At 45.6% G+C, this 288,358-nt stretch overlaps 1 protein-coding gene across 1 annotated transcript; it reads right to left on the bottom strand.

Annotated features, from left to right (window-relative positions):
* Window positions 1–87,758: 87,758 nt before the first annotated feature.
* On the bottom strand, window positions 87,759–265,240 carry KIF5C (kinesin family member 5C). The gene is made up of 26 exons (XM_062186550.1): window positions 265,077–265,240; window positions 200,027–200,117; window positions 192,532–192,605; window positions 184,679–184,783; window positions 179,910–179,958; window positions 179,594–179,649; window positions 178,860–178,947; window positions 174,844–174,968; window positions 172,109–172,213; window positions 171,586–171,734; window positions 158,942–159,090; window positions 147,170–147,345; window positions 142,517–142,585; window positions 140,411–140,617; window positions 137,390–137,536; window positions 131,841–132,029; window positions 128,321–128,438; window positions 125,749–125,825; window positions 124,657–124,766; window positions 122,372–122,473; window positions 121,763–121,823; window positions 116,494–116,565; window positions 113,978–114,082; window positions 112,195–112,411; window positions 110,982–111,095; window positions 87,759–91,438 (listed from the first exon to the last, which is right to left on the bottom strand). Exons 1-25 carry the CDS (start codon window positions 265,200–265,202, stop codon window positions 110,989–110,991), a joined length of 2,874 nt encoding a protein of 957 aa, XP_062042534.1. The 5' UTR covers window positions 265,203–265,240; the 3' UTR covers window positions 87,759–91,438; window positions 110,982–110,988.
* Window positions 265,241–288,358: the final 23,118 nt, after the last annotated feature.

Genomic DNA, 288,358 nt, shown 5'->3' with positions numbered 1-288,358 from the left:
AACAGACTGGTACTTTCTCCTTATTTTGTTGGACTGTAGGGGAGGTAGAGAGGCATAACAGTTTTGTCTGTTCCATGTGAGCCACCTGAAATCATCTGTGCCTAGGTGTTTCTGTCATAAGAGATCTCACTGGGAGGTTTTTCCCCAAGCTCTGAGGCTGAATTGGAGTCAGAGTTGACATAAAAATCTGGCCTACTCTGAGGAAAGTAGGAGCAAGCATCAAGGGTCCCACCACCCCAAATTGTACCTTGGTGGAAACTGGAAGACAAGCGTCCACTCTGAACAGACGAGCTATGCAGTATGCATGAATTGGAGAGAGGGCAGTATCTGTGCAAGTATTTGAAAAGGGCTCTCTTTCTCCAGGCCAACATAGCTTTCTCTCTGGCAGCACATGAATTGGATTTTGGCCCTACTTATCCCCTTGGCTCAGTGCCCTTGTGCAATGAACAGTGGGCACAACTATGGGTGATAGTGTGCCAAGCATTACCTAAACCTCAGCACTGCTACTAGTTACTACTCATTCATAACTCAGTGGCTGACCTTTTAGGGCTATCTATGGTATACCCCTGCTATTCAACCCAAATTTCTTTCCATTCCCAGCTTTAGGGCTGGGCATTCACTCAAGAGCACTTCCCTGGGGACTCCCAAGGGGAAAATGTATTACAGAAAAAAAAAAAAAAAGATACATGAGGGTACTTAAAGCCATTCATGGAAAATGGAATTAAAAGATAAACTTATTTTAGTGCAAACAAAAAAACTGAAATCCATGCATATGAGAAGTCTTCAAAAAAAATAGTTCATTGAGATGTGTACTATGGAAAAACTAAGCATGGCTTTCATAGATTTATTTGCATCAAGATAACCTTTTCCATTTTCCATGAACTTTTTGAAGCATATTTCTATAATTATGTGGGAGAAGAAAGGAGGTGTTAGAAATTCCCTTGAGAATAAGAGAGGGAGGCGATGTAGAGTTCAGCACATGCTCAATCGGACTTGCCCCTAACGGTAGAGTTAGAAACGTGCCAGGGAATTCCAATTCAATCCCATCAAGGTAGCATGTACCAATGCCATCTCACTAGTCAAAGTGACCAGTTTCAGTTTATAATTGATCATAATGATAGGATTAAGAGTCAAAGGGATCACATAAACAAGACTAGTGTCTGCTAATACTAACTGATAGAATTAAAAAGGAGAGAAAGATCCAACATGGGAAGCAGGATACACAGCAGACTCATAGAATGGCAGATGTCCTAAACAGAACTCTGACCTCAGAATCAGCCCTTAAGATATTAGGATCTAGCTAAAAAGCCCATGAGAGATTCTCAGGCATGGAAAGCCAAGACACCCTGGCAAAAAAAAAAAAAAAAAAAAACCTAAATGAAAGATCTCTGTGAGTGAGATCCCAGCAGAAAGAACGGGCCATCAAAGAAGGAGGTACCTTTCTCTGAAGGGAGGAGAGAACTTCCACTTTGACTATGACCTTGTCTAAATAAGATCGGAGCTGGCGAACTCAAGAGGCTTCCATAGCCTTAGCAACTCATGACAAGAGCCTAGGGTGATTACTGACGCACTTATTCCCCATGTAGGATCTCTGTCTTTAATGTGTTGTACTATGTGAATTAATGGTATAACTGTACTCAAACAGTACTTTATACTTTGTGTTTCTGTGTGGGTGCAAACCGTTGAAATCTTTACTTAGTACATACTAAATTGATCTTCTGTATATAAAGATAAGTGAAAATGAATCTTGATGTGAAAGAGATGGGAGAGGGAGCAGGAGATGGGATGGTTGCGGGTGGGAGAGAGGTTATGGGGGGAAAAAGCTGCTATAATCTAAAAATTGTATTTCGGAAATTTATATGTATTAAATAAAAGTTTAAAAAAAAAAAAAGAAATCCCCTTGACAGTGCCAAATGCCCTCCAATTTGGGTTTACTTCCAGTAGCCCTGCCCTAGCATATTTGACATTGAAGGTTGGCTCTGGAGAAGTACCCCATGACGGAGAAGGCTAGGCTCCTTCCAGTCATGCTGAGAGAGAACTGAGTAATTAGGAGAGTTTGCAGGTATGCATGCCTCTTTTGCCCACAGCACACACTAATGAACATCAAGTCAAGGGAAGGAATTGAAATTGGAACTGACAACAAGAGGATCTATTGTTTAAGAAAACAGCTTTTGACTGTCTGAAGACAACTCTGCCCTGCAAGATTAGAACATTGACAAGAGTTGGTTCAAGTAACAAGACAGTGCATTAAAAACACTATAGAGAGCAGGACAGCAAGAGTATTAGCCCTGAATGAAAGCACATTTTTATTAGTTTGCTTCTTCTTACACTCTGAATGCTAAGGAACTCAAAACCCATGGTAATTTTTTTTTATCAAGATTTATTTATTGATTTGAAAGTCAGAGTTACACAGAGAGAGGAGAGGCAGAGTGAGAGTGAGAGTGAGGGGGGGGGGGGGGGAGTCCTTCCATCCACTGATTCACTCCCCAATTGGCCGCAATGGCCAGAGCTGCGCCAATCCAAAGCCAGGAGTCAGGAGTTTCCTCCTGGTATCCCACACAGGTGCAGGGCCCCAAGGACTTGGGCCATCTTCTACTGTTTTCCCAGGCCATAGCAGAGAACTAGATCCAAAGTGGAACAGCCAGGACTCAAACCGGCGCCCATATGGGATGCTGGCACTGCAGACAGCAGCTTTACCCACTACACCACAGCAGTGTACCCCCCCCCCCAGTAATTTTTAAAGAGGATTCTAAAATGTCAGTAAGTTCAAAGCAGAATTTGTTTAGCCTATTGTATTACATGAAGTCACCATCTTTCAAAAGTCATATAAACAAGACTAAGTTGAGGGGCTAATGAGGAAAAACTGAACTTGTTTAAGAACAGAATTTGTTGGGCAAGCAACTTTTTTTGACATAAAATCTCTTAAAAAGTCACCTAGCCAAGCCCTAGGACCAACTGCCCACTGGAGACTCATCTGTGTTACCCACAAGTAAGTGTTCCCTGTGCCCAAGTCCTACTCACACAGCCAATATCCCATCCCCAACACAGACTATCCCCTGTTCAGCCTCCAGCCCTGGCCTTTCTCTGCCAAGGCCAAAGGTTACCATGCAGAGATGTGGTCTTAGAGCCCCTCACAGCAGCTTGTGAATACTAACTCTGAAAAAGGAAAGGAGAGAAAATAAGGCATCAAAACCAGAATTGACAAAAGGGCATCGGCTCATGAGTCAAAGCCACCTGACAGGCGAGCAGGGACTGCTTTGAACACTGAGTTGAAAAGGATGTTGGGGTCTGGACCCAGCAGAAAGGGGGTTATGCTTGAGAACAACTTTAAAACACAGGAGGATCCAGGCTTTACTTTGACGTGCTCCGCCACAGCCCACCCCCTCCCAACAGCCCCTGGCACACATTCATCATCAATCTTTTCCTAACAGGAAACAAGTTGGTGTAAATGGTTCTCTTTGGAGCTCAAATGTGAAACTGAACATAATGAGGACAAACTGCTCATTCAGAACAACAGCACTGAAAGGAGGGAGGGAACCCTCCTGCCACGAGAATAGCTCGAGGAGTCTGCGTGAATCTATGAAGTTATCTCCAACCAAAGCCCCCTGGCTGCCTGTTTATTTAATGTCACACTGTTCTGCCAAACAAACAAGCAAACAAAACCTTACAAGGGGTTAATGCTAGACAATCAGGTGCGGTCTTACCTTAAGTGCTAGCTCCCCTTTGAGTCTTAGAGAATATGGTTTACAATATTTTAGCTCAATGTTTAAGACGCATTCATGAAGATTCAGCCCACTGTCAAAGAAAGCTGAAGCCTAGACCAGGCCTGAGCCTCAGAGATTCTGACAGCTCTAGGAGGCCTGAGGCTGCCCTAGCTATGTCCTGCTTATTAGGACTCACTTCACTACACAGAGACTGTGACATACAAGAGTCTTAGCATTTTATCAGGCTCCAAGTGTGCTTAGAACATGGTTTTCTTCCTGCCGGCCCTGCTGTGATCCTCCCATTAGGCAGTTCACAGACCCACGCTGTTGTCTGAAGAAACATGGGAGAGAAGTGCTTCTGTTCCTCCCCGAAGGGATTTACCTGCTCTACCTAGTTCAATAGGCCCTGACAGCAAAGCTTTTGTTCACAGATTTCAGGAAGTACAGGTAGTAGACCTTAAATTCTCAGCTCATAACCAATTGTACATAGGGAGTGTTAATGGTCATTGGACATCAGGAAACATTTACTTAAGCAATTGTTTTGGCAGCCAGTCAGGAATTCAGGAGGCATTCTAAGCTACTGATCATTGCTGTGACAGTTCAATATGTGAGAAAGGCATCTGGGAGCCTTGTAAAAGTGCAGGATGTGCAGTGCATCAAAGACTTGTCATCTCGCATTTGTCTTGAGCTTTCTACTGTAAAGCAGTATATGATTTAAAAAAAAAAATACCCATCCATCCATAGTATACAAAACAAAGTTCCAGTGTACTCACACAGTAGATAAGCTTAACTCAGAAGCAATGCAAGAAATAAAACCCATTCTTAAACTCTCCTTAGTCATGTCCTTCACAACTCATGCAGGGAAAGTAGATCACAAAGTCATGGATCAAAATCAGCCTGAGAATGTAAAGTTAAGGCAAATACAGAAAACTTAAGTCTCAGGGATTCAAAACAGAACTCAGAAAGTACAAACACTGGCACTTACTCACAAAGCTGCGTAGAGAAAGCCTGGGGCTGGGTCACCTTGGATTTTCTGCCTGAAAAAACAAACACACCAAAATGATAAGTAAGTGGTTATTCAAAGCTTTTATTTGCAATATCTTCAAAAGATACTGCTTTGGAGAAGATGGCCCAAATACCTGGGCCCCTGCACCAGCGTGAGAGATCCAGAAGCTCCTGGCTCCTGGCTTCCGATCATCAAAGGCTTCCACCATTGCGGTCATTTGGGGAGTAAACCAACAGATGGAAGACCTTTCTCTGTGTCTCTCCCTCTCACTGTCTGTAACTCTACTTCTCAAATAAATAAATAAAATATTTTTTTAAAGATACTGCTTTGAAATAACCAAAAACATAGTATTTGACTCAATTTTTAAAAGATTTATTTATTTATTTGAAAGCCAGAGTTAGAGAGGGAGGGAGAGAGAGAGATCTATCTTCCATTGGCTGTTTCACTCCCCAATGGCTGGGGGCTGGACCAGGCTGAAGCCAGGAGACAGGAGCTTCTTCTAGGTACTCCATATAGGTCCAAACACTTGGGGCATCTTCCACTGCTTTTGCCAGGTGCATTAGCAGGGAGCTTGATAGGAAGTAGAGCATCCTGCACACAAACCAGCACCCATATGGGATGCTGGTGTGCCAGGCCACAGATTAACCCCTAAGTCATGATGCTGGCTCCATTTCAATGATTCTTTTCAACTTATACTACCTTCTGTTTTCTCATTAAATAAATTTATGTCTGTTAATTAAAAATTACTTAGGTAAATGATGGAATGACCAAATATCTTCAAAACACTACTGATGTTTAGATATAAGCACACTTGTATATCTTACCAATAGATCAACACCACTGATTTTCCTTAAGTTGGTAAAGCAATGTATCTTATTTAAGAGGTCTTTTTAGGTTGCCTATTCTATAAGTTCATATAAACCTCTGAAAATGTCTGACCTAACAACTCTGCCTTCTTTCTTTTACACTTATTCCCAACTACATCTACTTTGCCTTCAGGAAGAAGGTCCAAAGATTCCAGAACAGATGGACATGTCACAGCCCCAGGAGTGACAAGCGAAATTATTGCCCAGCTGAAATTGTTAGGGCCTGGCCATCCTCAGTGGAGTAACAATTTTTGGGTTGCCAGCGTAGCATGTAAAAACTCAGGATTCTCTGTCACATCTGAATTTGAAATAAACAAGTAATTTTTTAGTGATTGTGTACCCAGAGGTCAAGTTTAACCGGGTACCCCGCTTCCCTCCACAATGTGGTCCTGTGTACGCTATGCACAGGACTCCCCTTTCCAGCATCCTGCTGAAAAGACTGCAATGTAAGCAGACATGAAGTTGAAGAAAAAGGGTGCCTACACCTCACTCTTGAGGGCCTCACACTTTCAAGTGCTTTCAGACTTTCAAGTGCTGTTCTACACTGCTGGCAGGATAGGTCCCTTGGGAGGGGTGGGGGTTGGCAAAAAGACAGTGTTGCATGGAGCTTACTAACACACAGGTCCCATGGTACTTCATCATCATCATCACCATCATCATCATCATGTGTTCTCTTTTTGGAGCCACTGTTTACTATTTGCCAGCAACCAAGTTTGGCAGGCATGCTGGTTGCCTCCCATGAAGACAGAGATCCCATTTTTGGACCTGGCTCAAAAATACTAAAAACAAAAAATCCAACCCACCAGTTATTTTGGAATATACTCAGAAAGAGTCCTCTGAAAACAATTGGACTTTTTAAGGTTGTATTCACTCTTAAAAAAAAAAAAAAATTCTTTCTCCCCTGGGGCCAGGAGAAAGCTACTGCTTTCTCTTTTACTTCCTCTCCAGCTCTAAAACATTGGGCTCATCCCCTTCTCTGGATGGACCTATCTCAATAACGAAGCTCTCATTCAGCAACATACTGTCTTCTAACACCTGTAGAAAATAAGCTTAGGAAAAAAAAAAATCAACCACCAGGGATCCTGAAAGGTTTAATTATTGCCTGGAAAGCAGCACCCTTTCACAGCATCTGTAAGACTGATTTTCATAATTACTTACTGATTGAAACTGGGACTTGTAACAGGGTAAGCTCATTTCCATATTAATATTAGGTCATGATTAATGCAGCTCAGGACCCAAGCTTGGGATCTGAAAGCAAGGACTAAGTGAAAATTAAAGAAATTTAACCCATGGGGGTAAATTGGCTACCTATCTCTCCAATAGTTTTCCATTCATTAACCAGGTGTGTGTGCTCCAAGAGAGCTCACACAGAGGCAGTCCAGGCAGTTACCAAGAGAGGCCAGAAGTAACGCAGGACCTCCTCATACTTGTTGACTCTTTGCCTCCTGATTCTCTCTTTCCCTGGGTCTCCCCTGCTGCTTCTGATGCTTGCTTTGCATTTCCTGTCTATGTGCCTGCTGTCTTTCTCCCACTGTCTCTATGTCTCACTGTCTGCCTTTGAGTCCGTCTCTGTGTCTGTGTGTCTCTCTATCTCTATGGGTCCGTCTCCTAGCTATCTTTGTCTCCCTCTGCCTATGTGTCTGTCTCCGATTGTGTTGTCCGCTTCTGAGTCTCACAGTCTCTATGTCTCTGAGTCTGTTTCTGTGTGTCTCTCTGTACCTCTGAATCTATTTTCTCTGTGTCCTCTGAATGTATCTCTACCTCTTCGCTGTCTCTCTGTGTGTCTACCTTGTCTCTGCTTTCAACATCCTCCACTGATCACCCCTCACCCTCTGGCTGTCACACTGCCATTTCTCTTTCACTTGCTTGAGAAATCTAACAGCCTTGTGCTCTCTCACTCGGCCCCAGTCACTGCTCCCACTTCCTCTCTCCCACCCCACAGAATCCAATGACTTCAACATAAAGCACAGGCAATAATTAACCAGACTAGCTATGAGTAAATAATTTTTATTGTTCAACCCAAGTGAACACAAATCACTAAGCACTGCTGTGCTTAACCAAACTACCCAGCTACACATACACACTAATTTTCACTGCGAGAATTAAATGTCTTCAACTATGTTTATTTGAGAGCACTGCATTGCATTGGACTGTATACTACCCTTTTAAAAAGGGAACTGTCCTTTGAACTTCTGTCTTTATCTTAATATTTCTGATATGGTTTCCATGTCATATTCTTCTAAAACAAAAATTCTCAAACATTAAAAATCACATGGTAAGTCAAACTAATGATATAATCATCATTTTCTCATTTTTTATTTATTTATTTATTTTTACAGGCAGCGTTAGAGAGAGAGACAGAGACAAAGGTCTTCCTTTTCCATTGGTTCACCCCCCAAGTGGCCACCAGCATGCTGTGCTGATCCGAAGCCAGGAGCCAGGCGCTTCCTCCTGGTCTCCCATGCGGGTGCAGGGCCCAAGCACTTGGGCCATCCTCCACTGCATTCCCGGGCCACAGCAGAGAGCTAGACTAGAAGAGGAGCAACCAGGATAGAATCCAGCGCCCCAACCGGGACTAGAAGCCAGGGTGCTGGTGTCACAGGCGGAGGATTAGCCTGTTAAGCCACAGTGCCAGCCCATTTTCTCATTTTGATAGCTATTTTTTGGAGTCTCCTTGATCCTCATCCTCATTAAAAACTCTTTAATAAGCAGCAATAAAATGACATACAAATTGTGCAGCCACACATGGTGGATTCAAGCTCACACATTGCCATCAAATTACAAATTAGGCCAATCCATTGACCAGGATGAGAAATGAAGTTAATGAATGCAAAAGATACATATGTTCATAGTTTCTGTAAATGTTTAATTTTAAACATTTAAAGTAAAATCTATTTTTGTTTATTCTTCTCACGTGTGAGCTAATGAGTGCTCTCAGAATACAGTTTGCGGGCAGGCATTGTGGCACAGTGGGTTAAGCCACCGCTTGCAACACCTGTATCCCATATCAGTGCCAGTTCAAGTCCTGACTGCTCTGCTTCTGATCCAGCTTCCTGTTAATGCATACTGGGTGGCAGCAGATGCTGACTCAAATGCTTGGGTTCTGCCACCCACTTAGGAGACATGGAGGGAGTTCTGGGCTCCTGACTTGGGCCTGGCCCAGCCCTGGTTGTTGCGGGCATTTGAGAACTTGTTTTTGTTCTCACTCTGCCTTTTAAATAGATGAAAAATACAGAAACATTTTTTTAAAATGTCTTTATAAAATTTTTTTAAAGTACCAGTCTTATGAGAAATATAATTAGTCTACTGCTCTAATAAGCACCACATCCAGAATCTAATCCCCAAGTGGTTAACCACAGGGTAGCAGTCTCTGCTAACTATTCATTTCCACCAGCCTCAGATCTAAGAATATTTTCAGACAATACTTAGATATTTGTTTTAACAAATCTAATTTTGAACCTTATGTACAAAATGTTTGCCAAGAGTATTTCATATCCCTGGCATTCCAGTAGTTAAGTTACAAAGCTGGACTAAATGTTTTCTTATGGGAACCAGAATCCAATCTTTCCTATATCAAACTTCACATTTATTTAGTAAAATTGCATGCTGATATTCAAATCCTTGCTTGAAAACTTGAAAAGCAAAAAAAAAAAAAAAAAAAAAAAAGACTTTTTTTTCCATGTACTATTGATTCTGTCTACTCATCAGCACACAAGGACCAAAAATAATTAAAGCAGTACCAAAACTTAAGTAGATAACTATTTTTATTACTTGCTGGATGAAATCTTTGCATCATACACATTTCTTTTATTCATTTGTTGTTCTACTACTTTACATCAACTCCATAATATCGAAGTAACATTCTAGTTAAATATCAGGAACAAAATAGGATGTCAAGGAAATTCTTGTTCCACTATAATTGGAAAGACAAAGTTGATTGATAAGATTCACAAGTAAGAAAGAAAATGCTTCACCAAACTAGTAAATTAGCTTGGGTAAGTATGATAAAATAATTTAAAGTGACCATGATAAACTCAAAAAATTCAAATTACAGACAAAAACTGAAGAAATAAAATACAAATTCATAATATATGCAAGAAATACAAAAGAAAATTCCAAAGGGAACAGATATGGGTGATGGAGGCTGGCACTGTGGCGCAGCAGGTTAACGCCCTGACCTGAAGTGGTGGCATCCCATATGGGTGCTGGTTCGAGACCCGGCTGCTCCACTTCCGATTCAGCTCTCTGCTATGGCCTGGGAAAGCAGCAGAAAATGGCCCAAGTCCTTGGGCCCCTGCACCCGCATGGGAGACCTAGAAGAAGCTCCTGGCTCCTGGCTTTGGATCGGCGCAGCTCCAGTCATTGCGGCCAATTGGAGAGTGAACCATTGGATGAAAGACCTCTCTCTCTCTCTCTCATCCTCTCCTCTCTAAGTGTAACACTGACTTTCAAATAAGTAAATAAAATCTTTGAAAAAAAAGAAAAAAATGGGTCATGAGGAAAACGTAACATAATGATGTTCATGTAGAAAGACAGAAGAAAGAACCCCAGGCCAGCGCTGCAGCTCACTTCGCTAATCCTCCGCCTGTGGCGCCGGCACCCTGGGTTCTAGTCCCGATTGGGGCACCTGGTTCCTGGCTTTGGATCAGTGCAGTGCGCCAGCTGTAGCGACCATTTTGGGGGTGAACCAACAGAAAAGGAAGACCTTTCTCTCTGTCTGTCTCTCTCTCACTGTCTAACTGCCTGTCCAAAAAAAAACCCAGACCTTTCCTGATAACCAGCAGTGAGCCATATACAGCTCAAAATGCCAAATCCAAGGGAAAATCCCTCAATTTTCTCTTGAAGAGCTAGCCCATCAGTGTTTAGAGAAAGAGCAGAAGTCATCACAAACCTCCACGGGCTGTCCCAAAGCAATGGACAATATTTCCTTATTGAATATTGTTCCCAGCCTTAGTGTAAATGCTGGTTGAACATCTGATGGTTTATCTTAATATTCCTTTAGACAAGAATTATTGCTAGCCTCAGCTTCAGCACTAACAGACCTTATTCTCATGTGTAAACCAATTCAAGTTTCATCTGGACTGATACAGACTCTGTAAAACACTGTCTTGAATATTTAAGACCATCTTCTACTACATGTCTTATATCCTCCACTTATTTGATCTCCACAAAAAATGTAAATTGCTATCTATGCATTCCTAAACTCTCTTCCTCATCCTTGCTCTCTTGGGTAGAATTTTTTTCTATCATTATATATAATCTTTTCAATCTTTTATATAATCCTTATATAAATATATGTTGTATATGTACAATGACTATATATTTAAATTAAAAAATAAAGTCCTTCATTTCATTTAGGTACAGTACTTAGATCTAAAACCTCAACTTCACAAATGCAGAAACAAAATAGAATAACATTATAAACATAAAAAATATAAGGTTTTATTTTATTGCAGAGCTCAGTAAAAATCAAGTTCCCCAAAATCTAATGCCATTTAATCCTACCCTAATATATATAAGGCATCAAGAAACCTGCTTTATTCCAATTACAATTAAATGGAATAAGCACTGTCTTTAATATAGAATACCCGCATGTTTTGAAAATAACTTTAATGAAGCAAAACAAACTCAAAGAAAAGGAATTGCACAAATCTCACATGAAGTCCTGGACACACACAACTTACCAAGACTGAACTATGAAGAAATAGGAAATCTGAACAGAACAATAACCGTAAGGAGATTGAATACGTAACAGAAGTTCTCTCATCACAGAAAAGCCTAAGGGCTGCAGTGCTCCAAAAATCTGAAGAAGAGGGAGTTCTTCCAACTTATCCTATAAGGCCATTAATACCAAAACGACCCAAGGACGTGCACACATGTACACATGCACACACACAAAACTACAAGCCAGTATCCCTAATGAATATAGATATTAACATCTTCAATAAAATAGAAACCCAATTCAATAACATATTAAAAAGATAACTCAGAATGCTCAGGTGAGATTTATCCCAAGGATGTAAGGATGATTCAACGTATGCAAATCAATAAAAACAGATTTAACCAAGGAGGTTAGAACAATAAACATTAATTAAAGAAACAGAAGAACAGTGAAGTAAATAGAAAGATACCCCATGTCCATAGGTTGAAAGAATTTATGTGGTCACGATGTCCACATTCAATGAAATTCCTATTAATATGCCTCACACCTCACAGAAATTTTAAAAAGCACTCATAATACTTGTCTGAGACCACAAAAGACCCAGAGTAACCAAAGAAATTTTAAGGAAAAAGAAAAAACCTTGAGGTATCACAACACCCAACTTCAAACATAATACACAGCTACAGTAACCAAAACAGCATTATGCACATTCACATAAAAAGAGACAGACAGACCAACGAAACAGAGAATCCAGAAATAAATTCACTTGCTAATAATCAACTGATTTTCAACAAAGGTAGTGAGAATACTTAAAGGAAAGTCTCTTCAATAAATGGTGCCGGGGAAACTGGAGAAGAAACTACATCCCTACTTCACACTGTACACGAAAAAGCAATTCAAGTGAATGAAGACTTAAACGGAATACCTAAACTATGAAACTACTAGAAGACAATACAGAGGAAACACTTCAGGACAGCAGAGTTTTTGGATATGACCCCAAAAGCAGAAAACAAAAGCAAAATAGACAACTGAGATTACTTCAAACTAGGCAGCAAAGAAATCAGTCAGCACAGTGAAGAGACAAACTACAGAACAGAAGAAAGTATTTGTAAACTATACACCTTATAAGTGGAAAATATTCAAAATCTATGAGGAACTGAATACAAAAAAAAAATGGGTAATTTTTACGAATAGAATTTCTCGAGGGCTAGTGCTGTGGCGCAGTAAGTCCCTGCCTGCAGCTCCAGCATCCCACATGGGTGCTGGTTCAAGTCCCAGCTGCTCCTCTTCCAATCCAGCTCTCTTCTTATGTTTATAGAGGATGACCCAAGTGCTTGTGCCCCTGCACCCATGTAGGAGACCCAGAGGAAACTCCTGGCTCCTGGCTTTGGATCGGCCCAGCTCTGTTGCACTCATTTGGGGAGTGAACCAGCAGATAGAAGACCTTTCTCTCTGTCTCTCCCTCTCTCTGTAATTCTAGCTCTCAAATAAATACAGAATTTCTCAAAAAAAGACACATAAATGGCCAACAGGTTCATGAATAAATGTTCAACACAATTAATCCAGGGACATGTAATCAAAACCACAGTGAGATACTACCTCACTCCAGTTAGAATGAATAGTATCAGAAAAACAAAAGGTAAGTTTTGATAAGAATCTAGAGAAGAGAAAACCCTATTAGACTTTTGGTAAAAATATAAATTAGTACAGCCATTATGTAAAATAGTGTGGCAGTTCATAAAATATTAAAAATAGAATTACTATGTGACCCAGCTACTGGGTATATAGCCAAAGGAAATTAAATCAGTATGTTTTAACAGACATATGCATTCCCATGTTAATTGTAGCACTATTCACAGTGGTCCAGATATGAAATTCACCTAAGTGTCCATTAACTGATGAATAAAGAAAATGTAGTATATACACACAAGGGAATATTAAGTCATAAAAATATAAAATCTTGGCTGGCGCCGTGGCTTAACAGGCTAATCCTCCGCCTTGCGGCGCCGGCACACCGGGTTCTAGTCCTGGTTGGGGCGCCGGATTCTATCCCGGTTGCCCCTCTTCCAGGCCAGCTCTCTGCTATGGCCCGGGAAGGCAGTGGAGGATGGCCCAAGTGCTTGGGCCCTGCACCCGCATGGGAGACCAGGAGAAGCACCTGGCTCCTGGCTTCGGATCAGCGAGATGCGTCGGCCGCAGCGGCCATTGGAGGGTGAACCAACGGCAAAAAGGAAGACCTTTCTCTCGGTCTCTCTCTCACTATCCATTCTGCCTGTCAAAAAATAAATAAAATAAAAAAAAAATTTTTAAATATAAAATCTTGTCATTTGCGACAATATAGATGAACTTGAGGACATTACGTTAAGTGAAATAAGCTAGGCACAGAAGACAAATAGCACGTGTTCACTCAGGTGAAATCTAAAAAGTTTATCTCCCAGAATTTGAAAGTAGAAAAGTGGTTATCGGAGGATGGGAAGGAGGCGCTCGCGCTGTGGCACAGTCAGTTAAAGCTCTGGCCTACAGCACTGGCATCCCCTATGGGCACCGGTTCGAGTCCTGGCTGCTCTACTTCTGATCCAGCTTCCTGTTAACGCACCTGGGAAAGCAGCAGAGGATGGCCCAAGTCCTTGGGCCCCTGCACCCATATGAGAGACCCAGAAGAAGCTCCTGGCTTCGGATAAGCTCAGTTCCTGCTATTGCAGCCACTTGGGGAGTAAACCAGCATATGGAAGAACTTTCTCTCCACCCCATGCCTCCATCTCTGTCTTTAGCTCTCTCTGTAACTCTTTCAAATAAATAAATAAATAAGGGCCGGCGCCATGGCTTAACAAGCTAATCCTCCACCTTGCAGCGCCAGCACACCGGGTTCTAGTCCCGGTTGGGGCACCGGATTCTGTCCTGGTTGCCCCTCTTCCAGGCCAGCTCTCTGCTATGGCCCGGGAAGGCAGTGGAGGATGGCCCAGGTCCTTGGGCCCTGCACCCGCATGGGAGACCAGGAGAAGCACCTGGCTCCTGGCTCCTGGCTCCTGATCAGCACAATGCACTGGCCGCAGCGGCCATTGCAGGGTGAACCAACGGCAAAAAGGAAGACCTTTCTCTCTGTCTCTCTCTCTCTCACTATCCACTCTGCCTGTCAAAAAATAAATAAATAAATAAATAAATAAGGAGGAGGAGGAGGAGGAGGAGGAGGGGGAGGAAGTGGAGTGGGGGAGGAGGAGGAGAGGAAGGATAGCAGAAAGAAGAGGATGGGGAGAGACTGGTTGACTGGCAAAATGTTATAGGTAGATAGAGATGAGTTCTGGTGCTTTATTGCACAATAGGGTGACTGTCATTAGCAATAAAGTATATTTCAAAATGCCTAAAAGAGGTTAGAAGGTCTTACTACAAAGAAATGAAAAATTTTTAACATGATATTTATTCTAGTCACCCTGGTTTGACCATTACATTATGTATACATGTATCAACAGCAAAATGTACCCCATAAATATGTATAATTATTATGTGCCAAACAAGAGTGTCAAATTGTTAAATAAACAATAGGAGTCACTGTGTACTTAGGTCTCATGTGGGATCTGTCCTTAATGTGTTGTCCAATGTGAACTAATGCTATAACTAGTACTGAAACAGTATTTTTACACCTTGTGTGTCTGTGTGGGTGCAAACTGATGAAATCTTTATTTAGTATATACTGAATCAATCTTCTGTATATAAAGATAATTGAAAATGAAAAAAAAACTTGGTGTTAAATTGGAAATTGCATAGAAAATTAATCAATTCTTAAAAAAATATCATGTAGGATCTCTGTCCCTAATGTGCTGTACATTGTGATTTAATGTTATAACGTACTCCAACAGTATTTTTCACTTGGTGTTGCTATGTGAGGGCAAACTATTGAAATCTTTACTTAATATATACTAAATTGATCTTCTGTATATAAAGAGAATTGAAAATGAATCTTGATGTGAATGGAAGGGGAGAGGGAGCGGGAAAGGGGAGGGTTGCGGATGGGAGGGAAGTTATGGGGGAGGGGAACCCATTGTAATCCATAAGCTGTACTTTGGAAATTTATATTAAAAAAAGTTTTTTAAAAAATTTCAATCATTTTCTTTAAAGCAAAAAAAAATTGTTAATATTCATGGAAACAGTCAACATTTTAATCATTATTTTATCTGTTCGCAGGATTAGCACATTAATGTCGCCAAATGTTGTAGTTTTACAGCTTCCCATGAAAATGTCTGTCATAAGATAGACATTTGGTAGAAATTTTAAACAGGTAAATAAGAGGAAACTCGTTGTTTCTGCATCAAAGTTTTGAAAGTTTAAGTCTCTTATATTTGTTTTATGTAACCAATATCATTGGATTCCCAGTTTAAGTTATCTCAGATCACTTTTTTAAGAAATGAGATTTTCTTTCAAAACAACTAAGATACAAAAGTACCCCTACTTATGTAATTTTATAAACAGGGTTTTGCTAAGTCTGGTTTACTATAAACAATCTTGCATTATGAAGTTGAGTATTGACAGTATTAACAAAGTTGGCTTCCTCCTAACATTCTATGAATACCTCTGACTTCCCTCCCTTAACACAAAAGAAAAAAGTCGAAATTGGGAAAGAGTGATCTAGAAAAGTTTATTCAATCATATTATTTAAGTGCGCATTGATTTGATTCTTCCTTCTACATCATTATGACTGGTCAGTTGGAAATTAAATCTGAACCATTTTTGGAAAATCCATCTATTTGACAAAAAGTCAAGATGAATGCATATAAATCTATGTTATGTTAATAGGTGAATTTATGCCCTTCAAAGGATGAATTCATGTATCTAAAAGACAGTCTCTTTTAAGTGTTATCAGTAACTAACATCTACAAAGACACAATATTCTCATCACACAAAAGCAGCAGAGTTTGCAGAGAGAACGATAATATTTCCTGACCTCTCAATATACAAATTAATACACAGCCACAGATTCAGAATTCTAAAACTAAGTTGTCTCCATCTCAATCATTTGATGTAGGAAGAAAATGAGGTAAGAAAGAACACAAAGTAGGGCCAGCGCTGTGGTGTAGCAGGTAAAGCCACTGCCTGCAGTGTCAGCATCCCACATGGGCGCCAGTTCGAGTCCCGGCTGATCCACTTCCAATCCAGCTCTCTGCTATGGCCTGGGAAAGCAGTAGAAGATGGCCCAAGTCCTTGGGCCCCTGCACCCACATTGGAGACCCAGAAGAAGCTCCTGGCTCCTGGCTTCAGATTGTCCCAGCTCTGGCCGTTGCGTCCAACTGAGGAATGAACCAGCAGATGGAAGACCTCTCCCTCTCTCCCTCTCTCCCTCTCTCCCTCTCTCCCTCTCTCCCTCTCTCCCTCTCTCCCTCTCTCCCTCTCTCCCTCTCTCCCTCTCTCCCTCTCTCCCTCTCTCCCTCCCTCTCTGCCTCTCTGCCTCTCTGCCTCTCTGCCTCTCTGCCTCTCTGCCTCTCTCCCTCTCTCCCTCTCTCCCTCTCTCCCTCTCTCCCTCTCTCCCTCTCTCCCTCTCTCCCTCTACCTCTCCTTCTCTCTGTGTGTAACTCTTCCAAATAAATAAATCATTAAAAAAGAAAGAAAGAACATGAAGGACCAAGATTTCTACCACAGCTATGAAAATTAGACCTTTTAGCTGCAGCAACAATATCCCAAACATTCGCCCATTCAGCATCTGCACATAAGTGACTCCTATTTCTTAAATAAATTCACTTTCTTAATGCTTTTTGATGGAATTGCTTAATATTTTGAAATACTTTTTAAAAGCTGACAGCTACAGGATGGGCAAGACTGCGCAACAATTAAAACCAATCAACAAACAAAAACCAGGAGTGGTTAATAGGCAAAAGAAGCTGTCGGTAATTTACTTCCTCTATTTACTCAAAATGAATACTTCCCTAAGTTTCCCATCTTACCCACTGACGCATGACGTTTCCAAACCACAAACACATACGGTGTGATCGTCCAGGAAAAATGCAAATATCAGAATGAAATATTTTCTTTTACAGGATCATTTGTCCACAACAAGCATAGAAACGAATGAAAGAACACATTACCAGATCAAAGAACTCAGCCATGAGCAGAAGGATTGGCAGATATGTGGCCTCCATCTTACAAATCTTCCCTCTACAACCTGTACAGAAACAGCCAATCGCAGCTCTACCCTCCCCCACCCCAGATTCAACCTCACTAGCAGGCCCAATATGCCAGCCAGCCCCTTCCAACCTGAAATAAAGTCGAGCACAAACCCTGAGTTGAACTCACCCTCACCGTAGATTTCTCTACAGCAGGAGGTAAACTAATTGCCTGGAATGCTCTTTATCCATGTTTGTTATACTACATGACAAGTGGCTCCCTCAATATTAAAAAATAACATTCATAGAATTTAAAACATTCACACAAATGCACATAAAATATGCCAACCACTATACTTCACGTTTCACATATAGAATAGCTTTGATCCTTATTATATTAGACACTGGAATTATCATTTTAAGAGAAGGGAAATATCCTTCAGGAAGTTAGATAGCTCCTCTAAAGATGCCCAGGAAGTACAATGGGACTTCACAAAATTCATAGAAAAATGGAATTACATTTATTTTGTAGCAAAAATTTTCAAAATCTACATGTAGTTTTTTCACAGTATGCATTTTCCATACATGTTATGAAACCCTTCATATGCATGGATTTAAGAATTTTTTTGTACCAAACTAAACTCATCTTTTAATTGCATTTCCCAGGAACTTTTTGAAGTACCCTCAGATGTACTATCTCTAACTAGTCCTCATCACAAAACACTGTGCTCTCCCCTTTCTTTATCAAGGCTTAAAGCATCTGTTATAAAACCTACTTTTAATGGAAGAATTTTACGAACTGCCTGGTGTCTCTTGGCCCCATGACGCTAATTGCTACTGTGAAAATCCCCTGTCAACACAATAATACTTTGTCTAACCATTGCACATGTATCCAACACTAAACTTCCAACATTCAATTTAACTTTAATTGAATATTATTGTATATACTTAGAAGAATTCCTTCCTGTAGATCATAAACTCTTAGAAGGGAGGTCAGGTGAGAACTGTGTGGAAATGATCATGTTCCTACATTGTTAAAAGTGAAGCAGGTGCCACCAGCAAGAAGTAGAAGGGAAAACAATATGACTAGGCTTTGTTCTTGGACACTAGACATTTCCATCACTGGTCCAAGGAAGAAATGACCACTTCAAAAAATGAAAGACAGGGCCGGCAACGTGGTGCACTAGGTTCATCCTCCTCCTGCAGTGCTGGCATCCCATATGGATGCAGGTTCTAGTCCCAGTTGCTCCTCTTCCAGTCCAGCTCTCTGCTGTGGCTTGGGAAAGCAATGGAGGATGGCCCAAGTTCTTGGGCCCCTGAACCTTCGTGGGAGACCAGGAAGAGGTACCTGGCTCCTGGCTTTGGATCGGCGCAGCTCCGGCCATTGTGGCCATCTAGGGAGTGAACCAAAGGAAGGAAGACCTTTCTCTCTGTCTCTCTCTCACTGTAACTCTACCTGTCAAATAAATAAATAAAATCTTATAAAAAAAAAAGAAAAAAGCTTTATATCTAAAAACAACAAAAAATATAGAACACAATAATATGCTCACATAATCAAATTTTGGAACTAAAAAATGTTTTAAACTTTTGGATCGAAGAGCATTTATGTTAAAGTATCTGTTCACACTTTATTCCTCCTACCAGCATAGCCATATTCTTGGACAGTGTAACATACCCTACACTGAATACAGGCCACAAGTAATCGGGAAAATGCCCCCCACATAAACGTCATCGTAAGCATTTCAAAAAAAACCTCTGAGAAAGTTACATGATTCATCTGCTGTCTAGATGTCTTGGAAGATTCTGAAAGTCACCCACCTTTGCACAGAAGGAACTCGGGAGACGGGGGATATTCACAGAGAATACAATTCCAAAAGTGGAGGATAGGGAGCGTGGAGACAGAGAGTAGGGGCAAGGAAATATCAACCCTGTTCTTTTGAAGGCCAAATGAGAACAGAGGGTGAGAGGGACAAGAAGTCAGAGCATTAAAGTATGTATCTGCAAACAGATGTGAGACGACCATTATCACATAATGGTGGTACACAATTGCAAGCCCTGCCAATTATGTAGTAATTTTTAAATTCCATTTGCCCAAGAATCCCCAGAGATACACATTTAAAATGCAAATGTCTGAGCTCTGTTTTCAAAGACTCTACTTCAGTAGCCGTGATGTAGGACCCAGAGATGAACATTCTTAAAAGCATTACATGTGATTCAGATGCAGTGGCACAGGACTGGGAGGCTATACAATTTCCCTTGAGCATTAGGTCCCAATTCTGCAAGCTGCCATCCCAGAACTGTGAGTGCCTGTTAGTGGGTAAGCAAATGCCTGGCAAGGCTCCATGCATATAGAGGATTTGCAAAAGTATATGATCTCCTTGCCAGATAAGTTATGCTAACTATTAAAGAATAGCACAGAAGCCGGCATTTAGCTTAGTGGTTAAAACACCTGTATCCTATATCAGGCTACCTGGGTTCAGTTCTGGGCTCTAGCTCCAAACTGTAGTTTTCCCACCGGCAGCTCCTAGGAGCCAGCAGTGATGGCTCAAGTAATTGAGTTCCTGCCACCCACATGGAAGACCAGAAACCTGGATTGATTTCCTGGCTCCTAGATCTGGCTGCAGTCCAACCCTGGCCATTGCAGGCATTTGAGGAGTGCGCCAGCAGACAGGAGGAGTGTGTATGTGTGTGTGTGTGTGTTAAATCAATAACAATAAAGAATAGTACATATCACAACTAATTTCTTTCTTTATAGACACAAAAATTAAAATTTGCCGAAAAGACAGCACCAATTAAGTATTTTTTCTCATTAAACTCAACTATCATATCACACTTTAATTTTACTATTGTTCTTATTTCTGGTGCTTTTTTGACAGGGAAAGGAGAAAGGACACAGCAGAATAGATTTTAGGAAGCTTCCTTTTAACAGCCTAAGTTACAAATATATTAATTTTTAATATTCAAAAAAATTAATAATGTTTCTGGATCACCTGTTATAGACCAAGTTGTATGCCCCCCAAAAAATCTATTTGTTGAAGTCCAACCCCCAAATACTCAGTACCTGACTGTATTTGGAGATGGAGGCTTTAAAAATATGTTTCAGTTAAAATAAAGTCATTGGGTTAGTTTTAACCCAATATGACTAGTATTCCTTATAGGAAATTTGAACAAAGATGGTTACAATATAGAAGACAATACAGAGATGCCAGAAGACAGCCAAAGAAGAGGGGCCTGAAACAGATCCCTCCTTGAAAGCCCTCAGAAGGAACCAACCCTAGCTACACATTGATCTTGGACTTCTGGCCTCCAGAATTGTAAAAAAATTAAATTTTATTTTTGAGCCCTCTCTAGTCTGTGGCATTTTGCTATGGCAGCTCTAGCAAACTAACATTCACGTGTCTCTCTATATTAACAGAAACAATCCCATACCACCCAACACCTTTCTTAGAACAGCCTATGATTCCTTTCTCCTTGCCCTAGCTCTGAGAAGAAGCCAGCCCTGCTCAGCACAGACACCCTGGAGTGGGGCTGAGAAACAGGAACAAGAGGGGAAGGCATCAGATTTGAAATCTGCCGCTTCACGAAAGCTTGAAGCCCACAGACCCAGAGCTGCTTGATTTCCTGTGGGCAGGGGCAGAGTGGGGATGAGAAGGGGAGGGCTGCAATGAAAGATGTCCAACGTTCACAAACCAGAAAGCCAACGCACCGTTCTTGCCTTTCTGATCAGGGAAAGGAGAGAGGACTGCTTCCTATTTCCCAGAGGTACCTGCTTTCATTATTACAAAATGCATGCAGATATGGGTCAGTGGTTGGCCTCTTTCTGCAAGGCCAGAGTCACACTGGAGAAGTGTTCACGTGTATAGGAGTAGAGAAGTACATTCTGGAAACATTTGCTTTTGGAAGAAGAAAACTGGCCACATTCCACCATGGTCAGAATATATCGCCTCTGGTATAGCCATGCCTTAAGAAGACGGAAGCTCTCCATGAAAGAACAGATTCCTGGCAGCATACTAGACTTTATAGAGTGGGATTTTTTTTTTTTTGACAGGTAGAGTTAGACAGTGAGAGAGAGAGAGAGAGAGAGAGAGAGAGAGAGAGAGAGAGAGAGAGAAAGGTCTTCCTTCCATTGGTTCACTCCCCTAATGGCCACCACAGCTGTCACTGTGCCGATCCGAAGGCAGGAGCTGGGGGTGGCCTCCCTCCTCCAGGTCTCCCATGCGGGTGCAGGGCCCAAGCACTTGGGCCATCCTCCACTGCACTCCCAGGCCACAGCAGAGAGCTGGACTGGAAGAGGAGTGACCGAGACTAGTACCCGGCACTCTAACCGGGACTAGAACCCGAGGTGCCAGTGCCGCAAGCAGAGGATTAGCCAATTGAGCCACGGCGCCAGCCTGATGGAGTTGTTTTTAACAGGCCTTTCTACTGCTGCCTGACTAGCCAAGAGACACTGGTGGCCTAACATCCTCCTACAAGCAATCTGAGTCTCACTGATTAGCCTTCTGTCGAGAGGGCTGCCTTCCCATCCTCTCCCACTAGCCTTTGAGTGTTTCCTTTCACGCTAGTGGCAGAAACATTAGAGAAAGGACTTTGCCTCCAATCACAGGAATCTTGGGGTGGACATTGTGGAGCAACGGGTTTAGCTGCTGCTTGGGACACCCACAACCCATACTGCATTGCCTTGTTCAAGTCTCAAGTACTCTACTTCTGACCCAGCTCCCTGCTAATGCTACAGAAAGGCAGCAGAAGATGGCCTAAGTACTTGGACTCCTGCAATCCACATGGGAGACCTGGATGGTGTTTCAAACTCCTGGCATTGGCCTGGTCCAGCCCTGGCTGTTGCTGACATTTAGGAAGTGAACCAGAGGATGGAAGATCGATCAATCAATCAACCTCAATCTCTCAATCTCTCTCTCTCTCTCTCCATTTCTCCTCCTCTTCCCTCCTCTGTCACTCTGTCTTGCAAGTAGATGAAAAATAACAAAACATTTTTTAAAACTCGCAAGAAACTTAAGAAAATTTACCTTAACATACAAGTCTCTACATGAATTCTTTGGTCTTCTCTTTGCTTTAGCAATATTCAGCTACCACCAAATCCATTCTTAGGTTCTACAATTTTATAAACAGCTGAAACAAAGTTGGTTCTTAAAAGGAACTCACCACATCCACATCTTCACTGCTGGAACATTCTAAACATTTCTGATTACAGCCTTTAAGCCCATTGCCAAGAGACTACTTCGAATGGTTCCATTCCTATACAAAAAATTGCTTTAAATGGCTCCACTCAATTAGCTTACTCAACTTCCTCAAAAGTAAAGGGAGAAAAAAATAATTATGTTGAGCCACCTTCTCCCTATCCTAGTTGTAGCAGGAGGTCAAAGTCTTCCCTTCATCTCTTCCAGGTGGTAGGTTTGGGTCCCTCTCCATGGACTTTGCCATCAATTCAGGGTGAAAAAGATACACTGCCGAATGGCCCTGGCACAAAAGGAGATCATTAAGAGCCCCATAAAGAACCATTCTTATAGGGATACTAAGGGGCATTGATGGGTGGGTGGTGGTTAATCCTATGGATTACACAGCCAGATCCAATCCAGCTCTGGCACATAAAGATGTATACTCAGGCAATGATAGCCTCTTGGTGGCTCAGTTTACTTATCACTGTGGGGAGCATGACATATGAGGGTACTCCAAAAAGGCTGTAAAAATTTTTAAAATTAGCTTATTTTGGTGCAAAAAAAATATTTCAAATGCATGCCTAATATTTTCACAATGCACATTTTCTAAGACCCCTCATATCAGCATCTATGTCATTTGGTTGAAGTGATATACAATGAGTTTGCAGCTACAGAGTGCTAGGGATAATATGGGTACACATCAAGCGTTAGAAGGCTTTCTTGTTGCTACTGCTATGTGTGACCTCTTTTGTCCCTCCCTGGAGATATCCTTCAAGTCCAGTCCATGCTTCCTCCAGGGTTGGTTTCCTTGTCTGCCCCAAAATACTGTTTCCAGTCACCAGGACCAAATCATGGTTAGGCTGACTTTGAGAATCAAAAACTCCACAACTAAGTTTGAGACAAAACGAATAAGCAAAAGAAACTCAAGGAAAGACAAGGTTGGCTGAGAGTCCAGGGGAAAGACTGACAAAGTGGGGAAATGAGGCAAGAAGAGACTCCATAACACTAGCCATCAAGAGAACGTTCTGGCCTATCTGAAAATGTAGGCTTTAAAATAGGAAGTCCTGGTTTATAAAACTGCCCTTTCAGGCTCTGTCCACTGAGCAAACCTAGAATGACCACCATTAGCAATGGATCTGCCAGGTTACCAGACTGTGTTTCCAAATGCATTCCCCACAGAGAGAAGCCAGGGATTTGGAGTAATGATGGGTGCCAAATCTAGCACAAGAAAACAGGCAGATGAAACTGGGCATCTGGTGGAGCAGATAACAAGGAACCACCAGTCCTAGCGACCCAATTCAAAGGACAAGTAGAGTACCAAAAACAATAATGATTGCAATTGACTAAAGTGAATCCATAGTGACACTCAGAAAAAGGCAAATAAGAAAAATTTTATAAAAGAATGCCAGTAGGCTTAATGTGGAAGGAATTAAATTACAAAAATACCACTTTGCAAGTCCAGTGAAGGCACTGATTTAAGCAGAGAGCAAAAGAAGCTTTAAAATATGGTTGTTGCACAGTAGGTTAAGTCACTGCTTGGAATGCTGGCATCCTATAACCAAGAGCCAGTTCCAGTCCGGGCTGCTCTACTTCTGATTCAGCTTCCTGTTAATGACCCAAATACTTGGGTCCCTGCCACCAATGTGCAAGATCAGGATAGAGTTCCTAGCTCCTGCCTTCAGACTGGCCCAGACCTAGCTGCTGCAGCCATTTGTGGTAGTAAAATAGTAAATGAAAACTGACTCTCTCTCTCACTCTCACTCTCTCTACTCTCTCTCCCTCCCTGTCACTCTGCTTTTCAAATAGATCAATAAAATTTTAAAATTTTAAAAAGAAAAACTGGGTTGAAAAATTGTTGGGAAAGAGCATATTTGCATGTTGTCAAACATCACCCAAAAACTCCTAATTGCATAAGAAAAGGTAGAGAGGAGGTGATATGGGCATTTGGCTCAATGGTTAAGCCACCACTTGGAACACCTGTCCAAGTGCCTAGGTTCACGACTCAGCTCCAGTTCTGATCCAGCTTCATACTAATGTCTACCTTGGGAGGCAGCAAGTAATATCTCAAGTACTTGGGTACTTGCCACCCACATGGGAGACCCAAATTGAGTCTCGAGGCTCCTGGCTTCAACTTGCTCCAGTCCCAACTGTTGCAGGCATTTGGGAAATGAACTAGTGGGTGGAAGATTCTTTCTTTCTCTCTCTCTCTCTCTCTCTTTCTCTCTCTCTCTCTCTCTAAAGATTTTATTTATTTATTTGAGAGGTAGTTACAGTCAGTGAGAGGGAGAGACAGAGAGAAAGGTCCTCCTTCCATTGGTTCACTCCCCAGATGGCCGCAATGGCAGGAGCTGCACCGATCCGAAGCCAGGAGCCAGGTTCCTCTTCCCAGTCTCCCATGCGGGTGCAGGGGTCCAAGCACTTGGGCCAAATTCTACTGCATTCCCAGGCCATAGCAGAGAGCTGGACTGGAAGAGGGACAGCCAGGACTAGAACCAGTGCCCATACGGGATGCTGGTGCCACAGGCAGAGGATTAACCCATTGTGCCACAGCGCTGGCCCCTCTCTCTCTCTCCATCTCTCCATCTCTCCCTCCCTCTCTGTCTCTCCCCCCCCCATCTTCTCCCTTACCCCTGCCCTTCAAATCAATAAATACTTCAAATCAATATGTTTTTTTAAAAAAATGTATGGGAGTACAAAAAGTTCATGGAAAATGGAATTAAAACATAAGTTTATTTTGGTGAAAAAAAACTTAGAGCTCCATGAAGAACTTTTCATAATACATATTTTCCACAAACTATTTAAAGATCCCTCATATGCATGGATTCAAACATATTTTGTACCAAAATAAGCTTTTAATTCCATTTTCCATGCACTTTTTGACATGCCCTTGTATTATTACAGGGAAAAGATCCCACACTCATCAGCTCAACATCAGTTTCACTGAGACAGGAGGACATTATGCAAATTCACAATATCATCTGTGATGTTAAAGGCAAGATCTAAAGCTGCTCACACGTATAAACCTAACAACTGTTGCAGAAGATACACAGGAGAGAAGTAACACAAGAGGAACCTTTGAAGAAACCCATAATGTGTGGCATTTCTAAAAAAAACTAGCCTATATCCAAAACGTTAAAAAAGACTTGGAGGCTATCACAGATTAAGAGATTAAAGATGCATGACAATGAAAGGTGACCAGTGTCTCCTCAACTCACTAGGATAATCCTTCGCCTATGGCGCCCACACTCCGGGTTCTAGTCCTGGTCAGGGCACCGGATTCTGTCCCGGTCGCTCCTCTTCCAGTCCAGCTCTCTGCTGTGGCCCAGGAAGGCAGTGGAGGATGGCCCAAGTGCTTGGGCCCCACACTCATATGGGAGACCAGGAGGAAGCACCTGGCTCCTGGCTTCAGATTGGCGCAGCGCGCCAGCCGTGGTGACCATTTGGGGGGTGAACCAACGGAAGGAAGACCTTTTACTTTGTCTCTCTCTCTCTCTCATTGTCTAACTCTGCCTGTCAAAAAAAAAAAAAAAAAAAGATGCATGACAATGAAAGGCAATACATGAGCCCTGATTGCATCCTAGTGTTGAAATAAATGTGGTTAAGGGGCTGGTGCTGTAACATAGTGGGTAAGGCTGCTGCCTGCAGTGCCAGCATCCCATATGGGCACCGCTTCAAGACCCAGCTGCTCCACTTCTGATCAAGCTCTCTATTATGGCCTGGGGAAGCAGTGAAAGATGGTCCAAGTCCTTGGGCCCCTGCATCTGCATGGAAGACCAGGAAGAGGCTCCTGGCTTCAGATCGGCACAGCTCCAGCCGTTGCAGCCATTTGGAAAGTGAACCAGCAGATGGAGGACCTCTCTCTCTCTGTGTCTCTGCCTCCCTAACTCTGCCTTTCAAATAAATAAATGAATCTTTAAAAATAAATAAATGTGGGCCGGCGCTGTGGCTCAACAGGCTAATCCTCCGCCTTGCGGCGCCGGCACACCGGGTTCTAGTCCCGGTCGGGGCTCCGGATTCTATCCCGGTTGCCCCTCTTCCAGGCCAGCTCTCTGCTGTGGCCAGGGAGTGCAGGGGAGGATGGCCCAAGTACTTGGGCCCTGCACCCCATGGGAGACCAGGAGAAGCACCTGGCTCCTGCCATCGGATCAACGCGGTGCGCTGGCCGCAGCGCGCCAGCCGCGGCGGCCATTGGAGGGTGAACCAACGGCAAAAGGAAGACCCTTCTCTCTGTCTCTCTCTCTCTCTCACTGTCCACTTTGCCTGTCTAAAAAAAAAAGTAAAATAAATAAATAAATGTGGTTAAGATGTTTTTCAAATAAGTAGGAAAATCTGAAAAAGCACTAAGTATTAGAGAATAAGACAGAATAATAATTAATATTCTTAGGTCAATATTGTACTTTGGTAATGGAGGGGAAATGTCCCTATTCTTGGGTGATGCATGCTGATGTATTTAGGAGTGAAGTGCTATGATATCTGAAACCTGAGAGGCAGATACAGCAAGACGTGGTTAGCTAGTGTATTACTTATATGGTATGCAGGAAGTTCTTTCCTTTTTTTTAGTAACTGTTCAGCAGTTATACCTTACTGTGTTACTTTATTCCCATCCAAGGGTACTCTGTCTAGAGTCTCCAGACTGCAGCTCAGCCACTTGAGTTTCTGCACTGGTTTCCTTAGCTGACGGCAGGGGCATCTGCTTCCTGCACTCACACTGGGTTTCCTTTACAGAAGAAAACCAAGTAGAGCCAGGCAACCAGTGAGAACACTGTTCCACACCCTGAATTCTTTATTTCCTACAGGCAATGGGGTAGAAAGGGAGGCCTGAATTATAGCTGTACCCAGCCAGGTTCAAATAACAAGTTTTTCCGGCTGCCTTACTACATGGTGATTACCAAACCACACAATGGGAATCCACCCAACCTGGGCATTCCACTGGGACTAGAAAAGTCACACATAATTTCAAATAATAACAATGACAACCACAGTTCATGAGCACAGACTGTGTACCAGACACCATTCTAAGTGCTTTTGTGGATCCTATACTTGTGGATTTTCCAGATGAAGTGCATCTTTAACATATTATCATTAAGTACTACTATCAGGTATTGAATTAAACACTCATTGCAGGCAAAGACAAAAAAAATCAAGCAAACAAAAACCTGTAATATAATTCACTTTCAGAAAGCTAAGTCCTCCTTGCTTGAAAAACCAGAATTAGTTCTGGGGTGGGAAGAGGTTCATTAGTTCTCTCCTAAACACCATTAATGCAAATACCCCAGATTCTTTCACAATTGGGCATCCACAGCATTTAGAAGGAGAAAGAATTTATCACAGTCAGAGTCACAGCTTGCCTCCTATCTACACAGCAATCAAAGCAAGAGAAGCAAACACATATCAATTCACCCAGCTGTGCCTTTCTGGGCAACTCTAAGTGACCACTTCACTATTGCTCACAGCTCTCTCATCACACATCAATGCTAGAAAATTCAAAAGAATAGATGAGATGTTTCCAACAAAGTTACTGCAGACAGTTATCAATACAAAAACTAAACTTCAAATACCCCATGACAGAATAAAAGGGGAAGGAAAGACACTCAAATACCAAGTCATGGACATCAGCAACAGACTCACAAGAACATGCATAAAAAAAGAAAGCATTGAAAGCCATTCAGAAAATGACTCCATTATTTAACCACACAGGAACCTTACAGAAAACAGCATTTTTTCATTAACAATATTAGACAGCTATACAGACACCAATTGGAAAGCGGTAGTTATCACTATAGGATACCTGAATGAAATCTCACATAATATTGACCAAAGATGCCAGACACTAAAAACTACATACTGCCTTTGTTATATTTATTTATTTTACGTATGTATGTAAATTTCAAACCAGGCCAAAATGTATGTAAAATTCAAACAAAGCCAAAAAAAAAAAAAAAAAAAAAAAGGAGATACTGGCAGAATTCAGAATAGTGATTGGGAGGGGGTATGATAGTGGGGTTGCTGGTGAGGTGCCATTTCTTGATACAGGAGCCAGTTCAGAGGGTGACAATTCACTGAACTGCATTCTTACACAAGAGTACTTCAAAATGTTTTGGAAAATGGAATTTAAAAATAAGTTTACTCTACTGCAAAAATGTTTTGAAATCCATGCATACAAGTGTCTTCAAAAAGTTCATGAAGATATACATTATGAAAAGCTAATGCACGGATTTCAGCTTTTTTGGCACAAAAAATAAACTTACTTTTCAATTCCATTTTTTCACAAACATTTGGAAATACCCTCTACGTATGTTTCTTCACATGTAAATTATACTTCAAGAAAAAGCTCATTTAGGGGCCAATGCTGTGGTGTAGTAGGCTAAGCCTCCACCTACAGTGCCAGCATCCAATATGGGCACTAGTTTGTGTCCCCACTGTTCCTCTTCCTATCCAGCTCTCTGCTATAGCCTGGGAAATCAGTGGAAGATGGTCCAAGTGCTTAGGTCCCTGCACCCATGTGGGAGACCCAGAAGAAGCTCCTGGCTCTGGCTTCAGATCAGCTCAACTCCAGCCATTGCGGACATTTGGGGACTGACCCAGAGGATGGAAGACCCTTCTGTCTCTCCCTCTCTATCTGTAACTCTACTTCTCAAGTAAACAATTTAAAAAAAAAAAAAAAAAAGTTTATCTAAAGAGTCCACATTGTGGCACAGGGGGTTAAAGTCACTGCTAACAATGCCAGCATCCTGTATCAGAGCCCAATTCAAGCCCTTACTTGCTCCACTTCCAATCAAGATTCCTGCTAATGCACCTGGGAAGCAGCAGAAGATCCCAAGTGCTTAAGCCCCTACCATACACATGGGAGACCCAGATGGAGTCCCAGGTTACTGGCTTTGGTATGGACCAGCCCTGGCTGTTGTGGCCATTTAGGGAATGAACCAGCAGATGGTAGATCTCTCTCTCTCTTCTCTCTCTCCCCCTCTCTCTACCTTTCTCTCCCTCCCTCTCTTTCAAATAAAAAGAAAGTAAATAAAAAATTTTAAGAAAGAAACAACCTCAGCAATGATGATATTACATAAAATCATCAACTTACATCAGTGAAGAGCTCAAGGCAATTAGGAGCCAACATCTAAGTCACACATCTGTAAAGTGAAATGAGACACAGTCCCTGCAACAGCAGTACAAATAACTCTGCAGGCGTTAGCAAGAATTGCTGGGGGGAGTAATTACAAAGGCCTTTGATCTTCTATTATACCTGCTCTCTGGGACTGCAAAGAAGCCAGCAAACAAACCAAGCAGAGCAGTCCTCTGACACAGCCACCTGCCTCTTCATCTGTTTACAGCACCAGGCTCACATCCAGCCACCTTTGCTGAGCTTAGGGAGGGACCAAGAGGTTCCTAATGTCCGGAAATAAAAACATCATAACTTAAACCGCAACTTCACATAAATTCTGTCTGCTCTACATACACAGGATCCCAATGAGAGCACAAATCTATGTGCCCCATGTTGGCACTGCCTGATATATTGGATTCTTCAGATGAAGAAGGAATAGGAAACTTCAGAAAAGTAGCACAGACTGCCGCTGAAGGCCTCCCAGTTCTAAGTGACCCCCTTGCCTACTGTTCTGAATTGTGCACTCCCCACCAAAATGCACACATTGCAGTTCTAATTTGTAATTCCTCAGCATGTGACCTTATTTGGAAATAGGTTCATTGCAGATATAATTAGATAAAATGAGGTCATCCTGCAATAGGGTAGGCACTAGTCCAACACGACTTGTGCCCTTATAAGAAGGTTAACCCTGGACACACACACACACTCACACAACACCATGTAAAGTTTGGAATTCTGCTGCTACAACCCAATGAAGGACCAGAAGCTCCGCTAAAGGCCTGGGACAGTTCCTTACTTATGGGCTTCGAAGAAAGCACTGCCCTGCCAACACTGACCGCATCTCGCCTCCAGAACAGTGACCGTAAATTCCTGTTGTATAAGACACCAGTTTGTCACTCTGCCACGGCAGCTCTAGCAAGCTAACAACACAGACTTAGTACCTGCTTTGGCAATATTGGAAAACAAAGCAGCACCATCCTTACCTTGCAGATGAAGAAACTAGAGGTTATGTGGGCTAAGTTAAATCACAAAGAATTCAAGAATCAAGACAAATTCTGTGGCAAAAAGTTGTGAGAAGTAAAATATGAAAGAAATGACAAACTCTTATTCCCTAGATGCTTGCTAACTCTGAGGGGGCCTAAGATGTTTCCTGTAAAGGGAAACCTGAGGTCAAAGTTCATCCTGAGGGTGCCTCCTAACCCTGCAAATCCAAGCCAACACTAGCCTGCCTTTCCCCATAGGCTCATACTTCCCACTGAAGGAATGACTTGCTTTTCAAAAACCTGAATCTGCTAAAAATTAGAATGTAGGAACTGAAAAGGAAGCAAAGAAAAAAATGGAAAAAGAGGAAGAATATGAATAGCAATGGCATTTTAATAAGTAATGAGACTTCAAGGGTGGCTGGCATTCAGAATCACTTGTGAACTTTAATACAGAACTAATCTACATTGTCTTCCAAAAACGTCAGTCCAGCAAAAATTCTCACAAGGGTGTCCATTTCAAATACAACCATAGGAAATAAAAATGAACATCTAAAAGCAATCAACATGAAAGCGGGTTTTATGAATTGATCTCTGGCATACACCAGCTAGGAATAAAGTCTAAATTACATTAAACATTGATAATACCAAAATTCAATTTAATATTAGCTAGAACCCCATGGCTAAAATTAAAGTCTACAAAATGGAAATCTACTCATATAGAAATATTATTGAGCACCTGCTACATGCTAGAAGGCAGTCCAAGCACTGAAAATCATACCCAGTAGTGAGTAAAATAAATCCTATCCCAGTCCTTGGTAAGCTTACAGTTGAGTTCACAGATTGGAACCCAGAGGTAATTCACAATGTAATAATATTTGCTGGCTTCTAAAGGTGAAAATTTAGTGACAGTGATCTTAAAAATTTCCATTTGTTCCTACAAGTTTTAGAATTAGCCAGATCTCCATGACTTTGAAATGGGTTCCTCAGCCAGAGCTTTAGGCATCCTTTATGTATGTCATATGGGAAAAGCATTCCCTTTAGTGTTGTCTGGCAACCACAGAAGCAAAACAAGCTCAGCCAAAGAAGGCCAAGGTCACTGATTTAATCTGAAACAGACTAGATATCTTTAAAAAATTGTTTTCATCATCTTGACTGTACTTATTATCCAGTCCAAGCCATTGTCTCAAAGAAAAAAAAAAAAATGAGCCCTCCAACATATGCAGAGGTGGCAAGTACAAGGCATTTCATGAACAGGGAGGGGACCAAAAGCCAATAGAATACCCACTGTAGCAGGTAACAATCAGGCCTCTGCCCCGGATTGTGACCATTCCCCAGGAGAGGCAGGGGTACAAAGTGACTGCAGCATGAACCTCAGTGCTACAGAAGGGACTTCTCAGTCCTTCAAGGACTCTCCTTGCCCTGACACTGTGGCCCTGCGCCACACTGTCAATCCACGTGTTGACTGTCACATTCCTCATGGGAGTCCTAGGATTTGCCTTTGCTATGGGGGACCAAGCAGTTCAGAAGCAGCCTCTTCAACAAGTCTGCTCTTCAGGAAGAGGCACCAGCAGTTGCTGCTATGAGCAGCAACTCAGTTATAGCCAACACTGCCCCATTAGGACTGGATGCCATCTCAATGACATCAGACTACTTGCAGTCAAGTGACAAATTGGAAGAACACCTGTCTGTGTGATGAATATCAGTTTTTACATTATTAATTTTGCAATTTGGCCATTAAAAAGATGCCTGACATCTCACAAGATAGAAACCGCCACAATGCTCATGGCATTGATTTGTCACTGTAGCACAGGTGAACTAAAAAATGGGCAATTACCATGGCATATGTTCATATGGAGAGGCTCAGCTCGCCAACTTTAAAGAGCAAGATCCATGGGGGCCAGCGCTGTGGCATAGCGGGTAAAGCCACCGCCTGCAGTGCCACCATCCCATATGGGCACCGCTTCAAGTCCCAGCTGCTCCACTTCTGATCAAGCTCTTTATTATGGCCTGGGAAAGCAGTGAAAGATGGTCCAAGTCCTTGGACCCCTACATCTGCATGGGAGACCCAGAAGCTCCTGACTCCTGGCTTCAAATCAGCATAGCTCCAGCCATTGCAGTCATCTGGGGAGAGAACCAGAGATAGAAGACCGCTCGCTCTCTCTCTCTCTCTCTCTCTGCCTCTGCCTCTCTGTAACTCTGCCTTTCAAATAAATAAATCTTTAAAAAAAAAAAAGAATAAGATCCCTGAAAAAGTAAGGATGGAAATCTTCAAACCCACTTGTTCAAATCATTTTTAAAATAGGCTGAAAATAAACACTTTGAAAGAGCTGCTCCAGCACAGTCCTAGGGAAAATTTTTAAAGCTATAATTGCCATTTATTATTACTCATCACATTGTCCTAAAAAAGTAATCAAAATTTATCAAACTAAGACTTCCAAATACAAAGAGAACTTATTTTCAGAGTTAATCTACTGTGTCCAGGTAGCTACTCAAGCCTGGGCAAACACTAAAGCACTGCCTCCCCAGAAGCAAGTCTCACTGTCCCCCAGAGCCCTCCACAAAGACAGGCAGGTGGAGGCGGGGCTGCCTGTGCTCTGGGCACACCCCAGTCCAGCCTCTTGCCTTATCTTTTCAGAGTTGCAGGAGACTTCCTGGGAATTCAAAGTGAGTGGTTCTGTGGCATTTTACAGGACACTGATCACTAAGTCGTCCATGGCGGTGCATTCCAGCTGGGTAGCAGTTTGGCTATAGCTGGAGGCATGATTTCTCATCACTGCAAATTACAAAGCCCAGAGCATATGCTGGAGGGTGGGCTGGGGACTGCCAGCTCTGTATATCCCCAGCTAGGAATGTTTCCACTGCTCCCCACTGAGAGCCTCTTCCTCCTCTCTCCTTCCCACATAACCAGTGCCAACCTCAGCACATCTGAACTGGGACACCACACAGCCAAGGAATTTACCAAAATGCCTTGAATACCCCAATTTTAAAACATTCATGATAATCCTCTCCATAATGAAAATGGATGTGTTCTATCCATTTTTCAATCCTTTTTTTTTTTCTGTTTTCTTTCTTTAATCCAAGTGAGAATTTTCTTCTCCACCTTGTTGGGTAATACATCCCCACTGTAGTCCACGTATTAGACCCAGAATGGTTTTTTAAAATCTCATCACATAGACACAACTACCACTAATGTTTCCTTCTTGTCTTTTTTCCACACAATGTTTAGTCTGCTTCACACATAATTTAAAATATATCCTAAATATTATACATCATTTTGGTTGTAAATTAGTCCATTTAGTTATTATACTATAATTAATTACCCATTCACTTGTTAGACAATGAACTCACTTTCAACTTTTCTTTATTATAAAATACACTTTAAAGAAATCTTTGTGCCAAATCTTTTTCTGCATGTCAAGAACTCCCTTGATAACAGGTGTCTACAATTATTCTAGATGTACTAAATTGCTCAGAAGGACAAATTATTTTAAAGCTTTCAAAAATCTGACATATCACCCTCCCATACGCAAAACATTCTCTCCCCAGTCCTGGTTCTCCTCTCCTGCCTCGGCCCCACTCAGCAAGGGACCTGACCCCAGCTCCCAGGTTTAGGTCCTCTCACTTGTAAGGGCTGGGGGTTCGCTCTTTACTTGCTTTCATTGAGCCTGTTTTCACTCATCCTCCAGCCCTACCACAACACACTTAGAAAAGTATTCTATTAACATGCGTGGATCACATGTTTACCTCAACTGCTTTCTAGAATATAACACTTAGTAATTGGAGACTTTTTAAAGTATTTACCCCCAAAATACCCAAAAAATAGTCCGATGGCCAACCTTCTAATTCCTTTTCTGTAGAAGTTTGCACAAGTTCCTACTCAAATTCAGGTCATATTCAAATTATCCACATTAGTCTACATGAAAATTCCTTCTATCCAAGGAGCTTTCAATAGTTTCTGCCCTCTAGTCCTTCATTTCCATAAAGAAACAACTTCCCTTTTCTCTTTTCTTTCCACAAGAAGTTTAACAACTTTTAAAGAGTTTGAAATCATGTTTTGTTGGCTGCTTTTTGTTTCCAATATCCCACAAATTATTAATTCCATGACACTAACAGATTTAACACAAACATTTGCACTAACCCTAAATTACTCAGAAATGAGAAACAGGGTAAAATGTACACACAGTAAAACATGATATAAAACCTCGGCCATAAATGTACATAATCATTAAAATAGAAGTGGTCAGTCTAAACACAACTGGCTGTTTCTACATTTTTCTATTAATATTTGTGCTTATTCAATCAGAACCAGCACTCAGCACTACCTCATAAAAAAGAGAAAGTGCCGAAGATTTAAGAACAAATTATGCGGGGCCGGCACCGTAGCTCACTTGGTTAATCCTCGGCTTTCGGCGCCGGCATCCCATATGGGCGCCGGGTTCTAGTTCCGGTTGCTCCTCTTCCAGTCCAGCTCTCTGCTGTGGCCCAGGAGGGCAGTGGAGGATGGCCCAAGTGCTTGGGCCCTGCACCCGCACAGGAGACCAGGAGGAAGCACCTGGCTCCTGGCTTCGGATCGGTGCAGCGCCGGCCATGGTGGCCATTGGGTGAGTGAACCAACGGAAGGAAGACCTTTCTCTCTGTCTCCCTCTCTCACTGTCTATAACTCTACCTGTCAAATTAAAAAAAAAAAAAAAAAAAAAAAGAACAAATTATGCAAAAGAAGGGAAAAACAGAAAGATTTCTGAGTTGAAAAGTAAACATCACAAAAGTGATTTTACACTTCAATCTATGCTTGCAAATTAAGAAAACAGCCTCATTATTTAATTTCAGCAGCAAAGCCCCCAGAATGACAAACATGTGGAGAGGAGCTCGCCTTCCAGGACCATCACCTCCCTTCTTCATTTCAGGTGGACCTCACAGTCACTCCGACACCTGAGGCCAATGCCATGGAAACGACAGAGAGCAGCTGCTTCTCAAAGCTTCATGGGCCTCGAAATCACCCGCTGATTCTGATGCGGGAGGCCTGGAGTAGAACTGAGATTTTGCATTTTGACAAGCTCTGCTAGGGATACAGGCTCTGCTAGTCTGTGGACCAGACTGAGTAGCAAACACATACACTGCAGCATCTAGGAATTTATAATCATTGGATTTATTTTTAAAAAGTTTCTCACATGCAGCTTTAAATGACTGATTGGCTCACTTTGCTTTATAAAGTACAGTCATCCTGCAATATCCAAGGGAGACTTGTGTTGGGACACCACCTTGCCCCCGTTTGATGCCAAAACCCATGGTTGTTCAAGTCCTCTATATAAAATGGTGTAGCACTTGCATACAAGCTAGGCAATCCTCCCATATACTTTAAATCCTCTCTTGATTACTGATAATACTGAATATAATGTAAATGCTATGTAAATAGTTGTTTTACATGTTATGTAGGGAGCCATGACAAGAATAAAGTTTGTGCACATTCAGTACAGAGGCAATTTATTTTTCAAATATTTTCTATCTGGGGTTGGCTGAGTCTGGATGTAGGAACCGCAGATACAGAGGGCTGTATAAGGTACCTTAAAAGGAAAAATGACACCCTGTTTTTCCTTAAGATTATTAACAGTAATTGAGCATAGTCTACTGTAGATTAACAAAATATTTAAGACACTAGTGACACACATTCCCTCGAGGAAAGAAACCGTCAGCTGGGGGAGGGATGGCAGGGAGAAGGTTCACGCTGCACATTCACTCGCAGCTTTTAAACATTCAGCCACATGAGTGAATTTCCTATTCAGAAAATAAATTGTACTTTAAAATTTTAAAGCATTTTGTACAATATTCTGGAAGCTCAATAAATGTTAACTCAAATTAATCCATTTCCCAGGAAAGTAAGTAGTAGGCCCAGGGAGACCACTTACCTTAAATAAGTTAGCAATTTTCTTCAAAGAGGGAACATCCCTTCACATCGCCACCTTCTAGGGTCATGCCATTCACCTATTTTTTATTATAACAACATTTTCAGCTGGATGACTTGCCTCTGTGCCTGCAAGGACCCAAGAGCATCCTCTGATTCACAAGAGATTGGAAAATACTTCCATGTGTGCCCCCTAATAAGTCAGGTTCCCTTTGCTGGTAGCAGGAGAAAAGAAGAGAACTTTCCATCACCTGAACCTCTGCTCTGAAAAACTGAGAATAAAGCATGTTTGTGCTGTAATTGTTAGTAATAGCATCGGTGTTTAGATCTCCACAGATATAACTGCTATTAAAATCAGAAGCCAGTGGAGAGAATGAGAGAAAGAATCACAGAGGTGACCCCACAGCCGACCCTTCAAGTAAACATTAACTCGACCGTCTGACCTGAATGCATATTGACCCAACCCCACCTGTACATTCACAGGTCTCCACAGCAAATACATTATTCTTTACATAACTTGGTCAAGCCTTGGATATGCGACTCCCTGAAAGTATTAATTATATTTGCAACTGCTAAATTAATATTCATGCATAAACTCTTAAATGCTTGTCTGGGTTCTGATCTTCTATTGAGTCACCGCCGGGCCAACCGAACCATGTCTACTGAGGCTTCCTTCCCCAGGCCTCTCTCCTATTTCTCTACTCTCCCTTTGCACTGATATTGCCCTGGTCTGGTTCTCCATGCCTTCATCCCAGCTCCTCGTCCTCTCCCTCTGCCTGTGCTCAACAGCAAGGGCTAAAGGGACAGGATCAGAGATAGCAAATCCAGGCTGAAGGGAAGCTGAGTGCCTTTGCTCTGCCAGAGGACTTTTGGCAATGGTCCAGCACGTGTGTCTATAGAAGCCCAATCAACCATGCCTACTTCATTCTCCGAGGCTGTTAACCAAGGACACAGAGCAGTGGTGGCGTAAGATCCTCAGGGAGGGCAAAGGATGACCTGGCAGCCCAGTGGGTCTTCTTACCTCTCCACTCCACACAACACAGCCCACACTGACGCCCAGCAACACAGTGGGAGGATGGTGAGAACAAGATGAGCCCAGCCAAGAGGGCTGCGGTTGCAGCAGGAATGTCACTGCCAAGCAGGAAATCAGAAAAGAAACTTGGAAATCCAGACCAAGGAAAGACTGCAAGGGCTGAGGCGAAGGTATCATTAACGTCACATGTCTGCTCTCACCCAGGGCTTGAACTGATTCCCTAGCTGCCAGGTGATGGGTGTGAGGCTCAGCTATCAATCAGGAATTGAGAGATGCTGAGCTGGTCCTGCCAGTAAAAAGCAAGAGGAGCTACACATGGGCAGGACTGCAGACAGGAGCAACAGCTGCTAGCCTGCTGGTCTGTGCTCCCAAAAACTCCTGGGAGTTGCTCCTGCCTCACCATTATCATCATTAAAAGCACTAGAGACTCGGTAGGGTGGACCCCTGAAGACGTCCCCTCTTATGACCATTTTCTTTGCCCACTATTCCCCAGCCACTCCGGCCTCTTTGAAGTTCTTTAAACAAACCAGGTAAGCTTCCACCCCAGGGTCAGCACTTGCTGTTCCCTCCACCCAGAAGGTTCTGCCCATAGGCACTTTCAGCACTTTCTCCTCCTTCAATCTTCCTTCAGGTGTCTCAACTTGCCTTCTCTGACCACCCCACAAAAATTGCAAAGCCGCTCCTCCACCATACCAACACGCTCCTTTTCCTGTGTTCTCATACCATTTACCACACAGCTATTCTGTATGTTTTCCTGGTATGTTTACTGTCGCTTTCACCAGAAGCACATGGGTTAAGAGTCTAGAAAGGGTAAACAACTTTTCAAGAGAAAAATGGCTGGCACCGTGGCTCACTAGGCTAATACTCCGCCTGCGGCGCCGGCACCCAGGGGTTCTAAGTCCCGGTTGGGGAGCCAGGTACTAGTCCCGGTTGCTCCTCTTCCAGTCCAGCTCTCTGCTGTGGCCCGGGAAGGCAGTGGAGGATGGCCCAAGTGCTTGAGCCTCTGCACCCAGTCTGCATGGGAGACTGGGAGGAAGCACCTGGCTTCGGATCGGTGCAGCCAGCCGTAGCGGCCATTTAGGGAGAGAATCAACAGAAGGAAGACCTTTCTCTCTCTCTCTCACTGTTTAACTCTGCCTGTCAAAAAAAAAAAAAAAGAGAAAAATGATGTCCCAAGCAAAAGATCAAATGGCCACTTGCAGCCATTTCCTTCTTCCCACTGCACGGCCATTGGTTTCCAGTCTTGAACACCAGACTCAGAGACCTCCTCCTTAAAGTTTTCTTTCATTAATCTCCTTTTCCCAAATTTCCACAATTTTGTCCACTTCATGTAAAACTTCACACTAACCAATAACACCTGTCTCTTCTGTGCTATTGGGAGAACTGAGTTAATCCATGCTTTAAAAGCACTGGGGCATGCTCAGTCCTTGTGAAGTATCCACAAGCTCTCACTTGTTATTTAGTTTTGTCCCTTGTATCACATATCCTGATTCGTGTCTTATTTATAAGACAGCTAGATGATAACCAAAGAAAGAGCAAAGATCTTGTCCTATATTTTAGGATCTCAGAATATGTAATATATATTTTGAATAATTCGTTGTCAACTGAAACAATGGATTTCAAGTATCAAAGATTCATTTGAAAACCCACAGAGCTTCTATTTAAATGGTGATTCTAATCCTTTGGCTCTTCCAGGACTGACCTGGTGTGCAAATACAGCAAATCCCCCAAAATGGCATATATAATAGGAACTTCACTAGAGCACAAATAGCAAAGCCAAAATACTTTATGAAAGATCAAACAAATATTGACTCAAAGAATTTTCCCCAAGGCAACTGTTATAGTCTTATCTTGAATAGAATGTTTGCACAGCTAATGAAGTATTGCCATGGACTCAGCACAACCCTGGGCAGACCCTGCCAAGCAGAGTTTTCCATTCCCACTGTCTTATCACTACTTACAAAGCCCTGCACAAGCCCCTCTCCTCCTAGCCCCTCACCTATCAGTACTGCTAATGCCAGGTGCGGGATTAAATGATAAGTAAGTTATACACCTTTCATCTATGGACAAAAGATAATGGACTCTCAGTGCCTAAGATTCCATTTCCCTGTCCCAGGGTAAATATGCTCTGTCATTACCCTCCCAGAAGTCAATGAGGCTGCATCTGGTACTACTTGTTGACTTCTTGGAAATGTATGAAATAGTAGAAGAATGCAAAGAGAAAAGAATTCACTGGTTTCACAGAACATGCCTGCTTTACACCAAATCCTAATGAGAATTTACTTCCTATGGTTACTGTGAAGCCAGCCAGAATACAGGAGCTTCAAAATGCACCTCCAAATCATAAACTGTGCAGTGAGTGGGCTCCCTGCTGGCAGACACAGGGCTGTCTCACTCCTGAAGGAAGTCAGTAATCACAGAGAGAAGACCACATGAGTCATTCACAGCTCTTCTGCCTTGCCTCTTTGCATCTGGCCACTGAGTGCTAAGGACAATCCAGGCACTATCCTAAGCAATAAGAAGACAATGGGGAATAATACAACCTCGGGAAGATTATATCCTGGTGAAAGGGGGAAAGAGATCAGCAGAATAAATGTAGAATTTCTACTGTGTTAGGTATTAGCAAATGTTAAGGAGAAGAGGGGGAAAATGGGAAAGCAGGATATGTAAATGTCAAGTGGTCAAAAGGAGGGAGTAAAATTATAGATGGGTAGCTGAGGACATCCTCAGTGAGAAGTCAGCGTTTGAGTCTGAAGGAAGTGGGAGGCCAGTCCTGCAGGTAACAGGGGAAGAGCATCCCAGACAGAGAAAACTCAAATGCAGAAGTCCTGTGGCTGGCATGTTGGAACATTAAAGAGGCCAGCGTGGGTGAACACAGGTTTATAGGGAGAATTGTTGGAAATAAGATCCAAGAGGAGCAGGAAGTGAGAGTAAATAGAGCCTTGCTTCCAAAACATACTCATTTTTATCAATCATAGAAAAGCCACCCATTGGCTAAGTGTTTATTTACTCAAAACTTCATCAGTTATTTTTCCAAGAATTTACAACCATATTTCAAGGGCACAACAGAAAGAAAGAAAAGGAAGGAGGGAGGGAAGGAAGAAAGGAGGGAGGGAGGGAGGGAGGAAGGAAGGAAGGGAGGAAACCCTGCTCCCCATCCAAAAATAAAAAGCTATACAGCAAGTCAAAATATGTGCCTGGGGGAAAAGCCTAAGTTTCTGTTAATAACATTGAAAGCTGTTCTTGGCTTTGAGTAAAAGTGTCTATAGGACTGGGACCAGGAGTCACAAAAGCAAACCTGGCTCAGCACATGGGCAACTGGATGCTAAATAATGCTACAAAAAGATGTCATGCTGGGGTGGGCCTTAGGCGCAGGGGTTAAACTGTCACTTTAGGACACCTACATTCCACCTTGGAGTGCCTGGGTTTAAGTCACAGCTCCACTCTGATTCCAGCTTCTTGCTAAGGCATACCCTGGGAGACAGATGGTAATGGCTCAGATGTCTGGGACACCTGTATCCCATATTGGAGTGCCTGGGTTTGAAACAAGGTTCTTCTCTCCATGTAAGCACCTGTTAGTGAAGATCTTGGGAGGCAGAGGTAATGGCTCAAGGTACTAGCCATGTGGAAGACCTGGATGGAGTTCTTGGCTCCTGACTTCATTCTGATCCAGTCCTGGTTGTTATGGGCATTTGGGGAAATGAATCAGTAGCTGGGTCATCTCTCTCTGTTTCTCTCTCAAATAAAATTAAATAAATAAATAAATAAATTGTAAAAAGATGTCATTCTGGCTAAAAATAACAGAATTACAGGACAGTTTAGCATTAAAATTTACCAGAGGGACATTATTTTTTTCAGTGTGGCAATGTCTCAAAATCTGACAAATTTCAGTGCCAAGCTGGCTCATGCCATATCCAGAGCACACGTCCTTCCTGCCCAACCAGCTCCTCCACATAAACAAGATGTTATCATTCCTACCAGTGACACAGCAGGCTTTGGGCTGGTACCTTAAGAGCTGCTATCTTCCAACTCATTCTATTCAGTCCACATCAACTCAGTTTGATAAACCATGTAAACAGTTTTCCACTAACAAGCATTCATAAACAGCTCTATTCTAGTGACTCCACTGTTGCTACACGCACATAGTCTGTGTCACCAAGGTGACAAGTCAGGTTGCACACGTCCTGTAGCTTGTGTAACAAAAAATAATATTAATAATGACTAAGTAGACACAATCTTTCTCCATCAAGTTCTCCTGAAACCACTCCCACAACTCTACCTACTAAGTGGACAAATACCTGTTGCTGGGTTCTTCTCTCAGTTCTGCTGGGCTGTTGTGGTTGAAAGTAATCAGGAAAAAAAAAAACAATTAAGGAAGTCAAAGAGGGTGATGCAATATATATTTAATGATGAATGTAAGAGGAAGAAGCTGCTGAAAGTTCAGAAAGGTGTAGACTGAGAAGTAAGAATGAGTTTTGAGGAGAAGCAATCCAGAACAATGGGAGCCAAGGCAGAGGGGAGTTTTTAGATATGTAACTTAGAATTTTCATAAAAATACATTGAATCAGTAATTAAAACAACTTGGTACTGGCACAAAAAATAATACATAGGTCAACAGAACAAAATAGAGAGTCCAGAAATTAATTCACTTACATACAGCCAACTGCTTTTTGACAAAAGTGCTCAGACCATACAGTAGAGAAAGGATAATCTCTTCAACAAATGGCACTGGCAAAACAGGATATGTAAGTGTAGAAGAATGAAATTAGGTCCATACTTCTCACCATATACAAAACTCAACTCAAGATGGATCAAATACTTGAATTTAAGACCTGAGACTGGGGCCAGTGCTGTGCGGTAGCAGCTAAAGCCACCACCTGCAAGGAGGGCATCAAGTCCCAGCTGCTCCACTTCCAATCCAGCTCCCTGCAGATGTGCGAGGGAAAGCTGCAGAGGATGGCCCAAGTGCTTGGGCTCCTGCACCTATGTGGGAGACCTGAAAAAAGCTCTTGGCTCCTGGCTTCAGACCAGCCCAACTCTGGCCATTGTGGCCATTTGGGGAGTGAACCAGCAGATGGAAGATCTCTTTCTCCTCTCTCTCTCTCTAACTCTGCCTTTCAAATAAATAAACTCTTATTTAAAAAAAAAAAAAAAGACCTGAGACTATGAAGTTTCTGGAAGAAAATGTAGGAGAAACACACCAAGACACTGGTGTACAGGACAACTTCTTGACACATCCCCCAAAGCACAGGCAACAAAACTAAAAGCAAAAGCAAAACTAAACAAATGGGACTATATGAAACTCAGCTTTTGCACAGTAAAGGAAATTATCAATATAGGGAACAGATATCCAACAGAATGGGGAGAAATGTTTGCAAGCTCTATATCAGCATCTTAAAAAATTCAACAACAGGGGCCAGCGCTGTGGCTTAGTGGGCTAAGCCTCTGCCTATGACGCTGTCATTCCAAATGGGTGCCGGTTCAGGTCCCAGCTGCTCCTCTTCCAACCCAGTTCTCTGCTATGGCCTGGAAGGCAGTAAAGGATAGCTCAAGTGCTTGGGCCCCTGCCCACGTAGGAGATTGGAAGCTCCTGGCTCCTGGCTTTGGATCACCCCAGCTCTGGCTGTTGCAGACATTTGGGGAGTGAACCAGCGGATGGAAGACCCTTCTCTCTGTCTCTCCCTCTTTCTATCTCTCAAACAAATAAATAAAATCTTAAAAAAAAAAAAACCAAACCTCAACAACAAAAAACCAACCAATCCAGTTAAGAAATGGGCAAAGAACCTCAACAGATAGTTCTCAAAAGATGAAATACAAATGGTCAACAAATATATGAAAAAAATGCTCAACATCAGTAACCATCGGAAAATGCAAATCAAAACCACAATGAGATATCACCTCACCTCTGTCACAATGGCTAAAACCCAAACACAAAGTAACAAATGCTGGCAAGAACATGGACAAAGGAAAACATTTAAACACTGTTGTATAAATTAGTGCAACCACTGTGGAAAACAGAGTGATTTCTTTAAAATGATTTATTTAAAAACTAGAAATATGGGCCCAGCGCCGTGGCTCACTTGGTTAATCCTCCACCTGTAGCACCAGCATCCCATATGGGTGCCAGGTTCTAGTCCTGGTTGCTCCTATTCCAGTCCAGCTCTCTGCTGTGGCCCGGGAGGGCAGTGGAGGATGGCCCAAGTCCTTGGGCCCTGCACCTGCATGGGAGACCAGGAGGAAGCACCTGGCTCCTGGCTTCGGATTGGTGCAGTGCGCCAGCCGTAGCGGCCATTTGTGGGGTGAACCAACGGAAAAAGGAAGACCTTTCTCTCTGTCCCTCTCTCTCACTCTCTAACTCTGCCTGTCAAAAAATTCTTATTTGGTTAAGTATTAAGGTTTTTTATTGTAATGTAAATTTAAAGTGTTATCTCAAAAACTAAAAAAGAGGGAAGAAAGGAGAGTGAGAGGGAGAAAGAGGGATGAAAGGAGGGAGGAAGAGAACATCGTTATGTTCTTAGAATTTTATCTACAAATCACATTGAATCTGTTAAAAACTAATTAAAAAGTTAAAAAGGCAAAATAAATTAATAAAATCTTAAAATTAAAAAAAATCTACTTTGTTGGCATCCCCCACAAAAAAAAAGATACACTGAATCTCTTTTAATGCTTCCAGAAGGACACAAATAATGTTTGAAATTTTGGAAATACTTGGTAGTTACTTTAGTTTTTGACCTGTGTTACCTTGCATGGCAAATTACATCCAATACTTAAAACCCTTGGACTTGGGAAAGTCTCCATGGGGACATAAGAAGGCACTGAATAAGAATTCTCTTGACATAAGGCCGGCACCATGGTTTAACAGGCTAATCCTCCGCCTTGCGGCGCCAGCACACCAGGTTCTAGTCCCGGTCGGGGCGCCAGATTCTATCCCAGTTGCCCCTCTTCCAGGCCAGCTTTCTGCTATGGCCCGGGAAGGCAGTGGAGGATGGCCCAAGTGTTTGGGCCCTGCACCCGCAAGGGAGACCAGGAGAAGCACCTGGCTCCTGGCTTCAGATCAGCGAGATGCGTCGGCTGCAGCGGCCATTAGAGCGTGAACCAATGGCAAAAAGGAAGACCTTTCTTTCTGTCTCTCTCACTATCCACTCTGCCTGTCAAAAAAAAAAAAAAAAAATTCTCTTGACATAAGACACCTGCATTTCAAGCAAGCTCTCAGGTGATACTCATGCTGCAAATCAGTGGACCGCACTTTAAATAGCCAGGTTTGACGCAACAGGAAGTGACTAGCATAAACCTTGGCTTCTCCCAGGGAACATGCCAAGCCCCTTCTAGAGTGGGCAGAAGGGAAAGTGAACTCAAAATCCCACCTTCTTTCAAAGTTCTAAACAGGAAGTGCAGATTCTCTTCTCTCCAGTCAGTTCTTGGTGATTAAATACTTAGTCACGTCCTTACAAGGGGTCAATGAAATTAAGATAATCATGATTCCAAGACTAATGAGCTTGTTAGAGCATCCAATGGAAGCAGCCTTCGGCTCCAACTTGGCAGGCTGCCTCCATCCTCCCTAGAATTCTCCATAAACATACCAAATCTCTTGGCAGTCATTTTCAAATGCATCATTTCCTACAATAATTTTGTTAGATGCCTAAGAATAGGAGGTAGCCCACGTATTCTGTATCTAGCATCAAAAGAGACAAAAAAGTCAAACATGAATTCCATGGGCTGAGTCAGAATTGCTGAGAACTCTGGAGTGGAAGGACTGAGGGTGAACTTGGAAATAGTTGAGGCCACCCCTGCCTTCTCACTCCCCAGACACATTTTAGTACTTTAGGAGCTAATGCCAAAAATCACACTCAGAAACTTCCTAAGGGCTCATTCAGTAGAGACTGCAAAGCCTAAGAAATTACTCAGGCCCCCACACAGCACGCTCCACCAGGCAAGCCCATCAAAGCACTTGAGGATGACCATGCTGTTTCCTTTTACCCTAAGAAAGAAAGCACCTGGCTGAGAGGCCTCCAAGTTCTATGCAGTGAGAACCTCACAGGGAAAGTAACTTAATTAACCATTCAGAAGAGCACAGAGAATTCCCAGCAGCCCCCAGCTCCCTAAACACCACATCTGCCATTTATTCCCTATGCTGTCATTTCCTGCCTGCAGTGAACTAATTACACACAGTGGGAATTCTGGAGCTGCCAGTTCTAGTGTTTATCTGCTGTTAGCTTGTTGTGTGACCTCAAAGATATGTCTCTAGTGCCTTTATTTCCTCTGCTATAAAAGCAAGATAAGGGAATGACACGCTTGACAAAATGCCCTAATAGAATACTACAGTCATCACTATCCTAGAGATGCTCACGGATGGTAATTAACGTGTCTCTTTTACTAAAGCCTTTAAAGATAACTGATGACATGTTGTGAAAAGCGTGGGATCTCAAACGATACTTCCTCTTTTGCTAAAACAGGTTTCAGTGGCAAATACTGCCTGTAAAACTGTTGATAAAAGCAATAGCATGTGTGTTTCTTTGTAAATCACTCCATTCCATTCAATGGGATGTCCATAAACATACCTCTAACAATAGACAGGGACTTCATAAGTAAAAGAGAGCCTAAGAAAAAAATCACAGTAAATTAGATATCTATTGCCTTAACATCCAGCACTGACAACCTAGTTAAGGGGGCAGGCATTTGGCCTAGTGGTTCAACCTCTACTTCAGATGCTTGTACTCCAAATTGAAGAGTCTGGATTCAAGTCCTGGCTCCTCTCCTGATTCCAACTTCCTACTAATGCACACCCTGGGAGGCAGCTCAATACTTGGGCCCCTGCCACCTATGTGGGAGGTTTGAATTGAAATCCCAGTTCCCAGCTTAATTCTGGCCCAGCCCTGGCAGCTGTGGGTATCTAGGGAGTGAACCAGTGGATAGGATATCTCTATCTTTCTCTCTCCCTGCCATTCAAGGAAATACTTTGAAATCATACAAAACTATGTTTTAGAAGAATAGTTAGTGGAGTTCTCTGTGCTGTCTGGTGAGGAAAGCTAATCATGAAATATTCTGCATGCAAAATAATCAGTATAATCTGATATTATAAATCTACATGGGCATAGAAAAATATGCAATAAATGGTAGCTATATTCCACATCTATCTGTAAAGACCCCAGCCCCTTTCTTATACATTTGAAGAAGCAATATATTATAGTTATAATACACATTAATCATTTATGTATCACAAATTTAATACAAATTTTCCCAGTCTATTGTCTCTTCGTTGGTATAGAAGTTTTAAATTTTAAAACATTTGTTCATCTTTTCCTCACAAGTTATTTCTCTTGCTTTAAGCCATGACAACTGTCATTTCTGCAGATCTGTTTTCTGCTAGTCTTTCAATAATTTGATTTGCAATATTCATCTCTCTGAAGTTTATTTTTGAGATACAGTATGTATGCTGGAGTCTAAATTGAAGTCTTACCATGTCCAAACCATTTATTAAATAATCTATTAAGAAATTTTTCACCTTATTATTTTAAAAACCTTAGCATATGGTAGCCTTTAGAGTTCGCTGACTTTGATCTTATTCCGACAGGGTCATAGTCAAAGTGGAAGTTCTCTCCTCCCTTCAGAGAAAGGTACCTCCTTCTTTGATGGCCCTGTTCTTTCCACTGGGATCTCACTCACAGAGATCTTTCATTTAGGTCTTCTTCTTTTTTTCTTTTCCATGGTATCTTGGCTTTCCATGCCTACAATACTCTCATGGGCTCTTCCGCCAGATCCGAATGCCTTGAGGGCTGATTCTGAGGCCAGAGTGTTGTTTAGGACGTCTGCCATTCTATGAGTCTGCTGTGTATCCCACTTCCCATGTTGGATCTTTCTCTCCCTTTTTGATTCTATCAGTTGGTATTAGCAGACACTTGTCTTGTTTGTGTGATCCCTTTGATTCTTAGACCTATCGGAGCCATCGAGTGTGAACTGAAATTGATCACTTGGACTAGTGAGATGGCATTGGTACATGCCACCTTGATGGGATTGTATTGGAATCCCCTGGCACATTTCTAACTCCATCATTTGGGGCAAGTCTGATTGTGCGTGTCCCAAATTGTACATCTCCTCCCTCTCTTTTTCCACTCTTAAATTTAACAGGGATCACCTTTCAGTTAAAATTTAAACACCTAAGAATAATTGTGTGTTAATTACAGAGTTCAACCACTAGTACTAGAACAACAACAACAAAAACAACAACAAATACTAAAAAGGATAAAGTATTACATTGTACATCTAGAGTCAGGACAAGAGCTGATCAGTTCATTGTATAGTGTCCATTTCACTTCAACAGGTTTCCCCTTTGGTGCTCAGTTGTCGCCGATCAGGGAAAACAAATGATCAAAAGTCAGATCAAAGTCAGTGAACTCTAAAGGCTTCCATAGCCCTGGCAACTCATGACTAGAGCCTAGGGAGATTACTGATGCCATGAACAGGAGTGTCAAATTGTTAAGTCAGCAACAGGAGTCACTGTGTACTTACATCCCATGTGAGATCTGTCCTTAATGTGTTGGCTTATGTGCAGTGATGCTATAACTAGTACTGAAACAGTATTTTTACACTTTGTGTTTCTGCGTGGGTACAAACTGATGAGATCTTTACTAATTATATACTGAATCGATCTTCTATATATAAAGATAATTGGAAATGAAAAAAAAAAACCTGGTGTTAAATTGGAAATGGCATAGAAAATTAATTAATTTAAAAAAATATTATGTAGGATCTCTGTCTTTAATGTGCTGTACACTGTTATTTAATGCTATAACTAGTACTCCAACAGTATTTTTTTTCACTTTGTGTTGCTATGTGGGGGCAAACTGTTGAAATCGTTACCTAACATATACTAAACTGATCTTCTGTATATAAAGAGAATTGAAAATGAATCATGATGTGATTGGAAGGGGAGAGGGAGCGGGAAGGGGGAGGGTTGTGGGTGGGAGGGAAGTTTTGGGAGGGGGAAGCCATTGTAACCCATAAGCTGTACTTTGGAAATTTATATTCATTAAATAAAAGTTTAATTAAAAAAAAAACACCTTAGCATATTTGAACTATGTAAAATTGAGAAATAATTCCAATTCACATTTTAATATAAAACATAAAGACCTCAAAGTAAAAACCCCAACATACATAGTCATTTTTTCAGAAATCTCAGTAAAAGATTATGAACAAATGGGGCTGGTGTGGTGCAGCGGGTTAAGCCACTGCTTGTGTGGCACCAGCATTCCATACGAACGTCAGTTCAAGTCCCAGCTTCTCCACTTCCCATCGAGCTCCTTGCTAATGTGTCTGGGAAGATGGTGGAAAATGGGTCAAGTGCTTGGGCCCCTGCCAGCTCCATGGCAGACTTGAATGAAGTTCCAGACTCCTGGCTTCAGCCTCGCTCAGTCCTGGCCATTGTGGCCATCTGGTGAGTGAACCAGCAGTTAAAAGATCTCTCTCTGTGTCTCTCTGTTACTCTGCCCCTCAAATAAATAAAATAAACTTTTTAAAAAAAGAGAGAGAGAGAGAGAGATTATGAACAAATCAAAATTCTCATCAAGTCATTGCAGCTTCAGTGAGGTCTCAATCAGCTGAGCAATCATCCCTGTTCAGCAGCAGTTGCTGCCATTCTGGAGAAGACTCTGAGAAAGTAATTGTGGGGTACGTAGGTACACGGCACCTGAGTCACCATCAGCATTTGACTTCTCTGCTTATTTCATGGGAGGGGCCACTTTGTGGGTGGTAATGTTTCTCTAAGCCTGAAACAACGGGAAATTATATCCCTTGGACTGAGCAAAATAAATGCAAAGAAGTAGAAGAATTCATTGTTTAATTTGGTCAAGATTTAGAACCATCATTTTCCCTGTATTGATTTTTCCTCCAGATATATTAGAAACCTGCCATATACAATATGTACTATATAAATTTGCACTTGTTTTTAGGTTTAAATGTCCGTATCTTGCCATTCCCGTTAAAATATAAGGTCCTAGAAAGCAAAGGCTGTGTTATAGAGAAGGAAGAAAGTGAGGCAGGGAGTAAGGAAGGACAGAGAGACAGATTCACTGTGAACTTACAGCTGCCTCTTTACTGGGGCTTGCCCATAATGGGTATTCACAAAAGACTGCCAATGGAAAAACTATGCCAGTGTTTCTGCCATAAATGATTCTTAAGGGAGAAAAAAAAAAAAAACATATATCACTAAAGCTTTCATCTGAATTCATCTCCCCTACTGAGTAATACGGACAGATTTTTGCCATCAATTCACACACCCTGAAGCACAAGACATGATGATCTTTCTTTTCATTTGCATAGCTACTATTCGTCATTATGCAGCCCGATTTTTTGCTCAACAAAATAGCATTGCACCATTAAGATTTCAGCATGTCTGTTCTTGCAGTGACTATTTTGAACGGTGCCTTTTAGAAGCAACCACTTTAAGAGAAAAAAAATCACTTCTAAAGTATATACTTTTCATAGTTTTAGGACCTAAGCTTTTCTGAGTTCATTTCCCTCCTGCTTTCTTCTGTAGGTAGGGAATGACTGAGAGAGGTCACTCTGGAGCAATGCAGTGGATGGATCCTCAACCTTAGAATCCCTGCTTTTAAAAATCTCCTGCAATAAATGGACTACAAAAACCATTATCATTGTCATCATTAATGCCACAATTTATGGAGCATCTCATTCACAGGGTCTTCAAAAAGTTCATGTAAAATGCATGTTATGAAAAAATCTATGCATGGGCCGGCACTGCGGCTCACTAGGCTAATCCTCCGCCTGCAGCGCTGGCACCCCGAGTTCTAGTCCCAGTTGGGGCGCCGGATTCTGTCCCGCTTGCTCCTCTTCCAGTCCAGCTCCCTGTTGTGGCCCAGGAAGGCAGTGGAGGATGGCCCAAGTGCTTGGGCCCTGCACCCGCATAGGAGACGAGGAGGAAGCACCTGGCTCCTGGCTTCGGATCAGTGCAGCGCGCTGGCCATAGCAGCCATTTGTGGGGTGAACCAATGGAAAAGGAAGACCTTTCTCCCTGTCTAATTCTGCCTGTCCAAAAACAAAAAAAAAAAAAAAGAAAGAAAGAAAGAAAGACAGACCTATGCATGGACTTAAGATGTCTTTGCACCAAAACAAACTTATCTATTAATTCCATTTTCCGTGAGCTTTTTGAGGTGTCATCATATATATCCACCACATAACTAAACTGCTAAACATTTCATATGCTATTTCCAATGCTGTTTTTGTTACCAAAATTGCTCTAGAACGTGTTTAATTCCCATCTCTGAAAAAAAACTGTTCAATATTTTACTTTATTAACAGTAATTTTAGATATTACTTAATATTTTCATCTAAGAGTGTAGCATTGTAATAAACCTGATGTTTACATTATAATGTACTTATATTCTCATACATAAAACAGAAAACCATAACCTATAAAAATGTCCTGCCTGTCCCTGCTTCTCTCTTTTCAGATGGAGAAGAATGCCTACATTTGTCAGGCAGCATAAGGAGGCCAGAGAAGAGGAAAAAATTATTTTACCTGCTGGCAAAGCAATCATATTTGACTCCTCCCATCACTGTCCCCATCCCACTCCCAAGCCCCAAGGAGTCTAGGAGAATGGAGAGGTAGAGTTACATACCAATAAATACTAAGCAGGCTGCCTCTCCCTGCACTCACCCCCAGCATTTGCCTAGGGGTGTCGGCTGGAGAGTCATGCTCACAACCCAAGGTGGAGAAAGCAAATGTCAAGGAATCCATGGAAAAAAGGAAATTCCTTCTGTTGCAGTAGGAGAGATGGCGATTTTTTTAAGGGAGAAAAAGTATTGCCATAGCAGTTTACATCTACTACCAACCATGTGCCACCTGGCAAGTCTGGGAGCAAAGCTGCAGAGCATCCCTGCCCAAACTCCTCTGCTCATCTCCAAGCTTCCATTAAGTATTATTAGAGGGTATTATCATCCCCCTCTCATTCCACAGATCTAGATTCAAACCTACACTGCCATATTTTCTCCTAAAATACAGTCTCTCCCTAAGACACTGAAAAGCACAAGAAAGAATACATTTGCTAGGCCCACCGCTTAGTGTTAAGACAAGTGCAGAAAAGTCAAAGCCAAGCCCTGGGGTTCCAAGCTTAGCCCAGGTGAATGTTGAGTTGCACCCCCAACCCCCACCCCCAGAAGCTTCCTCTTGGAAGCTACAAAGCGGCAGACACAGAAGACACCAGCTGCAGCCTGTGACCACATTGCTGGCCCCAGTCCTTTGCCCCTCCCTATGCTCTTGCTCTTTGCCAAGTGGCTTTGTGGCTCCTCCCACTATAAGAGAGCAGGATAAGTTCCTGCCCTTGGATTCTGGGCTTTGGCTGCTGGACCCAAAGCCTTAAGCAGCCTTGCAGGTTTCTCCTACCCTGACACTTCTACCATTCCCTTGGGAATATCCGTCTGCCTCCCTCAGGGTGGGTCCTCTGAGGAGCAGATGCGAGCCCAAACTTCATGCCCAGCCTTGTCTCAGTCAAGCCCCAGGCACCCTGCTGCTGCAGGAGCAACAATAAATCATCTTTGTTTTAAGCCCCTGCATTTCAGAATTTTTATGTGGCATATCATGCCAATAGTTAACTGATATTCAGTGCAAGGTAAATGTTCATAGAAAATAAACAATTTTTCCCCTTTCCAGAAAATAACTAAATTTTAATATGCGCCTCCTATTCTAAGAGTTTTAGGTAAACTAACTTATTTATTCCTCATAGCCACCCTGTGAAACAGATAAGATTTTTATCCCTACTCTTTTTTTATTATTATTTATCTGAGAGTTGGAGACAGAGAGAGAGGGAGAGAGAGAGAGTACCCATCCACTGATTCACCCTCCCCCCTAATTGCCTGCAACAGCCAGGGGCCAAAGTCAGAAGCTAGGAACCCAATCTGTGTCTTGCCTATGACAGGCAGGATTTACACCAGGTTCTAGCCGGGACTGGGACTCAGGCATTCTAATATGGGATGCAGGCATCCTTACCAATGTCTTAACCCCTAGGACAAATGCCTGCCCCTTATTCCTATTTCAAAGGCTGTAGAGGCACAGTTAGGAACTTGCCCAGAGCAGGCACGTGGTTATGGCAGCAGTCAAGAGCCCACCACTGGATCCTCAGCCTTTCCTGATAACCTCTGTGCTAACAGCCTTGCAAACCACTCAGGCTACCCTGCCTAAAATTTGACCATAAGTCCCCATGCCCCCAGGATAAAGTCCAAACTGACCTGCACATCAGGACAGTAACAAGTACAGTATTCAAGGCCCTGCCCAACCCAGTCCCTGATTATCTTGCCCAGATTGTCACACTACTTCCCCACTCCCCTCCTCTCCTCCCTCCTTTCCCCTCTCTCCAGGTCTTCTCCAGCTGTGCTGAGCCTACACTTTACTAAGTCCACTAGCTCCCCCAAACCTTTGCACCCTCTGCTGCCTCTGCCTGGACCACCTCTAGGTCACCCTCTAGGACACAGGCCTTCTGTAGGAAGTGATTCTTGAGGCTGCCCAACCTCAAGTGTTCCTGCAGCGTCTGGAACCTTCTGGAGAGACCACAGCCTGCTCTCAGGCATCACTGGCCACTTAGCTCTTCCCTTAGCCCAGCCAGGAACCACTTGACGGCAAGGCCTGGGCCATATCCATCTTTGTCAGCCCAGTGGTTAGCAGGGAGCCTGGTCTCATCATACAAGCTCAATAAAAATTAACTGAATTAAAAAGCAGATGAGAGGAACAACAACATGATGGGGAAATGGGTACGGGGACAGGAGATTTAAAATTACATTTTTAAATAGCCAAGTATTCATCTCTAATCAATGTTAATTAAACCGCTCAGCACCCCTGGGTCTCCGGCTATATATACTTCAATTGGAGAAGTTCGTTCATGACCATCACCTCGGCCAGACCTTTCCTTGAGGCTTATGTGTTCGCCAGGTTGTCTTGGGACAAGTAACAAAAGGCACTGTGTTTGCTTGAAATGGCAGGGGACTCAGAGGCCTCCTCCCTAAATGCTTACTCTTGGCAACACAAGAATGCATGTATTAAGCTTCCAAAGGGAACGGAGGAATCTGACGGCCCAGGAAGGTCCATTACAAAGGTGTGAAAGGAAAAGATGCCCATGACAAGGAAGAGATAGATGAAGACCTGACATGGGGTAGAAAAGGCTTATTTAACAGGAGCTAGCAAGCAACTCACGGGGAGGCCCTGGCACTTGCAATCCCAATGCAGCTGACAGGTGGTTATTACTGCCTTAACCTCACAGATCCCCATTACAGGGTCAGGCCTCGGCGGCTGACAGCTCCCACAGAGTGCTGACGAGGGCCTGTGATGGAGGCCACGGCTGCCTTCAAAATCGCATATCTCCCAGGCTGCTTCAGTGGTGGGGCCCCAGACTTGGAGAAATTCTATCCAGTCAGAGGGGAAGGGGGTGTCCTGGTGTCACAGACTGAGAGCCGATAAACACAGACTCCTTCCCCTTGTGACAGCTTCACAGTCACTAACCTGCAGTCAGGACTCGCTGAGAAGGAGGGGGGAGTCCCAGAATAATGGGTGCTTCTGAGCCCTTTCATGTTCTACTTGGACCATGTCAGGGTGACAGACAACTGCGATGTCAGAACCTGCGGCAGCTTTGTGACCTGGCCGCCTAGGAAGTTTCAAGCACTTCCAACCAAAGCTTGCTGAGACATCAATATGGAAGAACTGAGGCTGCTCCCTTTTGGGGGCAAAGACCAAGGGCCCCAGTGGTTGATACAGAAACAACTCCTGAGATGGCTGGGGGGAGTCTTGGGAATCTGGCTTGGAAAGCATGTATTTAATCCAAACCTGTGTTTTGCAGCGATCAAAACTATGGTTCAGAGGGGTAAGGGACTTATCCAAGGTCACACGGTTGGTAGACTGAGAACAGGACTCTGGTTCCTGACTGCCAGTCCACATGCTCTTTCCTCTGCATGGTGTCAGCCCCTCTTCTAGGAAGAGCCATCCACACCTTCCTTGCCTCCTTCCCCTTTAGTGAGTCCTGGAGCTCTCCAGCTGAGCTCAACAGCAACTGAGTGACAGTATGTTTTAGTAATGCATTTATCATATCAGGGGAAGCTCTGCTATAACCATCAATCCATTCCCCCACCCCCACAATGACCTGGAACATGCTTAAGTCATCGGAGGCCTGTGATGACCTGCAACCTTCCCGGGATCCCCTCTCCTCTTGGGAGGCGTTTCCTGCAGCACAGAAGGAAATGACTGACTGCCCGCAATGCTGTAATTCTTCAGTCGGCTGAGTCTGCCCCTACACAAGATCGGTGTTTGCTTTTAAAGTACTGTTTGCTCCCACATTTTAATTTCATTCTAGAAGTCCACAAGGAGAAAAGCCAACAGTGAATTGTAGGAAGTGGAGGGGCCTTTACAAATCGCTTACAAGGCACAAATAGGGTTCTGTTCCTATTTCCTCTTTGATTGAATTGGCTGCTGTATCATATGCAGTAAACAATGTGAACCAGAAAGGACTCTACTTTCTTATCTCAGCCTCTCACATAATCAAAAGGGAAAAAACGCAATGTAATAATAAAAAAGAGAGAGAACCGGAACTTCATATTGGCTTAAAAGTTAATTAAACTTGAAAGGTTTGTGGAGACAATTCATTTTCTTTTGTAGCCTAAGACCACATGGTTTGCATTCCATTTTACCAGTGGAATGATAAAAGTAACCTGATGTCATTTCATCATAGTCATAAATAATATATACAAAAGCTAGAATAAAGAGTTTCTTTTTAAATATAAAAGTAAAAATGGAAACGCACATACCATTCAATTTTGAATTGACATAAAAAAACCAAGTAAGTGTTTTAAGGTGTGACTGACCTACTTAATTGCTTTTGTTAAAACTACTTCCATTCTTGTCTGGAAGGATGACTTAACAGTAAGCACATGGGGATGACTTTGTATGTGTCCTAACGAGAGTCTTCTTAATTGACAAGCTGAAAACAGATGGGGTATCCTCTTTCCAAGGAAAGTTGAGTGTACAATTAAACAGCAAGGAAGCCTCCTCAAGGAGGCTTTCTGGATAACTCAGATTGGAGTCGGATAAAGTCCCCCTCCTTGTCAGTTCCATGTCATCAGCATCGATGGAAAGGACAAGACTGGGCTGGCGCCGCGGCTCACTAGGCTAATCCTCCGCCTTGCGGCGCCGGCACACCGGGTTCTAGTCCCGGTCGGGGCACCGATCCTGTCCCGGTTGCCCCTCTTCCAGGCCAGCTCTCTGCTGTGGCCAGGGAGTGCAGTGGAGGATGGCCCAAGTCCTTGGGCCCTGCACCCCATGGGAGACCAGGAGAAGCACCTGGCTCCTGCCATCGGATCAGCGTGGTGTGCCGGCCGCAGCGCGCTACCGCAGCAGCCATTGGAGGGTGAACCAACGGCAAAAGGAAGACCTTTCTCTCTGTCTCTCTTTCTCACTGTCCACTCTGCCTGTCAAAAAAAATAAAAAATAAAAAAATACGTAAACACAAAATTAAAAAAAAAAATCTTTAAAAAATAAAATAAAATTTAGAAAGGACAAGACTGAGTATCCTTCACAGGCAAAATGAAGCAGGAATCCTAGATGAGTCACATTCAAGATGAGCGTGGTAGCTGGTGTTAGATTACCCAAACCAGACACAACAAGTGGAGCCAGGAGTGGGCTGTACACGGATTGCCTGCCTACAGAAACTGTGTGTGTGTGCATGTATGTGAGTGTGTGACACGGGGTAGGGTAGGGAGAGAGTGTGTATAATAAGACATTTCAGAGAAATCAGAGTTGATGATGAGCAAGAATAGAAATTCTTGGACAAAGTGGCCGGCGCCGTGGCATAACAGGCTAATCCTCCTCCTTGCGGCGCTGGCACACCGGGTTCTAGTCCTGGTTGGGGCGCCAGATTCTATCCCAGTTGCCCCTCTTCCAGGCCAGCTCTCTGCTATGGCCCGGGAAGGCAGTGGAGGATGGCCCAAGTGCTTGGGCCCTGCACCCCATGGGAGACCAGGAGAAGCACCTAGCTCCTGGCTTCGGATCAGCAAGATGCACTGGCCGCGGCGGCCATTGGAGGGTGAACCAAGGCAAAAAGGAAGACCTTTCTCTCTGTCTCGCTCTCACTATCCACTCTGCCTGTCAAAAAAAGAAAAAAGAAATTCTTGGACAAAGTAAGAGGTTATGCCTATTGAAAAATACGGAGTTGGATGAAACAACTTACGAAGATCAGAGGGCCTGGTTCAAGTCCCAGTTACTCAGCTTCCAATCCAGCTTCCTGCTAACATGTACCCAGGGAGGCCACAGATGATGGTTCAACTGAATGGATCCCTACTACCCACATGGGACACCTGGATTGGGTTCTAGGCTCCTAGATTAGCCTGGTCCAGCTCCAGCTGTTGCAGTCATTTGGGGAGTAAACCAGCAGATGGAAGATCTGTCTCTCTCTCTATCTTTCAAATAAAATAAAAATAAACAAATAAATTAAAAAAATTTTTTAGCCGGCGCCGTGGCTCAACAGGCTAATCCTCCGCCTTGCGGCGCCGGCACACCGGGTTCTAGTCCCGGTCGGGGCACCGATCCTGTCCCGGTTGCCCCTCTTCCAGGCCAGCTCTCTGCTGTGGCCAGGGAGTGCAGTGGAGGATGGCCCAAGTGTTTGGGCTCTGCACCCCATGGGAGACCAGGATAAGCACCTGGCTCCTGCCATCGGAACAGCGCGGTGCGCCGGCCGCAGCGCGCTACCGCGGCGGCCATTGGAGGGTGATCCAACGGCAAAGGAAGACCTTTCTCTCTGTCTCTCTCTCTCACTGTCCACTCTGCCTGTCAAAAAAAAAAAAATTTTTTTTAAATAATTTCCAAGGTTCCCATTCTAAAATTCCTTGATATTAAGGGGGTATATAGTGAATGTTCCAGCAGCAAACTGGGGCTCCAAGAAAATGAAAAAGTTCATGGAAAATGGGATTAAAAGATAAGTTTATGTTGCTGCAATAACATCTTTTTAAATTTATTTTATTTACTTGAATGTCAGGGTGACAGAAAGAGGGAGAGACAGAGAGAGAGAATCTCCTATCTGCTGGTTTATTCCCCAAATGGCCTAACAGCCAGGGCTTCATCTGGGTCTCCCATGTGGGTAGCAGGGGCCCAAGCACTTGGGCCATCTTCTACTGCTTTCCCAGGCATATTAGTGAGGAACTGGTTTAGAAGCAGAGCAGCTGGGACATAACTGACACTCATATGGGATGCTGGTGTCACAGCAGCGGTGTAACCCACTGCACCACACCACTAGTCCCTACTGCAAAAACTTCTGAAATCCATTCAAATGAGGGGTCTTCAAAATGTCCACAGAAATTGCAGATTATGAAAAACTTGTGCATGAACTTCCACTTTTTTAGGTCTACCATGTATTATTAAAAACGACAGACTTTATTTTATTTTTTACCTAGAAACCTTTTATTTAAGGTATACAAACTTCATGCATTTTATAGATATAAATTTAGAAACATAGTGATTCTTCCCACCCTACCCTCCCTCCCACCAGCACTCCTACCCTTCTTCCCCCTCCCTCTCCTATTCCCATTCTTATTTTTTACTAAGATCTATTTTCAGTTAACTTTATACACAATAAGATTTAGCCTACACTAAGAGTACAACAAATAGTATGAAAATTAAAAAAAAAAAAAACAGTTCCTCAATAGTCAAGACAAAGGCTGTTCAAAGTCATTGCTTCTCAAAGTGTCAATTTCACTTCTATAACCTTTTAGGTGCTCTATTAGTTACCACAGATCAGAAAAAAACATGGGGTATCTGTCTTTTGGGGACTGGCTTATTTCATTAAGTAAAATGTTTTCCAGTAGCATACATTTTGTTGCAAACAACAGGATTTCATTTTTTTCTGCTCTGTAATATTCCATGGTATACATATCCCATAATTTCTTTATCCAATCATCTGTTTCCTTCAGACAGGTTATCCTTTAATGGGAACCATTTGTCAGAATCCCTCCCCTGTGTGTCTCGCCTGTGTGCACCCTGAGGATGTAATTTGTGTTTAGTTCACCTTTGTGACCCCAGCACATATGTGGGCATATAGTGGGCACCCAAAGATGTGGAAAAACTTGTATTTCGATTTTAAATAGCAAAAGTTTAAATATTAGATAGTGTTAACCAAACTCCTACATGTTAACATGAATAGATCCTTCATTTAAAGTCCTCTTTTCTAGTAGCCACTATGCCAAGACACCCAATACCTAGGACAAATGGAATTTTCATTCCTTCCCTAGAAGGAATCAGACAGCAACACTTGCTCCATGACCCAGGTGCTTGGAGTATAAGTGGTGATAGGAGGAGGCGCTTAGTTACGTGGTTAAGATTCCCCAATACCGCATCAGAGAGCCTGAGCTAAAGTCCTAGGTCCAGTTCCCGACTCCAGCTTCTGCCAAGCACACCTTGGAGGCAGTGGTGATGGTTCAAGTTATTGGACTCCTGCCTCCTACATGGAAGACTTGGATTGAGTTTCTGGCTCCCTTCTGTGTGGCCCAACTCCATCCAGCCATTGCGGGCATGTGGGGGGTGAATCAGGAAATGGAAGTGCTTGTTTCTGCCTCTTTCACTCTCTTGCTCTCACTCTCACTAACTCTCTCGCTCACTCTCTCTCTCTCTCCCTTTTCCTCCCCATCAATAAACAAAAATTTTTGTTAATTTTAATGACCATAGAGAAATAGTACAAATAATACTAGCCATCTCTCAGAACAAGGGAAGGATTTCTGCTTTCACTCCTTCTACTCAACACTGTACTGTCATTTCTACAAAGCCAAGTTAGGCAAGGGAAAAAAAGGCATTCAGTTGGAAAGAAGGAAACTAAGCACCTCTATTTATCAGTGATATGATTTTATATATAATAAATAATAATGAATACACTAAAAAATTATTAGAGCTAATCAAAAAGCTTAGCAAAGTTCCAGAACCCAAGATCAAAACAAAAGAATCAACTGAATTTCTGTGCACCACCAATAAACAATCCAAAAATGAAATTGTCAATTTCAGTTGTACCACACATAAAAGAATAAAATGCTCAAAACAAATTTAACACCAGAAGTGCAAAACCTGTACACTGAAAATTACAAAATATCATCCAAAGGAATTTAGAAGGACATAAATAACTGGAAAAACATCTCATGTTCATGATTAGAAAGCTTAATGTTGTTAATTTTTTAAAATATTTATTTATTTATTTATTTGAAAGTCAGAGTTACACAGAGAGATGAGAGGCAGAGAGAGGTCTTCCATCCGATGGTTCACTCCCCAGATGGCTGCAACTGGCCAGAGCTGTGCCAATCTGAAGCCAGGAGTCAGGAGCTTCTTCTGGGTCTCCCACGTGGAGTAGGGGCCCAAGGACCTGAGCCATCTTCTACTGCCTTCCCAGGCCATAGCAAAGAGCTGGACAGGAAGTGGAGCAGCTGGGTTTCGAACCGGCGCCCATATGGGATGCCGGCACTTCAGGCCAGGGTGTTAACCCACGGCGCCACAGCGCTGGCCCCATGAAAGCATAATGTTGTTAATATGATCGGGCTGGCATGGAGTGCCAGCAACTTGCAACACTGACTTAGCAGATGATCACTGGTTTGAGCCCTTGCTGCTGCACTTCCAATCCAGCTTCCTGCTAATGTGCTTGGGAAAGCAGCAGAAGATGGCCCAAGTACTTTGGTCCTTACCACCCACATGGGAAATCAGAAAGAAGTTCCTGGCTCCTGGATGGAGGATCTTTCCCCTCTCTCCTCTCTCCTTCTCTCTACGTCTGTCTCTCACTCTGCCTTTCAGATAAATAAATAATTTTTAATGGCAATGCTCCTCAAATTGTCTACAAATTCTGTGCAAACACCATCAATATTCCAGCTGGATTTTTTTTGCAGAAACAAGAAGCTATGGGGCCGGTGATGGAGTGCATCAGGTTAACCCACCACTGGTGACCCTGGCTAAATCAGAGTGCTGGTTGGAGTCCTGGCTGCTCTGCCGCTAATTCATCTCTTTGATAATGCACCTACAGAGGCAGTGGAGGGTGGCCCAAGTACTTGTGACCCTGCCATCCCTGTGCGAGACCTGAATGGAATGCCTGGCTCCTGACTTCAGCCTGGCCCAGCCCTAGCTGTTGCAGCCATTTAGGGAGTGAACAAGTGGAAGAGAGATTTCTCCCTCCCTTCCTCCCTCCCTCTCTCTCACACACACACTCTCTCTCTCTTTCTCTCTCTCTCTCTCTCTCTCTCTCTCGCTGCATTTCAATTAAATAAATAAATAAATAAAACAAATCCTATGGAAATGTAAGAAACCCCCAGAAGAGCCAAGCAATCTTGAGTAAGAAGAATACAATTGTAATACTTACACTTCCCAGCTTCAAAACTACTATAAAGCAATAATAATCAAGAGCATATGGTACTAACAAAGAATAGACATAGATATATCAATGGAACAGGACTGAGAGGGTAGAAAGAAACCCATATGTTTATAATTCACTTTGACAAGGATGCCAAGACAAGTCAATAGCAGAAATATTTTTTTTCAACAAATAGTGCTGGAGCAACAAGATAACTATATGCACAAGAATGAATATGGATGGGGCCGGCGCTGTAGCACAACAGGTTAAAGCCCTGGCCTGAAGTATCGGCATCCCATGTGGGTGCCGGTTCTAGTCCCAGCTGCTCCTCTTCTGATCCAGCTCTCTGCTATGGCCCGGGGAAAGCAGTAAAAGATGGTCCAAGTCTTTGGGCCCCTGCATCCATGTGGGAGACCCGGCAGAAGCTCTTGGCTCCTGGCTTTGGACTGGCACAGCTCTGGCCATTGCGGCCATCTGGGGAGTGAACCAGCGGATGGAAGACCTCTCTCTCTGTCTCTACCTCTCTCTGTAACTCTGTCTTTCAAATAAATGAAATAAATCTTTTTTAAAAAAAAGAATGAATATGGACCTCTAACTCACAACATCCACAAAAATTAACTCAAACTAGATTAATACCTAAATGAAAGAGCTAATATAATAAAATTGGTGAGGCTGGTGTTGTGGTGCAATGGGTTAAACAGCCGTCTGTGATGCCAGCATCCTATACTAGTGCCTGTTTGAATCCCAGCTACTCTACTTCCCATCCAGCTCCCTGCTAATGCACCTGGGAAAGCGTCAGAAAATAATACCAGTGTTTGGATCCCTGCTACTCATGTGGAAAAACCAGAGGGACAGGTTCCTGGCTTCCGTGTGCCCTAGCCCCAGTCACTGCAGCCACTGGGGATGGAACCAGTGGATGGAGGATATGTCTCTGTCTCTGTCTCCCCCCTCCCCCGCTTTCTAACTCTGTATTTCAAATAAATTAGTAAATCTTTAAAATAAAATTCTTAGAAAAAACATTAGTATCAACCTTTGTGATCTTGGATTAAGCAACGCTTTCTTAGATCTTACACCAAAAGTATAAGCAAAAAAGGGAAAAATAGATAAACAGGGCTTCATCAAAATTTAGAACTTACATTCTTCAATGTAATTCTTTCAGTGAGTGAAAAGACAATTTACAGAATGCAAAAAAATATTTTCAAGTCTTTGACAAGGATCTATTATCCAGAATACATAAAACCTCTTACAAATTCTCAGCAAAATGACAAATAACCGAATTTTTAAATGACGAATGATTTAAACAGAGGTTTCTCTAAGGAAGATATACAAATGGCCAATAAGCACATGAGAAGATGCTGAACATTACTCATTATTAGGAAAATACTCTTTGAGACTACAGAGATATCACTTCACTTTTACTGTGCTGGTTATAAGCAAAAACTCAGACAATAAAAAGAGTAGGCAAGGATAAGCAGACACTGACACCCTCACACAGTCTGGTAGTCCCACAGAAGGTTAGACCTAGAGCTATCACATGATCCAGCAATTCCACTCCTAGCTATATATCTGAGAGAAATGAAGACATATGTCCATGCAAAAACTCACATGAGGATGTCAGAAGCATGATTCTAAATAGTCAAAAAGTAGAAACAACCCAAATTCCATAAACTCATGAAAGGATAAACACAATATGACATATCCATAAAAATGAATGAAGTACTGACTTATGTTACAGCTTGGAAACCACTATGAACCTTAAGCCTTGAGAACACTATGTTAAGTGAAAGAAACCAGATGCTAAGTCACATATAGTAGAATTCCATTTATGTCCAGAATAGGCAAATCCATCATGACAAAAAGTAGATTAGTGGTTACCAGGGACTCAGTGGGGAGGTAGAGTTGGGGAGTGATTGTTAATAGGTATGAGATTTCTTTGGGGAGTGGGACAAAAAATATTCTGGAATAGGATAGTGACAATGGTTGTACAACTCTGGGTAAATGTCATTGTAGGTATATTACATCTCAGTTAAATAATGATGGTGACACACTTTCATATAACACTGGTAAAAATGGCCTCTGGATAACAGATTTAGAAAATACTATCAACTTTATCAAATAGTTTAAACTTTTTAAAATTATTTTTGAAATATATCTTATTTATTTTAAACAGAGGCACACAGAGACAAAGGCAGAAACAAAGAGACCTTTCATGTACTGGTTCACTCCCCAGATGCCTACAATAGTCAGAGCTGGGTCAGTCCAAAGCCAAGAGAATGGGATTCAATCTGGGTCTGCTACACTGGATAGCAAGGGCCCAACTACTTGCACCATCACTGGTTACCTCCCAGGATGGGGTGAAAAGGAAGCTGGAATCAGAAACAGACCTGGGACTCAAACCCAGGCATGCAATATGGAAGTGGGAGTCTCAAGCAGTGTCTTAACTGCTGTGCCAGATGCCTACCCTTGAATAGTTCAAATCCTATGAATTTACTCTCTAAATAATGAGAAACATCACAGCTTTACCTCTAAATATGGTCTAGGCAATGTTATTTGTAACATCAAAATCATGGAAATATTCTGAAGGTACAACAGAGACTCTGTTAAACTAATTATGGCTCAGCAACTTAATTAATACAATCCAGCCATTAAAAGTGTGTTTACGATATATTGCTAAGCAGAAAAGGAAGTTTAGACTCCACAATAGGCAGTGTGACCCATTTTTGTCTTTTACACTATGTAAACACATATCCATGTTTCTAAATTGTAGAAATAATAGAACCCGGGGCCAGCACTGTGGCGTAGCAGGTAAAGCTGCCACCTGCAGTGCTGGCATCTCAAATGGGCACCGGTTCGAGTCCCGGCTGCCCCATTTCCAATTCAGCTCTCTGTTATGGCCTGGGAAAGCAGCAGAAGATGGCCCAAGTCCTTGGGCCCTTGCACCCACGCGGGAGACCCTGAAGAAGCTCCTGGCTCCTGACTTCGGATCGACGCAGCTCCGGCCATTGCAGCCAGTTGGGGAGTGAACCAGTGGATGGAAGACCTCTCTCTCTGCCTCTCCCCCTCTCTCTGTGTGTAACTCTGACTTTCAAATAAATAAATAAATCTTAAAAAAAAAAAAAAAAGAAATAATAGAACCAGTGACTGGGTAGTCACTAGTCACAGTGGATATTCAAATTTAAATTAATTAGAATTATTCAAAATTTAAAATGCAGCTCCTCAGTGACACTGGCCACATGTCAAATGCTCAATAACTGCATGGCTCCTGTGGCTCCTGTGTTGGGTGGAACAGAACACTGCAGAAAGCTCTATGGAAACAAGCTACCAGAGTAGAATGTGCACCAAGAGGGCTTATGGAGCCTTGTAATTTCTTCTTTTCACGTTTATTTTCCACTTTTTCTACAACATAAATGTTTATAATTCAGGGACATTTTCATTCTACTTTCTAAAGATTCAAGGCATACCAAAACAGGAGAGAGGGACTGTGTTAGTGTCACGCCTCACCTCCAGCGCACGGAGCGAGCCCCTTTGATCTGGGAAGCTAAGGTGCTGGCCTCCTCACCTAGGCTACACCTCTGCATCCGCCGCACTGGGGGTGACAGGCGGATGGGAGCAGCCCCAGCAAGGAGACCACAAGACCCACTGTTGTTAAACAAATTTCCACAGTTTTCAAAAATAAACACTTCTCGAATGTTGCATGCCTTTGATAGATTCCCAGAGTGATGACATGGCTGCCTCTGCTCGTTTGTCCAGATTTATAGTGCCTTCTCAGAGACACAGTTTGCCAACGTCTTCACTTGATCATAGCCACAAGTCCTGCCTCCTAGTAGAGATTTTCTTTTTTTACTTTTTAAAATTTATACAAAGGGAATAAATTTCATGTATTGCATATTTACAGTTTTAAGAGCATAAAGATACCCATGATCCTGGAGAAGACTTGGGGGAAGAAGACCCTCTCAAACTGCAGGTGATAAGAAGGGTCAGTTCATGCTTTCTGGTGGGCAATGTGGAACTATATCTCTAAAGCCTTGCAAATATTACAGCCTTTTACTCAACTACGTCATTTCTAGAAACTCACTCCAGGAAAATAATTGTGGATGTGCTCAGAGATTTTGCTATAAGAATGTCCACGACCAAGTCGTTTACAAGAGCAAAAAGGCCAATGCAAGCCAGAAGCACTGCAACAAAATGTATCTTCATGAAGAAATACAGCATCCATTAAAAACAATGCTGTGCAGGAGTGTTTACCGACACGGGAAAGGTTTATAAACGTTGAGTTTTAGAAATACGGTGTGAAAGGTATCATTTCATCTTCGTGAAATTTATACAGGTCTGCATACGCACATATGTGCTTAAAAGAATAATGATGATTAAATCAAAAGGTATGCAGGGAGTGTTCTGCCAGATGGGAAAATTTCACATTGAGATAGAAAACTATTATTTTCCAAATTTTCTATAGTGAATATATACCACCATGGTAATAGGGACAAAGTAAAAATTGTTTTTAAGAAAGTAAAATCATATTAAGACAGAACATCTTCATGCTTAGGACACAAAATAGAATTACCACTGAAACAGTATTTTTACACTTAGCTCGCTCCAGGCTCCCTGACTGACAAGGCATAAAGAGAAATATAAAGAATTATATAGGTCTATACTTTTGATTTATCATTCTTCCCAGGAGATAAACTACCAAATTCTAAAAGGAATTCATAATGCATATTTCCCAGTAACACTACTATCTACCCTGCAGGGCGGGCACAGCAGCAGGCTGCTCCCAGCCCTCATCTTTGTTCTAACACTTCTCGTCCCCACCCCTTGCTGAGGGACAAATAACGTATACACAGTGCCTGTTTTTCTCATCATGTACTTCCCTCTACCAAAGTAAAACAGTCCCAGAACGAATGACACGCTTTTGACACAGCATCAGTGATGTGCTATCTGGCTTTTAAGCAATATTTTGGACGGTGATGCTTTTTGACCACGAAGGAGACACTCAGGAGATTGTCTCGTAGATTAAGTAGACTGTGAAGAGTTGTAGAGGTAGCACACTTTGACAATATATATTTCTTAGTAATACATCTGTTTAAGGGCCCTCTGAGCAGAGAATGGAGACAGAATTAGGCCAGGGACCACAGGCAGTCGCTCCACAGCTTGATGGGAGTCACAAAGAAGCAGGGCTAAAGATACCAGGCCTGCAATGGCCCTGGCAGGCTGAGTTTCCAGAACAACACACAAACCACATTTGTCAGAGGCACAGCCCCTGACAGCTCTGGCCAGGAAGGCCCGGACTTAGGGGAGCTGAGTCTGGTGCCTTCTGTGGATTTTATGTATCCTCTACTATTAAAAAAAATTTTTTTTAATTAGATTTCCCTCTGTAATGAACCCACAGTTCTCTCCGATCCTCTGGATCCAATTCACCTCTAGAAGACCAGAGTTATCATTCAACTTGGGGAACTACTAATACAACTTTTTTCTTCTTCCAAATCCTCTCACCCACAAATACCTTCCACTCCATACATCTGGTGCTTCTCTTCAAGGACCAAATCAAGTCTTTCCTGACCACCTGGGTGGTCACCCTGTGACCCCTAAGAGCACTTACCCAGTACACGACTCATTGACACTCATAACGACTAGCATTATCCCCAAAGAGGCCAAGGCAGTGAAATCCTGGGCTTCTCGTCCAGTGCCTGACACAGTGCCCGGCACACAAAACGGGCCAGAATGGTGAGGGGGGGAAATACTGCTGAGGAACCTACATCATGCCAGACACAACAACACACTGAGGGGCAGGCATTTGGCCTAGCGGTTGGGATGCCCATATCCCATATCAGTGCCCTTGGGTTCGAGTCCTATCTCTGTTCTGGATTCCAGCTTCCTGCTGTGTTAACCTTGGAAGAGAGCAATGATGATTCAAGTAGTTGGGTACCCGCCACCAACATGAAGATGCAGGTTAAGTTCCTGGACCCTGGTCTTGGACAAGGCTCTGGCTCAGCCCTGTGAGCATCTGAGGAGTGGTCCAGCATATGAGAGCTCTGTCTCTGTCTCTCCCTCTCCCTCTTTAATAAATGAAATAATGAAAGGAAGAAAGAGAGGTGGAGTGGGTAGAGGGAAGGAGGAAGGGAAAAGTGGAGAAAAGGAAGGAGGGAAGTAGGGAGGGAGAGACAGAGGAAAAGGGGAAGGAAGGAAGTGGGGAAGGGAGAGAGGGAGGGGGAAAAGTAGGGAAGGAGGGAGGGAAGAGTGAAGAGAGGAGGGAGATGGTTCAAGTACATGGGTCCTGCCATTCATGTGGGAGAACCAGATGGAGTTCCAGGCTCCTGGTTTCAGCTGGGCCCAGCTGTGGCTGTGTCATTTGGGGAGTAAACCAGCAAATGTAAGATATCTATCTTCCTCTCTCTCTCTCTCTCTCCTCTCTCCTCTCTCCTCTCTCTATATCTCCCACTATCTCTGTTGCTCTGCTTTCCAGAATAAATAAATAAATTTTTAAAAGATTTGGAAATCAGCTCTGTATGACATTTGTATGCTGTAAATTTTTATTTGAATTCACATATTTCGTATAGTCAGTTATGAATCCAAACATAACCTCTCATCAATTTTTATTTGTACTATATTTTTTGACACTAGAATGAGACTTTTGATCTGTTCATCTTTGATTCACTCTATATTAACAAAAAAATTAGTTTTTGTTGAACTCAGGAGATAAATTTCATTTAAGTTCTTGATAAAGAGACAATTTTGCCGGAGCCGCGGCTCACTTGGCTAATCCTCCGCCTTGCGGCGCTGGCACACTGGGTTCTAGTCCTGGTCGGGGCACCGGATTCTGTCCTGGTTGCCCCTCTTCCAGGCCAGCTCTCTGCTATGGCCCGGGAGTGCAGTGGAGGATGGCCCAAGTCCTTGGGCCCTGCACCCCATGGGAGACCAGGAGAAGCACCTGGCTCCTGGCTTCGGATCAGCGCGGTGCGCCAGCCACAACGCACCAGCCGCGGTGGCCAATGGAGGGTGAACCAATGGCAAAGGAAGACCTTTCTCTCTGTCTCTCTCTCTCTCTCACTGTCCACTCTGCCTGTCAAAAAAAAAAAAGAGAGACAATTTTGCTTTCCAGTAAAAAGGTCTGTTTAAACACACAAAATAGTATAACTTTCTAAGGCATCAAAATTCATTTTCTCACCTTTTAACTAAGATCCCTAAGTATGAATCATCACATTTTTATCACCATAGTTCCTCCTTCCCCTGCTACCGAAACTAAACATGGCTAGAATACAGTGATGAAAGCAGTGACCCTTACTTTCCCTTTGCTCATATTTCCTCACTTATTTCTCATCACCTGGTACTATGTTCTTGTAGCTCACGGTAAATCATGCTTAGGAACAAAGTGAAGTACAACAAACAAACAAAAATGCTGTATGAAAGAAATTCAGTAAGATCAAGTCATTCAATATCAAGCATTCCTCTTCCAAGTGAACATCTGGCTTTTTTTTTTTTTTTAAACCAAAATCATACCTGTCCAAGCCACTATTTTCTGCTGGAACAAGAGAGAAAAATAAACCTTGAATATTTCTTGCACAAGGCCCAGTTTGTCTCCAGAAATTGCACTCGTCTCTGGACCTATTTTATTTCTCATTACAGTACTTGCCACCACCTGACATATTAGACAAAACAGAAATACATGTTTCCTTTCAAGAGATTTTTAAGCTCTATGAGAACAGAGAGGTTGTCTTTCTTAAGTACCCCTATATCCCCAGCACCTAGAATAAAGTCTGACATGCAGCAAGTGCTCAATGAATACATGTGGGATGAGGAACTGCACAAGGCATCTCTCCCTAGCTCACTCCCTCTTGTTCCTGCAGGGATCCCTGCCAGCCCATGTCAGCGCTGCTCATGAAAACAACAAATATGGGCCGGCGCCGTGGCTCACTAGGCTAATCCTCCGCCTTGCGGCGCCGGCACACCGGGTTCTAGTCCCGGTCGGGGTACCGATCCTGTCCTGGTTGCCCCGCTTCCAGGCCAGCTCTCTGCTGTGGCCAGGGAGTGCAGTGGAGGATGGCCCAAGTCCTTGGGCCCTGCACCCCATGGGAGACCAGGAGAAGCACCTGGCTCCTGCCATCGGATCAGCGTGGTGTGCCGGCCGCAGCGCGCTACCGCGGCGGCCATTGGAGGGTGAACCAATGGCAAAAGGAAGACCTTTCTCTCTGTCTCTCTCTCACTGTCCACTCTGCCTATCCAAAAAAAAAAAAAAAGAAAACAACAAATATGCCGCCCTCCTTTCCTCCAGGATCAGTGACCAGGCCTTTTTGCCAATTTCACTGCTGGCTAGATTTTAAGGATGGAGGACCATGAGAAGTAGCACTGCTGGTGGCCCAATCTAAGTGTCCAGCCTGTCCACTGTATGAAACGGTAGCAAAGAGCCACACTCAGTTCCTGCTTCAGATGAAGACAGGCTACGTCATTTCAAAGTGGTGCAGCCAGCCCTCCACAGCCACAGCTTCCACATGCACACAGTCCACAACTGCACACAGTTACACTGCAGCTGACCTGTCCTACACCAAAAAGAAATGAACTGAACACCTACAGCTTTCTCTCCTTGTCATCATTCTCCAAACAATACAGCAGAACAACTATCTACACAGCATTTGCATTGTATTGGGTATCATAAATCATGTAGAGATGACTTAAAATATGTGGGGATGTGTGTAGGTTATATGCAAATGCCACATCTTTTATTCAGTCCTTTATTATTTTGTTGCTGGACTGGGAGGAAGAGAAAGAGAGAGAGAGAGAGAGAGAGAGAGAGAGAGAGTCTGCAGGTTCACACTCCACAAATACCCGGGAGCCAGGAACTCAATCCAGGTCTTCCACATGGGTGGCAAGGATCCAAGTACTTGAACCATCACCTGCTGCTTCCCAAGGTGTCCATCAGTAGGAAGCAGAGCTGGGAACTGAATGCCGGCATTCCAATAGGTGAAGAAGGCATGAACTGTTGCACAAACACCCAACCCTTCACCATTTTACATGAGGAGCTAGAGCATCCTTGGATTTTGGTATCCATGGAGCCCTGAAATCAATCCCAGTGCATCACTGCGGGACAGCTGTACTTGGCAGAGGCCCATTTCCTGAAAGACTTAACTACTAGGGCAGTGGCTCCTGGACTTAGTGACAGCAGCACTGAGCCCTGGTCCAGGACCGGCCACTAACTGCGTCTTCACCAAGTCCCAGACTGTTACTCGGAAGACAGCTAACAATACGGAAACAAGCAAGCAAGTGCTCTCAAGAGAGGGCTTGGGGGAGGTGCTGGGGAAGGGTGGGCAGTGCGAGGCCCAGCAGAACTAACAGTGAAACTTTCCCAAAGGGCTCATGGCCCCTCCTGAAACCCCTCCACCCAACCCACCCCTTAAGAACTAACTATCCTCAGAAAGTGAGCCACTGTTGCTGTCACTAGGAGGAGAACAAAAAAGTCAGAAAAACTTTTCCAGGTTTCGAGTGAAGCCCTTTGAATAATGGACCAAGATTTATGCTTCTTAGCGATCCCCATTTGGAATCTAACCCAGGCTGCTTTTCCAACCTTCCAACCTCAGCTCCTTTCTTCACCTTAGCCACACCCTCTACTTTCCCTATTGTTCTGAACTTCTCCTCATTTCCCGTATATGTCATGCCTTTCACCACTTGTCACCACTGTGGGAGATGCGGCTGACTGCCCACTTCACAGCCCACCAGGCAATGTTGCTCTCTCCTCGTTAATAGAATTCTGATTGTGTTCAGATATGGGACATGGATACAATCAAGGAAGGCGAGCACAGCCCACAGCTCCAGGAAGCTGCATGGTCAAAACAGTCACAGATACCATCCTCTCCTTTGCTTTGCCACAAGTGGGCTGGTTTAGGGTAAGCACGTTAGCCATTCTGGATAATGGCACGTGGCCAATGGCACAGGGAACATCTGGGAAAATCTGTCCTTTGTTGTATGGAGAAAAACCGAGAAGCAAGTCCTGTCCTTGCCTCTCTGCTGTCAGTGCTGCTGTCTCTTATCATATGAAGGCACAACAGAGTTCATTCTGTGGAGGACGAGAGCCAGGGACATTTTCTAGAAGCCAACCAACAGCTGTGACCACTTTGGACCGCTGACCTCCAGATGTGTTATGTGAGGCAGTAGAGTAACCATGGTAATGCCACCTGCAACTGGAGCTCCCCTTCCTGCCACCACAGCATGTGCTCTGGAAAGTCCTGTGCTTTTTCTCTGGACAGCCCTACTCCTTCCTGCTGCGAGCTCAACTCCAGCTTCCCTGGGGTGACTTCACTGTGTCCCCACACAGGTAAACAGACCTAGCCTCTGTTACCCGCACATCTGTCTTTCCAACTAGACTGGGAGCTCCTCAAAAGGCAAGCAGTTTCAATCACAGCAGAGGCCTTGGCACAAGGTGGGGCATTTCTTAAATGTTGAGTGAATGAATGAATAACCAACAAAACAAAGGATGGAAAAACACAGGATGTGGTCCATGCCTTGGACGAAGACCTGCCTAGCATAATACAGCACTCCCCAGGTAGCCACACTGTAGTGTAGCCCTCCTTTAGGCGTTGGCAAGCAAAGGTGGAGAAGACAGACTGCCCTGTTTTTGTCTGCCCAGAGCTCACTGGAAGCCTACCCACACCCAATAACCAGCAGTAGAGATGGGATAGTCACCATCACTGTAGCTGAACGAATCCTCCTGTCACTGGAGGCCCCCAAATGATCACCCACTCCTGTCATGGAAACTCACTCCCTGTCCCACAAGATGGCTTGGCCCTGCTTTGGTCCAGTCGTGATAACATTTGCTATGAAGATGACAAGAAAGGACCTCTCTCTCTCTCTCTCTCTCTCTCTCTCTGACACATGTCAGTGCTACTGATCACTCCACACTAAGAACAATACAAAGGGGGGGGGGGGTCAATACAAAAGGGGAAAAAGCCAAAATACATATGAGAGAACTAGCCCTGGAAGCTTGTATAATCCCCTCCCCCGATCTAGCTATGCCTGAAGCTAACACCTTCAGCTAACATCTCTTCATTGAGGTGGGCCATTCCATCCCCACACCGCACCGCGTAAGGCAATTTTCAAGTGACAAAACTCCAACACAAAGAAAAGAAATCTGGGGCTGTAAGGATGAGAAGAGACTGGCAAAGCCCCCTCTGTCTGCAGGGCTTGTGCCCTGGCACCTCTCAGTCTGGGAGGATCCTCAGCATGAGCTTGTCAGCCTGGTGGTCAAGAATACCCACCCTCTCCCCCCAGCACGCAGCACCACCACCTCTTGCCCTCCTGTAACCTGAGCTGCCTGGATCTGTCTTCCCTGCTGAAGCTGCGGGGACCCCTGGGAGGAAGGAAGCCCTACAGCAACACGTATGAAAAAGAGAGGACCCTCATCGGAACTCGCCGCAGCTGTAAGCAGCTGTAATGGTTAAAAACGTTGTATTTTACGTTTGAGGAAACTGAAGCCCAGAGAAGTCGGGTAAGTTGCTCAAGGTCACACAGCTAACAACTAGAATCTGAATGCCCTGGGAGACTTTTCCCACATTGTCACTCTCTGCTGGCCAGGCTCTGGGAGGTAGACAGCATCTCTCCAACCCCCAACCCCTACCCACAAGGGCCCAGGCACACACACAGACCTGCAGCCTCACAACCTAAGCCCTCCAGAGTCGGACTTTACTACGGAAGTCCCAGGTAACTAACCAATGTGTCAGACGGTTATTCAACCCCAAAAGTAAAGGCCGGACAGCGGGGAGCAGCGGCACCCGCACCCGCGCGGGCGTGGTGTGAAGCGCCGCCGCAGAGGGAAAGGCGGGAGCTCGCTGGCTCCTGGCCCCGGGATTGGCCTTGAACGCCCGCCCCAGCGCCGCGCTCTCCTCAGCAGTTCGACCCCCAGCCTCTCCACTTCCCCTCCAGTACCGCAGAAGTCGCTGGCCCGGCAGCTCCCTAGGCACCGAGACACTCCCGCCGCGCTAGCCGGCCCCGGACCCCAGCTCCTTCCTGGTCCAGATGTTGGCAGCTGCTCGCCCTGAGGCGGCCCCCGGCCCCACTCCCCTGCTCTGCGCTGCGCTCCGGCGAGCTCCTCTCTCTGCCCCGCACTCCGGGCAGGGGCGCAGCGCATTGCCTGCCGCAGGGCTGCCACACAGGGCCCCGGGGCTCCGGACGCGCGGTCCCCAGGCCGAGCCCCGCCCCCCTCCCCAAGCCCGCTGCGCCTCCCAGCTCACCTGCGGCGTCCGCGCCCGCCTGGCCTCTCGGCGCCCTCGCCCGGCTGCCGGCTGCCGGCCTCAGCTCCCAGAGCGCCCGCCGCGGGCCGGCGTTGGCTGCGGCCGCGCGGGGCGGGGCGGGGCGCGGCTCCTCCCCGCCCCGAGCCAGCAGGGGCGCCGCGAAGGGGGCCGGGCCGGGGCAGGTGAGTCCCGCCCGAGACAGCGGCCCCCGGGGGCCCAGGCTGCCGCGAGGAACCGCGGGGATCGTCTGAGCTGCCCGGTGTTAGGTGACACCTGGGACGGTGAGTGCTTGGGAGGCGGCGGGGAGCCCCGTTCCCACTCAGCCCGGCCTGCTCCGAAAACGCACACGAGCGAGCGTGTGCGTGGGACCCGACCCAGCGCGAACAAGCCCCTGTCTTTGTGCGATGTAGAAATGGAGAGAGGAGTGGGTGGAAGTGATTGGGACAGGGGTGCAAGGTAAGTTTGTTCAGAACTAGAAGAACTCAGCTCTTTTCAGACCATCTCATGCACACCTCATCCACCCGGCAAATAAAATAATGGCACTAAGCTGTAACTAAGATAATTTTAGGTAGTGACGTTCTCCCAGAAAGGGCAGGAACCTTGCCTGTCCGCTGTTGACTCACCAGCTCCTTGGTACACACCCAGGGCAGAGCAGGTGCACTGTTACTGCGGGATGAACAGCCAGTGGGCAGCCTACTCTTTCTTGGGTGCAGGCTAGAGTTGTTCCAGCATGGCTCCTGTCTGATCAGCTGAGGGCCCAGAGTGGAACTGAGTGGCTTCCAAGCCACCATCCCTCCCACTCACACAGGCCTGGCAGCTAGTCTGTGGGAGGCCTCCACTCCCAAGCCACCTTTGTAGGCGGAAAGCATAGCTTTAACTTCTGAAGATGTCACAAATACAGTGATGTTCTGCCACACCTGCACTGTGCAAACAGTCCAGAGTTTGGACAACTGATCCAAGATCCCAACACTGATGGCTGAGCTGAGCCTGGGGCCCAGTTCTGTGGTTTGAGAGAATGGACAGGCCTGGAGCCCTTCAGGTGCTATTGGGGTCTGCAGCGGGGAAAACTTGGCCATGGACAGAATTTCCGCAGAAATGGGGCCTGCAGCTGTCCCTCGGCTGAAACCAGCCGTGGTCCTTCCAGGCCTCTCTGCATTTACTGAGGGACCTGGCCGTTGCAGAAACAAAGCTATGTTGAAATAAGGATACAAAGAGTATGGCATAGTTTTCTCTGTTTCGTTTAGTAAACAAATGGCCGCACACACACACAATGTGTGCTGCTGCCGCTCACATGTTAATTTCAGGACTCATTCAAGTGCACTGCAGAAAACATGGATCAATGCTAAAGTTGCAGGAAGAACATTCCTTTTTATAACTCTTTCAGCACCCTTCCATGCCCATATATAAAAATTCCAAGGCCAAAATGGAAGGTTTTCTGCTAAGGCAAGGTCAGGGCCAAGTGGTCTGCTCTACCCCTCACAGATATAATTATCTCCTTTCCTTTCATCAGTGGGTCCTGCACAGATAGTTGTTTAAGATCTGGTCTTTCAGATCCAGCATTGTAGAGCAGTGGGTTAAGCCACGGCTTGCAACACCAGCATCTCATATCAGAGCATCCCGGCCGCTCCTGCTTCCAATGCAGCTCCCTGCTAATGCACTCGGGAAGGCAGAGGAAGATGGCCCAAGTGCTTCGGTCTCTGCTACCCACATGAAAGACCCTGAAGGAGTTCCTGGATCCTGAATTTGGGCTGGCCCAGCCCTGGCCACTGCAGCCATTTGGGGAATGAACCAGCAAATGGAAGACTCTCTCTCTCTCTCCCCCCCCCCCCCATCTCTCTGTCACTGTGCTTTTCAAATAAATAAATACATTTTTAAAAAGTATTCTTGAAAAAAAAAATCTGGTGTTTCTTAGTTGTCCACGTCGCACTGGGCAAGGCCAACCTGGAAAAAAGTTACAGGGATTGCCGCACCTAGGTGTGCCTAGCCACAAGTAGCTGCTACTCCCTCTGTGGTGGGTGGGGAGGCTGGCGCCCCAGGGTGGGGCTGTGGTGGGCCCTGCCCTTTGAGACAGCCACTTGCACCAGCAGGTGGGGCTGAGCAAGGGAGCCCCGCACCCCAGGATCTCACCCACGTGAAATGGGCGCAGTCCTGTTTATGTGTTGGTTTCAGTCAGTGGATCATGTGATCCCCTGTGAGTTAGGATTCTCTTGCTGTGTGTATGATCTCGGCTGGGCCAACCTGGTGAGTGATGCCACGCAGAAAACCCTGAGAATCACCAGGAGTGGCACAAGGTCTGCCCTGGTGTCTCTGTCTCTCTCTCTCTCTCTCTCTCCCCCACCCCTTGCTTCCCTCCCTCCTGGGCTTGCTGGGTAGCCCTGGGCATGTGTCTCAATTATGCAATTTTCCCAGCTGGAAGAGATGCAACCATAACATCAGACAAGATGTCTGAGGTTCTGTGCTTGCAAGGAGAATCTGAAATGTGAAGTGCTGACACTGTTGTGAGGTTACGTGAAACAGTGCATGTGAAGTGTCTGAGCACAGCACCGGCACAAAGCCCCTGCCGGATAAACAGTACCCTACGCATCACTAATGAAGCTCTGACTGCTACTGCAGAGTCAGCTCCCCTCAGCTGGCGTCAACGTGCCGCAGCATGGAGAAAACCACTGCTGGACTACCCAGTCCTCTGGAACAAACTCATCCTTGTAAACTACTGTGTTTGTGACGAGTCTCTGCTGATCCCGAGGAAAACAGGGTTTGAAACAGAAAATCTTCACTTTCTTCTCTACCTCTCGTTCTCTTAGAGTATAAGGAAAGAGAAATTATCCAGAGAGGAAACAAAAAAATTTCTGAGCTTTAGAATATATTTACCTGCCTAATTGTCCCTTCCTTTACATAGAACCCATTGGGTATTTTAATATTGTGTATCATTTTCTGAGCACACTTTCCAATGAGACAATGTAGATTATAGATAATATTTATGGCACATAGTAGTTGCTCACTTAATTACAACTAATATGAGGAAAGGGTAGGAAAGTGATCAGAAATATTAGGGCCAGAGATAGCCATGAAGTCAGATAGGCAAAACTGATAACCACTTTATTAGAAAACCCAGAATTTAATTTCACTGGCTCTGGAACTGTTTGAATTCAAATTCAATCACATTTAGAAGGTATGCTAATCTAGGGTGAGCGTTGTGACACAGTGGATTAAGTTGCTGCCTGTGGTGCCAGCATCCCATATCAGAGTGTCAGTTCAAGTTCTCACTGCTGCACTTCCAATCCAATCCCTGTTGATGCACCTGGGAAAGCAGCAGGAGATGGCCCAAGTGCCAGGGCCTCTGCCACCACATGGGAGACCCAGATGGAGTTCCTGGCTCCAGCCATTGCAGATATTTGAGAGGTGAACCAGCATTTGAAAGAGTTGAAAGATTCTGTGTGTGTGTGTGTGTGTAAAACTCTGCCTTTCAAAATAAGTAAATGAATCTTTTTATAAAGAAGGTATGTACCTTTCTCTCTGTCTCTCTCTAACTCTGCCTATCAAAAAAAAAAAAAAAAAAAAAAAAAGGCTGGCGCCGCGGCTCACAAGGCTAATCATCCACCTGCAGTGCCGGCACCCCGGGTTCTAGTCCCGGTTGGGGCGCCGGATTCTGTCCTGGTTGCTCCTCTTCCAGTCCAGCTCTCTGCTGTGGCCAGGGAAGGCAGTGGAGGATGGCCCAAGTGCTTGGGCCCTGCACCCACATGGGAGACCAGGAGGAAGCTCCTGGATTCGGATCGGTACAGCACGCCAGCCATACGTAGCAGCCATTTGGGGGGTGCACCAACGGAAGGAAGACCTTTCTGTCTCTCTGTCTCTCTCTGTCTAACTCTGCCTGTCAAAAAAAAAAAAAAAAAAGAAAGAAAGAAAGTATGTCAATCTCTCTATGCCTCAGTTTCCTTATCTATGAGATAATACTAGCATATTGTAGAAAAGCTAAGAGATAAATAGAATCATAACTAACCTTTGTTGAGTGACTACTTTGTCCAAAGGATGGCTAAAAATACCTAGATTGCCTTTAGAGAGTTGACCTTAAAGTGGACTTTTTTTTAACTTTATATGTATTTGAAAGGCAGAGAGAGAGCGAGAGAGAGAAAGGCTATTTCCCATCCACTGGTTCACTCCCCCAAATGCCCACAATAGCTAGGGTTAGACCAGACCAAGCCAGGAGTCAGGAACTCAGTCCAGGTGTAACACATGGGTGGCAGGGACCCAATTCCCTGAGCCATCACTGCTGCCTCCCAAGGTCTTCACCAGCAGGAAGCTAGAATAGGGAACAGAACTGGCACTCAAACCCAGGCACTCCAATATGGGTTGCAGATGTCCCAAGCAGCATCTTAACTACTACACCAAACACCTTCCCCAGAGTAGGAATTTTTAATCAAGATTCCACAGATCCTGCCACTGGATTCAATATGAAGTGTCTACAGACATTTTTCCTAAAGATAACATCCTCACTGTCCTTAGATTTGCCAACAGGTTTGAATCTCAGAATAGTTAGGAGTCACTGCCCTACAGGTGTAGCCAGGGGTTTTGGAGCTGGAGGACTTGTTTCAGAACAATCCAGTTACTGTTCCCAAGCATCACCCAGGGTATCCGGTTCTGGGCACAGATCACTCCTGAAAATTCTGACCAGGAGAGCAGAGTGGTTTGAGAATGAGCACTCCCTGTGCTGATCACCTGCAGGCAAGCCTGGGAAACTGGGCGTATCCAATCTTCTCAGTTTACAGGTGAGGACACATCCCTACCCCATCTCTGCCAAGGGGCTCCCTTCTCTCTCAGCCAGCCCTTCACAAAGCACAAGGAACATTGCTCCCTCTCTCCCTCAGCCACAGCCCCACTTCACATAGGCAGGGGCTTAAACAAAAGCAGGCCTCTCTGAAGAAAATTAAAGGCACAGCCAATTTTGTGTTGACCCTTACATTTTTAAATAAATTTTTATTTATTTATTTTTGCTTTATTTGAGGGAGACAGAGAGAGAAGAAAGAAATGTGGTATCTACTGGTTTACTCCCCAAATGCCTGCAAGAGCCAGCCAGGGCTGGGTCAGGCCAAGGCCAGGAGCCTGGAACTCAACCTGGGTCTCCAAGTGAGTGGCAGGGATCCAAGTATTTGAGTTATCACCTGCTACCTCCCAGGGTGTGCACTAGTAGGACGCTAAAACTAGAAACAGAGCAGAGCTAGATATGAACCCTTGCACTCTGATGTAGAATGCTGGTGTCCTAAATGGTGTTCTAACTGCTTGGCCAATTGCCCATCCACTCTTTACATTTTTGTAAAGATTTATTTTATTTATTTGAAAGAGTTAGAGGTAGAGACAGAGAGAGAGGTCTTCCATCCACTGGTTCACTCCCCAGATGGCTGCAATGGCCGGAGATGCACTGATCAGAAGCCAGGAGCCAGGAGTTCCTTCCGGGTCTCCCAAGCGGGTGCAGGGGCCCAAGCACTTGGGCCATCTTCTACTGCTTTCCCAGGCCACAGCAGAGAGCTGGATCAGAAGTGGAGCAGCTGGGACTAGAACCAGTACCCATATGGGATGCCAGTGCTTCAGGGCAGGGCTTTAACCCGCTGCACCACAGTGCCAACCTGACTCTACATATTGAAGAAGCCTGGACCCTGGTAGGATTGCTGATGTTTCACTCCAGTGTGAGGCGGGGGATCCTCCTGCACACACTCACACACTCACACACTGTCACAGTATCTAGTGTTGTTGTCTCAACAGCTGTGACCGTTCAGCCAATGTGTTCAGGTGACACCCAGAGAAATGTGGACATTTTGCCCCACTTCCTAAAGCCACAGGTTCAGGCAGCAGCCGCAGGATGTGGCAGGGGCTTCTACCTTCTGCCAGTTGGTTGAGTGAGCCCACCGTGGGAAGCATTTCCTTCTATGCAGATCTCCACAGGAGCTGGGTCTGAAGCAAGAGTAGGGCAGACAGCCACCATAGTGAGTGGTCATCAAAGTGATACTTCCATGACAGCCAGAAATGCCAACTTAAGAATAGGAGACAAACACAGGGTCACCTCTAACTGACCAGGGACACTCTTCCCTTGCTTACCAAGGACAAGCAAGGATGTGTGTATTTCCTTAAGGCTTTTATATTCACCAATCAGAGAGTCCTGATATAGCAAAATGTTGAAACAACCGTCCCAACATGTTTTGGGCACACCTCTCTAGTACTACGCCAGCAAGCTGAATTTCCAAGGTGGTCCACTGCGAGTGGCATTCTCCAGTCGCTCCCAGCCTGAACGTTTGGGATGGACATGCAGCAGGCTATAATTAAAGGAACTCAGCTTCCAGACTCCAAACTACAATGTGACCTTGGGCAAGTTACTTCACCTCTTTGGATTTCAGTTTTCACATGGTTTATGGACTGAGAGGAGAAACGCATACAAAACCAGAGGCCACGATCACAATCAGCTCTTGTTTACAAGTGGCAGCCCCATGGGCAGACAGAGCCGCCTGCACCGGACATTGAGAACTTGCGTCTGGTCTGTGGTGCTAGGACTGTTTCCAGATGCTGGCAGAGGCCAAGTTTCCTTCTGTGTTCTGGCTTGGCTAGATCACTCTTTGAATATCTTTAATCTCCTTTTGGGGAACTTGCTAAGCTTCTACCAAGATCCTATCGGGATTTAGTCTCAACATTAACTGGGATTACTGGGCTTCTGTCCCCATGGACGGGAAACCGAATGGACTTGATTCGTGACCTAGCGTCAGGTCTTTGAGTCCTGACACGCCCTCTGCTGTGAACAGCCACAAGGCACAGAGTGTGGAAGCTAGTCTGGAACCCTACTTACTGCATTATTCACTCAGAGGGTATGACACATTCTCTACCCAGGAAATACCTGGACATACGAGTCTACCCCCAACCCTCACCACTGCAAGAGGAGATGGAGAAGTGGGTGCAATGGACTGAAGACTTATGTCCCACTCAAATTCATATACTGAAATCCTAGCCCCAGTGTGATGATTTTAAGACACCTGGCCTTTGGGAGGTGGTTGTCAGGAGAGTGGAGCCTCAAGAATGGGGTTAGAGGAGTGGGCATTTGGTTCAGTGGTTAAGATGTCAGTTAAGACACCTGCAGCCCACATCTGAGCACCTGGGATTAATACCCAGTTCCTGACTCTAGCTCTCTGCTAATGCACACCCTGTGAGGCAGCAGGTGATAGCTCAAGTATCTGGGTCCCTGCTACCCATCAGGGAGATCTGGATGGAGTTCTTGGCTTCTGGCTTCAGCCTGGCCCAACCTCAGCTGATGTGGTCATTTGGGGGGGTGGACTGAAACTGTGTGTCTGGGGGGGGGGGGTGGAGAGAGGGAGATTAGAACACTAATTAGAACACAGAGCGCTCTCTTCCCTTGCACTAGGTGAGGATACTGCAGAAAGTCAGGAGTCGGGGCCTGCGCTGTGGCTTAGCAGGCAAAGCTGCCGCCTGTGGTGCTTACATCCCATATGGGCGCTGGTTTGGGTCCTGGCTGCTCCACTTCCAATCCAGCTCTCTGCTATGGCCTAGGAAAGCAGTAGAAGATGGTCCAAGTCCTTGGATCTCTGCACCTGCATAGACAGACCTGGAGAAAGCTCCTGGCTCCTGGCTCCTGGCTCCAGGCTTTGGATCGGCCCAGCTCCAGCATCCAACTGGGGAGTAAACCAGCAGATGGAAGACTCTCTCTCTGCCTCTGCTCCTCTATGTAGCTCCAACTTTCAAAAAAAGAAAGAAAGTCAGGAGTCTGCAACTCACAATAAGGCCCTCATAAGAACCCACTCATGTAAACACCATGACCTTGGAGTTCTGGTCTCCAGAACTATGCAAAATAAACAAGTGTTATTTCTAAGCCACTGAGAGCATAGTCATTTGTTATAGCAGCTTCAATAAGACTAAGGCAGTGAGAAAAGGCAAAAGCCTACATGGACAGCTACAAAGAGATCTGATTTCCCTGGGTAGGATCAGGTGATTCCCAATGCCTCCTCATACTCTTCTCTTCTATTCCAAGCACTGGTGGAGACAGGTGGAGGATAAAAACTTGGGGTCCAAGATGAAAATCCCTTCTTCTAGGACATTTTTTTAATAATAACAATTGCTTATCTTCCAGTAGTACTATTATAGAATGCTTTCCTATCTGGTCCCCATGACACATTGTGGAAAATGTAGGGCAGTGGGATAAATCTCTGTAATGCAGATATGGAGATAAGTCATTGAGACTCTGCATGGTTAGACTACTTGGCCATTGGTGAATGGGAAGTTTAAAGTCTCCAGTCCACCATTCTTTCCCTTGTGAACCACTGGGTGGTGGTGTTGCTGACATCCTGCACTCCAGCACTGCTTTGCTGTCAGATGCTGGGCAGCAAGGACAAGGGCACTGGCTGAATGAGTTAGCATCTTGTCACCAAGGCAACATCTGCCACCAGCCTGTCCTCCCCAGCCCTCAGAGCCCATCAGAAACATCACAGGAGCAGGCATTGTGGTGCCGTGGGTTAGGCTGTCACTTGTGATGCCCACATCCCATATTGGAGTGCCTCATTGGAGTCCCCACTACCCCAATCTTCTTATCCAGTCTCCTGCTAATGCACCCAGAAGGCAGTGAATGATGGCAAGTACTTGGACCCCTGCCACTCACATGGGAGACCCAAACGGAGTTCTTGGCTCCTGGCTTTGGCTTGCCCTAGCCCCAGCTATTCCGCAGATCTAAACTACCTCTCTCTCTCTCTCTCCTGTCACTCTGCCTTCCAAATAAATCAATCTTAAAAAATAAACACCCTCAGATAGATACAGGGAGTCTGTGGTAAAGCGGGGAGCTCATATGGAACCCCCACTTCTGTTCCTCCTCCTCCTGCAGTTGGGCTTGTGTATGCATGTGTGGTATGATTGGCATGTTTACTTTTCCTAAAACCCAAAGCTCTAAAATGAGAGCCTATTAATCATTATGACAAGGCAGGAGGTGAGGTAGGGGGCAGCTGTTACAAACAGGGCCCCCTGCCCAAGACATCATGCCTGCTCCACAGAGGGCATGAGGAGAAGGCATCCAGTGCCACTGGGACCTGCCCAGAGAGACACGGAGATGGAGACAAGGGTCATGATGAACAGCGAAGCACCGGGCTAAGGGGAAGACAGGCTGAGTGTCGTCAAGTGTTGCGGAGATCAGGAATGTCCTGAAGAGGACACAAATCAACAGAGGCCATCAGTTAACGACTTAGGACACACACTGAGAAAACTGTGACCGTCTTCTGTCTGTTGTGTACATGAGAGATTCTGACAAGGGTGAGGGTGTGGCTCAAGGCCGTCCTAGAAGCCCCTGCAGTTCGTATTATCAGGCACCTTTGCTGTGAGGCATTGTTCTGCATTACTATTTTTATTTATTTTCTTCGGTGCATTTAAGGGTTTAAAGTAATTCAAATAACAACAAGGTCTCAGATTCCTATGAAAGGAGGAAAGAGAAAAGCTGCAAAGATATAAAGCTTGGTATAAATTCTTTTTTTAAAGATTTTTATTTATTTATTTGGCAGGAAGAGTTACAAACAGTGAGAAGGAGAGAGAGAGAGAGGTCTTCCATCTGTTGGTTCACTCCCCAAATGGCCACCATGGCCAGAACTGCACTGATCCAAAGCCAGGAGCCAGGAGCTTCTTCTGGGTCTTCCACATGGTGCAGGGGCCTAAGGACTTGGGCCATCTTCTGCTGCTTTCCCAGGCCACAGCAAAAAGCTGGATTGGAAGAGGAGCAGCCAGGACTAGAACCGGCACCCATATGGGATGCCAGCATCACAGGCAGAGGATTAACCTACTGTGCCATGGCGCCAGCCCCGGTATAAAATCTTTTTTTTTTTTTTTTTTGACAGGCAGAGTGGACAGTGAGAGAGAGAGACAGAGAGAAAGGTCTTCCTTTTTGCTGTTGGTTCACCCTCCAATGGCCGCCGCGGTAGGCGCGCTGCGGCCGGCACACCGCGCTGATCCGATGGCAGGAGCCAGGTGCTTCTCCTGGTCTCCCATGGGGTGCAGGGCCCAAGGACTTGGGCCATCCTCCACTGCACTCCCTGGCCACAGCAGAGAGCTGGCCTGGAAGAGGGGCAACCGGGACAGGATCGGTGCCCCGACCGGGACTAGAACCCGGTGTGCCGGCGCCGCAAGGCGGAGGATTAGCCTATTGAGCCGCGGCGCCGGCCTAAAATCTTTATTAAAGGGTTTTTGAGGCTGGTTGCTAGAGGTAAAGATGATAGATGATATATAGACAGATGGATATAGATAGATGGACATAGATATGGATAGGCAGATGATACAGATGATAGAACTATGATAGATAGATCTCATCCACTGAGCAGTATTTCTAGCTGTTGAGAACACAAACCTCAGAATTGGACTATGTGGGTTTCAATCCTGGTTCCTCCTCTTGCTGGCTGTGAGACTGTAGGCAAGCTATATAACCTTCCTGCGCTGTTTCCTTACCTTAAAAGGGAGATAATGACGCCTAGCTCATGGGGCTACAAGAATTAGATGGATTAATTCATGTAAAGCACTTAAAACAGTGGCTGGCATACAGCCGGGATAGTCTCCCACATTAACAGACTGCTTACTGCAGGTTCTGATGCTGCTACCGTCATATGTCATCCAGAACAAGTGTGCCAATCTCCCCAAGTTCATTTACACATTCAGAAGGAATAAAATTTTGCTGTAGGTAAGTCTTTCTGAAGAGCTGTGCTGTGAGAAGCATCTGTAGCCTGCTCGTGGGGAAGTGAGGGTTTGGAAGTTGCTAAAAGCCAGACAATCCCCAGGGATTCCCAAACAGAAATGTCCTGGCACTGGGGAAACAAGGCAGGTGGAGAATGACAGCCTTTCTCATTCAGGGCATTGCCAAGTGCAAAGGCCTCCCATAGGGGTTACCTGCGAGTTATTTTCGGTTTTGGGGTTTTTTAAGATTTTATTTTTTGAAATATAGAGTTTCAGAGAGGCTATCCATTGGCTCACTCCCCAAATGGCCACAACAGCTGGAGCTGGGCTAATCCCAATCCAGGAGCCAGAAGTTTCTTCCAGGTCTCCTACGTGGGTGCAGGGACCCAAGCACTTGGACGATCTTTCACTCCACTGCTTTCCCAGGCCATAAGCGGAGAGCGGGATTGGAAGTGAAACAGCCGGGACTCAAACCACTGCTCACATGGGATGCCAGCACTGCAGGCGGAGGCTTAAGCCTACTACGCCACAGCGCTGGCCCCATTTTCTTTTCTTTCTTTTTTTTTTTTTTTTCCTCATGTTCAGCAAGTAACCACACAGAGATGGGTGTTTCTTTAGTTTGAATGGAGAGCCACCAAATGCCAAAGGGAAAATAAAAATCCCAGGGCTCAGGATGCCTTTTGTCATTTTCATTTGATGTGTCAGCCCCGCAGTGCCTCCTACTTCTGTTTGATGTATTGTGCACACAAGACAAATCACAGGACGTAACCTGTCACAAAGGCTAGAATTCAACCTGCCAACACACACACCACCAGGAACTGCTTCCTTCAGTCCCGCTTTCTCCACAGAGGTGCCAGCTCCAGAGGACCGTTCCGAGCCTGACAGAACTGGCAACCTCAAGAGAGCCTTGCAGGATCCAAGAGAACAGCCGGTGCAGTGCTACGGCACTGCGGAGCTGCGGACGGCTGGGATCTGGTGGTGGGCCATGTGGGCGGTCCCCTGAGTATTGAAATGTGTTTTGTCATCTGGTTCTTTCAGAGGACTGCTTTCCCATCTTAAACAACCAGGCTTCAGCCTGAATATTCATCCACCACGTTTGGAGTCTTCTACCTAAGTCACCTTTAACAGTCTCCTATCTGGAGAGAGGCGCCTTTCTCTGAAGGGAGGAAGGAACCTCCACTGTGACACGGCCTTGACTAAACAAGTTCAGAGTCGGTGAACTCAAGGGGCTTCCATAGCCTAGACAGCTCATAGCAAGAGCCTCGGGTGATTGCTGATGTCATAAATAAGAGTGCCAATTGTTAAATCAACAACGGGAGTCACTGGGTACATGCTCCCCATGTAGGATCTCTGTCCTTAATGTGTTTTACTATGAAACTTACAAACACTACTAGTCGGACAGTACCCTATACCTTGTGTGGTTGTGTGAGTGCAGCCTGCTGAAATCCTTGCTTAGTATATACTAAGTTGATCTTCAGTATATGAAGGTAATTGAAAATGAAACTCGATGAAGGGCGGGATGGGAGAGGGGGTGGGAGGTTGGGGGGGGGAAGCCACAACAATACAAAAGTTGCACTTTGTAAATTCACATTTATTAAATAAAAAAAACAACTATATAACAAACAAAAAAAGAACTTAATACTTTACCCTTTTAGTATTTTTTATGTTCTACTTAAAACTATTGGTTGAACTCTGTAACTAATACACAATTATTCTTAGGTGTTTAATTAATGCTATAACTAGTACTCAAATAGTATTTTACACTTTGTGTTTCTGTGTGGGGGCAAACTGTTGAAATCTTTACTTAATATATGCTAAATTGATCTTCTGTATACAAAGATAATTGAAAATTAATCTTGATGTGAATGGAAGAGGAGAGGGGGTGGGAGAGGGGAGTGTTGTGGGTGGGAGAGAAGTTATGGGGGGGGGGAAGCTATTGTAATCCATAAGCTGTACTTTGGAAATTTTTTTTTCTTTTTTTTTTTAATTTTTTTTTTTTGACAGGCAGAGTGGACAATGAGAGAGAGACAGAGAGAAAGGTCTTCCTTTTGCTGTTGGTTCACCCTCCAATGGCCGCCGCGGTAGGCGCGCTGCGGCCGGCACACCGCACTGATCCGATGGCAGGAGCCAGGTGCTTCTCCTGGTCTCCCATGGGGTGCAGGGCCCAAGGACTTGGGCCATCCTCCACTGCACTCCCTGGCCACAGCAGAGAGCTGGCCTGGAAGAGGGGCAACCGGGACAGGATCGGTGCCCCGACCGGGACTAGAACCCGGTGTGCCGGCGCCGCAAGGCGGAGGATTAGCCTAGTGAGCCGCGGCGCCAGCTGTACTTTGGAAATTTATGTTCATTAAATACAATTAAAAAAAAAAAAAGTCTCCTATCTGGAAACTGCTTCTTCCAAGTCCTTTGGAGTGTAAGTGTTAGGCCAGCGCCATGGCTCAACAGGCTAACCCTCCGCCTCGCGGCGCCGGCACACCGGGTTCTAGTCCCGGTCGGGGCACCAGATTCTGTCCCGGTTGCCCCTCTTCCAGGCCAGCTCTCTGCTGTGGCCAGGGAGTGCAGTGGAGGATGGCCCAAGTCCTTGGGCTCTGCACCCACATGGGAGACCAGGAGAAGCACCTGGCTCCTGCCTTCGGATCAGCGCAGTGCGCTGGCTGCAGCGCGCAGGCCGCGGCAGCCATTGGAGGGTGAACCAATGGCAAAGGAAGGCCTTTCTCTCTGTCTCTCTCTCTCACTGCCCACTCTGTCTGTCAAAAAAAAAAAAAAAAAAAAAAAGACTTCAGAGAGTAAGTGTTGAGAAAGATGGATAAGACATCACAAAAGCAGAGTTTGCGGTGCTCTCCACCACATTTCTGAAGCATTCATGAGGTACCCATTCTCACCATTTTTAGTTGATTAAGGCAGAGGTTTACTATTGGGCCCTCACACAGACAGCATTAACCAAATCAAGAACGAGAAGAATGTTTCACAGGCACCATGCCACGCCTGGTCACATCATTCCAGTAATCTGGGCTAGGGCAGTCCCTTGCTCAGAGAGCAGATGAAAGAATGACTGTGTGTCCTGCCATGAGTTATTCTCCAAAGGCTTCACCCTCTGGTGTCTCACAATATCTCAGACCTGCACGTTAATACCGAGAATCAGGAAGTGAAACAGGAAAAGAAACACCCCAAACCTCCTCAAAAGATGCCAATAAATCTTTCAACATATACAGAGCTCCCATTCATGGACAAAGGATGCCAAGTCTCTTGAAACACAGGGTTAGAGTAAGTGTGTTTCTCAGGCAAGAAGAAATTCAGAAATTGAGCTAGTATGCTGATCTACTGTGTCATAATTAATCCTACTTTTTGAAAAGTAAGACACTTTTTAAAAATCAATCACTATCCTTTTAGAGCTGAAAAAAATTATGTCAAGTTTGCTTTGCTTCTCAATGGCAAAAAAAATATCAACAGCAGATATTCAGCAAAGTAAAGAAAAAAGGCCAAGGTTTACTTTGCTTATGCTGCATGCTGAAGCAACTCTTCATTTGAAATATACCCTGGGGTGAGTGTCGTGGTGCAGCAGCCACTTCTTGGAACACCTGCATCCCATATCGGAGTGCCCGAGTTCCAGTTCTGCTTCTGATCCGGACTCCTGCTGAAATGCACCCTGGGAGGCAGAAGGAGATAGCCAAGTACTTGGGTCTCTGCCACACATGTTGGAGACTTGATGGAGTTCCTGGCTCCAGGTTTGAACCAGGCCCAGGCCCAGCCCCAGTCACTGTAGGCATTTAGGGAGTGAACCTGGAGAAGGAAGATCTCTCTCTCTCTCTCTTTCTTTCAAATAAAAAAACAAAAAGTACAGTGCTGGTGAGAATCTACATTTTCAAAGGAAAAAAGAAATGGACTCCTTTGGGGCCAGAAAATGGCTCACCCTAGCACAGGCACTGACAGCTTAAAGCAGATTGCTTTTAGGTTGACTCAAATAAGGAAAAACAGACCAGTCAAAGGTTAATTCAATTTTATTTTCCACTTTTAGTATTTGTAAAATTATACAACATGCAGTCTGCCAGAGTGTCCATACATCTTCATTTGAGAACCTAGAAGATAACCAGAATCTTCCACGGGCCAAGGGGAGGGCTGCTTCCAGATCTTCTGTGACACATCCCATAGTACAGCACCGTTACGCAATACAAACTGCTGTTCCCCCCTCAAACCACCACGTTTGTCCACATATTTTCATGAAAGCTACTGTACAGATACACAAAGCCCAGAGAACATACACCAGCAGTATACACAACACACTGGACAGACTAGACACGGATAATTCTACAGAACGCCCTCGTCCCCTTATACCTGCACACAATGAGAAGTGTTTAAAGTTGATCAATAATTTTTAAGTAAGCAGGCTTCATGGAGCAGTGCTTCTTCAGCAGCTATCTGGCTCTCGTTCAATACATTTTTTTTTAAAAGTCTAAGTTGTTAGCGTTGAAGGAAGCAATTTTAGACTACAATGCTCCTTTAGCTTGCTTTGATATTCTGGGTGAGACAATGAAGTGACATCTTCCACTTGCCCCTGACAATGAAAAACTTTCCCAGTGTGCCCTCTGGCTGGAGTCCAGGTGTCTCCCGCCTTAGTCAAAAAAGCAATTCAAAAGGGGATCGTTCAGAGCTTGTATTTGCTTCCAGTTATTCTGATAGGAGAGCAGGCCTGCTAAGTCCCCTTCTGAGTCCTAGTGATGCCTTGAACAGGAAGCTCACCTGTGTATGGGAACTTTAGGGCTTTCAGATCACTAGGCACTACATTCTAAACAAATACTTTTGTTTCTTCACATTGCCCTATGAATTCTGACTTTTCTTGGTTATGCCATTCTATTTTCTTCAAAATTCTTAACCTACTCTTTACTGTTCTGTCTACCACCTGCCACTCAACAAAAGCCAACCGTGCAGCATTTGAAGAAATGCCTCATTTCTACAGAATTTTCTAGTAATTGATCAAAACACATTTGGTACTAATAAATTTTATGTCCCAACCATAAATCTTGATCTCTCAAACAACATTCCTCTAATTTAGCACTGCCATCCTGCAGGTAGAGATTTGTGTAAATCATCTGGCTCTTATAGCACTGAAGAGTCAACTTTCAAGAAGCAGGATACACAAAATTATTCACGCAGGAGTAAAAGACACACGCGCATACACACTGGCAAAAAGGCAGCAAACAACCAAAATGATAGCCTTGGCTGTTCAGAACTTGCTAACATTTGGGGTATAAGGAGCAACATTCTTAAAAAGCAAAAATGGCAGAAATGTGGCTTTTTGAAAAAAGTGGCCCACAGAAAACAGGGTCCTGACAGAGAAACCGGCGTACTATGCTAAGTGACGTGCAGGGATCCATCTGCACACGCGATGTCACAAGCATCTGCCCACCTTTAGCCACAGTGAGGAAATCGGATGAGAGGTCCTATAAAGATGGGAGCTAGGTGAACTGACTGGCCGATCAGCAGCTAGCAGGATTATCTTTACAAGACATCAAAGCCAACTTTCTCTGTGAATTAAAGTGAGGTGCACTTTGTCAGTCCCTTGTAGAGATCAAGTAATGGGGAACTAAAAGTGAACGTTTCTTTTTGAAACATGAAAGAGCCAAGAAGGTTCTTAGAAGTAGAAAAGGGGTGCCCAGGGAAAAATTACTTTGGAAAGATTCTAAAATAATCTATTTTGTGATGGATATTAGCAAAGCCTGGGGGCGGGGGGACTGACTTTTGTTCAATTCCCAAATGCAAGAGCAACGCAGCTGCATGGTGGACAAGCAGTGGTGTGACAATGATTAATCAGTCACCCTCGCAAAGACCAAGCTTTCAGTTTCCCCAATCAGAGGCAAACAAATTAACAGCAAGGTTATAATTGTGGCATGTTTGGTTGCCTGGGGAGGCTTGCGAAACCTGCCCTCCAAAGGCTTTTCTATCAGACTGCAGAGTGAGCAAGCAGCCATATTGGGCAGGCACTGGCAACAAAACCAGATCGATTGAAAAAAAAAATACACAAATGTAAAATTGGCAAATATGAAACAAAGCCAACAGAATTTATTCCTTTCTCACCCTCCCTCCAAAAAAAACATAAAACACACACAAAGTACAACATTTAACAAATAAATTAAGTCTGAGCAGCCTTGCTCAGTTAGAGAAATTTTTTACAAAAGTTTGGAAGTCAGTACACAATCCGTAACACACACACACACACACACTCAGACTTGAACTTCTTTGACCCACACAGCCACAGGAAAGCCCAGTCTCCCTGGCATACACTTCATTCCAGTGGTGACAGCTGTAGGGGACAGTGCCAACTCACGCATCTCAGACATGCACAATGGCAGGATGGGTGCTCTCACCAAATCTGGCTGGGTTGTCATTAACCTCAAATTTATCAGAACAAGCAGCAGCACACCAGACCAACCTATCTGAATCCCGGTGAGTTTTGCGGAAAGCCTTACCAGCTGGAAACCAATCTTTTTACTATGCACAACCAGGAGTAAGGTGGGATCAGCTTCAGATCACGTATTTGAATAGAGCAGTAGCTAAATGTAAAAAAATCCATCTCTACTGACTTTTTCTAATTGTACCTAACAAGATAAAACCTATTTGGTGCCAAAGGGAGAATTCAAATAAAACAGTCTGCGGTGGTGCATTAAAAGAACAACTTATTTGTAGCCAGGGAGAAAATTCTGTCAATTACTTTCCTCCCCAGCTTCGTTTCTCAGCTGCTGGCCCGATGCTGGGTTTCCTTAGCAGTACCTTCACACACACTAACATGGTTTCCTGGAAAAAGCGGCCATCCCTGACTGCAAGCTTCCGAAGGATGAGGGTAGATGCAGTGAGGAGGGAGGCAACCCCATTTCCACCCATCCGACTTTGCAGCATTTTCAGCACTTCTGAAAGAATGATGTTCAACCCGGGCCGGCTGAGACTAGTTGCGGCAGGTTCAGTAGCAAGCAGCTTGGAGGAAAATTTTATGACTTTTTGCATTTACATAGATGTGTCTGAGTGAACAAATTCTACATTGCTACTGTCAGATTGTTTTTCTGCCTTGAAGAAATTTGATCTGCATTTGAACAGGTGCCATACTAAAAGGTATATTTTACAGATCCCAAGATGTGGCCAGGATATTCAAAATGCTTCTTTGGGGTAATTTGTTTTGTTCGGAAAAGTGTTCAGAATGAAAATTTTGAACCCTATAGCAGCACATTTTTTGTTCCCTAAAAATATAAAGTCATGTGTTTATTTTACAGGAAACCAGACAAACAGTTGAGGCAGAGCATGATCTCCCGCCTCCACGGCACTTGGTTGATCCCCTCCAGGGAATGGCAGGTTGGGGTGTCCCGGTCAGACCCTGCGCTGCCAGGAAAGGAGGCCCAGGGATGGCCCAAAGGCCTCCCTGATGCTCTGCAGCTGAGTCAGTGGTAATGGCTCTGAGCAGGAAGTGGATCTTCTGTAATCATCTCCTCCCGATTGCTCAGGAAGAGAAAAGGCCAAGCACATACTGCACACAGAGAAATCCTACACAGCTTGAAATACCTGAAACCGGTATACAGCAGACGGCTGGGGTAAGCAAGTGGGGAACAACGGGAATTATGGAGGAGAGGGGCAAAACAAAGGAATCCGTGATTAATGTGGTCCTTGACATGCTACGTGGAGTCGTATCTGTTGAAAGAGAACCAAAGAGAGAACAGGGGAGTTAGAGCACATGGGTGAAATTCAAGCCTCAGAAGTACCACTTAAATTCTAGTTGTCTAGAGCACAGCCATCCGACTCCAACAAAATGTGAGCCACATAGTTAACTTTCAGTTTTCCAGGGGCCACATTAAAAAGTGAAAAGAGATAGATAAAAATTAAAATTAATTTTAATAATGTTTTATGTAGCCCAATGTGGTGGAAACATTACCATTTCAGCACATCAGTAGTACCTGTGTAGAGATAGTTTACATCCCTGTTTTCCCCAGTGTTGGACACTAAGCACATGGCAACCTGGACTTGGCAGCAGCCCGAGTGCTCAGTGGGCCATGGGACCAGTGGCTACCACACTGGCCAGCACAGTCTTTTACTTCCTGGTCTTGCGTTCAGTATGTAGCCCTGAAATAATCTTGGCATTCTCTCCCAAAAAGTGAGTATCTAGTGAAGCCGTGGATAATCACCATAGGAGCGCATTTTCTCGTCTTGGAAGGACACTCAATACTGCTGACTTTGCAACACCTGACATGACAAGGCAGGTCAGACCCAGCCTACAACCGAGGCCTTTTCAAAGAAAGGTCCCCAGGTATAAAGGTGTGCTTCACCTAAATGGGGTGACAACGTTTCCCAACAGAGCGCCACTTTTAAGTTCACTTCCACTCCCCCTCGAGATTCTCTGGTCACTGGCAGGTCTGCAGGCGGGCAGTCTGGACTGGTCCTGACTCAGAAGCCGGCCCTGAGGGACTGACCACTGCCAGCCTTGGCCCAGCTCTAACGAGCTCTATGGTCAGCAAGGTTCCACTTCCTTCTCCCGGCTGGGGGCCCTGGGTCTGTCTCCACTCTTGCCCTTGGACTCTATGCAGAGCTCATGGTGCTCCAGGGAACAGTGCGGGCGGGGAGCATAAGAGGCAGTTAGAGCCTCACCCTTGAGACGCTTAGGGAACCACTTGGCACAGGAAACATGACATTAAGAAAAGACCCGCTGCTCTTATGTTTAAAGAAGAAACCCCACAGCTTGGCACACGGTGCTGTCGCGCCTCAAGAAGGCATAGCTACATCCCGAGTCCCAACCGTGGTCGATACCACAGATTCCTGCCACCACCTCCCTCCCTATTTTGTTCTTCTCACTCTCCTGATTTCGATATTATAATACCGTAAGCAACTTCACATATTTTGTATAAATAAGCAGGATGTAAATTGTTGTTTACATAGAAGAACCCCTGATATGGGAAGGAGTTATTAGAGCAAAGTAGATGCAAAATAAAAAGAGAGGGGAAATATAAAACAGAAAAAAAATTCTTTTTAAGAATACCTCCTCCTTTCTGATGCAAAGAAGAGATCCTCAGGAAATGCATTTGGTAGCCAACATCTCTTGCCCCAGTAGTATAATCTCCCGCTATTAAAAAGACTAATTTAAACAAACTTCTATGGCAATATTCCCGTCATATTCAGAAGTCACACATGGAAAGCTCTGTCTTCAGGAAGAGCGTGATTCACATTTAGCCTTTCTGGTGAGATTTTGTGCTTACTGTTAGGACCAAAGATGAACAACCTCTTAAACGCACGGTCATAGCTGTCGTTTAAATTCCACTTTGAGCTGACAAGCAATAGCAATGCTTTCTGGTTCTCACTGCTGAAATCCCCATTTCACTTTCTTTTTTTATTTATTTACTGATTTATTTTTTGACAGGCAGAGTGGACAGTGAGAGAGGGACAGAGAGAAAGGTCTTCCTTTTCTACTGGTTCACTCCCCAATGGCCGCTGCGGCCGACGCACTGTGGCCAGCGCACCACGCTGATCTGAAGCCAGGAGCCAGGTGCTTCTCCTGGTCTCCCATGCGGGTGCAGGGCCCAAGGACTTGGGCCATCCTCCACTGCCTTCCCGGGCCATAGCAGAGAGCTGGCCTGGAAGAGGAGCACCGGGACAGAATCCGGCGCCCTGACTGGGACTAGAACCTAGGTGTGCTGGCGCCGCAGGCGGAGGATTAGCCTATTGAGGCACGGCGGTGCCGGCCCCCATTTCACTTTCTCACAGGTTCACTTTTCCATGCACAGGATCCCGCTGGTCTTAGGGGATGGTCTTCCCACCTGCCTGAGGCAGGGAGGAGCGGGGCACATACCTCGCATTGTGGGATTATGGCCCAATGCAAAAGCTGCAGCCACCCCGTGTTGACACAGCAAGCACTAGACACACACATTCAACAGGGCGGCCTCCGTAACTCCAGCGGACCATGACGTGACACGATTTCCACCAGAAGGCCTTTCATTCCGATCCCCCAGCCCTGTGTGCAAGATCCAACACGTTTGGGCTGATAATTTTAGAACAAGCCGGGGGTGGGGGGGCACAACAGAAGCCCAACCTGCTTAGTTTATTCACCTCAAAGGGGGCTAGAGGACGAGCGAGCTTGTGATAGGCTGCTGAAAGGAAAAGCGGACGAACCCTGCCACTAAGGGTCCTTTGTCACGGTCAAGCTCTTCCTCTTCGTCCAATGCCAAGGATCTTCACAGGAGTCTTTCCAGCAGGCCCTCCAAAAATGGACTCCACTAGGGTCCTCCCAGCCATTGTCCCCTCATCTGGATGTCCACCTCCTGCCATAAATTCAGGAGGAAATGTGGCTATAAATTGCACAGGCAAATGGTTTAGCCCCAAGAGAACTACTTCTGTCTGATCCCAAGAGGTTGGGGACTTAAACAATATTTAAAACCCGGTTCTACTGGCCCTCTCCTCCATGTTCCAGTCGCTCACTCCCCTCAAGGCAGGTACTGGGCCAACTGACCTGCAACGGACTGTCCCTGGGACTCTGCCAAGCTGGGGATGGTAATTCAAAGAGGCAGCGTGTGACCAGATTGAGAAGGAAATACAATCACCTTTCTCAAGACGGGGTGGAGAAGGCTGAAGAAAGAAGTTAATTACAGAAGGGTTTTGCAAAAAAGGTATTTAGAGATTTTTTTTTCCCCTCCCAACTTTGGCTTTTGCAGTTGCTTGCAGTGGATTTAAGCTTAATCCAAACAATACATAGTTTTATCTTTCCTTTCGCCTTTTTACAATTCAATCCGCACATTATAAGAATTACCAATTGTACTTTCCTTATCGCTGCTCAATACAAGTGGATTTACCTCCCTGGCACTTTGGCGCAATCTGCTTGGAGCAACACTGACAGTGGCTCTGAACTGACGACTGAGCAACAGGAAGCTGACAGGTCTGAAAGCACAGCACCTCACAGCGCTGAACACAAACTCAGGAATCCCTGCTTTCCCGTGAGCCACGCGTCTTCCCTCTGAATCCCAAAGGCCTCGCGCCTCCGACTCCCGCACCGCGGAGGTGCCTTCCTGATCTTATTTCTGCCCTCGCCCCCTGCAGTCCCGCTCCGGCCAGGAGGGACCTCACAAAGCTCGTGGAAAACACAGGACTAAAAGATTTATTTTGCTGCCCAAAAAACCCTGGAAATCTATTTTTCATAACATGCATTTTCCATGAACTTTGTGAAGACCCCACACGTATTCTTTTTAGGCCCGTCTCCATAACCACATCAGCTGGGTCGTGAGGGCCCAGCTTGGCCAGGCAGTCTTCTCTGACTTGCTTCCTTTCTCTCCCCTTATCTCATCGCATTCCCAGACAGGCCTGGGATGTGGGGACTGTGAACCTCACTACTGCAGGCCAAGATCATGGGCAGCGACAAGGCTGGACTCTCTTCACACATGCACTTCACACGAAACAACACATCGCAACAGGCAGGCTGCAGAACAGAAGCAGCAAGGTGAATCCAGCTGCGATCTGTTAAGCCAGACATCAAAGAGGTTTGCAAAATGTAAAACAATGCCATTGTGCCAAGGTTTTATTTGGGGTGGGGGGGTGGGGGAAGAGATCATTTTTCATTTAGAACTGGCATTGAGGTTCACGTGGATGGGCTTGTTATTTTCAAGGAATTGGTAGTATTTTAATTTACAATAGGATGCATATCAGTAAGTATAATCCACAGATAGGAGAGCTTTTTGAGGCATGGATCCTTGGCCCTAAAGCCAAGAACTTTGAGAACCGCCTCCGGGAAGATCGGTATTCCTAGCCCAGGACCCACCACTACCAAGCAGCAGGCTCCCGATGGCTGCTCCCACTGCGTCACACAAAATGAGGGCACACAGGGACAGAGCACTCATTCTGTGCCAAGCACTGGTCTAAGCTTTATGTACATACCAACGTGTGCCATCCTCAGAGCTAACCTGCAAGTGAGGACTCACAGAAGGGACTGTCACTGGGCCCAGGTCACTGAGGAGGACCCTGAAGCACAGAGACCAAGCAACTTACCCAGCGAGAGCCGAAATCAAACCACAGCAGTCTAGCTCCAGGCCCTGTGCTCGTCATCACCCCATCCCCTGGCCAGTAGCAGACTCTTCCTTGTATGCATATTCTTGTGACTCAATCATGAATTGTTAGGGTTTTCAAACAGGAGTAGCAAGTCGAATGGCTCAAGAGCTTAGACAAAGAGCACAGGTGTGGCTGACAGATGCCACTGTGCCCTTGGCTTCCTGCTGGCTTCCCAGCTTCACTGCTTCAGAGTGCTATGCCAGAAACCCACCCTCCACGTCGACAGGAGCCCATGTTGGCTGTGGGCAGAAGCCGACATGTGCATGTGAGTGTGTGCAATATCATTCATTTGTGATCGGGTGTCAAAGCCAGGCAAAAGGTCTGGGCACACCCCAACAGTGGTGCAAGACTGGATTCAGGCATTTGGGACAGAGGAAACAGTAAGAGGAAGGAAGAGACAGGGAGTGCTTCCGAGAAGCACATGGGCAGGAGGGTAGATAAGTCAGTGCCAGCTTGGGAGGCTCGAGCCCGACCCTTAGGACACAGCAAGATCACGAACAGCAAGAGTCTTGCAGGTGCAGGAGTCCAGCGCTCAGAAAACTCCCGTCTGCCTGGGCTGCAGTGCAGGAAGGCAATGGGGGGAAAGGCGGAGGGTGGGGGCTCATACAAGGCTGGGACTTTCTCAAAGAGGAGGCAGCGGCCTAGGTGGACCCAGAGTTCAGGGCTTTAGCAGAGGGTAGTGAATGAGGGGAAATGGCCATGGGCATTCAGAGTCAAATAATCTGAGGTTAGAAAATGCTGGATTCCTGGGCTGGTGCTGTGGTGCAGTGGGTTAGCGCCCTGGCCTGAAGCGCCAGCATCCCATTTGGGTGCTGGTTCTAGTCTCGGCTACTCCTCTTCCAATCCAGCTCTCTGCTATGGCCTGGGAAAGCAGTAGAAGATGGACCAAGTCCTTGGGCCCCTGCACCCATGTGGGAGACCTGGAAGAACCTCCTGGATTGTTGTGGCCATTTGGGGAGTGAACCAGCGGATGGAAGACTTCTTTCTCTCTATCTCCCCCCCCCCCCCCCCCCGTGTAACTCTGACTTTCAAATAAATAAATAAATCTTTATAAAGAAAAAAAAAAAAAAGTACTGGATTCCTATCTTTGCAGCACACTGCCTGTCTGGTGGAGCTTTCTGGGACGAGACTTCTCGAAACAAAAAGACATTTGTGCATTTCACATGTCAGCCGCATGGGCCAGGCTGAGTGCTCTGACCATGGTGGGGCTCGTGACCACATCGGGCCCTCAGTCTCAGCTGACCGTCACGGCAGCAAAAGGGAACCATGGTGAGAGCGGACAGGTCTTCTCTTTGGGTTGGATCTCATCCTACGATTTAGGAAGTTAGAGATGTTATTTGTAATAACAAAGAGCAAACATTTTCACAATAAATGTCCTGAAAAAGACAGACTCAGGCTATGGGAGTAGTCACTGGTGCAGGGATTATCACACGGATCAGAGACACAGGGGCACCACTCAGCACCCGCCGCCTCCTGAGGCCCCGGGAGCTACGTTCACCCAGGACATCCTGCTATGAATGCACGAGGGCTTTCCTGGCTGGTTTTCTTCACGTCTCAACACATGAAACGGGTAAAGTTTGGCCCTGCGATTTAGATGCTGCTTTGGACCTCTGCACCCCACGGCAAGGTGCTAGGGTTGGAGGCCCAGCCCCACTCCAGCTTCCAGCTAATGCACAGCCCGGGAGGCAGCAGAGGTGGCTCCAGTCCCTGGGTCCCTGCCACCCATGTGAGGGACCTAGACTGAGTTCCAGGCTCCTGCCTTCAGCCTGGCCCAGCCCTGGCTGTTGTGGGCATTTGAGGAGTGAACCAGTAGTCAGAGGATGGATCTCTGTGTGTCTGTCTGTCTGTCTCTATTTTTATCTCTTTCTGCCCTTCAAATAAATAAGACGAAAACATGACACCACTATGGAAAAGCAAAGAAGTGCTTCTTTAAGTGTCCTGTAAGAGCTCTAAATTAGTTTCTTCTGGCTCCACAACTGTAATTTTGGGAGAGTTTAGAAAATCTCTATGAAATATATGATTTCTAGAATTAATGTATTAGAGAACTTCAAAAAGTTTGTGGAAAATACACATTATGACAAAAACCACACAGAGATATTAAAAATGCTTGTCAAAATAAACTTATCTTTCAATTCCACTTTTCCACAAACTTTTTTTTTTAAGATTTATTTATTTATTTGAAAGTCAGAGTTACACACAGAGAGAAGAAGCAGAGAGAGAGAGAGAGAGAGATCTTCCATCCGATGGTTCACTCCCCAGTTTGCCACAACAGCTGGAGCAGGGCCCATCTGAAGCCAGGAGCCAGGAGCTTCTTCCAGGTCTCCCACACGGGTGCAGGGGCCCAAAGACTTGGACCATCTTCTACTGCTTTCCCAGGCCATAGCAGAGAGCTGGATTGGAAATGGAGCAGCTGGCCCCTCCACAAGCGTTTTAAAGAACCAATATATGGGCCAGCACCGTGGCTCACTAGGCTAATCCTCTGCCTGTGGCGCTGGCACACAGGGTTCTAGTCCCGGTCGGGGCGCCGGATTCTGTCCCAGTTGCTCCTCTTCCAGTCCAGCTCTCTGCTGTGGCCCGGGAATACAGTGGAGGATGGCCCAGGTGCTTTGGCCCTGCACCCGCATGGGAGACCAGGAGGAAGCACCTGGCTCCTGGCTTCGGATCAGCATGCCGGCCGCAACACGCTGGCCATAGCGGCCACTTGGGGGGGTGAACCAATGGAAGGAAGACCTTTCTCTCTGTCTCTCTCTCTTTCACTGTCTAACTCTGCCTGTCAAAAAAAAAAAAAAAAAAAAAAGAACCAATATATATGCTTTTGGATAAAAGTATAATCCTCAAAACATCAAAGTCTTCACCAATATTGACAAAGTGAGAGGTAATCTGGCTCCTTGAAACTCACCCTCACTTCCCTGTACACACTCTGGCCTTTCCAGTGGGCTCCCTGGGCATCAAGCAGCCCCAAGCACCTCCAGCTCCACACCCACCTGGGTGTATCCAATAATCACACAGCTTTTCATGCTCTAATCATCTTCATGCTAAAGAGGAAAGCGCTGGGGCCAGTGCTGGGCTCAGCAGGTTAGGCCTCTACATGTGGTACTGGCACCCCATTCCATAAGGGAACCGGTTTGTGTCCTGGATGCTCCCCTTCTAATCTAGCTCTCTGCGGATGGCCTGAGAAGGCAGTGGAGTACAGCACAAGTACTTGGGCCCCTGCACCCACCACTGCAGCCATATGAATCAGTGGATGGAAGGTCTCTGTCTTTTCCTCTCTCTGTAACTCTGCCTCTCAAATAAATCAATAAATCTTAAAAAAAAAAAAAAAAAAAAAAAAAAAAAAAAAAAAAAGCACTGGACTCCATTGTAAAATGATGCATTCCAGCCAGGTGGAGACAAAATAACAAAAAGACGTGCTGTGAGTCTGCAGTCCTAATAATATAGAAAGGGAGTGGCAGAATTAAGTTCTGTCATAACCTAGGGAATTTAGGGCCATACTCCACAAAAAAGGCAACACACACGAGTCCTGTTGTGCTAAGCTCTTTATTTTCAGTGAAAGACCATCTTTCACTAACTTATGTTAAAGTTAGTGCTTTGGATTTTGTGGATTTGTGGTTTTATTTTAAGCTAATTCCTAAATATGTTTTGGCTTTATGATTGTATACTGTTTAACAGTTACAAATACTTAAGTATCACAATAAAGTACTTTAAATCAACTGTGTGGATCTGTGAGAAAGGTATTCCTTTAAAACTACTCTTTTTACTATTCAAGTTTAAGACAGAGTGGCCTAAATAAAGGAACATTCCCTTCAATCTCAGAAAAATCGCTGAGGTTTCCACAATGCCCCACTAGCGCCATCTGGTGGACATATCAGAACACGTCCCCGGGGGTTGCCAAAGCCCGGCTAGAGAAGCAAGCCCTCAAAAGCATAGAGCAAGACAAATATTTCAGTGGTGTCTGCATTAACTCATTAACTGTGAAGTCTGGGATAAGCACTCAGCACTGCCTGAGAGGTCTTTTCACATCTTCTCTTGTTCTCAAACCTGTGACCTCATCTTCCTTCCCCTCCCTCCCTCTCAACTGATTCTTGGATGAGACCTGCCTCCCCTCCCTGAGCACCCCCTCTACCCCCTTGGCCACATCATCACCAACAGCATGCAAGTACCACACCTCCTCTCTTACAGGAGAAAAGCAACCTGTGTTAACCACACATCCTCCATGTCTATGTTCTTCAAAGTGGGTACTAAAGTTACTGACTATATACTCACCCTAAAAAACAAACAAAAAATTGACTGATTATGAGACAGAGTGACATAGAGCAGGACAGACAGATCTTTCATCCACTGTTTCATTCCCAAAATGGCTCCAAAAGCTGGTGCTGGACCAGGCCAAAGCCAGGTGCCAGGGACTACATCTGGGTATCCCACATGGGTGGCAGGGGCCCAAGCACTTGGGCCATCTTCAGCAGTTTTCCCAGACATGTTAGCAGGGAGCTGGATTGGAAGCAGAGCACTCATGGGATGCCAGTGTCATAAACAGTGGCTTAACCCCGTGTGCCACAGTGCTAGCCGCCCCCTCCCCCGGCAACACACACACTCCTGAATCTCTGAGACTTGGACTTGCTGTCCCTCTGCACTGAGGCCACCGTGTGCAGTCCCACCAACCATTCTCTGTGGTCGGGGACGACCACCTGCCCCCCCAGGATCAAGGTCTTCCCTTGGCTTCCAGGAGCCTTCTCCCGTCTCCTTCTCACACCCCTTTGTTGGTACCAACTGCTTTCTCTGACCTCCACACTTGCAGTCTGCCTGTCTCCAGGTTACCCACTCCAGACCATGGTTTTGAACACGTTCTTCACATGCTAACCCTCTAAGTCCTCTAGCATCAGCCCCTCTCCAGGCCCCACACTCAAGGATCCAGCTGCCTGTTCAGCCACCCACTTGGCAGGAGAGCTCTGCTGGGTGCCTAAGGGGCATCTCACAACCTGATGGAAACCGATCGTTTTTCCACCAAACCTCCTATCACCCAACTTTCCACCAAGGCGGAAAAGGCACCAGTTTTTGCCCAGTTGCTGCAGTGCAAAGCTAGGGACTACCCTTAATTCCCCTCCTTCCCCTCCTCCTCCTCTCTGCCCTCATCAGTAAGCCCTGACAGCTGAATCCAGCTCTAAAACAAAGGCAGGCTCTGACCACTTCTCACCTGTTGCTGTCCCAACTCGGTCGGCACCACGGCCTCACAAGCGGACACTGGCTCCCAGCCCCTACTCCCACCTCATCCTCACCCCTTCTCCAGAGTCCAGTCCAGAGTGGCTTTGTCCAATCATGAACCAGTTTCACCCCTCCCATCTTGAACTCCCCAGACTTAAAATCCCAAGCCCTTTCACATCTCAATTACAATCCCAACTGCTCACCTCAGTCTCAGTGGCTTCACTGATTTGGACCCAACCCTCTCTGCAACAGGTGAGACCAACAGGTCTCTCTCACTGCTCGCTGCCCTCCAGCCTTATCAGCCTTCCTATCCTACAAAAACACCTTCATTCCCACCTTCCGGCCAGCACCAGGACCCCTTCTCTGGCATTTTTCAACATTCAGTTCCCAATTCAAATGTCACCCCCTCTTCTAATACACTGTTCCCTATCTATTCCATTAACCATTCTTTCCTGCAGAACACTCACCACTACTTGAAACTACCTTGTTTATTTTGTGCCTGTCCCCAGCAAGCATGTCACTGCATAAGAACATACTCATTTTTGTCTCATTCGCTTGTTTTAACACCAAGTACAGAACAGGCTGTTAATGCCAGATCTTCAGGTTGTAGATGAAGGAAGTGAGGTTGAAAGAAAACAAGCGGCTGGCGCCGCAACTCAATAAACTAATCCTCCGCCTAGCGGCGCCAGCACACCAGGTTCTAGTCCAGTTGGGGCGCCAGATTCTGTCCCGGTTGCCCCTCTTCCAGTCCAGCTCTCTGCTGTGGCCCAGGAGTGCAGTGGAGGATGGCCCAAGTGCTTGGGCCCTGCACCCGTATGGGAGACCAGGAGAAGCACTTGGCTCCTGGCTTTGGATCAGCGTGGTGCGCTGGCCGCAGCACGCCAGCCGCGGCGGCCATTGGAGGGTGAACCAATGGCAAAGGAAGACCTTTCTCTCTGTCTCTCTCTCTCTCTCACTGTCCACTCTGCCTGTAGGTAGGTAGGTAGGTAGGAAGGAAGGAAGGAAGGAAGGAAGGAAGGAAGGAAACAAGCTACTTGCCCAACAGTGTACAGGAGTCAAGAAGCAAGGCCAGGGCTGGAACCCAGGTCTGGTCAATCCCAAACCCCATGTTCTTAGCTCGCTGCACTACACTGCCCCACATCCAGTTCTAGAGTTCAGAGATCATCCCACCTCCTCGGGGCCGCCTTCCTGGATTTGAGCCAGATGAAAAACAACATCACCCTGGGTTCTTCTGGTTTCTACATTTTGGCATCTTCAGTGGTTCTGACACCTTGAGGACGAACTGAAACACTCAATGTGACCATACTCCTTAGACCCTAAAGTGACATAGAAGGGAACCCCAAAGATGCCCAGATTCCACCCAAGTCAGAATATGCCACTCTGGCCCCTATAATATGTGTTTGTTGTGTTTTGGTCCTTGACAACCTAAGCACATTGGTATTTTAATTCTGATTAATATGTGCTTTTTTTTTTTTACTCCATTTTGAGATTTGTCTTGAAACAAAAGCTGTGACTCAGCCAAGGGGTGGATAGCAAGGAGGCCCAATGCTTGACACAGGCTGACTGACAGCCACACTGACAACTGTGCACCAAGATGCTAATGAGATAGCTGGGGTCTGGTATTTCCCCTCCATGACTGACATCTGGAAGCTAAGCTAATACACCTTCTGGGGCAATAAATACCAATGCCTTCACAAACCACCATTTGACACTCATCTTGCTGTGACTCCACTCTCTGCAAGAATTCACTCTGAAAAGGCACCGGTGGCCGGAGGCTCTGTTCCAGTGAAAAGCCGCTTTACTTCACTGCTGAGGACCTGGCCGCACCCACAACATGGAAAATCACACTGAAGAGCATGGCTTCCCTGGGCCATTTGGAAAATCTGCTACGTGGACACAGAACTTTGGGTTCCTGAATAGCCCTCTAAGCTTGAGAAATTTTATCTATTTTTGCATATATTGTCATATCCCTTTTGCTTATTTTTGTTTATTCTGCCTTTGTGTACACTGCAATAAACTGATTAATTTAGGAACTGTCTTTGCCTCACTTGGCTTGTTATTTGATTAAAGGGTGAAGAGTTCATACCTCTCAGAAAAATCATAACTCTGAGGTGGAAACTCAGATATTGAAAACCCAGGCCATCCTGGCTAGACCAGCATAAAAGACACCCATGAAAGGACTGGGAAGAGTCAGGAGTTGAGATTATTTTAGCCCAGGGAAGACACCTTAGCTTGAGGGTCCCAAGGGCCAGGAAAGGTGATTTCAAAAAGAGTCCAGGCCCATCCAAGAAATGAATTTTACATTTCCAAATTTTTAGAAAGTGACTTAGCATTTCCTTACTTCCAATTATAATTCCTCACTCCACTGTTCACTATTCAGTTCATTCATTTCTGTCTTTTTAAAACAGATTTATATATTTATTTGAAAGTCAGAATTACAGAGAGAGAGGAGAGGCAGACAGACAGAGAGAGAAAGAGAGAGGTCTTCCATCCGATGGTTCACTCCCCAATTGGCTGCAATGGCCAGAACTGTGCTGATCTGAAGCCAGGAGCCAGAAGCTTCTTCCGGGTCTCCCACGTGGTTGAAGGGGCCCAAGGACTTGTGCCATCCTCTACTGCTTTCCCAGGCCATAGCAGAGAGCTGGATCAGAAGTGGAGCAGCCGGGACTCAAATCGGCGCCCATATGGGATGCCGGTGCTTCAGGCCAGGACTTTAACCCACTGCGCCACAGCATTTCTGTCTTTTTAAAAAAATTTTATGGGGCCGGTACTGTGGCATAATAGGTTAAGCCTCCACACACCCCATATGAGTCCAGGCCTCTCCACTTCTGATCCCGTTGCCTGCTAATGGCCTGGGAAAGCAGTAGAAGATGGCCCAAGTGGTTGGGCCCCTGCATCCATGTGGGAGACCCAGAAGAAGCTCCTGGCTCCTGGCTCCAGATTGGCCCAGCTCTGGCAGTTGGGACCGTTTGGGGAATGAATTAGCAGATGGAAGACCTCTCGCTCTGTAACTCTGCTCAAATAAATAAATAAACAAACAAATAAATCTTTTTTAAAATTTTTTATTTATTTACTTTCATTTTATTTGGAAGGAAGAGACAGGGAGAAAGAAAAATCTTCTATTCCCTGGTTCACTCCCCAAGTGCCCATAACACTCAGGACTGGGCCAGGCTGCAGTCAAGAGCCTGGAACCCTGGAACCCTGGAGCAGGACTCCAAGTACTTGAGTCATTATCTGCTGTCTCCCAGAGCGTGCATTAGCAGGAAGCTGGATCAGAAGTAGAGGTGGGACTCAAACCTAGGCAATCTGAACTGGGATGCAGGCATCCCAACAGGCAACTGAAGATGTTGGTACCAAACACCTGCCCCTTATCCTTTTGTTTTAGCTTCCACTGATGAGTGCCCAGTCACTTCTCAAAAGTCAGTGCTCTACCCATAGATATCTACTCAGTTAGATATGGATCTTCCCTACTAAGCAATTATAATCTACTGCTCCAGAGAGACTAAAAACTATTTTGTAACAACTATATGAATTAAAGGATGGGGCCAGTATTGTGGTCCAGCGAGTTAAGCTGCAGCCTGCAATGCCTGCACCCCATATAAGCTCAAGTTCAAGTCCCAGCTGCTCCACTTCCAACCCAGCTCCTTGCTAACGCACCTGGAAATGTAGTGGAAGATGGCCCAAGTACTTGGCCCCTGCCACCCACATGGGAAATTGGCTCAAACCTGGTCTTCAACCTGACTTCAACCTGGTCCAGCCCAGGCCATTCTGGCCATTTGGGGAGTGACCCAGTGGATGGAAGATCTCCTCTCTCCATCTTCTCTCTCTCTCTCTCTCTCTCTCTCTCTCCATGTGTGTGTGTGCGTGTGTGTAACTCTGCCTTTCAAATAAATAAACCTTTAAAAATAAATAAATAAACAGAGTATGATATTGTGATGTAATAAGAAAAATATGCTTGGTCTCTGTCTCTGGTTCCTGGGACACATAACACCCTTGGAATCTCTTAAGTGGTAAGAGTCTTTCTGTTTGCTAATGAGATAACTGAAGGCTGGCACCTGCTAGCCATAGCCTCAGGAAGAGGGCTGGTTGCCAGGAGAACCTACCATGTGATTAGAGGGTTGGAACTCTCAGACCTGCTCCACCCACCTCTGGGGGCTGAAGGCTGAGTGACTCGCAAGGACCAGTGATCACCCAAGCCTATGTAGAGAAGTCTCAGTAGAACCCTAAAGGACTGAGTTCAGGGAGCTCCTGGCCAGCCCAACACATAGGGGCACCCCTGCCCCGCACACCTGCTCTTCCAATGCATCTCTTCCATCTAGCTGTTCATCTCCACCTTTCTAATATCCTTTAAAATAAGTAAATAATTAGTGAGTAATAAAAATCAGTAAATAAGTAAATGAAAATAAGGCATTTCCCTGAGTTCTGTGAGCTGCTGTAGCAAATTACTGAGCCTGAAGAGGGAGTCATGGACATACAACTTACAGCCACTGGATCAGAAGGATAGGCCACAACTTGAAGCTTACTATTGGCATGTGGCTTTTTTTTTTAATATTTATTTATTTATTTCAGAGGCAGAGTTACAGAGAGGAAGAGACAGAGAAAGGTCTTCCATCCACTGATTCACTCCCCAAATGGATGCCACAGCTGGAGCTGGGCCAGTCTAAAGCCAGGGCCCAGGAGCTTCTTCCAGGTCTCCCACGTGGGTGCAGGGGCCCAAACACTTGGGCCATCTTCTACTGCTTTCCCAGGCCATTAGCAGGGAGCTGAATCGGAAGTGGAGCAGCCAGGACTCAAACTGTTGCCCATATGGAATGCCGGCACTGCAGGCGGAGGCTTAACCTACTACACCAAGGTGCCGGCCCCATAAATAACTCTTTAAAAAATAAATAAATCTTTTTAAAACTAGTATTGAATGGTGTATGAAAGTAGGAGGAATACTATGGCTTTTCCTATTTCTAATTAAGGAGAACATAAACAAGTATTATTGGCACCAACTGTGAGGTGCCAAGTTCTGCTCTGTACATCCTTATTAGCAGCTAACACATTCATTGAGCACGTGTTGCATGCCAGGCAACTTAGCAGAACCTCACTGAAGCCTCATATGGATGCCAATGATCCAGGAAAAGGTTCTCCCAATTTCACAGATGAGGAAACAGACTCTGAGGTTAAGCAATTTGAGGAAAATCAAAGATCTGGCACCCGAACCCTGGTGACTTGTGACATTGTAAGAAAAGTACCTACCTCCCATAGGAGCTGTATAGATTAATTAAGTGTATTGAGGTGCTCAAATTTCAGACAAAATAATCAAAACCACTCCTAGTGGCTGGCACCGTGGCACAGCGGGTAAAGCTGCCACCTATGGCACCGACATCCCATGTGGGCACCAGTTCAAGTTCCGGCTGTTCCACTTCTGATCCAGGTCCCTGCTAATATACCTGGAGAAGTAGCAGAAGATGGCCTAAGTGCTTGGGTCCCTGTATCCACATGGGGGACCAGGAGGAGGCTCTTGGCTCCAGGTTTCAGACCAGCCCAGCTCCAGCCATTGCAGCCATTTAGGTAATGAACCAGCAGATGGAAGATCTTTCTCTCTGTGTGTCTCTGCCTCTCTCTCTCTCTCTCTCTCTCTCTCTCTCTGTAACTCTGTCTTTCAAATAAAATAAATCTTAAAAAAAAAAAAAAACACTCCCAGCACTTGGAGTAAAATGGGGTAGGGGGCAGCCATTGTGGCGCAGCAGGTCAGCTCGCTGCTTGGGATATATACATCCCCTATTGGAGTGCCCAGTTCATGCCCCAGCTACTCCCATCCAGTTTCTTGCTATTGTGCATCCTGGGAAGCAGCAGATGATGGCGTAAGTCTTGGGTCCCTGCCACCCACATGGGAGGCCCAGGCTGAGTTCCAGGTTCTAGGCTTCAGCCTGGCCCAGTCCCAGCTTTTGAAGGCTTTGGGGGAATGAACCAGCAGATGGAAGATATGTCTATCTCTGTGTCTGCCTCTGTGCCTTTCAAATAAATAAACATTAAAAATAAGGAGGAAGAGAAGGAGAAGAAAAGAAATAGGCCAGCATTTGGCCTAGTTTGCCTAAGAAGCCCACGCCCCATATTGGAGTGCCTGGGTTCAATACCCAGGTCCGGCCCCTGACTCCAGCTTCCTGCTAATGCAGACCCTAAGAAGAAGCAGTGATGATAATTAGCTGGGTCCCTGCCACACATGTGGGAGACCTGGACTGAATTCCTGGCACCTCAGTCCCAGCTGCAGGGTCTGGCAGGCCTTGATCAGATCCCGTGAGGAGAGAGGCTGTCCACTGCACCACTTCTGAACCCAGGGTCCCTGAGCAGTGTATCTGTTAAGAACTTGCTGTGAGCAGACTCATAGAATGGCAGATGTCCTAAATAGCAATCTGGCCTCAGAATCAGCCCTTAAGGCATTCAGATCTGGCTGAAGAGCCCATGAGAGTATTTTAGGCATGGAAAGCCAAGACACTCTGGGAAAAAAAAAAAAAAAGAAGACCTAAATGAAAGATCTCTGCGAGTGAGATCCCAGTGGAAAGAACAGGGTCATCAAAGAAGGAGGTACCTTTCTCTGAAGGGAAGAGAGAACTCCCACTTTGACTATGACCCTGTCGGAATAAGATCGAAGTCGGCGAACTCAAAAGGCTTCCATAGCCTTGGCAACTCATGACTAGAGCCTAGGGAGATTACTGATGCCATAAACAAGAGTGTCAAATTGTTAAGTCAACAACAGGAGTCACTGTGTACTTACTTCTCATGTGGGATCTGTCCTTAATGTATTGTCCAATGTGAATTAATGCTATAACTATGTGAAGAGATAGATAGGTCTGGGCCTCTGAATTTACAAGGCCTAAAGCCCAACAGATTATTATCAAGCCCCTTCTATCAGGTTCTATTTGCCTCTCAATCAGAAAACTTAATTGTAGCTTAGACAGCACCTTTCTTAGCTCCTCTAATAATGACTCTGTCCTTTGTTCTAGGCCCTGTCTAGTGCACTTGGGCCTCATTCCTTTGTAATCATAACCTCTACTCTACCACCAATGGCTCTACTCCCAACCTGTGTGTACTGATGGTCCTCTTCCCCACTTAATGCTGTATAATTGTTCAAACCTGGTAAATGCCACTCTTAGGATCATTGGTTACTATCCTCACTCTGTCTTTTATGACCTTGTCTAAATATGATCAGAGTCGGTAAACTTGGAAGGCTTCCATAGCCTTGGCAACTCATGACGACAGCCTAGGATGGTTACTGGCGCCATAAACTAGAGTGTCAATTTGTTGGGTCAACAACAGGAGTCACTGTGCACTTGCTCCTCATGTGGGATCTCTGTCCTTAATGTGCTGTACATTGTGATTTGATGCTATAACTAGTACTCAAACAGTATGTTTCACTTTGTGTTTCTATGTGGGTGCAAACTGTTGCAATCTTTATACTAAATTGATCTTCTGTATATAAAGAGAATTGAAAATGAATCTTGATGCAAATGGAAGGGGAGAGGGAGCGGGAGAGGGGAGGGTTGCGGGTGGGAGGGAAGTTATGGGAGGGGGAAGCCATTGTAATCCATAAGCTGTACACTGGAAATTTATATTCATTAAATAAAAGTTTAAAAAAAAAAAAGAAAAAAAAAAGAAGATAGGAGGTAGAAAAAAAAAAAGTAGTGATACAGTAAACTCTTGGCCACAGAACAAGTGATTAAAAAGGATTAACAATGAAAAAAAAAAAAAGAAACAGTATTTTACACTTTGTGTTTCTGTGTGGGTGCAAACTGATGAAATCTTTACTTAATATATACTAAATCGATGTTCTGTATGTAAAGATAATTGAAAATGAATCTTGATGTGAATGGAATGGGAGAGGGAGAGGGAGCAGGAGATGGGAGGGGTGCGAGTGGGAGGAAAATTACCGGGGGGGGGGGGGAGCCATTGTAATCCATATACTGTACTTTGGAAATTTATATTTACTAAAAAAAAAAAAAAGAACTTGCTGTGAGCCAAGCACACACAGCTCCTCTGAGCTTTCAGCAAAGGAGATGGCACACACAGTGTGTCCAACCCAGTCTATTGTGTAGTGGGTGCTCAGTAAGTGCGGAGAATGCTAGTTGCCCACCCCAACGTCCAACATCCTCAGCTGATAAACATTGTTCTGGGGCAAGGATGGGCCATCCTGAAAGAAGACCTTTTCCAGGCTCCCTTGCAGAGGAGGCCATGGGCCTCAGTTCTGGCCAAAGGGGTGCAGGCAGTAGCATCAGCAGGGCTTCTGGGAACACCACTCGGGGGGAGCTGGTTCATCTGTGGGGAGGGGCTGCTGTTGCCTCTCTCCTGCTTCCTCTCTGGCTGCTACACTTGGAAGACAGGCAGGATGGCTGAAAGTACCCGTGCCATCCGGCGATGGATGCAGGCAGGCACTTGCTGAGGACAGTGAGCCTCAGGGTAAGAGGCAAAGTTCCTACCGTCACTGTGAAGCTCTCTTACCAGCCACATGGACAGCCCTCAGATCCTCCACATGCAGGAGAAATCCCCTTCCCAGCTGCCGAAGCCACAGTTCCTCAGCACAGTAGTCTTCCAGCATGGGTGGACATCAAAATCACCAGGCACTCGGCACAAAGACACAGGCCCACCTTTCAGGCTGAAGAAGCCTGGGCCTCTGGGTGCCAGGTGATGCTGATATTGCCAAAGTTTGAGAAGCACTGCTTCAGGCCTCTCTGCTCTAAGCTGCCCCATGAGATCTTATACTTCCCTGCAGGTGTTGACCCCAAGACAGACAACAGCCAAAGCAGTTTCCTAGCTTCTGAGGGGAAGCAGAGGTGGATCTGGATGAGTGGCCACCGCCACACCCTTTCCCATGCACACCACCTAAGCAGCTGCAGCAGACGCTGGTGGACACGCAGCCCACCTGGTCACGGCTGCCTGTCCAGGTCTCCAGTCCCAAGAATCTGCCCTGGGCACTGCCTGGGGTGGCGCTGTTGAACATCGACGACAGCCACCAAGGTGTCCCCTTGGGAGTTTTCAGCTGAGCCTCAACAATGAAGTTCTCAGCCTCAGAGGGCGAGGTGTGTGTGTGTGTGTGTGTGGCGGGGGTCCGGGGGAGGGGGAGGTCCAGCCTCCTGACATCTATCTGCCTTCTGGCCCAGCTGCAAAAACGACCAGATAAGGAACCACAGTGCTGGTGGGTTGCCCTTGGTCATGGCAGCTCCACCGCAGGCAAAGTCTCCCAGAAGGGCTGAAAGCCCAAGGACACGGTTGGGAGCCTCCCTCTCCCACCCACAAGTTCAAAGGCAGAGCCTTTCTAAACAAAGTACCCTGGCTACTTCTTGTCTGTCTGCCTGCCCAGCTGTGACCTCTTTATGTCAATCACAAAGGACAAGCTTTTGCTCTCTCCTTCCTCTCTTTCCAAAGCAAACCACTCTTTCCTTTTGCTGGCAGAGCAGTGTGAGTTGTAGGCCTAAAGCAGCACAAGTCTTTAAAGCCCCACGGCTGAGTTCAGACAGTTACAAAACTGAGACTTTGTCCTATCTGGCACTTTGATTACACTCAGTTCCTGAGACTTTAAGAAGCCCACTCATCTATCTGCTTCGGGCAGCCACAGTTGGCAAACAGGTATGACTCTCTAGGCTGCCAGCTGCAACGGGGAGTCCCTCAGACAATAGAAAGCCCAGGTGAGTCACTCAGCACACCTCCCCGAGCCCTGGCGCAGGGTCCCACCCACCCCAGGTGGCCTCAGTGAGAAGACCCCAGGCTCTAACGTTGAGGAGAGGGTGGGCCCAGGCCTGAGCACCTGGAACCCCCAAGGCCACTGCTGAAGTAGAGCTGAACTGTTGCTGTTAGAGAGACCCACGCATGCGGCTGCAATGTCCAGGCAGGGGCTCTGGGAAGGCAAGGAGGCTCTGCCTGCAGACCTACCCTGCTGCTGCCCACCAAGAGGCCAGCCCAGACTCCAGGGACTCACCTTGTGTTTATTTCTGGTAGTGAGCGGAGCCTGAAGAGCCGCCACCTCCCCCTCGAATGGCATGGACAGCCGTCGGAGACGAGGCTGGGTAGTGTCCAGGGCGGATGGGTTTGGCTAGATCAGGCGACAGAAGAGAAAACTCAGGAGGGGCTTACACAGCAACCAGGGACCCATAGGGGACGAATGTCACCCACGCCACAGTTCTCATCCACCAGCAGATCTTTCAGAAATGGGCCGTGCACCCTCCCATCAGGATAGCTGGAGAAGCCAGGCACCCAAAGAACCTACATCAATTATTTATTTTTAATTTGGGCTGAGAAAAATTAGAAACAAAGGCCTTGGAACTTTTTCTGAGGTAGGCCCTTGTGGATTTCACAGGGATCTGGGGAGCCCCTGAAACTGGACAGGAAGTTCTCTCTGTGTGGAGAGTGTACCCAGCTTCCAGTAGATTCTCAAGGGTATGAAATCAAAGAAATGCACTGAGCTAGTAATCTAAGGTCTGCTTTTAAAACTAGAAACACGAGGCTGGTTTCAACAGACCCGCACAGCACTATCTGATGTTAAGTAATATTACACATCATTGGCGATGTCTCAGTGAAACAAAATAACCCTCTTTAGGAAACATCTCTAAAATTCCTTTATGCCTACGGCTTCATCCTGGGAACTGTATCCCTCCATCCCTCTGTGGCAAAATGCCCAGGTAATGGAGGGGCTACAGCTCTGGGCCCCTGCAAGCCCTGGGGCCAGGCTGTAACCACCACACCCTGCTCACTGGTGCCAGCCCAGCTCTTTCCAGGGTATTTCCAAACCTGCTCTTGCAAGCTGATCTCCCCAAGGCTCCTGGCTACAGGAGGGCTCCTTAGCAGACCCACCTGGTACAGTACACAAGACGCCTTGCTGTATAAAAATCTGCACATTCCAGAAGTTTTAACCATGTACCTCTGACAGCCATAAAGCCTGATTGATCTTGGGAGAAGGGGAAAACCAGGCATCTGCGATCCTACTCTGGGATACCCCAGTGATCCCGGGGGCCTCAAAGCATGGAGCCGAGCACAGAAGCCAGACTACACCGCAGGCACAGGTTTTCGCCATACACAGGGACATAATCTTTCAGACATTCCACAGAGGGCCGGCACAGCATGGATCCTGCAGGGCCAGCCTCCCAGCTCCAGGACTCCAGGGCCCCCACGCACACGCACATGCGCACACGCACCTATCTGGGCCGAATGGGCTCTCCGGGCCATGTTCTTGGCGCGCACCGCCTCCTTGATGCGGTCCACCTCCTGTTGGTAGCGCTTGCGGTCCCGCATGGCGTTCTCCTTGGCCTCCTTCAGTGCGCTCTCCAGGGCCTTGACGCGCTCCGCTGTGGCGCGCAGCCGCTTCTCCAGCTTGGGCAGCTCACAGCGCAGGTCCGCGTTGTCTCGAACCAGCTGAGTGCAGACAGGGAGTCACTGGGGCAGCAAGGGCCAACCACACACGGAACAGCTAGAAACGGCCCTGTAGCTCAGCCACCACCACCCCAGCCAGGTCGGCTCTGGCAGTCCACAGGGCCATGGCTCAGTCAGTACTGGGAAAAAGCACTCCTGTAACCAAGGACCGCAGTCTGCTAAATACACAACTCCCAGGGTGCAAGGAACAGGGGGTAGAGTTGGGAGCCATTTCCAGGAACAGGAACATTCCCATTTTGAGCAGGATTTACTTCCTCTTTGGTTTGGGTGGGTGTGGGGGAGAAGAGCTATGGTGAGACAAATTACTGCTAGGACTTTAGAATGAGCCAGCTGAGAAATTTTAAGCACCCAGTGAAAATCGTGTGTTCTCGAGCTCTCTGGGGGCCTCCTTCCCTGCAGGACTCAGGGCCTACCCTGACATGTGGTTTGAACCCAGAGTTGCCACATATGCAGAGGCTAACCTCATAAGAAGCAGCAGGCTAGCCCTGGGCGAACAGTGAGCTCAAGGGGCAGCTCTGTTCATTTTCTGACCATCTGACCACCACAAAGCTTGGGTTTCTCACCTATCAAACGAGTCTACTACATAACAGGGCCCTTGTGGGAATCCAAGTGGATCAACTAGAGTTTTGAAAATCAGAAGGTGTGAGAAGGACAAACAGCGGGCTTCGGCTGGTTGCACCTGCTCTGTTTACCAGCTTCACTGCCTGGCAGACAGTGGGCTTTTGATAAACATTTGTTGAATTCATGAATAGGATAATAGGTTGCACAGCCCCACATCAAGTCGCCTGTCAGTTCCTACTTCCATATTTCTCATCAACTATTTGCTTGAATGACTTCAGCCATGCCAAACCTGCAGTCTTCCCTCTGGGGAAAATGCCATCATCAGTGCTGTTGAAGATCTAACAAATCAAAGAAAAACGGCATCCCCTCAGCCACTGAGCCAAATAGGTGGCTCGTTTCCACCACATCTTAAATTCTAATGCAGGAAAACAGTCAAGGACGTGGCAGCATACAGACAGGAAGGATGCAAGCCAAATGGCCTGCCTAGATCACCAGTGGGTTTGGACACAACTGTCGTCTGCTGCACTGGACACACGCCAGGCATGGCAAGGATCTAGGAGGACACCCAGGATCACCAGGAATAGGGCAACAGAACAGGGAGTGACTGTTCCAGTCCCATTTTACCCACCGTGGAACAAAACAAGTCACGTCCTCTCTGTAAAAATAAGAGACCTGAACCAGCTCAGCAATGTATACTTTACATTCTATAGAGAACTTTGAGGTCATGGGAGATACAAGCCAGTTGGGATCCAAGGTCGGAGGTGGAGGCAGGATGTTGGCTTCCTTCGAAGAGTGCACTTTCTATTGACAGGAAGTCACGAAGGGCTAAGAGATCTTCAAGGACCCCTCTAGCACTCACTTTGGTGATGTGCATATGTGGTCTCCTTGCCTTTAATACCAGAGCCTTCTCACTGCATTGCAACCAAACCTAGTAGGGCTTCCTTTCTCAAGAAGAGAAGCAGAGGGGAGCGGCCAGGACTCTCCTACCTGCTTGTGCACCTTGGTGAGCTGCTCCAGGTTGTTTTCCAGGAAGGAGATTTTCTGCTTCTGGGCAGCACTGCCCCCTCCATCATCGCTGTCCAGCTCCACACTCTGTGTCAACAGCAGTGGTCAGCGGCCAGCCCATCACACAGCCCACCCCCAGCCCCAGGACAATGTGGATGATGCATTTTAAACTTGCTTTTTAAAAAACAAATCCCCAATCCTACTAAAAGGTATCTTCAATGCAAAAATAAAGAAAAAGTTCCAAAAGCTAAACTCAACAAACTTGCCAATGAATGTCTTTGGTATCAAAAGTGTTATTCCTAATTTTTATAAGGCTGGATGTGATGAGTACCTTCAAATCTGCTTTTGAACATTGTAGGTTAATTGTCTTGAGTGAAAGACCTCTCTTATGCAGGTAGGTAGAGATTTTTCAAAAGAAAGCATTCCAAAACTCCTCAAGAAGAACCAGAGTGAAAAACATAAACCCAAGACTTAAATTTGATTTCAACCACCCCAATGAGATAACAAGTCCCCAAGCTTGTAAACAGTGTCTAGGGTGCCCTTGTGAATTCTCAGAGGCCTCTGTTTCTGCTATCAGCTCCCAAGTCTATGAAACTGTTTAGGTATCAATGTCAAGCCAGTGTCACAGCATCCAGGTGCTGGGTAAAGTCTTGAAACTTATCAGATCTTGAAACTAGTAAAAACACTGCACTCCCAGCCAACAGAGTGGCACAAATTAAACTGGGAGATACCAGTGTAGACACATCCTGGAATTCGAAAAGGACAACACAGGCTCACTTCATCAGACTGAGAAAAGACTACTCATCTGAGAGGCATCGGCTGGGTGAACATCTCCCACCTGCCCCCCTCCCAGCTAACGCGGGGTTCTCAGACTTCAGCCTGTATTAGAACACCCTGGAGAAGGTTGTGTTCAGACTCGGACTGCTGGGAGCCACCTCATTCTCAGATTCCGTGGATAGCAGGTGGAGTCTGAGGACCACAGATCTAAATCAGTGCCCAGCAGCTGCTGCTGGCCAGAGAACACACACAGAGACCCACTGGCCTAAAAGCAGGTTATTCCTAGAGAGTTTCTATAATGAAATCAGGCAAGCCTGACCTCAAGCTCTTAACCCTCCCTCGGGCCAGAGCCTCCTTATGGTCACTGCTGCCACCCCACCCTCAGTCCCGTCATCAGCTTGGTCAGGTGCCCTCTGCCTCTTGTCCCCCAGTCCATCACCTCTGCTTTGGCTTACCTCTCTAGGTCCCATGGTCATTAGTATTTTGATCATTACATACTTGCCTGACCACTAGCATTCTCTGCCTTCCTTTGGACTTTTATTTCCAGAGTTCTAAACTCAATAGAACATGCCCTCACAGGCCACACCAAAGCTCTCCCCTGTCCCCCAGCTGGACTCCCACACCACTGCCCAGAGACCCTTTCATTCATCCCAGTGAGTCCTGAGTCAGCTCTCATCTCCTTGGCTCCCCACTCTCCGCCTTGCCTCTCCGCTGAGGACCGAGGCGCCACGTTAACCGAGACGTTCCGAGGCATCAGAAGCCACACCCACACTGACTCGTGTTTCTCTGCAGTGCTCCCATCTCCATCATCCACTCCTCGCCTCCAGGAACACACACTCCTTCCCCAAGGCTAATCTACCCATCTGCACCTCCTCCTGTCCCTCTCAGACCTACCTCCTCTCTGTAACACCACCAACCTCATTCCCTGGGCTCGCTTATCCAGGACGGTACGCACACACACCAACACATGTACACACACACCATCCTGCAACATGGCTCCCTGCAACCCCGACACACTCGGCGCATGGCCCACAGCGCCTCACTCAACACTTCTGGACACTGTGAAAGAGTCACTGTCTCCCTGTACCCCTTCCTCAAACCTCTGCCAGCCGCTGTGGGGAGGTCACATTGCAGAGTCTCCGTGGGGAGCTCACAGAAGGACCAGAGCAGCTCATAGTATGAGGTCCTACAGACCTGAATTGCACACCTACCTCTGGCTCTTGCGAGTGGTACAGTCTTCAGTGAGTTATTGACCCTCTGAGCCTATCTTCCACAAGTGCAAAAACAGGAACCCTGAGCCGCCCTTCTGTGCATGCAGGGATAAGCACGACCGAGCAGGTATCATGGACTCTGGCCGAGCACCTCGTGGGCTGCAGACGGCCTGACTTCTCCACACTTCAGGGCCATGCTGTCTGACCAGACTGCCCTGAACATGCCCATATCCACAGCCCTGGCTTTCACACAGGAGGGGCCAGAAAATGTATGTTCACTCGAAATGGGAGACAGCATCAGAATTTCCTTTTATTAAGAAATCAGATGGGAAAATGTTCCCAAGTATTTTTTTGCCTGCAGCACATTCTTTTAATAACATTCTTGGCATGAAGTAATTAATTTTTAAGCACAACCAGCCCCAATTTAAGCAAGTGATATTTCAACTGAAAATGATTCTTCGTAGCCATCTTTTATTCTTCTCAGCCCCACTTGCACAGAAGAGAACTCACTTTTTTAACTCGGGTCGTCAGATCCTGGACAAAGAGCTTGCGGAGGTTATGGAGAGTCTGCAGTTCTCGAGACTGGAAGAGAAGAGTTTCAGAGGTACCTCAGTGACTGTGACACATCTGGCCGGGATCATTAACTCTCCACTGCTTTCCAAGCCCACATCAATGCCAGTGGTGCCCCCGCACTTGCTGCCCTCGCCCACCACACCATGTTCACCCCTGGACCTGCTGTCTCACTTCACCAGCAGCACCAAGTGCAGAGACAGGGAACCCAGACCGAGAACTGAAACAAAGCACAAAGCCCGTCTGTTTGTTGTGTCCTCAGGAACACATTTTCTTCCTAACCACAGAAATTCCAATGTTTTCCTGCAAAGATTCCTAGAGGGCTATGTGGTCTTATCCAGCTGGATTCCTTTTTCCTTTTTATTTATCATGTAAACACGTCACACATAGGGTCTTCAAAACGTTCATGGAAAATATGTATTATGAAAAAATATGGCTGGATTTCAAAATTTTTGCATCACAATAAACCTGTTTTATAACTCCATTTCCTGTAAACTTTCTGAAGTCCCTTTGTATGATACAGACAGGTTTGAATGAAAGTTAACCCCAATTCCCCTCCACCCCCACTGAAGGTGATGTCCCATGTGGCTGCACCTGGTCTGGCCCAAGTCCCTGGGCCCACTGGTTCCATGTCACAAGTCTCTGGGTGGGCATTTCACGGGCTCTCCACCCGGGTGGCCCCAAGCAAGTCACCAGACTTTCCAGGCTCCAGTTTTCTGATTCATGTCATGAGGATAAAAATAATGGTTGCCTCACAGTTGCGGTCAAGATTAAATGAGATGACACACATAGCCAGTGCTCAACAAACATCACGCATATTAATTTATCAATGCATCATCTCTCATGTCATAAAAACCATTTCTTCCTTAGACTTTTAGCAGTTGCTTGTTTTTGTTATAACTTTTATTGTATTGAACTGTAGGGGCATTTTTATGTTTCACTTTGGATTATTTTTCTGAAAATGAACCCTTAGAAATTGGACTGCTTAGACAAGGGCCTGAGCCAGATCTGGTGATAGTCATTAATAAGACCAGAATGTTCATTTCCTTGTAATCAAGTCTCCCTGCTTTTACTACAGAAGATATGTTAGACCCTTTAAGTTTCCCATAAAGGAAGAGGAGAGAGAGAAGCTGTTCAACATAAACGTTTCACTGTGTCTAAACTGACCCACTCTAACACAGACTGCAGCTCACATGTGCTCATAAAGAGGGTAAGAAATGAGTGACAAAGCTATGGGAACACTAAGTGTCTGGGAAGAAGGGTTCTCTGTTAATTTAAAGTCTGATTACTGGGGCCAATGGTGTGTTGACATAAGGAGCACCTGAAGTCAACTGCATCCCAGGATGAGATAAATTACTTTCTACAGGAAGCCAAATGGATCTATTATATGAATAACATGCACACAGTACCTGTTAGAGGCTGAGCCACCTCCCAGCACGGGATCAGGGTGCGGCGAGGCGCTGAATTACACGGTCACGCCGTCCTATCCCTGGCCAGACGGAGCTCAGCCCACACCCTCCTCCCTCAGTGCCTGCACGGGCTCTGCACGCTCTCCCTCAGGCTTCGGTGATTTTATCACAGACTCAACTGTAATCACAGGTCACCTTTTCCACAAAAACCACCACCACATCCAGGGGGAATGGGAAGAAAACACCTGGTGTCTTATTCAGGGGCCAGGCGTCTCCCTGGGAGGATGGAGTCCTGAGTTTGGCAACTTGCTCTCATTTCCACTTGTTTTTAAGCGGACTCAACAACAAACAGGAGGAAAGAGGAGTTTGGAGGAGCAATTGGAGACAACTGGAATAGGTGATACGTCGCATTTACTTAGGCAACTGCTGTGTGGCTGCCAGGACGTCGTTTTCCAACCTCCCAGCTTCCCCCAAATCTCCTCCTGTCCCAGGATGCTACCCTCCTCGTAAAATCCCCAGACTCAGCTTCCCATTACAGTACACAGTGATGGTGGGCCCCAGCGGCAAAAATCGTAGGCCCATCAACCCAGCAGGAGGAAGAGTCCAGCCCCAGAGCCCAGACAGGCCTGTTAAGGCAGCCAGGGGCTCAGGATACCCACCAGCCAGTCAGCCCTTCCCGTAGTGGTCCCCTGCAGTGGGCTTCCCAGACTTCAATACCAGCAGGTACCATTCCTGGCCCATCCAAGCCAAATGCTCCAGGAGGCAAGACAGGCCTTGCACTAGGGAGAGCTCAAGAATGGGCAGCAGAGAACAGCTAGAAGATCAGCCACAGCCTGGGGAGGGCTCCTGGGCGGAGGGAACTGAAATAGCATGTTTTGCAGGGCTCCAAGCCAAGATTCAAAAAGTGTGCGTGTGTGTGTCTAACAGCAAGGTAAGTGACAGCAACAGACATGAGAGGGAGGGAGAGAGCAAGGAGCCGCTGTGTGGGTGGGTCTGCGTGTGTGTGCACACGTGTGTGTGCAGAACAGGCACATGCATGGGGAGGAGCATCCTCTGTGTGTGCCTGTCCAGGGAGCACAGAGCTGGAATGAGAGTGGACAGATATGAGGGGGCTGGTAGAGAGGATGTATCATCGAAAAGCCATCTGAACACGACAAAGGGCAGAAGAACTGATTAGATACCCTTCAATATCACACTTAGGAGCATGAGAGAGAAAGCACACGAGTATGTCTGAGTGGGAACAAGGGCAGATGTGGGTGGCTGTGACCTGCGTATGAGTTAGCAAGAGCGCATGTGAATGCTAGGGCTGGTGCTTTAGTGCAGCAGGTTAAGCCTCTGCTTGCTACACCAGCATCTCAGTTCACCCCGGTTCAAGTCCCAGCAGCTCCATTTCCAATCCATCTTCATGCTAATGTGCCTGGGAAGGCACTGGATGAAGGCCCAAGTGTCTGGGCCCCTGCCACCCATATGGGAAACTATAATAGCGTTCCTGGCTCCTGGTTTGGCCTAGCCCAAAGCTGGCCATTGTAGCCACTTGGGGTGTGAATCAACAGATAGATCTCTTTCTCTGTCTCTCCTTCTCTCCGTATTGCTCTGCCTTTTGAGTAAATGTATACATAAATCTAAGTGCCTGAATGTGACTGTGTGAAAACACTGGGAGTGTATATTAAATGACAGCATTGGCACAAAGGTCTACTAGGGACTTTGTAGGTGACGATGCATAAAGGTGAGTGTGAGAGTGAGCGAGTGCATGGGAGTGATTGTGTGTGACTGAGCAGGAGTGTGAGTGTGCACATAACAAATTATGGGTGCTCTCTAGTGAGCACATGCATGTGCACACATGTTAGTATGGACACTGACATGAGCTATATGTATGCATGCCATGGGCATGTATGTGCATACGTTCTAAGTACTCAGGTGTGGACACAAGTGTGTATACATAGTTAGTGCCCAGGTGCAGATGAGAGAGCAGCAGTGTGAGCCTGTGAGCATGCGCGACAGACGGGGAAGGTAGGGGCTGTGGGTCTGAGCCCTTATGTGAGTATGTGGTGGCGCACGTGCTCAACTGCGTGAGGAAGCTGTGGTGCAGGTGCAACAGAGGGAGGGCAGTGGAAGGGCGGGGTAGTGGGTGAGGGTGTTCACAGAGCTCGTGTGGGGAGAGGAAGAAAACACCCTGCAATCACTTATCCTTGGCTGAACAGGGAGAGAGAATGATTAGCGGTCAACATTTGTCTGAATTTTTGTAATTACCCATAACTGTGGGCCTTACTTCTCTCGTGAAACAAATGCAGATGAAGACATGTTGCGGCCCCCTTCTCCACGCTTGCAAGGCCACCTTCCCAGGCACTTTCACATCCTCCTCCTGCCCTGAATAGCTGTGCCCTCATCCCTTCCTCCTTGGCTCTGCACAGCACCCACCACCACCTGGGGCACGAGGGCAGCCTCGGGTCCAGGTTTGAGGGTCGCTTTGCCTACATGGGGTCCCCAGGTTCTCAGAGGTGGACTGGTCCCACACAGGTTCATGTGAATGTATCTGAACAAGATCTCTCCACTGCTGTGAAAGCCTGAACATGTTTTCTCCACACTGAGAGGAGATGCCAGAACAGGCTGGCTTCAACCATGCCACTGTATGGCATGGCCAGTACTCACCTTGTAGGGCTCAGAGCAAGGCGGCCATCCTGCAGAGCGGCCGAAACAAAAGCTAAGCAGAAGCTGAACCAAAGACTCCAGATGCAGAACAGAGAAAATCTTAATGAGCCCTTGCGAAGGTGAGGCGGTCTATCACAGCTCTGCCGCAAACCCTGCAGGTCTCGAGGCCCTCCTTAGAAAGCAGCCCCTCTGGCCATTACGCCCGTGCACCGCCTTCCACCCTCCCTGCCCTCAGACACAGCCACACTCGCTTCCTTGCTGCCCTCCAACATGCCAGACATGGGCTCACCACAGCACCTTGGCATTGCTTCTGCTGCTGTGTTCTTCCCCAGGTATCCCCAAGACTTGTTTCTTCCCCAGCTTCAAGGCCCGGCCCAGAGATCACCTCCTCTTGGGGCGTCCATAATCACCACCCCCTGCACTCTCAAGAAGCCTCAGATGGAGTACAGTGCCCACCCCTAGCCATGACCCTCAGTGCATACTGGAAAGCTTGGACAGGATGGAACCCTATATATAATTGGTTTATTCCTATATAGACTCCTACCTTGGATAAAGTTTAATTTCTAAATTAGGGCTGGTAAGAAATTAATTAAAAAACTAGTAAGATAGTTACAACAATGTAGCATAATAAAAGTTATGTGAATGTGCTCGTTCTCTCTCACAATTTCAAACTATCTTAATCCCTCACTGCACGGTAATATTTTTGGAGCATGACCGCCTACAGGTAACGACCAGTGACGCAGCTGTTGGGAGGCTGCTGTGCGCGGTTGCTTCTTTGTGCCTCACTGTGTCTGCCCCAGCCGAAGGTAAACTTCATGAGGGCAGGGAACTTAGATCTGCTGACTGACATATCCAAGCACCTAGGGGAATGCTGAATGTTCGAGTGGAAGTCACCAACTGCAGAGACTGTAAAACGGAAGATTTGCAACTCAGCTTGATTCTCACTCAGGGGCTCCAGGATCACAGCCCTAAGGACTGACTTTTGATTCTACCAGGAGTTGGAGAATAATCCTACAAATTCCACTTTCCCCCCAGGATATTTTATATCTAAAATGGAAGGGTATGCACAGATGAAATTTTCAGATACACAAATCACGGACAATTGATCTGGTCTTTGAGATGAAAAGAAGTAGGGAAACATCTGGACATACCACCGTCTCCTCCAGCCCTTTCAGGTCCTCTCTGGCTTGTTCCCTTTTATCATTGAGCAATCTGAAAAACAAAAAGGACTCATAAACCACCGGAGGGGGATCAGAGATCTAAGCAGACACTATTTACACCTGCACATAAATCAGCAAAACAAGCCAGCAAGCACACACACAGCTATTGTCTCTTTCAAAATCAGCCTAATTGGGAGCCACTGCTTTGCCCAGCAGTCAAGACACCTGCATGCTCCAGCAGCATGTCTGGGTTCAAGTCCCAGTTCTGGCTCCTCCCTCCTGCTTCCTGGAGGATGCAGACTCTGGGAGGCGCTGGTGATGGCTCAAGTGAGTGTGTTCCTGCCACCCCCGTGTGGGCCCTGGTGGAGTTCCCAGCTCCTGGCTTCAGCCACCACCCAGCCCCAGCTGTTGCAGGCATTTGAAAAGTGAACCAGCAGATGGGAGCTCACTCTCTCTGCCTCTCAAATAAAAATTTAAAAATATAAACAATAAATTAGCCCAATCGAATCTAACCACCTAGGTATCTAAATCGCAAAACGTGAGTTTCAAAGACCTCACAGGGAGGAGAGAAAACAGAGGGAAGGTTTGAAGTGCACTCACAAAAGCTTTTCCAGTTTCATCTCTCTCTCTTGGTCTTCTATTTTCAGCTTGTTATAATCAGAACTGAGCTGCTCTTGTTCCAGTTGCAGCTTCTGATTCAAGCTGAAATGGAGAGGAAAAAGCAATGTATTCCACATCAGTCTGAAACTCTGAGTCATCCAGCTCGAACCGTGGTTCTGTTCCAAGCCTATTAGTTCTGTGCAATAAAGGCCACAATTCTGGAGGATTTTGCAGGATCAGAGAACAACCTCACAGCTTCCTCCCTGCCCAAGAGAAAAACTAATTTCTGGGAAGCATCTAACAGGCATGAAACAAAAGCTTTGGGGATGTATTTACAGTTTGCTGGTGTGCAAGCACTTCAGGGGAAAGTAATGAGCTAGGAACATGGCTGATATTTTAAGAGAGGAGGGGAGCCCCAACAGAAGAGTCCTATGAGCTCGGCTCCCCAACCCCCGGGCAGGCACCCACTCAGGTGCCTCTGGGATTCCTCTGAAATCAGATGGTCTGAAAATGTCTGCCAGGTCCGAATGCCGCGCTGACACAGGGCAGCTCCTGCTGGGTGGGCCCTCGAGGAGGGGTGTCGAGAGGAGCAACCAAGAACCGAGTCCAGCCTGTACTGCAAATGGCACCTGGGCGCCTGTTGCAGGCATTTGGTCAAACTTGCATCAGCTCAGTATTCTTACACCTCCACTATAAAGGAACAGATTACAGAGGCGGGCGCTGTGGCCCAGCCGGTGAAGCCCCACTTGGGATGTCTGCATCCCATGCTGGAGTGGCAGGATGGAGTCCCAGTCCCATTGAGCTCCCCGCTAATGTGCTTGGGGGTGATGGCCCAAGTATCTGAGCCCCTGCCACCAATGTGGGAGACCCAGAAGGTGTGCCTGGCTCCTGGCTTTGGCCTGGCCTGACCTGGCTGTTGCAGCATTTGGGGAATAAAGCAGTGGATGGAAGATATCTCTCTCTGTCTCTCTATCTCTCTGATTTTTATATATATTCACATAAATATATGTAATTTATATGTAAAAGATCAGTATCTATTACATCAAGGAAATCTGGAGTCTATTTGAAAGGCATTAACCAAGAAGCTTCCCCACCTACCAACTCGCTCATGAACCCTCCCTCTCTTCCTTGCCTCCCTTTTCCGCCTCCTTTCATGATACAAGCACATCATGAGTGACAACAGTGGTGACCCAGTAGGAGAAGGGAAGAGAGGCTGCTACGTGTGTTCCTGGGGTGGGCTGTGTGCACCCAACTCACCATTCACACTTTGGCTTCGGTTACCATTCTCCTTTTATAAAATGCAAATGCAGTGTACCAGCAGCTCACATACACTGAGAAGAGATTTGAACCAGTAGTCTACTGAATTAAACTCCAACTCCAGCCTGACTCCTAGTTAACGATGTGACCTTCGGTAAATGATTTAACCTCGGTTCCCTCATAGAAATCTGGTTCTCTGTCTACAGAGAGGAGAAGGGGAGGGCATCTTCGGTCTAGACCTCCCGGGCGCGGGGGTCAGTGCATGGAACTGTATCTCGACGTAATTGGCTTTCCTGTAATTCTCCATCTTTTCCTTGAAGCATTTAAAACGTCATTCTCCAAAGCGGTTCAGAGACTGCCATGGGGCTGGCTCTGTGGTGCAAAACCTTTAAGGAGCCTTGGGAGAGGACCGGAAAGCCCCTTGCAGCAAGTGACACCTGTGTTGCCAGTGAGGGAAAGGTGAGGGAGTAGAGGGCATTGTGGGGCGGGGGCTCTCCCACCAGGGAGGAGTGGGGCGGGGAGGGGCGTCACTGTAGACAAATGTGGGGAAGTCGTCCTGGCAGCAGAGCCGCCCATCACAGGCACCTGCACACAGACCCCCGTGTGATGCATCCACATTGAGGCAGCCACGGTGGAGCCATGAGCAGGTGGCTGTGGGCTGAGCAGGGGGCGGCTGCTGTCAGGACTAGGATTTTTCATACTTTCATACGAACATCTCCCCAGCTCCTGGGGGCTTGCCTGCGCCCAGCTAAGTTGCCAAAGTGACCTGCCTCCTGGGATGAGAAAGGGCAGCTGGGCCCGCCTGCCGCCTGCCATGCCAGAGCTCCAGGCAGCCCCACTCCAGATGGAAGAGCAGACCTCGGAAGCAGCAGCACAGCCCATGGCATCACCAGGGCACAGCACAGAGCCCACAGGGTGAGTACAGCTGGCCCTCAACTAAAATCCACATCCTTCCCAGTTGGCCTGAGAGAACGGAGCCCTGCCCAGCCCCAAGCCCCATGAGTCCCAGAGTCCCTGGGCCAACTCACTCCCGAATCTCATCAATGATTTTCTGCTTCTCTTCAATTTCATCTCGCAGTCTGGACAGCTGCTTCTGGTGAGCTTCCCGGTGGCTCTCCATCTGCTGCTCCAGGGCCTTCTGCAACCCAGGCCAGAGAAACGTGTCATGCACCCACTGGCATGCAGCCCATGCTGTGACAAGTCCTGGACCCACCTCTGCCTCCCACCACGTGCCCCCTGCATCTCAGCTCCCAAAACAAGGGTCATCCCAGCATCTGGTCTTGCTTTACTGGAATAACAAAATCCAAGGATCTGTTATGAAACGGAGTGGGCCTAGGAGCAAAGTCGTCCACTAATTAAATCAAAAAGCTTTCCCTTGACATTCTGTCGCTCACCTGAGCTACACAGCTTCTCTCTAACCGAGGCAATAGAGGGCACACACTTGGTCTACCCAGGTGACCTCAGAGAAGCCAGGTCACTTGCGGGAGCCGGACTTCATCACCTGTAAAGCTGAGTAACAGTCCCTGGCCACGCACAGATTTGTGATGATGTGTGAAGAACTCCTTCCTCACCAGAGCCTCTGAAACAGGACAGGGATTCATGGAGCTGAGGCACAACTTTGTTCTGTTGTTCAGAGCAGAGCCAAGCTGCAGGCACTGCCTTACCTATGCACTTTCATTCAACGAGGCTCACCATTTGCCTAAGACTAATCAAGATCTGACATTTTCTTGGTTCTCGCTTTAATTGCCTGAAAGTCTAAAATGTAACCCAAACAAAGACCTCTGTGCTTAAGGTGGGAACATAAACTTGGGGTGTTTGTTTCTCGACCGACATTGAAGGGAGGGACGCTTCCTTCCATTCAAGGGAGCGAGAACTTCTCCCACAGTGGTTGATGGCACTGTCCTTTCCCCTCCCCAACAGTACTGGAGAGGACAGGGTGTGAATGCACACAGGCACCATCTACAGACAGCACAGGGTTCCAGGACGTTTGTCACCTCCTTTCTAAGCCAAGCCACTGTGGTGCACACGTATGAAGGCGACTGACGTTGCTAGAACAGGAAAATCAAGTGCAAGTGCATCAAAGGCACACTGGGCCCGCAGGACGGGGCGGCTGGACGCACCTTCATTTCCTCGGCGTCCTGCAGCCGCGTCAGGTGTTCCTTCTCCTTGTCCTGGAAGCTGACTTCGTGCATCTTTTCTGTTTTGGATTTAAATGACGATTTAAGATTCTCTGAGCAGGACTCACATGCAGCAACAGAAATGAAAGACCCGAGGGCAACAGAGTGAAACATCTGCATGGAGCACCTGTCACAACCACTGGCACAGAGGAGCGGGTGCCCTGCCGGCTGGCACCAAGGCTGACCTCTCCTGCAGCTTCTCTTAAGTCCCCTGGACCACAGCCCTCGGGGACAGGGGCGACTGCAGGGGCAAAGGTCCTCACGGGGCGCGGGGTGGGGCGGGGGGACACACACAATCTAAGAACAAGAACACGGGAAACAAACAACACACAAGATTCTATTGGAAAAGACCCCACTGTGCGCAGGGCCGCGTAGCACTCCCGGCTCAGCGTATACTTGGTGGCTGGGCCCTGGAGCACAGTGTCACGGGCTGCCTGAAGTGGGGCTGAGGAGCGGGGAGGAAACTGGGGTGAGGCAGTGGCATTCAGCTCTTGACTTCTCTCTAGTCTGTCCCACTTCATCTCACGTCTTCTGGACCCTATTTGGCTTGCACTCTGGCACCACTGCAGAGATCAAGCTCAAGGAGGAAAAAGCCTTTCCTATCTCCAGCTTTTGGGGTGCACCATGTTCCTAACATTCATTCCTACAAAGTTGCAGTGTGGTGGGTGTGTCCTTTCTTTATTAATTTGCCTTGGTATTCAAAACACAATGTGTTCACCCAGCAAGTAACTGAACAGCAGTAATAAAGGGAATTTTAAAAAAAGGAGGGGGGGCCGGCGCCGTGGCTCAACAGGCTAATCCTCCGCCTTGCGGCGCCGGCACACCGGGTTCTAGTCCCGGTCGGGGCACCGATCCTGTCCCGGTTGCCCCTCTTCCAGGCCAGCTCTCTGCTGTGGCCAGGGAGTGCAGTGGAGGATGGCCCAAGTGTTTGGGCTCTGCACCCCATGGGAGACCAGGATAAGCACCTGGCTCCTGCCATCGGAACAGCGCGGTGCGCCGGCCGCAGCGCGCTACTGCAGTGGCCATTGGAGGGTGAACCAACGGCAAAAGGAAGACCTTTCTCTCTGTCTCTCTCTCACTGTCCACTCTGCCTGTCAAAAATAAAAAAAAAATATAAATAAATAAATAAATAAATAAAAGGAGGGGGAATATCATCACCGATCTTACTTCCCTATCAAAACCACGTTTAAGTATTCATTTCTAGGAAAACAACTTCCATCTGTTTTTAGTAGTAATAACCACATTAAAGACAATGTGAAAAAATGTTTCCATTATGAAAAACAGTCTGTTCTATTAAGCAACATATCATAGTTGATTTAATTGACAGGTGGCTTTCTTTTTACTCTTTTTGTTGATCAAATTCTGCAATGAATATGTGCGATCTAAGGATCAAAAAGCAGAGAAAAATTACAATTATTAATATGTATTTTCAAATAGCTTTCCAAAAGAGCTCAACAACTTCCATCGCCATCAGCAATAGTTGTGTTGCTAGGTCCCACACTGCACAATGCACAGCCTCCTAACCCCTGCTCTGGTCACTGGGTTTCCAGCTGCCTCTCCTGGATTTCTGCTTCTGTTTATTCGTGTTTCTTAAATGCTTCCTATGCATCAACAAAGGGGACTGGGAGAGGCTGCCTGGCAAAGGAAAAGAGTTTGCTACTGGGTACAGGATGCTAAGTAAGCCAGGCGGGAGTGCAGACTTCACATGAAGAGCAACAAAATGCCATGGAGGGGGCAGACGCAGGGGCCAGGGGCCAAGACAGAATGTGAATTTTATTTTATTTTTTTATTTTTTATTTTTTTTTTTAATTTTTGACAGGCAGAGTGGACAGTGAGAGAGAGACAGAGAGAAAGGTCTTCCTTTTGCCGTTGGTTCACCCTCCAATGGCCGCCGCGGAAGCGCGCTGCGGCCGGCGCACCGCGCTGTTCCGATGGCAGGAGCCAGGTGCTTATCCTGGTCTCCCATGGGGTGCAGAGCCCAAACACTTGGGCCATCCTCCACTGCACTCCCGGGCCACAGCAGAGAGCTGGCCTGGAAGAGGGGCAACCGGGACAGGATCGGTGCCGCGACCGGGACTAGAACCCGGTGTGTTAAAGTCATCCTGTGGGATACAGCACAGCGGCTGGCCCAGGACAGACTGTGGATGGGCTACCTCAGTAGATACATAGCCCTACCACTCGATTATCCTGCACAATGGCAACAAAGACAGAAATGGGCAGAACCAGAGGGCATCTGGCAAAGTCCAACAGGCAGGCGCCAGTGCCTGAGGGAAGCAGGTGGATTCTGACGTGCACAAGTGGGTGGGCTGAGGGTAAAATGGGAAGACAAGCAGATTCAGGGTGGGGGTGGTCTTCTAGAGAATTCTTTTTTTTCCCCTCCCCCAGTTATGCTATGGTTTTCAGCAGACCTAGAAATGCAAAGCTGGAGCAAAAGTAAACATCGTGACTCCAGCCAGCTAGAGACTGGCTGCTTTAAGTCAGGAGTTTGACACCTGCAGAGTGGGCAAATATTTACCTTGGGCTCGGAGCTTGGCTAGCTCTTCGCTGAGCGAGTCCTGGGACTCTTCCAGCTGCCTCCTCTTCTGTTCCATGTTCTGCATGTAGTCTGTCAGAGATTTAATCTTGGCTTCATGCTTCAAACAAGAAAACATATTAAAAGGAGGAGTGAATGACTAGCAAGTGATTGTCCAGGCTAGCCTGGGGCTGACCCATGGAAAGACGAACCAGAAGACAGGTTCCTGGGCCCTTCTCTTGAGTGCCAGCTCTGCTGGTGCATATTCTGCCCCGGGCCTGGACCCGGGCTCACTGACCAGAGTAGTCCACTGCTTCTCCCACGTGCTTCTCCATTCTCCATGTTCATGGCCCTGCCTCTCCTTGCCATCCACTAACATGAGACGAGCCCTAGCACAGAAGAGGATGCTGGAGGGAAAGGGGCTAGGAAAATGCCCAGGGCTGAAAGACCTCACCCTGTCTCAAGCACACCAACTCACGTGTCAGGGACCTTGCATTCTGTGTTACTGTCTCCCTTTGGAAGACTTCCCTCCCCACAGTCCCACCACATTGCCCCAGGTGACTCCTTATTGCCCAAGCCCCAGTGTTTTCTTACAGTACTCATCCTCTACATGGTTTACCTATTTTATTACTTGTTAGCTCCCTGAGGGTATGAAGTAGGCACTTAATAAATGCTAGTGGAATGAATGAATGGGAGCTCACTGGCAGAACGGGGACAGTCCTGACTTGTAGGCAGATGGAAAGTACACAGAACATCACCCCCCTCCAGATCTAGGGAGTCCATGTTTAGGAAGAAAGACCCAGGAGGCTGAGCTCCAACCTAATGAAATAACTTTTTCAAAAACACGAATCAGTTGAGTCATTGTTTGTAAGCATTGCTTGCGTTAAAGAGGTTGAGTATAAACAAAGATAGCTTTTGGCTTGAAACATTTTGTCACATTCCATAGATCACATCATAAAATATTAAATATTTGGCTTTGTGTGAATTATTGCAAAGTGCAAAACAGCACCTAATTGAAAACTGAACTTGAACTTTCTAACACGGGTGTTCTTTAATCTCAAGACATCCCAATATTCTAATTTCATACACCAAAATCATTGTCACTGTGAGACCTGGGCAATGGGGATCCTGATCCTGAGCCCTACACTTTAGAGCACCCCATTGGGGCCCTCCTTTGGCTACATCCAGATCTAGTGAGCAAAGAGTTCATCAGTGACGGTAGTATGTCCACCTGAATCCAGATCTCCTTCTAGACCATTTGCCGAGCACTAGGGACCTAGAAACTCCCCACTACAATAGCCCTGGGCTACTTCCAGGGCCAGCACTGCCCCATCTTTGTCCATCTACAGATGGTGGTTGACAGAGTCCCATCAGTGCACAAAGGGAGCAGATGGACTAGGACATGGAGCCAGTATGTCCAGCTGGAAAGAGGAGACACAGGGCTACAGGCTCCAGGGCCTCTATGTGTACCACTGCCTTGCCCCTAAATGTTAAGGGAATGACTCCCCAACACTCATGCTGTTGGTGTCACGGATGATCTACACATCAGACTTGAGATGCACCATCCCCTGATGTTTGTCATTTTTTCTCAATTTTTATATTACAAAAATGTCTTTATATAAATGATAATATATATACTTATAAAGATTAAATCTTATAAAGCAAATCTAGAAAAAAGTGGTGTAAGTTTCACTTGTAAATCACTCCAATTTATGAACTATGTCCCTCGTCTATTCCTGGAGTCATCTACAGAGACGAATATTTTACAGGTTGTAAAGCATATACAACTTTAAGTTGGCATTTTCACTTTCATTTAACTTTATGATTGTGTTTTCCAAAAGAGTAGGTCTCATAGATTTTTTTAAGTGCTGCATAATGTTCTTCCATGTAACTTTATGTTACTAGTTCATCAATAGATAATTGGGTAATTTAACTTCTTGTGTCAATATCTTAAGTAGGAAATGATAATACCATACAAAATGAAAACTTTTCACTTTATTACCAGTAAAAACAGAATAAATGAAATTACTGGACCAAAGTGTACTTACATTCTGATCATTTTTTTTAATTTCTGAATTACTTTCAAAAAGGACTGGCCAACAGTATGCATCAATTTCACTATCACATGCTAGAAATGAATAATCTTTTCCATACATTTCTGCTTGTTGTTACTTATAAGATAGAATCTCGCAGATCCATTTTAGACATGGAGGTTGGAGTTGTTTCCATGATTACACATTAATATTCTTAAAAGAATACCAGCACAAAGCATGCTTTTGTCTGTCAGTATTGTTTGATGCACCAACCCTGTTGGTGTCTGTTTCCCCTAAATGACCTAGGCTGTTTTAACAACTGACATAAAGCAGTCACAACACTCAGATGGACCACGCACAGAAACCCCAAACCTAATTACCATGCTCAGATATTAGTGTGAGCCCAGAAGCTAGGTTGCTGTTTTCTGAAACAACCTACTAAAATGGAAATTACCACTACAATGGGAAGAAAAGCAGCATTACTCAGGGTGCAAATGAAATGTGCCCTTGGGATTGAAAACATTGGCTATGGGTTCACACATACTTTGGTTTGAGTTTCAGCTCTACCATGCACTGGTTATATGTGTGTGAGTCAATACATACATGTAATCTGCTTCAGTTTCCATAGCTGAAATCCTGCTTGCCAGGATTTTCTAAGTTCAAGCAAGAAAAAGCACGTAAAAATATTTATTGGGGTCAGCACTGTGGTGTAGTGGGTAAAGCCGCAGCCTGCAGTGCCAGCATCCCATAGGATGCCAGTTCAAGTCCCAGCTGCTCCACTTCTGATCCAGCTCTCTGCTATGTCCTGGGCAAGCAGCAAAAGATGGCCCAAGTCCTTGGGCCCCCACTCCTGAGTGGGAGGCCTGGAAGAAGCTTCTGGCTCCTGGCTTCGGATCGGCCCAGCTCCAGCCATTGTGGCCATCTGGGGAGTGAGCCAACAGGTGGAAGACCCCTCTCTCTCTCTTTTTTCCCTCTGCCTCTGCCTCCCTGTACCTCTGCCTTTCAAATAAATTAATTTAAAAAAATTTATCATGGTACATGACACACAGTAAAAACTCAATAAAATGCTACCTACTGCTAAGCTTAATAGCAATAGGAGTGCTTTCATTTTTCTTATACTACTTTAGACCTGTGGTAGAGATTTTAAAAATGAAAGAATGCTCCTTAATTGATAGGAATTTCAGAGATTCTGCCTAATCTTGTACATTCATAATCCATCTGCATCTTCTTATATACCCACCCCTCCATGCATCCATCAAGATATACAGATAAACCCTTTAGAGAGAAAAGCGACTCAAAGGAATCCATGTAGTTGACACCACAAAAACCAGCCTGAAGAATAAAGCTGAGCTGTCCTTGCAAGGGAAGCCATGCTTCCATAAAGCAAGAGACACCAACTTCCCTTGTGGGCCCTTCAGTAGCAGTGGAGGTGTGCAGGGACCAGATCTGCAGAGGGCCGCCCGTGAGACGAGCAGGAAAGGGCGGCTCACCTGGGAGATGAGCAGCTGGCAGGCTGCCAGTTCCCGTTCACTGGCATTCATCTTCCTGTTGGAGTCCATCTGGGCGCTCTCGAGCTGTTTGCTGCGGTTCACCAGGGACTTGACCTCAGACTTCATCTTGCTGATGTACAGGCGGGCCATGGTGAACTCCTCCTCAATGACTCCATTCACATCTGCCAACTGAGCACAGAAGGGAACGTGCTTAAATATTTCCAGAGGCTCGTGGACCTCGTGAAACCTGACCAGGGAGCTTCAGGGCGTCCTGGATTTCTGGCTAAGCATGCCTTACCATGGGGCAAGCTGAAGATAATCTCTGAAAACCCTAAAGCTCACAGAGGACTTTACATTGAAAATCTCTACTAAATGCAATCCTCAGTTAACCAGGTTTTTCATTACAATTCATTTTTAGTATATAAGAGATGACATCAGAGTGAAAAAATATTGATGATTTTTAAAAGGAGCTAAATCTAAAGCAGTATTCCTTTCATTGTCTAACACCTTATATCTCTTTAACAGCAGTGAGGCCCAGTATTCAAAGATGACCCTTAGTCCCTACAAAAACTCTATTAAATTTTCAGTTATGCTTTCTATATGCTGCCTAATCATGCAGAGAAGTAGCTTAATGTCTTGAGTATACTTCTATATGAGCAAGGATTGAAATAAGAAAGACTTTCTACAAGGTCCCCAATTAAAAGGAAAATGTAAAGACTAAGAGCATATTTCTCATCATCAAAAGCCCCTCTAAGGGTCCCTGCATGACTTCTTGTTATCATCAATCTATTTTTCTTTGCCTTTTCAAAGCTGCCCTTCCAAGCAGATAGTGATGTAGATCATTAAAATCACGTGAGAACAGCCTAAATCCACCTTTAGAAGACAAGATGTGACAGCTAACATTTCTGCATGATCTATATTTGGTTTTCAAGTTTCAGAATTCTACTGTAAATAAAAATCGAGACAAAATATTTGGAATAAAAACCCATCTACTTAGCCGCAAACAGTCTTGAAGGGCAGCTGATCGAAGGAGCAAGTAATTGTATGTGTGTGTATTGTTTAACCACCAGAGGGCAGCCTAGCACCTCCAGAGAAAACTATGTGGTCCAGAATCCAGCAGGACCACAAGCTTCAATGGGTTCTGAGAGTAATTCCAACTATGGTGTATTTAAAAAAAAAAAAAATGTATTTATTTATTTGAAAGTTAGAGTTACTTAAGGACAGAAGCAGGGAGAAAGAGAGAGAAAGCGAGAGAGAGTCTTCCATCCACTGGTTCACTGCCCAGATGGCTGCAACAGCCAGAGCTGGGTCAATCCAAAGCCAGGAGTCATGAGCTTCTTCTGGGGCAGGGCTCAAGTATCTGGGCCATCCTCCACTGCTTTCCCAGGCCACGGCAGAGAGTGGAGAAGCCAGGACTTGAACCTGTACCTATGTGGGATGCTGGCACTGCAGGCGGCAAATATACCTGCTATGCCATAGCACCAGCACTCCAACATGCTTTTTGACATTCTTCAGTACACTTTGACTGCTCACTGTGTCTTACTGCAGTCATTAACCCCTCATATAACTATTCTTTTCCGTGAACATTAAAGCCTAGATCAGCCCTGAAAATGCACAATACCAAGGACAGCAGACATGTATCACAGCCTTCCCCTAAGGATTCAACAACCGGATTTGCTAAATGACTCCACTGGCAATCAACCCAATGCAGGACGTGAACAGCAAGAAAAGCTACAGGGATTGATTTCTGACTCTACTTTAACAATGGTTCTGGCTAAACCAGCTACAGTTCCAACTGCCTAAGATTTGCCTACCTACGCCACTCCTCATTCATCACATTCCTTTCAGAATCCAACAGCATGGCCATCTTGGAGCAGGGCAGGTAGCCTGCAAGAGTCAAGTTCAGTTCTGCTCTCCTGCCCCTCTTGTGGCCCAGTGTAGAACAAGGATGAGAAACACCCTGCTAAGCCCGACCAGGTGCAGGCCATATATTGCCCAGCTTCTTTAGAAAGACAGGGACGTCCACCTTTACCACATGGAATCCACAGCCTACACTGGCTCCTAGTGCAGAAATGTTTCTTCTCCTGCAGGACAAACAGGGCACGTGGTCTTCTGGGCCCAGGGCTCATGAGGTCAGGAAGAGTGAAAATGCAGACGTCACCATGGGCTTTCTCCCAAGTGAGAGCTGGACATTTCTTCCCCCAGGCCAGCCCTTAACTTGTCCTGGTGAGTCTAAAAGAAAACTTTCAGTCTGTACCGGATGGGAAACAAAACAATACCTTAAACAAATGCTTTGTAACTGTGGAGGTTTCATACCACTGCAGAATTCATCCATTTGGTGGTCTCAGGTGCAAGAGTTTCCAATAACTCTTGCACACTCATTTCAAAAAGAATGGCTTGCACTCTGGCAATGTTTGAACTATGGAGAGACAGGTCTTTCTGCCTTCTGGCTGTTCGGTTCTGATGTATTCAGGAGCTGAGGACCCAGCGAGAAAGATTCCAAAAGCCACTTTTCCCCCTCCCTGGAGTCCTACCAGGAGGAAGCAAGTCAGAACTGAACTGTATTTTAGGACCAAAACACAAGATCACTGAAGTTGATTTCCTTATTGTACTCATTTTCCTATGTCAAAAGAATTCTATCAATGAAATAGCCACAACCAATAACAAAAGCACCTGTACCCATAATACTAAATCCAAGAAACAGATGTAGAAGCCATGCAATTTCTGAGCTGACAGCCTTTGAGATTATCTGGGCTCCTTCTCATAGCACAAATTAAGATGAAGCCTGGAGAAATCTAGTGACTTGCCCCGAGTCACACAACTCCTCCATTAGCTCTCATTGCCCTAGCAATTAAATCTCAATTATAAGAAGAAAAAAAAACAGAATGATTAAGAATATGGTGACCTATAAGTGAGTGTTATTAATGAAATTAAATAAAGCTTCCAATGTCTAGAATCCAAAAATAATCTCAAAAGCATCCAACTGAGTATTTAAAAATAATCTCAATCATACTTTAGATTCCCAAAGGTAAGCACGCTTTTTTTTTTCATGCAAAGCACCCAGACACTCCTTGATTTCATTTGCATTTTCATCAGCTCTATTTTAGAACTTAGCATAAAAATACCTCCCTTTATAGTTATCAGCAGCAAGCGCCAACTTCCCATAAATCAACTCCACCTTCATATTTCGAGGGCCATTTAATCAACTCAGCCTCAGAATTTTATTGCTCAACGCCAACGTATGGTTCCACAAATTAAATCCTCAAATATAAAATCACTAAACAGAAGCCCAATAGGGTTAACCCTATCATACCTGAGAATTCCATACTGTAATTAGATTCATTCACAAGGATCCGTGAAATACCCCATTACAGCAGAAGATCCAGGAGAGAATGATGATTTCATGAGGCCATTTATTCCAAGCCTGGACCTTTCTGGACCTTCCCAGAAAGGCTATAAATGGAAACCTAATCTTGGAAGCCTTGCCAAGTATTCAACAACCCGGACTCACAACCTGAATGTTGCCACCAAGCTAAAGGATGCAGAATTCAGCCTTTTAGAGGCAAAACAGCAGAGCCGCCCTGCTGTGGTGTAGAGGGTAAAGCTGCCGCCTGTGGTGCCAGCATCTGATATGGGCACCAGTTGAGTCCTGGCTCCTCCACTTGGGATCCAGCTCCCTGCTAATGTGCCGGGTAAAGCAGTGGAATATGGCTCAAGTGCTTGGGCCCCTGCACCCATGTGGAAGACCTGGAAGTAGCTCCTGGCTCCTGGCTTCAGCCTGGGCCCGCTCCAGCCATTATGGCCATTTGGGGAGTAATCCAGCAGATGGAGGACCTCTCTCTCTCTCTGTCTCTCCCTCTCTCTATAATTCTGCCTTTCAAATAAATAAATAAATAGAGGAAGGAAGGAAGGAAGGAAGGAAGGAAGGAAGGAAGGAAGGAAGGAAGGAAAAGAAAGAAAGAGAGAGAGAAAGAGAGAAAGAAAGAAAAAGAGAGAGAGAGAGAAAGACACCTGCTGTTTAAAAATAAATAAATGCAAAACGGCGAAATTCAAAAACTTTCATGTTAGGGACTGAGAGATGGAAATTAAGCAAGGTAACACGTTTCCCTGGCTGGGAGTACTAGACACAAGGTAATGTACTATTGCAAAGCTATGGTAATGAAAAACCAACCAATCAAACATGGACATAAAACAGGATATGGTGATAAAACAGAACAGAGAGACCAGAGTAGCCCCGTGCACTTTCGGGGGCTGAATCCAACAGCATGGCCACCTTGGAGTGGGGCAGGTGCCCTGCAAGAGGCAAGTGCAGTCTGGTCTCCTGGCTCTGCTCCTGATTCCCAGTGTGCTCGTTTCATGAGCGGGCACATAGGTCAGAGTTTCTCAAATATGTTCGGCTCACATTATGTAAATTATGACTCCCAGAGCTCTTGGTAAAAATGTTTCTTTCCTGTCTTATTGGTCAATAGCAACAACTCCATATTATGACAAATTATCAAATCTCTTGACCAATAACACTGTTATTCACTCTTTCCCCTGTATTCCTAGCTTGGAGACAACTTCATATCACCTGGATTCTCGCCACCTCTCTAGTTTCCTTGAGGTCGACAGCACCTGGGTGCACAACCCCAGGGGGCTTGTCATGATTGGCTTAAGCCACTTCCAGTACTCCTAGCCCCTTCCCTTTCCCAGCTCCCCTTGTAGTTCGAGGTGCTCATGTGACCCAGTTCCGGCCAGTGCAGTACACAGGGCTTCAGGGATGTGGTTCATCCCTGCATGAAAACAGCAGGACTTGGATGAGGCTGAGTGAGGACATGAAGACTGGCACTCCAGCAGTTGTTTCGCTACCATGTGACAAAATCTCAAGAATATGGAAAGGAAACAAGCAAAGGATAGCAGAAAGGACATACAGAAAAAACTTGGGTTGACACTGTAGAGTCAGTGCACTAAACCAGATTTGCTCAGACTTTCAAAATCACAACAACCCCCTGGAGAATCACTAAAATGCAGAGTCTACTCAGTAGGTGGGAGGGAGACTCTGTGGTTCCAATGAGCTGCTAGGCGACACCGAGCACGCCCTGATAGCAAGATTTAGACTTCTCACGCTGTGAACATGTAAATGTGGTTTCCCTTCCTAGGCCATCGTTCGGATCCTATTACTTTCTGCTGAAAGCTTTTCTAAGTCCATCCTGACTGATTAGAGAATTTTCACTCCATTGAGTTCTTATAGGAAAGAAGAGGCCCATTTCTGAGACTAGTTACCCAGTTCCAAACGCTGGTGACTGACAAGTGAATTTGAGGAATAAACCAATTTACATATGCAAATCAGCAAGGATATGAAGATGGTCCCTAAATTTGAAAGGTAATTATTTTTCCTTCCTCCTCAACCCAATAATAATTGATGTAGCTATTTGATCAGTTAGTTTACAGTGATTCAAGTATGACCCAGCATGCTCAGCACTGGACACTAGGAAGACTCAGCAGGACGTTCTGCTGAGAGCACGGAAGCGCGGGGCGGGGCGGGGCAGGGTGGGTGGGGGCTGGCTCACCGTCTTCACATCGTTGGTGCCAATGATTCCACCAATTTCCCCCAGGTCCTTCAGCAGCAGATTCAGGATTTCGGTAGCCCTCTTTTTCTGGTGGTTGCTAAGCTCTTGGAGCTGGCTCAGCTCTCTCTGCGTAGTTGTTAATGTAGTCTGGAAAAACAAATAAATTTTCGACAACAAATTACAAGGGTCCCCCATTGATTTCTCACACACAGCATGACAAAGAACAATTGCATCATGGGACAGGCATTCGGTGCAGTGGTTAAGAGGCCACTCGGGACACCCATATCTCATATTGGAGTGCCTGGGTTCGAGTACCAGTTCTACTCCTGATTCCAGCTTCCTGCTAATGTGCACCGGGGGAGGCAGCAGGTGACAGTTCAAGTACTTAGGTCCCTGTCACACATGTGGGAGACCTGGATTGAGGCTGCCATGGGTAATTGCAGAGTGAATCAGTGGAGTGAAATTCTCTATGTCTCAGACTCTGTTTCTCTGCCTCTCAATTAATAAAAGAATAACAGTATCATATAGGATGGAGCTCTTTTATCATTTCTCATTATTTCAACATGAAAGTCCTTTTCTGAAAAACAATGGTACAGCACAATCTCTTGACATGAAGTGGGGCATCCTACCCTCAAGTTATATGCCGTGTTATATTATATGTCCGCATATCATACAGTATGTCTAGGACTATGAGCCAGAGACGGAGCCTACAGGTTTATAACATCTAATCCCATCTTCCTAACACACACGCTCTGCTTCATGCACCCTGTTTAAGTTCAGGCTCTAAACACACCTGCCAGTGTCCTCCCTACCTCCACTCCCAACAAACCTCCTCCGTGGGCCCCTTCCAAACCCCCACCTAACTTCTAACAGGAGATGGATCTGGACTACATGGCCCAATCCAGGGTCAGCACTGTGGCACAGCAGGTTAAGTCACTACCTTCAATGCTGGCATCTCTTATGGGCATGGGGACATGTCCCAGTTGACCCAATGCTGACCCAGCTCCCTGCTAGTGCACCGAGGAAAGCAGCAGAAGATGGCCCAAGTTCTTGGGCCCCGTCACTCATGTGGGAGACCCAGATGAAGCTCCTGGCTCTTTCTGTCTCTCTCTCTCTCTGCCTTTCAGATAAAAAAAAAAAAAAAGTCTTCTAATCCTCACAGTGAAGCTGAATTAAACACAATTCATCTTTTTTTCAAAATTAGTTAAGTTCAATAATAGATGATTTCTTAATACATGTTCGTAGAAGTTCTATTTTCTTGCCAAAATCAACAAATTTATCTCTTTCTCATCCTTCATGTATGTTACCCAAAAGTAAATATTCTTAACTGACTCTCAATGATTCAATAGAATCATCACCTTTAGGGTCTTGGTATTAACCAACAAAGAAATAGGTCCCCTACTCCTAAAGCTCCAGACATTATACGATCCTGCTATATCTGCTGATTTACTAGAATATATTTTAATAATCTAACTAAAAGTAGTACTTTAAGAGTGGGCATTTGATACAATGGTTAAAATGGCACTTGGGACACCCACGTCCCTTTTCAAAGTCCCTGGCTTACAATCTTGGTTTAGCTTCCAATCCAGCTTCCTGCTTACACACACCATGGAAGACCATAGGTGATGGTTCAAAATCTTGGGTCCCTGCCACCCACATGGGAGACCCAGCTTGAGTTCCAGGCTCCTAGCTTCAGTCCGCCCCAGCTGCTGTGGGGAATGAACCAATGAATTGAAGATTTCTTTCTCCCCCTCTGTCTCTCTGCCTGTCAAATAAAAATGTTAAAAACAGTACACTAAACCACTAACTGTATTATGGAAAAGGTCTCATTGTTTTGAAAAATAGTAATAGCAAGGACTAGTTAAAAGGACCCTGGAGAAAACACTGAGCAGAGAAAATCTAAGTCTCCTCCTGTCCTAAGCAACTTCCGGCTGGGTTTGTTTTGTCTTGTTTTGTCTGGCACTGCCAACTGCTTATTTCATCGTGTTTTTAGCATCCCCAGAAGCAGCAGTTCCTGCCTTGGGAAGCCATTATGGAGAAGGCGTCCACCATGCAGCTGAATGTATGGAGTGAGGAGCCTTTTCCATCAGCCCCACAGTCGGCAGATCAGCGCTTTCCTGCGCCATCTGCTGCTTCTCCTTGTCCAAGGAGGACTGGATGTTTTCCACAAAACAGGCTGGGCACGATCCCATGGTACCAGGCCATCGGGCAGAGGTGCCAAGGGCAGCAGATTACAGCCGTTCAGTTCTCCACCAACCCATTTTCCAAGCAGGAAAGGACACAGCCCAGCGCCAGTTCCCTGGCCAAATGCTTCCTGGCCCTGCTGCCACGAGCTCCTGGTACAGAACCTGCAGCACCTTTTGCTGGGACAATCTAAAAATAAGGCCATGTACAGACAGAAGCACTGGCTTCCACAGGACAAACCAGGACAGCTGAGTTCCAGGCTTGACAGCAGCAGCCAGGACAGGAAGCTGAGGGAGGGCACGCACTTCATCCGGGAAGGATAACGACAGGAGAGGGCGTGCACACCTTCCAGAGCATCCCCATTCCAGCGGGACACGTTGAGATTCACGGACTGATACAGCAGCACACGCCGGTGCCTGTCACTAGTCCTCACGACGCGCAAGGAACACCTTGTTCCTGCCGTTTTACAGATAAGGGAATGAATGCTCAGGCCTAACTCTCTTTGCTAAGGCCTAAGAGTTGTGAAGCAAAGTTCCTAACTAGGATTTTTCTGGCTTCAAATCTGCCCTCTCTTCACTATTTCCACAAAGCCTTCCTGCTAACATTATAAATGCCCTGGATGTAAAAGTGGTGAATTGCAGCTCCAGAAGGAGTGGACAAAAGTCACTTCCACCAAGTATTTCAATTGTTGGAAGACTTCAGAGGACACATCTGAGTGTAACATCTCACAACCATTCTGCCAACTGCCTTTCTACACAGTGTCCACCAACGAGCACCAGTGAAAGTCCAGGAACGGCAGGAGAGGAAGTCCCACCCCCTAAACACAAATACTCCAACCGTTTTCTGGGCCAGCTCGTCCGTCAGCTGCTCATTGGCCCTGGTCTTGTCCTCCACTTCCTGGGACTTCTGGTCGTAATTGACAGCCAGCTCCTCCAGGGCCTGCAGCACCTCCTTCACCTCGTCTTTGGCCGCCTCGTTTTCTATCTGCAGTCGCGTCAGCTCCTCCTGTATCTTCTCATAGTCTCTTCTTGTGGAAGCTAAAAGCTGGGGAAACAAGATGGCATGCAACTGGTGGGCCTGATGTTCAAATGTCTGTCAGGTGCTCTATCCAAAATAAAGTCATTTTTAAACTAGATGCAAGAAAACAAGCTGGAAAAGCTCAGGTTGACAGGAACCCCCACTGTGTGGTCCAGATGCTAAATAAAAACACAGCATGCGAATATTGCAGAAATCTGTTTCTTTTTTCTAAAGTTGGACAGACTCAATTCAAAGAATGAGTTATACCCTAAAAAATGACTGCACTTTTTAGCTGGCTGGCTACTCCACATATCAAACAAAGGACAGATAAATCATTCAGAGGACAATAACAATACTTAGCTTTTAAAAAATACTGTCACGATTACATATTGTAAACAGACTTCAGACAACCAAAGGGCAGTCAGTCACTCTTTCTTAACATTCATCAGGAATGTGTTGAAGGATATGCCCCCAAACACTATCTAAAATGCATGCCTCAATCTGTAGAAGTGAAATTGACACTTTGAGAAGCAATGACTTTGAACAGCCCTTGTCTTGACTGTTGAGGAACAGTTTTTTTTTTTTCATACTACTTATTCAACTCTTAACATAGAGTTAATCATATGTGTATAAAGTTCATTGAAAATAGATCTTAGTAAAAAAAAATAAGAGTGGGAATAGGAGAAGGAGGAGGAAGAGGGGTGGGAGAGTGGGTGGGAAGGCGGGTACAGTGGGAAGAATCAGCATGCTCCTAAAGTTGTAATTATGAAATGTATGAAGCTTGTGTTCCTTAAATAAAAGGTTTCTGGGGAAAAAAAAAACTCAACTAAAATAAAATGAATGCCTGGGCTTTTGGATGCATTCATTACCTTGGTTCCAATAGTATTTTCTGGCTTTCCTAAAACGAACAGATATCACATTGATAGCATAGATAAAGAAAAATAGTGCAAGAGCTTTTCGTCTAACAAAAAGGAAAAGTTTATCCCAGGCAGCTGTACCAATACTGGGGATGCAAGAAAAAAGAGTGGGAGGTAGAGGGCCAGAAACACTAAGCAGACAGAAGACCTCAATTATGGTTAAGACAGAAACCAATTAGGTGACTACAGTTCATCTGATTACAAACGCACAGCTTGACTTCCCCTTGAAGGAAAGGGCTGGGGCACAGGGTAAAATCACTGTCCTGGAAAGATGAAGAGGAGCAGAGAGGAAGTGGAAGGAAGGGGCACCTGACACAGCTGTATCTGTGTGGGGTTGGGGACATGACCCAAGCCACCGGTTGTATCACTGTACCATGTGATTCAACCCCATAGCATTTTAACAAAGCAGCAGAAAATTCCTGTTTGTAAAACATTTGGCAAAGCACAGGCAATAAAGACATTTACTGGAGAATGGAGCACTGTTGAGGAGAAGACGGAGGTAATGTGCCTCCTTTTTAGTGTCTCAAATCTACGCTCAGACTGCCTGGGGCCCCTTTCCTCCTTGCTTTCCCCTCCTCTATCTTCCACTTCTGGTTTTGTTTTTTTTTTCCCTATGGACAGCAGGAGAGCATGGTCTGTATCACAGACCTGAGCCAGCTCATTTGCAAAGCTGAAATGGACCCACACAGCAGGGCCCCCGCAGTGCCGGGATTGAAGGGACCAAGACAAAGTGGCTGCTCTCCCAGGACTCAGCCTAACAACCAACCTCTCACTTAAAAAACCCCTAGAGCTCTGTAGAGTCAGACACATAATTTCTCAATTCTATGAAAATCCATTCGTAATCGGCATTCATAGACTCAAGGAAACCTACCAAGGAATTTTCGCATGATTCAGTGATTTTTGAAAAAAAAAAAGTCTTTGCAAATTCAATGTCTGGAACAAATATCAACAGCAAAGAATAACAAAGGAACTTGGTTTAAAAAAAAAAAAAAATGATGGCGTCCTTTACCTCGTCCTGATCCAACATCTGCTGCTTTAGCTTCTCAGCCAGCTGGCTCTGCTGGTTGATTTCATCATCCTGAAATGAAACATCGTGTTAAATCTGGGTGTTAGCTGTGGCCTCTCGGATAGCCTGGTCTCCAGACTGGCACCACACTCCAGGATGCAGGCGTTGCTTGCTGATACGGCAGAGAGTGTCGTGAGGCACTCCACAGATGGGAGGCTGGTCTGGATCACTGTTTGCTAACATGCCTCTTCACCCATCTTCCTCAGCAGGTGCAACATCTGGACATCTGAGAATCACAACAATCTGCATAGTCAGCCCGATTCCTGCTCATCCAGAAATCAGGCCTCTTACTTAGGTTTGGGAACTGGAAAGAGACTTTGGTGCTACCTCTCCCATTTCAAAGTGGTTAACAATGAATTCCTGATTCCAATTAAAAAGGATATTTTCATTTTGTGACTGTGTGCTCTGTGATATATTACTGTCCCAAATCTTATCAGACATCAGTGACCAGGAAAGCTACCAAGCAGTAGGTAGCAAAGACCAGTATTACCACTTCAAGCCTTCCACTTGGACTAGAAAAACATTTACTAGAGAATTAATCTTTAGCACTAGAAGATCTCTTAATGGGAAGTTAATTTTCTTACCAGATTTTTTAAACCCTCTAGGCAGCCAGGAGGAGGGGCTGGCTTAGGGATCCTGCTTAGTGTTTCAGCTGTCACAGGAGCGGGTAAGGCAAAGCCGCGCCTCGTGCACATTTCCTGCCACTAGATGTCGCTGCCACAAAAGCAAGGGTGGCCGCTGCCTCTCCTTAGACAGTGGCCACCCCCAGGGCAGGGGAAGCAGCAGGCATCAAGGCCTAAAGACTGAGTTCCTCAGTCGTTCACTGCAATCTTTTCATGATTTCAAGAGAGATTTTAAGCACGCCTATAAAGACGGACAACCTGGCTTCACATTGGCCTCTCCCTTGGAAAGGGGAGAAAAACCCATTTGATGGCTGGCACCTTGGCTCAACAGGCTAATCCTCTGCCTAGCGGCGCCGGCACACCAGGTTCTAGTCCCGGTCGGGGCACCAGATTCTGTCCCGGTTGCCCCTCTTCCAGGCCAGCTCTCTGCTGTGGTCCGGGAGTGCAGTGGAGGATGGCCCAAGTGCTTGGGCCCTGTACCCCATGGGAGACCAGGATAAGCACCTGGCTCCTGCCTTCAGATCAGCGCGGTGCCCTGGCCGCAGTGTGCCGGCCGCAGCAGCCATTGGAGGGTGAACCAACGGCAAAGGAAGGCCTTTCTCTCTGTCTCTCTCTCTCTCTCACTATCCACTCTGCCTGTCAAAAATTTAAAAAAAAAAAAAAAAAAAAACCATTTGATGACATTTCTGGGATCTAAATCCCAAGCAGAGTAAGATTCAGTTCTGAGTGACTGGGTCCCTGGTGCATCTGGTCCTGTCTAGGTGTTTTTATCAGCAGCCCATTCAACACAAACATCAGCAAAACCAAGCAGTCCCTGCCTTCCCCAGGAGTGAGTTACAAAGGTTAACCCCTGGGCACAGGATGCAGGACCTCAGTTTTCAATGGGTTCTTCCCCAGCCTATTTGGTGATGCCTGCACACAGGTGAGGCAGGTTAACTGGGTGTCACACAAGTGCTTGCCATGAAGCAAGAAAAGCCTAAAATCAATAGGACCACATCTCTATGTCCTTTTCATTTGTGTAGATATCAGCCTTGCTTCTCTGCTCAAAGATTCTGTTTCCACTGAACTTTCTATCACCAGTGTTTCTTTCATGGTTCGAAAAAAAAAAAAACAACACTCACAGCTTCCTTCCCCAAATCAGATTTCTGGTATGAGAATTGGGGAAATCACACTAGCATGAAACCTCCGAAAAGTGGTACTTCTACAACTAGGAGACTACTTAGCATGCCAGTCACCAGGAACAATTTTGTGTTTATGCTCCTCGGCACATAAATATTAAACAACTTAACATAAAAGACTCAAGGCATTTAACTCCAGGGAGCCACCGTCTCTCCCCTGGGACGAATGAAATAACAGGAGAAGAGAACTGGGGGAGTGAAATCGCTGTTCCTACACTGTGCTCATTTCAAGGCCTTAAGACGCAGGCTTCCTCCTCATCAGGCGACAAGCTGGGATGCGGGGGCTTGCAAGGCACCAAGGAAAAGCAAGGGCTGGCCCCACATGGGAAGCGAAACACAGGAAGTACACAGGACACCAACCACTGGAGCAGAGACATTGACTACACTGGCCCTTTACTAAGCACCTTCTGCAGGGCAGGGCCTCAGTCCAGGTCTCAGCATTATCAAGTCACAGGTCTGATTCCATGGTGCATGCTTCCCCATCGCATGGCTCTGCCGTTGGGGACTACCTGTCTTTCCAACCCAGCAGAGGTGGCAGAGAGGGATGGAGGTCAGCTGAAAGGAAACTATCGTATTCCTCCCATCACACCCTAAAGAGACTCGTTGGAGTTGACCAGTTGCTCATTTAAAGAGCTGAGGCGAAAACAGTTTGAGCACAGACCTGGGAGTTGAAAGATACATAACTTCTTTCCAGCTCTGCCACCCATGGGCAAGGTCAACTTGGATAAGTCACAAAATCACTCTGGGCCAATGTCAGCCAGACCCAGACACTTTGCGCTCTACCACTCAATAACCTATGCAGACCTCTCACCCCAACTCAGGCATTCTCAAATTGTCAAACCACTCTATCATCAGAACCACGCAAATACTTTCCAGAACCTGAGAGGAAGACAAATAAGAATGCCAGCAGGTAAGACACAACCGGGCAGTCCGAGGGCAGGGTTTCCAAGGAAAAGCACTGGCTTTGGTGCCTTCTAAGATGGGGGCTTGGGAGCTCAGTTCTCTCCACATCTCTCAGCATCACCCTGTGAGGGACCACAAATCCCAACCTCAAACTGTGTTGTGCTTCGTGGGTTTCTGAGGTGTATGGTATAGGAAAATGACATAACAGAAAGCGCTTCAGGCTGACCAGCCAGGCCTCCAGCTTCCAACACCTCAGATGTGGGGTTTTCACCTCTCTGAACTTGGTCTTCATTGCTACATTTTAGGAACTGGATTCACGATCATGGCAGGCTTCTACGCACAGAGATGGAGCAAAGAATCAGGTTCTCAGGCACATTTGGGATTCTCTGTGGATTACTAAATTGCACACAGTCTAACCTTCTTTACTATTTAAACAATGCTAGTTCTTTGGAGAAATTAAGCAATTGCATACACTGTTCATTTACCACTGATCTTTTTTTCTTAATTTGTTCCAGGTTTATGTAAAATATCCAGGTAGATATGGAAGGGAAGATTTTATTAAATGCATTTTCAAAAAGGTAGGTGACTCAGTTTGACCCTGCGGTTATAATGCAAACTCCCAGAATCACACACAAATAGAAACAGCTGGTAAAGGTGATAACGGATTCCAAGCTTCACCTAAAAGAGAAGCCAGCAAGATAAACGGCGGCGTTAACATAACAAAGCTGTTTCATTCATGCCAGAGGTGCTCCCAAGCACTCTGAGCCCAACCACAGCAGAAGAGATTAGATCAGACTAAAAATATCAGCAACCTTGATGGAATGCACTGAAAGGATTTAGAATATTCCAAGGGCAATCTGCAGAGATCCACTGAAACATCAATTTAATTTCCTCTGACTCTGGGATTCCTAACCCAAACTTCAGTGGGGATGAATGGCACCATGTTCTCCAAGGCCTTTTTTCCTCTATTCCAACTTGTGCATTTACGTGACGACTTGAGTCCCAAAGGTTAGTCATAAAATTGGACATCAGGAATTAGCACTACTTCACCTGAGAGTCCGCCCCTGAATCTGGAGCTTCATGGATAAAGGGAAGCCATCAGACCAACCACTGTGGCCCCATGTTTGGGCCTCACAGCTACATGATTAAATTACAGGCGTTCCCTGACTTAGGAGGACCGGGCTGAAGGGTCTGACTTCACGATGATGCACATGCTACGCGTTCAGTAGGAACCATGCCTTGAATTCTGGTCTTTTCCTGACTCGATGACATGCAGTGCAATGCCCGCTCGTGATGCTGGGCCATGGCGACCAGCTCAGCCCCAGTCAGCCACGTGATCACGAGGGGCCACAACTGATGACACTCTACAGTGTGCTGTTTGCTAAGCTGAGACATTCAGTAGGTGACAAAATGCATTTCCACCTCACAATATGTTCAACATACGATGAGTGTATCTGTACTTAACCCCACTGTAAATCAAGGAGCGGGAGTCACCCCCTTGCCCCAGCTAGGGCTACTCTTGGAATTGCTCTGAGGTAAAGCATAAGCCCAGAGAAGCAATGAAAGGAGACTTAGAAAGGTCCCACACACTCACACACCCCTCCTCTCGTGCAGCAATCAACCAAGTCCAATTTCAACAAGACCTGTCTGTCTCTCTAGGCCCACCCCCTACTCTTCCAATCAAATTTTCACATTAAGTTTCCATTCCGTACCAAACAAGCTCCCTGAGTCTGCACAATCAACAGCTAAGGCAGGCATTAGGAAGGCAGAAGCAGAGATGGGTCTGCAGTCCTCCATCCACATCACAGGGCTTGATGCTGTCTGGACCCATTCATCATCAGACTTTGTAGCAGAGTAAGAACTAGTTCTCACACCAATCTCTGGCTACGGACCTTATCATCCAGTTGTCGGTAGAGACTAGAGATCTCCTCATCGTACTTCTCCTTCTCTTCTGTAGAGATGCCAGCAACAACAGGAGTGATATTGTCTATGATGGGGGTGTTATCACACGGCTCCAGGTTCTTCTGGTCCTTAGCGCTGATCTGTTCATCCTCAGGCACAGCTTCCCCTGCAAAAGACAGCCGAGGGGAGCCTGGGGGTTAAAAAGGAATTAAGCGTACAACACACACACACACCCCAAAGAGTTCTAAAAATTATCACTCCCACTGCAAAGCACAGAGGACACAGTAAGCTCTGTTGTCTAGAGTTATAGCTGTGCTTTTTCATTTGATGAGTAAGCATGCAATTAGCTGACCACGGGAAGCGGAATCATTGGAGGAAGAAGATAACCCACCTCCCCCACCTTGTGATGCATCACGGGCCACACAAGACCTTCACTAACCCAACTCGGAGTAATCCTCAAGTTTTGTGCACACTCTTAGCTTTCATGGGGGAATATACTGGGGTATTATTAGAATCACCTTCTCTCTAGTGTTTGATTCAAACTGATCTCTGAGGCATCCTAATTACCAATTAATTATGTTACTGTTTCCTTATTAGAAAGTCAAGTCAAAGAACACATTGACCATTGTAGAAAACAACACTGCAGAGTCCCAATCCTCTAAGCCTGAGGGTCTCTGAATCTGAGAAAGGAAGTCAGGGTAGGACTGGACCCAGGGGCTCTGACTGGCACTGCACAAACACACATTGCACTACCAATCTCTCCCCCTAGGAAGTCAGAATTAATTGGCTCTGCTGGGGAGTTCAAATAGAATAATTTCCTGTGATGTCAGGTAGTTCCTGGGAAAAGGAACAGCAGCTGAGTTAGAATATCGTGCAGACATGTGACATACCAGTACTCAGTCCGCACAGTAACATCTGCTAGGGCTTCAAAAGGAAGCACTGCCAAAGTTAATAACGAAAATTAAGGAACCGGGGGCAATCCTCAAGCTGACCAATGGCTATCCCAGCCAGAAAACCACCTTGCAAGAACAGAGCACATTAAAAGGATTCTACAAAAAACACGGGGCTCAAAAATTGCATCTCTCAAATATCTTCTTGGAAAGCAAGCTAAAAACCAAACACACTTCTCCATCACAATGTTTACCATCACCTTCACACTCCTTTCGCTAATCAGTAAGTGCCTGCAATGCTCCAAGCCTCATACCAGTTCTCAGCCTGTCAAGTGCATTTTGTGAACACTTCCCAGGAATACTATCCTGAGCCAGAGGAAATTTTTCAAAAAAAAAAAAAAAAAAAAAAAACAGAAGAATTGAAATCCTGATCTGTGACTCCATTAACAACATATACATATCATGCCTCAAAAAATCCTCTGAACACTGTACACATTTACATCAATATAAACAAAACGCTTTGTGATGGCTCAGCTTTGCTGCTTACAATTCCATTACTTTGCTTGAGAATCACAAAATAGTATGGTGGGCCTCTGTGTCAAGTAAAATTAACAGTCAATGGTTTCACTTTCACATCACAGTTCTGTTTGAAGTAGCAACTTGAAGCAAAACTTAGAATAAACTGTTCCTTTGTGGAATACAAAACTGGGCAGACCTTTTTCCTCTTCCAACCAGACCGTACTCTACCTAAGCCTTTTTTCTAAAATTATTGACCTGAAACAAAACCAGAATTTCAGAGTAGCTCTTGAACTGAACCTGAACCAAATCAATATTTCATTCAGTTCCAATTCCTGGCTTAAAGCATCCATTAACAACTTTAGTGTGCAGACTGGATATCATCCAATTAAAGGATCTATATTCTCTACAGCCTGCTAAATCCATGGGCTAGGAAAGTAGTACCATGTTCCTTTTTTTTTTGGTCCTAAAAACAGTTAAGAGAATGAGAGAGAGGGAAGAGATTTTCTAACCACACAAATAATTCAGGACACACTCTCAACATAAACAACTCAAGCAATACAGAGCATCCCTTGAAACTTGAATGTGTTCCTTCCCCTTTCCCTCCTAATTCTGTGCTTTCCTGAGATAAACTCACTAACGCTTTGGTAAATGTCCTCCCTCCTTTGGGACCATGACTGTATCTCTGACTTTTCCCTTCTAGCTTCTGCGGTTTGGGAACAGGGTAGTTCATTACAGCATGATTCATGGAAAAATGGAACGAAAAGATAAGTTTACATTGGTGCCAAAAAAAATGGAAATCCACGCAGAGTTTATTCATAATACACATATTTTTCATACAATTTTTGAAGATTCCCCCTTGTACATGAATTTCAAAATATTTTTGCACAAAAATAAAATCAGGGCTTTTTAAAAATTTTTCAATTACGTTATGTATGTGAAAGACAGCAATACAGAAAAACAGGCAGATCTCCCACCCGTTGGTTCACTCCCAAAATGCCCGCAACCGCCAGGGCTGGGCAAGGCCTGGAACTCAATCCAGGCCTCCTGTATGGTGAGTGGCAGAGACTCATTTATTGAGCTGGAAGCAGGAGTGGAGCCAGTACTCGAACCCAGGCACTCTAATGTGTGATGCAGATGTCCCAAGTGGTGTCATAACCACTAGGCCAAACACCCAGCTTTTTTTTTTTTTTAACTTTTATTTAATGAATATAAATTTCCAAAGTACAGCTTATGGATTACAATGGCTTCCCCCTCCCATAACTTCCCTCCCACCCGCAACTCTCCCCTTTCCCACTCCCTCTCCCCTTCCATTCACATCAAGATTCATTTTCAATTATCTTTATATACAGAAGATCAGTTTAGCATATATTAAGTAAAGATTTCAACAGTTTGCACCCATACAGAAACACAAAGTGAAAAATACTGTTGGAGTACTAGTTATAGTATTAAATCCAATGTACAGCACATTAAGGACAGAGATCCTACACGAGGAGTAAGTGCACAGTGACTCCTGTTGTTGACTTAACAAATTGACACTCTTGTTTATGGCATCAGTAATCACCCTAGGCTCTTGTCATGAGTTTCCAAGTCTATGGAAGCCTTTTGAGTTCACCGACTCCGATCATATTTAGACAAGGTTGTAGTCAAAGTGGAAGTTCTCTCCTCCCTTCAGAGAAAGGTACCTCCTTCTTTGATGACCTGTTCTTTCCACTGAAACACCCAGCTTTAAACTTATCTTTTAATTCCATTTTTCCATGAACTTTATGAAATACCCTCATAAGATGAAGGTGAAATTCTTAATTTACCAGATGGAATATGCTCACCTTATCCACAGGCCGCTCACCCCAATTAAAGAGGTAAGATACAAAGTAAAATCCAGAAGAGACAGATCCCCTGGGTTCTTTGGTTCCAAACGGCCAGAGAGACCAGGAGACCACAAGGCTGGGGCAAGCAAAAAGGGCTGCGAAGCCTGTGTTTTCATTCACCCATGCGGGAGGGGCCAGAGACAAGCCCCTACAACTTTAGCAAGCAAAGCAGCTGCTGGAACCAAAGCCAAAGGCCTGACTCCTCTAGGCTGCCCTCTTCTCTCCATGGGGTAGAACAGCATCAGCAAGGAGTAGGGTTGTCCCAGATTTCAGGGATCCAACAAGCTAGCATTGCTGCTACAGGCAGCCTGAAAGTGATCAACCGACTCCTACCGGCAGCCCCATGCTGTAGCCGGAGCTACAGCTACACTGCACCTGTTACACAACAGGCCTGTTAATGCAATCCCAGCTCCTGCTCTCCTCCTTGGTTTGCTATGCATAAAGGAGAAGACAGAACCACGCCTGGATTGCAGGAAAATGCACAAGAGGTGTTATTATCCAAAGTCCATCTCTTATTCCATCCTCTCCCTGACAAATTCACAAATTTTTAAGCTGGGAAGATAATTTTTTAACTTATTCTGGTATTAGTGTTTCTGAGGTCTTCATCATACCTTTGTGATGGGAGCTCAATTCCAAAACTACAATGCAATATAGCTATGCAAGTCCCCTTTCAGATTTATTATTATTATCAAAACAATATTCGCGACCTATAGCAGACTTTCTGGCTTCTGTGCTGCGGTTACCTGCATCAAAGCACAGACAGGTCTCCCACCGAGTGACATCTACAGAGCAAGCTCTCCGGGTTTGAATTGTAAAGGTCAGGCAGTCAGGACTATTCTCCGCAGCAGCCGTTCAGAGGGGGAAGAACAAAGCGGCAACTCGCGCACCAACAAAAGCACCATGGTTTCTGCTCAGGGAGGAACCAAGAGCTCCAAACACGGCTGCCCTTCAAAGGACAGGGAAAATGACTTCCAGGAGTGACCCTGGTACCTACACTGTGCAGCTCAGAAAGCTGTCTGGGGACTGTAAATCCCCAACACTATGCAAGACCTGACACCAGGCAATCGGTCTCCATGGCAATCTCCCCACCTTCCCGGGGATACTCCCGGCTCTGCAGTGGCCCGTGTCTCTGGAGAAACCTCGAGCCAGGTGATTATGGGAAAACCAGATGTGACAAGGAGGACAGCGGCAAAGAAGCACTGGATGAAGAACACCCTGAGATCGGCGGGAGGAGAAGGATCACTGGTTGAGGACTGGCACTTGTTTTTATTCCCTTCCGAGTTACAAGCAGACTGCTCCTAGCCTAGCCTCTCCGGCTTGTACCTGCGGCAGTAGGGAGAGAGCCTGCATCACTGTAAAGCATCGGCTTTCCCAGAGTGGAAGGCTTCCCCCCGCCAGCCACCTTCCCCTTTTTTAAAAAAGCATCCTGGCATTTACCATTGTCAGATGTAATTACCTTTAAGGACTAAAAAGATTTGTGTTTACACCAGCGTGTTCACTCAGATCCTACCTAGACGGCTTGCAGAACATTCTAATTATAAAATGCAAACCCCCAGAGAGCAGAAATACCATGTCTGTAAAAACTAGAAATCCATCCACTGCACAGACAGGAATGACAGACTAATCAAAAAATTCTCATTAGGTCTATTAGTTAAAAATTCTAAAATGGGTTTTTTTCCTTAAAAAAAAAGCATTAGACTGCCAGTAATTCATTAAAATTTCACACATGAAATAGCAACAAGCTAGTTATCCTTTTCATAAGTTGAGTGCCCGCAGCCTCGGGAGAACACGGGGAGGTAATTGCATTCCCTCGGACACTGCGGGGCACAGATTTGCTGGTCACTCGCGGCGTCCGCCAGAAGCCACAGCAGATCTGGCAAATGAAGGGCCTTCTCTTAATACCAATTAAACAGGCCCAGTGGCAGACCTAATAGTAAGCGATTTCTCTGTCAAAGAAACTAAAAGGAAAACCTTTAAGTTGCCAGATGGGTAAGAGCAGCTGGCTACAAGATGTCATTATATAAAGGGGAAGTTACAAAAATATTCTTTTATGAGATTATTTTGCATGCAAATAACATCTTTCACCCTAGTTCCTAAAAATACTGTAAGCAGCTTAAAACATTCTCTAATCCCCTCTAGAGTAATTTTCTAATAAGCTCGTCACCCAGGACCCTACATCCTCTTTACACTCAAGACCTAATGAACAGGCCTGCGCTGCAGCTCAACAGGCTAATCCTCCGCCTTGTGGCGCCAGCACACCGGGTTCTAGTCCCGGTCGGGGTGCCGAAATCTGTCCCGGTTGCCCCTCTTCCAGGCCAGCTCTGTGCTATGGCCTGGGAGTGCAGAGGAGGATGGCTCAAGTGCTTGGGCCCTGCACCCCATGGGAGACCAGGAGAAGCACCTGGCTCCTGGCTTCGGATCAGTGCGGTGCGCCGGCCACAGTGCGCCGGCCGCGCCGGCTGCGCCGGCCGCGCCGGCCATTGGAGGGTGAACCAACGGCAAAGGAAGACCTTTCTCTCTGTCTCTCTCTCTCTCACTGTCCACTCTGCCTGTCAAAAAAAAAAGACCTAATGAACAGGCCTCCTCACTCTTTTTTTTTTTTTTTTTTACTACAGTTTGGTTGTGCTCTGCAAAAAAGGAAGATGACCTCACAAATTAGATTTCCCAAATAAAATGCTAATTTCTTAGAGCCCACTATAATCATGACTCTGAAAGGGGCTCATCATCTACAAGTTTCAAGCTAAAAGAGCAAACTGCATTCTAGCAATGGAGGTCCCCCAGTGCCACCAAGCCCCGGATGAGACCAGAGGCTACAGATCCGGTGAGCTGCTGAACCACACCTGCAGCTCTTCAACCTGGAGAACCAGGTCTTCCCAGTCTAAACCACCTCCTTACAGGACTTTAGCCAATTCAGTAAATACACTGAAGAGAAAGGACTCTATAGATACACCAGATTATCAGGTGCTCCTTTTACTGATTTATACCTCTATAAAAAGTTATTTCTTTTTATGCAAAATCCCAAGCACCAAGGGAGAACACAAGTGAAGACTCACAGGGAGCTGTGGACCCAGATACAGCTGACATCATGACCTCAGCCCTCAGCTCTCCTTCCTATTCTCCTGACAAGAGTTTTCTGGGTGGACTGAGAAAGGTTGAGGTAACCTAGGCGCCATAACTCACTCTGAACCCAGCTATCTAAATCTATCTCCATGGTGGTCTAGTCCCTTCCGCACATACACAAGATCAACAAAGCAATAGCAAGCCAGTTTCTAATGACTGCCCCACCCCACCTATTCCTTAAGCAAACAGGTGAGTGCATTTCCATGAGGCAGAACCTGGAGATCTGAAGAAAGGCTGACAGTCACTCAACAACCATTTGCATGACAGCACCTCAGCTTTCTTTGGAGGAATGACCCCCACACACACACACACACACATACAACCTGCACTGTCTTCATCAGCCATTTAGGGAAGCACCCCATCCTGATCCAGCCACAGCACACCACCAGGCACAGTGTCCCCACTTCTATCTGAGCCTCTGAATCTCCAACAAAATCTTGCAGGGATGGAAACACCAGCTGGGGATGAGTTCTGCCAGGTGTGGCCCCTGGGAGACCTGCTGCTTTGTCCCCATTGCGTGCATCCACCCTGGGGCAGGCCCAGCTGCTGCTGTTGGAACTTGGTTCCTTGGCTGGTCTTTGGATTCCGCAAATGTATCTCCTTTTTCTTTCAGCTGGGTGGGGCCAACTCCTGTCACTTGCAACCCACTGCACACTGGGAAATTGAACTACACGAGTAAGTGGCTCTTCTAGTTCTTTCTGTCAGAAAAACAAGGTGTGGCCTCTCCTTCAGACACCATGCATATGCCCAGAGCTATCCTGCCCCAATGGGGATGTCAGAAATGAATGAAGGCTCCACCGTGTCCAGAACAGAAAACGGTCTGGCCTGTATTGTAAAGTACTCTGCTGTTTAGTCAGTCGGGGCTGCATGCTGGGAGCTGCTGAACCACAGATCCTTATTTCTAACTGCTCCAGAGACTGGAAAGTGGCAGATCAGGAGGCCAGCATGGCCAGGCTCCCGTGAGGACTCTCTTCCAGCTCTGCAGAGAGCATCCTCTCCACCCTCACAAGGCAGACAGCAGACAAAAGCAAACTCTCACGGGCGCCATGCTCAGGACACAACCACCTTCCAAAGGCCTCCCCTCCTAACACCACCACGCTGGGGTGAGGATTTCAGCATAAGAATTCAGAGAGGACTAAAACATTCATTCTGTGAGGGGTTAAAATTGATGCAGGTGGATAGGGAGGGGTGTGTTGGTGGTGGGGAAGGGTGGAACAAGCCTCTAGGCATGTGACAAACAATATTTCATAACTTCTGAATGATTTAGGGCAGTCATGCCCCCTCCTGGGGCACAGTTCCATCACTGCCAATTGGATCAGCCCTGTCTCCCTTCACTTACCTACGTTATGTGGCTGCACCTCACTTGCAATTGGCTTCCTAGTCCTTTGCATCACTGTCTGACTCTATAACAGCACACACACACACACACACTTCTCTACTATATACCTTCCTCTTACAGCTGGAATAGAGGAGCCAAATGCTTAACATTATAAACACACAGTGCAAGGCAGAACTCATTCCCAGGGAGCGTGCACTCAGACCACAGAGTGCAAACATCAGTAACAGGAAATGTTGAGGGGATTTGAAGTAGCTGCTTCTTACAAGATTAGAACCTTTGTGTGTGTGTGTCTAACTTCACAAGAAAGTGGGCAATATCCTGCCACTCTGATTTTCATGGTGGGCACCACCTCTTCCCTACTCCCCTTCTGAAATCCCAGCTCTCCGAGTTATGCCCGCCAGCCACGCCCTCAGGAGGAATTAGGACACACACTCAGGGACCCCACCAAAGGGCTTCCAGTGCCTTCCTCCTTTGGGAAGCACCTTCCACACCTGTCTAACTTGCCAGAGTACAAATCACTAGTGCCAGCTCCTTGTCAGTCAGGTGCCCTCGGTTCAGGTCCCAACTCTCCCAGTGACCAGTCCCCTTGGGGGACTCTTCTAACCTGTGGTCACCTCAAGGGCTACTTGAGGATAAAACATCCAACTTGGGAATCTAACGGAAAGCCTGGCTCAGTTTTCTGTAGATGGGACATACACTGGCATGTTGTGTGATGTATGGTTGGTTAATCCTTGAGACAGCTCTGCACTCCCCACATCTCCTTCCCACTCTCCTCCCACCTGAAATTTCTATCACTCGAGTCAGTTTTCTACATTTAACAACTCTGCCTCCAGAAAAGTCAGCTTTAGCTCACAAATGTCACCTTGGGGGGACAGAGAGCTCTACAGAACCCCTGCCCTCCCATCCTCCTCACTCTCTTGTCTTCCCTCCTCTCCCCCTCTCCAAAGTCTGTAGGGGACCTCACCCCTACCTACACCCTCAAGCACACCCTAAGCAAATCCCTCTCTCTGGCTCAGGCTGCTCCTCTGAGCTCCAACCCCAGAAGTAACTCCTGTGAAACCTTCCCCTAGATGCTCCACGGGTACCCCAATCTCCCCTCCTCGTCTCCCTAGTTCTTGGTCAGCACTTCCGTCTCAGGGGCTGTCCATCCCTCCAGCCAGCTCAGCAACTCAGAAAACTTGGAGCCGACCTTGACACCTACCTCTGCCCATAACCAAGTCCCCAGCGAACCCTGTTAATGTCGCCTCCTAAATGCCCCTTGGCCCTATCCATTTCTCTCTCTTCCACTACCATGCCTGCCTCTCAATTCAACTGCCACCATTTCACACCTGGGAGACTGTCCCAGTCCTAGCCCTCCTCAGCCCTCTTCAGTCTAGTCTCCAACACAACCTAAAAAGTGTCAATTCCCATTTGTGCAATCTGCAGCTTAATTCCCGTGAATGGTACCATGGTTAATTTTAACTGTCAGGTGACTGGCCTGAGGAATAGCCAGAATGGGGTGTTTGCAAAGGAGACTGACACATGAGTCGATGGACTCTGCAGGGAAGATTCACTCCCCACGTGGGCGGCACCATCCAAAGGGCAGGGGCAGAGAAAGAACAAACAGGGAGGGCAAATTGATCTCTCTACTGAGAGCTGAGACACTCTCCCCACTCCTGCCCCTGGACACCAGAAATCCAGGCTCTTCAGCCTTTGGACAACTCCAAGATCTACAGCAGCAGCACCCAGGCTCTCAGTCTTGGGCCTCACATTGAGGCTCATGTTACCAGTTTCCCTGGTTCTGAGGCCTTCAGATTTGGCCTGAGCCATATCACTGATACCTCAGGTCTCAGATCGTGGGACTCCTTAGCCTCCATAATTGCATGAACCAATTGCCCTAATAATTCTCCTCTCACATATCCCCTTTTTCTGTCTCTCTGGAGAACTCTAACATAAAGAGCCTCCCATTGCCTCCATGATAATGACCAAAATCCTGGACAAGGACTGTGCAGCCCTGTGCAGGACCACCACACCTACCTCTCCAGCTCATCCAGGCCAGTGCTCCCCATCCCAATCCTCCACACTGGCCTTCCAGGGCCATCACACATAACAGTCCCTCCAGCTGCAACCCTCACCTCTATTCACGCCTCCTATTCACCGGGCTAGCTGCTGTTTCTCCAGATCTTATTCCCCAGGAAGTCTTCACCAGCTACTCAGTCACTGTCAGGGTTCCTGCTGTGGTGACCACAGGGGCCTTACACCCTTCTTGGTGCGCAGCACAGTCTATCACCACCCCCGTTCTGATGGTGCCCCGACCCCACCTTCACACTCAGAGCATAAGGTCCCTGAGAGCAGAGACCCTGTCCTCCTGCCCACCTTTCCATCTCCAGCACCAGCATTACTAACTACACTTACTGCAAGTCTCTTGGGTGTCAGAAACCATGCTTTGCTTCTCCCAAATTATGGACCTGGAGGGCTTACGTGGGAGTTCATGCAAGAGGGTACAGAAACAGTTTCGGAGTAGATTTCCAAGGGGGGTGAAATGAGACAAGAGCAGGGCAGAGTACCCCAAAAAAGAGGCTAGGCACAAGGCAGAGTTGGGCAAACAAGGCCACAGGTGGATCCCACAGGGCAGCAACTGCAGGGGGATGGATGGCTGGAGGGTCAGAGCTTGGTAAGAGACAGGAATTAATGTAAAATAACAAGGCTCACTGCCCACTCTGCAGTGCTTCTAAGGCCAGTCCCACATCCTTTCACCAGAAGGCTTCACCAAATGCCTCAGTGACACAGCAGAAATGCCAGAAAGAGAACAAAACTTCACACGGCCACTCCCCACCTTGTCTTCTACCCCTGGACGCCCCCCCTCTCTTGCCAAACTGCAAGGCGTCATCCACCAGCCCTAGGTGCTGAGCTATTCAATTATTCTAGCAGCTTTCAAAACAGGTGTGCAGCCAGAAATTTTTCCAGAATGAAAAGAATCCAGTTATTTAGGCTACTGGGTCATTTGGTGGTGATCCTCTCTTGAATTCTCATTTGCCACTAATTGTTTTTCAATTAAACAGTAGCTCATTGACACCCTACCCCTTCTAGTGAACATTAGTGGCAGACATATCATCACTAGACAACCTGCTGCTCACTCTGCAGTTACACACAGGCAGGAGCCCTCCTGATCCTGCCAGCAGCCCTGGACTCCTACTCCCACCCAGAGCTGAGGCCTGCCCTTGTACCCGAAATAAACACTGAGCAGGCAGCACAAGTGCCAACTATCCACCAGCCCCACACACACACCCCAACTGTCGTGTGTCAGCTACATATGCGTAAAAGCACGACTTCTATCTCCCCACCGCCAGCCCATGCTAAAATCACCAGAATAATCAGCCTCTACTTGGGGCTGGAAACCCCTCTTTGCGCCTCACCCACAGTCCACCCACCCACTGTACGTCAGTTCTCTGAGATATTTTCTCCCTGTGGAACAAACTAAAGAGAATATTTTGGGGAAAGAGGAAAACTAGTCACGAAACGAGCCTTTAAGACTCCATTTTAGCACGGGGCTTCTTTTAGGAGCCTTCTATTTCTGCTCTGAAGAAGCAGGGTCTGGTGATGAGCTGGGTAAAAAAACAAAAAAAGTGCAAGTATTTGTAGATGCGACCTTTAACCCCAAATCAGTAATAAAACTCACCTAAGAGAGAATGACATTTTTCATTCCATTAAAAGCAACCTGAGCCATCACGGCTCAGGCAGCGCCCTCTAAACCTCAGAGAGGGCTACCAGAGAATGAATGGCAGTAACGGACAGGGGACACCTCCATTGGAAAGAGTTTAGAACAACCTTGCAAATAGCCACTTGTTGCCCACCCTCACCAACAATGTTGCCAGACAACGCACTGCACTAGAGAACAAGAAAGCATGGCCTGTTTACATAGATTGCTGTGAGGCAGAACCAAGTTCCACCAACATCCCCTATTTTCCAAGGATCCCCAGAGGCAGCCAGTGGCCACAGGAGAGAGAAAGCACACCCTGTGGCGGTGGGTGGCCTCTCCATTCTGCTTACCATTCCTCCACCTGTTGAGCTCCATCTCCAGATGCTGGATCACGTTCTTCAAAGTCTTGTTTTTCTCTTTCTCTTTCTCATACTTCTTCTTCCATTCTTCCGCCGTCAGTTCCAGGTTCACGGAGACTGTGTTCTTGATGGTCTTAGCTCTGGGATTAAAAACACAGACTCTGAATGCAGCTATCAGCGTTTGCTGGGTCGGCATAAATAAGCCTCAATTCTTGTCCTGACCAAAGGTGGGACTGGAGAGGGAGGAGGGACCTGTGACTCTGCCCACACTCCTGGCTGGATTAATGGTACCACTGTTCCTTGAGGCTCACAACGCATCCTCTCCTTTTCTCCTTCACATCCCACTGCTATGTTTAATGAACCTTTTTTCTAGTTGTGTCATAGGTTCACCTCTTTCTCTAGTCCCATGCCACCATCCTAGTCTCTCTTTAGAGCCCTGGTTTAGGATTATAGCATCCTCTTTTAAGCGGCCTAAATACCACTGCCAGATTCACTTTCCTAAGGACAGTATCCTTTCAATTCAATAAACATTTATGGGGGCCCAGCATTGTGGTGCACTGTGTTAAGTCACTGCCTACAACACCAGCATCCCATGTCCTGGTTGCTTCACTTCCCATCCAGCTCCCTGCTAATGTGCCTGGGAAAGCAGTGGAAGATGGCCCAAGTGCTTGGGCCCCTGTCACCCACACAGAAGATCCTGATGAAGCTCCGGGCTCCTGGCACAGCCCTGGTCATTGTAGCTATTTGGAGAGCGAACCAGAGCATGGAAGATCTCTCTCTCTCTTTCTCTCTCTGCCTTTCAAGTAAATAAATAACTCTTTAAAAAAAAAAGTTCATAGAAATGCAAGAATTTAAAAATTTTTACACCAAAATAAACTTCTTTTAATTCCACTTTTCCACAAACGTTTTGAAGTTCCTTCATGTGTGATAGCCAATTTCATTTGTTGTTTACTTTTTCATTTTAAACTCCCAACACTTCTTACCCTGTCATGCTTGCCAGCACAACCTGACATGTGATTCAGGTAAATTACTACTGTCACCAAGTGACATTGTGGACATGATTCTACTTTAGTGGGAGAAATTCGGCAGAGCTCATCAGCACTACAGATGTCATCACAAACATTCATTCCTAAAGCAGACGACTAAATAACCCAACTGTCAAAAGAGAAATTAAACAACTTCAACATGACACTCCACTAAAGAATTAGTATAATTCTTTCTCGTTTGCCGCGCCTGGAGGCTGCTGTCCCCAGAAGTGCTTCAACTCTAATTTTTCAACCTGCAGCAGCTTCACTACTACTTTAAAGTCTGTTCCAGTCTGACACTCTCGCCTCACCTTCCAACAGCCTCAGGCGGTACTACAGATGTTTCTCAGCAACAATCACAAACAGCGCAGCATCCGCTATCAACTTAGTAAGGCAAAAAGTGAAAAATAACTCCTGGCGAAAATGCTTGTGCACATTTTGAGATACACTTTGGGACTTTTAATCTTACGTTTTAAATCATAAAGAGTCCCTGGGTGATCTCAAATGGTACCAGAAAGAAAAAGTGCAAGCTTCTATGCTACACTCAGGCAGGTTTAGCCAGAGGCACGTTCTATGAGCAGACTCACAAGGTCATCATTGGTATAACTAATCCTCATTCCTGAAGATCTTTGCAAAGCTGCCCAGAAAATTCTTTGTCTTCTACTTCTGTGGTAGGCAGCATCCTGGCAAGGCACAGATGACCAGTTCAAGTTGTATAATTTGCAGAGAGCTTAACAAATAAATATTAAAGTGATAAAAGGGTACCCCAAGGTAGAAGTGGGAGAGCCATTACTGCCCAAAGGCTAAAGGGAGGTCCATAGCAGGACAGCTGGCGGGAATAGTAACAGTCTTTAATGGGAGGAAACAACCAATCCAAAATGTACCTGCAGAAAGGGAGGGAGCCAGGAAAAAAAATCCTGATTTTACTCCCATCATCCTGTGTTCCTTCCCCCACTGGCTGAACCTAACTGGAAGCCAGAGGCAAGGGAGCCCATGGCAATAGTACAAGCCGGTCACCCTCCAGGACATCAAGAGACAGTACAGAAAAGTCCAGAGGAGAACATGGAAGATAAGCCACCTAACTTTTCATCTGGAACTGAAACAACAATGGGAAACCATGTCTCACGCTGGATCCCTAGACTTATTTATTCAGTCCCAAACACAGCTGAAGAGAAGCCTATACATCCTCTAGAGACAGAAGATGAAGAAATCAGATGATAGGGAAAGATATCCATTCTCCCAAAACTGTCCTACAGGTTAAAAATAATCCCCTCAAAAGCTCTAGAGGAGGGAGTGTGTGTGTGTGTGTGTGTGTGCAGAAACGGGCAAGTTGGTCATAGGTATTTAAAAAGGCCAAGAAAGCAATCACAATTTTGAAGATCAAAATTAGGGAATGGATTATCAACACTCTTAAAGCCACGGTAATTAAAACTGATGAGCCAGGTTGGAATAGAACCAGAATGGGATGGCCAGGAACTTTCATCTGATTCACAACAAAGGTGCCTGCACAGCACAGGGGAAGCACAGTGTTCTCTCAGTCCTCGGCCCTAGGGAGAGGGAGGACGTCACCCCCGTAATGTATATCTAACTCTATTCCAGATGGACCACAGGCACAAGTGTGAAAGGTAAAACAGCAGAGCTTCTAGAAGTAAACACAAGAGACCTTCTTCAAGTTTTTGGGTAGGCAAAGGTAAAAGGAAAAAATAAATCTGACTTCATTAAAATTAAAAACCTCTTTTCATTAAAAGTCTCCATAGGAGACTGAAAAGGCAATCATAAAGTACAAGATAAATAAAACACATATCCATGAAAAAGGACTTACCTAGAATAACTCCTATAAATCAGTAAGAAAAAATCTGGCAAGGAATTATTGCCAATAAAACACTTGGTGGGGGCGTATAACATTGCTAGCCATCAGGGAAATGCAAATTAAGACCACAATGAGATACTTTTATACATTCAATAGAATGGCTAAGAATTCTAACACTGATAATGGCAACTGTTGGTGAGAATAAGTGGTGACTATGCCACTCAATTGCTACTGGAGGAAGTGTGAATTATTACTATCATGCTGGAAAAGCGTCTGATAGTCTCTCCTGCAGCTCGGTATCTCAAACTCTACGACCTGGCAATTCTACTGGCAATAGAAATGGGAAGATGTGTTTACCTAAAGGCAGGACAACCAAATTCATGTAACTTCATTTACAAACAGAATACCACAATGAAAGCAATCCAAATATTAATCCATCTACAGTAGAAATATCTATTAATATACTGCCATAGTCATAGAACAGAATACTATATATAAAACTGAAAAATTAGCTACTACCACATCTAACAATGTAGATGAACTTCATAGATAACAATATTGCAGAGAAGCCAGATACAAAACAGTACTATGTGATCTCATCTATACATCAAGTTCAAAGACAGACAGCACTAATCTACGTTGATGGAAGTCAGGATGGCAGTTACCTTGAGCATCCTAAGAGTGCGCTAGAGAGGCTTCCAAGATGTCGAGCAGTGCTTACAGATGTGGATACATGTGTAAAATTTCCGAGCTCTACACTCAGATTTATGCATTTCACTACACACATGCCATATTCAATAAAAATAAGAAAATCAAACTGAGTGGAAAGAAACCACTTCAGACAGATCATGGATTAAACTAACGTTACCAGGGCCTACATCATGGTGCAACAGGTTAAACAGCTGCCTGAGATGCCACCATCCCGTATGAGCACTGGATCAAGTCCCAGCTGCTCTGTTTCTGATCCAGCCCTCTGCTTATACGCAGAAGATGGCACAAGTGGTTGGACCACTGCCACCCACATGAGCCCGGATAGAGTTCCAGGCTCCTAGCTTCCCTAGCCGATGTAGCCACTGGGGAGTGAACCAACATATGAAGATTCTCTCTCTCTCTCTCTCTCTCTCTCTCTCTGTCTATCCCCCCTCCCTCTCTCTCTAACTGTGCTTTTCAAATAAATAAAATGGATCTTTAAATTTAAAAAAGCAGGGGCTGGCACTGTGGTGCAGTAGGTTAAAGCCCTGGCCTGAAGTGCCAACATCCCATATGGGCTTCAGTTCTAGTCCCGGCTGCTCCTCCTCCAATCCAGCTCTCTGCTATGGCCTGGGATAGCAGTAAAAGATGGCCCAAGTGCTTGGGCCCCTGTACCAGTGTGGGAGACCCGGAGGAAGCTCCTGACTCCCAGCTCTGGATTGGCGCACTTCGGCCGTTGCAGTCACTTGGGGTGTGAACCAGTGGACGAAGATCTCTCTCTCTCTCTGACTCTGCCTCTGTCTCTCTGTACCTCTGCCTTTCAAATAAATAATCTTAAAAAAAAAAAAGAGTAATAAAGTCTCAGTCCTTTATTCCATTAAGAAACCAAGAGTAAAAGAATGTAGAATATCTAAAATCTTTCTTTTCACTTTAGAAAATTTAAAGAATGAATCTAATGATCATTAGCTTTTATCTAATTTTTCCTCTTAAAATGCATTTTCTTCCTTTGGGAATACCCAAGGAGTTACTACCAGTATAGGATACATAGTTAGGGGTCTGCTGCATTGTTTACTTCAGAGCATGTCAAAGGCTTCCATACCTTAGCCTTTTTGTGGGGGTATTTTCCACCCACTTGCTAGCTGTTATCACACTAAACCCCATCCTGACTCAAACACAGTAGATCAGTGTGGCTCCTGGGCTGAAGGCTGCACATGGACAAGATGTGGGGGCTGTGCACATACCTACACCCAATATGTGTGCATTTACTGCTTGGCCTGGTTTCCAGAAGAATTTCAGGCAGCTTGTAAGTAACAAAATCAACCAGAGAGCAGAAAGCAAATGCTCCCAAGGCAGGTTCACAATTCTGCCTAGCTAAAGATACACATTAACAGCAATAGCATCCAGCCCAAGAGTTCTGGAACATTAGCTCTTTGATAAAGGAAAACAAGCCAACAAATTCACAGGGGCCCTATTTTAGCCACCTACTGCTCATTCATCATCTTTAAAGATTGTGATATCATCTGATTAATCCGAATTGACCAGATCATTCACCAAGAAGCAAAAAGGGTTCCTTGGGTCTTCATTTCTAAAAACCCTTAGGTTTTAATGAGACCTTCCAATGTGTATACAGATAAAATGCCTATTCCTCCAGTTACAGTTAAGAGAGCTGAGCTAAATCCTAACCAAAGGGTACCTAAAGGGAGCACCTTAATTCTGTGTTAAGCTTACACCCTAACAAAAAGATCCATTCAGCAAAAACGAGCCCAATTATGAGGGTGCCATTCTCAGGAATCTGTTTTGCAGCTTTTCAATAATAGACGAGATAGGCCAGCGCCACGGCTCAATAGGCTAATCCTCTGCCTGCGGCGCTGGCACATTGGGTTCTAGTCCCAGTCGGGGCGCCAGTTTCTGTCCCGGTTGCCCCTCTTCCAGGCCAGCTCTCTGCTGTGGCCCAGGAGTGCGGTGGAGGATGGCCCAAGTGCTTGGGCCCTGCACCCGCATGGGGGACCAGGAGAAGCACCTGGCTCCTGGCTTCGGATCAGCGTGGTGCGCCGGCCGCAGCGGCCGTTGTGGGGTGAACCAATGGAAAAGGAAGACCTTTCTCTCTGTCTCTCTCTCTCACTGTCTAACTCTGCCTGTCAAAAAAATAATAATAATAGATGAGCTAGACTTGTCCCAGATAAAAAAATCTCTTTACCCCACAGGGAGAGAATTTAAACCAAGTATTTAGAAGACCTCAGAGTTAATGAACACGAGCCCCCTTTGGAGAAGGCAGACTCGGCACAGCGAACTAAGAACCCAGGCCCCACAGGACCTGACACTGAGACAGTGAAGTCAGAACACATAGGAGGAGGACAACCACTGCCTTGTTCTGGAACATTCTGCCATTTCCTTTCCAGCACCACTCAGCCCCTCCACCACTGAATTTGCAGTTTATGTGGTCACAAGTGCATGCGCAGGCTCCTTAGAGGGTGGCTCATTTCCACACGAAGGTCAAACACCCACACAAGACGTCCTCACAATTTGGCACTTAAATGAAGTTCTTGTTGAATGTTGGGGAAGGGGGAACAGTACTAGATTCATGAACTCAAATCACCCTGCGTCCTGATAAATCCCCAAGTGTTTCCCTCTATTCGTTAGAACTGGCCATTGACAGTTCTAAATGATACACATATTTCCTTTCCTTGGAGCTGCTTCTAATTACTTTGGCCTCCCTGCAAGATAAAGGAAGACGTTTGTCCCTAAGACCTTCAGCCCTCTTGTTTCAGTCTCTTCCTTCTTTGTCCAGTTGGTCAGGAGAGCCCTGGCATTTCACTAAGGAGCTCTAGACAAACCCACATGTTCAACACACAGAAGTAAATCTCTAACGTGTGATCTTGCTTTGTGAAGAGAGACTGAGATCCACCCACTCTACCCACTACAGGGGAGAAAGGGGAAGGGCAGTGTAGCATCCTTCTTCAGTCAGGGTTCTCCAGAGCAACTGAACAACAGGAGTCAGACAGGAATATACAGACTACTATACTCATATACCCATCTGTGTGTGTGTGTGTGTGATCCTATTATATACACAACATATATCTTATTTATTTCTTTAAAGAAATTGGCCCAGAGGATCATGTCAGGGCTGGAAACAGCAGGTGATGCTACAGTCTTAAATCTGTTGTTCTCCTGGAAGCCTTGGATTTTGCTTTTAAGGTCCTCAACTGATGGATAAGGCTGGCTTTCACTGTCACGGATAATTTGCTTAACTTAAAGCCAACTCACTGTAGATGTTAACCATATCTACAAAATACCATCATAGCAACATCTTCATTATGTAACTGCACTCTAGTTTGGCCAAGCTGACACATGGCACCAGACATCACACCTCTAACCTGCTGGAAGTTCTGGTTCCCACCTGAACACTCTCTAGGAAATACCCCTGCCCCAGAGCACCTTCCCAGTTCCTGGGGAGGTCACTGCCCTGCTCTGGAGGCAGGGAGGGGAGGGAAGGAGAAATGGACATTCTGTCTTTTAAAGGGCTTAGGTCTCCGCAGAAACATTCTGAAGTGAATTAAAAGAGGATTTGCATCCAGTTAAACTTAGGTCACTCACAGCAGCTCTCCCTCCAAGAGCAAAAATTAACCGTAGTTTTCACTACCAGGCCCTCCACCAGGGGTGATTTAAGTCTCATTGGCTCCTATGTCGAAAGTGTAGCCTAGTGTCTTGCCTTGGCCAAAGAGCTCACTCTGACCCTGCAGGTAACTTTCTCGCATTCTCTGGTAACATGAATTTTACATGCACACCGTTCGGGTTCTCCAGTGCCTCACCCAGCTACCATTATACTGGCAGGTGGGTTTTTTTTAAAATGCACATCGGGGAAAGAAGAAAGAATATTACTTTCTCCAAGTTATCAATCCTCCTTCCACATTCAGCATATAAATAAAACCTTTGAATTATTCATGCTGGCTCAATCAGAACTCTTGATGCCACAGATGTGCTGACTCAGAACTTGCAACGCTGACTGGCCTACTCCCTTGAGGCTCCCTCTCCCTTCATTACCTCGCCACATCAAGGTGCATTAGATGAGTTTCCAAGATCATTGGGTGATCTGAGTTCACTTTTCTAAAACTTAGAAAATCTTTTTCAAATAGTGCTATAGAAGTAGTTTGGAAGAGTGATTAAGACTAAAAATTAAAATGCTGGAAGCCAAAAGAAGAATCAATGAAAACGCTCTAATTTGACTCCAGCTTTTTGAGTCTCTAGTGCCTGCGAACGCAAACACATGTCCTCAGCCAGATTTAAAGCTCTCAGAGCACGGAAGGCACTCCTTCACTGGCACAACGCTGGGATTCAGGGGATGAACCTGACGGAATGGAAGAGGCAGAATTTATTGGTGAAAACAAGACACAGCCATGGTGACTTTTCCCCTTTAATTCCAGACCCTAATCCAGAATCCTGAAGGGTGCTGGCAGGACTCTCGAGGGGAGCCTTCAGGCACCTGAAGACTCTCACATGTTTTTATTGCTTTAAAGTACATGCTATTGTTTTCTTAGAGCAAAAATACAGTTAAGCCTAGCAACTAACATGTATTTGCTCCACATCCTTGAAAGAACCACATGGGAATAACTGAAGAGTTTGATGCTGCTCTGAGGTCTGGCCACCCCCACAACAAGAATATAATGAACGTTCGTTACACTGAGTTTGGGATGTGCCCAGCAGTCTTTCCTGAGTTCAAAGTGCTTAATCTCATTAGCTATCAGATACCATGTCTAATCCAATGTTCAGACTCATGTCTGCTGTATAATTGGGTTCAATGAGTGCACTTAACAATAAAGCAGGTACTGGCCCCAGAGAGTTCTATATCCTTGAAGACTCCATAGAGGGAAGGGATCAAAACCTCATGCATTTCTGATTATAGACTGGAAAGCAAAACAGATCCAAACCGAAGCCAACTTCTGGCCATAATGGTTCAGCAGCACCCCAGGTCCCAAGGTCTCCTACACAATAATCTCTATGCCCATCTGTTCATTCATATATGCACCATTTATTTATTGACATCTACTGTGCACTACTTTTGCTGAGTACTTGATGGAAAATCGATCCCAGTGTGAAAATCAGTCCTTGCTGTCATGGAGCTCAGAATCTAGGTGACTCTGGTAAAAGAATGTGGACTGACCTGTTTCACTCAAAAACATCGTGACCTTACTGTTTATTTCCTGGAATCCCAAGTTATCAACAGTATTTCTTTATTTGGTCAGTCTAGAAACATAATTCAAATTCTTCTTCATCCAATCTTGAGCCTTACTTCACAGTGCTTCCCCATATAGCACCTCACCTGCAGCCCAGCCCATCCATGACTACGACCTCCCTGAGCCTCAATACTGTCAGAAAGGAGGAGCTTCATGCCATCTGCTAACTGAAAACTGAGGCAACTCATGTAATCGTCCCAAACAATGCTGAGAGGTAGGCAGTACTGCAGCCCTTTCTACAGTGGAAAGACCAGAAGCTCAGAGAGAAGTAAATGAGAAAGTGGGTCAGTAGCAGAACTTACTTTCAAAATTGGGTTGACTGACCCAAAGGGCACTGCTCACCCATGCACTGCACTCCTACAGGTTGCTAAATGGAGCAGCCTGCGTGAGAGAGGCTGTAAGTCAAATGGTATAGGCTACACCCTAAGACATGCTGTGTGTTTAGTCATTTCCTGGCAGTGTGGTCTCAGGTATGATACCTAATGGCTCTGAGCCTAAGCCTCAATTTCTTCCTCCATTCAAGGTGAGGTAATGCCTACTTCTTAGAATTGCTAGGAGGATTTTGACATGCTTGACAAATACTAGGCGCTAAAAACAATGTTAGTGGTAATGATGATGTTGGTGATGGCCTCACTGAGATCAGAAGAAAGACAATAAAAGGGGCCGGCGCTGTGGCATAGCGGGTGAAGCCACTGCCTGCAGTGCCGGTACCCCACATGGGCACTGGTTCAAGACCTGGCCGCTCCACTTCCAATCCAGCTCTCTGCTATGGCCTGGGAAAGCACTAGAAGATGGCCCAAGTCCTTGGGCCCATGCATCCTCGTGGGAGACCTGGAAGAAGCTCCTGTTTCATGACTTTGGATCAGTAGAGCTCCGGCCGTTGAGGCCAGTTGGGAAGTAAACCAGCAGATGGAAGACCTCTCTCTCTCTGCCTCTCCTTCTCTCTTTGTAACTCTCACTTTCAAATAAATAAATAAAACCTTAAAAAAAATAAAGACAATAATAACAACTGATACCTAAAAAACTCCTGTAGATAGCCGCAAATGCCCTGTAAAAAAGACACCTGCAGACAGACAGACAAATACTCCCAAAGACACAAAATATATTTGTTTGCCAGGTGAGAATCATTTTTAAAGAGATGGTTGCCTTATCAGTGCATTTGGAGTTGGTCTGTTCGAACATGTCTTCAGAGAAAACCATTACAGTCTGAGTCGAAGATGCTGTGTGAGTGGTGGGGGAGGCAGTCTCTGCGTCCCCGAAGCAGATGCTGGTTTACAGGGTATCCTGGGACCCTGGAGAAAAGCAGGGGTTGTCCTACCACCACTGCATTGACCTGAGTATTTGTCTAATCAAGGAAGTCATGTGAGAGGAAGGAAAGGACTCAAATCCAGTTTAACAGATACATTAGTTCTACGACAACTCAATGTAATTATTATTTATTTAGACATCCCACAGGTGCCTCAACTGCATGTTCTGTTGAGGGCTCAGGAAATGACTGGGGCTTAATGCAGTTTAACCAAGACATAACAATCTCCCATACATCCCACCCCCACTTGTCCTTACCCCAGGCATCTGAAACTATTCTTCAAGCCTGACCACACAGCACACACAGCCCCAGTACCCACCCCCAAGAAAAGGCAGGGCAGCGCCTTCTCGATGAGGCCCCCAGATAATGGGGAACCTGTCTGGAGAGCACAGGATTCTCCACAGTCAACTGGAATGATGGCAGCAGAGTCGTGTTATCCAGCCTCAGCTCCTGGCTCAGCCCACTGAGTGCTGAAGATGCTTCAATCACCCAAATCCACGGCACCCTAAGCACTCAAGAACTGATACCAAGGTCCTCATAGCTGGGAGGATCAGGCCCGGACACCAGAACTGGGGAAACACAAATGGTAGGAGGCCAGGCCTTGGGCAATGTGAAAAAGAAACAAGCAATACTACACATCGGTTTAAAAAAAAAAAAAAAAGTGAAATCCGGTCATTTGCAACAAAATGGAGGAATCTGGAAAACATCATACTTAGTGAAATATGCCAGTCCCAAAAGGATGGATACCATATGTTCTCCCTGATCTGTGATAACTAACAGAGCACCTAAAAGGAAATCTGTAGAAGTGAAATTGACACTTTGAGAAGCAAAGGGCTGAGAATAGCCCTTGTCTTAACTATCAAGGAATAGTTCTTTTTTTTTCTCTTCTTCATACTATTTGTTGAACTCTTTAATTAACAGTTAATAAAATGTGTATGAAGTCAATTAAAAATAGATCTCAGTAAAAAATAAGAGTGGAAATAAGAGAGAGAGGAGGAAGTTTGTAACTGTAAAGCTGTATAGTTCTGCATACATTCCTATGGACTCACCTCTAAGGATACAATTTAAAAACTTGCCATGGGAACCCAAATCCCATTAAGCTAGATGGTAAAAATACCATCTTAAGTGTTAAAATGATCATATAGACAGTGTTAAATGTTAAAAGGATCATATAAATTAGTGTCTGATAATAATAATATAATTAAAAAGGAGAGAACTTTACAACATGGGAAGGAGTCCACACAGAGGACTCATAGAATGACAATCACTTTAAATAAACACTCTGACCTCAGAATCAGCCCTTAATGCTTTCTGGTCTGGCTGACAAGCCCATGAGAGCATTTCAGGCATGGAAAGCCAAGACACTGTGGCAAAATGTCCTACATGAAGGATTTCTGTGAGTGAGACCCCAGTGCAAAGCAGGGGCCATCAAAGAAAGATGTACTTTTCTCTGAAAAGAGGAGAGAACTTCCACTTCGCTTATGGCCTCCTCTAAATACTGATGGAGACTGTGGATTCAAAAGGCTTCCATAGCCTTGGCAGCTCATTTCAAGAGCCTCGGGTGATCACTGATGTCATATATAAAAGTGTTAATAGCTAAATTAACAACAGGAGTCACTATGCACTTATTTCCCATGCAGGACTTCTGTCCTCAATGAGTTGTATTACGAGAGTTAACTGTAAAACTTGTTCTCAAACAGTGCAAATTATTGAAATTTTTACTTAGTATAGAGTTGGTCTTCTGTGTATAAAGTTAATTGAAAATGAATCTTAATGGAGAATGGGACTGGGAATGGAAGAGGGAGGAGGTGATGGGGTGGGAGCATGGATATGGTGGGAAGAATCACTATATTCCTAAAGTTGTACTTATGAAATTTGTACTCTTTAAATAAATGGTTTCTTTGGGAAAAAAAATAAGAAAGAAACGGCCAAGAAAGGTATGAACCAATCCACACATACCAAAGTGGTGCTGGGCTTACTAAGAGGCCCCCACTGCCCATCTATTCCCACTGCCCAGAGATCTAGGGAGTTTCACTGTGGCATCAGGGAAGGTGAGAAGACAGCTGCCGCCTACCTCTTTCCTCACTGTGCATTTTGTGCCTCCTACCCCAGGGTTAGTGTGGATTCCATGACCATGCATTCACCTAAGTTCCCTGTTGTTCTGTCAGCAATTTTGCAATGGATCCCAAATACTGGAGTTCAAGGCACTTACCAATCTTGAGAGGTATCCAACTGAAATCACATGAACCTACAAGTTAAGACTGCACTTCCACGAAGGACAAAAGTAATGGGTCCACTATATTACCAACAATCCCATCTGTAACAAACTAGAGTGCGTCGGTTTCTTTTAAACATCATACCTTTGAGTGACACATTCTCGGTTATTAACCAAAAACATAATTATCCCTTTGGTCTGAATAAATAATACCTCAAGCTCATTGATCACAGGCTGGATGCAATTTAGTCACTGGCTCCTTGCCTCCTCACTTTGTTACCCCCTGCCACTAGCCCCTCACTCACTCCTGAGACCTAAGGCCCACTACAGAGCATGGGTTGCTAGGGACTCCACATACCTCTGTCCAAACATCAACGTGGACTTGGTCTCCGCCTCATTGAAGACAGAAGGAGAACAGCAAATAACAATAGTGGTCCTACAGTTCCCACCCAGTGAGTCCTGGAGAATTCGAGTCATCTTGCTGTCCCGGTATGGCACATGTGTTTTCTGTGTTGGAAAAGAAAAATTATTGGTTTTGATAGCCCATTCTAAGAAACAAACCCAGAGGCAAGCAAGTTAGGGAGGAGCTTAGAAACACGCGTGAAGTAAGAATTGGCCGCTGTGCCTTTGACTCTTTCCCCAGTTTAATAATTAATGAATGGTGACGGGGCAGGGCGGGGGGGGGGGGGTAGGAAATTAGTACCACCATTCAGTTTTTGATGGACTAGATTGTCCCAGCAGGCAAGTGGCCAGGCCAGGATCTCCTTGGTCATCTTCCAGTTGGGAAAACAGAGGACTCTCGGATGTGTGGCAAAGGGAATATGCATACCCAAAAGGAAACCTCACGACATTATTTAATACACAGGGACAGGATCACTTACTGTCCCTTCTGCCAAGGCAGAGATCACGTTTCCAAGAGCAGACAAAGACTTATTGATATTTTTAGCTTCATCCAGAACAGCTCCCTCGGCACCAGTTTTGCTGACCTACCAGAGAGAAGAGAAAGCAGTGAGCTGCTCAAGAGAGCAAAAGTGCAAGGGAGAAAATTCACACTCATTCGTGGGCATAGGGGGAGATCCTCTCGGAAGGCGAAGGAAAAACAAAAGTAAATAAGAACCACTTGGATGAAGCCGTCCCTCGTGCCCAAGGCTGGGGATTCAGTCTCTCCTGCTTGTCATTTTCCTCTCAATTAGGTTTTAGTGGAATGGCAGAAATGCCTCAAGTGCTGAAGCTGCAGATGCTTCCCCAGAGGACATCCATCCACAGAAACCAGGCTCCAGAAATGCTGTCACCACGGCAGGCTCGGGTCCTCAGAGACGGAACCACTATCTCCATGCCAGAGGGAGGCCAGAGGGCCACATTCAGAGCACACATGGTCCTGGGCACGATGAGTGGGCACAGGAAGGACACTGCAAATTACAAGCTTAGAACTCTGCCAAAGGACTACAGGTGCTGGGCACACTTGTCCACACTCTGCTCCCTGCCTACTTACTCCCCTAGCAAGGAAAACGGGGCTCAATCATCCCAAAAGGCAAAAAAGCTCAGAGAGGCAGGGAAAGTCAAGAAAGCATACACTGCATTATAAATCTGTCTCTTTTTCCTCTGCAGCCAGAGGGGCATGCACGCTCCTCCTCTATCATGTTGTTACAGGTAATGTCCCATCTACAGCATTTGCTCCAGGTGGAGAGCAGTGCACAGATGCTAGGGAGAAAAGGAGCCCTGCATGATTCATGTCTCTGCTGAAAGGACTAATGATACAGGTGAGCAGCTGCGCTCAGAAGAAAGGAAAGAGGAGAGGAATAGTTTTAAGCCGCACCAAGATGGATTTCAATTACACATAAAGGAGAAGTCCTAACGATCAAAGTGAACGCATGTCCAGGGCGCCTCTCTCAGGAGTGTGTGGATGTACCCCTGCTCACGGACACAGATCACGTGGTTGATGGGTCACAAATAAGGCTATTGAAACAGAACTTCTTAAACACATTTTCATATTTCAGCATCTTAACTCTGTGAAATACACCAGGCAGGTCCTATCTATCAGCTTCCTTCTACAGACAAGGAAAATTGAGCTCCAGAGACATCAGACTGCCAGCCTCAGGGAGGGACAGCAGGTCGCAGAGGTGGGAACCACAGCCCAGCGCTCTGTGCTGCAAGATCGAGCTGGCACATGCATGTGGACACATCCAGGCAAAGGAAAACCGACATGAACAAAGGAAAACATGCCAGCACTACCACTTTAAACCCCTCAGAAACACAAGGGGGTCTGCAGAAAGTTCACGGAAAATGCGTATCATGAAAAAAATATATTTTACGCCCAAATAAATTTACCTTTTCATTCCATTTTTCTATGAACTTTTGAATTCATATCATTAGCAATAACCCAACACTGTGCAGAGGCAGGTCTTCACTATGATCTGCCAGCGTGAGGCAGTTTTCAGGTGTATCTGGACCCTAAGTACTCATCTCTGTGCGTGGCAAGAATGAAGGTGCCATCAGGCTCTTTACGCCAACCCATACATGGCATGGTCGGAAAGCTGATCTGCTGTCAACAGTCAGTCGGGAACACAACAGCACTGCTTTGTAACTTCAAAGTTACAAGTCCACACCAGCACAATGTTGGACTCCCAACCAGGAATATCCAAAGGATCTTCTGCTCATAGCCCCACAAATGCAAACGAGAGGGAAACTCAAGGAATCATGACTTAGACAGATGCTAGAGGACACAACTTGGCAAATGGGAACTCAGTGATGTGGTGCAGCAAGTGGGGGTCAATGATACGGTGAGGGAGACTGACCAAACCTTAAGGCTCGCCCTGATGGCCACAAAAGGCATGATGGCAGTGACAATGGAGGGAAAGGCACTGTGCAAGTGCATTTGCTCTGAGATGTTGCCCAACGGGGAGGGATTCCCCAGCCATAGTGTGGCAGCAGGAGTCTCCATTTGTGCTACAGAATTGAGGCTGGTAAGGGGCAGGTGGGAGATGGAGATTCTAAGAAGCCTACTTGGGAGGCATGGGATGGGGTACAGATGTCAAAAGAGAGTCCTGACAAAACCAGACACCAGTTTGTGGCTAAAAGAATGAGCACAGGACTCACAGCCTAAGGAACCAAGGCTGCCCTCAGAAGATAGATCAGTCCATGCCCACTGCCAGGAGAACCAGGAAGAGGCCGAGGTTATACAGATTTTATCAGCAAAACACAGCCACAGAGGCAGAGCTGCTGCTTCCCATGCCAAAGCCACTCCCTGGCCTAGCTGAGCCTGGTACACAGGGCATCTTCCCTTTTCTCGGACATTCGTGCCCCTTCCACATTGGCACAGCTGTCCTTGTCAGGATACGTTCAGACCAACACTTGACTAACGTTGTCGCCAGGGCCTGCTAGGCATAAATCACCATTAGCATTCAGAGCACCTGCCTGTGACGTGAACAGGGAACTTCAGGACCAGAAAATAAAGAGCAGGGAAACAAAGGTTAAATTTAATAACACCTTGGCACAACATCAGAAACTTAAAAAGCTTTTTAAAATAGGGAATAGAAAGGAATAAAAATTACACCATTGCACACTGAAGCAAACAACAGGGGGAAATTATAGATAATACAAATAAAGAACCAATTACCTTTTCGCTCCCAGCCAAATCAACCAAATAAAGCTTCCCACTGAGTTTTTTTTCAGTCTCCACATTCTCTTGTTTAATATTAATCAGGAAGATACTGTGACTTCTAGAGCTGTGTTCATTCATGTCTGAAAAGGAAAATAGTTTACTGCGCTACAAAACACACATAAACTGAGACGGCAAACCTCTCGACTAAAAAGCACAATAAATCATGTCTTTCCAGTCAGTTGTAAAAACCACCCAAGACACACTGTTTCCTCTTAAAAACAATGCTCACTCTAGAAAAGCAAGATTTAACATGTCTTCAAGTAGCAGAGAAATTCATCTAAAAATCATGGTCAACAGTCTGAGACTCTCCAGCTCTGCCTGAAGCCCACATCCTACCACAGCCTGACTCCCCTTCAGCATACAGCTTTTCCCTGCCTCACTTTAAATCTCACAGACGTTACTATCTTGATTAGTACCTGATATATCCAGTCACGTATGGAAGCCTGACTTTACCAGGAATAGTATAAGCTTCCTTAAGGAAGGATTAAGACTTTCTTAAGGAAGGATTAAGACCTACACCTCTTCTGCAACTCATGTTAAGTGCATAGAAGATCTCAAAGATTAAATACGTCCCTATTAGGATGGAGTACTGGAAATAAAGTTCCTGGAAAACCCTGGCCTGTCAACCAGGCAGAAACAGAGGCCCACAATGCAACCCTCACCAGCAATCATTGCTCAAAACCACCTCACCAGATATGTGAAAAGTCCTACAGAAACCATTCTTAAGAAACTGTTAGGACTATTTAACAAAGCATACAAAATCCACACATAAAAATCACTCACATTTCTACATCACAATAATCTAAATTAAGAAAATGCCATTTATAATAGGAAAAAAAATAATAAAATATTTAGGAACAAATTTTAAAAAGGAAGTAAAAGTTTTGTACACTGAAAATTAGGAAACGTTGCCAAAGATATTAAAGAAAACACAAATGGGAAGACATCCCATGTACATTGGAAGACGTACTCTGGCAAAATGTCAACACCAGAGGCCAGTGTTGTAGCACAGCAGGTTAGCAGCCGCCTGCGACGATGGCATCCCATATGGGTGCCAGTTCATGTTTCAGCTGCTCTATTTTTAATCCAGCTCCCTGCTAATGCACCTGGGAAAGCAGCGGAAGATGCCCAAGTGCTTGGGCCCCCGCTACTCACATGAGAGACCCAGACGAAGCTCTTGGCTCCTAGCTGTTGCAGCCATTTGGGGAGTGAACCAGTGAATGGAAGATCTCTCACTCTCTTTCTCTGTCTCTGTCTCTGTCTCTCTCTCTCTGTAACTCTGCCTTTCAAATAAATAAATCTTCAAAATGTCAACGCCATCCAAAATAACCCACATGTTCAATGCAAACGCTATCAAAATCTCAGTGACAGTTTCTGTAGAAACAGAAAATTCCATCCTAAGATTCATACAGAATCTCAAGAGATCCTGAATAGTCAAAACAATCTTGAAAAGTAAGAACAAGGTTGGCCACCTCACAGTTACTGCTTTCAAAAGTTACTACAAAGCAACAGTAATCAGAACAGTGTGGTAGTAGCAAAAGACCAACATACAGATGAACGGAACAAAACAAAGAGCCCTAAAATAAACTCAAGCACATCAAATAACCTTCATCAAGGGTAACCAAAAAGTTCAAGGGGGAAATGACAGTCCTTTCACCAAATGGTGCTGCAATATTTACACACAAAAGGCTCAAACCATACACAAAAATTGACTCAGAAAGGAAAATGTAAGATTCTTTGAGGAAATCATAGCACCAGATTTGGCAATGATTCCTTGGACAAGACACTAAAAGCATAAGGTTCTAGCAATAGATGGGTGGAAATGATGTTAACACACAATGAGGATGTGTTTAATGCCACAGAGCTGCATAGTTAGCTAATGTTCTGAAGCAGCAGATCTAAACTAAGGAACTGAAAGGTATACCGTGAATAATAATTAGTCATGAATAATTCATGACTAACAACAGCTTATGAAACAGAATGAACTACTTTTTTGCCAAAACAGATATATTACTGATATAAGCATATCAGTATTGGGCAGCCATGTGGCACACTGGTTAAATAGGGCGTGGGACATCCTTATCCTATAGCAGAGTGGCTAGGTTTCAGTCCCAGGCTCTGCTAACATGGACCTTGGGAGACAGTATAGGTAGTGGTTCAAGTACTCGGGTCTCTTCCATTCATCTCGGAAACCTGGATTGGGTTCTCAACTCCCAGCTTTGGCCTGGATCAGCTCTGGCTATTATAGGCAACTGGGGAATGAGCCAGTGGATGGGAGATCTCCTTCTCTATCCATCTGTCTCACTGCCTTTCTAGTATATAAAATAAAGATTGTTTTTTTAAAAACAATCTTACACTCTTCCCTGTGTACATGTTTTAAGCAAGAGGGAAAGAAGTGAAGTCTGATCACACCGTATACAAGTTTAGGCTCTGGGGCTGGCACTGTGGTATAGTACGTAAAGCATCTGCCTGCAGCATCAGCATCCCATAGGGGCACCAGCTCTATTCCCTACTGCTCCTCTTCCAATCCAGCTCTCTGCTATGGCTTGGAAAGCAGTAGAAGGTGGCCCAAGTCCTTGGGCCCTTGCACCCAGTGGGAGACCTGGAAGAAGCTCCTGCCTCCTGACTTTGGCTTTGATCAGACCAGCTCCATCTGTTGCAGCCGTTTGAGGAGTGAACCAGCAGATGGAAGACCTTTCTCTCTGTCTCTCCCTCTCTCTATCTGTAACTCAGCCTCTCAAATAAATAAATCAATCTTTAAAAAAAAAAGTCTAGACTCACCTATGAAATCTGCCACATATATAAACATCATCAGACACACTCTTGGGGTAGAGAAAAGGCTGGATCACAGAATCATAGAAACTCAGGTGGAAAAGACTTAAAGAGCTGAGATGAGCCTCTTCTACAACAGGATAGTGAACTCACTCTCTCTCTAGGAGCAGGCTTTAGTTGGGGCAGCCATAAGGATTACAGAGTTCTTACGGCAAATGAAAATCTATCCTCCCTAGTGGTTAAGACACTGCTTCCTAATATATGTATACCCTGGGAAGAAGCAGGTGATGGTTCAACTACCTAGAATCCCGCCACTCACATGGGACACCTGGACTGATTTTCCAGCTGGGTCTCAGATTCAGCCTGGTACAGTCCAGGCTGCTGTGGGCATTTGTACAGTGAACCAAAAGATGGGAGCCTTCTGTTTGTTTTTTTGTCTCTGACTTTCTCTCTCAAATAAATAAAATGAACTAATTTTTTAGAAGCTATGCCTCCCAAGAACCTCAGCAATCCTGCAAGTCTACCCATTGAGACCAAACAGAGCAAGCTGACCTTCTGACCCAGGATTGGTACCTTCAACTGCCCACACGTCCTCCTCAGATGTTTCTCCCCTCCAACTTCCTCTTTTGGTGAACTTACTTTCATTTGGCCGCATCCTTCTATGCCTACCCAACCTTTTCATGGAACCTCTGCCGCTCTAGTACCATATATGCTGCTTGCCTAAGATGCCCATGCTGGGGAAGGTAGTGCCCAGCAAATGAGCCAATCAGAATGCATCTGCTATTAACGCAGCATTGGAACGTTACCAGAAAGCTCCAAGTTCTGCTTTCTGACTTCCTCCTTGCCTTTCTTTTCCTCTTATATGAATGGCATGCAGAATTTGTTGGCTTGGATTTTCTTAACCTGAATACTAACATGGTTAAAATAACATTCAGGCTTAAGCTGTTATCAAGGTCCATAGTCGCAATCAATATTTCCATAACCTCAGAGTACTATGCACAGCCAACAGCACCTTTCCCAAAACCTGCCCTGGACACCCTGGGACTACACTTGTTCTGATGTCTGGGTTCAGGTCACCATTCACCACACACCTTGCCATGTATTGCTTCATTTGTACCTCACCTCCACCTGTGCTGGGTGGGAGACAGACATCTGTATCCTAAGTGACAGGAGAGGAAACACCACCAGTGTGTGCTTACTTGTTACAGCCACATGTCGGTTTGCTTTGCCTTCGTCTATCACGTCCATGACCTCCTCAGGGCTGGACACAAACCTCTCGGTGCACCCCTGGAAGAAGCACAGCAAGTGCACCATTAAAAAAGTTGTAAAGCAACAATATTTTAAGATACCTCAACATTTTTCCATTTCTCTTCTACAAATGCAGATAAATGGGAAGGCTACAATGTTGAGCCAACAACTTTCCCTTCCTGAATTCCAGGTTTCCTAAAAAGTAAACCACGAAGAAATGCTGAATTTTCCTAGGTGCCTGAGTACATACTCATACGTAACAACAATATTGTCAGGAGACAGACCATAAAACAAGAAAATCGATGATAACATGAAGTTTCTTTTTGCATTCCATCTTTATGTATATGCCATTTTAGTCAACATTAGATACTTTGAAGTTCTAGACAGAATGCTATTGAGACTTCCCTTAACTGTAAAGTACAAACTGTTGTATTCAATACCAAAACTTCTTTAAATGTGAATAACATCAAATAATAATATTGAAATCATAAGTTCATATAAAGAAATTATATTATTGAAGAAATTAAATGTTGATTTTAAAGCAGATGAATATCAAATGTAAGGAACATGAGTAAACATCTCTATACCCTTTATAGATAATATTCTTGTCATCTTGTGTAATAGTTATTACAACGGTTTGACAGGGGAGAAATCGGGTGCACCACCAATCAAGTCTTCTTCATACCTTTACATATGGGACTCTGTTTTTATCTTCATGAACAGCCAGGTTGGTCTTGGACACTAAAGAGATGATGAGGAGAAAAAAGTTAAAGCGCTTACATTGGAGGAAAAAATAGAAATTGTTAAGAAGATAGGTAAACCTAATCTGCCTGCAATATGCAAACTTAAACCTTGGCTTAGGATGAGCATGGAGCCTAAAGGCAAGAGAACATTTCTCTAAACTTGCAGAAGCCCCTTAAGCAGAAGTCCCATGAATCATTTCAATCTCCCCTAGATTTAGGTTACAGAGCACATGAAGGACAAGCACTCAGGCTACTCACCATCAAGTAAGTCCCTTATTTTGTCCAAGTAGATCTCAAAATACGAAACCTGGTTTTAAAAAAATGAGTTTAGAATAGAAATGCCAACTGGATTTCAAAAATATCACTGTGAGAACACTCAGAAGCTTTGGTCATACATGGTGAAGAGGAGGAAAATGAAGACACAAAGTAAAGACTCAGGGTAGTGAGGGCAGAGCTACAGGCAGCTCTCCGTGTTCCCTCTGCCTCCTGCCTCCTCAGCCTGCCCTGCATGTCCCCGCCAAGTGTGGACCACTTTCCAGCCCCATATGTCACAGCTCCTGTAACCTCCAGGCAGCCACTTACAGCAAGAATCCAGGATTTGCCTTAGATGGGCACCAAGCAAATTTCTATACATGACAACAGAACAGGAAACACCCTCTGCAAATAATTTTCTTTTTTTTTTTTTTTTTTTAGATTTATTTAGCACTGTGGCATAGCAAATTAAGCCACCGCCTGCAATGCCAGCATCCCATATGGGTGCCGGTTCAAGTCAGGCTGTTCCACTTCCCATCCAGTTCTCTGCTATGGCCTGGGAAAACAGTAGAAGATACCCCAAGTCCTTGGGCCCCTGTACCCCCGTGGGAGACCCGGAAGAAGCTCCTGGCTCCTGGCTTTGGATCAGCATAGCTCCGGCTTTTATGGCCAATTGGGAGGTGAACCAGTGGATGAAAGACCTTTCTCTCTCTCTCTCTCTTTGCCTCTCCTTCTCTCTCTGTGTAACTCTGCCTTTCAAATAAATAAATCTTTTTTTAAAAATCTTTTTAAAAATTTATTTATTTATATGAAAGGCAAAGTTACAGAGAGGCAGAGAGAGAGAGAGTGCTCTTTGATCAGCTGGTTCACCCCCAAATGGCTGCAACAGCCAGAGCTAGGCCAATCCGAAGCCAGGAGCCAGGAGTTTCTTCCGGGTCTCCCATACGGCTGCATGGGCCTAAGGATTTGGGCCATCTTCTACTGCTTTCCCAGGCCATAGCAGAGAACTGGATGGGAAGTGAAGTAGCTGGGACTCAAACTGGTGGCCATATGGGATGCTGGCATTGCAGGTGGCGGCTTTACCCACTACGCCACAGTACCAGCCCCTGCAAATAATTTTCAAAACTCAGTGGGCCTCATCCTATTGCATGATACTGACAGCCTTAGTACATCCAGCGGTGGGCATAGTCCAAACATGTGCCCAAAGGAAGCAGGCAGGGGTTAAGGGCAGTGTGTTTGGAACCACACAAGCTCAGGAGGGTAACAGGGACAAGAGCTAGTAGTGAAGGCTGGGTTGGCAGGGTACAGGAAGGATCTGAACAAAATGCCACAGAATAGAAAACAACTTGTCTAAGAGAGAAAGGGAAGCCTTGAGATGACTTATTCTCAACCCTCATTCCCAGCACCTGGTTCATCAGCATCACCTATAGAATCCGCTTACACAGTAGTGCCCTGAGCCCTCCTGCAGCCCCACTGAACCAGAATCTCAGAGCCAGCTCTGAAATTCCCCCAGGTGACTCATAACACTGGCTGATGTCTGAGAACAGCTTAAACTAAACAGTGGTCTTGGGACTTAATTCACATATAACCAAGATCCTAGGCCTCAATTTTCCTGTATGTCAAAGAAGCATTAGACTTTTATGATGTCAAAAATTCCCTCTAGGATTCTGTACTCTCTATATCTGCCATCTGCTTCCAGATAAACTTTTCCTCCCTCATGTTAATAAGTGGTTTTGAAATCTAAACAAGGGAATAGATCAAAAGGAAAATACAGTCACATATCACATAATGACATTTCAGTCAACAGTAGACAGCATCGACCACAATGGTACCAATTATATCACCTAGTGACATTGCAGCTGTCTTACTTGGTATAAGTACATTTCATGATGTTCACAAGACAAAAAAAAAAAAGCACCTAAAAATGCATCTCTCAGCTCATGTCCCATACTTTAGCAATGCATGACTGCTGTAAAGTTGTGAGGCTGGACTATGACTACACAGATGAAAGCTTGCCCTACATCCCAGCTCTGGACCAGTCCTGCCTCCATTTAGGAGAATGACAAGGCTCTGTATCCCAGCTGCTGTGGTCCCAATCCTGGACTCAGCCCTGGCTAAGTACTTTTTGTGTACCTCAGTTTGGAACCACCTGTGATTTGCGGTCCTGGCTGTAAAACCTGGAATCTGTAAATGGGCAACCCTGACAACATCTGCCTATTTGAACATCTGGCGAACTCCCCATCATGAGCCCTGTCACACTCATGGACACACCCAAGTGACATTCAAAGGACTCACTGCCTGCAGCTCTCTCCATCTCTCTTGTGGTCACACTCCAATCCCAGCCACCTCAGACCTAGCCCTTCCTGTGGCCAACTCACCTCTGGTCCAACCCATTTCTTTATTCCAGAATTGTCTAGAGACATGTGCTTTCTCTGAGCTCTTAAATATAGTCCTTATTTCTATAGATTACAAAGAAAGTTAATTATATCTAAAAAGTGGTCAGGAGCTATATATTGGAAAATCTGACTATTAGAATCCTGTTCACATTTTATGTAAGTGGAAACAGAATTCTGATGTATTAAGTTCTACTTCTGGTGGGGCACAGAGAAGGGTGGTTAATTTTGCTATTTTGTCATCTCAAATACTTTGTGAGACCAGGCAGAAGAATAAATGGGCATTATTTAGTATTAAACAATAGCATGTTCAGAAATAATATTTAAATTAAAAACTCCATGGAGCTCATTGTAAGTAGATTTTCACTACTGCCTTAATCAGCCCACTTTTTCCTGATTTAGTGTGTCACTACTCAGTTCAAATATAAGAGTACTCAACAGCTAACTTGCCCTTTAAAATTATTATTTATGAAACAAGTAAGCATAACTACAAATGTAAAACAGGAGCATAGGCTATAAAATCCAGGCTGAGAGACTTAGAAGGTGTTGTTCCTCCCCCTTCTCCGCTTCAGGCTGGGGCTGTTTTTATCTTAATAAGATTCTAGCACAAGACCCTATTTTGAGGGCAGTAATTGGTTTAACATCTTACTCCAGGATTATCACATAAGAACCCTGCAGTAGTTGAAGGTATTTAAATGCAAACAGCCTTAAAGAAGTACTAAGCTGCTAAATCTTGATCCCATCAAAGCAACAAGCTTCTGTATCCTTGGATATAAAAAGCCTGGCAAGGAGGAGAAGCAGGCTTTAGCAACAAAGGGAACTAGAAGGCAAAGTGGTTTGTTGGACGTAATTTATAATGGGGCCAGTAGCTGTTACCTTCTCTCTTTTTTTCTACTTTAGGAAAGGTATACAGCAGAAATAGGCACAGAAAGAAGTCCAATGTAATAAAAAGGTTCTGGGTACAGGGCTGGTCAGATCTAGGGTCTGTCCTTACCTCTGCCAATAACTTGGTATATAACTTGGGCCATCTAACTCAGTGTCTTTGAACTTTAGCTTCATCTCTAAATTGACAGGCCTGGTGCACTAAGGCTGAAGCCTTCAGGGAAGGCTCTTGGTTGATCTACTCAGCTCTGAATTTTCTTAGAACTTCCCCCTTCTCCTCCCCAGCCTGTCAATCCCCTCCCTGCTCACAATGCTGGGGTCCTGGAAAGCACATACATCCTGGACACAGCTAACTGGGGCAGGGAGCACCAACTCTAGGCTGTTCCAGTGAGCCCCTTGCCAAGGGCTGTGAAACTGGCAAGAAGGGCATGTGGAGCCAGAGCTGCTATTTTGCCCCTTCTCTCTCAAATAAAATAAAGATGGTCTGGAATCAAGGAAGTAAAGAGGGCAGGAAAGCAGGGCCTGGGGTCAGTCAGTAGGAAGCTTCTTTTAGGGGGTAATGTTCTGGAATTAGATCATGATCATGATTGCAAAATGGGGGGCATATAGTAAAACCCACCAAACTGTATATTTTAAAGAGATTAATTTTATAATGTGTGAATTATACCTCGATTTGTTAAAAAAAAAAAGTTTTGAAAAAGAAAAAGAAAGGCAGGGCTTAGATGCCCACTCTCTACCTGCCACCTCGATTCTCTAGCTTATAACAACGTCTTCTTGTTCAAACTATAGCTTTCAGTCACTTCAAAGGAATTCTAATGAACATACTCCGAATACCACATTGTATGATTTAATAGATACAGTTAGAGTAAAAATCTGTCTCAACTCAAATTTAAGCCAAAATTGAGGTTTTGGTGTAAAACAAAAAGGAGAAAAAGGAAGAAGAGAATTTCCTTTCCAAACATGGCTGAGTGTGCGCCTCAAAACACTGGTCTGTAGACCCCAGGAGTGGGGGTGGGGCGGGATATGTGTCCACAGGGAAATGCGTCCCAGTACAAGTCCCCTTTGCAGGGATGCATTATATAACAGCAGATGCAAACCTGTGAGAAATTTATCATGTTCAGTAAAGCTTTTTTTCCTAGTTTATTTGGCCACATAACCCTTTCTTCTCGTGGTTCACCTATTAATAAAAGGCATTGTATTCCATGGAACATAACTTGGAGAATGTTGTCCTAGCCCAAACTCAGACACATTGCCATCATGTTTACAGAAATCCACAGGGTAAAGGTAGACTTCAAGCAACTATCAAGATCCTGAAGAGGGTTTTGACTTTCTTATCTTGCTATTTCAAACAAATCATTCAGACAGCCAAGTGCTAGCCTGAGTCATTAAGCAACACAGAGCACTCTGCTATCCCAGGAATGTCATTTACCTTAGACAAGAGTGAGAAACACAATGGCAGGGTCCAATTTCTTCTCCAGAGGCTCAGTCAAGGGCACTTACCTTGATGTGAAACTCCAGGTTCTCATCCATGGAGTAGATATGGTCAAAGATGTCGTGTGCAATCCTGGGGATGATCCCCATGAGCTGAGGGTCATGCAGCTTCCCCTAGTGAGTGAAAGATACAAACACAGGCAGTTAAAGGGTGCCAGGAAACATGGGTGAGAGAGAGCAGGGGCCATTCCTGGGGTTCTTCAACAGAACTCTGGAATACAAGGTATTCTGTGCCCAGGCATGGGCTGTCAGCTGCCCTGGGGATTTATCCTGGTGCCAGCAGGCCACAAATTGGTTGGAATAACAATACTGTTGGTCTTTCTTTAACCACCAGGGGAGCATTTGTTCTGTCACCTTCTGAGGTCCCACAATATTCCCTCTCACTGCCTTTCAGTGCAGCAAATCAGTGTGTTGTGCAGTAGGAGTGAGGCCATATGGGTTTGCTTTTTGAATATTTGCAGACTGACTGGAAGCTACAAGTCCAGGTAAATCTATCACCTTTAAAGCAATCATCCTAGGCGCTGGTGTTGTGGTGTAGCATATTAAACCAATGCCTGCAACGGCCTGAATCCCAAATGGACACCTGCTCAACTCCTGGCTGCTCCATTTCTGACCCAGCTCCCCGCTAATGTGCCTGGGAAAAACAGCAGAAGACAGCCCAAGTGCTTGGGCTCCTGCACCCATGTGGAAGACCTGGAAGAAGCTCCTGGTTCCTGGCTTCGGCCTGGCCCAGCACTGGCTGTTATAGCCATTTGGAAAGTGAACCAGCAGATGGAAAATCTCTGTCTCTCCCTCTGTAACTGACTTTCAAATAAATAAATACGTCTTTAAAAAAATTATCTTGAAAACCAACAGTCAAAACTTCATGAATGTCATTCCCTCCTCAGAAGTTCCTAAGAACTTTATGCTTGAAACACCTGCAATATTGTTTTACAGACTAATCAAGGCAACCTGTTACATTGGTTTCTTTTGAAAATCTCTCACTGCCATCTGAAATGTTCCGAGCAATTTTTTGGCTGTTTCTAATATGAAAAAGATATGCTCATATTATTTTCCACCCTTTTTGGTCCACTTCTATCTCTTACATAAGGGGTGGAGGTATGAATGAATTCTTTCATTTCAACTGCTACTAAATCCAGCTCTAAGGGCCAGAACCAGCTATCCCTGAGGACTCTGGAAAGGCGATGCCACAGGCTCCGACACCAGTTCCCCCGCCAGAGCCCTAGACCTACGGAGAGCAGCTGCCTTACCAGAGCTCTAGCACCAGAGCGTCCAGGGAGCCTTATCAGCCTAAGTCACGTGAGCACTCAGGTTCTCTTCACGTGCTGAACAACCCATCCATGCACAAATACACATCTGCAGTCTAAGTGACAACTGTACACCCAGAGAATCTTCCAGACCTTTAGAATGTGAGAAAATGCCAGGAATAATCGGAACTGAAGAGAAGCACAAAACCCAGTTGGCTCTTTGGCCTTCTAGGGCCACACAATCACTTTTACAATTCTGACCATATCCTCGTTCCAAGTCCACCCAGGTCCTGGAAGGTGGGCTTTGCTTTCCTTAGTTCTTCCTCTTTTTTTCTTTGTGGCTCCACCACACAGCACTTCTCTGAAAGTGACTTGCAAGCTAACATTTTAATTACCAAAAGCAAAAACTCCTATGAACACCAACACAGGCCACAAATAACACCTGGCATCCTGGCATGGGGCCAGCACTGTTGCATAACTGCTGTCATCCCATATGGGCACAGGTTCGAGTCCCAGCTGCTACAATTACCATTCAGCTCCCTGCTAATGCTCCTGGGAAAACAACAGAAGATGGTCCAAGTACATGTGCCCTTGCACCCACGCGGGAAACATGGAAGAAGCTCTTGGTTCCTGGCTTCGGATCGGCCCAGCTTCAGCTGTTGCAGCCATTTGGGGAGTGAATCAACAGATAGAAGATTTCTCTGTATCTTTCTTTTTCTCTCTCCCTCTCTCTCTCTCTCTCTGCAGTTCTGCATTTCAAATAAATAAATCTTTAAAAAAGAAAACACCAGGCATTATAAATCCTCTGTAGCATACCTGGATCCTGACTTCTCATTCTGTTAAAAGCAAGAGAAAAGCTGAATTCAGCTGTATCTGGCCCCTGGCAAAGCTCTCTTACCTGGGAGCACCCTCACCTTTGAAGAATTCTAATCTGGAGTGTTACTGTTGGTTTTTGGTTTGACTGTCTACTCCCCAGAGACAGAGATGGCTAGTGCATATGCAATCCCCTGCCACTTAGGAGACTTACTACAGTATTTAGTCATAGAATTATTTTAAACTTTAAGTTCAATGGGAAATAAAAAGTGCTTAGTGACACAGGAAGGGCTCAACACATGTTAGCATTGTATCATCCCTTCACAGCAGGCTCCCATGAAGCAACAGTTGCAGCTTATGGACCTGAAGGGCCAGAAACACATTTCCATCCCAGACCACTGGTTTGTATTGTAGGAAACAGCACCCAGGGACTGAGGCTGAGTCTCAGGCTGTCATAAACAAGGATCCAGTCAGACAATGGCCCCAGGGCTCTCAACAATGGAGACTGCAGGCAGACTGATATCGATGATGGAACACACCGCATGCAGCCAACTACAAGAATGCCCTCTCCAAGAGGCGCAGGGCTCTTCAATCTCCCCAAATGCTTCAGCTTCTCCTCACGACCCACAGCCACGGAGGAATGACTGGCAATGCCCAAACCATCCACACCTGACTCAACTCTGCTCCCCTACACTTCCCCTTTTGACAGATCCCTCATCCAACTGATTCCAGGCTTCTCCAAGTACTGACAGCCCTTTGCTTGCCCTTGTCAGGCTCAGTCACAGGGCAGAATCTGGAGCACTCCCTACTTTGTCTCCCTGAAGCCCTCACCCCAAATCACATGAGAGGGAAGGGAGTGTTCCCGTAAGAATACCCCCATCCCTGTGGGGACAGAAACAACACCCAGATCCACCACGCTTGATCTGGCTCATATTCCCAAGAATGGCAGAGCCTTTATGCCCAGAGCCTGAGCCTGCTACAACCATCTGCAGCTGTGTGTGTGTGCAGCAGGTGTCTGTGTGGCGTGTGTATGGTGTCTGTGTGGGGTACATGTGTGTATGGGGCATGTGCTTGTCTATGATGCATGTGTGTGTGTGGCATGTGTGTGTGTCCTTTGGTGTGTGGGATATGTGTATATATGGGGTATGTGTGTGGTCTGTGGGTGCGTGCGTGTGAGGTATGTGTGTATGAGAGACAGCCCTGAGTCTGAAAGGTCTTCACAGCTTCTCTGCTAATTGCTTTGTAAATCAGATGCACAGATAACCCACACTCAGCTCAGGGAATAAAAAGTGGCAAGGAAGCCAAAAGCTACAGAAATTTAGAGAACAGAGAAGGTTCTTCTAGTTAGGGTAATGAGGGGAGGCTTCCTGGAGGGCCACCCTATCATCAGGGCAGAGAGATGTGGACAGAGAAGGTGAGCTGGGAAAGGGGGAGCACGGGGACCGCGGAGTCGTCCCACCTGCATGGAGAATGGGGAAGAACCAGAGGATCAGAGGAATGTACTGCTTCAGCATCTAGACCTCCAGAAAGCACACAGGAGAAACAGTTTACAAATGCATCCTGTGTAATTCTTTCAAAACCTTTTCCTATTGCACATGACCTAGGAGCAGGTGCGGAACAAGGAATAAGATCCTTTGTTCCAGCCGCTGCTGTATCCGGGCCCTCCAGAGCAGGCCAGTCTCCTGAAACACTGCAGCCTTCACCATGCAAGTGCCAGGCACTCATACAGCCTGTTCCAAATCCCTCGGCAGGGTGGCTCATGCCAGGAAGCCTGCTGCATTCAGATGGCTTCTAACTGTCTCTCTGGGCAGAAGAAAAAGCACAGGTGGTCTCCAACTATCTATATCCATGTGCAAAGCGATCCACAAAGGAAGGCAAAGGGCTAAGAGAAACCCTTTCCAGCATCTTACACTGACCACAGGGACAGGATAAAGCCAGCACCCCAGCGCCTTCCTCTGTGCCAACCCTGGGAAGGGGCTGCATCAGCCTGGTCCTTATCAAGCTGAGCACCAATGCCATCTAGTGATTTCTATTTTTACTGAAAACCCACCTTCAGCCCTGCACCATGAGAAGATAGCCTTTCTGATTTTACATAGGCCGATCTATTTATTTTCCTCAAGAGCAGGTAATAGAATCGCCACTGGATGTCAGACCCAAAATAGGGAATTAAAATGAAAACCAACTTTAAAATGTGACAGCCCTGTCCCACTGGGGAGTTAACATGCCCTTCTGACAGCCAGTGAAAGATCACAAAGCATCATTCCACACAACTAATATCCTCCTTGCAAAGGATGCACACCCTATGGGGCTTTTCTGATTTCTTTGCATTCCCGGGTCCTGGATTCCTTGGTCTCCCACAGTCTGCATGGCTGCAGCTGGGGGTTCTTACTTTCCCTGCTTTCTTCTTACAACATCCCCTACCTTTTCTCCAGTCTATGATTGCCCAACAGAAATAACCAGGTCCAGCACAGAGGGCAGCAGGTGTAGGGAACTACTCCCATCCATACCAACCCCTTTCTTTCCAACTGTGGGCAGCAGTGTGTGACCCTCAGAAGTCACAAAGAGAAAAGGCAACTCATCAGCCTTTGAAAACTGGCAGAGATGAAGAAACAGAATTTAGGTGACCAAAGATGAGACCTGAAGAGAATCCAGGTTCCTGCAGATTCCCACAAGTGCTCTGGGGCAGGCACTAGGGCACATATTAGTTCTAAAGAGCTGGCATTGGGGCAGGCATGGGGGCACAGTGGGTTAAGCCAGTTTGGCAGGTATATGTTGGAACCATAGGTTTAGTCCCAGCTACTCTGCTTCTGATCCAGTTCCCTGTTAATGTGCCTGAGAAGGCAATGGAGGATGGTCCAGGTACTTGGCTCCCTGCCACCCATGTGGGAACCTTCATGGAGTTTCTGGTTCCTGGCTTCAGCCTGGCCCAGTCCCAGATGTCGCAGCAATTTGTGAAGTGAACTAGTAGATGGAAGGCATCAAGATCTCTCTCTCTCTCTCTCTCTCTCTCTCTCTCAGTCCTTTACCACCCCCATACTCCCTCCCATCACTCTGCCTTTCAAATACATAAATAACAAATACACCTTTAAAAAAAAAAAAAAAGGCTGGCATTGCTCTTTGCCATCACTTACACCCGTCTATTCTTCCCAAAAGTATGACTTGACTATGGGAATCACATCTCCCTTGATGTGTCACAGGTTAAAACTTCTAACATTAGCAAATACCTTATATTCCTCAAAGATGCATTAATCCCTAAGCTTAAAAGATCATCCATGCATGCATTCCCTAAGAGTTTGAGTAATTTTAAATATTGAGGCTTTTTTCCTTTGTCTTGCACATACTCCGATAATTTTTCAAAAACCTTAAAACTGAATCATTCCCTCAAGAGACGCCACACTTCTCTTTCTCCTGTGCCTTCTCACTTAGGAGTTTTTGGCCCCAGTGACTAGAGTAAGGGGGACTCAAGAAGTGTGTAGCTACAATTTTTCTAGGGCCACAGGGGCCCAGGGCCTGAGGCCCAGGGATACAGGAAGGTGTGGGACAGGCACATTAGCGAGGAGGGGAACAGCAGGGCCCAGTTTTCCAGATGTCCCGAGGCAGGGCCTGAGAGGCAAGCTGAGCTCCCATGGCTCAGGTGTCAGGGACCAGTCCTGCCGGTGAAGAAGAGGTGGCAAATAAACCTCACGCCTCTTTCATCTGCATGGTCTCTGATCCACTTTGTCTTCGGCAAACCAAGCGAAAAGCTGGGAAGTGAGCTCCCCCTGCCACGTGCCTCATACTGCAAATTGCTGTGAGCAGGACGTGAGCACCCTGAGGATGTCAGCCTCTGCCTTTGAAATCTCCCCTCTTCAAAAGAAATGATTCATCAGCTGGCGCGACTGCAGCAGCTCCGTGAGGCTCCCAGGAGGAATGCTAAGTGAACAAACCTTAGCTCAGAGTAGGAAAACATCCTCTTACCCTGCTGCTTGTGAGCTGCGAGCCCCAGTCTTCCTGTGTGCTGTTTCTCACAACACTCTCTCACCTAGCAGGTGGGCCCAGGCTTCAGTCTAAGCAGCAGCCAGCCCTGAAGACCTTCAAGGAGACTTTGGTGCAAAGCAGGGAAAGAGAAGGTACAAGGGGCCAATCTGTCTGCAGAGCTGTCTCGCTGGGAAGACAGCCTGAAGCCACACAGCTCCACTGCCCACAATGGGACTAGGTTCACACCTGCCAATGCCTCAAGGCACCAAGCATGTCAGCTAATGACAAGGATGCTGAATACAAGCTCATATCCACTCCCAGTATGCATAGAGTGGATTGGAGTCCATTGGAGAGCCGGCCTCAGAAGCACAGGCTGGCCACGGCCACCACACCTGACATTTTAACACAAACACCTGATCCAAGCAGGCATCTGGCACAACTATTAAGTTGCCAACTGGGGCATCCACATGCCCTATGAGAGTGCCCAGGTTCAATTCCTGGCTCCTCTCTCTGGCCCTGTTCCGGTTTCCTGCTAATGCCCACCCTGAGAGGCAGGCCATGGCCTCAGGACTTGGGTAGCTGCCATTCACATGGGGAACTGGATTGAGTTCCATGTTCCTACTTTGGCTTGGCCTAGCCCTGCTGTTGCAGGCATTTGGGGAGTGAACCAGCAGATGGGATAGCTCTCTCTATCTCTCTGCCTTTCAAATAAATAAATATTTTTTAAGTCAAAAAGCAAACACTTTATTGAGCCTCCCTAATATGAGAGCTGCTATTCCAAGCACAAGAAATGTTAATGCATATGATCGGTCTTCAAAAAGTTCATGGATAATGCATACCATTGAAAAAAAAAACTATGTAGGGCTGGCATTGTGGCATATCAGCTTAACCCATCGCCTGCAACACTGGCATCCCATATGGGCACCCGTTCGAGTCCCAGCTGCTTCACTTCCAATCCAGCTCCCTGCTGGTGGCCTAGAAAGGGCAGTGGAAGATGGCCCAGGTGCTTGGACCCCTGCTACCCATGTGGGAGACCCAGAAATACTCCAGGCTCCCAGCTTCAGCCTGGCACAGCCCCAGCCATTGTGGCATTTAGGGAGTGAACCAGCAAATGGAGGATCTCTCTCTGTCTCTCCATCTCTCTGTAGCTCTGACTTTCAGAGCTAAGTAAATAAATCTAAAAATCTAAAAAAAAAAAAAAAAAAAAAAAAATCTAAATAAATAAATCTAAAAAAAAACCATGTAACTGTAACAACAAAATAACTTTGCCTTCTAACTCCATTTTCTGCAAACTTTTCAAAGTACCCTATTATGGTGAAATTCACCGAGCGTGGCTAGATCTCTGGAATGTTCATCCTAAGACGGAAAATTAGAATTGAATGAAATCATTCCATTGTAAACACTTGACAGCAACTTTTTAAAAACCCGCTGTGCAAGTCAAACAAAAATGTGTCTGTGGGCCGAATGTGGTCCACAAGCTGAGTTCTTGAAATCTCTGACCTATGATTTTTTTATTCTAGGAAGACTTCCGTCCCCAGAGGCCCTTGTCAGGGTGAGTGATTGTCGCAGCAGGCTCTCTCAGCAGGTTGGGGCTGGAGCCTATAAGGACGCTCACCCCACTGTTTCGCTTAGTGATGGTTATTATGAATGGAATTCACTATTACTATTGACAGGGCTATCAAAGGGTTTTGTAAATACTGAGCTCCTGAGACTTCACTACTCACTGAATTTTAAAGCTCCTCGAAGACATAATTGACTGAAGATAACCATCTCTATTGCCCGGTTAAAGCCACCACATGCACCTCTGTTCAACCACGAGACTGGCCCAGCACGCTGCCATCTTACCTCCATGGTATGAGTTTTTCCTGATGAAGTCTGCCCATATGCAAAAATCGTCCCATTATAACCTTCAAGGACATCTGTGAATGAGAAAAAAAAAAAAAGTGTTTAATGAACTCATCGATGCGGGTGTTGGTTGCAGCACATTTGAAAATTACATTTTCCAAATAATCCATCTCATGTTTCAGACAAATGATATATTTCAGCACCACGTGCATTGTATGTGAAATTGTGAGATAAGAGCAGAAATGAAGGACTCCACTGTTCCACAAATGGAAAGAAACGGACTCACATTTCTACAGGAAGTTTGGAAGAAGGAGGAGGCACTCTCTCTCCCAGCAACCTCAAAATTCAGATGGAGACATGGGGCAGAAAACTTTTGTTTTGGCAGAAGGATATCTGCATTTTCTTCCATAAGTTGATTTCTTGAGCTCAGTTAGGGAGGGGCAGACACATTATCTGTAACCGAAGTGTCTGCAGTGAGGTTTGGAGTACAAATTCTTGCCTGAAGATTTGATCTGCATCAGTTTAAACCCTGGCCCACAACAGCTGCTTGGGGAGGCGTCTCATGAAGACCCCACCGGACCCCAGAACACACTGGCCTCCAGCTGGGGCAGGAATGAATGAGGCCCCCCGGCTCTGTAAACCAAGCCCCACGGTGACAATCCAATCGGCCTGGAAACCAGCCGGGGTCCTGACTTGAACTTAATGCATCTGTGTTTTCGGTGCCTGTGCTAGGAACCGGCCTGGGCCCCTCGGCACCGGGAACTGCTTTTAATGACACAATGAGCACACTGTGTGAACCCCTCCACCACCACCGAAGCAGGCCGGCCTCCGTTTTGTACAGGAATGAGGGGAGGTGTGGAGGAGGCTGCTTTTTGCCGAAGAGCTGGAGATCATCTGGGAATTCCTTCAAAGCAGCAGAGGCAATTAAAGTTTATTCCCTCCTGCCTTCCTCCTTCACCCACACAAACATCACTGAAAGGAGAACAATGGGTAATGAGCATCCTTGACCTGCCGCCATGGTGCAGGAGGGGAGCGAGCCTTCCCGCACGCAGGGATGGCGGGGCAGGGAGGAGAACCCTATGCCAGGGGGACCTCTTCAGGGCCTACAGAAGCCAGGCAGGCAGGCCTCTCTGTGTCCTTCAGACCCTGAACAGATTGGGGCCGGGAGAGGGGATGGGCTCTGATTCTGTTGTGCTTTGTTGAGTTAAAAAAAAAAAAAAAATTAAATATACATTTTACAGCTATGAGGTTCTTGGAGTGTGGAACTGTGATCAGAAAAGAAAGTAGGACTTTTCTTTAGGAAGCTAAAAAAAGAAAAATTAAATGGCAGGGTGTTTTTTAAATCCTAGCAACACTTAAGAATTTCCATCACGGGTGGGCATTTAGCCTGTGGGAAAGATAGTAGTTAAGATGCCTGTGTTTCTCATCCAGGATACCTGGGTCTGATTCCTGGATCCCACTAATGTGTACCTTGAAACAGTGGTGCTGGCTCAAGTGACTGGATTCCTGCCATTCATGTGAAAGATGTGGATTGAGTTCTGAGCCCCCAGCTCCCAACTTCAGCCCCAGCCCAACCCCAGCCATTTCAGGTTCTCATTCTCTCTCTATGTGTGTGTCTCAAATAGATCAATTTTTTAAATTCTTGTTAATTTTTAGTTTTATTATACTTATTTGAAAGGCAGAAGAGCAGAACAAAAGAAACAGAGGCAGACAGACAAAAAGAGATCATCCATCTACTGGTTCACTCCCCAAATGTTCTCAAAAGCCAAGGCTGGGCCAGGCTAAAGCCAGGAGCCTGAACTCAATCCAGGTCTCCTACATGGGTAGCAGGGACCCAAGTGCTTGAGCCATCTCCCAGAGTACACATCAGCAGAAAGCTGGAATGGAAAGCAAAGCCAGACTCGAACCCAAGGTTTTCTGATATGGGATGTGGGTGTCTCAATGAGCAGCTTAACCACTGTACTGAACGTCCAGCCCTAAAAAGATTTTTTTAAAAGAATTTGCATTTAGCTTTTTAGCTTATTCAGAGAGAGAGAGAGAGAGAGAGAATATTCACACATACCAGACTTATGGTCATGTTTTCCTGGTGACAACAAGAAGCAAAAACTTAGAGCAATGAGTGTTCAGGTTAGAGCTTCAGGTCTCAGTTTTCATGAAAATGCCAACTTGCTCAAAGCAGACAGTCCTCAGGCCAGAAGACAGTGGCCGGAGCAGGGTGCTTGCACACCACCATAGACCTCATGTGCTCTGGGGGACCACGGCTGGACTTGCAAATTCTATTCTTGTAACACAAACCACTCCAGGCACCTGGAATCCCGGCCACCACAATACTAAACCTTCTGCTGATTAGATACCCCAAACTCAGAATGCCCTCCTTGTAAACCCTTGTGTCTGAAATGCCCTGGAACCCACGGTCCAGGTGTTAAGGATTGCTAATGACACAAAGGCCACAGTCAGCCTCCCTCACCAGTTTGCAGCCTGTTGACTGTCTGCCACTACAAGTGCCCGTACTCCCAGAATGCCCCAGAGCGGTGGCTCTGAGCAACCATTGCACCCTAAAGGAAATAGCTCAGGACCTGATGACAAGATAGAGCCCAACATGCTTCTTCCTCTGCCAGGAGGCAGCAGTTGGGCATCAGAATTAGGCCACACCAGAGGCCCCCCCAGGCGAGTCTCCCCCAAGTCCAGTCTCACTGCACAAGGGGCAACCTCCCACTAACACCACTAACACCTGCTGGCTGCTGCTCATGCAACCCTTGCAGGCTGAGGACTGCTTCACGTGGCATCATTTGTTTGGGGTAAAAGCACCAAGAAGCATGTCGGATTGTCTTGGGGCATCCTGGTTTTCAGTGCTATTATGCACAATTTCTTTTTTATTTTTTCTTTAAAACAAAAAGAAAACACATAAAACCACATTAGAACAAACTCCACATGGCCTTTAAAGTACTTGCAGTAAAGTAACCACTAATTCATCCTGGGAGAATCTTTCTCTGAAGTTCAAGGTTGGACAGCGCTGAGGTTGCCCTCTGTCGACTCAGTGCTAAGCCAGAAGATAATTTACAAAGACAAGATAAAGCTTTGTGAACCCACGTTCTTTATATTTGTCCAAACCCCAGGTTGGGGAGGTTTTCTGCTTGTATGTTATCTCAGTGCACGTATTCTGTTCAGTAGGGAGGCAAAGCATGGAGGGGAAGTGCAGCACAAAGGTTTGTAGGGGCAAGAGGAGTGGGAGCCACAGAGCTGGCTGGGAGGACCACAAGTTGGACCAAACAATGGCCTCACTCGCCACCACCAGAAACAGCCCACAAACAGCCACTTTCATCACACTGAATGACAGTTCCTGGGCCCAGGGAATGCATTTGTCTTAGACTCAAACAGTGACTGTTTTCTAGGCGTGGCCACACTCAGCCAGACAGAACCTTTCTTTGTGATGGGGTCTGGTGTGATATGATCTCAACTCACACCACTCAGCCCACAGAACCCCATAAACACAGCGCATATCCATACCCAGCCAGCCAAACCCCAGAGACAGCTTCCACTGTGAGTGCCAAGTGCCTTCTCCTCTCCTAAGAGAAGAGGGTACAAGAGGGGGAAACTTGAAAACTTGCATTGTTTCCTTGTGGCAGATTCAGAAGCCAAGGCTGCCATCCTTGGTTCTGCTCAGTTCTGAGGCCAGGTCTTGCAATAGAAGCATTAGTTCCATGGCCAGGTAAGAACTTGGGTAGGATGTGATCAGACCTACACATCAGTGATGCCACCAACTCTCCAGACAAAATGGTGGCACCAGCATTTCTGGCAACAGCTGCAGACAGGCCACCCTCTTCTTAGACTATTATGACTCTTGCCATGCACCCAAGCTACTCAAGCAAGCTACAATGCAAAAGTAGAGGCGGTGATGCTGAACACCACTGGCCAACCAGAAGGCCAAGCTGCCCAGCCTGCAGGGCAGTCACTGTGTCCAGTCCAGGGCACAGGCATTTCAGAATGGGGACACATCTCATCACAGCAGACCCCCGGGACCCCCCACCTGGTTCTGGAACCACTATTCTTTCTCCTCTATTCTCCCATACTCATTCCTTTCCCTGTCTTTTTGCAATGTTTAGTGAATAGTCCATAGAGCCTGATGAAAAAGGACCAACTCAGAAATAATAAGCATTAAACACTCATCATGGGCCCACAGAAAAATAGAGCAGGGAGGAGCAAAAGAATGTAGATCAATCAACCAAACACCAGCTTGAGACCCAACCCCACTGCCCCTCACCGACTTCCCCAAGCTACATCTCCCTCAGCCTCAAATTCCTCATTAGTAGAAAGGGAATCTGACTCTTTGATGGGTCCACACTGCCTACAGGATAAAGTCCATCAGCTTCCAATAAACTCAGGTCCAGCCTAACTCCACACTTGACCTTGGCCAAAAGGCCAAGAAGCAATTCTAGCCTAACTCTTTCAGCCTCATCTCCCACACCACTCTGAACCCCGTGCTGCTGCAAGCTGCCTAAATGTACCATCTAATCTGTGCCTTTACACTTTTGCAATGCCCTCAGCTTGCACAGCTCTGCTGTCTTCTAAAGTCCTCAGCACCCAGTCCTTCCAAGAAGCCATTTTACTTCTCCATTCCCTCTCCCCACCCACCAGGATCAGTGTAAAGCGACACCCTTCCGTGCTCCTGCAGCAGCTCGCACATGCCCACTTGAGGTACATAATGCCTAGGTGTATGATAATTACAGGTGTGGCTGCCTCTTGCCCTATATTCAAAGCTCCTTGCAGATGGTCTTAAATCTCTTGGTGCCTCCAGTCCTGGGAGGAGTGGGGGTGGGAAGAGGCTTACCACATAGTAAGTACTTAACACCACTTGCATAATAAATGAACAAAGTTGGAAGAAATCAGAACTAGAAGACAAGGAGTCACTTTTGGCATCTGAATGGTCCACAGCTAGTCTATATGGAAGGCAAATGCTCAGAGTAGCTTCCATAGGCCTGGACAGAGTTACTGGTACTTCAACAACAGCATCCAGTAACCATTGTACATTATTCCTAGACATCCACAAAAGCCTTCCTGCTATTTACTGTGCTGGTAGTCATACGCCCTGTAACCTCTTCTCCAAAACTTGGAGAATTCTACATGCCCTTTCATACATTTTGAAAAACACACACCAAAGATGGGAACATGGGAGATGTTGGGACTCTATAATCTGAAATTTTTTTTTTAAGTCCAATGAAGTTGTACAGAATAAAAAAAGCAGAGATAATGAAGCCATCCAATCAGAGTTATACAAATCCTCAAAACCATTGAGGATTTAGATAGACTTAAAAGGAAAGCACACCAGCCTCCCCAGTACCATGAGTCACAGGGACTCTGGTGACCTTCAGAAGTCCTCTGATTAAACTCTTGGCTTCTAGAGAACAATGAGCCCACAGCACCACCTCCCAGTGCTAATTTCAATAGGACACTTCATAGCAAGAGACACCCACACACACACCAGGGTTTGCTTGGCCATGCCTTCTTCTGTATCTACGTTTTATCTTGCTGCTGCAGAAATAGGTGGCCACTCTCCCACACAGTAGCCTCAGTGGGTATTTTGAAAAGTTCAATTCGGCTTTCATTATTCCCCTAAAAATTTCTTATCAAGGGAGAATAAAGCACTCTTCATTGCTGCCAAGCAAATATGCTCATATTTTATTTACGGTGTCCTAGAAATGTCTGTTTACCGTATCACATCAGAATCTGATTCATTCCACATGGTTTTCTTTGTGGCTCACCATACACTGGGTCTCAGGTTATCCAGAGCTAGATCACACCAGACCTCCCCAGGGACTGCCTATGGACACGTCACACTGCCAAAAAATACAAACACCAAAAGGTACCCCAACTTCTCTAAGAAAATGAAGACTCAAAGAGTTTTAGTATTGTTCATTAATTGCAGGTTTTTAGAGTGGACTGCATCCACTTCTAATTACACCAGCATAGAAGGGGAGAACTATACTTAAATTGACCATGCTTAGCACAGCATGTGGTAAACATTAATTGCTTCTGATGGTGAAAGGGGAGAGAAAAAGAAGGAAATTCTGGCACATATATGATTAATGTGAATACTCTAATAATAGAAAGAAATGAGGGGAATCAGAGTTGAGCAGGAGCAAACCAAGAAAGACATATATATCTCTGCGAGTGAGAGAGAGAGAGAGAGAGAGAGATTGAAAGAAACATGTTTAAATAGAAAGAGAAGCAAAAGAGTGCAAGTAGAGAGAAGACAAAAATTACCACCAGAGAGAGGAACAGTTTAACTCAAAAAGAGCTCAAATTCAGGCATATTTTTTTCCTCTTCAATTTTCTATAATAGTCTCACTGTGAAGACCTTCAAAATTAATTGATGTCTGCACAAGAATGTGAATAACCATACACCTCAGCAAGGAACATTACATACTGATGCGAGTCTCCCACGCAGGTGTCCAGGGTCAGAATTAATCTAACAGATGTACCCAGGGCTGATTTTCATGAATTTCAAATAGTGAGGTTAGTCAGCTCAGGTTCTAAAAACACGCAGATCTAAAATGACAAGGTATATTTTTGGTTTTGTTTTTACTTTTTGCTTTTTAAAATATAGAGATACTTATACAGGCGGCAAGCATCAAGACATGTGAAAGCACTGTTGCCGTGGCACTCCAATGTGAAGGCAAGGATTTGAAGATGAGAAGCAGGGTAGCAGGAGATGCCCCCAGCTCTGTGCAGATGGCAGCCTCGCCAGTGCGAGCTCCAACCTGCCCCCAGTTGGAAAGGGCATGGCAGAGCAATGTGTGAATTGCTTCATCTCCCTGTTGTTATTGTGACATGAATCCTCCAGGGCCAAGGCCAGTGACAGAGACAAGGACCAATCTCTAAGATACAAATATAGCTTGAGGCTACCTGTTTACAGGAACAAATGGCAGAGTCCGGATGTGTTGGTAGAAAGTGGGTTACATGAAAACATAATTTAGGAGCACTGAGGAGGAGGAACAGCACTGTAATGAAAAGGGTAATGTGATTTTATGACTCCATGGCAAGAATTTTCCACATTTAAGGCGTCTTTCTGAGAGGTATTAGCAAAACAGGAGACAGGTGCATGAATTCAACCCACCAAACATGTACAATAGGCACATTAGGATACATATTTTCTTCTTTAAAGAAAAGAGATTCTATGCTTCCAGTATTTTTAAACTACTACAGAAATAGTGTGACCATGGCTTACTTTCCATTTAAGCTTTTAGGTGACAGAATAACTGCCACAAAAGGCGGCAAAAGAAATAAAGAACTCTCCTTGGAAAGGAGCTAAAAAGAGACTAAATAACTTGCCTGACATCATAGCAAATCAAGGCCAGAGCCAAGGCTATAATTCAGTGTTTCCAATTAGCGGGCTTCTGCTTACAGTCAAGGCACATTGGCTCCTAGGCTGCAAATATCACTTAATGTTTTCAATTACTCTGAAAGGCCCAGGAGGAAATAAAGAAATAGCACTTACCTTTGACAATCTGCTTCGCACACGCATTGTAAACCTGCTCTTGGGTTGTGTTGGGCGGCAGCACCCTGTCAAAGACATATGGCTTCCCTTGCTGAAAAAGACAGACAAAAGAAAGAAAAGGGTGGGGGGAAATACATTAGAAGTGTAGGTATCAAAAGCACCAACGTTAGTAGTTAGACCACAGGTACTGAATCATCAGCTGCCTTCTTCAAGCCTGTTCCTTACCAAGACTAGGGGATTTTTACAGCATGAATCACACATGCATTGTGCATATGTCATCAGATGTAGACAGTCTGAGAGCTGCTTTGAAACACTTTCAGATGAAAGGTAGGCTCTGGCTTCCTTCAGCCATTCGAATAAATATTTATTGGGAGCTTACACCGAGCCAGGCATGGACTATGTACTGAGCAAACCAGAAAATACTCCTTGAGCACCACCAAACTAAGTGGAGCAGACAGCAGATAAGCAATAAAGCAAACACACATGAAAATGCAAAACGGGGGCCCGCACCATGGCTCACTAGGTTAATCTTCCGCCTGCAGTACCAGCATCCCATATGGGCGCCGGTTCTGGTCCCGGCTGCTCCTCTTCCAGTCCAGCTCTCTGCTGTGGCCTAGGAAGGCAGTAGAGGATGGCCCAAGTGCTTGGGCCCTTGCACCCACATGGGAGACCGGGAGGAGGCACCTGGCTCCTGGCTTCGGATCGGCGCAGCTCCGGCCGTTGTGGCCATTTGGGGAGTGAACCAGCGGAAGGAAGATCTTTCTCTCTGTCTCTCCTTCTCACTGTCTGTAACTCTACCTCTCAAATAAATAAATAAAATCTAAAAAAAAAAAATGCAAAATGGTAAGGTATAAAGTGACTGGACAGAAGAATGGCACACAGAGCAAGGAAGACCTTGCTGAAGAAGTAAATCTTTAAAAGATGTCAACAGTCAAGGCCCATGCAGAGTTGTGGAAGAACATTGCAGGCAGAGGGCCAAGCAGATCCCAAAGGGTCTACAGTCTTCAAGGGATCAGGGGGTGGTACAAGATGAGGCAGGCCGGGAAATCAGGGCCAGTTCATACAAGGCTCTGTTAGCCAAGGTAATGTGCTTGGATTTTCTTCAGTGGGAAGATGACACAATCAGATCTCAGTACTTGCTCTTATTAGAAGTGTCCCAAAGAATGCCTAAGAGGTGCCTTAACTAGGTTGAGTTTTTCAAGACAAACAGGGCCATCTACACAAGAAATCAAGAGTTTTTTCCAGGTCTTGGGATTTGGTTTGATGCTGCAACTGTAGAACTCAAGGAAATAACTGGTGGAGAGGAAGGGAAGATGCCCTACCAGCCCACTGCATGAGCCCTGGTGCCCAATCCTTCAGTGTTCCACAAGGAGCTATTGTGCAGTTTCACAGCAGGCACAGTGTGAACAGCAGGAGTGGTGTGGCAGACAGAAAACAGCCCTTTCCCGGGAGGAGGGGGCCAGGGGGGTCCATCCTCACAGCCTCTATTCTCTACCAACACAGCCCAAGTAGAGGCAGCCCTCTCCTGCCCCTTCCCCCAGTCCCCTCTCGGAGGCCCTTCATCTTCATTCTGACCACATGGCAGAGGGTAGGGCAGAAGAAAAACACGAAAGAGACAGACTCCTTCACTCCCACCCTGCACCTCCTATGGCTGGCTCTGGGCACCAGGAAGCACCCAAGGACAGTCTGACTCTTCCAAAAGATAACTGCTCTGAGGGCTCCATGGCAGGGCTTGTTACATCCTGCAACCTTCACACAAGTACACTGTCCAGTTGGCTTATCATCTGACCACTTATCACCATGGGTCACACTGGAGGTGACATCCTGTGCTTTAGGCCTCATCTTGAGCTCTGGTCTTTGAAAATGCAACTGAGCCAGCCAGGTAAATGAGCTACTTTCCAGGTGGTCTCAGAAAAATGGAGAATTTTCATGTGTCATGACATTCTGTTCTTATGCAAAGCGGCAAAACCAGAGTCATTCTGCTAAAATTATGGAAAATTAAGGGGTCATTTTCTGATGTTTTGTTCCCAGCAAATCTCCCTTAGTGACCAAGTATTTGGTTGGAGAATGAAAAGAATATTCCTCATCACAATCTATCGCCAACTCTCAGCCTCTACATTCTTACTAGCTTTACCCATCGGTCAAATTCAATTCCATGTCAGCACAGTAAAAGGTAAGAACGAACTGTTTTAGAGTTTGTGTACCAGGCCGGCGCCGTGGCTTAACAGGCTAATCCTCCGCCTTGAGGCGCCGGCACACCGGGTTCTAGTCCCGGTCGGGGTGCCGGATTCTATCCCGGTTGCCCCTCTTCCAGGCCAGCTCTCTGCTATGGCCCAGGAAGGCAGTGGAGGATGACCCAAGTCCTTGGGCCCTGCACCCGCATGGGAGACCAGAAGAAGCACCTGGCTCCTGGCTTCGGATCAGCGCAGTGCGCCGGCCGCAGCGGCCATTGGAGGGTGAACCAACGGCAAAAAGGAAGACCTTTCTCTCTGTCGCTCTCTCACTATCCACTCTGCCTGTCAAAAAAAAAAAAAAAAAGAAAGAAATACACAAACAATAGAGTTTGTGTACCATCCATTAAACCTTCTGGAAAGAAAATGCAGTTTTGCTTAATTCATTTCTATTTCTCCAAACTTAATGAGAATCACCAAAATAAACCATCTTGTTTACAGCATGATTTTATTTTGAGCTGCAGAGAAAATGCTCCTAATGAAATAATAAAAATGACCTACTAAACTGTAGTATATGATACAAATAATTAGATTCTCTAACTTAGCTTTTCCATTTTTTTTAATTTTTTTTGTTTTTACGTTTTGTGTTGAGAGGCAGAGAGAGACAGAGTGTTTCAATCTGCTGGTTCACTCCCTAAATGCCCATAAGAGCTAGGACTGGGAAGGATCAAAGCCAGGTGCCAAGAACTCAATCCAGGTCTCCCACATGGGTGTCAGGAACTAAATTACTTGACCCATCACAGCTGCCTCCCACGGTACACATTAGCAGGAAGCTGGAATCAGGAGGGGAACAAGATTCAAACAGGCCCTCTGGATGCAGGTGTACCAAGTGGCTTCTTACTACTAGGACAAATACCCACCCCGTTCTTCAGTTTAGAATGCCCATTGGTATAGATTATACTTCCATTTTTAAAAGAAAGTTGGAGAGCAAGAAATTCATGTTTGTTTAAATAATATAATTTATCAAGTGATAAATAACAATAATTTTCCTTAACTAAAAGTCAACTCCCAGAGATGTCTTCAAGTCATTATGAATGAACTGATATTGAGAAAATATGAAATTTACAAACTGATTTGTTACAATACCTGTCTTGTCAGGATTAACATATCAAGTAGTTCAAAATGTAAACAGGGTAGGCATTGTGGTACAGGGAGTTACTCCACCACTTGGGATGCCCTAATCCCATATCAAGTGCCAATTTAAGTCACAGATACTTAGCCTCCAACCCAGCTTCCTGCTAATGCACCTGGGAGGTAGCAGGTGATGGCCCAAGAATTTGAGTTCCTGTCACCCATGTGGAAGGCCTGATGCCTAGCTTTGGCCTGGCCCAGCCTTGGTTCTTGCAGGCATTTGGGAAGTGAACCAGTGGATGGAAGATCTCTCTCTTTGTCTCTTTCTCTGTATCTCTTCCTCTCTCTATGCCATTCTGCCTTTCAAATAAAAACATAGATCCTTTTTAAAAAAAAAAAAAAAGTAAACATTTTTATGTGTCCTTCCATGCACTGAATTAGTTATAGGCTTTTGTTTTTGATGAAACTTAACATCTTGGAAAAGATTGATTAGGATTTAGTTACTGAGCATTTTCAAAGAACTGACCTGTAACATCGCTGTACCAGCTGAATACACAACTGCCATCTTAAAAAACATCAACACTGGGCTGGCACTGTGGTACAGCAGGTTAAAGCCAAGGCCTGCAGTGCCAGCTGCAGGTATGGGTGCTGGTTCTAGTCACAGCTGCTCCTCTTCCAGTCCAGCTCTCTGCTGTGGCCTGGGAGAGCAGTGGAGGATGGCCCAAGTCCCTGGGCCCCTGAACCCGCATGGGAGACCAGGAGGAGGCTCCTGGCTTCTGGCTTCAGATCGGCTCAGCTCAGCTCCGGTTGTTGTGGCCATGTGGGGAATGAACCAGTAGATGGAAGACCTTTTTCTCTGTCTCTCCCTCTCACTGTCTGTAACTCTACCTCTCAAATGAATAAATAAAATCTTTAAAAAAATCAACAGAAATTACTCTTTGCTACTTTAGTAATGGGATGAAAATCTCACAAGTCCTGAGACTTAAAGATGTCCCCCTCCCCCACAGTCCCCAAGGAGATAAGAACCTCTCTGTTCACTGTCCCACCATGGCTGAGTAGTTCTGCAGGCAGGCATTGGGCCCATCGTGCTATTGTGATCCTGAGTTTATAGTTATGGAAAAGACTTTTCAATTACATCTTAACATGGGCACTAGCAACAAACATGTGGAACTTAACAACGAGGTCACTGTTGACTCCTTCTGGAGACACTTTTCCTTTCTGCGTTCTGCACATGAATTCTCTCCAAGTTCTCTGGCTGACTCTACCAGTGTCCTTTGCTGGTGCCTCTCTAAGGTGTCTGAATGACCAGGTATTGAGGGCCAGACCTATACCTCCTCCCTGCTGACACTCCTGACCTTGGTAATTTACATGAATATTTCAGCCTTGATCTCTCATCAATCCTCCAGATTTACCAACCTACAAGACATTTCCTCTTGGGTGTTCATGGGCCAACTCAAAATTGGCTGACAAAAAGAGAGCCATTAAGCCCTCACCAAACCCGAGAAAGAACTGCCTCCATTCACCCAGTGCTCAGACTAATCACTCAAGAATTATTCAGAATGTTCCATACACTCTACATCCAAAACATGTCCCCAAATCTATCACTTCCACCATCTATACCACACTACCTTAGTCCATCATTTCTCCATCAATCTCTTCTGCACAACAGCTACAGCCTCCTCACTGTTCTCCATTCTTGCTCCCAATAATCCAATGTCCACTTAGCAGCCACACTGAGGTTCCTAAAAGTGGAAATCAGAAGAAAATACCTCCTCCCTTAAAACCTTGCAATGGCTCCAATTATACTTAGACTCAGCCCTCTTTCCCCTCAGCGCCCTATGTTCTCATCTCTCTCACTACAGCGGGATTCACTGGACTTATTCCTGCACCAGATTTTTCTCCTACTCAGAAACTTGGTTCTTAATCCTTCCTTCCCCTGGGGATTCTCTCACTTCAGATCTCCCTTACCATCCTTCGTATCTCGACTCAAATTTCTCCTCCTCTGAGGGCTTCCATCCTCTTAACTAAAGTAGCCCCAGCTCCACCCTGGCATCACTCTCTATCACAGTGCCCTATTGGGTTTGCTCCATAGCAACTGGCAAGTGACCTATTCTCAATGAACCAAATGGACAACTACAGTGAATGTATTTAACCAGTTATAACAGAAGCTATGTATAAATCCTAAGACCTAACTACATGCAGGCAAATCTGCTGTAATTTATAAAGGGAACCTGGATGAAACACTGAAATTGAAGTATACTAGCTTTGTCATAAAGCCTCTACACAGAACACTGCTAATTGCACAGGAGCTGTGTGACTAACATTAATAACTTACCAGGATCACATACAAAAAATAACAACAGATGGTCCTTATATTTTTATAGTTAAAATTTTTTAAAAAGCAGAAATAATAACACCAGAATTCCTATCAAGTTGTTGAGAGCAAAATGTCTATGAACCATATGGCCTGCCTATTAATACATTTGACCTGCTACCCAACAACTGTTCCCCACCTGGAAGGAATATTACCGTGGAGACAAAGGAAGGCAAAAGACTCAGAAACATTTAAAAGATGAGCACCAGGAGTATGTTAGGAAAAGTGAATTTAATTATAAAAAGAGACAGTCAAGAAATAATCTACATCAATCTCTAAGACCAGTCAAGAGCTGTGACCAGTTTGCCAGTGGTTTGAATATTTCTTCTGTTTTTACTAAAAAAGAAACAAGGGTTGGGGGGAAGGCTTGAATTCCCACAGAGAGATTTGAACTCCCTCTGTGGGATTATCATCAGACTCAGGAGGTTTTAGTAGAGGAACTGATCACTAAGAACAATCATTAGCTCTGTCTCAGGTGGTTACATGACTTCACTCTTGAAAGTACAGGCGACCACAAGCTCTTTCAGCCTAAGCTAACCACTGTCTCACACTGTCCACCAACACCATCCCCTACCACTATGATGCAAACCTTTTAGACATCATCTCACTGAACTCTCTCAGTAACTATGCAGTGGGCATTATTCTCCCCCCATTTCACAAATAGGAAAACTAAGGCTGAGTCACATATTCAGCTCTATTACTTTGGGAAAAATAACTTTAAGGCCCTGATTTCAAGTGTTCTTCCTTTACACGGTACTGTCTTCCCAGGAAGCTTGTGATTTACTGGAAAAGAGGGAGACATATATAACAGCTTATGAAATGCTGAGATATGTAAGGTTAAAGTAAAGTAAGTAATGAGTCAGTAAAAGACAGGGACCCCCTACTATAGCCTGTATCAGTCAAGAAAGTGTTAACCATGAATATGGGGCTGACATGAAGACACTGAAGAAGGGCTTAGGATCTAGGAAGAAGGGCAGATTTGGCAAGATAAATGGTGGGATACAGATGGCAAACATGCTTTTCAACAGAAGGACTTAAAACAGGCAAAGCCTGCTCAGAGGCTAAGAAAAGACAGATGTAAGGCTTGCTGTGAAAAGTTCAAGTTATTAAGAAAAATTCTAGAATTTTTCAGAGCCAAAAGGTCCTTTCAGGGTACCTCTACCCAACGTCATGTTTTATAAACAAAGGGAAGTCAGGACAGGACAGGTGACTTAGCTAGGGAGGCAGCAGATGTGTGCCTGAATCCAGACCTTCTGGTTCCCCACCTGGCACTCCAGCAGTGCTGCTCAGAACCCATTCAATCTCTCCAAGTATCAAGGAGACAGTAAGTGTGACCTCTCATCCTTTTTTCTTCTCTGCTTTCCTCCCAATCAATTCTAAGTTATTTCCCAATACATAATAAATCAGTCCAATGAACAAGCTGCTGCTTTGAGAGCTGTACAGTAGGACAGGAGAATGGTAATCACAGCTTCTTAGAGTGAATATGCACTTGAGAGTCAGCCAGTTCAACCACTGCTTAACGCACAGCACTCATCTTCATGAGCCCAGAGCTGGCACCATGAACCCACTCACAACTCAGCTCTAATTGTTAGAAAGCTGTGTCCTTATATTGATTTAAAATCTGCCTCTCTGAAGCACTGAGCCTGGTGCTAGCCTCCAGCATAAGAAAGACAAGGCAGGAGACCCACCCATGTTGCAGCTTTGTTTCAGCTTGGGAGTTAAGTGTTCACCACTCAAATCTCTTTCATGGGAGAGAAAGAAAGGACACACACTCCCTTCCTAACAGTTGTCTAGATTCATTCTGATTTGAAGGATTCCAAAGATACCCAAGGTTAGGACATCAGGAAAGCATTACATTGGTGAAACATTCACAGACCATGCAGTTTCCTTAACAACCTGAAAGAATACTTCTAAAACATTCACTAAAAAGCAGAAGTCTTGGGTTAGTGTTAATACTCATTTTTTATTGACACAAATATCCCACCAGAAGTTTCGTTTATCAAAATATATTGAGAGGCTGGTTCAGTGGCAGGTAAAGCCACCGCCTGCAGTACTGGCATCCCACAGGGACTCTGGTTCAAGTCCTGGCTGCTCCACTTATGATCCAGTTCTCTGCTATGGCTTGGGAAAGCAGTAGAAGATGGCTCAAGTCCTTGGGCCCCTGCACCCGCGTGGGAGACCCAGAAGAAGTTCCTGGCTCCTGGCTTCGGATCAGCTCAGCTCCGGCTGTTTCAGACATTTGGGGAGTGAACCTGCCTCTGCCTCTCTATAGCTCCATCTTTCAAATAAATAAATAAATCTTTTTGTTTGTTTGTTTTTTAAAGATTTATTTTATTTATTTGAAAGAGTTACAGAGAGAGGTAGAGACAGAGAGAGAGCTCTTCCATCTGCTGGTTCACTCCCCAGATGGCCGCAACAGTCGGAGCTGTGCCGATCCGAAGCCAGGAGCCAGGAGCTTCTTCCATGTCTCCCACATGGGTGCAGGGGCCCAAGGACTTGGGCCATCTTCTACTGCTTTCCCAGGCCATAGCAGAGAGCCAGATCAAAAGTGGAGCCACCGGGACTAGAACCAGCGCCCATATGGGATGCCGGCGCTTCAGGGCAGGGCTTTAACCCGCTATGCCACAGCGCCAGCCTCAATAAACAAATCTTTAAATAAAAAATTTTATATACCACAAAATATATCCCTTAATAAGACTGTACCACTAAGTAATTTTCAGTATATTCACAAGGCTATGACAGCAACACCACTCTGTAATTCCAGAACATTTCATCACCTCAGAAAAGAAGACCCGTACCCCTTAGCAGTCACTCCGCAATCCCACAAGCTCCCATTGTCTGGCAACCACTAGGCTACTTTCTGCCTTTACAGATCTGCCTGTTCTATGTTTCATAAATGGAACTATCCAGTATGTGGCCTTCTGTAAATGGTCTCCAGTACTCATAAGGTTGGCAAGGTCCACCCATGTTGTAGCATGAACCAGTACTTCATTGATTTTTCTGACTGAATAATACTCCGCTGAACGGATATGATTGTTTTTACCTGTTGGCTATTACCAAAGCTGCCATGAACATTTATGTACAAGTTTCACATGAACAGTGTCTTCATTTCTCCTGGGTATATATCTAGGAGTGGAACTGCTGATTCATAGAATAGCATGATGTTTAACTTTTTGAGAAACTGCCCAGTTATTTTCCAAGTAGACATACCTTTTACATTCCCATCAGCAGTGTACAAGGGTTCCATTTTCCCCGTGGCCTGGCCAACACTTGTTACTGTCTACCTTCATTACAACCATCTCAGCAGGTATCAAGTGGCATCTCATTGCAGTGTTGGCTTTTATCTCAAAAGAAATTTTTTTTGACACTTAATAGGTCTTAAAATTTATTTCAACATGTATTATAGATGTAGAGATACTCCAGGTACTGCAACATACTTTACTTTCGTGCTATTATGTCAACATTTACAAAGTGGCCCAAAATGAGAGCAGCATCTCATGGGAGCTGTGGAAGCCCATCTCCCTGAGACTCAGTTTCCTCATATGTAAAGTGGAGCCAATATTATTCACAGTTGGAGCTTCCTGTGAGGATCAGGTATGATTATGTGAAAGGACTTACTGCAGTGCCTGGTGGTCTAGGAAGATGCTAAAGATGTGGTCAGTATTATCCTGTAGCAAAAGGTTGTGACCAACAAGTACCAGCACTGTACTAGTCCAAACTTGCGGAGCAGTGATGGCTTAAAGGAAGTGATAATAACATGACACTGACTGGCAAGGCAGCACCTCAGAACCTGACACCCCATTCCCTCATGACACCATGTGCCAACTCACACCTGGGGCTCCTCCAGACCCTCAGATCTCCAAACCCAGGCTCAGCTCCACAGAGTGTGAGGTCATTTAATGTCCAGGCATCCCAGTAAAATTCACCCGTTTCACAGTCATCCACTGCATTCTTTCAAAATAAAGGAAATCTCCGTGTTCGCTCATGAAGCCTGTTCAGGAAAGGGGAGGAGCTGCATCTGACGCAGGCACACACAGGTCTACTGGGTAGGCTACTCCAGCTTTGGAGCCTCCAGAAACTGCTATGAAAACATCCTCTGCACACCTGCAGCAGAGGCTGCATGGGCCCGGGTGTCCCTCTCAGCCCTCACCGTGTCCATGCTTAATGATTCGACCACTCGCTGCTGACTCCTGCAGTCTCTACCAGAGAGCTCTTCCGGGTGGAAGCCTTCAGCCACCTGTAGCAGGCCTGACCTTCCAGGTACTAACCCCAGTAGTTCTCAGCCGACAAATGGCAGGAGCTGGGCTGCCAATACCCTGCCTCCCTAAAGCCACTATGGAAGACAGTAAGGAGATACCTCAGAAATCTGAATATAGACCTACCATATGACCCAGCCATTCCACTCCTAGGAATTTACCCAAGGGAAATGAAATCAGCATATGAAAGACTTATTTGTACCCCCATGTTTATTGCAGCTAAATTTACAACAGTGAAGATACAGAATCAACCCAAATGTCCGTCAATTAAAGACTGAATAAAGAGATTACAGGATATGTACACCATGGAATAATAAACAGCAGTTTAAAAAATTGATATCTGGTAGTTTGCAACAAAATGGATGAAACTGGAAAACATCATACTTAGTGAAATAAGCCAGTCCCAAAAGGACAAATACCATATGTTCTCCCTTACCTGTGATAACTAATAGAGCACCTAAAAGACAATCTGGAGAAGTGAAATTGACATTCTGAGAAGCAATGACTTCGAACAGCCCTTGTCTTGACTGTTTTTTTTCTTCATACTATTTGTTGAATTATTTACTTAACACAGAGTTAATCATGTATATAAAGTTAATTGAAACAGATCTTTGTAAAAAATAAGAATAGGAATAGGAGAGGGAGGAGGAAGAAGGGTGGGAGTGTGGGAGGGAGGGCAGGTACAGTGAGAAGAATCACCATGTTCCTAAAGTTGTATTTATGGATTGTATAACGTTCGTGTTCCTCTGGGGGCGGGGGGGGACTTTACCTCTCTCAGCCAGAGGTGGCAGTGAAGGGGGATGATTCTGAGGCATGTGTTCCAAAGTGTCCCCTAGAGCTCCATGGTGGGAGAAGCTCCTGCAACCCATGATGGCACCTGGCATGATGATACATCCTATATCATGACACACATGACACACCCTACACCCAGACACACATGAAGGCACATCATACATGACACACCCTACATCACGACACACATGACAATGCACCACACATGACACACCCTACATCATAGCACACATGACAATGCACCACACATGACACACCCTACATCATGGCACACATGACGATGCACCACACACAACACACCCTAAATCACAACACACATGATGATGCACCACACATGACACACCCTACATCACAACACACATGATGCACCACACGTGACACATCCTAAATCACGACACTCATGACGATGCACTATACATGATGACACATCCTATGTGATGATGCAAGGTAAAGCTGGTTTCTGGGCTTCTCTGTCTCACTTCACTCCTTATCAGTGTTTCCTGGGATCATCACCCAGAGAAACTTGCACTTCAGTCCTTGTCTCAGTGTCTGCCTCTGGGTGAGCCCCAGCCCAGGCAGCAAAAATCTCAGATGTTTTGCTCCCAAAGGGTATGACTTTCATTCAGGAGGTCCTAAGAGATTCTGAATTCTTGAATCACTGTCAACTATGGGGCCACCACATTTGGTCCATGTCCAGCCAAGGGGATAAGCAGAAACTGAAATTCTTTTTAAAATTACACAAGCAGTAGCCTTGGGATGCTATCCTAGAAAAGAGGATACCTTTACCTTCCTAAAACAGTGCTGGCTCTCACCTCAGAATCGGCCCTTAAGGCATTCTGGTCTGGCTGAAAAGCTCATGAGAGCATTTTAGGCATGGAAAGCCAAGACACTGTGGCAAAATGTCCTATATGAAGGATCTTGGTGAGTAGGACTCCTATGAAAAGAAGTGGCCATCAAAAAAAGATGTACTTTTCTCTAAAGGGAGGAGAGAACTTCCACTTTGCTCATGGCCTTGTCTAAAAACTGACAGAGTTTGTGGACTCAAAAGGCTTCCCTAGCCTAGGCAGCTCATGTCAAGAGCCTCGGGTGATCATTGATGTCATACATAAGAGTGTTAATTGTTAAATTAACAACAGGAGTCACTGTGTACTAACGTCCCATGCAGAACCTCTGTCCTCCAAAGAGTTGTACTATAATTATGTCGAAGTGCTTGCAAAAGATATATCATTCTGGGGCTGGCGCTGTGGCGTAGCGGGTTAAGCCACCACCTGCAGTCCCGGCATCCCATATGGGCACCGGTTCAAGACTAGGCTGCTCCTGGCTTCAGATCAGCACAGCTCCGGCCATTGTGGCCAACTCAGGAATCAACCAGCAGATGGAAGATCTCTTTCTCTCTGCCTCTCCTTCTCTCTCTGTGTAACTCTGACTTTCAAATAAACAAGTAAATCTTAAAAAAAAAAAAAAAGTATCATTCTTGGGTGCTTCTTTAAAGTTAATTAAGTTTCTTAAAAAAAAAAAAAGCAGTTAAATTAACATTAAGATGCAATGACTTTGAACAGCCCTTGTCTCTCTCTTGTTGAGGGACAGTTTTTTGTTGTTGTTTTTGTTTTTTCATACAAATTATTGGACTCTTTAGTATAGAGTTGGTCTTCTGTGTATAAAGTTAATCAGAAAAGGGCCTTAGTGGAGAATGGGACCTGGATGGGAGAGGGAGGGAGGAGGAGATGTGGGAGAGTGGATGGAAGGGAGGGTAGGGTGGGAGGAATCACTATATTCCTAAAATTGTACTTATGAAATGCTTGAAGTTTTTATTCCTTAAATAAGAGGTTTCTTTGGAGGAAAAGGGAAAAAGAAACAACAGAAATTTTTATGGAAAAATGGCCAGACCAGTCATTACTTACCAATGATAATCTTAAATGTAAATGGACTAAATTACCCAATTAAAAGGCACAGGCTGAGTAGATAAAAAACACAAGATCCAACTGTATGCTGCCTACAAGCAACACACTTCACCAGTAAAGACAAACACAGACTGAAAGTGGAAGGATGGAAAGGGAAATTGGAAACATGGAAACTGAAGTGAACAATAGGCAAGAATAGCTATACTTATAAGAGACAAAATAGACCTTGGGGCCGGTGCTGTAGCATAGCAGGTGAAGCTGCAGCCTGCAGTGCCAGCATCCCATTTGGGTGCTGGTTGGAGACCTGCCTGCTCCACTTCTGATCCAGCTCTCTTCTATGGCCTGGGAAAGCAGCAGAGGATGGCCCAAGTCCTTGAGCCCCTGTACCTGCATGGGAAACCCGGAAGAAGTTCCTGGCTCCTGGCTTCAGATCAGTGCAGCCCTGGCCATTGCAGCCATCTGGGTAGTGAACTGGTGGATGGAAGACCTCTCTCTCTGCCTCTCTGTACCTCTGCCTTTCAAATAAATAAATAAATTTTTTAACGATTTATTTATTTATTTGAAAGGCAGAGTTACACAGAGAGAGAAGGAGAGGCAGAGAGAGAGAGAGAGGGCTTCCATCCGCTGGTTCACTCCCCAGTTGGCTGCAAGAGCCAGAGTTGCACTGACCCAAAGCCAGGAGCCAGGAGCTTCTTCTGGGTCTCCCACGCAGGTGCAGGGGCTCAAGGACTTGGGCAATCTTCTACTGCTCTCCCAGGCCATAGCAGAGAGCTGGATTGGAAGTGGAGCAGCCGGGACTTGAACCGGTGCCCATATGGGACGCCGGCACTGCAGGCAGCAGCTTAACCTGCTATGCCACAGCGCTGATCCCATAAATAAATAAATCTTTAAAAAAAAAAAGTGCCAATTACTTGCTAAGTCTGACCCACAGGGCCTCATCTACCAAGAGGGTTACAATTTCTTACCGACACAAAGAAGCAGCACTGGCTCCTGAAGGTCCAGATCTCATCAAGTGCCTTGCACGTAATGGCACAGGGCAGGTAAAATTTCTGCAGATGGCGATGACAACTCATGCCTTCCCCAGGGAGGTGAGAGGTAGGGGTCCAGAACTGCCAGACAGCCAGACATTGCAGGGGTGGGAGATATGCACTGTGTCCCTCCCATGTGTCAGAAACCTGGCTTACTGCTGCCCATGTTCAGCCCCACACCCAGGGTCAGCAGTCCTGGAACTGCTCTTTCTCCCTGCGTGCCTTTATTCCTCTTTATCCCACCACCTACCTTTCCATTTACCTAGAGAAAGCTTGCAAATTCCCACAGCAGGGAAAAGTCCTCACTGTGCTCCTTGAGGTAAAACAGCCCACATCTGCCTGTGGCCATCAGCTCTTTCTCATCTCTGCTATACCCTCTCCCAGGTCCACCAATCCGCAAAGGCAACCTCGCAAGGAGACCTAAGGCCTGCTGATCTCACTCAAGCTCCTCACTGCTGCCTCCTCTTCACACTGGGATGATGCTGTGGCTGGGGATCTAAATGCAAAGCCAGAGCTGGCCCCGGATATCCCCTCCCCCCACCACTGGCTCTGTGCCCCAAGCAAGGCGGCTGGTGCCAGTTCCAGTCAAAGCCAAGCCTACTCCCAGCAGAAGTCCGCATTGAGCCAGACGTCCACAAAGCAGCACCCAGCTTCTAATGGAGTTACCAAGGTGATGCCAACCACTTCGTGTACTGCCAGTGAACAAAGGCAACACACAAGAATGAATCTTGTAAGCTTTCTTCCTGCAGGAAGCCAGCTAGAATTCTTTCCTTTCTGCCAGAACTCCCACTGTCTGGATACACAGGCGCTGTCAAGATTGCAGACGGCTATGGAGAAACCTTCTAGGAAGGCAGCCTGCCTGAGTGATAATGAAGAAATTCAGAACCACTGCCTGGCTAACGGGCGTAATGAAGACAGAAGCATTACTTCTGTTAAACAGAACAATGGGACCCGTGTTTCAAAAAGAAAGTTCTGATTTGTATGTGACTTTCATTTTCATTTCAGATACACATAAAATGAGCTTCTTCCTCCCTCCCTTCCCTCTCCCTCCACCCCCCCCCCACGCCTCTTCCTCCCCGCTCTGATTGGTCTGTACCTGAAACCACCCCTGTCCCCGCAGGGTATAGTGGACAAAGTCAGGCCGATGGTTCCCCTCCAGGACCTTGCCCCTCGCTGCTTTGTGACCTAAGCAAGTTTCTGGTGTCTTCCTCTCTATGAAGTGGCAGAGGGGGTCCCTCTGGCTCTCATGTGAGGAGCAGGAGAGGGGTTCTGGGATTTTCCTGCAAGAGAGCTTCTGCTTTGACCGCCCACAGTGAAGAGTGTGTAACCTTGAGGCGCCCGGCACTATACCTCACAGAAACAAGTTTACAAGTGTGACTACGGCATTTCAGCAGATCTGGTTTTCTGCCAAGTTAAGACAGAAGGAAAAAAAAAAAATCAAAACCTTCTCTCACTGGAGAGGTGAAAAACATCTCCCTGAAGTGGCACGGGGGATTCATGCTGCCAAAGACAAGGTAACAAGATGATAACAATGACAACACAGAGCCTTTTTTTCTGGGCCACACTGCCCTGGTGGCAGCTTCCCAGGATAGTTCCAGTCAAATTGCCACTCAACAAAATCCCAGTATACAGAGACTCAAAGTGACACTGCCAACACAGAAGCCATACAGCGACCCAAGCAGCAAGGTTCTCTCCCTTTTAGTCAACAACAATAAAAAAAAGTAAGAGCTTTTGTCCAGACCTGACTAGGCATGTGTACATTGACGCATCTGATAAATGCAACCTTCAACAATTTACTTGGGGGGTGGGGGCTGTGGTATAGTAGGTTAAGCCTCCACCTGCAGTCGGACATCCCATATGGACAAAGGTTCAAGTCCCAGCTGCTCCACTTCCGATCCAGCTGCCAATGGCCTAGGAAAGCAGTGGAAGATGGCCCAATTACTTGACACAAGGGGCCAGTGCTGTGGCTCAGTAGGCTAAGCCTCTACCTCCAGTGCTGGTATCCCTTGTGGGCACTGGTTCGTGTCTAGGCTGCTCCTCTTCTGACCCTGCTCTGCCATGGCCTAGGAAAACAGTAGAAGATGGCAAAAGTGCGTGGGCCCCTGCACCCATGTAGGAAACCCAGAAGAAGCTCCTGGCTCCTGGCTTCAGACTGGCCCAGCTCTAACCATTGCAGCCATTTGGGGAGTGAACCAGCAGATGGAAGACCTCTCAGACTTCTCTCTCTCTGCCTCTCCTTCTTTCTGCCACTCCGCCTCTCAAATAAATAAATAAATAAATCTTTTTAAAAATGTACTTTATTAAAAACTAGAAATTTACTATAGGTAGCATTAGTAGCCTTTTGACTTTCATTTCCTTTTTTGTTTTTCCAAAGAAACTTTTTATTTAAGGAGTACAAATTCCATAAGTACGACTTTAGAAATATATTGTCCAAAAAAAAAAAAAAAAAAAGGAATATAGTGATTCTTCCCACCATATCCGCCCTCCTGCCCCCACTCCCATCCTACCTCCTCCTCCCTCTCCCATTCCGAGTCCCATTCTCCATTAAGATTCGTTTTCAATGAACTTTATACACAGAAGACCAACTCTATACTAAGTAAAGATTTCAACAATTTGCACACACACACACTATATATATATATATATATATATATATATATATATATATATATATATAAACTGTTTGAGAACAAATTTTACAGTTAATTCTCATAGCACAACTCACTGAGGACAGAGGTCCTGCATGGGGAGTAAGTGCAGTGACTCCTGTTGTTAATTTAACAATTAACACTCTTATGTATGACATCAGTGATCACCCGAGGCTCTTGACATGAGCTGCCAAGGCTATGGAAGCCTTTTGAGTCCACAAACTCCATCAGTATTTGGACAAGGCCATAAGCAAAGTGGAAGTTCTCTTCTCCCTTTAGAGTAAAGCACATCTTTCTTTAATGGCCCCTTCTTTCCACTGGGGTCTCACTCACGGAGATCCTTCATGTAGAACTTTTTTTTTTTTTTTTTTTTTTTTTTTTGCTACACTCTTCATAAGCAGCTTACATAACTATAATCATTCCACATAGTGGATGAAACTTTTACTTTTATGCTGTGTTCAGGCTCCTCAAACTCCCTTGGTTCCTCACAAGTTGAAAGGTGCAGACAGCTGCCCTGTCTGGGAATCAAGAGTGTTTTTCCATGTCCAGGTAAAAGACAACAAATTGAACTAAGACTAAGGTCCAGGATTTCTGGTTCCCAGCCATACCTTCTTGCTATAACACCATGCTATGTCCCATAATTGTTTCTCTAAGATCATATTAACCCCACCTCTGATTTTCTAAGAATTCCACCCTTCTGGATGCATTTGTGACTAATCAACTTACCTATCTTTTCTGGGTTTCTTCCTCTCTATAAAGAAAAAGAAGGGCCGGCACTGTGGTGCAGCGGGTTAACACCCTGGCCTGAAGTGCCAGCATCCCATATGGGCGCCAGTTCAAGTCCTGGCTGCTCCACTTCCAATCCAGTTCTCTGCTATGGCCTGGGAGAGCAGTAGAAGACGGCCTAAGTCCTTGGGCCCTTGCACCTGCATGGGAGACCCGGAGGAAGCTCCTGGCTCCTGGCCTTGGATAGGTGCAGTTCTGGCCATTGCGGCCAACTGGGGAGTCAAATCACCGGATGGAAGATCTCTCTCTCTCTCTCTCTCTCTCTCTCTCTCTGCCTCTCCTCTCTCTGTGTAACTGTCTCAAGTAAAAAATGAATAAATCTTAAAAAAAAAAAAAAAAGATAGTCTTCTTGGCTCTAACATGCTAAAAGGACTTCAAAAATTTCATGGAAAATGGCATTAAAAGGTAATGGGAATTTTCCATGAACTTTATGAAGCCCTCTCATAATAGAACATGTTATGTTTAGAACATGACACAGTACAACTGTGAGGGCAAGGCTTACATCTATATGTTGCCAATAAAATAACACCTAAATTACAGAAAACATATCCCACAGAAGAGAATAGTTATATTAATCAAAACTGACAAGTCATTAAGTTCAGGTGGCTATTTCATTGGTATCTAACATGCTACTCCTTTTCAATTATAGTGCATTGACTGGCACCACAAAAATGGAGCAATCTTCAATAGCCCGCAAAGCCTAGGGTGGATGAGCTGGAAACTGGGCTCTGTGGCTAATGCATTCCAGGCCGGAAAGACTCAGTTCTCACCTAGGAGAAGGGACTTTTGACCCTCAGAGGCAGCAGTGGATTGCCTAACTGACAGACAAAATACTTGAGGCACCAACTATGTATACTGAATTCAATCACCGTTTCATAATCAGAAAATCTCAAAGAAGCAAGAATAGTAGACATATCAGTTTTGTATCTTGTAAAAGATTTTGAATCTCACATGGAGAATGAGGTGCCTTTTTTAAAAAAATTAGTTTATTTATTTGAGAAGCAGATGTGGGGGAGGCTGAATCCGGAGAGGCCTAGAGGAACTTCCCAAGCCTGAAGACCTGTCTTTAAGTTTCAAATCCCTGGCGGTAAACAACCCAGCCCCAGGGCACTTTTGCCTACCAATCACTGAGGTAGTATAATAGGTTTGGCTAAAACCCCACCCCTTGCCCACATCCACTCTGTACCACGGCTTTATAAAACCTCCCTTTTACAATAAAGTGAGATCTTGCTTCGATTCGACTCCCCACTGGGTTCAGGGAGGCTGAGTGGCGGGTGGCCCACTTCCCCCACTCAGCCAAGACAGGCTGCAGGCAGCCTGCCTAATTCTCTGGCGGTGAAAAGGAAGAGTCACCGTGGCAGATACAGGAAGAGGGAGAGGCAGAGAGAGAGGTCTTCCATCTGCTGGCTCATCCCCAAATGGCTGCAACAGCTGGAGCTGGGCTGATCTGAAGCCAGGAACCAGGAGCTTCTTCCAGAGTTCCCGCATGGGTGCAGGGGCCCAAGCACTTGAACTATCTTCTACTGATTCCCAGGCCATTAACAGGGAGCTGGATCAGAAGTGGAGCAGCCAGGACTCGAACCAGCACCCATATTGGATGCCAGCACCACAGGTGGAGGCTTTACCTACTATGCCATAGCACTGGCCCAAGGCACCATCTTTTTAAGTACTAGAAGAGCTGGGTAGAATTGGAAGACCAAACTCTTCCAACACTTCTTTCTGCCTACCTTGCCCCTCATGTGAACCATTAATGGATTAGAAAACAAAAGAAGACTATAGTTCCAGAAGGCTGTTACCAAAAATAACTGTCTAGTCTTCTGCCAGGAACAGCAATTAGTTTATCAGATTCATTAGTTAATTGAACCAAGGTAAGCCAATTGCCCAATTCTGAGAAGTGAGGTGGGGTGGTGGAACATGGGAGAGTTTCCAAAGCAAAGCATGGAAAATGGGTATGATGAGGGCGATGGCACCAAAAGTAAATGCCACCTGCTTCAGAAGCAGCCGAGGAGGAGGAGCCAGTAGGTAACTATGGCTGTTTTTCCAGCCAGCTTTTGCTCAACTATCTAGGGTAATAACTGTTTAATCTACACCCCATCAGGTGTCAAAGGCTTTCTTATTGGCACCTTCTCCCTTCGCAAGGGAGCACCATACTCACCAACTCTCCTCCCATATTTCCTGCAGTAGCTCCCTCTTCACAGGCGCCTTCCTTTTGGCTTAAAACGGGCTTTTGTTGTCTTCTACAATTATTGCTTTCCTTGTCCTCCCTCCAGCCCCCCAGCCCCACCCTCTTTCTCCATCATCAAAACCTGGAAGGCTAGGCTTCTCTTGCCTCCACTTCCTCCCTCCTTCACATCACATCCTGTCGTCTAATTGTTGCCCTCACTTAGCAGCTTTCTTAAGGACTCCAAGGCCTCCTAATCCACCATTCTAAGACCTGTTGATCGCTTGCAACAGCCTCCAAACACAGACCATTTAACACTGTGCCCAGCCCAGCCTTGTTGAAACTCTGCTTTGCTGTGTCCATGGATGCTGCTCACCCTGGATGGCTTTTTTGCTCTTTGACTCTTTCTCTGTCATTAATTCCCTTTCAGCTCCAGATGTCAGGACTTCAGCTCTCTTACTGAGGGTCTCTTCTCTTCTGCACCCTGCTCTTCTGTGATCCCACTGAGAAACTAAAATACTCCTGTAGTCCCCATCTCAAGCTGTGTGAGAAGACTCACAAAAGTCCATCTCTAACTCTGAGCCCCAAATCTGTGTTAGTAACCATCTGATTAAAACCTCCAGCCAGATGTTCCCAAGTTCCCTGAAAAATATGCAGTCAGAGCAGGTGTTTGGCACTGCAGTTAAGATGTTGCTTGGGACACCCACAGTCCATATCACCATGCCTGGGTTTCAGTCCCAGCTTCCTGATTCCAGCTTCCCACTAATGGGTACAGCAGGTGATGGCTTATGTAGTTGGGTCCTTCCCACCCACGTGAGAGATTCAGACTGAGTTTCCAGTTCCCAGCTTTGGCCTGGTCCAGCCTGTCCAAATGTCGTGGGTATTTGGTAAGTGTACAGCAGATGAAAAATCTACCTCTGTGTGTGTGTGTGTGTGTACATGCTCTCTGTCTCTCAAATAAATAAAAATTAGTAATTTTAAAAAAAGGAAAGTGACTTCCCTCTCTCTCCTATATATTCAACTGACCTCCCATTCCATGGGTTCTGTATCTGTGGATTCAACCAACCACAGATCAAAAATTTTAGGGGGGGGAAAGTGAATCTGTACTGAACGTATGCAAACCTGATTCCCTGTCATTATTTCCTAAGCAATACACTATACTTATTACAATATATTTATTTGTACAGTATTTACATTGTATTAGGCATTACATTGTATCAGGTATTATTAACTACATTGTATAGATATTATATTGTACTCAGTGCTAAACAACCTTACATTGCATAAGTAATCCAGAGATGATTAATGTATATGGGAAAATATGCACAGCCAACATGCAAATCCAAGTGGGCTGCAATTAGTCCAGGGAAAAGTCACATTATCTTTTACTTTCCCATGAAAGTAGTCCCTTGTACTACTCCATTCTATGTAAAGAATCTGAGCATCATGGGATTTGGGTATCTGCAGGGAGTCCTGGAACCAATCCCCCATAGATCCTGGGGGCAACTGGATGTTGGAGAGCTCATAGCCCCTTCCTCCTCCTCCTTCTTCATCTCTTTCTACCACTATCCCAAACATTCAGGCTGAAAATCTCAGAGCATCTCTCCCAGTTCTTCACCACTGTCACAGAGCAGTCCCTCATTTCTGTGGTCTATCTCTGGCTTTGTATCTCCACTTTCCTTACAAATTTTCATCTAGACTTGGGCATGTGCCTTTAGCTCAGTTCCTAAAAGATGGTACTCAACAACTTAATAGGATCACACACACACACACACACACACACGAGGGTACTTCAAAAAGTTCATGGAATTGAATTAAAAGATGTTTATCTTGTCACAAAAATTTTTAAATCCATACAGTTTTTCTTAATACACAATTTCCATGAACTCTTTGAAGATCCCTCATTTGCAGGAGTGTCAAAATTTTTTCACCAAATACACTCATCTTTCAATACCATTTTCTTCAAATTTTGGAAGATGCCTGTCTTATTAATATTATAACTTATGTCACCCTTTTACAGATTTTTAATTTTTTAAGGATATGTTTCCTATCTTATCAATCTTTGGACTCCCTGCAGCATTTATGATAATTATCAAAAGTGCTTAATTATTAATTAATTAATATTGACTATTAACTGATTAATTATAAATGTGTGTGTCAGGTTTGTTTGGGTTTTTTTAAGATTTTATTTATTTATTTGAGAGACAGTTTCAGAGAGAGGAAGAGACAGAAAAAAATGTCTTCCATCTGCTGTTTCACTCCCCAAATGGCTGCAACAGCTGGAGCTGGGCTGATCTAAAAGCAGGACCAGGAGATTCTCCCAGGTCTCCCATGCAGGTGCAGGAGCCCAGGCGCTTATGCCATCTTCTACTGTTCTCCGAAGCCATATCAGAGGGTAGGATCAGATGAGGAGCAGCTGGGACACAGACCAGTGCCTACAAAGGGTGCTGGTGCCGCAGGCAGAGGCTTAGCCTGCTAAGCCACAGCGCCGGCCACTGGTGTCATATTTTGAATGAAGAGGATGTTGAAATTTTCACTCCAAAATGACACTTGTTGAACAGGTCCATATGCCAGGCATAGAGCATCTTGAGTCTCCACAGTGATGCTCCACAGTTGGTACTATGATCCCCATTTTACAGATGGGGAAGTCAGAGTTCACAGACAAGGCCTAACAGTCACATAGAATTAAGTAGCAAAGGCAGGAGGCTCATCTTCCACCTTCCAGACTCCCCAACCACAGCGATCCAATTCAGCAGACCCCATCTCAATACAACACTTCTGTGCCACAGGTGACTCCAATCACTGCTGAGCGGACAAACAGTATTTCCTAGAGCACCAAGAGTTCCCTTCAGACTCCACTCAGTGTTACTGCAGCCTCACAAACACTGGCACAGCCATCATTCTGCCCATACAACTAAACATATCACAAACAGCCTTACGGACTCAGAGCTCCTCTTTTCACTGCTTTACTCAACAACAAATATTGACTGAGAACCTTCCACATGCCAGGGACTATTCTAGGCGCTGTAAATGCATCAGAGGTGAGACAACAGGTTTCCTGGTCCCTAGGAAGCTTCGATTCTAATGGAGTGGGAGGAGACAGGCAACACACAACCACATCATAATCATTTCTGTGATGAGATGATATGAAGGTCAGAGAGGAAGGCTTGTGAGGTCGTCACAGTGGATGCCTGGAGGTTTGCTGGTCGCAGAAGACGAAGGGCAGGGTCCTCCAGGGGAGCAACCGAAAAGCACAGCCCTGGGCATTCAGTCCATTGGAAAGCCAGCAATTGTATGTAAATAGCAAGGTACAGCGTGGTACAAGGTGATGGGGGAAGAGTAGGCAGAAGCATGGTGCTGGAAAGCCTTGTGATAAGTACAGTTGGAAAGAATGGCCTGATTTGGTTTGTTCTGGCTGCTCTGTGGAGAAAGGTGTTTGGTGAGGGGATTGCAATGTAAATCAAACATGAAGACCAACAAGGAAGCCACTGTAGAAGCAGAGAAAGACATGAGGCTGCTTGGATTAAGTAGCAGGCAACGGAGACTGAAATAAAAAGGGTGGATTCCAGATTGAGCTGGAAAGCGTGGCCCTGACACAAACAGAAGACACAGAGCCACACACTCACCCCTAGGAATGCTCAAGTATGTCTTGTGAGTCCCGGGTAACATATGATTTACTGAAGTCAGCCCATCATCAATGCCACCCAGGCCAGGAAGAACTGTTCACCCTTATTCTCACAACACTCGCCTGTCCTCCCGAGGCTCCAAGTTCAAGCAGGTGGAGTCATCTGAATAGTTCAGAAATCAAGGCATAAAGAGAATGCAGAGGTGCCTCACGTCAACACCTTTCATTCCCGCAACATGACCACACAATTGTCCAGATACCCCAAGGACAGCAAGTTGATTCCCCAACATCACTCAACTGATGAGTGGCAGATCGGCAACTGAGCCTAGGTCTGCTGGCTGCAATGCCCAGGCTCCTTCATCCACATCATGTGCAAAACCCAAAGAGACGTCGCTGCAGGGAGAGTGAACTTCACAGTGGCTAGAGTGGCCCTGCCTTGATCGCAACCTTCAGGAAACTACTCTGGCATTCACCCCTACACTTCAGTCTCTGTTACTAAAAATGCCTTTGTTTATTGAACATGTAAGTATTGCTGCTCCCTAGGTCAGGTATCCTGCTTGATTCTAGGCAGCCAGCAGTGAGAAGGACACAGTATTCAAGCACCAAGGGTCCAGGGTCTAACAGGAGAGGCCAAAAAGTAGAAGAGAAAGTGGTTTTTCTCTCCTAGCTACTTTAAATCTCTATAAATACTCAGGTGAAATTCTGGCTGACATATTCAGGGACTTCTCTGCTTTTATGTACACTGGCCTCATTATATAGATAACTTCACAGATTCATTCCATTTTATTATTCTGTAAGAATGTGGTCTAATAAAAAATACTGTCAGCTTAAAAAATGCAGCTTAAAAAAGGTGACTTTTTTTCTATTTTAAGCTAATACCCAGAAGGTTAGCAATGCTAATCATGCCTCACTAAGCAGTTAGAACTGAGGGGCTAGTGCTGTGGCGTAGTAGGTTAAGCATCCATCCACCTGCAGTGCCAGCATCCTAAATGGGCACTGGTTCAAGTCCCAGCTGCTCCACTTCCAATCCAGCTCCCTGCTGATGGCCTGGGAAAGCATAAGACAGCTCAAGTGCTTGGGCCCCTGCACCTGCATGGGAGACCCAGAAGAAGCTCCTGGTACAAAGTGGGAATGAAAGTCACACAGAACATTGATTGACAGCTGGAACCAGGCATGGAGGGGATGTGCTGTAGGCATCATGTCACTGACCCCTCAGACAACCCCAGGAAGTAGATAATATTCAGAAACCCATTTTTAATACTTGGAAAACTAAGACTTAGGGTAGTTAAATAACTTGCACAAGCTCATCCAGTTATGTGTGGGATGGAACAAGAGCTCCTGTTTTTTAACCTGTTTATCCACCTGCTAAGGCTACTTTGGGCCTTTCAGATGGTTAAAGAGCTAGAAATAAGACAGGGGGCCAGTGCTGTAGCATAGTAGGTTAAGCCTCCACCTGCGGAACTGGAATTCCATATGGGCTCCAGTTCCAATCCCAGCTGCTCCACTTCTGATCCAGCTCCCTGTTAATGTGCCTGGGAAAGCAGTGGAAGATGGCCCTAGTGCTTGGGCTCCTGCACCCACATGGGAGACCCAGAAGAAGCTCCTGGTTCCTGGGTTCAGATCAGCTCAGCTCTTGTTATTGCGGCCATTTGGGGAATAAACCTGCAGGTGAAAGACCTCGTACTGTCTCCCTCTCTGTCTGTAGCACTGCCTTTCAAATAAATAAAATAAATCTTAAAAAAAAAGAAAAGAAAAGAAAAAAGACACAGGATTGATGTACCTGGCTTTACTTCATCTGGGAGGAGAGGAATCTTGGGGATGATTGATAAAAGCATTACAGGATTTTTTTTAAAAAATATGAGACAGCTGTACTCCCTCACTGCTGACAGTAGAACAAGAGGCTGATCAGCCCAGCCTGGAGATGAGGGCAGATAAAGAATGCCCAGACAACAAGCGGATCCCTGCTGGGCTCCTGGGAACTGTGGTGTCTGTGACTGTTTGCCAAATCACAAAAGCCCCCTGTGAGCCCTGCTCTATCTTCAAGGGCCATTTCAAAGCCCACGCACTGCAAAGTCCTTTTTCTGGTTATTTTCTTTTGTCCAAGAATACATATCTTATCCCCAGCTGAACGGCAACTCTCTGGAGGGAAGGAGCCTGGACCTGCCCAGTGTGTCCCTGATGCAGTTCTTTGGAACATGTATACTGACAGTGCTTCTAAAAGTCATCATATAAGGGGCCAGCATTGTGGAGCAAGGGCTTAAGACACCACATGCAACCCGAGCACCCCATATCAGAGTGTCAGTCCAAGTCCCAGCTGCCTCACTTCTAATCCAGCTTCTTGTAATTGCACCTGGGAAGGCAGCAGAAGATGGACAAGTGCTTAGGCCCCTGCCACACAGGATGGAGCTTCTGGATCTTGGTTTTAGCCTGGCCCAGCCCTGGTAAATACTAACACACTTTGTTCCAATCAGTTCCACGTCTGTGACTGGGGGTGGTGTTGAAGCAAAAGAAAAGCCAGTTAGCTGAGACTTTTAATGTAAATGGTGACAGCCAGACCTGAGCTGGCTGGGAAGCCTTGAATTGGGAACCACCTGATGACTCCACCAGGGACTCTCAGCTAGGAGACTGTAGGCAAGATCTCCAGATGAATCTAGTGATGGGGAACCGCTCTTGGTCCCATACTGACTGTTGAAAGGCCCAAATCAGATGCACTTCAGAGTTGCTAACCACTTTGACTGTCCCCAAGGTAGAGTACCCAGTACTCTGGGTGCTCTCTTCTGCCTGCCTCAGTTCATTCCTCCTTCAGGGCCAGCTTAGCCACAAAGACCAGCCCCCAACAGCCACCTCCTCCAGACAAGCTCTCTCCTCACTAGCTTCTCCCCACTCTTCCTCTGGTGGATTTGAATTTAGGAAGCACTGGGCTTACAGCCATCCACAGAAAGTGATTTTCCTTTGCTCACTCAATTAGATTTTCTCCCAACAACTCTGCTGCCGCATGTTCCATAACCCAACTTACCCAAGAAGAGACAAGGGACATGTTGGTACAGCAAGCTAGACAGGAAGAGATTTTAGCTTCCTGGGTTAACAAAGTCCAGAGCTGGTCATGCAGTAAGCTGGTCCTTTTCTAGCTCATTCCACACCTGGCTGCATTAAAGCTGTGTGTCTGAAGCCAGAGTGGATGCTTTTGGTGAAGCAGAAGCAGGCTGCCCTTCACAGGCCGTGTGTTCGAAGAGAAGGCAGTCTCTGTGACACAGGTAGAAGAGACTCCACTCCCCTCCAGAGGGATCATCAGCTTTTTCTATTGTGTTTCCTTTTTTTTTTTTTTTTTTTGACAGGCAGAGTGGACAGTGAGAGAGAGAGAGAGACAGAGAGAAAGGTCTTCCTTTTCCGCTGGTTCACCCTCCAATTGCCACCGCGGCTGGCGTGCTGTGGCCAGCGCACCCTGATCCAAAGGCAGGAGCCAGGTGCTTTTCCTGGTCTCCCATGGGGTGCAGGGCCCAAGCACTTGGGCCATCCTCCACTGCACTCCTGGGCCACAGCAGAGAGCTGGCCTGGAAGAGGGGCAACCGGGACAGAATCCGGCGCCCCGACCAGGACTAGAACCCGGTATGCCGGCGCCGCAGGCAGAGGATTAGCCTATTGAGCCTCGGCGCCGGCCTTATTGTGTTTCCTAAAAAGAAGCCTCACAAGATATTGCAGAAGAGAGGCCACAACAGGTGGGTTTTGGTCAATCCCCCTTAAATGTCTGAGAATCAGCCACCACCTGCATTGTTCCTCTCGGTCTTCCTGCAGTGTTGCACCTGAGCATGGCAGTGACAAGCACCTCCCTCCCGCATATGTCAGTCTCTGCCTAGCCTCCTGGGTCTCCACTCTCACAGCCATTTGCTTCCCTCCAGGCACTCCTTCTTGCTCTGTACTCTCCTTTTCCACTGATATATTTATGCTTCAAGAATTGGCTAAATTTACTTGCAGAATGTACTAGCAGAAGATGTGACGGCCTCCTCTCTTCTGTCTCCCTTCCCCTTTGGTCCCAGGGAAGTTCTGCACCTTCTCCCTTCCATCAGAGGTAAACCCATCCTCCTGCACCCCTGACCTTGCTCCAAGTGCCCCCTCTCATGTACATCTTAGCCATCTCCTTCTCTGGCAGCAAAAGCATGCATCCTGCATCACTCCCATCTTACAGATGTCCACCTGTTTCTGCCTTAACACACCGTGCCTTCTTCACACATACTTGACCAAAAGTAGGACATCTTCCCTGCACCTTTCCTCTCACCCACCCTTCATGGAGCCCATCCTTTGGCCATACTGGTGCCAGCAAAGGTCCCCACAGTTGTCCCATCAGCAAACCCAACTGCCTCTCCTCGGTCATCCCTTTATTGACTTCAGCAAAGCATCTGTCCCTGCTACCCTCCCCCTCTGCAATGCTCTCTCCTGTGGCTCTGCATTTTCTGGGCACTCCTCCAACTTCCGAGACTTCTCTTGTTCTTACACACCGGCCCTTCCTAGGATTAAGGTTTTTTTAATCCCTCTTCCCTCTCTAAACCAATGTTTCACCACTCAGGGATTTGTGTGGCACCATCAGAATTTTTGGCATAGGCATGTAACCATCCATTCTAACTTTAATTTAGTATTTTTCTTCAAGTCAATTTACTTTTCCTTACACATGCTTTCAATATTTATATTACTACTACAAGCAAAAAGTAGTACTACATGCCACAAATAAAAGGCAATAAAAATATATATAATGACCACAACACAATATTAATGAGTTAGATACCACTGTCCACCAGGGACTCTAAGCCTAAGACCTATTTTTTCCCCTTTAGTTAAGGGGGAAATTCCAAAGTATTAAAGATTAAAGACTAGCACCAAACTGGGGCTTTCTCTTTGATAAAATCAGGACTTAAAAAGAAATGAAAAGATAACTTTTCACTACCTGATTCAGTGTTAACCAAGTACATCTGCCTACTGCCTCAAATTATCAACTACCTAGATAATCTTCCTACTACGTACCAGGATTAGCTCTCATTCCCCTTGTGGCTGTCTTCAGAAAACTAGTAACTTCTTCAATGATCGGCCATATTTGTTAGCTCCATCATACGTCATCAGAAAATGAGATTATAGACAAAAAATTGAAACAAGACAGACAACAAACACCCTGAAGGTCAAAGCTAGTACAGAACAGCAGCAATGCATCCAGGCTAGGGCCCAGAGGGGATCTAGGTCAGGGCTAGAGCCTGGAATGGGTCCAAGGACTGCTGTCATCAATGTCTAATCAACAGTGATAAATGACATAGGAGCCAGCATCTGAAAGGTCCATGAGCCAAACACTGCCTCACAGGTCACATCCGCAGGGGCCTCCAGCCTTCCAGAGGTCCTCCCGGGCTGACGCCGTTATCACTCCCAAGGTAAGGAACCAACACTGAGAGAAGCTAAGGGATCTGCCAAGGATGCCTCACCAGGGGCAGATCCAGGATTGGCACCAAGTCTGTCTGATTCCAGAATGCAGGCTCCTAACTTTTCTGCTTCCCTGATGCTAAGACACAAAAGCAATTTTAAACCTCACAAACCTCAAAATAATAGCCTGCTGTTCCTAAGTGCAATTAAGACAATGGGTTGACACAACAGGAAAACCGTTCAATGTGTAATTAAATGTAATTACTGGTGTCCTCTAATTGTTTGGGGAAATAAGTCTCCTGCTCTTGACAAGCTATAATTCTGCTATGTGCTCAGAAGGCTCCAGTCTTCACTTCGATCTGTACATCCCCAACACAGGCATACAATATTCATAAGGTTTCATGGTGAGTGCTGGGGGGCCCAAAGATATTTCAATATGTAATTTAGAACTAAGTAAGATTAGGGCTGGCATGGTGGTGCAGCAGATTAAGCCACTGCCTGTGATGCTGGCATCCCATATAAGCACTGGTTCAAGTCTCAGCTGTTCCATTTCCTATCCATCTCCATGCTAATGTGCTGGGAAAGCAGTGGAAGATGGCCCAAGTACTTGGGCCCCTGTCACCCTTGTGGGAGACTCAGAGTTCTAGGTTCCTGGCTTTGGCTGGCCCAGCTCTGGCCACTGCAGTCATTTGGGGAGTGCACCAGTGATAAGAGCTCTCTCTGTCTCTCTAATTCTGCATTTCAAATAAATAGATTTAAAAAAAAAACATAAAATTACATGTTGGATAAGCTTGCATGACTACCCCATTTTAATAAAAAAGAGATCAAGTAAGTTAAGGTTTGGAGAGAATTAAGACATCCTGCCCAACCCTTCATCTTATAGCTAGGGAAATAGGGGGGGAAATGTTAACTTCCCAGGAACTTACATGGCTCTGCCTCTTATTCAATTGCTCAGGGCACCCTGCAGACTAGGCAGGTTCAGTTCGGATTGCTAGAAGCTGAAAACCTGGCCTCCCCACTTAGCAGCTGTGAGACCTTGGGCAAGTTATCTTATTAGCTCTCTGAGTCTATCAGAGTGACAATAATAGCAACTACCATAACTTACAAGCTACGGTGAGGATTACATCTTGATATCCATATATGGAATAGTAATTGGGTGCATGGCATCTGGCAATACTTTTAGCCATGAATCCTACTGGAGGATGAACCAGTAAGCCACACCTGGATGATGGGCCTTGGTTCTCAGCAGGACTGCTAAGAACAGTGACAGGGGTATCATGATCTGCTGAGGAGCAGCTGGAGGACAGCCCCAGTATCCACACATGGGGCTCAAACTATGGCACAAGGGAGTTCAGCAAAGGTTCTTTTGTGAGTAGGAATCAGACCACAGTGTCTTCCACTATGCTCCTTACACCTGCTGGGGAGAGCTCCAGTGTCAGTAGCCACGCTCTCACGGTTGGACTTGCCTGTTCAGATTATAATGCTCCCGCAAGAGCAAACACAAGAGAGGCAACATGAGCAGATATTTACTGAGCATGTACTTAGTAAGGAGTACAAAGTGCTGTCTGATGAACAAAGAAGTTTAGGGTAGGACTATCTAAGCAAGCACGTTTGGCAAATACCTAGAACCTGCCCCGACTCTCTCTTGAACCCCATGGTGGACATCAGTCATCAGTTATAGCTCACCTGCCCACAGAGCCCGAGGACAGCTCAAACGCAGCCTTCAGAGCTACTCAACGCAGAGCTCCCTCAAGCCACTGCCAGCCCACAAGTGTTGAGTGGTAGGGGCTGAAGGAAGCAGCAGGCATGGCACTGACCTCAGAAGGGGCCAAGTGTTACTTTTATTCTGGTTCTTTGGATTAGACATTAGAATCTAAAGCAGCTAAGAATACAATACATAATACACCTTGCATGTGCTGCAGGGAAAAGGTTCAGAGGTCCAAGTGATAACACACATAACGGATGTGAAAGGCTCTCTGCTGGAATGCACAAGCACAACAGAACATTTTCATGGTTCCTCAAGCTCCCCCATGAGAAACTAGCAATACCCCCCTGTGGAAGGAAAAAATATGAAGGAATAAGGATTGCAAGGTGCAAATTAAAGATATTCCTGAACACAGATGCTGTCTTGGCCTTGGTCCCTGACAGGACAACTCAGGAGGAAACCCACAATTCAGAGAAATGAAACAGCAGCAGGAGAAGCCAGGACTTTTGGTGTCATCTGCTGGAAGATGGGGACACAAATGGTGTTGCCCAGTCACTGCATTAAAATGAAGAGAAAGCAAGCCAGGATTTTGGTTACATCACCGATCCAGTCCTGACTATGCGCACAGTGTGAGAAAGACCTAGTGAGCTCAGACAGGAGGGATCCGTGCTCCACCCACTCTCCGGAGAGGCAAAAGTAACAGACTCTAATTCAAGTTTAACATCTCGTTTTAAAAGTTTAGTTTTCTTGCATGTGTTCCAAGTAGTCTGGCTTCTGGATGTCTAACTGATCTTTTCTGGCTTCGGATCAACGCGGTGTGCTGGCCACAGCGCGTCAGCCGCAGCGGCCATTGGAAGGTGAACCAACAGTAAAGGAAGACCTTTCTCTCTGTCTCTCTCTCTCTCACTGTCCACTCTGCCTGTCAAAAAAAAAAAAAAAAAAAAAAAAGAATATAGGGGGCAGTCTTGTGCTGCAATGCATCAAGCCACCATTAGCAATGCTGGCATCCCATATTGGATTGCAGCTTCCAATCCTGGCTGCTCCACTCCCACTCCAACTTCCTGCTAATGCACCTGGGAAAGTAGTGATAGTGGTCCAAGCACTTGGGTCCCTGCCATCCATGTGGGAAACCAAAATAGAGTTCCAGGCTCCTGGCTTCAGCCTGGCCCACCCCATTGCAGCCATTTGGGATGTGAACCTGCACATGGAAGATCTCTCTTTCTCTCTCTCTCCTCTCTCTCGCCCTCTCCCTCTCTCTGTCACTTTGTCTTTCAAATAAATTAACGAGTAAACCTTAAAAAAGAAAAGGCTATTATAGAAGCAGAGATTCTGCCTAGCAGTTAAGATACCTGCATCCCACATGGGCGTACCTGGGTTCAATCCCTGGTTCCAGTTCCTGATTCCAGCTTCCTGCTAGTGGAGACTCAGAGAGGCAGCAATGATGGCACAATTGGGCTCCTCCTGGCCACACTGGAAACCTGAATTCCTGCAGGTATGGAGGGAGTTCTCTTTCTCTCTGCCTCACCGCTTCTCAAACAAATAGGCAGGGGCTGGCATTGTGCAGCAGGAGAGGACACTGCTTCGGACACCTGCATCCCATTTCTGAGCACCAGCCCAAGTCCTGGCTGCTCCACTCCAATCCAGCTTCCTGCTAATGACTCTGGGAGGCCGCAGATGACGGCTCAAGTTTTAGGTCTCTGCCACCCATGTGAAAGATGTGGATGGAGTTCCCGGGTTCTGGTTTTGGCCTGATCCAGGCCCAGCTTTTGTGTGCATTTGGGAAGTAAGCCAACACATGGGAAATCTGTCTCAGTCTCTGTGTCTCTCCACTTTTCAAATAAATGAAATAAAATAATTAAAAATAAATCATTTTAACATTCAAATAAATAAGGAAAAGTCTGTGCTGAGGCCCCTGAGCAGATTCCTCCCAGCACAGAACATTTCCTCTGCAATGTCACAGAGATTAACTAGAGGATTTTCCCGGACCAGGGCTCTGGGATGCTGGGCGGGCTGGAGGCTGTGGGATGCAAGCCACTCTGGAGGCACCCCAGCAAGGTTGCCAGGGCACTGTTGAGAGGAACTTCTTCAGAACATGTCATCTGTAAACAGTCACTCACAAAGAATAACTGAGACCATTTTCTATCTCAGTGTAAACCTTCAGTTCTGTTTCAGTGGTTTTTTTTTTGTTTGTTTGTTTGTTTTGTTTTGTTTTGTTTTGTTTTGTTTTTGACAGGCAGAGTGGACAGTGAGAGAGAGAGACAGAGAGAAAGGTCTTCCTTTGCCGTTGGTTCACCCTCCAATGGCCGCTGCGGTAGGTGCGCTGTGGCCGGCGCACTGCGCTGATCTGAAGGCAGGAGCCAGGTACTTATCCTGGTCTCCCATGGGGTGCAGGGCCCAAGCACTTGGGCCATCCTCCACTGCACTCCCGGGCTACAGCAGAGAGCTGGCCTGGAAGAGGGGCAACCGGGACAGAATCCGGTGCCCCGACCGGGACTAGAACCCGGTGTGCCGGCGCCGCAGGCAGAGGATTAGCCTGTTGAGCCAAATAAATTTTTAAATTTATTTGAGGGCCGGCGCCGTGGCTCAACAGGCTAATCCTCCGCCTTGCGGTGCCGGCACACCGGGTTCTAGTCCCGGTCGGGGCACCGGATTCTGTCCCGGTTGCCCCTCTTCCAGGCCAGCTCTCTGCTGTAGCCCGGGAGTGCAGTGGAGGGTGGCCCAAGTGCTTGGGCCCTGCACCCCATGGGAGACCAGGATAAGTACCTGGCTCCTGCCTTCAGATCAGCGCAGTGCGCCGGCCACAGCGCACCTACCGCAGCGGCCATTGGAGGGTGAACCAACGGCAAAGGAAGACCTTTCTCTCTGTCTCTCTCTCTCACTGTCCACTCTGCCTGTCAAAAAAAAAAAAAAAAAAAAATTATTTGAAAAAGAAATGCATTTGCATGGTTCAAATACAAAAAAGTATGAGAAGTATACTCTTTAAAAAGTATTCTTAAAAGTTAGAAATCTCCCAAGGTCAGCATTGTGGCACAGAAAGTTAAGCCTCCACCTGCAGTGCCAGCATCTCATATGGGCACTGGTTCAAGTCCTGGCTGCTCCGCTTCAGATCCCGCTCTCTGCTAATGCACCTGGGAAAGCAGCGGAGAATGACCCGAGTTTTTTTGCCCCTTCACCCACATGGCAGACCCAGAAGAAGCTCCTGACTCCTGGCTTTGGCCTGGAGTTGAACCAGCAAATGGAATATCCCCCCGCCCCCTTCTCTCTCCCCTTCTGCCTTTCAAATAAATAAATAAATCTTTAAAAAAAAAAGTGAGACATATCCCTCACACCTCTGCCCCATACTCCTGCAGCTGCCAGCAGCTCACCAACTCCCAGGCCAGCCACTGCTCCGGCTCCTCGTCCATCTCTCAAAAAGTCCCTGAACACACCGAAGCAGTCACACACAGGTCCTTAATCACCCCTGTATGCCATAAAGGGGGAATTTTACATACACCTGTCTCTACTTGGATGTAATGTATCTTGAAGATCTTTCCACATACTGTTGTGGATTCAACCAATCTCGGCTCAAATTTATTCAGGCCAAAAAAACCTGTCCAAACTGCAAACACATGGCTTAATCTTGTCATTAGTCCCTAAACAATGCAGTATAACAACTACTTATGGAGCACTGACATTGTATTGAGCATTATAAGTCATTGAGAGATGACTTAAAGTACACAGGGGATGTGCATAGGGTACATGCAAGTGCTAAAGCAGTTTACGTAAGGGACCTGAGGGTCCTCAGACCTGGGTGTCCTCAGGTGCAGACCTGGAACCACAAATACCAACAGACAGCTGTGTTAGTACCAGAAAAGCGTCTTCGTACTGCTTTCATTTGCATACAATAAATGCACAGCTCTGAAGTAGTCCACTAGATAAGTGTGACAATCACAGACCCACATGTTACTAAATAGCACATTTGTATGGTGCTCCTGGCAGTCAATCCCATTTCAGCAGCACTTCCGATTTCTGTCAATGCAATGTGGGTTCTTTGCATTTCACAATGATGTCAAGATAAGAGACCAGCAATAAATATTCATGAGTATTTCACCTCTCCACAAAGAATCTCCACTCAGCTCCTGCCCCCCATCCCCACTGGTTCCTTCCAGACCCTCCTTGGGGCCCCACCCCTGTCCTGCCCTCCAACGCTGATCCACCCTACCTCTTGGTATTGTGTCCTCCTGGCCTGAAAGCTCAAACTCCATTTGTTACCAATATCTCTAGTAAGTACCTGATGAGAAAGCACCACTTAAATAGCTGTTGCGCCCTTTCCTAAAAGCAATTTATAATTAGAAAGTAGAAGTGTAAACTCCTTCACACACACACACACACACACACACACGTTGCTATGGAAGTGACTAACTGTAAACTTGCCTTTCACAATGAAAGGAACTGTTAGGAGGCAGGAAGCTTGTGGAGGGGCTTGTGTCTGCTGTCTGCCTTTACTGATGGAAGGCAAAGATGAAGAACACTTTAAGAACTGGTTTCCAGGGTTGTGAGAACAAATGGGAACAATTCCTTGGACCTGGCACGAAACTGTCACAGATAAGCCATTCCCTGTATAACCAGAACACCAGGCTATACACATGCCACAAAAAATGGCAAAGATATCCATGGTGATTTGGGTTTAAGAATGAGGGGACTCTTGCTCTCTCTCTGCCTTTCAAATAAATGAGTACATGTTTAAGGGAGTAGGTATTTGGTAAAGGAGTTAAAAAGACATGCCAGCAGCGGGGGGGGGGGGGGGGGGGGGAACAGGTAGGCATTGTGGGACAACAGGTTTAGCAGGCACTTGGGACACCCACATCCCACAAGGGGGTGCATGTTCAAGTCCCAGCTACTCTGCTTCCAGCCAGCTTCCTGCTAATTTGCCTGGGAAGGCGGCAGATGATGGCCCAAGTATTTGGGTCCCTGCCACCCATGTGGGAGACCCAGACAGAGTTCCTGGTTCCTGGCTTCAGTCTGTCCCAGCCCTAGCTGTTGTAGGTATTCGGGAAGTAGACTAGCAGATGGGAAAGCCCTCTCCCTCTCGCTCCTCTCTCACTCTCCCTTTCACATAAAAAAAATTTAAAAAAAAAAAAAACTTTTAAAGCATGAGAGGAGATAAATGATCAGAAAAACCATCTGCTTTGAGGTCTGAGAAGCAGAAGGCATTGGCAAAATCAAGACATCTTTGGGGAACACTGAAAATTGAGATGCATAGCAGGCAAATGGGAAAAAAGAGGCACAGAATCAGCAGAATAGATTTCCAGAGAGGCAACAATGTACGTGAAGAGAAGAAAACGGTTCAATAAAGCTGACTGCACAGCCAAGTTCCGGGGCAGCGCCCAGTCTTGTCTTGGCACTGCTTTGAGCCATGCTTGAAGTAGGGCAAGATGAAGTGGCTGTTACTTCACTTTTTTTCCATGGGGATCTGGAATCATCCTGCTGCCTCAGTGGACCAGGGACATCTTAGTCGGCCTCAGAGCAAGGGCTCTATGTACTAAGGGACCTGGGAGAGAACAGAAGCCCAGTCTCACAGAAATCAGGGGGCCGAAATTCCCAGTACTTAGGTGAGAAATCTTTTCGGGGGTCTGCACTGTGTCATAGCTGATAAAGCCACCGCCTGCAGAGCTGACATCCCACATGGGCGCCGGTTAGAGACCCAGCTACTCCACTTCCAATCTAGCTCTCTGCTATGGCCTGGGAAAGCAGTAGAAAATGGCCCAAGTCCTTGGGCCCCTGAACCTGTGTGGGAGACCCGGAAAAAGCTCCTGGCTCCTGGTGGCCAATTGGGGAGTGAACCAGTGGATGGAAGACTCCTTCTTTCTCTCTGCCTCTCCTTCTCTCTGTGTGTAACTCTGACTTTCAAATAAATAAATAAATCTGAAAAAAATCTGTTGGACCAGTTTTTAAAGTGGGAGAATTAACTATCCAAATTTTTTCTTATGCCAAGTACATGCAAGTCTAGGATGTTCTCATAGAAGAAAATAAATCCCTTTAATTTGCTTTATTTCACACAGCTTCCAATTTTTCCCAAAGATGAAATTACCATGAGAATTTAAAAATAAAACAGCAGCTAGTCTTGAAGCATAAATGAAATTAAAAGCAGTAGGATACAGCTTTATGTTTTAAATATTTTAAAAAATAGATTAAGTGATCTTCTCTGGCGAAAGAATTATATAGGTCAATAATTTTGAATTCCTAAAAAAATTTATCCAATTAACATTTTGCATAACAAGCACCTAAGACAATCCTTTTATTTTAGAAGCAGAGATTATATATATATATAATGGCTCCATTTCATTAAAAAAATTCCTTCAGAATGTTGGAAATGTGCTTGGACTCTTCAAAACATGACTTTTTCTCACATTCATTTCTGGTAAGCACATGTATGTCTGCTTTGCAAAAATTTAAATAGTAAAAAGTAGTAGGGTGGCATATTAGTTTCCTACTGCTGCTGTAACAAAACACAAATGTAGTGGCTTAAACCCTGTGAATCTATCATCGTACAGTTCTACAGGTGAGAAAAACAACCTGGTTCTCCCTGGGCCAAAGTCAAGGTGAGAGCAGGGAGTGTGGGTGAGAGGGCGTGTGCACTGGGAAGAATCACCAGGTTTCTAAAGTTGTGATTATGAAATGTTTGAATGTATTCCTCAAATAAAAGGTTTCGGGGAGGGGGGTAGGTGAGAACAGAAGGAAGACATGCATTTTCTCACCTTTGCTAGCTCCTAGAGGGCACCATGGGGACAGGGTTCACACACTTCCTTTCATCCACATCAATCCCTTTTCCACAGCTTCCTCTCTCTGTTCTGTTCTTCCTCCCTTTCCCCTATTTAAGGGTCTCCATGACTGCATGAGGCCCACCTGGATAAGCCAGGGTAACTTCCTTATTTGAAGCCCACCAATTAACAATCTTAGTCCCATCTGCAACCTAACTCCTGCTAGTCCTGTAACAATATATTCAGGTTCTGGGCTTAGGAAGTAGAAACCTGTGGGGGGCCTTATTCTGCCTGTACCACAGAGGGATGAGAACTGTCTCAGGTGATACTCAGTTCAGGTACCCACATAGGAGTCCTGGACTCAGTTCCCGCCTCCCAGATTCACCCCTGGACCAACCCCAGAAGTTGCAGGCATTTGGGGGTGAACTAACAGATGGGACATCTCTCTCTCTCTCCCCGAATAAATCAATAAATCAACAAATGTTAAAAGTAAATAATTAAAAAATTAAATGCACAGTGGGTTAACGCCCTGGCCTGAAGCACTGACATCCCAGATGGCCATGGGTTCGAGAACCGACTGCTCCACTTCCCATCCAGTTCCCTGCTATGGCCTGGGAAAGCAGTAGAAAATGGCCCAAGACCTTGGGCTCAGTTCGGGACACCAGCAGCAGACTCAACACACCAGCGCTGGAACGCGAGGTGAGCCGAACCTCCATAGCCCGAGATACCAGCGGGCAAGCGGAAAGAGGAGACTAGAGGGAACGAGGCTTGAAACTCCGTGGGGAAAAGTTCACCAGGCTAACTAGAAGAGAGAGAGGAAAAAAAAAAGTGACCGATACGGACGCGAGTTTCTCTCTCTCTGCTCACCCCTCAAAGGCAAGCAAGACAAAGAGCAGGCGCCATTTTGGTCATACGTCATAAGCAGGGCGACCTCAGGTCTGCACCAGCCCTGAGCCTAGCAGAAAAACCTGACTCTGGGGGGAGGGGTGAAATAACAGGAGATTAGCATCTAACTTGACAACCCACTGGGAGACTGCAGGAGAATTGGAGCCCACACTGAGGGCAGCACAGATTCCCTGTGTGGTCCTTGGGAAAGAGCTTCCAATCTCTGGCTCCTGTGGGTATATCATTCGCCTGCTAACTACCTCCAATTACGTTCAGCTGTGCGGAATTACTTCCCTTTTGAATCAAAAAAAGAAAGAAAGAAAGATTTACCACACCTAACCTGGGAGTGTCATCTTTGACACACCCTCAAGGAGGAACCAAACACAGCTCTCAGTCCACACTCATCTCAAGCCTCTAAGGCTCCACCAAAAGCAGACAGTCCACTTAATATAGAGCCATAGTGTAACAAGAAAAAACACCACAGTGAAGAAACCAACTATCTCCAAAATGCCAAACAACAAACGCAAAAACCGAGGTAACAACAACAAGGAAGATACTATGACGCCCCCAAATGAAAAAGACACCCCAATTCAAGATTATGAAGATGATGAGATAGAAGAAATGCAAGAAGCGGATCTCAAAAAATTGATAAGAACATTAAGAAGTTCTCAAAAACAAATTCTTGAACTACAGAAATCCTTAATGGACAAGATAGAAAATCTCTCTCGTGAAAATGAAATATTAAGGAGGAATCAAAATGAAATGAAACAACTAGTAGAACAAGAAACTGTGATAGTGACGAGAAATCATAATGAAATGAAGAATTCAATAGATCAAATGACAAACACATTAGAGAGCCTTAAAAACAGAATGGGTGAAGCAGAAGAGAGAATATCAGACTTAGAAGACAGAGAACAGGAAAGGAAACAGGCAAACCAAAGAAAAGAAGAAGAAATTAGAAATCTAAAAAATATTGTCGGGAATCTACAGGATACTAGTAAAAAACCCAACATTCGGGTTCTAGGAGTTCCTGAAGGCATGGAGAGGGAGAAAGGATTATAAGGCATTTTCAGTGAGATACTAGCAGAAAATTTCCCAGATTTGGAGAAGGACAGAGGCATCTTAGTACAGGAAGCTTATAGAACCCCTAATAAACATGACCAAAAGAGATCCTCACCACGACATGTTGTAATCAAACTCACCACAGTGAAACATAAAGAAAAGATCCTAAAATGTGCAAGAGAGAAATGTCAGATTACTCTTAGAGGATCTCCAATTAGACTCACAGCAGACTTCTCATCAGAAACCCTACAAGCTAGAAGGGAATGGCGAGACATAGCCCAGGTACTAAGAGAGAAAAACTGCCAGCCCAGAATATTATATCCTGCAAAGCTCTCATTTGTGAATGAAGGTGAAATTTAAGACTTTTCATAGCAAACAGAAACTGAAAGAATTTGTTGCCACTCATCCTGCCCTGCAAAAGATGCTTAAAGATGTCTTACACACAGAAACACAGAAACATGGTCACCAATATGAAAGAAGGTAAAGGAAGGAAACCTCACAGCAAAAGATCACAGGAAGCTCAATTTCTCTTTGACATAGAATTAAACTCTGATGCTCTGTTAAAGCAATGTGTTAAAGTAATCTATTATGTTCTCTTGATGTCTGCTAAATTCTAATTGTTCAAAAACAGCTGAATTTTTATTAAGAGCTATGGGTTATTTAAATATGTGCTTATTTTCAAAGATTTGAATAATCACCTGTAACAATGATCAAATTTGGTCTATAATATGTCATGATTTTAAGGAATCTTATTTCAACCAGATATTTTGGATTTTGAGCCTTCTTGGCATTCTTGACAGGCATTCAAAAAATCAAAGTTTCATACAATCTGGTCTCTAAAAATTCCAGTAAATCCTGGACTTTGGTTTTTCCAGTTTGGGCCCAACTGAAAAAATCGAAAGACCTATGTCTCTCATCTTATAGAGACACCAACTAATCAGGCCATTTGGATTATATTAGAAGTACTGTCAAGATGTGATGTGGTACCAAACTTTAAGTTTCTATAATGGAAAATGCTATTAATACAAATGTTTGAGAATTAAAAAGTCTAATGATCTTGTGTTACTAGACATGATAGTTATCTTAATGAGAAAGTCCCAGAGGCCTAAAGGGTTAAATAATTGTAAAATCCTACAGGTGCTTTCAAAAATACTGTGAAGTAAGCAAGTGCCTCTTGTTGGTTGATGAGTTTATAATTTTAAACATGGCGACTTAAAGTCTTTTGTCATCCACAGTTATATATGATGTGCTGCTCATAAAACTAAAGCATTGTTGGTTCTGTGTTTAGCTGTCCTCCTATAGGTTCCTATGGAATTTTTCCAGCCACTTCTATTGTATTCAGTACTTTGGGATGGCTCTGTAAACAGATGAAGCCAATAATGTATTAACAGTACCAACTGAGAGAAAGTATGGTTAACTGAGGTTACTAAAAAGAAAAAGCAATTCAAATCAATTGGCAATCTACAAAAAGAATTAAAGATTTTAAAAGCTATTATTAAAATTGCTATATTGATCTACGATGCTATGTTATATGTGTGTACATATTGTATGTCCACATGGGGAAATTTTATTAAGAGTTTTATTTTAAATGGCTTATGGATAAGACTGTCCATAAATTTAAGCTGCTAAAATCAATCAAAGATACATTTTAATTTGTGTGACCTGAATCTGTGTATCATATGTTTTAAACTTGTTGGTAGAAAGAAACGAAAAACATTTTAGATGGTTGTGCTTAAGTTTACTGGCTAAACAAACTACACCATGTTAGATATTTAAGAGGTGTTTTCAAATACATGATTCTTAAAATTTATAGAAGGCATTGGACTTTATGGTAAATGTTTTCTTAAGTTGTTATCTAATGGTTGAAACAGTTTGCTAAGTATTCATGTGATATTGCTAATGTCAGCAAGCGATCTAGGACTTGCTCCCTCATTTCTCTATTCTAAGCCCAACTTGTTCTTTCATTTCTCTATTCTCTTCAAGGTAGGAAACTAATTCTATTATGAAGGAATCTGTAGGACACACAATTTAATCTTTAGACCTTATAAAAGAGATGGCTAACATTTTTCTGCAATAGCATAGCCAAAATAAGAACTCAAATAATAATCTCATAGCTAGATTCACCTCGCCATCAGCCAAGTATACAGTAAGTAGAAAAAACCTCCCTTTCAGACCAAAAGGAAAGAAAGTTTTAAAGTGAGAATATAATTTTCCTCATGGGCATTGTCTACCTTAGAAAAACTACTACAGAACATGCCTGTGACTATAGACTTGTAGTTCAGGCCACCGAAGATTAGAGATGGGACACGGGCACTCCCTTGACTTGCATCCTCTGGTCTGCTTTAACACAAACCAGGAGGAAAAGAAAGCTAGGCATCAGAAGCAAGGGGTGGCAGGCCTATTAATGGCTGATCTGTACAGTGATCTGCCCTCAAGCAGACCCAACAGGCCAGTCCACTGCAGTGGCTTTCAATGTGGTAAGCCTGGGCTTCAGCAGAAGTCAGCTTGTGAAGAGCCCTGGCAGCTCTGCCAAGAGTTGGATCACTGGAAATGGACCTGCCCTGGAGTCGAAGGATGCCCAGGTCAGAGCCACAGATCTTATTGGCTCTAAGCTGAAAAGCCCTTCACTCAGCCCAACTTCCAAAGTGACCACTGCAGCTGAGGGGATGGTCAAGTAGGGTCAGCAACATTGCAGGCAGAACTGTAAATTTCTTGTTAGAGATGCCCCCTGCCTTTACCTAGCCAGCTCTCCTCCCAGGCCAGCCAAGTAATGAAAGTCAACAGAGTGCCTTCCCCTAGGAGGTTCACACCTCCCTTAGGATATACCCCACGTGAAGAGATAGATAGGTCTGGGCCTCTTAACTTACAAGACCTAAAGCCCAACAGATTATTATCAAGCCCCTTCTATCAGGTTCTATTTGCCTCTCAATCAGAAAAATTACTTGTAGCTTAGACAGCACCTTTCTTAGCTCCTCTAATAATGACTCTGTCCTTTGTTCTAGACCCTGTCTAGCGTACTTGGGCCTCATTCCTTTGTAATCATAACCTCTACTCTACCACCAATGGCTCTACTCCCAACCTGTGTGTACTGATGGTCCTCTTCCCCACTTAATGCTGTATAATTGTTCAAACCTGGTAAATGCCACTCTTAGGATCACTGGTTACTATCCTCACTCTGTCTTTTATGACCTTGTCTAAATATGATCAGAGTCGGCAAACTTGGAAGGCTTCCATAGCCTTGGCAACTCATGACGACAGCTAGGGTGGTTACTGGCGCCATAAACTAGAGTGTCAATTTGTTGGGTCAACAACAGGAGCCACTGTGCACCTGCTCCTCATGTGGGATCTCTGTCCTCAATGTGCTGTACATTGTGATTTAATGCTATAACTAGTACTCAAACAGTATGTTTCACTTTGTGTTTCTATGTGGGTGCAAACTGTTGAAATCTTTATACTAAACTAATCTTCTGTATATAAAGAGAATTGAAAATGAATCTTGATGCAAATGGAAGGGGAGAGGGAGCGGGAGAGGGGAGGGTTGCGGGTGGGAGGGAAGTTATGGGAGGGGGAAGCCATTGTAATCCATAAGCTGTACACTGGAAATTTATATTCATTAAATAAAAGTTAAAAAAAAAAAAAAAAAGACCTTGGGCTCCTGCACCTGTGTGGGAGACCAGGAAGAAGCTCCTGGCTCCTGGCTTCGGTTCGGCACAGCTCCAGCCATTGTAGCTAATTGGGGAGTGAACCATCGGATGGAAGACCTCTCTCTCTCTCTCTCTCTCTCTCTCTCTCTCTCTCTGTTTGCCTCTCCTCTCTGGGTAACTCTTTCAAATAAATAAATAAATCTTTTAAAAAATAAATAAATGCCAATTTTAAGCTGAATTCTATACACTCTAAACAAACAGGCCACAAATGTGGATGATGTATTTTGCTTGTGTCTTGCCCAGAACTGGGGCTTAAAGACAAATTGTTGCCTAACTAAATATCATATACTTGTAATATCTGTCAGGTAGACCATAGGGATGGGCAGGATGAGAGGACGCTAGGAGTAAGATGGAGACATCCTTCAGGATGACAAACATTCTGCAGGGAGCTCAGTTTTTTTTTTGTTTTTGTTTTGTTTTGTTTTGTTTTGTTTTGACAGGCAGAGTGGACAGTGAGAGAGAGAGACAGAGAGAAAGGTCTTCCTTTGCCGTTGGTTCACCCTCCAATGGCCGCCGCGGCCGGCGCACCGCACTGATCCAAAGGCAGGAGCCAGGTGGTGCTTCTCCTGGTCTCCCATGGGGTGCAGGGCCCAAGCACTTGGGCCATCCTCCACTGCACTCCCTGGCCACAGCAGAGAGCTGGCCTGGAAGAGGGGCAACCTGGACAGAATCCGGCGCCTCAACCAGGACTAGAACCCGGTGTGCCAGCGCCGCAGGCGGAGGATTAGCCTGTTGAGCCGCAGCGCCGGCCGGAGCTCAGTTTTTGAAAATGCGAGGGGCCGGTGCTGTGGTGCAGTGGGTAAAGGCGCTGCCTGCAGTGCCAGCATCCCAAATGTGTGCTGATTCGAGTCCCAGCTGCTCCACTTCCAATACAGCTCTGTGCTACAGCCTGGGAAAGCCACAGAAGATGGCCCATGTGCTTGGGCCCCTGCACCCGCGTAGGCTCCTGGCTTTGGATCAGCCCAGCTCCAGCAGTTACAGCCATTTCAGGAGTGAACCAGCAGACAGAAAATCAATCTCTCTCTCTCCCTCTGCCTCTCTGTAACTCTTCCTTTCAAATAATAAATAAATAAATCTTTTTAAAAAAAGAAAAAGAAAGAGGGGCCAGCACTGTGGCACAGTAGGTTAATCCTCCGCCTGCGGCGCTGGCATCCCATATGGGCACCAGTTCTAGACCCGGCTGCTCCTCTTCCAATCTAGCTCTCTGCTATGGCCTGGGAAAGCAGTAGAAGATGGCCCAAGTCCTTGGGCCCCTTCACCCACATGGGAGACCAGGAAGAAGCACCTGGTTCCTGGCTTCGGATCGGCATTGTTCCAACCACTGTGGCCATTTGGGGAATGAACCAACGGAAGGAAGACCTTTCTCTCTGTAGCTCTACCTCTCAAATAAATAAATAAAACCTTTAAAAAAAAAAAAAAAAGAAACTGAGAAACACTCGTCCACTATGCGCTGGTTTACCAGTTAGCCAATATTTTAGACACTCAAACCAGAATGAATGGAAAATATCAGAGTATATCACATGTAGAAACAGCAAATATTGTTTCGTAAAACCACTATTTCAGGTGTGTGCCTGTGTGTCTGTGTGCTAAACTGGGATGTAAAACAGAATTCTTGGACAGCCTGATAAAATGGGGTCATGGCCTCCTGTTCAAAAAAACTGAAAAGTGCTGCTCTAGCAAAAATGTTCTCATCAGAGAATTCTGGAATAGACCGAGCTTTCATGGGGTGACGGTTAACAACAGCTCAGCCCCAGTGGCTGTTAATTTTTAGCTTCATGGGTTTCTATTGTCTTTTACCCGAGACAGCTCCAGCAAGGCAGGATACAGAATGATGCTAAGAGAATTACCTCTCTATTATTCTTCCTTCCAGGGGACTCTAAACCCCTTACCAAACATTTGTCTGAAATTCTCTTTTCTCACTAAATAAACTGACAGACGACAGCATCCCAACGTTCCAAAAAAGTAGAAGACTGTGAAAATGCTCTGCCTGCCATAGAATTCTTTTATGCAGCCATCAACTTCCTCTTCCCATCCTCAAGAGTCAAAGCACAATGATATCCATCCCACTGGAGAAAGCTGGCGGGCTGCTTACATGGCCCCTTCACTCCCTGATTGGCAGGCTCAGCTCAAGCCTGCTCACATAAGCCACTCTGGGGCAGCTCACAGCTTCCCCTGGGGAGCCTTGGCCCTGTCATTAGGGACAAGTCAGAACCCATCATGGGCCATAACCTCCAGAGGACAGTTCTGACTGTTGCCAGGTCAGAGCCCCTCTACAGCATGTAATGACCTATGGCACACTATCTGCAAGGTACTGAATTGTGTCTGCTCCACAATTCCTACGCTGAAGCCCCCAGCGTAACTCCATCGAAGACACAGCCTTCAGGGAAACAATTAACGTTAAATGATGTCATAAGGGCAGGGCCCTAGTCCAACAGGATGCTTGTGTCCTTTTAAGAAGAGCGAGAGGGACCGGAGTTTGGCCTCGCAGTTTGCCTACATTCCACATCCCAGTGCCTGGGTTTGATTCCCAGCTCTGGTTCCTGACTCCAGCTTCCTGCCAATTCAGACCCAAGGAAGCTGCAGTAATGGCTCAAGTAAAAGGGTTCCTGCCACCCTGTGGAAGATCTAGATTGTGTTTCTGGCTCCTGGGTGTGGCCCTGCCCTAGCCTCAGATAGGGGGCAGATTAGTGATGCATCTGTCTCTCTCTCGCTCCCTCCTGCTCTCTCTGCCCCTCAAATAAGTTTTTTTTCACAATTTTTTTTTTTAAAGACAAGGAAGAGACACCAGAGATCTCCTTCTGTGGTGCACAAAAAATCCAAGTGGACACCTGGCTAGCAACACACAAAGAGAGAGCCCTCATCAGAAACCACCCTGATGCTTTAGTCTTGGACTTGCAGCAGCTTCCAGAACTGGAAGAAACTAGGATTCTGTTGTTTAAGGCGCCTAACCTGTGGTGTTTTGTTCTGGCAGCCCAAACATACTAATATACTACCTACTGAATTGGATTTTAATAGGCTATGTTTTTTACCATCAGAATTCAAAGCAACTTTTAACAGTTATTTTAAAAATCAATGTTAAGAAAAAAGAGCAAATCACATAAGAATATACATGGTACTTTTATAAATGTTTTACAGATTCAAGAACAAGAAAAATTAAGCAATATATCATTTAGAGCTTTTTTTTAGAATGTTGTAGTAAAACTGTAAGAACATCAAACTCCTAAAAAGCACTAGTTTCTAGAATGAGAGGGATCACTGCTGAGATGGCGGGAAGTCGTATACTGGTAAAGTGCTGATAAGTGGACGGCGGCCCCTTGGGTGCTAATTTCATCTGAATGTCTTCTTTTTTAATATTTTGTGTTATGTAGTATTTCATATGTGTTAAATATTTTAAAATTGGAGGGCCGGCGCTGTGGCTTAACGGGTAAAGCTGCCACCTGCAGTGCCAGCATCTCATATGAGCGCCGTTTCGAGTCCTGGCTGCTCCACTTCTGATCCAGCTCTCTGCTATGGCCTGGGAAAGCAGTAGAGGATGGCCCAAGTCCTTGGGCCCCTGCACCTGTGGGAGACCCAGAAGAAGTTCCTGGCTCCTGGCTTCGGATCGGTGCAGCTCCAGCCATTGCGTCTAATTAGGAAGTGAATCAGAGGACGGAAGACCTCTCTCTCTGCCTCTCCTTCTCTCTCTCTGTAACTCTGACTTTCAAATAAATAAATCTTTAAAAAAAATTTTTAATTGGTTTTGAAAAAGTGTAGATGTTGGAATAACACCTATCAGCCAGTAGTTATTCTAGCAAGGAGGATAAGGTTATATAATATTTTTACTTTCCAGGCCGGCGCCGTGGCTCAACAGGTTAATCCTCCGCCTTGCGGCGCCGGCACACCGGGTTCTAGTCCCGGTCGGGGCACCGATCCTGTCCCGGTTGCCCCTCTTCCAGGCCAGCTCTCTGCTGTGGCCCAGGAGTGCAGTGGAGGATGGTCCAAGTGCTTGGGTCCTGCACCCCATGGGAGACCAGGAGAAGCAACTGGCTCCTGCCTTCGGAACAGCGCGGTGCACTGGCTGCAGTGCACCAGCCGCGGCGGCCATTGGAGGGTGAACCAACGGCAAAAGGAAGACCTTTCTCTCTCTATCTCTCTCTCTCTCACTGTCCACTCTGCCTGTCAAAAAGTTTAAAAAAATTTTTTTTTTACTTTCCAAATTCTACGTTTTATTTTTAATCATCTCAAAACATATGTGTGTGTATGTAAGGTTTATATTTGGAATTAAAAAGTAAAGAGAATTAATGAAAGGAAGTTAAAACTATTGAACACTATGATTACTTTCTTATTTATTTATTTATGTATTTGAAAGACAGAGTTATAGAGAGGCAGAGGCAGAAAGAGAGGTCTTTACTGTTTCACTCCCTAGGTAGCCTCAACAGCCAGAGCTGGGCTGATCTGAAGCTAGGAGCCTAGAGCTTCTTCCAGGTCTCCCATGCAGGTGCAGGGGTCCACGGACTTGAGTCATCTTCCACTGCTTTTCCAGGTCATAGCAGAGAGCTGGATCGGAAGTGGAGTAGCTGGGGTTTGAACGGATGCTGGCACTGCAGGCAGCAGCTTTACCTGCTACGCCTCAGCACCAGCCCCTGCAATTACTTTCATAATTTCTTTAATCTTCCTTCCCTCAACTTTACTTACATTTTTCTGAATAATAAGCTAGGATGTACAATTGACTACTCTTTTTAAAAAAATAATATCAATCAGCAATGCTATCACTCAGTATTGGTTTATTACATGTGTTACACACAAACTTATTTGAAATGTAAGCTTCAGCTGAAATTAGCCCATACTCTTTTGAAATGAAAATAATAGCTATGAGGTTATAATAATAATCCAATTTCTCTATAGCCTGGCTATTAGGGAAACACCAGGAAACAGACATTCAAAGAAAGAAGTCTCTTATTTCTTTTCATTTCAAGTCAATTTAGGTAAATTACAGACATTTCCTTTTCAGAACTGAGAACTACCAATAGAATTTAAGTGTGGTTCATTTATACTAATGTCTTCAATTTACAACTTCTTGGATCCTTCCTTCTTTATGATGCCAGCTTTTCCATTCAAATTAAAATAATTTTATAAGACTAGTAAGTAGCAAATCAAGAGAAGGGTGTTTTGTGTGTGGCTTCTACATTTTGGTAGAAGGGATCATTTCAAGGTGATCATTTTCTGTATATAATAGAACTCTAATTTCTTTCTTTTTGGCTCTGCCAACTCAACCACTAAATAGAGTTTGGATATTCCATACAAAACAATTTTTATTCTTTGGAAAATCAAACCACTCTGCAAAATCTGTCCCACCCTTAGAGGTGTTTGATGCCAATAAACATTTGGTACTATTCAAATAAATAAATAAAGCTTTAAAAAAAATAACTATGATATGCCAGTGTTATAGGTTAAATACACACAAACCAATTTCTTAAATGATACTCAACATGACAGCTAAAGCACCATAAAAGATCTCTGTGTTTGAGTCACTAAACCTATGAAATAGACAGGAGCACTTTCTATTTGATGTAAATTTTCAGGAAAGGAAATGTATCACGTATTCTTTTTGTTTTGCACTTATCTGAAAGACAAAACAGATAGAGATTTCCATTCACTGGTTTGCTCCCACACTTGCCTGCAATAGCCATGGCTGGTCCACACTGAAGTCAGGAGCCTGAAACTCTATCCAGGTTTCTCACATGGGTGGCAGGGACCCAAGCACTTGAGCAATTACCTGTTACTTCCCAGAGTGCACATTAGCAAGAAGCTGAATTGGAAATGGAGGTTGGAATTGAACCAAGGCATTCCAATACGGGATGTGGGTGTCCCAAGGGGCATGTGAATGGCAGTACCAAATGCCGATACCCAAGTGTTACTTCTTCTGTAGTAAGATAAGGGACAATATGCACCCAGGTAGTAGGCCCACAATCCATTCCTCTTCCTAGTGCCTTTCTTCTTTGTTTTGCCCAACTCAGATTCTCCCAACCTGGTGCTGGGTTTGCCAGTGATGCCCTAGGATGATGTGCCTGCTAGGTAGGCTCTTCTAGAACTAAAGATGTGCTGATCCCCGCAGTACATAGGACCCCCAGGACAGGAAGTAATGCTTTTTATCTGGAGTACCAAATCTCCCAGAAAGGCAGAGTAATGCAGGGAACAGTCAAGCAGAGCCCCAGGCCGTTTGGTATGCCCGAGATGCTGCTATGATGATGCAGAAATAACTACATCTGTGAGCATGTGAGGAGAGCCACCTCCAATCAATTCCCAGGCCAATGGATGGATGCTGGGGGCTGGGAGCCAGCAGTCCTTTCAAGTGCTTCCTTTCTCTACATAGCCCGGAGACTCCTCTCCCAGCAGCCTGACCCTGGGAGTATCCACTGGAAGCAATGTTGCAAATTAAAACCATTTACTAAGTAGTTATACCGTCAGCATAAAAGCCATACAAATCAGTGGGAAAACAAGGAAAAAAAAAAAATCCCCAAGATACATGAGTCCCAAAGCACTACTCTACAAATCATCTTTTCAACTGGTTCATCTCCTCGACTTCGAGAATGAATTCACCGCCAAATGGGATCTCCTCCATCCCCTTGTGGAGGCCGTGGGAATTAATGGATCCTTTCCTGAAAGTAATAGGATCAAACTAAAACGTTCACAGCATTTGGGCCCAGTAAATCTACTTCTGGAGAATTCATCTCTAGAAATAACTGCAAGGAGGAGAAGAGCTCAGTGCTGGCAGCTGTGCACAGCATCATCACCTACAGTGAGGGGCAGCTGGGAGTCCAAAGGCCAGTGACAGGCAATGAGATGGCAAGTGGTCATCTATCAGCCCAGGGGACATTCAGTCTGCCCCTGGAAAGTACAATCATAAAGAAATGACACAAAATGGAAAACCAGCTATGGGATACATTTAGGCAAAAAGAAATATACATTGGATATACATGCTTTAAATGTTGAGTGCCAAGATGGAAAGGCAGCTAGAAAAAAATAAAAGCAATGATGTAGGGGTTGCAATTATGGGGGATTCTGTTCCTGTGCTTTCATGTCACCATCATAGCTTTTTTTGTCATTTACAAAGGAGGAAAAATCAATTCTGTTTCACTGCAGACAGCAGGGACATGAGTGGGGGTGGGGAAGAAAGATTTTTCAGCACAAACTACTTCTCCCTAGAGCTGCCCAGCCTTCACCTGCAAGGCGACCTCTTCCACACTGACACCAGGACAAAGACACCTGGGAGCGACAAAGGCTGCCTCTCACATCAGCGCCTCCCATCCTGATGCCTCACTCTCAGCAGAGACCTCATGAGAGCACGCTATTGCTAACGGGAAACAGATCTCCAGTACACAAGGTCTCGTAATTCCTAACATTAGCGAGAGAATGGTGACAGAAAGTAAGAGGCAGATTCACAATCTCTGTGGTGTTCCTTGCCTGGAAATTGGAAACAGCTCAAAGAGGTACCAAGGAGCAGTGTGGCGGGGCGGGGCTCTGGGCCTGGAGGCCCTGCCCAAAGCCTGCTGCTGGGGGCCCATGGGCAGCCAGGAAGCAGGGTGGCATTATGACGTTTCTCAAGGTCAATGCACCCATGCCTCATTTGGAGTTCTCATTGTCACCGGTTACAAGCCCACTGCCGCAGAAGGCTTGTGCTTAATTACAGGACAAGGGAGGGGAGGGAGCTGTCCTCCCAGGTTCTCAGCCACAACCCTCAGGGTCCCAACACTTGCTTGGGGGAGGACAGGTATAAAAGCCATTCTTTCTCAAACCAGGTTGTGCTTTCTCTATAACCCCAACAAGGCTTTGTTTCCACTTCTCTTTGGGCATTATTTGCTTTTATTTATTTATTTTTACTTGTTCCCCTTGCCCAGGATCTTATGGTAACTGATAACAAGGATTGTGTCTTGCCCATCACAGTAAATCCATAATGCATAGTACTTAGCACACAGCAGGCCCTCAATATACCAAAGTGAAAGTGAAATTAATCAATGAAAAAAAAAATCAGACTGCTGCATCTAGTGTTAGAGCAGTACTGTCCAAGAGTACGTTAATGCCTGTTCCATATGCGAACCACATGTAAAACTTAAAATTTTCTAATAATCCTGTTTTTTTAAAAAATGGGTAAAAATAGGGTCAGGCATTTGGTCTAGTGGTTGAGACACCTGCATCCCAGAACAGAGTGCCTGGATTCAAGTCCCAACTCTGCTCCTGATTCCTGCTTCCTACTAATGTGCACTTGGAGGCAGCAGGTGATAGATGGCTCAAGTAGTTGAGTCCTAGCCACCCACACAGGAGAACTGGATTGAGCTAGTTCCTGGCTCCAGCCTCAATCTTTGTAGGCATTCAGGGAGTGACCCAAAAGATGGGACATATCTCTCTCTCTCTCTGTCTCTCAAATATAAAAGAAGTGAAAAGAAAGTTGTGAAATCAATTTTATTAATGTTATTTAACCCACTGTATCCAAAATATTGCAATTCCAATTTGTAATTAATGTTTAAAAATAAGATACTTTACATTCTTTATTTTGTACTAAGTTTTCAAAATCTAGTATATATTTTACATCTACCACACACATCCCAGTTTGTGCTATCCACACTGCAAGTGCTAATAGCGGCTACCATACTGGACAGCAAGGTGTTAGAGCAAAGCCCCAAAAATTCTTCAGTGCAGGATGGGTGTTGTAGCATATCACGTAAAACCACTGCCTGCAACACAGGCATCCATACAGGCAACAGTCATATTCCTGGTTGATCCACTGGGATCTCCCATGTGGGAGACTGGGATGAAGCTTCTGGCTTTTGCCAGGCCCACCTCTAATTTGGCAAACATCTGGAGAGTGATCCAGCAGATGGAAGATCTGTCTCTGTGTAGTTCTAACTTTCAAATCAATGAATAAACCTTAAAAAAAAAAAAAAAAAAAAAGAAAGGAAGAAAAGGAAAAAGAAGCCACTTGGAGTGCACATATCCCGTATCAAAGTGCCTGGGTTCCACTCCCAAATCTGCTTCCTGCTAATGCACATCCTGGGGACAGCAGGTGATGGTCCAAGTACCTGGGTCCCTGCCATGCACATGGGAGACCCAAATTGAATTCTGGGCTCCCGGATTCAGCCTGGCCCTCTGTCATCTGTCTCTGTCTCTCTTTGTATGTCTGTCTCCTCTGTCTCTCTCTGCCTTTCAAATAAATAACAAATAAAATTTATTTTACAAAATAAATCCTCAGGCAAGTCTTTACCAACATCCATATTTATTAAGGAAAACCTAACAAACATGTGAACAAGTTTTGTGACTCTGCGGATATGTACTTGAAGTATTTTTTCTCCCCACTTGCTTGAACAGATAATTGGTAGGTTGTGTTGTTTAGTGGAGTAATTATTCCTGAAAAGCTAAATACTTCCCTTCTAAAGTCTACATTTCACAAGTATTATATAAACAAACTATTAGTCGTTACGAGCTGATGACATTAATAGCAGGGACCTAGGAATGCCAGAAATCTCCCCTAGCAGTCAGTGACCTCTCCCGCACTGGGTAGACAAGTTTGCTCTCCATGGGAACAGCAACACGCCAAGGTAGGACACAGGCACCAATAACCTCAATACAGGAGCCTGGCCAAAGTCAGGGAGGAGGCACCTCCCACCACCATCCTGCAGTCCAACCTATTGGGAGCCCTGAGACCAGTGCAGGTGGATCTGGCTCTGTGCACCCAGGTGAGCTTCTCCATTCAGCAGCAGGCAGAGAAGACAGGAAAAACAGCTCCAGGGAGCCAGCCTAGGAGCCACATCCTGCAGCAGGAAGCACTGCCAGCCAGGAACCAGGACCCCGACCATTTGTCCCTCTCCAGGGGTGAGGCTATGAAAGGGGAACAGAAGTCCCCTCCCCTGTGGCTAAGCACAGTTTCTGATGTCAGCTGGCTTTGCTATTGCTCCAGCTTCCCAGGGGCAAATCAGTAATCTCAGAGGAGCCAGGTGGCAGACAGGTCATCTAGGGGAGAACCACGGCACCGCCTCCCCAGAGATCTGAAGCAGACTGCTCTGTGTTTCCTCAGAGGAGCTGGAAATGGGAGCGATCACTCACAGGGAAGCCAGAGAAGGAAGACTCTCTGAGATGTATCAGAAGTATGCAGCCAAGATCTTGAATAAAAGCCCTCTAAAACAACAGCACTGATCTGCAGCTCTTAAGGCCATACCCTGGAGTCAAAGGAGCTAAAATATAAACTACTGGGATTTGTTTTCCTATTGACACTTTTTTTTCAAACTGTGTCTCCTTCAAATGTTTTTTTAGGGGTGGGCATTTAGGCCTAGCGGCTACGGTGCTTGTATCCCGTATCTGAGTGCCTGGGTTTGAGTCCAAGCTCTGGCTCCTAACTCCAGCTTCCTGGGAGGCAATAGTGATGGCTCAGCTAACTGGGTTCCTGTCACTAATGTGGGAGACCTGGATTGAGTCCCCAGCTCCTGGCTAGGGCCTGGCCCAGTCCCAGCTGGCTGTTGCAGGCATCAGGGGAATGAACCAGTGGATGGGATTCCTCTCTTTCAAATGAATGAATGAATGAATGAATACATAAAAAGTGAAAAAAAATTTAAAGTTCTTTTTTAAAATGAGAAAAGGAATAAAAAAAAAAAAAAGAGAGAGAGAGAATGACAAACCTTTTCCCCTAAAGTGTTGGGTTACAATGAACTCTCTTCTCACATACACATTTTCCCTTTAGTTCTGGGATGTACTTTCTGTGATTCAAGTCCTAGGATTCAAGGACTGGAAAGGGAGCACAAAACACACCTGGACACCCCTGAAATAATTACTCCAGTGTAGTTGGCACCAGTCTAATAAGGGTGGGGACTAAGGCTGGAAGGCAAATAAGATATGAAGATATTTCCAAAAGTTTATGGAAAAGTAGAACTTAAAGATAAGTTTAGTTTGGTGCAAAAATATTTCGGAATCCATGTCATAAAATGTATCTTCCATGAGCATTTTGAAGACCCCTTGTATTCATGGATTTCAAAGTAAATCAAAATAAACTCATCTGCAAATCCCATTTTACACATATGCCTGTTTCCCTGACATTCACACAGCTGACTAAGGCAGAGGGAAGTGGCAGCAAAGGGAAAGCCTTTGAGAAGCTCTTTCAACAGCTTTCCAGGCGACCCTGCAGCACTGGCATTGGCTGATTAACAAGTATAACTGGGACGTGACTCTTGGTAGGGCAGATGGGCTGGGAACCTTGATGCGCTCTGATTGCTCGGTGTGCGTCTCCACGGTCACACAATTCTCTGTTAGACAGCTTCTCACAGCCAGGGCCTCTTCTCACAGTGTCAAGGTCAACGCACCCGAGCATTTCTTCCTCTTCATTTGAAATCAACTGTACCTGCCATTCTAATTTGAGCAAACTAACTTAAAAAGAATTTGTGAAGCAATGGGTAGAATTTGTCTGGATATTTGACAGGAAGGAGTTAGTGTTAACATTTTAGTTGGGATAATTTTATCATGGTTTTTTAAAAAAGAGTTCTGACATTTTAGAGACACATATTAAAGTTCTGGGATCAAATCAAGATGTGAGACTCTGTTTTAGAAGACTAATGAGGTTTGTGAAAGAAATTAGAAAGGAACAGAGAAATCAAGAATAGCCATGTGCTGATGATAGCTGTTAAGGGCTGGCATTGCTGCACTGTGGCACAGTGGGTTAACTTGCCTGCAAAGCTGGTATCTTAGATGAGTGCAGGTTCTGGCTGCTCCACTTCCAATCCAGCTCCCTGCTAATGTACCTGGAAAGCAGCAAAAGATTGTCCAAGTGCTTGGGCTCTTGCCACCCACGTGGGGACCTGTAAGAAGCTCTTGGCTCCTGGCTTCAGCCTGGCTCAGCCTTGGCCATTTCAGCCATCTGGGGTATGAACCAGAGGATGGAAGATCTTTCCTCTCTCTCATTTTGGTATTCTTTATACTCTGATATGTTTGAAATTTTATATATATAATGTATGTTAAAATTATATATAAAGAAAGAGACAGACAGAGACAGGGGGCGGTGGGGAGGGAGAGAGAGAGAACCTAGTACTCAAGAAGGAAGAAAAAAAATTTCTCTGGAGATTTTCTGAGATGGCTGCTCTATTCCACCCCAGCTTCTGCCCAGCATATATCACTGGCTGCTCAATGTTAGCACCAAGAAAGGGTTCAACTGTCCTATTTTCCTTTAAGACTACAATCTTGGTCTCTATCTCTGTCTGCCTCAAGAGAGAGATTTAGTTTCTGATCAACTCCAAGAAACAACATCCTTTAGGATATTGAAACTGACAAGACACAGCCTACACAATCCTATGGTTACATTAGAAGTCTGAAGGCATTGCCCTGTCCTAGATCTGGGAGTTAGCAGTGCATGACCAAGGGCACATTCTTGGTAAGAATTTAATTTAGCTCAGGTATGAAAGGATGCTTTATAAGACAAACTAGCAGCTATTCCGTGGGATGAGCAGAGAAGTAAGAGTATAAAACAGAGGCATTTCACCATCTCTAAACTGTTTCCTCTCAAAAACTGTAGATACGTGAAAAATATCTTCTGTATCTCCTATTACCCAGCAATCCCAATTTCAGGGGATGCATTCTAACAAAATAATTGGGTAGGTGCACAAAGGGGTGTGTACAATGATGCTGGTCACAGCTTTATTTATAACAAAGGGTGGGGTGGACTTTGACACATTTTAAGATGCCCGCATCCCATGCTGGATAGCCTGGATTCAAGTCCCAAGTTTGCTCTTCATTATTAGTTCCCTAATAATGTGCATATTAGTTTCCTTATTAGTTTCCTAATAATATGCATATTGGGAGGCAGTGGGTGATGGCTCAAGTGGCTGGGTCTCTGCCATCCCAGCCCTGCCTAGCCCTAAGCGTTGCAGGAACCTGGGGAGGAAATCAATGAATGGGAGCACATTTTCTCTCTCTCTCTCAAATAATTTTTTTAAAACAAAAAAGACAAAAACCCAAATGTCCATAAGTAGAAAACAGTTAAAGTATTGATTAGACAATAGTGAAATTATATGAAACCTCTGAAAATGCTGATGTCTGAAATATATCATTAAGTAAAACAGTGGATTTTAAAACATTCCATAAAACTATATTTTTGTTTTAAAATGAAGTATGTGTTTAATAATAGAAAAGAGCTAGAATACATAATAAAATGTTAACTGTGGTGCTTTCTGCTTAGTAAAATTAAAAGTGGTTTTGACCTTCTTTTGCATGATTTTTCTGCACGGCTGGAATCACTTTCAACGAGCAAGCAATATACTGCAACTCTCCCCAGCGGGCGGGGAGGGGGAGGCTATTTCTTTTAAGAGGATAACAACAAAACCATCAATATGCCTACAGTAAGGAAGACAAGTTGCCAGAGCTAGACAGAGGTCAAGGTGAAACTCAAATAACCTAGGCTCTTACAGCCAAGGAGGTCAGTTCTTTCAAAGGACATCTTGCACTGAGTAGCTACTCTATTCCCTGCACCGTTCCAGGCCTTCCAGAGGAAATGAATAGGGCACAATTTCCTACCCTCAAAGGGATTTCCACCTAATTGGAGAGCAGGGCGTTGACCCAAATAAGCGGAAAGCACTTCAAGGGGAGTGCAGAGTACAGAGGGTGCACAGGGGAAGGGCTGATTCTACTTGGCAGGAGTGGAAGAGAGGGGCTGGTCAGAATAATCCCAGAGGCTCTCCAAAGAGCATGAGGTGAACGCATGCGCGTCATGCTGGAGTGCTTGGAGGGCGGTTACCCCAGCACTGGCAGGTGTGAGCAATTTTAGGGAAGGCGAGGCGGAGAACTGAGCAGCCTAATGTTTTGGGGAAAGAAAGCACATTTGAGGGCCGGTGCCATGGCTCACATAGTTAACCCTCCGCCTGCGGCACCAGCATCCCATATGGGCGCCGGGTTCTAGTCCCAGTTGCTCCTCTTCCAGTCCAGCTCTCTGCTGTGGCCCGGGAGGGCAGTGGAGGATGGCCCAAGTCCTTGGGCCCCTACAACCGCATGGGAGACCAGGAGAAGCACCTGGCTCCTGGTTTCGGATCGGCACAGCGCCAGCCATAGTGGCCATTTGGGGAGTGAACCAACGGAAGGAAGACCTTTCTGTCTATAACTCTGTCAAATAAAAAAAAAAAAAAGCACAGATGATACATGGAGTGAAGGGTGTGGCAAGGGAGGTGGTGCAGAGTATGGGATGCCTTAAGTGCCCCACTGAAGCACCTGGGGTCCTCCCTGGGGGCACAGTGCAGCAAAACCCCCAGGCTATGGGCCTTAGGGTAATGTGCGTTTTCTGAAAGCCAGCTGGGGACCAGCCCCTGTGCTCAGCACTGTAGGGGCATTAGCCGGGTAAACACCACAGCAGTGCTAGCAGGTGGAGAGTGTCGCTAGCCCCATTTCACAGGTGAGGAAATTGGAACTGAGCCTGGTGCAGCAATCTACCCTGAGTTCACACAGCTAAGAGGTGGCAGAGCTGTGAGTGCACTGGGCTGTGTGTCACTCCCGCCCAGGTCTGGTGCTGGGGATGTGCCACGATGGACCTAAGACATCCTTAGACAAATCTTCACAAAATCAATTCGAATCCTATTACAAGGAGCTTAGTTGATATGCAACTTTTGGGGAAAGCTCTCTCAGCCACAAAAACATGATTTCATGAAAAAAATCCAGGAGAAATAGGATGAAATTGGATCTACCAAGAGGCTTTTTTTTTTTTTTTTTTTTTTTTTTTAACTAAAGAGAAACCATTAGGGAGCAGGTAATTTTGTTTTTGCTTTCTTAATAAGTAGACACGGGTGAGAAATCTAAAGGGACTAAAGGGAACCAAAGGTGGGGGCAGGTCTCCAACTCTGAGTACAGAAGAGCTGAGAATGGAAAACACAGTCATTGAATTGGGGAGTTGGACCAGGCAAGCACAGGTGGAAGCAGAGCGAAATCTACAGATACTCATATTATTTAGGGAAATGCAGAAATTGGTACTGGATGCCAACAGGGAAAACAGGAGCCCTCAACCACCCCCATTTACTAAGCATCTGTACAACCAGAGCAAAGGAGACAAACAGAAAAGGCTCCTGCCCAAGAAGCTTACAGTTTGTATGGGGAGCACACACCCGTGCACACACACAATCTTATACATAGAAGAGACAGCTAAAATAGTCTACAACTAAAGGTGAGCTCTGCCTTCAGTGCCACAAATCAGATGAAAAGAGTAGCGTCTCCAAGCAGGAGAATGGGGTAAACAAATGCCTAAGAAATGAAAAGGGTTTCCAAGGGATAGCAAGGAAAAGGCAGCAATCCGGGGAGGCAGAGCTAATTCTGCAAATGAGGGAAATTATACGGGGATTAGGAAACATGGAGATAATAACTAGCATTTATTGAGCATTTTCTCTATGCCAGACATTATCCAACCACTTCATTTCACTTCATCCTAATGACCCTGTGAGACAAGCAGTTACTACCTCTACTTTAAGTATGAGAAAACTGAGGCCCAGAAACTCTAAAAAGCTCACTGCTAGCTAGTGAATCGCACTCAGTTTTGTCTGACTCTCCAGCTGCATCCAGCTGCCCAGTTCATTTAAGGAGCACCGACTGTGTATTCGCCGTGAATAGTGAGTGGTCTTTACTGCCACGTGCCAGGTCTGGCTACTCTGCTGCTTTGACTCACTCCAGGATTTCAAAAGGTGTCCGTATGGGGCCGGCAATGTGGTGGAACAGGCTAGGCCACCACTTGTGATGCCAGCATTCCGTATCAGAGTACAAGTCCAAGTCCTAGCTGCTCTGCTTCCTACCAAACTTCCTACTATCGCTACTGGGAAGGCAGCAGAGGAGGGCGCAACTACTTGGGCCCCTGCCAATGATGTAGGAGACCAGGATGGAGTTCCTGGCTCCTGGCTTTGACCTGGCCTAGCGCTGGAGGTTTCGAACATTTGGGGAGTGAACCAGCAGAAAGAAGATCCATCTTCTCTCTCTCCCCCCTCCCTCTCTCCCTCCTGTTTCTCCCCCTCTCTCTATTGATCTGCCTTTCAAACAAATACATAAACCTTTTTTAATAGAAGAGAAAAGGCATACTTAGAGGAAACCACTAATCCATTTTCAGTGACAAACATCTCTCCATTTAGAGCGCAGAGGAGTGAAACATTGCTGCATCTCAGCACATCTAGGTTAGAAAGCACTCAAAGTCACTGACAACTATTTAAGACTTTGGTTTAGAATGTTACTGCCTTTATGTAGGAATGGAACAAACACTTTGGAAAACAGTTTGGCAGTTTCTTACAGAACTAAACCTACAGTTATTATATGATCCAACCATCCTAGGCCTCGGGGGTTTTGCAAGAGAAATAAAAACTTATACTAACAAAAAATCCTATAAGCAAGAGTTTATTCAGTCTTATGCATAATCACCTCAAACTGGAAACAACCCAAATGTCTTCCAACAGGGGAACAGATAAATAAACTCTGAGGCATCCAGACAACAGAATACTATTAAGCAAAAAAATATATATAAATAAAAAAATGCATTATGGAATATATATGCATAAATAAATCCAAAAGAATCATTAAGTGAAAGAACCCAGACTCAAAAAGATACTTAATATATGATTTCATTTTATGACAATCTGAAAAAGCAAAATAATAGAAAGAGCAGAAAAGTGGTTTCCAGAGGGGTGACAAGAAGGATTTTTGCTCTTCGAATGATGAAACTGTTTTTACCTTGATTAGGGAGTTGTGTAGTGGGTACAGTAATGGCCCCAAAAGATGTCCACCTCCTAATCCTCGGATCTGTGAATATATTAAAGTGACTTTGCAGATGGAATTAAGGTTGCTAATCAAGTGACCTTAAAATAGGGAGATTATTTCAGATTATCCAGGAGGGCTCAATGGAATCACATGGACCCTTAAAAGTAGAAGAGGCAGGCAGAAGAGTCAGGGAGAGTGACATGCCACAGAAAGGCAGGAAAGGTTTGAAGCACAAAAGGGCCTTGACCCACCCTTGCTGGCTTTGCAGATAGAGAAAGGGGACCAGCGGTCTGGGACCTGAGTGTGGCCCCTAGCACACAGAGAACAGCCCCTGAAGACAGTCAGCACGGCAGCAGGGACCTCAGTCCTGCAGCCACAAGGAACTGATTCCTCCCTACAACCTGAATGAGCAGAGAAATGGATTCTCCCCGAAAGGACTGCTCTCCAGAAAAGAACACAGTCCTGCCAACACCTTCATTTTTGGCCTTATTCCTTCCACCCAGAGAACCAGCCAGCCCACAGGGCTTCTAACCGATGGAATCTGTGAGATAATAAATTGGGTTGTTTTAAGCCTTGGAGTTCATGGAAATTTGTCATAACAGCAAGAGAAAGCTAATATAGGACAGTTACAAAACTCACGTGTGTGCCAAAACCATGGCCTACACACCAACAATGTGGTATTAATGTAAACGACAAAAGTTTAAAAGTTCTTCCTTTGAAAGGCTGTGATTACTGGGGACAAAAGGAAAGTTCCAGGGTATGGCTCTGTATCTTCTTCAGACCCTAATCTGGAACGGTAAAGCAGGCTCCGATATGATCTCTGTCCTAGTCCCTGCCTTCCCTGCCATCTGCAGAGACTAATTAATACAAGCCTCCAAAGGCTGAGGCCGCTGTCCTGCCCCTGACAGCCGCAGCGTCTGTGGCTGCTGTTTAGCTTTTGGCCCTCAAGTCAGAACCATCACAGCCTCATCAGGAAGTGCCCATCTTTAAAAGATCTGCTTTCTTGGCACTGAGAACAAGAGAAAACTCCACAAGGGGAAACGCAAGTGTGAAAGTCCCTCTCAAAGAAGTTGCCTGGGAACTGGCCAAGTCAGACAGTTTCCATCAATACAGTTGCTTCAAAACCAACAGGCAGAACCCACAGTAGTGGATGACTCACCAGGATTTTAGCAGCTAATGGAATAGTACTCTGAGAAATGTGTTGTAAATCCAATTGTTTTCTCTGAAGAACTGATGTGCTGCAGGAGGGAGCCCCTTCTGGAAACACTAGCTCACCCCACCCTCTACTTCAAGCTCCTCATCAGTGCCATTAGCTCCTGATTTTCAACAAAGCTGAAGGCAGCTCTTTCCCGACTCTCCTATAGCATGCTAAGCATAATACTCGCCATCTTGCCAGGCCTGCTCAAAGGAATGGTGCTTCTCCTTACAAAATGTTTTTCATGGGGCCAGCGCTGTGGCACAGCAGGTTAATGCCCTGGCCTGAAGCGCCAGCATCCCACATGGGCGCCTGCTCCACTTCCGATCCAGCTCTCTGCTATGGCCTAGGAAAGCAGTAGAAAATGGCCCAAGTTCTTGGGTCCCTGCACCCGCGTGGGAGACCCAGAAGAAGCTCCTGGCTCCTGGCTTCGGATCAGTGCAGCTCTGGCTATTGCAGCCAACTGGGGAGTGAACCAACAGATGGAAGACCTCTCTTTCTCTCTCTCTCTCTCTCTCTATCTCTCTCTCTCTCTCTGCCTCTCCTCTGTGTAACTCTGACTTTCAAATAAATAAATAAAATCTTTAAAAAAAAAGATGTTTTTCACTACTCCCTACCACATAATCCAATTAAAAGTCCATAAAATAAGTTAAATATGCCAAGTAAAGATTTCAAGAATCAACAAAGAAATCAATAAATATCTATAAAGCACCTTCCACAGACAAGGTTCTGGAACATACAAGGGAGCAAAACATGGGTGGTTCTGGGCTCTACACATGGATTCCAATGTATTTAAACACACAACCAAAAATAATAATAATAATAATAATAATGTAAGGCCAGAAAATTACAAGATCATATACAAAACACATGCTAAGTAGAGAGACTGTGACTAGGGCATTCAGGGAAAGAAATCTTTGCATCGGAGCTGAAAAAAAAATGCAGAATGGCTCTTTGGTACAGCAGGTTAATCTGCCACTTGCGACACTGGCATCCCATACAGAAGCACTGTTCAAGTCCTAGCTACTCTACTTCAGATCAAGTGTCCTGCTAAGGCAGCAGAATATGGCCCAAGTTCTTGGGCCCTTGCCACCCATGTGGGAGACTGCATGGAATTCCTGGCTGCTGGCTTTGGCCTGGCTCAGAGCTGGCTGTTGAGGTTATTCAGGGAATGAACCAGTGGATGGAAGATCTCTTTCTCTCTGTCTCTCTGTCTCTCTCTCTCTCTCTCTCTCTCTCTCTCTGTTGTTCTGCCTTTCAAATAAATAAATCTTTGTCAAAAGTGCAGGAATGGTGAAAATGATTCCTCATGGCCATCTTCTTAAAAGAGAAACTTCACCTACAAAATCTCTCTCTTGGCATACACTTTCATAAGAATTAAACTGTACTTTAAAGAAAATATAAAGAAAAGGAGACCTTCATTTCAAACACACAAAGAATTTCTCAGATTCTGAATTTGGACTAACAACTGCACTGAAATTCACTTTTTTTCAAGATTTATTATTTATGTATTTAAAAGGCAGAGTGATAGAGAGAGATCTTCCATCTGCTGGTTTACTCTCTAAATGGCCAAAACAGACAGGTCTGGGCCAGGCAAAAGCCAGGAGCCAGGAACTCCATCCAGGTTTCCAACACAGGTGGCAGGAAGTCAAATACTTGGGCCATCATCTGCTGCTTTCCCAGGTGCATTGGCAGGGAGCTGGATCAGAAGCAGAGCAGCAAGACTCAAACCAGCACTCTGTTATGGGACGCAGTCACTGCAAGTGGTAGCTTAATTAACCCTTATGCCACAAGACTAGCCCGGGGAAATTCATTCTTTACTGGTCTCTGCTGAGAGTGAAGGTGACTGACATTTCTGGATAGTTCTGAGCTTTCCCAGTATGTGACCCTAGAAGCAAAGATGTCTGTGCCTACCTAGTCCATCTCCACTGCAGCTAAGCCACGTGGGCTGGTTCTGAATGAACTGACCCGTGGCCAATCTACTCTGTGTATAAAGCCTGACCCAGGCTGCCAGGACAGTTACCTCCAATAACTATCAGCTAAGATCAGGAAGGGCCCTACCATGTGCCAACCCAAGTCCCAACACCCTTCTGCATCTCACATTCCTCTGCTCTGTACACACACTCACGCAAAGATGTGTAAAAGCATGTTCACAGCAGCAGCATTCCTAGTAGTCCCAAGCTAGAAAGTCTACAAACATCCATCAAAGTTCACTGACGCACAAATTGCAGTACTTCCAAATCATGGGATATGGCACAATGGGGCTGGATTTGACAAGCATCATGTGCATCACAAGAAACACACCATACTGTATGTGAGAGACCATATTGCATAGTTTTATATGTAGAAAGTAAAACAAAGAAAAATGAGCCAAGTCAAAACAATGGCTACCCTTGGTGGGGGAGGAGATAGTTAGGGACTAGAAGGAGTACTATGGGGACTTCTGAAGTTTCTTAGTCTGTGAGGTAGTTATAGGGAGCATCAACGTTGTGAACGCCTAAAACCAGACACTTATGATATAATACTCTTCCATAGGAATATTTTATTTCAATAAAAATTTACCTTAAAAATGAAAACTGCCTGTTATATTCAAAGATTACAGTAGGATGAGAAAGACCACTTTATAGCTGAAGAGTATTGTATATATGCACATTCTTATTTTATACGGTGGCTTAGTTTTAATTTTCTTAGTCAACAATATATATACTTAGATGGGGATTACATCTTACAGTACTATAATACTCAAGAAAGTTACTTGGAGATTAGGATCTCTGCTTTGCATACGTATAAAAGAAGATGATTTATTAACCCGCTCCATTGGTCCTGGTGATGGGGGCGGAGGTTAAAGGGGGAAGTGAGAGAAGAGAAAGATGGGAAGAAGAGGAAAGGGGGTTTGGAGAGGAAGTGGCAAAAGAACTTCTTCAAATTGAAACCTCTGGGAAAAAAAACAGGGTCACCAGAACATGTCCTAATTCTGCAGTTACTTGTTTTAAAAAATTGTTACAAGCCAAGGGGCAGGGACTTGATGTCCCCAGGAACTCCCATAGCCTGGCTCAAGAAATCCCAGATAAGGCTGCAGGAAGAGCCTGGCAGAGAGCTGTAACCCAAACAAGCCACATGGGTACTAGTAAGTAGCACACAGAAATGTCACTAGCCCACAGCTGCCATTTATTGTAGAATTTCCCTTCCATCAATAATTGTACTATACATCTCCCCTGCAAGTTAACGCCAAGCAGAGAGAAAACCCTTTCCTCCCTCATAGGTCAGCAGTCAGAATGAACGCTTATCTACACAGCATTTGGAGGTCATGGTTTCCTGATGACTGTGAAAATGGGGAGAAGAGAAGGTGTCGTCAAGGGAGCTGCCTTCGCAAAGGAGGTACAGGATGAAGCCCCGAGGCCAGAGCTTCACCTCTGTTCCTCTGGCTTGCAGAGCAGCTTCCTACCCCTTGCACCTGCTGTCCCCCGGGCCCTTCACAGGGACTGCGGCAGACACCCTAGGCATAGATGCTGGTGTGTCGGCTTCTGTAGCTGGATGCAGGCCGGGAGGACTCCGGAGATACCCTCGGAAAACTGTCACCTGTCAATCACTTGACCTAAATACACCAGCCACTGGGAGAACGGGAGGGGGGGAGGGGGCTGGTTGGAGCATGCTCAGTGATCGGGATGACATCACTTAATCAATGCTGAGGACGGGAAGGCTGCAAGAGCAGCCTGGAGCGGGCTGCCAAGAACGTGTCAGCGGGGACCGGGAGGCTCCCATTAACGGGTCCCTCCCCACGCGGTTTGCATACAAAGGGCACCGTCAGCCACACACGCTAGGGACAGCGGACTGGAGGCAGGGCTGGCGGACTTCATCGGACATAGCCCTTTAAGAACTGAAACCCACTGGTGCTCCCTCCCCCACCGGCAGCCCAGGCTGCGGAGAGGGAGCTGAGTCGGGGAGGGGGAGGGGGGAAAGTGGGGACTGGAGACCCAGAGAGAGAGGGCCCTAGCCACACAAAGTAACTTCTGCTCTTGGCACAGAGGGGCTGCTGGGCTGCGATCTGCGCCCCCTTGCCATACAGATGCAAAAGCAGCCTCCTCTCCACGCCCCGCGAAGCACACCGCAGGGTCTGCGGACACCAGGTGCGGGGCTCGGTCAAGCGGCAGAAAGCCAACCCCGGCTCACATGCAGGGCAGCCTGGGTGACAGCAAGCAGGAGACACACAGGCCTCCTGGGGACGAGGGGGCCACCAGTGCCCTTCCCCAGCCCCCGCCCAAACACTCCACCGCACGCGCGCGGAGCAAGGTGAACCCCACGGCAGGGAGCCCGGGGCCTAGCCCTGGATTCTTCCTAAGCCTTTTCTTCTTCCCTGTTTGCTAAGGGCGTGAGAAGAGAGGCAAAGTGCTCGATATATCGAACTGAAGCCTGGAAGCATCCATGGAGCTCATAGCTCATGGGGGGCCAGGCACTCCTGCTAGGGGGTGACCTGAACACACTACCCACGCAGCGTGGAGAGTGTGGGGAACAATGGGCCCACCTGGGCCCCCACCTCGCTAACAATGGCGGCGCCGGGCTCTGCCTCGCCCCCTGCCCCCACCCCCGGGGCCCGCCCCGCCACCCAGGGGGTAACCACGGGGCGCGAGGTGAGGGGTCTCCGTCCTGCCCCGGGAGGGCGGCCAGCGGGGACGTCCGAAGGGGCGGCGGAACATCTCCGCCCCGTCCAGGGCGCCGGGACGCCAGCGGCGCGAAGCAGGAGGGGCGGCCGGACGCTCGGCCACTTACCCCGATCACCACGGTCTCGTCGCCTTTGAATTTGGGGATGAATTTGTCCCCGCGGAGGATCTCCGCCTCGTTGAGGGGCCGGAACCGGCACATCACTTTGATGCTGCATTCGGCTGGATCCGCCATCGCGGCCGGCTGCAGGGAGGGGGCGCGGGGATGGTGGGGGTGGGGGGCGGCTGGGCGCTGTGAGGGACGAGGCCGCTACCGTACCGCCCGCAGCAGGGCCGCCTCCTGCAGCCTCCCGCGGCGCTTCTCAGCAGGTCATCGCGAACTCGGCCGGCCGGGCAGCTCCAGCCGCTCCGAGCCCGGGACGGTGGACAGCCCCCCCGGCCTCCGGCCCCGCCGGCTGCAGACCCGCCTGACCTGGCTCTGCCCTGCCCGGCACCCCCGGCCCACCTGCCGGCGACCCCGCGGCGGGTCGCCCAGGCGATGCGCAAGGAGCGAGCCTCGCCCGGCTCAGACCTCCCGGGCTCCAGAGCGCCCAGCCATCCTGCATCAGCACCAGCGCGCTCCGCCGCTAGCCCGGCCCGCCCCTCCGCCCCGCCCTCCCGCTGCCCGCCCGGGGGCGGTGACGTCACCGCGGCGGTCCGCCCCGCCTCCGCCGGCCTGGAGCGCGGCGCATGCCGGGACACGTAGTCACTTTACTTGCAGGTGAAAGGTCCAAGATGCTTGGAATTGGCTTTCGGCAGGACATGGACAATGCCCAGGAGTGACCTCCGACAGCCTACAAGCCTGATAGAGCTGCCCAAGCCAAAAACAGGACAGGATGGAGATCACATCCAATATTCTAGCTCAAAATCTCTAGAAATAACCAGGTCTGGACCATCTCTTTACATCTTTTCCTGATTCCAAAGGAGAATCACACCCTATGACACATTCTGAGTGTTTTCTCTGTGCTTAAGAGTATTGAGGAGGGGTCGGCACTGTGGCGAAGCGGGTAAAGCCGCCGCCTGCAGTGCTGGCATCCCATATGGGCACCGGTTCTAGTCCCAGCTGCTCCACTTCTGATCCAGCTCTCTGCTATGGCCTGGGAAAGCAGTGGAAGATGGCCCAAGTCCTTGGGCCCCTGCACCCCATGGGAGACCCAAAGAAGCTCCTGGCTCCTGGCTTCGGATCGGTGCACCTCTGGCGGTTTTGGCCATCTGGGGACTGTACCAGTGGGTGGAAACCCCACACACACACACACACACACACGCCTCTCTGTAACTCTGCTTTCAAATAAATAAATCTCTTTTTTTTTTTTTTAAGTTTTGAGGAAAGTTGGGGGTGGAGTGGATAAAATCTGCATGGATATTTGGAAGCCAGTTACACCTGAAAATGCCTGTACACAGGTAGCACAGTTCATGACTCTGCTACCTATTTGGGGTCAGGGGCTCCTTTAACATCTGATGAAAGTTGGGTACTTTTGCCATATCAATAACAAAAAAAACCCACAAATACACTAGTTCCCACCCACAGCCTTAGCGTGCCATTTCAGTAATTTCGCGGCAACTGAAGACTGCCTGTGACTCCCAGGTTTAGGACATTTCAGTTACAGCACCTTTATGTAATGCCTCTTTGGAGCCCTGCAGAAGGAACAGAGCATACATTGGACCAAGCCCAAAGTTCTTTACTGGATACACCTGGCTCTCACGGTCAGATTTCTGCCTACTTATTTGGCCCCATCTCCTGCCCCTTCTAGTGTTGATATTTGTACCCTGACAAATAGCAAGCTGCCGGGGCTTGTAGCTTCCTATTTACCTCTTGGCCCACCTTTGATTGGCCTATTTATTCTACTAGAGTCACCCACCCATGCCCACTTCTAGATAAATATACTAGGGCTCTTAGGGTGAAAAGTAATAGAAACCCAACTGGAGCCACTGAAGTAAAAAGAAAATTTACCCAAAATGGATGCAACTAGAAACCATTATACTTAGTGAAATAAGTAGTCGCCAAAAGACAGATACCTTATGTTCTCTGTGATCTCTGGTAACTAACAGCATGATCTAAAGGTAATCTATGGAGCTGGCGCTATGGCTTAGCAGGTAAAGCCGCCACCTGCGTGCCAGCAGCCATATAGGCTCTGGTTCTAGTCCTGGCTGCTCCACTGCCTATCCAGCTCTCTGCTATGGCCTGGGAAGGCAGTAGAATATGACCCCAGTCCTTGGGTCCCTGCACCCACATGGGGGAACTGGAGGAAGCTCCTGGCTCCTTGCTTCAGATTGGTGCAGCTCCGGCTGTTGTGGCCATCTGGGGAGTGAACCAGCTGATGGAAGACTCTCTCTCTCTCTCTCTCTCTCTCTCTCTTTCTGTCTCTCTCTTTGCCTCTCCTTCTCTCTGTGTGTAACTCTGCCTTTTAAATAAATAAATAAATCTTTAAAAAAGAAAGGTGATCTATAGTAGTGAAACTGACACTTTGAGATGTTTTGATTTTGAACAGCCCTTCTCTCAACTGTTGAGGAACAAGGTTTTTGGTTATATATATATATATATATATATATATATATATACTATTTGTTGAACTCTTTATTTAGTGCGGGGATAATCTTATGAGTATAAAGTAAATTGAAAACAGATCTTTGTAAAAAAATAAGATCGGAAATAAGAGAGGGTGTAGGTAGAAGGCAGTGCAGGTAGGAGGGAGAGTAGGGTGGGAAGAGTCACTGTGTTCCTAAGTTTGTATATATTAGATGCATGAAGTTTGTATTTTTTAAATAAAAGGTTTCTAGGTTTAAAAAACTGTTTAATATGGCCGGTGCCGCGGCTCAACAGGCTAATCCTCCGCTTTGCGGCGCCAGCACACCGGATTCTAGTCCCGGTCTGGGCGCCGGATTCTATCCCGGCTGCCCCTCTTCCAGGCCAGCTCTCTGCTATGGCCCAGGAAGGCAGTGAAGGATGGCCCAAGTGCTTGGGCCCTGCACCCGCATGGGAGACCAGGAGAAGCACCTGGCTCCTGCCTTCGGATCAGTGCGATGCGCCGGCCACAGCGGCCATTGGAGGGTGAACCAACGGCAAAAGGGAGACCTTTCTCTCTGTCTCTCTCTCTCTGTCCACTCTGCCTGTCAAAACAAAACAAAACAAAACAAAACAAAAACTGTTTAATCTTTCATGCACAGAAATTGAATAGGACATATATATCCTGGGTTTGCTGTTCCAGTATGTTTTAATATTTGTTTATATTTACTTACCACTGTTATGTAAATTATCAAATATTAATATTAAAGTTATTCTAGGGGCCAGCGCTGTGGGATAGCGGGTAAACCTGCTGCATACAATGCCAGCATCCCATATGGGCACCAGTTTGAGTCCTGGCTGTTCCATTTCCAATCTAGCTCTCTGCTATGGCCTGGGAAAGCAGTGGAAGATGGTCCAAGTGCTTGGGCCCCTCAATCCATGTGGGAGACCTGGAAGAAGCTCAGTTTTGGGGCTGAGAAATCTCAGGAAGACTATGATTGGCCTGGTGTTATGTTGGTGTCCGCTCCTAGAGCGATCAAGTAGAACCAAAGGCTTCGTAAGACCATGGAGGAATTCCATGCTGGGAAGCTTCCCAAAAGAAGAGGAATACTATTTCCAGAAGCAGGGCACCATGCTGCTCTGTTGGCAGAATAATTGGGGGTCCCCTTTCCTCTAAGGCTCAGCTCAACCCTTGTTCCTTAGGAAGACTTCCTTGACTCATTAAATACTCACCCAAGGCCAGCAGCACTCCCTGATGTACCTGGAATCTCCTATCCTGTCTCTACCACTATTTTCAGCAGTGATATCTGCCTCACCTTTGTGTTGTTGGCATCTAGCACATAGTAGGTAGCATATTGCATAGGGATTCCACCCCAGGCAGAAACTATACTTCTGTGTGAATCCAGGTCCCACCATTTATTAGACACATGACTTGTGGCAAGGTATACAATTTCCTTAAGACTCATGTCCACGGGGCCAGCACTGTGGTATAGTGGGTTAAAGCCCTGGCCTGAGGCACCGGCATCCCATGCAGGCGCCACTTCGAGTCCTGGCTGCTCCTCTTCTGATCCAGTTCTCTGCTATGGCCTGGGAAAGCAGTGGAAGATGGCCCAAGTCCTTGGGCCCCTGAACCCAGGAGGGAGACCCGGAAGAAGCTCCTGGTTCCTGTCTTCAGATTGGCGCAGCTCCGGCCGTTGTGGCCGTCTGGGGAGTGAACCATCAGATGGAAGACCTCTCTCTCTGCCTCTACCTGTCTCTGTAACTCTGTCTTTCAAATTAAAAAAAAAAAAAAAGACTCATGTCCTCATGACTACCATTGGAATAACAATTTCATCTCAGATGTTTTGAGGAAATTGAAAGAAATAATGCATCTAAGCACCACACATGGTGCCTTCATGTACATGGCATAAGTTCTTGAGTGTTAGATAGTATTATTTTTAAGTGCTAAACAAATGATCATAAAACAACTGAGTTATTTAGTTAATTTTAGGAACACATATGTTGCCTAAATCTAGGCACACATGGAAATACAAGTGCCCTGCCCAGCCTAGAATACAGACCTTCCAAACTTCACTTTTATGAACCACTGTCGGCAGTACCGGTTTGATATCCTCTCCTAAGATACAGGGAAAGCAGATGAAGAAAGGCCCAGGTGCCGTTTTCTTGTGTTTTCCTGTTAAGTACACACAGCTCTTGAGCTGGAACTCCGACCTTCTGTCTCCATGGTCAGTTTCATAATATCCTGAACAGGACAGCGATAGCCTCAGTTCCCCTGGCCTTGGAGTGGCTGCTATGAAAAAAAGTCCAGAAGCTCACACACACTAGATCTGTCTGAGTTCAGAGCCGTGGATAACCCGGATGAACAGAGAGGTCCTGTCGGTCACAGATCTTCTTTATTCCATCCGTCCATCAACTGTTAACTCAGCAGACGACATTTGCTCTCACTCTACACATTTAGATTAAGTGAACTTTTCTCCAGAGGCTGACCATACCCTCCCCACTACATTGAGGGGAAGTTGCAAAATAAGTTGCTGCCCCCAGACAACTTAGAAATAAGACAAAGTACAGAGGAAGAAGTGATCAGAAGTGTTTAAGAAGGCTTAATAGAGGAAATGAACTAAGCAGGATTCCAAACAATTTAAAAAGTGCACCAAAGACAGGCAACAAAATAAAAAGCAGATCAACTTAACTACATCAAAATGTACAACTTTTCTTCATTAAATGATGCTGTCAAGAGAGTGAAAGGCAACCCACAGAATAGAAGATATTTGCAAATCGTATGTCTCGTAAGGGGTTGGTATACAGACTATATAAAGAAAACTATAATTCACAGCAACCATACATATTTTTTTTTCTGACTGACAGGCAGAGTTAGACAGTGAGAGAGACAGAGAGACAGAGAGGTCTTCCTTCCATTGGTTCACCCCCCAGATGGCCGCTACAGATGGCGCGCTGCGCTGATCTGAAGCCAGGAGCCAGGTGCTTTCTCCTGGTCTCCCATGTGGGTGCAGGGCCCAAGCACTTGGACAATCCTCCACTGCACTCCTGGGCCGCAGCAGAGAGCTGGACTGGAAGAGGAGCAACAGGGACAGAAACCGGCACCCAAACCAGGACTAGAACCCAGGGTACCAGCACCGCAGGCAGAGGATTAGCCAAGTGAGCCGTAGCGCCAGTCACAGCAACCATATTTTTAAAATAGGCAAAAGACTTGAATGATGCTTCTCCAAAGAAGATATACCAATGGCCAATAAGCACATGAAAATATAGTCAAAATCCCTACTCTTTAGAGAAATGCATAGCAAAACCACATTGAAATACCACTTCACACTCTTTAGGATGACCATGTAAAGAGAAAAAAAAAAGTGAAAAACAACAGCATAAACAAAATAACAAGTGAGGGTAGGGATGTGAAGAACTGAAACTCTTGTGAACTGTTCATGGGAACATAAAAATGATGTAGCTACCATGGAAAAAAGTGTGATAGTTCTTCAAAACCTTAAAAATAGAATTATCATACAACCTAGCAATTCCATATTGTTATATACTCCCAAGAACTGAAGTCAGGTATGCGAACATATTTGTACCCCATGTTCACAGCAGCAATTCAAATGCCCATCAACTGATGAATGTACAGACAATGAAATATTCTTCAGCTTTACAAAGGAAAGAAATTCTGGGGGCTGGCACTGTGGAGTAGTGGGTAAAGCCAGCGCCTGCAGTGCTGGCATTCCATGTGAGCGCTGGTTAGAGTCCTGGCTGCTCCACTTCCAATCCAATGCTCTGCTATGGCCTGGAAAAACAGTAGAAGATGGCCCAAGTCCTTGGGTCCCTGCCCCTGCATGGGAGACCCAGAAGAAAATCCTGGCTCCTGGCTTCAGATCAGCCCAGCTCTAGCCATTGCGGCCATTTGGGAAGTGAACCAGCAGATGGAATACTTTCTCTCTCTCTTTCTCTCTCTCTCTCTCTCTCTCTCTCTCTCTTTCTGCCTCTGCCTCTGCCTCTCTGTAACTCTGCCTTTCAAATAAATAAATATATATTTTTTTTAATTCTGACACATGTTAAAACATGGATCATCCTTTAGGACTTTATGCTCAGTGAAATAAGTCAACAAAAGACAAATACTGTACAGTCCCACTGATATGAATGTTTAGATATGGATTAAGTATTCACCAGTTGGAAACTTGGTCCCAGTGTGATGATGTTAAGAGATGATGGGACCTTTAAGCGGTAGAGCCTGGTTGGAAGCCATTGGGATGTTTGCCATCAGGAGGAATTAAGGTAGATTTTATGGGACCTTGAGTTAGTTCCAGTGAGAGGGTTGTTGTAAAAAGAGCAAGACTGACTCCTATGCCCTCTCTGGCTTCCTGTCTTCCATATGATTTCTCCCTCTCACACCCACTCCTTCTGGGATGCATCCACCATGATGTGGTTTAGCCAAAAGGCCCTCACCAGAGCTGGCGATATGCTACTTGGCCTTCCACTCTCCAAAACTGTGAGCTAAGTGAACTTTTTTCCTATATGAAGAATCCAGCCTTGATTATTTCACTATAATAATGGAAAATAGACTAATACAGTGGAGTAGCTAGAGAGTCAAGTTCACAGACATGAGAAGTAGAATGGTGGTTGCCAGGGGCTGCGAGGCAGGAGTGAATGGGGAGTTATTATTTAATAGGTCTTGAATTTCAATACAGGAAATAAAGAAAGTACTAGATATGGATGGGTGTTGAGGATGGTTGCAAAACAATGTGAATGTATTTAATACCACTGAACTATACACTTACAAATGGTTAAGATGGTAAATTTTATGTTGTACCTATTTTATAACAACAACAAAAAGATAGAAAAAAAAAAACAAGAAAGAAGGAAGTGTTTGATCATTGGGGTTGATCCCCTGACATTTGTTCCCCTCCCTTCCTATTGTGTAGCAATGAGCCTCAGATGGATCTCAGTCAAATGGGACCATACATCCTCTTTGCCAGTGATTGATTCAGAAATGAGCAGGAGGAAGTCAAGGAAATAAAGGCAAAGTTTGTCATATTTGAAATTATATTACCCATCCTTTCCCTCCCTAACTAGAGGATGGCATTCAACCTCTGGTGGAGAACCAGACTTGGAATGAAGCCAAAGTTGTGGGCAACAAAGCCCAGAGACTGGAAGCCCGGGTTCTAGATTACACGATAGAGTCAAACCCAAAGCCCACCTTACTGCAGGCTTCTTGTTCATGAGCCCACAACTGCCTACGCTTTGACTCTGTGACTTGCACCTGGAGGGGTCCTAACTTATGCATGAGGTTATGAGGACAGTAAGAGTTACAGGATGGAGGTCAGATGAACTTTACATGTCCAAGAACAGTAAGGAACCTAAGTGACCAGAGTGGAATTGATGAGAGATTACATCGAAGGGTAATTTGGTGAGGGACAGGTGTTTGGAATAATGATGAAGACACTATGTGGGATGCTCATATCATCTAATGAAGCACCTGGGTTCAAGCACGAGTTTCACTTCCAATCCAACAATGCTAATGTGCAGTCTGAGAGACAGCAAGGGATGGTTCAAGTATTTGAGTCCTTGTCACTCATGTAGGAGTCCTAGATGGAGTTCCAAACTTCCAGCTTTGACATGGCCCTGTCCTAGTTATTGCAGGCATTTGGTGAATTAACCAGTGAATGGTACATATACATATACATATACATATACATATACATATACATATTTGTCCTTATCATTATCATGATAGTGATGGGCATGGATTGATAGATCAGAAAATATTTATGAGGTATATATATGTGTGTGTGTGTTTGTGTGTGTGTGTGTATCCCTGCATTTCAAATAAAATAAAATAAATCAGTAGAAATGGTGGGAATGGAAAATTTTATGTTATATGTATTTACTACAGTCAAAGTAGTAGAGGGGCAGACATTTGGCTTAGTGGTTAATCAACTGATTAGGATGCCCATGTTCCATATCAGACTGCCTAGGTTCAAGTCCTGGCTCCAGCTCCCAATTCTGCTTCCTGCTAATGCAGAACCCAGGTCCCAGCTTCAGCCTGGCCCAGTCCTGGCCATTGTAGACATTTGAGGAGTGAACCAGTGAGAGGGAGTCCTCTGTCTGCCTCTGTATTTGACTCCCGGACTTTCAAACTAAAAACAGAGAAAGAGAAAAAAAAAAGAGAGAGAGAGAAAAGGTTTTTAAAAACCTTCCTAGGGGCTGGCTCTGTGGCGCAGCATGTAAAGCTTCCACCTGCCGTGCTCGAATCCCATATGGGCCAGTTTGTGTCCCGGCTACTCCACTTTTGATCCAGCTCTCTGCTATGGCCTGGGTAGCTGTAGAAGATGGCCCAAGTCCTTGGGCCCCTGCACCCATGTGGGAGACCTGGGGAAAGCTTTTGGCTCCTGGCTTATGGGTAGGCACAGCTCCAGCCATTGTGGCCAACTGGGAGGTGAACCAGCAGATGGAAGACCTCTCCTCTCTCTCTCTCTCTCTCTCTCTCTGCCACTCCCTCTCTCTGTGTGTAACTCTGACTTCCAAATAAATAAATAAACCTTTAAAAAAAAAACCCTTTCTAAATAGCCTTAGCCCATAGAACTCTTTCCCTTCTCAAGTTGTAGATCTCTCCAATTTGGCACCAAATCCAGCACTGATTGCAAGAACTTTCATATTGTTGTCTATACTATTCTCTAGCTCTTTTCACTTCACAGTTTATTTCTTTATGTTAAATGTTTTCTGAGGATGCCTTGCTCCTTTACTTATGTTGTGAAGATCCTGTAATACTTATGTGCCTCATAAATATTTTCTGATCTATCAATCCATGCCCATCACTATCATGATAATGGCCAGGACAAATGAATGAATATGTGAACCTGAAAGGAAAGAGGCTGTATTGTAGGCAGAACCTTGAGTTCAGGATAGTTCATTTTCCATTCCAGAGCACTGCTAACAAACTCTGTGACTTTGAGAAATGTATTCAACTTCTCTGAATATTTTTTGTACCCCATCTGTTGAAATAGTTCTAAAAATAGTATCGATTCTGAGTATGTGAGAATTGCAAGAGAAATATTTGAGAAAAATTCTTTGGAAATAAAGTCTGGAAGAGGCAGTGAAGACCTTAGGAGATTCACTCTTTCCCCACCCCCAAAAAAATGCAAAAAAAAAAATATAGAAAAGACCTGTGTTCATATAAAGTTACATTATTATTTCTTTTTTTTTTTATTTGACAGGTAGAGTTATAGACAGTGAGAGAGAGACAGAGAGAAAGGTCTTCCTTCCGTTGGTTCACCCCCTAAATGGCCGCTACAGCCAGTGCACTGCACCAATCCGAAGCCAGGAGCCAGGTACTTCCTCCTGGTCTCCCATGTGGGTACAGGGCCCAAGGACCTGGGCCATCCTCCACTGCTCTCCCGGGCCACAGCAGAGAGCTGGACTGGAAGAGGAGCAACCGGGACTAGAACCCGGCACCCATATGGGATGGGATTAACCAAGTGAGCTATGGCGCCAGCCCCGTTACATTATTATTTCAAAGTTGGTATAATGCCAGGCTCAAAGTAGTACCTCAATAAATGTCTTTCATATATCCATTCTTTATCCCATTCTTTCAACAAACATGGATTTTCAGTTGCAGAAATGAATCTGCAGGGGTCCTAGTAAATGAACCATTTATTGCAGAGAGTGCAAATTCCTGCTGCCTTCATGTTTGCTCCTGGCTCAATTAGCAGATGCAGTTTACTCTACACCGAGGGTGTCTGCCCAATCTTCTCCTTGACCCAACAAAGCCTCCACTAGGCAAGGGTTTGCAGATCCTTTGAGAGTGGTTACTCACTGATCCTGGTGAAGATTTAAAAACCCAAGGACCTCACCAGCTGGCACCGGGGCGGGGGTTGCGGGGTTGGGGGACAGCTCTAACAGACTGGAGTCCCCAGTCACAGTTTCTTCCAACCAGCAACACCTGCATGGCTCTGAACCTCACTGTGGACATGAAACTAAAAAAGGAAAGTGAGGATCACTCAAGTGACAATCAACTCTCATTTGGACCTACTTGAGCCTGGTAGAAATCAAGACCAAAGCCCATGAATTTTTCCATCTTTTTCTCCCCTGAGCTCCCAGAATCCTTTTCCGAGCACTCAGCTTCCCTTTATCCATTCCCACTCCTAGAGAGCAGTCTCTACTGTCAGTAAGAAGTGTAAATTGAAGCAATTATCTGGATTGTTCAAGGAAAAAAGGCTCAGAAATTCTCCTGCCTGAGTGATCTAGGTAATTGCTTCAATTTTCACATCAGCTCCCTGTCTCTTGGGCAGTCGCTGGGGTAGCCATTTAACTCGAACCCTGGGGTCTGCAGGTTACCGTGCCCGTCTAATCATTTCTGATTACCCAGGCTCAGCTCCATCCCTATAAGCACAAAAAATAGCTGACCCCAGTGAAGATTAAAAACTAAATAAGCAGATGAAATGATTTTAAGGATTTTGAAAAATCCCTTTAAAACTTGCAAAAATAATCTGTTGCCATGGAATAGAGTGTCTGGGTGTCTTTGAGAATTTGTCGCCTCAGTTCAAGATGTGCAGAGAGGCAGCTCAGCAGGGAAGCAGCAAAGTCTCTGTACCGTGGCATATGCTGCTGTGCAGGAGAAAGCCTCTCTCTTCCAGGAGAGCTTTTGCAATGACTGAGAGTCATTTGACTAGATTAAACCCGGAGTACATCCTGCAGAAAAATCATTCACAGCTCTGGGATGAATAAGATGGGAAACCATTGAGGCTAAGGTGGAAGAGGAAAAAAGAGAGAAAGGCCGAGCTCTACAGGCCGGGGGTAGGGTGGGGGCACCTGCAGCTGAGCATCAGCAGTCACAGCACCAGGCCTGCTGAGAAGCTGAAAGCGGTAGGCAAAGGCATCAAAGACCCCTGTCCTTTGGACTGATCAGCACAACCCAGGTGCCCTGAAAGTCACCTGCTTCCTCATCTTCCAGAAACTCTGTCTGCTTCATTCAAGCAGTGTTTGGACACAGAATTCAACATTGGTGGTTCCTCTGAAAATTCCTTGCCAGGAAAGCATTAAGAAGTAACAGAGGCACGGATGTTTGGCACAGCTGTTAATACACTGCTTGGGAGGCCCATAAACCATATTGCAGTGTCTGGGTTCCTTTCTGGCTCCACTTCTTTTTTATTTTTAAAAGACTTATTTATTTACTTGAAAGTCAAAGTTACAGCGGCCAGCACTGTGGCATGATGGGTAAAGCCGTCGCCTGCAGTGCTGGCATGCCATATGGGTGCCGGTTCAAGTCCCAGCAGTTCTACTTCCAATCCAGCTCTCTGCTATGGCCTGGGAAAGGAGTAGAAGATGGGCCAAGTCCTTGGGCCCCTGCACTTGCATGGGAGATAGGGAAGAAGCTCCTGGCACCTGGCTTAGGATATGCCAGGCTCTGACTGTTGTGGCCATTTTGGGAGTGAACCAGCAGATGGAAGACCTCTCTCTCTCTCTCTGCCTCTCTGTAACTATGCCTTTCAAATAAATAAATAAATCTAGAAAGAAAGAGAGAGAGAGAGAGAAACAAAGAAAGAGTTACAGAGAGAGAGAGAGAGAGAGAGAGAGATCTTCCATCTACTGGTCTACTCCCCAGATGGCCATAATGGCCAGGGCTGGGCCAGACCAAAGCCAGGAGCCAGCAGCTTCATTTGGGTCTCCTACTGGGTAGCATGGGCCCAGGCACTTGGGCCATCTTCTGCTGCTTTTCTCAGGCTATTAGCAGGAAGCTGGGTCAGAAGTGGAGCAACCAGGACACAAACAGGCATTGAGATGAGATGCGAGCATTGCAGGTGGCAGCCTTACCTGCTATAGCACAATGCCAGCCTCCTGACACCACTTCTGATACCAGCTTCCTGCTAATGTACATATTTGGAGACAGTAGAAGATGACCCAAGTACTTCAGTCCCTGCCACCCAAGTGGGAGATCACGGTTCAGTGGGAGATTGAGTTCAGTGCTCCTGGCTTCAGTCTGGTCCAGTCCTGGTTGTTGCAGGCATTTGGGGGACAAACCAGCAGGTAGAAATTATCTTTCTCTTTCTCTCTCTCTCATCTCTATGCCTTTCAAATAAATAAAGGAAGACCATTAAATTTTTCCAACATGAATTTAAAAAAAAAGAATGTAATGCAAACTTTACCAAAATGTACCAGGAAACAGATGAGAGATTTCTTTTGCACGCCTCACAATGAACTGCTTAAAAATCAGTAAGTAGGGGTGGGCATTTGGCACAACTCTTACGGTGTTGCTTGGGATGCCTGCATCCACTTCTAATTCCAGTGACCTGCTGACGCTCCCCCTTGGAGGCAGTAGGTGATGGCCCTGATGGTTTTGTCTCTGCCACCTCCATGGAGATGCGGATGGAGTTACAGGGTCCTGGCCTTGGCCTGGCCCAGATCTAGCTGTCATGGGCATCTGAGGAGTGAACCAGCAGATGACGTCTCTCTTTCTCTCTCCCTCCCTCCCTCCGTCCCTCCCTCTCTATCCCCCACCATCTGTGTTTCAGTTTCTGGGAAGGACTTGATGGGCTCAGCTCATATCAGGCTTGTCTCTGTTGGAGAAATCAACCTGACCCAGGACAACATTGTGCTCAACAATCATGGTTGACAGAAGTAATCCCTTGACTGAGTGGGTTGGGATGGGGAGGGTGTGTGGCCAGGTGCGGGGAAAGGGTGGAGAGACACTCAGAAAATGCCAGCATTGCTATCAGTTGTTCTCGGTGGGTAGTGGAAGCCATGAGGGGCCCTCATCCTTTCCCCTGTGGAACTGTGGAATTGCTGAGGCAGCAATGTTCAACCCCGTGTACCCACCATCAGAGCGCTCATTTCAGACTCAGTTCTCCCAGAGTCAGATGCTCTCACTGTCTGCTCCAGCCTGCCAACTTCCTGTGCCACACACATAAATTACCTAATGTCCAGACCTAACAGAGAGCCCTGCCATGGCCACCAGCCAGCCTACCACCAGCAGCCTCTGCTTCCGAAGCCAGCTGACTCACTGGTCCAGCTGCTTTGTGGACAGCTTAGGACTCTGAGTGTGGCTCTATTGTTTCATTAGATGACCCATTCCCTTTAGAGAGGAGGGAACAATTAAATTACCTTGGAATTAACTGGGTAAGACACTCTGAATTGACCCAGAAAAGAAATAAATTTGGGATAATACTTTAAAAATCCCAACCCTGTCATCATGAGTGAAGCTTCCAGACTCTGCTCGTCTAAGCACACAGCTGTGGGCAGGGCGACAGCTTGAGCCCAGTTGGCAAATGATTCCCCAGCCCTATTTGAAGGACTTCTTACTCCTACAAAACACGTATTGGCAACATTCGCCCTCCTAATTGTGATTAATGAAAACTGACAGTTTGTGCTGTTTCTTTGTCCACTTTTACTGGCATTCATTTGGCAACCTTAGCAAAATGCTAACAGTAGACTCACAATTTAAATCCTAGGTTCTGTTTTACTATCTTCAATCCATGCTATCTATACACACTCAGTTCATAAATAAGCATATAAATATGTATATATATATGTATATATATATACATGTGACTATATATTCTGATATACATACACACATAGACATTGGATAGACAGTATTGTGCCAGTGTTTCAAAAATTAATTTGTTTATTCATTCTTCCATAGATGTCTGTACAATGTCTTCCAGGTGCTAGACACTATACTAGGTGCTAGGGATGCAACAATGATGAGCCACACCTGACCCACGCCCTCAGGAGGTTTGTATTCCACTGGAGGTAAACAATAAGCAAATAAGTAGATGACATAGGGACCGGCACCATGGCTCATTTGGATAATCCTCCACCTGTGGCGCTGGCATCCCATATGGGCGCCAGTTCTAATCCCGGTTGCTCCTCTTCCAGTCCAGCTCTCCGCTGTGGCCCGGGAAGGCAGTGGAGGATGGCCCACGTGCTTGGGCTCCTGTACCCACATAGGAGACCAGGAGGAAGCACCTGGCTCCTGGCTTCGGATAGGCGTAGCTCCGGCCGTAGCGGCCATTTGGGGAGTGAACCAACGGAAGGAAGACCTTTCTCTCTGTCTCTTTCACTGTCTATAACTCTACCTGTCAAAAAAAAAAAAAAAAGTAGATGACATAAAAGGTCAAGCAGCTATAAGTGCCATGAAGGGAAAAGGAAGACAGGTGCAAGGCTAGAGAGGGAGGAATTTCCTATTCAGGAGCTCAAGAATTGAAACAAATTTAGAGAATGCTACAATCCTTAAATTCAGGCAGAAGAAATTTAGGGGAAAAGATACACATACGTACACATAAAAAAAATTTAAAAGAAAAAAAGAAGGAAAGGAGAAAGGATGTTAATTAGGAGTGTAACACTCTAAAACTTAGCAGCCTAAAACAACTGGCACGTTTATTTCTAACCAGTTCACGGATCAGCTGGGCAGTCCAGCTAACAGGCCAGGTTCAGCTGAGCTCGGCTGGACTGGCATACATGTCAGGGGATCAGCTGCTTCTGAGATGGTCTTGGCCCTTTTCCACGTGTATTCTCATCCCTCCATGAGTCTAGCCCAGGCATGTTCTCATACTGAGGTAGAGGTGCAAGAGTGAGCAAGCCCAATTGTGCCAGAGACCAAACGGAAATGTGCTTATACTCTTCCCAGCTCTGCTTACCTTGCATCTGGTAACATTGGCCAAATCAAGCTGTAAGGGTAAGCGCAGACAAGAGTCAGATGGGGCTGCAAAATTATATGGCCAAGACCATGGCTATTGAGTGAGTGTTGCTATTAAGACAACCCCCCCCCCCAACTCCTACAAGCCCCCATGTATAGGTTGAAGCCCTCACCCTCAAGATGTCTAAATGTGGAGATAGTCTTTAGGAGGTAACTCAAGCCAAACGAATTCAAAAGGATGGGTCCTTAATTCAATAGGACTGTGACTTTAAGAAAAGATGAGAGAAAGACACCCCACCACCACCAGGTAAGGACACAGTGAGAAGGGGACCATATGTGAGCCAGGAAGGGAGCCCTCACCAGAAACTAACTGTGCTGGCAACTTGATGCTGGATTCCCAGCTTCCAGAACTGAGAGAAAATGGATTTCTGTTGTTGAAGCCACTGAGTCTAAGGTATTTTGTTATGGCGAACTGAGCAGAGTGGGACAGGTGCGGACACACTGAGGCCTCTTCCTGGAGGCATTCACATCACCATTACCCCGTGGAGGAAAGGGGAAGGCGAGGGGGGAGGGAAAGAAGGAAGAAAGAGTGGGAGGAAGGAAGAAGGGATTAGGGGAGCTGAATTAATTTTTAAAATGGGTATAGTTGGAGACGTGAGTAAACGCCACTTTCCTTTATGTGAAAGTAGGTCATGTGCCCAGTGACTTGTCTGCAGCCGCCATCTGTGACCAGAGGCAGTCAGAAGGGGAAGGACACTGGGACCGGAGAGAGAGAAAGAGCCTGGGACTGACTCACTTTATTCTAAAAACAAATAGCAGTGATTCGGGGATTTTCCATGCATGGCACAAAACAAGCCATGTGGAAGGTTCTGTTCTGCCTGGAGAACTCTCATAACCTACTCTCCTCCTATCTCAAAACATCAAGGCAGCCTTAGGAAGAGATTTTAAAAGTAAAAAAGAGATCTTCCTACTCAACAGAGTCACCTATGGGCATTGGCCCTCCAGTCCTAGAATACAAACCTAAATGGACTATAATGAACAAACACATCTTAGTACATTTGGCTTCAGTTATTACAAGATTCCATTCAAAAGAAACATTTCATTCACTCGTTTAGTAAGACTGCATTTGTCCTAGGAAATTGTGCCTGTATCTCTGCAGACTATTCTAACAAAATAAAAAAAAAAAAGTATTCTTGGTACCATGGGAACCACTATGATAAGCAAGACATGGTTCCAGCCTTCCTGGAGTTTACCATCTAGTGGAGAAACACTGGAGGAAAGAACTGGATGTGTGCATATGAGATGAATTTTGGGCTTTTCTCCATACAAGGAGTGGACCTTGTATGGAGTGAAGCCACTGGATGAAGTTGGGGTCTCCTGTGGGTGGGGACATATCTGTCCTTAGCACCCTGCAAGAGGGAAGTGGGTCTTAGCAGGTAGGAGAAGGTTCCTGTTCCTTACAGGGCTCTCTGGAAGCTTGCATGTCAAGGGGTGTGCCCAGCAACCAGCCAAGAGGACACACCTGAGTCTCACTGGGAGCATTGACAGGGGGCTGTGGAAGGCTTTTGTGCCAGGACTGTGGCTGCATGTGAGGTTGCAGGTTGTGGCTGCATCTTTGGGCAGTCACTGTGGGTGGCTCTGTACACTCAGGGCTCCCTGATTCCCTGGAGAGGGTCATTGCTGCAGGATCTGTGCTCACACCAAGCACTTCACAGATCCTTTGTGTGGTTCTTATGGCAGTGTGCATTAATGTTGTTCCCACTGGGGCTAGCACTCAGGCATTGGTCTCCTTGGAGGAGAGGAAGTGAGTGTGAGACTACACCAACAGAGCTGATTAAACCTCCCCTCTAAGCCGGCGCCGCGGCTCAAAAGGTTAATCCTCCGCCTTGCGGTGCCGGCACACCGGGGTTCTAGTCCTGGTTGGGGCACCGGATTCTGTCCCAGTTGCCCCTCTTCCAGGCCAGCTCTCTGCTGTGGCCCGGGAGTGCAGTGGAGGATGGCCCAAGTGCTTGGGCCCTGCACCCCATGGGAGACCAGGAGAAGCACCTGGCTCCTGCCTTCGGATCAGCGCGGTGCGCCAGCCGCGGTGGCCATTGGAGGGTGAACCAACTGCAAAGGAAGACCTTTCTCTCTGTCTCTCTCTCTCACTCTCCACTATGCCTGTCAAAAACAAAACAAAACAAAACAAACCTCCCCTCTGAGAGAGAGAAGATTTATCAGGCCCAGCCCAATTTGGGAGTTACCATGGACACGCCTCTCACCCTAGAGCACTGAAAGGAGCTCCCTGGCTACACCCAGCACTTGCCTCAGGGTATTCACTGAAAGAGCAGACACTCCACTAAGCCACAGAGGCATAATCCAAAGATAAAAACCATCACAGAAAAAAAAAGCCAACAAGTATCTTCAGAAATGCCTAAAAATAAATGCAGCAATTCAAGAACCAAGAATAAGGAAGACACCATGATGCCTTCAAAGGAACACAACACTTCAATACTAGCATGTGAAAATGAAGAGATTGAAGAAATGCCAGAAACAGATTTCAAAAAATTGATCATAGAATTGTGTAGAAGTAGTCAAAAGCAAATCCATGAACTAAAGAAATCCATACATTTCATGGAAGAAAATTTTTTCACAAAACTGAGATTTTAAAGAGAAATCAAAATGAAATATTAGAAATGAAGAATTCAATAGAATAAATAAAAATTGCAGTGGAAAGCCTTAACACAGAATCAGTGAGGCAGAAGAAAGAATATCTGAGTTAGAAGGCAAATCTCTGGCAATTTTATAGTCAGACAAGAAGAAGAAGAAGAAGAAGAAGAAGAAGAAGAAGAAGAAGAAGAAGAAGAAGAAGAAGAAGAAGAAGAAGAAGAAGAAATTAGAAAACTAAAACAGTGTTGGAGATCTATGGGATACTATCAAATGACCCAACATATGGGTCTTGGGAGTTTCTGAAGGCATGGAAAGACAGAATGGATTAGAAAGAATTATAGAAAACTTCCATAATTTGGAGAAACAAGGGGACATCCAAGTACAGGAAGCACACAGAACTCCTAATAGATATGACCAGAAAAGATCCTCACCATGACACATTGTAGTCAAACTCTCCACAGTAAAACATAAAGAAGATTCTAAATGCATACAAGAGAAAGTCCAGATTACCTTCAGAGGAGCTCCAATTAGACTCACAGCCGACTTCTCATCAGAAACCCTACAGGTTATGAGAGAATGGTGAGATATATTCTAAGTCTTAAGAGAAAAAAACTGCCAACTCCCTACAAAGCTCTCATTTATGATTGAAGGTGAGATAAAGACCTTCCATAAGAAACACAAATTGAAAGAATTTGTCACCACTCATCCAGCCTTACAAAAGATGCTTAAGGATGTGCAACATACAAAGATACAGAAATATGGTCATCACTATGAAAGAAGGTGGAGGCAGAAAATCTCCTAGTAAAAGTACAAAGGAAATCCAAAGTAAACAATAGGCATATTTATGGAAAAACAGCAGGGTCAAGTCGTTATTTATCAATAGTCACCTTAAATGTAAATGGCCTCAGCTCTCCAGTTAAAAGATACAGACTGGGGCTGGTGCTGTGGCTCACTTGGTTAATCTTTTGCCTGCAGCATCAGCATCCCATATGGGTGCCAGGTTCCAGTCCTCTTCCAGTCCAGTTCTCTTCCTTCCAGTTGCTCCTCTTACAGTCCAGCTCTCTGCTGTGGCCTGGGAGGGCAATGGAGGATGGCCCAAGTGCTTGGGCCCCTGCACCCGCATGAGAGACCAGGAGGAAGCACCTGGCTCCTGGCTTCGGATAGGCGTAGCTCCAGCCGAGGTGGCCATTTGGGGAGTGAACCAACGGAAGGAAGACCTTTCTTTCTGTCTCTCTCTCTCTCTCTTTCTCTCTCTCTCACTGTCTAACTCTATCTGTCAAATAATAATAATAATAAAAAAGATACAGACTGGTTGAATGGAAAAAAAAAATCTATTATCTACCTACAAGAAGTATATCTCACCAACAAAGAAACATGCAGACCGAAAGTGAAAGGATAGAAAAAGATATTCCATGCTAACAGAAACCAAAAAAGAGCTGGTGTAGCCATCCTAATAGCAGACAAAATAGACTTTAACACAAAAATTGTTCAAAGAGACAAAGAAGGGCACTATGTAATGATTAAGGGATAAATTCAACAGGAAGATGTGGCTATTATAAACATATACGCACCTAATTACAGGGTGCCTGGCTACTTAAAAGAAATGTTAATGGATTTAAAGGGAGAAATAGACCCCAACACAGTAATAATGGGGGACTTCAATACCCCACTTCAGCAGTGGACAGACCAACCAGTGAGAAAATCAGCAAGGAAACAACAGTTAGTCGATGCTATAGACCAAATGGACCTAATGGATATCTACAGAACTTTACAACCTACAGTTGCAGAACACACATTATTTTCAGCAGCATGAACTTTCTCTAGGATAGTCCACATGCTAGGAGAGAAATGGTCATTTTCCTTAAATTGGCAATAAGGAGAGTAAAGCTCCGTCTCTGGAACTGGACTGCAGAGTTGCAGCTCCACTTCATAGCTGAGCAAGTCTGGGCAAGTGGTCTAACCTCTCTGTGACTCGATTTCCTCATCAGTAAAATGGAGATAATAATTGTGCTGTTTCAAATCTACTATTAATGAGGTGAAAGAACAAGTGTTACATTATTGTTTACTAGCAACTCTCAGTCACACTCCATCACCTGCCCTGAAACTTGGCCTCAAGCCCTGAGTGTCACAAATTCTTCCATAAAAGCAGTTCCATGACCTCCTAATGCCCATCCCTTTGATTAACACAGGCATTCAATGCAAGTTCATGGCCTAGAACCTGTGCTAGCTCTTCCATCGTTATTGTCCGCTCCCTAGTTAGGAGCTTTTTCTCCAAAAACAACCCTAGTCTGCAAGGATATGTCAGCATTCAACAAAGAAAGCATTTTGCAACCTTAAATTCTGAGAAAGTTTAGCTCCTTGGAACTAGTTTCAAACACTTTCATTTAGAAGAGAACTTTTGCTCTGCATGTATACAACTAAGATTTTCACTTGAGTGTAACATCAGGACAAAAGAATAACTTTTACAAGAAAGATTTCAAATGAACTGTTTTTAAAAATTTTTTTAATTGTAAATCTTCAGAAATACTGGGATCTCAGTTTGGGTATACCAGATATAGCTATCTACCCTCTTCGTATTCCAAAGGCTTTTAGAAAATGCAGTGGTAGCATCTGCACAAGTTTTCCGTTGGAATCAAAGGATGACAAGGGCCTGGAGGTGTCTAGAATCGAGAGACAGCAAAAGATTCAGCAGGGATCCCAAGCTATGGATAGCTTAGGATAGGTTACCTAATATTGTTTTATACTCTCTGTTTATGTCCCCTTTGTTCCCCTGAGCTTCCAGTAACATTTTCCAAAAACCTTCTAGCCTGTTCTCAACTGTACCAAATGGAATCGAGCAAACAGTTCTATGCCCTAATACTTAAGCTGAGGTCCCGGAGGCCAGCCTGTGGGTGTAAGAGCGATCTGTGAAAAAGTCCCAGGAGGAAAGTGAATCTCAGTAGGAGTCAGTGCTTTGAGGTCCAGCCAGCACTCTCTACTTGGTGAGTCCTCCCCCGTAGCCAGCCTTAGAGCGTCTGGGCTAGATTTTATTAGGCTGGCCATCTGGTTCCCTTACAGCATAAACCCAAATAACATTAATAAAAGAGAGAATGTCATGCTATGAATCAGTACCATGGGGAGTTAAATGTGAGGGTTATGAAAATTCACGGAAAGAAGAAGCCATTCCTAGCTGCCAAGGAATGAGGCAAGACATCATAGGGGAGGTGACATCTGAGAAGAAATAGTGGCTTCTGCACACATGGATTCACATTCTTTAAGAAGGCAATCCAGAACTGATGCTGTACCTCCAGGAGGTCACACAGGACCCAGTAACAAGCAAAGAGGATTTCACTTCTGCTCTGCTAGCCTCAGTGTGGTGAAAGTGACTTCCACCCTTAAAGTTGTTTCATTGTGTAATATGACTGCGAGTGCACCAGCCATCAAAGCCATAGTCTAAGCAACAAGAAAGGCATAGGGTCACAATCTTGTCTGAATATCTCCCTTTAAGCAACGTCCCTGCAAGATGCCAGAAACATTTCCACTTACAACTGATTGGTCAGAACTCACTCCCATAGGCACACCTAGCTGCTGTAGTCCAGCTGAGTGTATCACTACTCCAAATGACACTGAGAGCCAGTGCTTGCAGAGGAGGGGCAAATGAACATTAAATCTCAACTAGTCATCCCTGGACAGAAATTCTTAAAGTTTCTAACCAAAGTCATAATATTAATTGAAATGCCCCCAAGGAAAGCCACCTCATCAGCAGGGGCCAAAGCAGAGGATTGGACAGGAATTCTACTTCCAGTTTCGTAGGATAAGGAGATCTGTGGACCATTCTCCAGCAGATCAAGCAAAGCTGCTGACAGCTATTTAACAAAAAACACTTGAAGTCTGGAAATCGTCCTAAGGGCATCCAACAATTAAAGACGTATTTAAGGAAACCTATAAAACTCAGTATCTTCTGCTGCCTTCCCAGGTCCATTAGCAGAGAGCTTGATGGAAAGTGGGACAGCTGGGGCTGGCGCTGTGGCGTAGCGGGTAAAGCTGCCACCTGCAGTGCCAGGATCCCATATGGGCATTGGTTCTAGTCCCAGTTACTCCTCTTCCAGTCCAGCTCTCTGTTGCGGCCCGGGAGGGCAGCGGAGGATGGCCCAAGTCCTTGGGCTCCTGCACCTGCGTGGGAGACCTGGAAGAAGATCCTGGCTCCTGGCTCCTGGCTTTGGATTGGCACAGCTTCAGCGGTTGTGGTCAACTGGGGAGTGAACCAGTGGATGGAAGACTCCTCTCTCTCTCTCTCTCCCTCCCTCTCTCTCTCTCTCTCTCTGCCTCTCCTTCTCTCTGTGTGTAACTCTGACTTTCAGGTAAATAAATAAATTAAAAAAAACAAAACAAAACAAAGAAAGTGGAGCAGCCAGGACATGAACTGGCACCCATATGGGATGCTGGCATTGCAGGTGGCAGCTTTACCTGTTATACCACAACACGGGTAATAAATTTTTTAAATTAAATTTTTAAAAATTTAATTATAAGAAAGATCTCAGCAAAGATAAAAACACAAATAAAAATAAAACCTGATATTATTATAATTACATGCTATTATAAATATTTTGTGGCTTATTATATTAGACACTAGTGCCATTAAAAAGTACTAATTTAGGAGTGGGTATTTAACCTAGGGATTGAGACACCAGTTGAAGTGAAATGGGCACTATGAGAAACAGTGACTTGATCAGCTCTTGTCCTGACTGTTGATGTACAATGTAAATCTTTATCCATTTTAGTATTTTTTTTGTTCTAGTACTAGCGGTTGAACTCTGTAATTAACACACAATTATTCTTAGGTGTTTAAATTTAACTGAAAAGTGATCCCTGTTAAATATAAGAGTGGGAAAAAGAGAGGGAGGAGATGTACCATTTGGGGCATGCTCAATCGGACTTGCCCCAAATGGTGGAGTTAGAAACGTGCCAGGCGGCCGGCGCCGTGGCTCAACAGGCTAATCCTCCGCCTTGCGGCGCCGGCACACCGGGTTCTAGTCCCGGTCGGGGCACCGATCCTGTCCCGGTTGCCCCTCTTCCAGGCCAACTCTCTGCTGTGGCCAGGGAGTGCAGTGGAGGATAGCCCAAGTGTTTGGGCTCTGCACCCCATGGGAGACCAGGATAAGCACCTGGCTCCTGCCATCGGATCAGCGCGGTGCGCCGGCCGCAGCGCGCTACCACGGCGGCCATTGGAGGGTGAACCAACGGCAAAAGGAAGACCTTTCTCTCTGTCTCTCTCTCTCTCACTGTCCACTCTGCCTGTCAAAAATAAAAAAAAAAAAAAAAAAGAAACGTGCCAGGGAATTCCAATACAATCCCATCAAGGTGGCATGTACCAATGCCATCTCACTAGTCCAAGTGATCATCTTCAGTTCACAATTGATCACACTGCTAGGTCTAAGAGTCAAAGGGATCACAAAAACAAGACTAGAGTCTGCTAATACTAACTGATAGAACCAAAAAGGGAGAGAACGATCCAACATGGGAAGTGGGAGACACAGCAGACTCATAGAATGGCAGATATCCTAAATAGCACTCTGGCCCCAGA

The sequence above is a fragment of the Lepus europaeus genome, chromosome 1, assembly GCF_033115175.1.
Source record: "Lepus europaeus isolate LE1 chromosome 1, mLepTim1.pri, whole genome shotgun sequence".
Lineage (NCBI taxonomy): Eukaryota > Metazoa > Chordata > Mammalia > Lagomorpha > Leporidae > Lepus > Lepus europaeus.
The sequence above is the reverse complement of the archived record's forward strand: the minus strand, read 5'-3'. Positions and strand labels throughout refer to the sequence as shown.

What these genes read in the sequence shown, in the direction of transcription:
- KIF5C (XM_062186550.1), bottom strand. Translation starts at nt 265,202, where the DNA reads ATGGCGGATCCAGCCGAATGCAGCATCAAAGTGATGTGCCGGTTCCGG. An exon ending in ACGAGCTGGCCCAGAAAACG is followed by an intron (nt 137,537 to 140,410) that starts GTTGGAGTATTT and finishes TTGTTTTTCCAG; the next exon opens with ACTACATTAACAACTACGCA. An exon ending in AGCCCATTCGGCCCAGATAG is followed by an intron (nt 111,096 to 112,194) that starts GTGCGTGTGCGC and finishes CGCCTGATCTAG; the next exon opens with CCAAACCCATCCGCCCTGGA.